Source organism: Cetorhinus maximus, chromosome 14 (genome assembly GCF_964194155.1).
Source record: "Cetorhinus maximus chromosome 14, sCetMax3.hap1.1, whole genome shotgun sequence".
NCBI lineage: Eukaryota > Metazoa > Chordata > Chondrichthyes > Lamniformes > Cetorhinidae > Cetorhinus > Cetorhinus maximus.
The window spans coordinates 59,366,478-59,654,835 of NC_135892.1; the positions used below are offsets into that span (position 1 = coordinate 59,366,478).

At 42.0% G+C, this 288,358-nt stretch overlaps 3 protein-coding genes and 1 pseudogene across 5 annotated transcripts; 3 read left to right on the plus strand and 1 right to left on the minus strand.

The window, feature by feature from the left end:
- The first annotated feature begins 12,182 nt into the window (after positions 1-12,182).
- On the plus strand, positions 12,183-184,192 carry LOC144689684 (proteasome activator complex subunit 4-like). Of its 2 annotated transcripts, XM_078556977.1 has the most exons (47): positions 12,183-12,322; positions 20,727-20,843; positions 25,378-25,437; positions 26,466-26,510; positions 33,682-33,831; positions 42,596-42,659; positions 44,148-44,222; positions 44,508-44,630; positions 47,311-47,403; positions 53,941-54,206; positions 57,412-57,598; positions 58,247-58,336; positions 63,991-64,055; positions 66,335-66,485; positions 67,208-67,306; positions 68,398-68,467; positions 70,527-70,594; positions 71,078-71,293; positions 71,488-71,645; positions 73,787-73,882; positions 77,000-77,055; positions 77,878-77,934; positions 83,539-83,594; positions 84,038-84,136; positions 88,320-88,382; positions 88,595-88,690; positions 95,566-95,697; positions 100,810-101,019; positions 101,860-101,996; positions 102,090-102,143; positions 103,268-103,397; positions 105,271-105,352; positions 116,787-116,937; positions 117,325-117,394; positions 118,958-119,083; positions 124,419-124,571; positions 127,247-127,351; positions 129,131-129,222; positions 137,194-137,325; positions 139,557-139,765; positions 143,949-144,034; positions 145,484-145,612; positions 153,866-154,021; positions 166,909-167,071; positions 169,992-170,125; positions 179,830-179,968; positions 183,214-184,192. In XM_078556977.1, exons 1-46 carry the CDS (start codon positions 12,261-12,263, stop codon positions 179,962-179,964), a joined length of 5,268 nt encoding a protein of 1,755 aa, XP_078413103.1. In that variant the 5' UTR covers positions 12,183-12,260; the 3' UTR covers positions 179,965-179,968; positions 183,214-184,192. The 2 variants fall into 2 exon arrangements, with proteins under 2 accessions (XP_078413103.1, XP_078413104.1); XM_078556978.1 differs by lacking the exon at positions 25,378-25,437.
- Positions 104,715-104,799, plus strand: LOC144690223 (U6 spliceosomal RNA; annotated as a pseudogene).
- A 23,757-nt stretch (positions 184,193-207,949) lies between the features above and the next one.
- Positions 207,950-210,662, plus strand: gpr75 (G protein-coupled receptor 75). Its single transcript, XM_078557605.1, has 2 exons — positions 207,950-208,011; positions 208,396-210,662. Exon 2 carries the CDS (start codon positions 208,489-208,491, stop codon positions 210,106-210,108), a length of 1,620 nt encoding a protein of 539 aa, XP_078413731.1. The 5' UTR covers positions 207,950-208,011; positions 208,396-208,488; the 3' UTR covers positions 210,109-210,662.
- Positions 210,663-249,029: 38,367 nt separating this feature from the next.
- erlec1 (endoplasmic reticulum lectin 1) lies at positions 249,030-278,299 on the minus strand. Of its 2 annotated transcripts, none has more exons than XM_078556980.1 (14): positions 278,006-278,299; positions 276,127-276,231; positions 270,532-270,612; positions 269,481-269,558; positions 269,332-269,395; positions 268,031-268,077; positions 260,801-261,024; positions 260,496-260,634; positions 259,163-259,324; positions 256,998-257,057; positions 254,181-254,305; positions 251,657-251,734; positions 250,843-250,918; positions 249,030-249,468 (listed from the first exon to the last, which is right to left on the minus strand). In XM_078556980.1, exons 1-14 carry the CDS (start codon positions 278,195-278,197, stop codon positions 249,397-249,399), a joined length of 1,503 nt encoding a protein of 500 aa, XP_078413106.1. In that variant the 5' UTR covers positions 278,198-278,299; the 3' UTR covers positions 249,030-249,396. The 2 variants fall into 2 exon arrangements, with proteins under 2 accessions (XP_078413106.1, XP_078413105.1); XM_078556979.1 differs by having other exon boundaries at positions 269,332-269,398.
- Between the last annotated feature and the right edge of the window lie 10,059 nt (positions 278,300-288,358).

Below are 288,358 nucleotides of genomic sequence, written 5' to 3' on the forward strand. Positions count from 1 at the left end.
TCCCTTTGGGACGTTGCTGTTGCCGGTTTCCCAGAGCTGGGGTATGCTGAGCGCTTCACTGCTCCCAGCTTCCTGGGGCTGGGGTACGCTGGCCTCTTCATTGTCTCCAATGTTCTGGAGCTCGGGTGTCTCTTCCTCCAGCTCTCTGAAGCTATGTCGCTTCTTCTGTAGGTGCCGCCCTTGCCCTTCTTTGCTCGAAGAGCAGTAGCCCTTGCCAGCTGTGTCGGATGGGAGCGCCTCTTGCCACTCGTCTGGGAAGTGGCTTGGTCCCTTCTTAGCCCCTTTTTGGTCCTCTTCACCAGCAGCTGCCACACCCCCGGTTGATTGTCTGCTGGTTCCCCCTCCATTGATTCGCTCTGCTGGGGAGTGGGAGGTTCGGGGGGTGGTGCAGTTGTTTGGCCGTCTGCTGCCTCAAACTTTTGCTTTGTCTTGTCTCTCCCTGTGTCCGCCTTTGTCCCATTGTGCTTGCTGGAGGCCTTGGTGGATGGAGGGTTGCAAGTGTCCTTGACGGCCGTGACACTGATCATTTCATCTGCTTGCCCCTCGTTGGTTTTGGCCACCTGTGAATAACTGAGCGAGCGTTTGGGGCAGGTTTTGTCGAGGTGGCCTGCCTCGCCACACAGGTTGCAGCACTTTGTCTGTTTGCAGTCCTTTGCTTAGTGCCCTTCCTGCTTGCAATTCTTGCAGAGGACAATGCTGCAGTTGGCCAACGTGTGACCAGATTTGCCGCATGAGCGACAATGTTTGGGCTGCCCAGTGTAGCCAAGGTAGCCACGGCTTCCCCCGATAGTGAAGAAGCTGGAAGGAGTGAGGAGGGTTGCTCCCTTATCATCCATCTTGAGTGTGACCTTGACCTGGCGTTTGCTGGTCCAAATCCCGAAGGCATTTTTGACCTCGGTACAGCTCCCAATCTTGTCAATGTACCTGGCGAGGAAGGTGAGCACATCGGCGACAGGAACATGGGGGTTGTAGAGGTGCACATTCACCATATGGTCCCGTTGCGACGGCAGAACAAAGAGTGGCTCCACCGTGAGGATCAAATTGCAGAATCAGAAACCATTGTCCTTTCTGATGGTCACTTTCCAGAGAAGCATCAATGACCAGCTGCATTAAGGTCAGGTTGGAATCCAATCTACATAAACCTGTGAGCAATATCACTGCAGATTGGCTAGCATATTTTAATTGCCTTACCCCAGCTACTTGCTTGGAATTTACTTTGCACCCACTATGAGCTCCCATTTGCTATGTGACTGCCAGTATGTGGCCGTTGTGCAGAAGAACCATTCATAACAGTGTCCAGAGTTTAGTTGTTCAGTGTTTCCTCCTGGTCGGATTTAGACTTCCTTTCCTTCCTCAGCTCTACAAAATTAAATGTATTTCCATGCATTGTTTCATCTCCACCTTTTAGCCTATTTCAATCCCTTCCCCCCACCCCACACCCACTAAGGCTATCTGTCACTTGTCCTGCTTTCCACCCTTAATGTCACCATTAGCACATTTTTTAGCTAACATCACCACCGTCAACACCCCTTTGTCCTTTTGTCTATGACATCTTTGGCAATCTCTTCTTTGCCTCCACCTATCGTTGGCCCTCTGTCCAGCTCTACCTGTCCCACCCCCCTCAACCAGCTTATGTTTCACCACATTTCTATATTTCCTCAGTTCTGATGATGATTCATACGGACTCGAAACGTTAACTGTATTCCTGCCCGCAGATGCTGTCAGACCTGCTGAGTTTTTCCAGCTATTTTCAATGCAGGTATTGCAATGTCTTCAGTGTACCAAAATTCTGACAGAGAAACTCTGAAACTTGTTTTTTACCAAATGTCCATCACGTGAAATTTCAATAAACTGTTCAATTCAGCTGTGGGCAAATCCATGTCTTCAGGCTGAAACGGGTTTTGAACCCAATTGAACTTTGTCACATCTGAACTGGGGGGGCGGGGGGGAAAGATGCAAAAGTGCGCCTCCACGACTGCATGGGTTTGTCATGTTGGTAACAGACATCACAAAAAAATAAGATTGGTGGGATTTGATTCCAACTCTAAGTGTAGTATGTATGTTGTCAAGTCCTGCGCTTCGCCTTGAAATCCACTACAGTATTTTGAAGGCCATATGAAATTAACATGATTTTATTTCTTGTGACCCTGTTCGCTGTTTCTGTGACCTGAATTGGGGTCATGACCCACAGTTTTGGAATCACTGATCTAGAGTTTATTTCTCCATGAAAGTTTTCCCACAATAGATTCCTCCAATTCCAATTCCTCTTTAAATTATTCATAGGCTACATATTTAACCTGCTCCCATGACAGATGGTATAATTAATTTGAATCTATACTTGTCCCTAAATTTTACCTTTTATCTCTTAGGAGACAAACATCTTTTGGAGAAATACAGAATTCACTTTTCAGTATTCAAAAATTTTTATAGCTCCTACCCTTATAATGTCAATAAAAATCAATCCAAATTTTTGCTTTTCAGATTATTTCAAATAATTCTTTGACACTGTATGTCAGTAGATAATACTTTGTTTTTCCTTTATATTTGCAGTTATACTCCTGTAATTTTTGTAACTAAATTGTTCTGGGTTCCCAACAGCTCTAGCATGGCAGAGGAGCACAGAGCAGTGTTCAGCATCTCTTCACTGTATTTATATAGCAACACAGATACTGATGAATGATTACATAGTAAAATAGTATGTTACTCATAATTGTAAATTCATCATTGCTGTAGCAAAATTCTGGGCACCACTACAAAGTAAATATCACTGACTATTATTTGAACTACTTTTTCACTTTTCATGATATATTCCTCATTCAATTTTGGCTTAATAAAAAAATGACCAAGTGGGTGCAGCAGTTAGGTATTTTCTGTGCTGGAACTTGAAATGTGAGAATTCATACTGTTACTGTAGTGTAACACATGGACTGCAGCGGTTCAAGAAGGCAGCTCGCCACCACCTTCTCGAGGGCAATTAGGGATGGACAACAAATACTGGCCTAGTCAGCCTCGCCTACATCCCATGAATGAATAAAAAAACTGACCTCTGTAAATGCCTCACCTGAATTTGACAGAATATATGGAAATGAGCATTGTATCTCAGAGTTAACAAGAACAGAACATCTAAAACCTTAACAAAGCTCCTTGCACACTCAAAGGTGTCATCACAAAAATAAAGATACCAAAAACAAATATTTTTTGCTACAGATTGCAGAATGATGAAATGTCACTAAATTGTGGAAGTTTTTGTACCCGTGCATCCTTCAACGGGGACAGCACCAATTGTGGCTCGTTGGGTGGCACCCTGGCCTCTGATTCAGAAGGTGATGGGTTTAAATTCCACTCCAGAGACTTGAGCACAAAAACCTAGACCGACACTCTAATGCAGTACTGGAGTAGTACTGCACTGTTGGAGGTGATGTCTTTCAGTTGAGATGATAAACTGACATCCTGTCTGCCCTCTCAGGTTTATGTTAAAGGTCTTGTAGCACTATTTTGAAGAAGAGCAGGGGGCTTATTTCTGGTATCCTGGCAAATGTATATCCTTAATATCACTTAAAGCATATTATCTGATTATTAACTCAGTGCTGTTTTTGGGAACTTGCTGTGTGCAAATTGCTGCATTTCCCTAGATTTCAACAATGACTACACTTGAGAAACCCTTCACTGCTTGTAAAGTGCTTTCAGATGTCCTTGGGTCATGAAAGGCACAATACAAATGCAAACCTTCTTTCCTCCTTGTTGAAAAGAATTGACATTTAGTAATTTTATTGTTTGTTTATATTCATTCATGGTATGTGGGCGTCACTGGCTAGGCCAGCACTTATTGCCCTTGAGAAGATGGTGGTAAGCTGCCTTCTTGAACCACTGCAGTCCATATGGTGTAGGTACACCCACAGTGCTGTTAGGGAGGAAGTTCCAGGAGTTTGACCCAGCGACAGTGAAGGAACGGCAATATAGTCCAAGTCAGTATGGTGAGTGGCTTGGAGGGGAACTTCCAAGTGGTGGTGTTCTCATGTGTCTGCTGCCCTCGTCCTTCTAGATGGTAGTGGTCGTGGGTTTGGAAGGTGCTGTCTAAGGAGCCTTGGTGAGTTTTTGCTGTGTGTCTTGTAGATGGTACACACTGCTGCTACTGTTTGTCGGTGGTGGAGGGAGTGAATTTTTGTGGAAGGGGTGCCAATCAAGCGGGATGCTTTGCCCTGGATGGTGTTGAGCTTCTTGAGTGTTGTAGGAGCTGCACTCATCCAGGCAAGTGGAGAGTATTCCATCACACTCTTGACTTGTGCCTTGTAGATGGTGAATGGGCTTTGGGGAGTCAGGAGGTGAGTTACTCGCCGCAGGAATCCGAGCCTCTGACCTGCTCTTGTAGCCACAGTATTTATATGGCTAGTCCAGTTCAGTTTCTGGTCAGTGGTAACCCCCCAGGATGTTGACAGATGCAGATGTAATTATTTAAAGTCATATATTCTATTCTTATTTTCATCTTTCCATAATAAATTCAAATGTAAACATTTAAAATAGAAATTGCCTTAAACTTGCCACACTATAAATATACTTTCCAGTCTGTAATGGTACTGCAGCACCTGTCTTGCATTGCAGGTTTTCATAGGCAATTCCTATTATAAAAGTGTGTATAGGACAGCGCTTGCCAAACTATTTTCCAATGTGACCCTATTTTAACATTTGAAAATGAATGCGACCCCAGTTGCCAACAAAAATAAACCAGCAATAAAGCAGCATATTAATATTGTGTATAATTATTAAAATTCAACATATACTACATCATATAAATTTGAAAATCTGTGTTTTTAAAGTAATTTGTAAAAATGTTTTTATTTTACATACTCACCAGTCCGTTACTTCATCTGAGCCACTCCAGCTCAATGACCTTGGCCAAGAAGCAGCAAAAATGCAGCTTGAACACCTTGAGATGGCTAATGTTGGAGTCCAGGTTGTACCACAATGCCAGGGTGATGGAATTGGGCTCAGACAGGCCGTGGCTGTGCAGCGGAGGCATTGCTGCCAGGTTTATGGTAGGGCTGGTCTTTGAGGAAAGTGGAATGCTTCTGAACAGGCATAGAACATAACATATGACAGTTACTGGCCACTGAGGTTTCAGCCAAGCTCTCCATATCGCCCAGTGACAGAAAATTCAGTCATGTGGCCATGGGTAGGAGCCCATGGTTTGGAGGAAGAGAGAGACCAAGAAATGAGCAGGTCAAAGGCAGGGCTGGACTCCTCCTGGGCCTTGGCACTTTCGGAGATGTGCAGTTTCGGAGATGGGAGCTCGCAATCCCATTCATTGTTTCCACACCCAACAGTTCGGTAACCACTGGTATAGGAATTTGTATTACAAGAAGTTGACAGCAAATGTGTGCTGACACAAGATATATGTTTGTGAAAAAAAACTATCTAAAGGAATAGAATGCAAGTGGGTGGAAGTCATGTTTCAGCTATACAAAGCCTTGGGTAGACGACACCTGGAGTACTGTGAGCTGATATGGGCACCATGTTTTAGGAATGAATTTTTTGCCTTGGAGGGAGCATGGCATAGGTTCACTAGAACGATACCTGGACTCCATGGATGAATTTAAACAGAGAAATTAAATAAACTAGAGTAGTATTCCCTCGTGTTTCAGAGGTTAAAGTTGACTTAGTTGAAATTTTCAAGATATTAAAGGGAACAGATAGGGAAGGTAGAGAGGAACTATTTCTGCTGGCTGGGGACTCTAGGACATGGGGGCATAGTCTAAAAATTAGAGCCAGACTTTCAGGAGTGAAATTATGAAACACTTCTAAACAGAAAAGGGTAGTAGAAATTTGGAACTTCCTTCCACAGAAGCCAATTGATGCTAGTTCAGTTGCTAATTTTAAAACATTGCTTAATTTATTATCAGCAAATGGTATTAAGTGATTTGGGACCGTTTGGTTGCAGATCAGCCATGGTCTCACTGAATGATGGAGCAGGCTCAAAGGGCTAAATGACCTACCCCTATTTCAGTGTTCCTTTATTTATGGAAGTGTGCATTTATCAGTGTCATTGCGGTTCAGTTAATAACACTCTTGCCTCTGAGTCAGAATTTTGTGGGTTCAAGTCCTGCTCCAGGTACTTGAGCACAAAATTTAGGTGGAGATTCCATTGCAGTACTCTGGGAGTGCCACTCTGTTGGAGATGCAGCCTTTTGGATGGGACCTCAAGGCCCCATCTGTCCTCTCGAGTACATAAAAGATCCCATGGTACTATTTTGAAGAAGAGTTGCAAGAGTTATTCCTAGTATCCTGGCCACTAGTTACGTAGAAACATAGAAAATAGGAGCAGGCCATTCGGCCCTTCGAGCCTGCTCCGCCATTCATCATGATCATGGCTGATCATCCAAGTCAAGAGCCTGCACCCGCTTTCTCCTCATATCCTTTGATCCCTTTCGCCCCAAGAGCTATATCTAACTCTTTCTTGAAAACATACAATGTTTTGGCCTCAACTACTTTCTGTGGTAGCGAATTCCACAGGCTCACTACTCTCTGGGTGAAGAAATTTCTCCTCATCTCAGTCCTAAATGGTCTACCCCGTATCCTCAGACTGTGACTCCTGGTTTTGGACTTCCCCACCATCGGGAACATCCTTCCTGCATCTATCCTGTCTAGCCCTGTTGGAATTTTATAGGTTTATAGTTCATAGTTATCCCTTAATCAACATCACTTTAAAAACTATCTGCTCATTATTACGTTGCTGTTTGTGAGAGCTTGTGTACAATTTGCTGCCATTTTTACATTACAACAGTAACTACAACTTAACACTTTACAGTTGATGATGTACTTTGGGGAGCCCTGAGGTTGTGAAAGATGCTATATAAATCCAAACCTACCTTCTTTCTGTGTGTGTGTGTATATATATTTTATATACATACACAAATATATATATGTATTTATATAATATGTGCACATAGACATTTAATACAATCTGCCTAGCACTTTAAGATAAAGTAGCATAAAAGTAACAGTTTTAGACTTGTAAAGGGTTATGCTTATGCTGAGAAATCTCTTGGAAGAATGTGAACATAAGCAGGAAGCCCAGTTTTGGCTCATATTCATAGACTATGCCAAAGCTTTCAACACTATACAGCATAATGCTATGTGGAGGACCCTTATGGATTTTGGTGTACCCAAACATTCTTTGTGCCTAATACAAAATCTATGCAGAAATGCTTCAGGGATCGTCAGTTTGTAAATTCAATTAGAGAAGGGAGTCAGGCAGGGGTATCTTCAATCACCCAGGCTGTTTAATGCTGTGGGAGAGAAGATAATGAGGATGGTGCAGGAAGATTTACCAGAGAGATGTGGCTGTATCACAGGGGGTCATAGCATATGGAATCTCAGATATGCAGATGATACCACGCTCATAGCCAGAACAAAGGAAGAGCTAGAGACTAGGGCAGGCCTAGTCAAAAGACACAGTGAGTCTTTTGGACTGAACATAACTGAGGCAAAGACCAACAAAATGGCTCTAAATGGCAATGGAAAAGTCAAGATTGGAAGCAGCGAGTTAGAGGCAGTGGACAAATTCAAGTAGCTTGGCTCAATGTTGAGCGCCAAAATTACATCCAAGAATGAAATCCAGGTTAGATTAGCTATGACAAGAGGTGTGACCAGTGATTTAAGTAGTGCCTGGAAGTCCAAAAGCATCAGCCTGAAACTGAAAAATAAGTCTAGTATAGACACTAGTGTTACACTATACAGATGTGAGAGTTGAGCTCTGAGGAGGATAACAGATTTTAAAATGTGGGTAAGGCAGAGGGTGCTCAGAATCAGCTGGTTGAACAAAAACCCAAATGAATGGGTTAGATCACCATAGAAGTTCAGGATCAAAATGGTTGCTCAGTACAATTAGAGAGAGAGAAAGATAGCCGTGTATGGACATTGGAAATGAAGGCTCAACTGCCTTGTCCTGGCAACAATTGCAGGAGAAATTGAGGGTAAAAACAAAAGAGGAAGAAGAAAAATTGGATGGGTGGATAGGATGGCACTGAGATGTGGACTGAGGGAGGCTTGAGGAAACCCAGAGAAGAAACAAGACATGCCAATGACCCCACTAAAGCTATGGTGAGAACAAATAAATGAAAGTGCGAAGAAACGGCTTTAGTGGTGTAATTTTAGTACAATGGAGGAAAGTTTTTCGGGGGAGTAGCATTGAAGGGTATGGCAACCACTGTAGTAAACTAAAATAATAGTTCTATATAAGTATGATTTCCAAAGGGAGAAGCTTTTTTACATTTTTCTGTGGGAAACAAACTACTATAATAAAATAACAAAGGAATTCAGGGCAACCTTTGACAATTAATGACCCCAATTAATTGGGACTGTTTTTCTTGGAGAGGAGAAGGCTAAGAGGAGACTTGATAGAAGTTTTCAAAATTATGAGGGATCTGGACGGAGGAGATAGGGAGAAACTGTTCATGCTCGAAAATGGATTGAGAACCAGAAGGCACAGTTTTGAAGTGTTATGCAAAATAAGCAAATGCGAGGTGAGAAAAAAACTTTTTTACACGGTGAGTAGTTAGGGTTTGGAATGCACTGCCTGGAAGTCTGGCGGAAGCAGGTTCCATTGAGGCATTCAAGAGAGCATTGGATGATTATTTAAATAGAAACAATGTGTAGGGTTACAGGGAAAAGGCAGGAGATTGGCATTAAGTTAAAATGCTCAGAGAACCGGCGCAAACACGATGGGCTGAATGGCCTCCTTCTACACTGTAACAATTCTGTGATGATCCAGATGAAAAAGAATAAAATATAATGCTTGAATTTACATGCCTTTTTTTTTAGAGCAACACAAGTGAATATATGCAGTGGTGAGGTATTGAGGAAAAACCTGGCTTACCTGGCTTAATCTTGCCTGCTTCTAGTTCATATCATCTCTTGGTTCCAGGAAAATGCATGTGACCTGCAAGGGGAGAGAGGGAAACATTTCAGACATTTCCTAGTCATGGGATGGGAAGTGGATATCAATAGCATCATGTGCTATAATCAGTCACTTAATTTTCCGTGACTGTCTTCCAGTCCTGGATTTTTTTTGCATACATCGCTTGTTTGTGCGTGTGTGTGACTTTACTCTTTTTTTAGTCCAAATTTTGTTAACGAGTAGGTATGAAAAAATCAGGATGCTGAGAGTACAGGGATAACTTGGAATAAACTGAGCATGAATTATTCGGTTTGCTAAGCACAAACCACCGATGAAAAAGTAATTTTCTTTTTTAGTAATTGCGTAGGGAAATACTTAATTGGTTAATATGTTGTTGCCCCCCCCCTCCAAATTCATGGTATCACATTGTATTGTCATGAAACTATCATATTTTTCATAATATTATTGTGGTTTTTTGTAAAGTAGGTTTATGAGCGTGAGTGTTTGTATATGATTTTGTCTGTGTGAGTTAATTGAATTAGAGTCAGCCTGCAAGCTTGAAATTATCAATAGACATTTGGGGTAAAAGGCATTTGAAATGCTAATGAGTAAACATGGGGGCTTAGCATGTATGGTGTGAAGGAAATGTGCATTTTTAGATAAGCGAAGGGGTTGTTTGGGTTTCAAAGGGATGATAGGATGTTTACAACTTAACAAGGTAAGCAAGGACAAGTAGTATCTTTATTTTTCCCAAAGCTACTGACCATATTGGCGACATGAAAGATTTTTATATAATGGGAAAAATAAATTTCCAAAGACATATAGAAAAAAGGAATTTACAGATTAAAGAAAGAGAAACATGTATCAAGAAGGATGGAAGGTTATGTTTGTGGACCATGTGAGATCTAAAAGGACCTTGTAAAACAGTCTTGGGGAAGCCTCCAGCCACTTTTGCAGAAGTCTGCTGTGCCCAGTAACCAAAAGTGGAGGAAAATCTTTGGAATTTCACTATCAAGTGGGTGCTGTGGTAAACTTGCTGGCTTGCCTTTTTAAACTTAAAATCTATTTTGGACTGTTGCCTTAAAGAGGATGTATAGTTGGGAGTCAGATTAAGTAGGAATTTTGAGATTTGTTATATTATTAAGTAACTGTAATCTTAATGTGTGTGCTTGAAATCTTTTTTGTTAATAAATGTTTTAATGCAGTTTTCAAAATCTCCAAAGGTGTTAGTGGACTCATTACTTCCAAATTCAGTGCACAAATATTCTCACAATAAATACAAATTGCAAAACTGTTGTGATAGCGTGCCCAAGTTTCCCTTGTGGATTTGGTCCACCTGGCACACATCACCTGCCACGTCATAACAGTATTCCAGCACAGAAACAGGTCATTTGGCCCAACAGATCCATGTTGGTGTTTATGCTGCACATGTGCTTTTGCCCATTGACTTATTCTTGTATTCCTTTCTCCATCGGGTGTTTATTTAGTTTCCCTTTTAAATGGATCCAACTGTTTGTCTCTAATATTCCTGTAGAGTTCTACATTCTCACCACTCTTTGATCAAAGAAGCTATTCCTGAATTCCTCGTTGGATTTATTAGTGATTTTCTAATATTGATAGCCTGTCATTCTGGTCTTGCCCACCAGTGGAAACATTTTCTGTATCTACCCCATCAAACCCTTTCATAATGGTAAAGACTTCTATCGGGTCACCCCTCACTGTTCCTATTTCCTGGAGAAGAGTGCCAGCCTGTTCAATCATTCCCAAAACTCCAGGCTTGAACCCCTCAAATCAGGTCCCTGATCCTGCCGCAGCAATGGCCCTTATCAAAGTGTTTAATGATATCCTATGTAACTGTGACCATTGTTAACTATCCTTCTTCACCCTCCTCAATCTGTCTGCAGTTTTTGACAACACTCCGCTACTATTTTCAAGTGGGTAGGAGTGACCTCACCTGATTCCAATCCCATCTGTGCAATGGTAGCCAGAAAATCTCCTGCAATGGCTTCTCATTTCGCTCTCGCACTCCTAGCTTTGAGCTCCCAAGGACCTAATCCTGGCTGCCTGCTATTAATTATCTATGTGCTGCCTTGGCAACATCATCTGAAAATATAATGTCAGATTCCACTTGTATCAGGTTCTACCCCACCGCCACCTCTCAACTTCTCCACTGCCTCTGATTTGACCAGTTAAATGTTGGGAAATCAAAACTATTGCCTTCAGTTTCCACCACAAAGTTGGTTCCCTAGCCATCAGCTTCATCCCACTCCCTGGCCACTATCTGAGACTGAACCAGACTATTCACAACCTTGGCATCCTATTTGATCCTGAGCCCAGCTTCCAATCCCCTGCTCTTACCATTACCAGGACTGCTGTCTTCCACCTCTGTAATATCTACTGCTCAAACCCTCATCCAAACCTTTGCTACTGCCGGACTGAACTATTCCACTGCTCACCTGGTCAATCTCCTACCTTCCATCCTACATAAACTTGAACCCGTATTCACTGTATCCCAGCTTGCACAAAATCTAATTCGCCCATCGCCCATGTGTTCACTGACCTACATTGTTCCTGGTCTGCAATGTCTCAATCTTAAAATTCGAAGTGTTTTCACACCCCTCCAAGGCCTTGCCCCTCCCTATCTCTGTAATCGATAGCCCCACAACCCACCAAAATAACTGTGGTCCTCTAATTTTGGCCTCCTGAGCATCCACGATTATAATTGCTCCCTCTTTGGTGGCCTTGCTTTCAGTTGCAGAGACCCTAAACTCTGGAACACCTTCCTTACACCTCTCCATCTCTCTACCTCTCTTTGATCCTTTAAGACACTCTTTAAAACCTACCTCTTTGATCAAGCTTTTGCTCATCTGACTTAATATCATCTCCTGTGACTTTTGTTTTATAATGACCCTGTGAAGCGCTTTGGGATGTTTTATTATGTTAAAAGGTGCTATATAAATATAAGTTCTCATCTGTGTGTTTGAATCCCTTTATGGCCTCACCTCTATCCTCCTTCAGTCCTACAACTGTTCTCCAGCCAGACAACCCTCTGAGATTCTTGCGCTCCTCCAGTTATAATCTCTTGCACATCCCTGATTTTTATTGCCCTACCGTTGGTGGCAGTGCCTTCAGCTGTCCAGGCTCTGAACAAGATTGTTAATTCTTTCCGATCATTGAGTCCATGACGTTGTATCACTTATAAAATTGTGATGACTCCCTAGTATTTATTTTGAAATTTCCAAGGTAATTGATGCAGACCATTTATCAAATTTATATTTTATTTTCCAGGTATATCCGACTATATGGAAGAAAATTCAGCAAAGAAGATCATGTTCTATTTGTTAAGCTGCTGTATGAATTAGTTGTCATGCCTAAGCTTGAGATCAGCATGATGCAAGGATTCACACGATTGTTAATAAGTTTACTCAAGTAAGTTCAGATTGAATTCTTAAAAGATGTGCTACTGCCAGACATTACTGACCATTAACAAGTACACTTAAGCTATAAACATCATCATCATGAAGTGTATTTTAGTGGGAGGGTGGTGGTGGATGGACATTTTTCAGACAAGGGGGCGATTTTGGTATTTCCCAAGAGACAGTTTTGGGTCCGTTATTTTTTTCAATTTTATCCATCTAGACTTGGGTGTTGGGAGCAGCACCAAAAAGTTTGTAGATAGTACAAAATTTGGCAATGGAGTAGATGGTGAAGAGCATATTTGTAGACTTCAAGAGGACATTTCCAGGGTGGTTAAATGGGCAGAAGCATGGAGTTCCGTGTGGAGAAGTATGAAGTTATGAACTTGAGTGGACTAATATGGAAAGATCGTATACTCTAAATGACACCAAAATAATGATGAGCAGAGAGACCTTAGGATCCACATACACAGATTCTTAAAGGTGGTTTTAAAAAAGCACATGGGTTACTTGGGTTGATAAATGGGCAGAGAATATTAAAGCACAGAGATTCTACAAGAATTTTGTGACCACTGGATAGGCCACAGCTGGAGTATTGAAGACAGTTCTGGACATGACACTTCAAAAAAGATGTAAAGGTTTTAGAAAGGGTAGAGGGGAGGTTTATCACGATTTTATCGGGGATGCGGGACTTCAGTTATGAGCAGAGCTTGGAAAGTTATGAATGTTCTTCTTGGAACTGGAAAGGTTAAGAAGGGGAAATAATCTAAGAAAGTCTGATCAATCATAAAGACATTGGGAGATCTGGAGGGTTGAAGGGGTGATTGTGTATGTGGTTGGGGAAAAAATGATGTGGATGGCGAATATGGGACGGGGGAATATAGGGTTGTGAAACGAGTGCCACTCTATCGTTCTAGTGACATAGACAAAGAATAAGGTGGAACGTGAGCTCTTGGATCAAGCAGAGGTAAACTAATAGAGATTTATAAGATGAGAGGTTTCGATAGAGTAGATGGAGAAAAACTTTTGCCTCTGGTGCGTGGGTCGATAATCACAGGTCATAGATATAAAATAATTGTGAACAGATCTAGAGGGGAGAGTCAGAATCTGGAACACTCCACCTGAAAAGTCCATGGAAGCCGATTCCATAAATAATTTTAAAGGGGAGGTGGGACAGGCACTTGAAATCCAGAACTGAAAGGGTTATGGACAAAAAGCGGGGCTATGGTTGAAAACACAACTGCTTTGTCAGAGAACCAGCAAAGCATGATGGGCTGAAAGACCACCTTCTGTGCTGTAAGTTAATATGATTCTATAATAAATGCAATAGGGAAATAAAGAGCAATTTATTTACTTTGTTGTCAGAATATGGAACTTAGCACAACAGGAAGTGGCTGAGGCAAAAAACATAGATGCTTTCAAAAATAAGTTAGATATATACATGAGAGGAACTGGAATAGAAATACATGTTGAAATGAAGCAATTGGAAGGGCAGGGAACTCGCACTATAAACGCAAGTGCAGATATATATTTCAGGTATATATAATTCTATATATTTTAACATCTTGGCCTGACTGAAACCTGGCTTATGATGGTGACCCCATCCGTCTGATCCAAGAGTTCACATTCCACCATATTCTTTGTCCATGTCACTAGAACGATAGAATGGCACTCATTTCACAATCCTATGTTCTCCTGTCCCATATTTACCATCTACATCATTTTTTCCCAACACATACACACAATCACCCCTTCAATGCTCCAGATCTCCAATGTCTTTGATTGATCAGGCTTTCTTAGATTACTTCCCCCTCCTTCTTCACAGCCCATGCCCACTTAAAACCTCTCCGTTGTTCCCTCCTGATTCCGGGGAAATGAACTACCTTCCAAACATCTCAAGCTTTACCATCCCTGTCTTCTGGCCTTACGCACACTATATTGACTTCTCCTTTGATCTATTCTACAGTATTTTCACCTGCAAATTTGCCAATTATTCCCATAAAATCTGCCTTCTCTTCCCTCTTCCACCTTCCCCACCATTCTACTTTATATAACAACCATCAGTGTAGCCTCAAGTAGGACAGAGCTTAAAGGCTTATATGTGTCTACCAACATATTTAGTTTAACCAATTTAACCTGTATTGCCTCCCTTCCCAGAGCCAAACCATTTACTGCTCAAAGATCTTTCTCCCTGTCACCAGCCATATCCTCCAACCACGATCTTCCTTTGTCCCACTTTAAAACAGACCTATTCTCATTTTGGAGAAAAAATATTGTTAGGAACTAGAGAGAGTTTTAAGTAAGTTATATTTGTATTTGTGTGTGCTAGGAATAAGCTATAGCTTTAAGTTTAATTTTTTTTATATTTTTGGGTTAAAAGGGTGAAACCTGGGGTCTAGTTTCATTTATAGTTTTCACTCTGAGATGGAGCCCTGTTTGTGTACCTGCATTTTAATGAGGTTTTATGAGCCTGGAAGTGTTTTAGAAAAGTTAAAACAAAGTAGGAAAAACTGTGCTGTTGCCTAGCAACAGGGGGTCCACAGAGATATGGGGAGAAACAGAAAGCAGTTTTAGGGCAGTTGGAAGCAGGTGCCAGGAGAAGCTGGACACAAGAGAGGGAACTGCAGGAAGCAGGCTCCAAAGAGCAAAGAAGAAAGTCCCAACACCAGGGAGTGGTGCAGGAAAACGCCCCAAGATGACATTAAGTCAAAGGACGAGGAAAGGAATCTGGAACAGATCCTGTTCAGTGAAGTTAAAGTAAGGAGCAAAGGAAAAGCTCGGAATTAAAGAGAGAAAACTGCAGGGAGCAGAGTCAAGGCAAAGTGGGCTTGCGAGAAGCCAGAAGATCTGAGGAAACAGCCAAAGATGGGTGACTCCTTTCTATGGACCTGTGAAGCAGTGGTGGCCTGCTTGGCACAGCCAAATATCTGAGTGTGTGTGTGGAGGGTGAAACCTGAATGCATGTAGAGATCCAGGGGAGGAGAACATCAGAGGGAGAGTTCAACCCCTTCCAAGTGAAAGTGCCGTTTGGGAGAAGATTCCAAGGCGAGTACTTTTGAGCATTGAGATTGGAAACCCTTGGGAGGAAGATGGAGTTTAGTGAGACTGATTGGCTCACAGTATGACAATCATCTGGGGAGTGTTGATGAGAAATCCGTAACATCTGCTTTGGGTGACATTTGTCACTTGGTTTCAGAGTATGGGGTGTCTGACCACAGGTCGTCTATTGGTTTACATGGACTGTATATTTATTGTGAACATGAGAATAAAAGATAGATTTCATAACTTGTGTTATCCTTACGCATCTGTATATATCTGTAAAGGTATAGATGTGGGTGAAGGAGTAGTCTAATATAGTTCATCTTTTCTTGTTTAATAAATGTTTTATTCTTTTGCTAAAAGTTCATCAGACTCTGAGACTCTGTCAGTGGCCGCCCCCCAAGTTTCTAAACAAAAAAAAAGTTAGGATCTATCGAACCATGTGCCATCCTGGGATCTGACATGTCTTCAAAGTTCTCAAGAAGAACCATACGGACTCAAAATGTTAACCCTGTTTCTCTCTCCACAGATACTGCCAGGCCTGTTGAGTTTTTCCAGCCTTTTCTGTTTAAATTTCAGATTTCCAGCATCCCCAGAATTTTGTTTTTACTGCCCTGATCCCCTCCCATCATAGCTAGTCAATATTGAGAAGTCTGCCCTCTGCTGTTGAGTCTTCAGTCTTGCTTCCCTCCCACCCACATGTTGGTGAGACACAAATTGCACTCCTGTGAGACAATGACCATGGGTTGTCCCTCCATCTGCTGAACCTGTTCACTTCCTTTGACACCATTGAATACTCCTTCCTCCTTCATTGTTTCTCTTTGGCAGTCGAGTTCCATGGCATTGCTCTCTTCTGATTCGGCTCATATCTGCCGCAATAAAATCATTATATCCAGCTGTATGGTCAATCAACCTGGATTTTACTTGGAATTTCATCTTTGTTCCCATGTCCCTCCATCTTTTACCAAGGGATGAAATAAAGAAACACATTAACATCTGCTTTGTTATTCTTCCTCTTTCATCCCATTAAGACACAATTGTCTGTAATTTTCCCAAGTTAAGTGTTGGCAAAATAGAAGCCACCCATGCGCCAATGATTTCAACTCTGTCAAACTGCCACCTAGTTCTGGAGGCGCAGAATCTTAGTTGTTCTAACTAAGTTCCTGTCTCCACGTCCATTATATTACCAAGATTGGTTTCTTGTATCTCCGTGACATTGCCCACCTTCGTCATCTCGTTTGAAAGTTGTCAGTTTGCACGTCTTAATTGCCTTGAGACTCCACTTAAAGCTTTTCTTGGCTATTTTCATAAATAAAATCTCACTTAAGTGTCATGGCTTACTTCACATTTAGTCATACACTCACATCACTGCCATGCTTGCCAAACTCTCCTGGCACCCCATGTCAAGCAAACTAACTTCAGGATCTTCTTCCTTGCCCTCAAATTCGTGTCCTTAATATGCCTTAACTCTGTGGTCTCCTCCAGCAGTACATCCCTGCATACACCTTTCATTCCTCTGACATAGGTCTATCTGGCCCTGCCAAACCTTCTAGGCCTTAAGCCTCTAGAACTTCCTGAATTTTTTCACTCCCTTGCCTGTATTAACTTAACAGCACTTGTCTTTGTGCGTCCTGCTTCTCTTCGCTATTTTGCTTCAGTTTTTTCCTCCTCCTTGATGTCAACTTTTTTTCCTGCACCAAGTAATGTGCTTTGCAACTTTCTATGCGAGAACAATGTAGAAATGGTATTTTATCATAACCTTTTGAAGAAAAAATAAGTTCTATTGTTTCTTTTCCTTTTAACTGTTGAGGTGCTTTACTAAGTATCTGAATTAGTCCAAAAAGAAAGTTTGGTGCAGCTATGAATTATGTTTTGAATTTGATATGCTTCTCCCTCAGACTAGTTGCAATGTTTGGCTTTTACCTTGTGTATGCAGGACAGAGAGGAAAAGTAACATCTGCGTGTAAAGACACTCTGCCTGCCCTGATTTCTCGTAGTTTACAATGCTTTGTTTCAAGCCCAGTAGATTAGCAGGGCCTACATTGATTGCTTGAAATAAGCCGACTTATATCTTCCAGTTTTATTATAATTCAAATAATTAGTGTAACTGATGGTGATAAGTTCTTCTGTGCAATTTGAAACAAGATCCTTTCAGTGTAAACACATGGATCTTTTTGTTTACTATTTTGTTAGACGGTGTAACTTGCAAATTTTTAAAAAATGCATTTTTTCCTGGTTTGTATCAGTTGGAGAATATGGGTTAAAGTAGTAAGATCCAAATTGTGAGAAATTAGAGCATGGGATATTTTGCCCAGTTCATCCATCTTTTCCCTGAGCATCTGAGCCATAAGAACATCCAAATTAGGGGCTGGAGTAGGCCAGCAATAATAAGTGCCAAGGGGCTATAGATTTGATGACAAATAAATTAAATTTAAGAACCCAGTGGTTGCCGTGTCAGATTTTAAAAGGTGTATATATATTTTAAATCATATCATCTAGAATGTCTTTCTCTCTCATTTGATAATTCTTTCAGTTCCCAGCTTGGTGACAAGCTGTTTCATGTTTCCCCAATGGTGATGTTCCATGATCAGCTGATAGGCATTGCTTCCTAGTTTATGTTCGGTTAAAAAAAGGAACAGTTCTCCGTGTTGTAGATTTCTTGGGATATGCTTAAATTTATGTTTCTGAAAATCTCACCAATGATTCCTTTGTTATTCAGGCATTCCAAGAACATTCTGTCTACACTTGTTAAATGTCTTGTGCAGAGTGGGAATTATAGCACATAATGAGTAACCTTTTTTTCACTCAACTGTCTGCATTGCAACGCTACTATGACTTACCTCTGTTGGGAGACGTTTACAGCAGTTTTTTGAAGAGATTTTAATTGATCAACAAATGCAAAGGCACTTATTTGGATTTTATTATTGTGTATTTTGGTACGACGTGAAGTAAAGTTGTTCCAACTATGACTTTTTAATAGTATTTAAAATCAGATTCACATTTTGGTTTGATATTTGATTCACATTTTTCTTAAATGCGCAACTTTAATTTCATTCTTATATATCTGGTCTAGATGAAGATTCAGATTCTTCAAGTAGAAGATAATGTTCTAACAATTGCAGCAACCAATTCCTTTAAAACGCATGATATCTAAAAGTTTTGTGTATAGGTCTCCACAATCACCTCCACCTGGAAGAAGTTCTTCCCAACTTTTCAAATTTCTAATTCTTCTTTGGCCTCACTTGCATCCCTATGACTGTTATACTTGACCTGTTTAACAGCTCCCTTCCTTTGGCTTTTGATGTACTTGTCTCCAAGTCCCTTACTGCATCCTAATCAACTGTTTACTGATACACTTTGCACAGTCACACCTTTTAAATTGTGGACTGGTTGTTCACAGCTAGATCAGGATAACACTAAAGCAATAATAAAAACAAAAAACTACGGCAGATGCTGGAAATCCAAAACAAAAACAGAATTACCTGGAAAAACTCAGCAGGTCTGGCAGCATCGGCGGAGAAGAAAAGAGTTGACGTTTCGAGTCCTCATGACCTTCTGCTGAAGGGTCATGAGGACTCGAAACGTCAACTCTTTTCTCCGCCGATGCTGCTAGACCTGTTGAGTTTTTCCAGGTAATTCTGTTTTTGTTTAACACTAAAGCAATATTGCCCATTCCACTCATCATCCAAACCCTCCCACTATTTCAGGATTATGTTGAGGGTAAAAAAGACTGCAAATTCTTTTTTTTTTTACATGCAAAGCACTTCTTCAGACCACCGCCTTCCCATATACCCCAAACCTTATACCCCAAACTTTTTTGGGCTGTTCCTTACCTCCATTACCAAATATGATGATTTTGCAGGCTCAAAGATAGAGACCATCTGCTCAGTTATTTCACCTGTCACCTTTCAGCCCTAATTGAAGTGTGTAGCATAATTAAAGGATATGATAGTGCCGATTGCAAGAAGATATTTCCTTTGGTGGTAGAGTCCAGAACGAAGCTGCATAAATTTAACAGAGCTAGGCTGTTTAGTAGTAATGTCAGAAAGAATTGCTATGCAGAAAGAATTGCTTTACAGAAAGAGTAGCGGAAATCTGGAACTCTTTCTCCAACCACCCAACCCAAAAAAAAGCCATTCAGACCAGAGCAATTGAAAATTCTAAAATTGAAATTGATAACTATTTGTCAGGCAAGGGTATTAAGGATTCTAAAACCAAAGTAGAGATGAAGTTAAAATATAGACTACCTACACACCACCCCCATCCCCGCCCCCAACTCCCCACCCTTGCCCCACATCATTTCACAGCTTCCCTTCCTTACCCCTCCTGGCCCAAACCAAATTCATTTCCTTCATAAGATTTGCCTAGAGTGGCTTTGACCACCTACTAATCCAACTCTGTAGGTGCATTAACTGGAGCTAGTGATAACAGCCATTATAGTCTTCTGGAACTCGCTGGATTGTGTTCAGTGATAGAGGAATTCTCCAGAGTTTTTTTCCTGGATTGTCCTAAAGCTTTTTTTTGTCACTTGCTGCTGGGGGTGCATTTGATGCATAAAGGTTACAGCATGTTTGGATGGGGCAGATCTGATGGATGAGCTAATATTTTCCTATCTTTTGCCTGCAGATTGATTTTTTCTCTTGTTACCAGTCTTACTTCCCTTATGATTGCTACCTACAGGGCCTCAGATCATACTCTCAGCAGATATACAATCTTTAACAGCCCATTCCCCTTTTTTTTTCTTTTCATCATGTAACTTAATATTTCTTTCTCCAGTTGTTTTAGTGTCTCATTTTAATTTCAATTCTATTGGCAGGCATGATTAAAACCACCTTTAGTCACCATCCACATGATGCACATTCTGAACTTCTAAAAATAAAAACAAATAAAATAGACAGCTAAAGAAACCAAGGTATAGATGGTAAGAGGTAATATTCTGAAGCGAACATGGATTTAGAAATAAGGCCAACATGAGAGTCCAAAAGAAGGCAAAAAGAGAGGTAAAATAAAAGAGGCAACAGTATCGAGGACAGATCAATTGTTTTACAAAAACGTGTTTACAAATAAAGCAATAGGTAGGTTGAAATGAGCTAAAGGAAAGATAACAAATAAGGAAAATGCAAGATAGCAAAGAAATTTTAAAATTACAAGGCAAATAAAGGAAAGATTAAAAATGGTTGTTCTTGCCATGAATAGTGCTTTGGGAAATCAGTTGCTAATATATAAAAATAAATACATAATTTGGGGACTAACTGATTATAAAATTCAAGTTTGCTTTGTGACTTATGATGTAATTTGAGCCCCTCAGTTAGACAAATGCCTTGTAATCTTTCCTGTGTGCTTGTAAATTACATTTTTTTACTTTTGTTTTCACCTAGAAAAAAAGAACTCTTGTCAAGGGAAGATTTGCAGTTGCCGTGGAGACCATTGTATGAAATGATGGAGAGAATTTTGTACTCGAAGACAGAGCATCTTGGACTGAATTGGTTTCCAAAGTAAGTAGATTTTTTTGTGTTGCTGAATTATTACCTAATTAGAGTTTTGCAGTATTAATTTCTGGTAAGGCATTTTCCTTTCTGTTATTTTGCTCCCCATTGCCAAGGAGCATTTCTAGGTGAGGCCTTACCAGTTCCCTGTATGTCATAAGACTTCTTCCCTCGTCAATTCCAATTTGTTTGTAACATAGCTAACATACCATTTTCCCTCCTAAATGCTTGCTGTACTTGCATATTAACTTTTTGTGCTTCATGTACAAGGCCACCAAAGTCCCTTTGAATGCAACTATTTCCCAGTTTCTCACCATTTAGGAATTGTTCTGCATATTTATTTTTCCTACCAAAGCGAACACTGTCACACTTTGCCGTATTGTATTCCACCTGCCATTTCCTGCCCACTTGCCCAGCCCATCTATGTCCCTCTGCAGCTTCTTTGCATCCTCGTCACCACTTATTTCACATCTGATTTTGTGCCATCAGCAAACTTGAGCATGTTAAATTCAACCCCCTCATTTAAGTTATTAATAAGATTGTAAATAGTTGAGTCAAGTACTGATCCTTGTGGTACCCCACTAGTTACAGCATGCTAACCAGAATATGTCCAGTTTGTTCCTATTCTTTGTTTTCTGTCCATTAACAAATCCTCAATCCATGCTAAAATATTAACCCCAATCCCATAAATCCCAATTTTGTGTAATGACCTCGTGTGTGGTACCTTATTGAATGCTTTTTGAAAATCCAAATACTCTACGTCCACTATTTCACCCTTATCCATCTTACAAATTATATCCTCAAAAAAACAGATTTCTCTTTCATGAATCTGTGTTGACTCTGCTTAATCATAATGTGAGGAGGCTAAGATCTCACAATATATTTTTATGAAATAAATTTTTTTATGAGATAGAGATCCTCATGGCTATTTCTAAAATTTTAAAAATTAGACAAAGACCTTTTAAAATGGCTGACGCTATGTCTATCTGTGACCCTCAAACGGAGCTTTCTGGCGGTTTCGAAGAAACTTACAGCTCGTTATCTCTGAAGAGACACTAGCGACCCATTGTGGGTTGCACAGACCAAATTCAAAGAGAACTATACAAAGGCCATCTGTATTTCCTAACCCAGGTTGGCCAACCTGAGCCTATTCGTTTGCTAGGACAAAGGGCCCTGCAACCTTCCTTTCAATTCTTAATGGTTGGAACATTTAACCATCTCGGGAACCCAGGTGGGGGATACATACCCTTTGTCAAAGCCACTGTGAAGAGGTGGCAGTCATGTGGCATGAACCTCTAGCTGGTGGAACCAGTTTTATTGCCTTGTTGTACTGCAAAGCTCAGTCTGCCATTTTACCATCTACAAGCAGCCTCACAGACAAGGGGCTCTGGCCAGAATGAATACCTGGCCCCATCTACACTGTTTCTACTGGAACTTCTGTACCATCGCCAAAAGACGGATTCATCTCCGTGTGCCGATCTCATTGCGGAAGTCAACTCTACTGGAAATATGAATTATACAGCATTAGTTTGCAGCCTGCCGACCTATATGAAGGAATACCTCATTGGACTTTGCTTCTCACTGTGGACCCATGCGAAACAATAATTATTTTCGCAATGGTCTTTGTCCTGTAAATCTTGCTGTTCTCTATCCCTCTTTTATTGAATGAGTGCAAAGGGGGCTAGGTTGTGACCCTCCTCCCATGTTTTAAAGAGTGTGTGCAAATAAACTAACCCTTTGAGTTCATCCTATCTTGAGTTTGCTATGGGGTTATTAATAGAAAATTGAATCACACCAAAACTGAGGGGTTGGGAAATCTGCCACTGCTTACAAGGGAGAAGGAAATCAAAACACTTTTCTGTTTATTCATGGGTGGCGAGAGGAGAAATCAGGGCTGTTTAAATTAACCACCACCTCTCCATAACAATATCATGATTTTCTAAGTGCTGTGTTACCACGTCTCTAATAATAGATTCTAGCATTTTGCCTACTACTGATGTTAGGCTAACTGTCCTATTGTTCCCCATTTCTCTTTTTCACCTTTCTTAAATAGCAGGCTAACATTTGCTATCTTCCAATCCTTGGAAATGGTTCTAGAATCCTAAGGAGTTCTGGAAGATTAAAACCAGTTCGTTTGTTATCTCTGCAGCTACCTCTTTTGAAACCCTAGGATATGGGTTGTTGGGTCCAGGGGATTTGTCACCACTTAATCCCATTAATTTCTCTAGTATTATTTCTTTGCTTATGCTGATTTCCTAAGTTCCTCAATCATGATAGGCCCTTGGTTTCCCATTATTTCCAGAATGCTTTTTTGTCTCCTACTGTGAAGACAAATACAATATATTATTTTAATATCTCTGCATTTCCTTATTCCCATTACAATTTCATCTGTCTTTGCCTCAGATGTCCCACATTTACTTTCAATAATCTCTTCCTATTTACATACTGATAGAAATGTTTGCAATCTGTTTTTATGCACAGAATTTTGCCTTGGCGGGTGAGGGCAGTTGAGAAGCTGACCGCTGCCCTCGATCGGCACAGTACCACGATTTCACGTTGGCAGGCCAATTAAGGTCCACCCAGTGTGAAACACGAGCGGCAGCGCTGAGCGCAGCTTGTGTGGGAGGAAAGTGCGAGCGGGCCAAGCGCGAACTTTGAGCATGTGCGCAAGTGAGCGCTGCATAATCTCACTGAGGCACGGAGCTGCCTCAGGGAGATGAAGAGGTATATAAAAAGTTAAAAAGAAAATAAAAATGTTATAAAACATGTCCCCTCTTGTGACTCTGTCACACGAGCAGGGACATGTTATTAATAAAAAATTAAAGTTTTTATTTTATTTGTATTTGCTTTTGGAAACCTCATCCTGCTCATAGATGAGGTTTCTAAAAAAATGCAAAGGCCGCTTGGCCTTTTCGTCTGCCCGCCAACCATTGGGTTGGACAGGCAGTGAAAATTTTAATTTAATTGATTACTTAATGGCCTTAAGCCTCTTAATTGCCGGCGGGCGTGCTGCCAGCTCTGGCGCGCGCCCGCCAACTGAACTATCACGTGACAGCGTGTTGACATCATGCTCGGCAGATGTCAACGTGTGTCACTTCACGCTCAAACGGAGGGCACGTGCCCTCCCGCTGAGCGAAAATTTCTGCCCTATGTCTTTTGCTGGTCAACTCTCATTCTGTTTTCTCTTTCCATTTTCAATTTCTTGGTCCTCTTTTGCTGAATTCTAAAACTTCCCAATCCCAATGCTTAATACTGTTTGGCAATGTTATAAACCTCTTCCTTTGATCCAATGCTATCTTTAACTCCTCCTGTCAGCCATAGTTGGACCATTTTTCTGGAAGCTTTATGTACCTTAAAGGAATGTATATTTGTTGCAAATGATATACTAATTCTTGAAATGCTGCTGTCATGTCTTCCAGTGTTATTTCCCAACCTAGCTTACCCAACTCGCCCCTCATATCTACACAGGTTGCTTTGTTTAGATTTAAGATCTTAGCTTTGGACTTAAGTAAATCACTTTCAAACTCAATGTAAAATTCTTTCATACTATTGTCATTCTTCCATAGAGGCCCATTTGCTTTGAGGTTATTTCACAATACAAGATCCAAAATAGCTCATTCTCTAGTTGGTTCTTCAATATTCTGATCTAGAAAACTATCTTGTACATGTTCCATGAACACCACCTCCACAATATTCCTATAGATTTGGTTTCCCCAGGCAATATGAAGTTTAAAGCCTTCCATGGTTACTGTATTACCCTCATTACATGTGCCACTAATTTCTGGATAAATACTCTGCCGACACTACAACTGCTATTAGGGGGCCTATAAGCAATCACATCAAAAATTTCTGTCCTTGCTTTTTCTTAGCTCCACCCAAACTTATTCTCGTTGTTTTTCTGAGTTAAGATTATTTTTCTCTATTGTCTTTATCCCATCCTTTATTATCAGGGCTAACCCCTCCTTTTCCGTTTTGTCCCTGTCTTCTAACAGTTAAGTATCCCAGAATATATAGTTCCCAATCTTGGTCACTTTGCAACCACCTCTCTTTAATGGCTGTTAAATCAAACCTATTAAAACATTCTTGTTGAATATTGAAGTAATTGCATTTATTAATTAATTGAGATTGCTTATATGTGTTTAATATTACTTTGAACTTATGTACTTTCCTTGATCGGTTTCATTTGGCAATGATTGAACTATCTGAAGGTACATTGATCACGCAGATAAACTTTAATCACAATCTTTTAAGAAAAGCTCCAGTTTTTTCCCTTGATGGGTGCAAATATTCAGACAAAATTGCTGCTACTGATGTGCAGTGCGATGTATTCTCAATGGTGCTGTTGGAATATTGTGTTTTCATTTACTATTCATCTCAAATATACTTTCAAAAATACATAAACTGAGATGACAAGTAACTTTAGCTGTGTGAGCACCACTTAAATCTCAGACTGTCATGTGCTCTTGTTGAGCATTAATACACCAGTGTTTGCTAATTCATTGATTTCTGTGCCCTGTTTGACCTATTTCTCTTTATTATTCAGTTCGTTTCGACAAGGCTTCTCTTCCCCTAAATCGTGTGTGCTTAGTGTTTTGCATAGGTGGTAAGGAAGATGTTTATATGTTTGCCCGATCAATAATGCATGTTTTTTTAAATGTGGTGCTTATCACACAGATGTAACATTTTTACTAAAAATGCATCTTTTCTTGTGCATTATTTAATTAAAAACAGAGCGATAACATTACGCCACTATTGAGAATGTCGCACTGCATTTAAATTTCCCTTTGAGATGGTTTGGGGCTGTCATTTGCATAAATGCCTTCTGTGCATCACTAATAACATAGTGGAGTACTGCTAAGAAGAACTTTTAGAAGTGTCTTGCATAGATTAAAATATTCAATTACATGTAGCAGAAATTAAGTACAATATTCTCTTTGCATATTCTATTTACAGTCATGTGTGATTTTATTGATGGATTCATTTTATATTCAAGGCCATTGCTGGAAAATTGCATAAGGATGTTTATTATTCGAATGAGATTTCATGTGTGAAGTAGAATAAATGAATTAAAATCCAATTATATATAGCTGTAATGTTCAAGGTGTTTTGATATGAAATTTATGGAGCAATTTATATTTGCACTTTGCCCTTGTTTGAGATTTGTAACTGTCTGTGAGTAGAATCTGCTTAGTTTAATCCTGCATTTAGAAAAGTGAAAGAAGAAATTTACTCCATTCACTCTTCTGTTCTGACAGTTTTTTTTGTGACAATTATACTGACATTTTGTGGTTCTTAACATCAAAAGATGAAACTAAGTGTAAAATAAACCAGAAAGAAATACAAATCGAGTATATAACATGTAAATCCTTGCCAGTTTGAGTTCTAGCTTCCTTTGCATTCTTAAATAGAGTTGAAAAATACAGTGAATGCTGAAAGATGGTGAAGTGTTAATCTTATTGATTAGCTTTGTGTGAAAGTAATGGGTGCAGTAGGATGCAGTCATGGAAGTAGTAACTGATGTCTAATTGTTTCAGACTTCACATGCAACATATTACTAGAGCACCTCTACTGATGAACTGCTTTTAATTTTGCTCCTGATTGAAGTGTTACTAATTCTCTTTCTCTTTTAAGTTCCGTAGAAAATGTGTTGAAGACACTGGTGAAGTGCTGTCGACCGTAAGTGCAGATTTTCTTATCGTAATATTCCAATGTATTGTAAGTCTTGATGTGTTTTGATTTCTTCCCTTGCTGTTTGCGTTTCTACCATTCAACTGAGCTTTTACTCTAAGTATCAACAGTTAAAGAAGATTTATAATATTTAGAAATTTTAAATTTGAATTTCTGACCAGATAGTTGGGTTTAGTCTGATTTATAAGAATAGATGAACAGTACTTAAAGGATGGTTTCAGCAAGCATTGGTGGAGATGGGAGGGAATGGTTTATAAGAACAGCAACCAGGCTATAAGAGAAATCAGTAGCTATTGCAGCCCCATGATAGCCTAATTGCAATAGATTAATGCTTCAATACTTGGTAAACCATCGTCTTTCCATCGAGTTCACAAAAAACTTGACTTTCTTTACTGGGATTAGAAAGTGCTATCATCAAACATTCCAGTCATTTGGAAGGTGCAACAGGAGCCCAAATCAATTGAATGGTGGGATCAGGAGCTACCACATTAAATAGGATGGTGGGTAGGACTCAAATCAATCAGAACATATGTTTTCTCATTTTATGTTGTATACAAACTTGCTGACAAATGTAATGTAAGCAGTGATGAGTGGCAATGCCAAATATGCTTATTTAATGTTTGCACCATAGAAGTTATGTATAATAAATAAGCTGTCAATATACCAGCTTCTAAAAACTTTGTTTTCTCAAAGAATTTTCTGAGGCATGCCAGAATGTTGCCCTATGTGAAGATTTATTTTCTTTAAGATGGTTGCTGCTGTTTCTTTGTAATAAAGAGAATATTCCAAAGTGTGCATGGATGCATTACCTGGCTTTATATGAAGTTTGGAAAGAAATATGGAGTAAGGTCTACAAAGTGGCGAGTTTTACTTATAATGATCAGTCTAACTTTTCAAATTATATGTATATGCAGTAGGCTCCAAAGTACTGATTAAATCCGTCAAAACAGACTGAGAGGAAAACATATCTAACACATTCAGCACTGACATCTGTCTTACAGTGCACCAGATCTGGTTGTACCACATGAAGCGCTAGCATATCCTGCTTCTGTCTGCTAAAATTTCTCATTGCATTCCAGGATGATCCTGGAATGCAGGGATAATCCCCCAGTGGCTTTTCTCTACTGCACAGCCCTTTGTGTCCTTCACCCTCAGCTCCATCAGTAAGTGTGAGGAGCTCATGGACTACTTTGTCATTTAACTAAAGACCGATCAGCTGCCCTAGCCCTGAACTAGCATCTTTCTCTCCTATCTCCCTTCATACGCTCTCTGAACTTACCTTGCCCATGATACCCACCTCCTGGTCCTTCAACCAATTCCTACTAAACTGCTGACCACCCAACTTCGCTTCCTGGACCCCAAGTTAGCTGAAATTGTTAACATTTCTCTCTCTACAGGCATTGTCCCTCTCTCCTTTAAAGCTACTGTCATTGTCCCTCTCCTTAAAAAAAAAAGCCCTTTTTGCCTCCTGTCCTTGCAAGCTCCTTTTTCTCTCAAGTCCTTGAACATGTTGTAGCCTCCCAAATCTATGCATATCTTTCTGGAAACTTCAAGTTTCAATTCTTCCAATCAGGTTTCTGCTCCTGCCACAGAACTGAAATGGCTCTCATCAAAGTCACAAATGACCTCCCATTGTGACAAAGGTAAACTATTTCTCATTATCCTTCTCAACCTGTGTGCTACCTTCGACAAGGTTGACCACACCATTCTCCTCCAATGCCTCTCTGCTTTTGTTCCATTAAATGGGCTGCTTTCACCTGGTTCTACCCTTATCTGATTGAAACTTCCCTTTTCGTTCCCACACCATTACTTCTGATTTCGCCCGCAGGATCTACCCTTGGCATTGCACCACGCCTCCCCCCACCCCCAACCCCCCTCCCCAATTTCTTCTCTACATGCTGCCCCATGATGACATCATCAGAAACACATTAATTGTCACATGTGCTGATGACACCTAGCTCTTCCTCATCTCTTAAGTCTCTAGACTTCTCCACTGCTGTTAAGTTATCAGACTGCTAGCCTGATGACCAAAACATGATGAGCATAAATTTCATCCAATTAAACATTGGGAGGACTGAAGCCATTGTCTTTGGTCCATGCTGCAAACTTCATCCCTTAGCTACCAACTCCATCTTTCTCCCTGGTAACTGCCTGAGACTGGACCAGACTGTTCGCAGCCTTGGTGTCATAATGACATTCTGACCAGATATCTTACATCCATCCTACATCCTACAGCCACCTATTTCACCTTTGTAACATCATCTAACTCCTTCCCTGCCTGAGCTCATCTGCTGCTGAAACCCATTCATGCATTTGTTACTTGAAGACTTGACCATTCAATGCACTCCTGGCCAGTGCCTCACATTCTACTCTCCATAAAGTTGAGGCATACAAAACTCTGCTGCTTGTGTCAGGCTCACATCATCTCCTATTCACCTCTCATGCTGTGCTTGTTGACCTACATTGGCTCCCAGTCAAGCAATGATTTTAAAATTCTAAACCTTGTTTTCGAATCTCTCCATAGCTTCACCCCTATCTGTCTTTGTAATCTTGTCCAACTCCACAACCCTCCAAGATACATATGCTCATCTAATTCTCGCTTCTTGAACATCCCTGACTTTTAATTGCTCCACCATTGGTGGCCGCGCCTTCAGTTGTCAGGCCCAAAGCTCTAGAATTCCCTCCCTGCACCTCTCTGCCATTCTACCTCGCTTTCTTCCTTTAAAACACTCCTTAAAACATACCTCTTTGACTAAGCTTTTGGGCATGTTTGTCTTATATTACTTCTGTAAAGCACCATGGGATGTGTGACTCAGTACTATACAATGCATGTTTACATGTGTCTTTGTACACAGACAAGTTTGTATGCCCTTTGTTATTCGCAATTTACACAATCAGAGGTGGATACATTTGTCCTTTCACAAATTTGTTTGTTTTTTTGCTTGTGAGCGTAATAAATGAGTGTGTCGTCTTCAGGCACTTTCATCAGCTGTTCTTCATCAGGAAAAGGTCATATTTCCAGTATTGGCAATGAAGTACAGTTTTGTTTTCATAAATATATATTGATCTTTTGTGTTCTTCAGAACTTAACCTAACAGCCCTTTGAATGTTTATTGCTGAGTCAGCGTGTCCTCAACTTCAGCTGCTCTATTAAAAGAAATCAGTTCTTTGCTGTCACTGGGCAAGAAAGTGGCAGGTGGAATATAATGTAGAGTAGTGTGAAGTTATCCACTTTGGTAGGACAAATAGAAAAGTGAAATATTTTTTAAATGGTGGGAAACTGGGAAGTGTTAGTATTCAGAGGAATCTGTGTGTCCTTGTACATGAATCACAAAGTTAACATGAAGGCCCCAGCAAACAATTAAGAAAGTAAATGGAATCATAAACTTTGTTACAAAGACATTGAAGTATAAGAGTAAAGAAGTCTTACTACAATTATATAAGGCTTTGGTGAGACTGTCCTGTGTAGTTTTCTTCTCGGTATCTAGAGAAGCATATCCTTACCTTAAGTGGGAGTACAACAATTCAATAGACTGATTCCTGGAATGAGGGATTGTGCGTTGAGGAGAAATTGAGTAGACTAGGCCTATAGTCCCTGAGGTTTTGAAGAATGAGAGATGATCTCATTGAAACATAAAATTCTCAAGGTGCTTGACAGGGTTGATGCTAGGAGGATGTTTCCCCTGCCTGAGGACTCGGAATAGGGGTTGGCCAGTTAGGACTGAGATGAGAATTTTTATTACTCAAAGGGTTATGAGCCTTTGGAATTCTTTAGCCCAAAGAGCTGTAGATGCTCCGTCATTGAGTATGCTCAAGACAGATCAATAGATTTTTGGATTCTAAAAGAATCAAAAGGATATGAATTTGGTGGGAAGGTGGAACTGAGGGAGAATCATGGCAGAGCAGGCCTGAGGGGCCAAATAACCACCACCTGCTCCTATTTCCTAACTTAGAGTCAATTTTTACAGCGTACCTAAGAGTTGCATTTCATATTGGTTTAAAACATTCTTTAATATCTTGAATATTCTGGATACATTTCAAGTTATTTTTGAATGACATAGGAAGAGAATCTTCAATGTAACATGTACGGTCTTACTGTAGACTGCCTCTTAGTAGATCCAGAAAATGCTGGAAAAATTCAGCAGGTCTGGCAGCATCTGTGGAGAGAGAAACAGAGTTAATGTTTCAAGATCGTATGCCCCTTCCTCAGAGTGATAGCTTTGAAGAAGAGTCATATGGACTCGAAACACTAACCCTGTTTCTCTCTCCACAGATACTGCCAGACCTGCTGAGTTTTTCCAGCACTTTCTGCTTTTGTTTCAAATTTCCAGCTTCCACAGTATTTTGCTTTTATCGAAGTAGATCCACTTTGGATCAGGTAAAGATGAGCTGAATATTTTCTTAATCTTTAGAGATTAGTAGCTGTGGAGGAGCAAAATGACTTGGATGGGAATGTACACAACACTAAAAACTAGTGCACAGGTCCAGAAGTAATCAAAAATACAAATGTAGTGTTGCCCTTGATCTCAAATATGTTGGAATGCAAATGTGTAGATCTGATGCTTTGGTTGCATGGAGCATTGATCTGATACCACCTGGAGTACTCTGATTGGTATTGGGCACTAAGCCTCAAGAAATATATGTTGGCCTTGTGCAGTATACAGCGCAGATTCTGGAGAACAATATCACAAATTAACAGCATAAATTATGAGGACAGGTTGCGTAAACATGGTTTGTATTCATTTAATTATTAAGTTTGAGGATGATCTAATTGAGGTATTTACACTGATTAAACAATTTGATAGGATAGAAGAGGGAAAATATTTCATTTGGTGGGAGAATCCAAAGCCAGGGACTGTGATCTTAAAGTCACAGCCATAAACACTCACTACATAGCAAAATGACTTGGGAGTCAGTTTTACTCTTCTGAAGCATAATACTTTGCTCAGTACAAGTTAGTCCAAGTAGTCGTAACCTGACCAAGAACTGGTGGAATTATTCAACCAGGCAGTGGTGTGAGTGAATGTCAAACTATTCTGTCCAGTTTTTGATGAGGAAAGCTGAGTACTCCAAGCAGTACATGCTTATGGTTTGGCCGTGCATAATTCTATATGATTATCACCAATAATGCCAATTCCATGACAAACATGATTTTTTTTTGTTGTTATCTCAATGCATCAGAGCTTCTGGCTTCAGATAGATATACAGGTGATGTTGGAAACTGGATTTGTTTATATTACAATTCTAATATCTTATATTTACCACAAATACAAGAACACAAGCAATAGGAGGAGGAGTAGACCTTATGGTCCGTTGAGCCTGCTTCGCCATTTAATACGATCATGGCTGATCTTGGGCTTCAACTCCACTTTCCCATCTGCTCTCCGTATCCCTTGATTCCTTGAGAAACCAAAAATCTGTTCCTTACCAGACTTGAATGTATTCAACAATGGAGCATCCCTACCCTCCGGGGTAGAGAATTCCAAAGATTCACAACCCTTTGAGTGAGGTAATTTCTCCATATCTTGGTCCAAATTATTGGCCCGTTATCTGGAGACTGCGCCTCGTATTTTAGATTCCCTGACCAGCGGAAGCAATTTCTCAGCATCTACCTTATCGAGCCCCTTCAGAACCTTGTCTATTTCAATGAGATTGCCTCTCATTTTTCTAAACTCCAGAGGGTATAGGCCCAATTTACTCAGCCTCTCTCATAGGACAACCTTCTCATTACAGGGATCGATTTAGTAGACCTTTGCTGTGTTCCAAAGCAAGTAAATCCTTCCTTAAATATGGAGACCAAAATTCTACACAATATTCCAGATATGATCTCACGAAAGCCCTGTACAATTGTAGCAAGACTTATTTTCCAATCCTCTTGCAATAAAGGCCAACATGTCATTTGCCTTCCAAATCGCTTGCTGTACCTGCATGCTAACTTCCTGTGTTCCTTGTATGAGCACAATAAAATTCTTGTTTGAAAGACTGGACATTGAACCTTGGTTAGTATAGAAAGCTCTGATGCCATGAAGGCAACTAGAGACTGGGTCTGAACTTCCACAGAGTGACAATCAGAGTTGGATTGCCATTCCATTCCTAGTTTCTTACCTGGAGATACAGCTGATCCTTTCTCACCCAACCGTTCGACTCAGAACTGTGTAGGGCAGCGCGCTCCTAAGGCCTTCAATCAAGGGCTGCAGAGTAAGAGGTAAGGAAGCCACACCCCCTTTTTTACGGCATTAGCTGCTATAAAGTGGGTAGGTTTAAAAGTCCAGCCACTTTCAGAAGCCATAGAAAAGGTAGGTTTGTAAAATAAGTGAACAGGATTGATGGAATCGGTCAGTTGGGAGGGGGGCTGTCAGTCCAGGGCGGTGGGGTGGGGGGGACGGTAAGGTGGTCAGGAGTGTTCCCATGGGAGGAGTGGGGTCAGTACTGTGGGAGGTTGGGTGGGGTCAGCATTATTGTTACCAAGGAGTTAGAAGTAGTTTTAATTTTTCTAACTTTTCTTGGGTAACTATTACTGTAAGACAGTTGGAACCATCCAAAGTTTGCAATTTATATCTTACTTTAGGATGGTTCAGATTGAAGGGCAATTGCCCAACGGAAGTTTGAAGTTCCCGTACAATTGCCGCATAATCCTTACCTGGAGACCTCCGGGGGCAGAGGGGTTTCCTCAGTGCGTTTTCGGGGTACCCCCAGTTACGACGCGCTGGAGCCTGGTAGTTATGGGCCTACATTGACAGTGTGTGTGACAGATTATCCCTGTTGCAGAGGCAAATCAAAAACATTAGGTAAAGAATGTTCCTAAGAAATCCATGAATTATTTCAACAAAGTAAATAAGCATGAACTTTAGACTACCAGATGTGTATATTTCTGTTTTCCAGCAACGAGTCAGATTTCATCTGTTCATATACTTTATGCTGTACTGCAGTAAAACCAAACTGTCTTATAATCATTTGTTTACACTATTTGAATCCTACAGCTCTTTGAAGCTGGCAGTCAACAATTATTAAGGAAAAACCCTATTACTAAGTGGTTAACTGGCTGAGTACAGCGTATGTTTACATTTTTAAATGTTTTATCATGCAGGTGTGCTGTTTGCAATATTGTGTTGGAATGTGGTGTCATTTTATGATCAGAAATGGTATCTTGTGTGTCCAGGTATTTTCCAGATGAAGCTACAGCAGAGATGTTAGATGAATGGAAGCCATTAATGTGTCCTTTTGATGTCACCATGCAGAAGGCAATCAGCTATTTTGAAATGTTTCTTCCTACCTCCCTTCCTCCTCATCTGCATCATAAAGGATTCAGGTCAGTATGTGGATAGCTCATTACTCTATTTTAGATTTTTTTTTTCTTTAGATGGTTCTCCCTCTAGTGTATACTATTCTGAAGCTCTGAAAAGGCATTCATTTCCTGGGCTTCTGTACTAAGACTGCTAAAGTGACTGGAGATGTCTGGTATTACGACAGCCGATGGTAAAGGCTGAGTTGTTCAAATCCCAGAGGGAAACTTGAAACAACTGTCATAATCTGTTTTTGCAATTTGTAATTTCGAGGTACAGACTTTGAATTCAGTAGGAATAAGACCACCGAGTCTCATGGTTTTTATATAAAACTAAATTAAACATGTATTAATTTAACGACAAATTAAACACATACACGTGGCTACAAATTTCTACTCTAATAACTTTTTAACAAATCCCCAAATTAATCACTCCCAGGTAAATCTCCACTAAGGCAACAGTAACCCATAGATTTTAAATAGACACCAGGCAAAGCACATTTGACCGTACGAATTCCAAATGAGGTTCCTTTGCAATTTGGTTGGAGGTGTGGAGGTGTACACACACCAACTCCTTTCTGTATATACCTATATTTCCCATTAAATGTAAATTTTCCATTGTATCACTAGGCCTTTTGAACTTCAGCTCTTGTAACAATAAAACCCCTTTCATAGCATCAATTTTATTAGTAAGCTGAAAAAATAAATTGACACATTTTTTGGCTTCTTCTAGCTTGGTGCAAGATTTTACCTGCAATCTTGAATGGTTTATTCAACAAATGCAAATCAACACTTTACTTACTGTTCACCCAATTAACATCTCAAAACTACTGTACATCAAAGCACCCTGTCTAGCTGGCTTTAATCCAATTAAGACACACACAGATACACGCCTAGACACAGACCCCCAGTAGAATTCCATTTAAAAAAATAATTTCCAATAACATTATACACAATATCTCTTCACAACACTGGACCATGTGTTTCTCATTTATTGGGGCAAGTCAGGCATTTATTTGTCTAGCAATTCCCTCTGATAGGCTAGCCAAGATGGATAATCTATCAAAATAAATTGAAGCAACTGACATAGATTTCAGAAAAGATGATTGTGTTTGAAAAGTCTAACAGAATTCTTCAAGATATGATGGATGTGGAGAATGCAGTTAATGTGTTATACATGGACCTTTGGAAAACCTTTGGTAAGGTACCACACAGAAGACTAGTGGCGATTCTGATAAGATTTAGAATTGCAGGAAGGGTAGAGTTTTGCTTTTAAAATAATGATTAGAAGTGAGGAAGAGAGTGTTGATGTTTCTCAATGGTTGGAAGTGCATAGTGATGTCCAACAATGTTCTGTTGTTCTGTTCTAGGACCTCTTCAGTTCACTGTACATCAATTATTTGGATGTCGGGCTAGAAGGAATGTGTCCATGTTTGCAGACAATGCTAAAATAGACATAGTAAATAACTGAGGACTAAGGAAATCAGAAGGAGATAATATGATGGAATAGGTGAAAAAGCAGGAAATGAAATTCCATGTTAATAAGCTTCAGGTAGCATATTTTGGCTTTTTAAAAAAAGGTACTGCAGATTGCAGCATATAAGCTGACCTGACATCTAAGATGACCCTTTTTTGGCCCCAAAAATACTGTTTTCGCGTATATTCACCATATAAGTCGACTCTTTCCCTCCCCCCTCCCCCTTTCAGCCACAACGTGCTGTACTCGCATCAGTAGTCAGCCTCAACTTTTCACCCCGCAAATGGATGTTTAACACACCTGTGCCTTATAACTGGGTTATAAGGATCAAGCATGTGATACAGGCTGTGTTGCGAAGATGTGTGGGAGCTTAAGGCACGCCCACACAGAGCAAACCCTACGTGGCTAGGGAGTCTGAGGCGAGAACCAGTGAGAGCAACAGGGCTGCAAAGAGCAGCTTCAGCTTCCAGTGCGTGCTGAATTTGAGAGAGAGAGAGAAAAAAAAATCAAACAGTGACCTTGCAGGAAAGCCGTAAGCCGATTGGTTGGTGAGTAGCTGCTCTTAGGGACTGTCTGTAAAGAGGTAGAATTTAGAAAAACATCAACTTTTAAATAACCCTACCTTATAATTGATATGGAGACCCTAGCAGAAAGGAAGTAAGAAACTAGTGAGTCCATTATTTCTTTTATTCTTAACTGGTTAATTTAAAATTAATTAAGAAAATAATTAATTACTTGATTAATTAAGATACAATAAGGATGGCAGAGCAGGTGATGTGCTGTGTCTGCAGGTTGTGGGAGATCCTGGATGCCTGTGTGATCCAGGGCAAACACGCTTGCACTTAAGTGTCCACTGCTTGAGCTTCGGCTCAGAGGCATTGAGCTGGAGACTGAGCTGCGGACACTGCGACACATCAGGGAGAGAGAATGTTGCCTGGGCACTTTGTTTTAGTAGACGGTCACACCCCTTAGGATAGGGTCTTCTGTTTTTGCCAGTGGTCAGGGGCAGGAGAGTGTGACTGCAAGTGAGACAGGTAAAGGGATCGAGAAGTTAGAAGAGAAGGAGCCTCAGCCTTTGCAATTGTCCAACAGGTTTGAGGTGCTTGCAGTCTGCACAGATGAGAGTGGGACTGCAGGGTGGATGAACAAACTGACCTTACCACTAAGGTTAAAGAAGCCATTCAAGTGGGAGGAGATAACAGGAATGTAGTGGTCGTAAGGGACAGTATAGTGATGGGGATAGACACAATCCTTTGCAATCGAGAGCAAGAATCCATAAGACTGTGTTGCCTGCCCAGCACGGGGGATTGGGGCATCTGCTCTGGGCTGGAGAGGAACTTGTAATGGGAGGGGAAGGATCCAGTGGTTGTGGCCCATGTGACTAGGAAGGAGCTTCTGCTTAGAGAGTGTGAACAGCTAGGGGCTTGATTAAAAAGCAGAAGGTAATGATCTCTGGATTATTACCTGATCCATGAGCAAATTGGCGTAAGGTAAATAAAATTAGCGCGTTAAAAGTGTGACTTAAAGATTGGTGTGGGAAAAATGGGATTAGATCCCTGGGGCACTGGCATCAGTATAGGGGAAAGGGGGAGCTGTACCGTTGAGATGGCTTCACCTCAACCATGCTAGGATGAATGTCCTGGTGAGTGGTATCACTAGGGCAGTAGAGAGGACTTTAAACTAAATAGTGGGGTTGAGGGAAGATGTGATAAACTAAAGAGAGAGGCGAAGGTAAGAAGCAGGATAGCAATAAGGGAAATAGTTATCAGAGTGTCAGGAAGGGACGGAGTGTACAAACATAAAAGTGCGCCAACAGTTAAGGCTAGAGATGCGAAAATAATAAGACAGAATTAAAGGTACTCTGCAAATGCTGTTTGTAGTCGGGTAACAAGGTAGATGAATTAATGGCACAAATAGAAGTAAACAGATATGATCTAATTACTATTATGGAGACATGGCTGCAGGGTGACCAAGGCTGGGAACTGAAAGTTCAAATGTATTCAGTATTTACAAAGGAAAAGGGGATGGGGTGGCACTGTTAATAAAGGACGGTATCAGTACATTACTGAGAGAAGATCTTAGATTGGAAGATCAAGATGTAGAATAAGTTTGGGTGGGGCTAAGAAACAGCAAGGGACAGCAAAGGACGTAATAGCTCTGGAGAGAGCGCAGAGGAGGTTTACAAGAATGTTGCCAGGGTTAGAAAAGAGTAGCTACGAGGAGAGATTGGATAGGTTGGCGTTATTTTCCTTAGAACAAAGAAGGCTGAGAGGTGACTTGATTGAGGTGTACAAAATTATGAGGGGAATAGATAGAGTGGACAGGATAAAATTGTTTCCCTTGATGGAGAATTCCAGAACCAGGGGACATAGATTCAAGATAAGTGGCAGAGGGTGTAGGGAGACATGAGGAAGAACTTTTTTACGCAGAGGGCAGCGGGTGTCTGGAATTTGCTGCCCAAGTTGGTGGTAGAGGCAGAAACTTTAAACTCTTTTAAAAAGTACCTGGATCTGCACCTTAAGTGCTGTAAGCTGCAGGGCTATGGGCCAGGTGCAGGAAGGTGGGATTAGAAAGGGCACCTGGGTGTCCTCGGGCTGGCATGGACAAGATGGGCCGAATGGCCTCCTTCTGTGCTGTAACTTTTCTATGGTTCTAACATTGGTTGGTGTTGTTTATAGGCCAGCAAATAATAGTAGTAATGTAGGGCACAGTATAAATTAGAGGTGCATGTAACAAGGGTAATACTGTAATCGTGGGGGACTTCAATCTACACATAAACTGGGTAAACCTAATTAGCACTAATGTTGAGGAAGACCAAAACAAAATACTGCGGATGCTGAAAATCTGAAACAAAAACAAAAAATGCTGGAAAAACTCAGCAGGTCTAACAGCATCTGTGGAGAGAGAAAAAACAGTTAATGTTTCGGTCCATATGACTAAAGAAGAGTCATATGGACTCGAAACGTTAACTTTTTTTTCTCTCCACAGATGCTGTTAGACCTGCTGAGGTTTTCCAGCATTTTCTGTTTTTGCCCAAGAATATATACATGGTTTCCTAGAACAGTACATTAAGGAACCAATGAGAGAAAGGACTATTTTAGATCTGGTATTGTGCAATGAGAAAGGGCTAATTAATAATCTTGTTGTATGAGAGCATTTAAGGAAAAATAACCATAATATGATTGAATTTTACACAAAATTTGAAAGTGATGTAGTTTAATCCGAAACTGAGGCCTTCAATCTTCAAACGAAGGAAACTACAAAGGTATGAAGGGCAAGTTTTGCAGAGATAGATTGGGGAACTACATTAAAAGGTACGTCGGTAGACAGGCAATGGCTAGCATTTAGAGAACTAATACATGGTTTGCAACAAACCTGCGTTCCTTTAAAACACAAAAAGCCAACGGGAAAAACGATCCGACCATAAATAAATAGAGAAGGTTAGGCTCCTTTTAGATCAAAGGAGGAGGCATATAAAGTTCCCAAAGAAGTAGTCAACCTGACGATTGGAGCATTCTAAAGTTCAGCAAAAGAGAACCAAGAAATTGATAAAGGAAGAGAAAGTAGAATATGAAAATAAACAAGCAAGGAACATAAAAACGGACTGTAAAAGCTTCTGTAGGTATGTAAAAAGGAAAAGTTAGTAAAGGTAAATGTGGGTCCGTTACCGGCAGAGAATGGAGAATTTATAATGGGCAATAAGGAAGTGGCAGAGAAACTAAACAAATACTTTGTCTGTCTTCATGCAAGAAGATACAAAAAACCTCCCTAAAATATTGAGGAGGCAAGGGACTAGTGAGACTGAGGACCTGAAAGAAATTAGTGTTCGTAAAAAAAAGTAGTACTGGAGAAATTAATGGGACTGAAAGTTTCTAAACCCCTTGAACCTCATGATCTACGCCCCAGAGTGTTGAACGAGGTGGCTGTAGAGATAATAGATGCATTGGTGATTATCTTTCAAAATTCTATGGATTCTCGAATGGTGTCTGCAGATTGAAAGGAAGCAAATGTAACCCCACTATTTAAGAAAGGAGGGAGAGAGACAACAAAACGACAGACCTGTTAGCCTGATATCAGTAGCAGGGAAAATGTTGGAACCTATTCTGAAGGATGTGATAACTATGCACTTAGAAAATAGTGGTGAGATTGGGCAGAGTCAGCATGGTTTTATGGAAGGGAAATCATGTTTGTCAAACCTGTTGGAGTTTTTTTGAGGATGTTACTAGCAGGATAAATGAGGGAGAACCAGTGGTTCTGATGTATTTGGATTTTCAGAAGGCCTCCAGTAAGGATTGAGGATAATATACTGGCATGGATTAAGGATTGGTTAATGGACAGAAAACAGAGCGTCGGGATAAGCTGATCATTCTCAGGTTGGCAGGCTGTGACTAATGGGGTACCGCAAGGATCAGTGCTGGGGCCCCAGCTATTCACAATCTATATCAATGCTTTGGATGTGGGGGCCATATGTAATGTTTCTAAGTTTGCTGATGAGACAAAAATTCATGGGAATGAGAGTTGAGAGGAGGATGCAAAAAGGCTTCAATGAGATTTAGACAGACTGAGTGGGAAAGAACATGGCAGATGCAATATAATGTGGGAAAAATGTGAAGTTATTCACTTGGTAGAAAAAACAAATGCGGAGTATTTCTTGAATGGGGAGAGATTTACGTCCAAAGGGACCTGGGTGTTCTTATCCATAAGTCACTGAAAGCTAACATGTAGGTGCAACCAGCAATTAGGAAGGCAAATGGTATGTTAGCCTTTATTGCAAGTGGATTTGAGTATAGTAGTATGGAAGTCTTGCTGCAGTTGTATAGAGCCTTGGTGAAACCACACCTGGAGTATTGTGTGCAGTTTTGGTCTCCTGTTATGACATGGTAGATGATGTGATCCCCAAGGGAAACTTGGCCACGTTATCACAACGGTTTTACAATTTGTGTTTATTATGAGAAGATGTGTGCACTGAATTCACAGGTAATGAGCCCACCAAGACCTATAGATAGTTAAAAAATTAAATTAAAATATTTATTAACAAAAGTAAAGATTTCAAGAACATACATAAGACTACAATTACTTAATACTATAATAACCCCTAAAATTCCTAATTAATCTGACTCCCAGTTACATGCCCCCTTTAAGGCAACAGTCCATAATAGATTTTAGATTTTTAAAAAACTAGCAAGTTAACATCGTACCCACTTGACAGTGGAATTCCAAATGGCTTTTTCCAACTCTAGTTACTGGACACAACAGACTTTTGCATAAATGGCTGGAGGCTTCTTCAATACTGTTTCACACAGTCCTGTTAAATCTTACGTGGCCCCCAACATAGCCTTTCATTCTCCTTTACACATGTTTCTCTCTTTTTAACATGTAAGTTCCATTGTTCCATATGTCTTTGGAACTGTACCTTTCCCAAAAGTATAAAAACTTGCTAATATTATCAGTAACCTTTGGGAAAAATAAACACACTGCCTAGCCTTGCTTATCTGGCGAGTTGTAAACAGACTAACATCCCTTAGAAATCCAAACAATCCCTTATCTAAAAATGCAAATCCCCTTCACACCTTGCATGCTAAGACAGCATCCATGTTTACTCATTAGCATTTAAAGTACATTTCTACACCTAGCTTCTTTTGATAATTTCAAGTTTGCAGTCTACCTGACTCCAAATGTAATTAAATCTTACAGAACCATCTATACACTCACCCATAAGCCTACTTTACAACAAACCAGAAAAATATTATGAAAATTATTATACTTTGGTAACACTCCTTACTTAAGGAAGGATATATTGGTCTTGGAGGGAGTGCAACCAAGGTTCATCCGACAAATCTCTGGGATGGCGGGATTGCCCTATGAGGAAAGATTTGAGGAGACTGGGTCTGTATTCTCTGGAGTTAAGAAGAATGAGAGGTGATCTCATTGAACTTTACAAAATTCTTACAGGGCTCGACAGGTGGATGCAAGAAGGATGTTACCCCTGGTTAGGGGGTCTAGAACCAGGGGACACAGTCTCAGAATAAGAGATAGGCCACTTAGGGTTGAGATGAGGAATTTCTTCAGTCAAAGGATGGTAAATCTTTGGAATTCTCTACCCCAGAGGGCTGTGGAGGCTTAGTCATTGAGCATGTTCAAAGCAGAAATTGATAGATTTCTAGATACCAATGAGATCACTGGATATGGGGATAGTGCGGGAAGATGGCATTAAGGTAGAAAATCAGCCATGATCTAGTTAAATGGTGGAACAGGCTCAAGGGGCTGAATGGCCTACTGCTGCTCCTGTGCTCCTATGATAAAGATGGCAACCACTCACACCCATGGGTGGTTCACTTTTATACTCAGTGTTTAAATCGACCCTGTTTTTGGAGGGATTTCTTTTTGCGGCTTCAAAGGTGGACTTATATGTCAACATCTACAGTAACTTTGGGGGAGGCTTGGAAGAACAGATCTTTAGGGGTTCAAGTTTACAACTATTAAAAACAAGGCCTTTCATGGTTTAAGACCATAAAGAATAATGGAATCATCTCAGGGCAGAGGACATTTATGGTATGATTTGAAATTAATATAATTTTGGGATGAAACTGGGTTGGGAGAAACAAGATATTTCTAGTAGTGGAGGAACTTGGAATTAGGGGACAAAATTGCAAGTGATTTAGGACTGAGAGCAGGAGGAATTGTTTATACACAAAGGGCTGTGAGGCCGAGTTCACTTGTGGAGTTGGTGGTTGAAGCAGAGAAAGAGAACGAGAGAAAGAGTGAGAAAAGCAGCCATACAAAGATATATTCTTCAACTTATCAGCAATGTTATGGAAATTGATTATTAATGTATTAAAAATTGTACTTTGTGCACACGTCAACTATTTTCATTATAAATTCCTTTTTTCACAATTATGACAGATGTTGCCTATGTAAACATGTCATATTGTGCTTGCACCCTTCTGGTGTGAGCCAATGCAGTGTTCCCATGGATGGAAGGGTGAAATTACAGCATGACAATTATTTAAGCAGTTTGTATTATAAATATGAAAATAGAAGTTTATAATGGAAGCATAATATATAACTTCAAAATGGGAATTTAGTTATTTCTGTGCACCTTAGTCTAATTATTCTCTGCCCTCAAACCTCTCTTCACCCAAAGACTACACTTGCTCTTTATATCCCATGTGTACTGACACAGGAGATCAACCAGCTAAAGGTAAATAAATATGAATCTATACAAGGGCACTGATTCTTTTGCTTATTGATGATTAAATTGCTGATATGTTTTCAGTAATATATTTTGAATTATCTTTTTTTAATTCCCTACAGGCTTTGGTTTGATGAATTTATAGGCCTTTATGTCACAGTTCAGAACCTCCCTCAGTGGGAAGGGGTAAGCCAATCATTCCATGGATTAATTAAAAAAAAGAAAGCCATGCATTTATGTACCACCTTTCACAACCTCATGATGTTGCAAAGTGCTTTACAGAAGGTGAAAGTGCTTTTAATCCATAGCTTCTCTTATATGTAGCCAATATGCAGCCAATTTGCACACAGCAAGCTCCTGAAAACCACGATATGATAATGACCAGATAATCTGTGATGTTGATTGAGGGATAAATATTGGCAGGACGTTGTGGATAACTCCCCTGCTCTTCTGCGGAAACACGCCATGGGATCTTGATCGTCCAGCTGAGGAGACAGACAGTGCCATGGTTTAATGTCTGATTTGAAAGATGGCACCTCTAACAGTGCAGTATTTACACAGTACTGCACTGGAGTGTCAGCCTTAATGTTTGTGCTCAAGGCCTGGAGTCGAACTTGAACCCACAACCTCCTGACTCTGAGGCGAGAGTGCTACCAACTGAACCAGAGCTGACCCAACTAATACTGAAAACGCCTTGAAGATATCTGGAGGCATTGGTCAACTTCCATGTGTATGCTGACGTTGCTCAACTCCAAATCTCAGAGAAACAGAGTTATGAATGGCCATCATCCCAAATTGTTAACACTGTGTCTCTCCCTGCAGATGCCATCACACCTACTGTATATTTCCAGCATTTTCAGTTCTATTGTTAACCCTGTATCTTCTCCATCACAAAGACTGTCAACTTTCACCTTCATCTATCTCATCCTATGTGCTGCCGAAAAGTTCACCTTTGCCTTTGTCACCTGCAGACTTGAATGTTCCAGCCCCCTCCTGAATGGCCTTTGATCCCCCACCTTCCTAAGCGTCAGCTCATCTAAAACTTTATTGCTCGCATCCTATCCCAGCTCCAAGGTGCGCAGGCAACCTTATTGACCTAGTTCTCGAAAGCTTTAAACTATAAAATTTCAAGTGTGTTCAAATCCCTTCACAGTTAAAATCCATCTCTTGACTTAACTTTTGTTCACCCCTTCTGGTGTCTCTTCCTTTGGCTTGGTGTCCATTATTTTGATTATACCTCTGTGAAGTGCCTTGGTACATTATGCTAATGGTGCTATATAAATGCAAATGATAAGAAATTACAGCATATTGTATACAAATTGCTGGTGTTTTTGCGAAGCAATTTTTGTTCAGACTTTTCACTCTTAAATGAAAGATTTAAGTTGTTACAGATACATTTTAGTTTATGAAACCATTCAGTAGAGAATGTTAATGGGAAGAATTAGCATTTTTGGGATCACCCTGGATGGATTGATAGTTCAAAAAAACTGTAATTATTTTGAGAGTTGCTTGTCTAAAAGCATCAAAGTAGGGGACATCAGTGCTGTAGTTCTTATATGATTTCCAATAACGTAACAAATTTTCAGCTATTTTAAGGAGGATTCTAAATTGAGATTTGCTTGTTAATAAAGCTAATTCATTGGAACTTAAAGATTTATTTTCTGTTTCTGGCAGAATTTGGTAAACCTGTTTTCACGTTTGGCTACAGATAACATTGGGTACATAGATTGGGATGAATACATTCCAAAGGTAAACTGAATTATTATTTTCAGATTTTGTTTTTTGTTTTTTGTAACTTGACAGTCTCGAGTAATTGTACATAGTGATTGTGTCAGAATTTTTATTTGCATATTTGCATTGATAATAGTGTTCATTTGTTTCCTAGTTCACTATCAGTGATCCAAAAGAAAAGATGCTGCCACAATTTTAATTCTAATTTTGTTTGTTTATAATTTTTGTTATCTTAAGTAAAAAGAAATACCCAAAAGTTGTGTTTAAAAGAATGTTATTTAGTGATTGTTTTATATTTTACAGATTTTTACCAGAATTCTGAGAAGCTTAAATCTGCCAGTAGGAAGCAGCCAAGTTTTAATCTCCAAGTATTTATCAAGCGCTTATGAAATTGGCCATGTGGTGGTTTGGATTACTTCCATGCTGGTCAGTATTTAATTATGGATTTATTGCAATTCATAGGGAGTGACTATATATTTTATTGATAAATGCTAGTAAATAAATGTAAGTATTTTATTAATTTTGTGGTGAAGTTGTTCTGTTGTACACCAATTTTATTTAACTTCTCAGTATAATTGTCCAATCAAACATTCTGCAGTAGCACCATAATCATGCAAAATGTATTTGTGAATGGAAAGATGGATGTGTAAATTATTCACAGCTAGTTTTATTACACTGCTGTGCTCTGTTGTCCTCATTATTAAGCAAGTTTTTTCAGCAGCAATTGCCCATTGATTTCAGGCATCCCTCAGAAATGATGGGATTTGGAAACCTTCATTTCCAAGATTCTAAGCTATGCAGATAGATAAATAACTGTTTCCGTAATGAGAACAAATCTCTTACTCTTTGTTGTATATGAGTTTCCAAAGCCTACATATAACAATTAACACTTATTCTTCAGTAAATTATTTGCTAAAAATTTGTGAGGTGCCCATCATTTTCTTCCATTACTCCAAAAAATGTCAAGTAACATTCGTGCCACACAAGTGCCAGGCAATGACCATCTCCAACAAGAAAGAATATAACCATCACCCTTGACATTCAATAGCATTACCACCGCTGAATCTCTCATTATCAACATCAAGGGGGTCACCATTGACCTGACATTGAACTGGACTAGCCATATAAATACTGTGGCTACAAGAGCAGGTCAGAGGCTAGGAATCCTGCAGTGAGTAACTCACATCCTGACTCCTCAAAGCCTGTCTACCATCTACGAGGCACATGTCAGGAGTGTAATGGAATACTCTCCACTTGGATGAGTGAGCTCCAACAACACTCAAGAAGCTTGACACCATCCAGGACAAAGCAGCCCACTTGATTGGCACCCCTTCCACAAACATTTACTCCCTCCACCACCGACAAACAGTGTATACCATCTACAAGATGCACTGCAGAAACTCACCAAGGCTCCTTAGGCAGCACCTTCCAAACCCACGACCGCTACCATCTAGAAGGACAAGAGCAGCTGCCAATGAGAACACCGCCATCTGGAAGTTCCTCTCCAAGCCACATATCATCCTGACTTGGAAATATATCGCCATTCCTTCACTGTCGCTGGGTGAAAATCCTGGAATTCCCTTCCTAACAGCACTGTGGGTGTACCTACACTACAGGGACTGCAGCAGTTCAAGAAGGCTGCTCACCACCACCACTCGAAGGGCAACTAGGGATGGGCAATAAATGCTGGCCTAAATGAATTAAAAAGAATTAAATTATTTATTCGCATATCACTTCTAGAAGAACAAAAATAGTTTGGAAAGCAGGACATTAACTAATACAGAACATTAAGTAAAGTTACACAATATATCAGCAGGGTTAAGTATTTTTTACAAAAGCATAACATCCGTAATTCTTGCTGCTCTTAGCAGTAAGCCCTTAGAATGGTCTTTGATGGCAAAGACATTGATTATTTCTGATGCAACTACATGGTGTTGTATCTACATAGTGTTTCTAACATAGAAAAACATCATGAGGCATTTTGGAAAGCAAGTCATGAACTAGTGCAAAGTCTTGGACCCTGCAACATTAAGAGGTTTAAAAGTAAAATAAATTGACAATGCACATAGGAAATATATTTCCTCTAGTGGGGAAACCCAGAACAAAGAGGAACAATCTTATAATTAGAGCTAGACCATTTAAGAATGTTGCATATTTTCACATGAAAAGTAGTAGGAAATCTGGGATTCTCGCCCCCCAGGTCTGTAGATCCTCTGTCAATTGAAAAGTTCAAGACCGAAATCAACAGGGATGCTGGAATGTTGGAGAAGTGATATTAAACCAAGGTCCTGTCTTCCCTCAAAGATGAATGTAAAAAATCCCATGGCATTATTGTCCTGGCCAGTATTTAACCTTCAACCAGCATCACTAAAACAGATTACCTGATTGTCAATCTCACTGTTTTGGTGATCTCACAGTGCATAAATTGGTTCCCCTGATTCCCCACATTACAAGAATGACCCGCTTTATAAGTACTCAATTGGCTATAAAGTGCTTTGGGGACGCGCTGAGGAAGTGGAAGGCATTGTATAAATTTAAGCTCTTTATTAGGCACAGGTATCAATGGACACGCATCGAAAGCAGGTAAATTAAAGATTAGTCATGATCTAATTGGTGGTAAGAGATGAGAGGGACTGAATGGCTTACTCTTGTTTCTTTGATTGGCTTGTGAGGTGGGGAGTGAGAGTTGCAGATCTTGAGTTACATCATGACAATATGGGATAAGCTTGGTGGATCAGCTGACCTTCTCCTGTCTGTCATTTATAAATGTTCAGAAGGTACCGATAAAAGCTTCAAGCGTCAAGGAGATATTAGGCAAGTTCTACAAAAAGGGTCATTTATGTGCATACATATTCCATTGATTGTGTAACTGCCTTGACACTCCCTTACTATCTGTCATTGAATGAGAATTTTAGATAATTTTCATTATGAATTTTCTCATTAGGTTTAGTAAAACAAATTTGAAAGGTGGAGAAAGCAAAATTGAAATATTTTTCTGCAAATGACTTGCATTCTGAATTTTCACGCTGTAAAATTTGTGATGTAGTTTGGACATCATGCTGTAGTTGAAACTGAATAACAACTTTTAAATCTCTTAATTTGATAGGGTGGTCCCAGTAAACTGGCACAGAAGCACCTGAGTGGATTTTTTAACAGCATTGCATCGTTCTACCATCCTTCTAATAATGGGAGATGGTTGGTAGGTACTTCTGATTTTTATTACATCTATGAAAATAAGTAATAATGCAGCCATGAGAGGCAGGATGCTACCTATTCAGTTATTTACTTATTTGAGTGGCTGCTTTCTGCTGCCTGTACTAGCCAGTTCATATTAAATGTACAAGCTATGCCTAATGAGGGGAGGCGGTGGCATAGTGGCATCATCACTGGACTGATAATCTAGAGACCCATGATTTGAATCCCACCGTGGCAGATGGTGGAATTTGAATTCAATAAAAATCTGGAATTAAACATCTAATGATGACTATGAAATCATTGCTGATTGTCATAAAAACCTATCTGATTCACTAATGTCCTTTAGGGAAGGAAATCTGCCTTCCTCACGTGGTCTGTCCTACATGTGACCCCAGATCCGCAGTAATGTGGTTGACTCTTAAATGCCCTCTGAAATGGCGTAGCAAGCTACTCAGTTGTATCAAACCGCAATAAAAAAGAATGAAAACCAAACGGACCACCCAGCATCTACCTAGGCACCGGAAATGACAATGGCAAACCCAACCCCGTTGACCCTGCAAAGCCCTCCTTACTTAAATCTGGGGACTTGTGCCAAAATAGGGGGAGCTAGTCAAGCCTGACATAGTCATACTCATGGAATCATACCTGACAGATCACATCCCAAACACCACCATCACTGCCCCAGGGTATGTCCTGTCCCACTGGCAGGACAGATCCTGCAGAGCTGGCAGCACAGTGGTATACAGTCAGGAGGGAGTTGCCCTTGGAGTCCTCAACATTGACTCCAGTCCCCATGAAATCTCATGGCACCAGGTCAAACACAGGCAAGGAAATCTCCTGATTACCACGTGCACCCACCCCTCAGCCCCCAGCTGATGAATCAGTACCTGTCCATGTTGAACAGCACTCGGAGGAAGCACTGAGGGTGGCATGGGTTCAGAATGCACTCTGGGTGGGAGACTTCAATGTCCATCATCAAGAGTAGCTCAGTAGCACCACCACAGACCGAGCTGGCTGAGTCCTAAAGGGCATAGCTGCAGACTGGACCTGCAGCAGGTGTTGAGGGAACCAAAAAGAGAGAAAAACATACTTGACCTCATCCTCACCAATTTGCCTGCCACAGATGCATCTGCCCATGACAGCATCGGGAGGAGTGACCACTGTATAGTCCTTGTGGAGATGAAGTCCCGTCTTCACATTGAGGATGCCCTCCATCCTGTTGGATGGCACTACCACCATGCTAAATGGGATAGATTTCAAACAGATCTAGCAATTCAAGACTGGGCATCTATGAAGCGCTGTGGGCCATCAGTAGCAGCAGAATTGTACTCAGCCACAATCCGTAACCTCATGGCCTGGCATATCCCCAACTCTACCGTTAGCATCAAACCAGGGGATCATCCCTGGTTCAATGAAGAGTGCAAGAGGGCATTCCAGGAGCAGCACCAGGCATACCTAAAAATGAGGTGTCAACCTGGTAAAGCTATAACACAGGACAACATGGGTGCCAGACAGCAAGAGCGGCAAGAAATAGAGCTAAGTGATTCCACAACCAACAGATCAGATCTAAAACAAAAACAGAATTACCTGGAAAAACTCAGCAGGTCTGGCAGCATCGGCGGAGAAGAAAAGAGTTGACGTTTCGAGTCCTCATGACCCTTCAACAGAACTGAGTAATATTAGGAGAGGGGTGAAATATAAGCTGGTTTAAGGTGGGGGGAGAGAAGTTTGGGTGGGGGGGGGAGGCGGGGGCGGCGTGGTTGTAGGGACAAGTAAGCAGTAATGGGAGCAGATAATCAAAAGATGTCACAGACAAAGGAACAAAGAGGTGTTGAAGGTGGTGGTATTATCTAAACGAATGTGCTAATTAAGAATGGATGGCAGGACACTCAAGGTACAGCTCTACTGGGGGTGGGGTGGAAAAACTAACAGGGCATTAAAGGTATAGATTTAAAAATAATGGAAATAGGTGGGAAAAGAAAAATCTATATAAATTATTGGAAAAAACAAAAGGGAGGGGGAAGAAACGGAAAGGGGGTGGGGATGGAGGAGGGAGTTCAAGATCTAAAAGTTGTTGAATTCAATATTCAGTCCGGAAGGCTGTAAAGTGCCTAGTCGGAAGATGAGGTGCTGTTCCTCCAGTTTGCGTTGGGCTTCACTGGAACAATGCAGCAAGCCAAGGACAGACATGTGGGCAAGAGAGCAGGGTGGAGTGTTAAAATGGCAAGCGACAGGGAGGTTTGTGTCTTTCTTGCGGACAGACCGCAGGTGTTCTGCAAAGCGGTCGCCAAGTTTACGTTTGGTCTCTCCAATGTAGAGGAGACCACATTGGGAGCAACGAATGCAGTAGACTAAGTTAGGGGAAATGCAAGTGAAATGCTGCTTCACTTGAAAGGAGTGTTTGGGCCTTTGGACGGTGAGGAGAGAGGAAGTGAAGGGGCAGGTGTTGCATCTTTTGCGTGGGCATGGGGAGGTGCCATAGGTGGGGGCTGAGGAATAGGGGGTGATGGAGGAGTGGACCAGGGTGTCCCGGAGGGAACGATCCCTACGGAATGCCGCCGGGGGGGTGAAGGGAAGATGTGTTTGGTGGTGGCATCATGCTAGAGTTGGCGGAAATGGCGGAGGATGATCCTTTGAATGCGGAGGCTGGTGGGGTGATAAGTGAGGACAAGGGGGACCCTATCATGTTTCTGGGAGGGAGGAGAAGGCATGGGGGTGGATGCGCGGGAGATGGGCCAGATCTAAGCTCTGCAGTCCTGCCACATCCAGTTGTGAATGGTGGTGGACAATTAAACAACTCCTTGGAGGAGGAGGCTGCACAGATATCCCCATCCTCAATGATGGAGGAGCCCAGCACATCAGTGCAAAAGATAAGGCTGAAGCGTTTGCTACAATCTTCAGCCAGAAGTACCGAGTAGATATCCATCTTGGCCTCCCCTGGAGGTCTGCAGCATCACAGATGCCAGTCTTCACCCAATTCGATTTACTCCACGTGAAATCAGGAAACCACTGAAGGTACTGATACTGCAAAGGCTATGGGCCCTGACAATATTCCAACAACAGTACTGAAGACTTGTGCTCCAGAACATGCCGTGCCCCTCGTCAGGCTGTTCCAGTACAGCTACAACACTGGCATCTACAAAGCAATGTTGAAGATTGTCCAGGTATGTCCTATACACAAAAAGCAGGACAAATTCAACCCAGCCAATTACCACCCCATCAGTCTACTCTCGATCATCAGTAAAGTGATGGAAGGGGTCATCAACAGTGCTATCAAGCGGCACTTGCTTAGCTATAACCTGCTCACTGACGCTAAGTTTGGGTTCCCCCAGGGTCATTCAGCTTCTGACCTCATTACAGCTTTGGTTGAAACATTGACAAAAGAGCTGAACTCCAGAGGTGAGATGAGAGTGACTGACCTTTACATCAAGACAGCATTTGACCGAGAGTGGCATCAAGGAGCCATAGCAAACCTGGAGTCAGTGGGAATTGGGGAAAACTTGGACTCATGCTGAGCATAAAGGAAGATGGTTGTGGTTGTTGTAGGTCAAGCATCTCAGTTTCAGGACATCACTGCAGGAGTTCCTCAGGGTAGCGGTCTAGGCTCAATCATCTTCAGCTGCTTCATCAATGACCTTCCTTCCATCAGAAGTGGGGATGTTCGCTGATGATTGCACAAGGTTCAACACCATTCGTGGCGACTCAAGTACTGAAGCAGCCCATGTCCAAATGCAGCAAGACCTGGAGAATATCCAGGCTTTGGTGGCAAGTAACATTCACACCACACAGTTGCCAGGCAACGATCATTTCCAACAGGAGAGAATTTAGCCATTGCCCCATGACATTCAATGGCATTATCATCGCTGAATCCCCCACTATCAACATCCTGGGGGTTACCATTGACCAGAAATTGAACTGGACTAGCCATATAAATACTGTGGCTACAAGAGCAGGTCAGAGACTAGGAATCCTGCAGTGAGTAACTCACATCCTGACTCCCCAAAGCCTGTCTGCCATCTACAAGGCGCAAGTCAGGAGTGTGATGGAATACTCTCCACTTGCTTGGTTGAGTACAGCTCCAACAACACTCAAGAAGCTTGACACCATCCGGGACAAAGCAGCCCGCTTGATTGGAACCCCTTCCACAAACATTCACTCCCTCCATACCAACAAACACTGGCAGCAGTGTGTACCATCTACAAGATGCACTGCAGGAATTCACCAAGGCTCATCAGGCAGCACCTTCCAAACCCACAACTACTACCACCCAGAAGGACAAGGGCAGCGGACTCATGGGAACACCACCACCTGGAAGTTCCCCTTCAAACCAATAGCCATCTTGACTTGGAAATATATTGCTGTTCCTTTGCCATTGCTGAGTCAAAATCCTGGAACTCCCTAACAGTACTGTGGGTGTACCTTCACCACAGGGACTGCAGCGGTTCAAGAAGGCAGCTCACCACCATCACCTCAAGTGAATTAGGGATGAGCGATAAATGCTGGCCTAGCCAGTGATGCCCACATCCCATAAATGAATAAAAAAAAATACATGACTCAGTTGATGTGTTGCAATATCTCAAGTACTGTAACTGTACTCTGAACAGTAAAACCTTTAAAGGCCCTGCATGACCTTGTATGTTTTTATGTCACGCAATCAGTAGCTTGAAATATCATTAACCAAGACCACCTAAATATTGTTCAATACTTAATTATTTCTGTTTCACCCTGAATTAAAACTCTACTGGACAGAAATGCATACCTGGCAGTGCTGCAAAACAGGTGGGCCTGTTGTGTGCAGCGCCAGATGTTTAATTCTATTGACTGCAAATGGAACTGAAAATCAGGCACTCTGTATAATAGGTGGCCAACCCAATACAGCTTGATTTGTGCCACTGCCTGAGATGAATTTCTATCCTAAGATCTAATATATTCTCTTTCTAAACAACTAACTTTTAGGTGGTGCTGAGAAAATGTTAAGTCTTGCTTAGATTTTTCAATTTCTTTGAATTTAATTTCTGTCTGCATTTACATGTTTACATTAGCAGTGAGTAGTGCTGCAGCCAAGAAATATCTTGATTGCTGCAATAGATTTTGCAGGTTTAAGTAACTTATATGCCTGTATTGCACCAGAGCTGAAATACTCAGTATTGAGTGTCATAGATCGCAAGAGTACTTGGAGTATAGCAGAGAGATTTGGATGTTTGTGTAATATTTCTCACAATAACTCAGCTCTCATTTCTTGTAGATTTTATTAGTAGACTACAAGCAGTCCTCACTTAAAGTTGTGGTTGCATTCCTGAAAATCGTGACTAAATGAATCATGGGTTCCCAAAGGAATCAATGTTAAAGCCAATATTCTCGACCGGAAAAACCAATGTACAAGTTGAAATACTATACTGTACCGTATGTGTGCAGTGTTGTGTATTACTAGGTGAAAAAGCTTGGATAATAAAATACATAACTAAATATAAGAAAAATACAATGCATAATACTGCCGCAGGACAGTAATTTTAGATTAACTAGACTCCATCTAGTGGCAGAAGTTGGCCAGTACAGTACCTGCACTGACTAACTTCTGCCACTAGATAGAACCCAGGAGCTAGAGTTCAGAACTGGAGCCAGCAGTGAAGCTGGGAATTGAACAGCCGAAAACAGACCCCGATATGAACAGAAGGCAGGAGTCAAGTCCATAGAGCAACGCTGGGAGGCAAGGGCAGCAGCGGGGTGGGGGAAGAAGGACTAACTTTTCCATTTGGGACTTTGGGGATTGTTTAGGGAAATTTCATACCGTTTCCCAAGATGATCATATTTTTGTATTTGTTAACTAGATGTTGTATACTCTTATCCTTTGCCTAGTTGATATTGCCTTCCCAACGTCTTTGCAGCGGGGGTCCCCCACAGTGCACAGTTTGAAAACCATGGTTTAGATGCTCTTAGGACATCTCACTACGACTAGGTTTTAGCATTCTCTGATGCTCAGATTTTTTTCTCCTCCATATTTTTTTAACTTTTGTCAGTTCTACATGATTTTGTTAGCAATTAAATCCCAGGTAGGAAACTACACCTAATAGGGAATTACACGTAATAAATATCTCAGATATTTAGCTTTGGATACCAGGATCATAAATCAAGTCAGAGATTTTCAGTTCAGAAGAAATCATTTATTTAGCCCATTGTGCCTGTATTAATGCAAGCCCGGAATTATCAGTTCCACTTTCATTTCCCCATTTTCCCTTATACCTTTTAAATATTTGTGTGTTTATATAATTCCCTATTATGTGTTGTAATTGACTTGGGTTCTTTCTTAATGCATTCCATACTTTAACCCTTTTCACAGAAAAAAATTCTAGCTCTAGACTGTGACCATAGATGTTGCCAATTTGACTCTTTGGATAGCCTACCAAGAGTTGTTTTTGACTTGCTTTGGCACATTTTTAATTAGAACCATTTTATCAGGATTCTTCATCGTTCACGTGCATTCCCTTCCTCTTTGCTTCCCCTCCCAATTAATAAACCAGGAATTGTTTTTATTTTAAAACAGATGAAACTGATGAAGTTGTTACAACGGTTGCCTGCTAGCGTTGTGAGAAGACTGCACAGAGAACGATACAAAAAGGCAACCTGGTTAAACATCATACCAGACAGCCATAAACTGACTGACCAGGACATTACCGATTTTGTGGAAAGCATCAAACAGCCTGTACTGCTTGCTATGTTCAGTAAGACTGGAAGTCTAGAGGCTGCTCAGGCCCTTCAAAATCTGGCTTTGATGCGTCCAGAGCTTGTTATCCCACCAGTACTTGAAAAGTAAGTCTTAAAATTAGGCCTTTCTGTTTTGTGATAGCAACAGTTGACTTCATTACTCGTAAAACATGTGTGAAAATCAGTGACTTGGTGCAATTCTTAATGGCTTTTGAAAATGATGAGTTTATATTCCCTTCAATCTATTTGGAATGTATTTTAAATGGAATTAATTTTAAAATTTGTTTAAAAAATTGTTTTTGAAATAACCAAATGATGCAGCACTGAAGTGCAGAAATGTACTATGCCACAGATGGTATAAAACAGGTGTGCTTTGTAACTCATGTAATGAATTCTCAGCTTTAGCTGGGTTATTAATAACCAGTGATGTATTTTTTCTGCAAGAAAGGATCATGTTTCAGAAATTTTTCTACTGAAAAGATTCCTAATATAAATGACCTAGACCTTGGTGTACAGGGCACAATTTCAAAATTTGCAGATTATATCAAACGTAGAATTATTGTTAACCATGCGGAGGATAGTGTAAAACTTCAGAAGGGTGTAGACGGGTTGGTGGAATGGGTGGACAAGTTTCAGATGAAATTTAAAACAGAGACGTATGAAGTGATTCAGTTTGGCAGGAAGGATGTGGAGAAACAATATCAAATAAGGGGTACAGTTCTAAAGGGAGCTCAGGAGTAAAGGGACCTGGGTATATTGTGCGTAAATCATTGAAGGTGGCAGACAGGTTAGGAGAACGGTTAATAAAGCATACAGCATTCTGGGCTTTATCAATAGGGGCATAGAGTACAAAAACAAAGAAGTTATGTTAAACCTGTATAAAATACAGTTTCAGCCTCAACTGGAGCATTGTGTCCAGTTCTAGGCACAATCAGTGATGGGATGAGAAACCTCATTTACATAGATTGGAGAAGTTGGGACTATTTTCCTTAGAGAAGAGGTTAAGAGGAGATTTGATCGAGGTATTCAATGTCGTGAGCAGGCTGGACAGAGTAGATAGGGAGAAGCTGTTCCCATTGGTGGATGGATCGAGAACCGGCGGCACAGATTTAAGGTAATTGACAAAAGAAGAATGGTGAAATGTGGAAAGACTTTTTAATGCAGCAAGTGGTCAGGACCTGGAATGCACTGCCTGATAGTGTGGTGAAGGCAGGGTCATTTGAAGTTTTCAAGAGGGAATTGGATCATTATCTAAAAAGGAAAAATTTGCAGGGCTATGGGGAAAAGGCAGGGGAATGGTACTAGGAGAATTGCTCTTTAAGAGGGCCAGCACAGACATGATGGGCTGAATGGTGACCTATGTTGTAAACATTATATGATTTGAAATGAGTTACTGAAAATGCTCCAACACAGATTTTAAAATGCTCATAGGGTGGACATTGAAGACTGAAAATAAAATAACCACTTGTTAGCCTTTCTTGGTAATGAGCACTTCTTAGCCATTGTGTTGCAAGATCATTAGTCCCAGATATTTTGCTGCATTTGTTTGGCATAAGTCTTCCTCTCTGGTTGTGAACATGGAAATAAAAGCAGAGACATAAACTTTAATGGTTAGTCAAGTTTTTTTAAAGCAGAAAACTGTGGGAGAACCTTCCTCTAAGTTTAAAAAGGTTAGAATGCAAGAGAATATCAAAGTTACTTTGTTTAAGACAAGAAAAATGTGTGGGTCTGATCATAATTGTTACTCTATCTGTTCACTTATACCTGGCCCCACTTCATCAAATGGTTTATGGTTTGCCTTCAAAAATAGTGGAAAGGTGCTCATGGAGACACACGTGAGAGGCATAATTATTCCCTTCAGATGATAAGGGTGTATATTGTTATTTCTTGGGTTATGTTATTGTATTGTTAGATATTGGGTGATATGGCACACGAAGTGCAGGATGCTCTGTTATAAGAGTGATTATCTCTCTCTGAGGAGAATATCTAAAAGAAGACTGAAACTTTAACTGCCCTTAAACAATTACATTGACTACTTGCAGGTCAGTATTAATGAAAACCTATAGAACTTAAGGCCACCTTAAGTTTCCTGGAAATAGCCATTTGGTAGTACAGAACTTGAGTTTTTTTTATTTTTCATTCATGGGATGTGGGCTTCGCTGGCTGGGCCAGCATTTATTGCCCATCCCTAGTTGCCCTTGAGAAGGTGGTGGTGAGCTGCCTTCTTGAACTGCTGCAGTCCATGGTGTAGATACACCCACAGTGCTGTTAGGAAGAGAGTGCTGATTGATTGGCTAGTGGTGTTGCCATGGAGAATGTACCACTGATGGTGACTGAAATGTAACAACAGCCAAGCATTGTTTGAAATTTAAACCAGGCAACTTGACCCTGATTCAGCAAATGGCTGTCACTTATTTTGTTTAGCTGAAACAGGCACAATTTGAGCAACAGGTGAAGCAAGCTGTTTCATGCTGTTACTATGCCATAGCAACACGGGTGGTATTCACCACTAACAGGATGCTGCTGTCAAGCCAAAAAGACGTTATGCCTATCTCACAAATGAGTAATGTGGTATATGAATTTCAGTGCCAGTGTGATGCTGGGTATGTAGGTTGTACATCCCAAAGACTGGCGGATTGTATCAAACTGCATATCCCAGCCGCTGCTCGCAGTGGGCAGGGTACAGACTGTACCCAACCAGCCCATGCTTGCAAAACTCAAAACAGTGTCCAACATTAGATGTGATTTCACGATTGAACACATTTGTTAAATAATCCTCAATGTGCTAAGAATTACACTGACAACCAATTTAAGATTGTCAGTCAGACTCACAGTGTGGCAAATTTGTGTATACTGGAAGCTACAAATATTAATACACAGGGCCCTGTTCTTTGCAGACAGAAAGAGCATATACATACATTGCATCTGTTTCACCTAAACAAAATAAGTGACAGCCATTCGCTGACTCATTCCTCAGAGCACGATGCCTTGACCACTCAGGGCCAAGCTGCCTGGTTTAAATTTCAAACAATGCTTGGCAGTTAACTGATAGTCACTATCAGTGGTGCATTATCCACGGCAACACCAATCAGCACTTTTTTCACATACAGTATAAATTGTTGCTTTCCCCCTACATTGGTATTCTTGCGGTTGTTCTGATGAGTGCCAGACGAAAAGCTTAGATATGCCTCTTTTCTTTTCAGCAATACTCAAGTTCTGTACTAGCAAATGATTATTCCTTTGTATTATATGATATAGTCACATATCCAGCTTTTAAATATAACTTCTCTGTTTATTTTTTGATCTTTAGAACATATCCTGCATTGCAGACTTTGACAGAACCTCACCAACTTACAGCAACCCTAAGCTGTGTGATAGGAGTTGCACGCAGTCTGGTCTCTGGAGGGAAATGGTTCCCTGAAGGCCCAACACACATGCTACCTCTATTAATGAGAGCCCTACCCGGTGTGGACCCAAATGATTTCAGCAAATGCATGGTATATTAGTACTATATTTGTAGATACATGGATGGACATGTGTGGAATTAAATCAAACATTTTCAAAGATGCTTTTATTAACTTTTCCTTGCACCAAATGCCATTCACCCATCAACCCTGTTCTTGCTGACCTGTACAGGTTCCTGGTTAAACAGCACCCCAATTTTAAAATCATCATCCTTGTTTTCAAATCACTCTGTGGCCTGACCCCTCCCTATCTCGAATCTTCTCCAGCCCTACAACCTCAAAGATATGTGTGCTCCTCTAATTTTGTGCTCAAGAAAATCCCTGATTTTAATGCCTTCACTATTGGCGGCTTTGCCTTCAGTGGCCTAGACCCTAAGCAATGGAATTCCCTCCTTTAAACTCTCTCGACCTCCCTATCTATCTCCCACTTTAAGGTACTATGTCAAATCTACCTCTTTGACCAGGCTTTTGGTCATCTGCCCTAGTATCTCCTTATGTGGTAGATAAAGTAGCCCACAGTCTACAGGCAGCAGTTTGCAGATGTTATAGTTGTCTTAATTGTTTACCTATGCCTTTCGAGAAATAACATAATATAAACACATTGATAAGACTGATTTATTTTATAATAGTTTTTTAATTAAACTTGGGCATTTTTTAAACCAGTATTTTATTTCCATATAGATCACATTCCAGTTTATAGCCACGTTTTCTACTCTTGTGCCTTTGGTGGACTGTTCATCTGTTTTGCAAGAGAGAAATGATCTTTCTGAGGTAAGTTCATTTAATAAACAATGTTTTGTTTCCTTAAAAACAAGTTAAAGCTTTAGGAAAACTGGAGAAATAACTTAAAATATAATCCTTATAAGCTTTATGTAATTATTTAGAATTTTACAGCACAGAAGCTGGCCATCATGTCTGTACTGGCTTTTTGAAAGAGATATTCATGGACTCCCATTCTGGTGCCCGTTGCCTCTTTCCGCACAACCTTTTTAAAGTTATCCTTTTTCAAAGGTTTATGCTAAAGAAACAGAAAATGCTGGAAATGTGGAACAGGCCAGTTAGTACCTGAAAAGAACAGGGACTGGTTCATGTTGGTTCCTGCTGGAAGGAGGAAAGCTGTGGAATGAGAACGGGATGTAAGCCATCAGTTTATACCCTTGGAAGGTTTTTAACATTGGAGTAGGGTTTCTCCACAATTCTTTTGGGGAAGTCTATAACTTAAAGCTCATGGGATGTAGGCATTGCTGCAAGGCCAGCATATGTTGCCCTTCTTTAATTGTCCTTGAGCAAGCTGCAGTCCATATGGTGTAGGTACACCCACTGTGCTGTTAGGGAGGAAGTTCCAGGTTTTTGACCCAGTAACATTGAAGGAACAGCAATATATTTCCAAGTCAGGATGGTGTGTGACTTGGAGGGAAACTTGCAGGCCGTGGTATTCGCATGCATCTGCTGCCCTTGTCTTTCAATGTGATAGAGGTCGTGGGTTTAGAAGATGTTGTGGAAGGAGGCTTGGCAAGTTGCTGCAGTACATCATGTGTGTGTGTATATATACATATATATAATATATATTAAATATATATATATATTTGGTATGCACTGTTGTCACTGGAGGTGGAAGGAGTGAATGTTTAAGGTGGTGAATGTGGGTGCTGGTCAAGCAAAATGCTTTGTCCTGGATGGTTTTGAACCTCTTGTGTTGTTGGAGCTGCACTCATCCAGGCAAGTGAAGAGTATTCCATCACATGCCTGACAGGCCTTTGTTAATCAGGAGGTGAGTCACCTCCCACAGAGTTCTGAGCCTCTGGCCTGCTCTTCGAGTCATCATATTAATATGGTTGGCCCAAATAAGTTTCTGTTCAGTGGTTGCCCCCAGGATAAAGATGGTGGGGGCTTCAGTGATGGCAATGCTGTTGAACATCAAGGGAAGATGGTTTGGTTCTCTTTTGTCAGAGATGATCATTGTCTGGCACTTGTGTGGTGCGAATGTTAATTGGTGCTTATCAGCCCAAGCCAGAATGTTGTCCAGGCCTTGCTGTGTATGGCCATGGGCAGCTTCCATACCTGAAGAATCACAAATTGTACTGAACTCTGGGCAACCATCAGTGAGCATCCCCACTGCTGACCTTATCATGGAGAGAAGATCATTGATGAAGCAGCTGAAGATGATTGGGCCTCAGACACCCCCCTGAGGAATGCCTGCAGCGATGTCCTGCACCTGAGATGATTGACTTCCAACAACCTGAACTATCTTCCTTTGAGCTAGGTGTGACTCTAACCAGTAGAGGGTTTTCTCCCTAATTCCCATTGACTTCAATTTTGCTAGGTTTCCTTGATGCTACACTCGGTCAAATGCTGCCTTGATGTCATGGATAAATCACTCACCTTGTCTCTAGAATGACTTATTTGCCCATGTTTGAACCATGGCTGTATTGACATCTGGAGACAAGTTCCACTAATGGAACCCAAACTGAGCATTGGTGAGTATTTTATTGCTGAGTAAATGTCACTTGATGCCAGTGTCAATGACACATTCCATTATTTGTTGATGATTGAGAGTAGATTGATGGGGTAGAACTTACCAGATTAGATTTGTTCTGCGTTTTGTGGGCAGGACTCACCTGGATAAGTTTCTCTCTCCCTCCGACAGCTGTCTACCACCTAGGAGTACAATTGTCAGGTAGATGCCAGTCATGACTTGGCTAGAGGTGCAACTGGCTCAGGTTGTCAAAGCCCACAAACTTTGCTGTTTCCTGTGTCTTCAGCCCTTTCTTGATATCACGTGGAGTGAATCGAATTAGCTAAAGACTGTGTCTGTGATGCCGGAGACCTCAGGGTGAGGCGGAGATGGATCATCCACTCGGCATCCCTGGTTGCAAATGCTTCAGCCTTGTCTTTTGCACTGACCTGCTGGGCTCCCCCGTCATTGAGGATGGGGATGATTGTGGAGCCACCTCCCCCAGTTATTTGTTTAATTGTCCACTACCATTCATGACTGGATATGGCAAGACTGTAGAGCTATGATATGATCTGTTGGTTATGAGATTGTTTTCCTCTGTTGTATGCTGCTTCCACTGTTTAACATGCATTTAGTTTGGTTTACAGCTTCACTAGGTTGGCACCTCATTTTAGGTTCTCAAACTGGAGACTAAGGTTACCAGGCAGCTGTGATCCCCACGCTTTTATATGCTTTCGAGATTTGGACAACCTACATCATGGATGTCAAAGCACTTGAAAAGTGCCATTAACCACCACTGTGGCTACAAGAGCAGGTCAGAGGCTAGAAATCCTGCGGCGAGTAACTCATCTCCTGACTCCCGAAAGCCTGTCCACCATCTACAAGGCACAAGTCAGGAGTGTGATGGAATACTCTCCCCTTGCCTGGATGAGTGCAGTTCCAACAACACTCAAGAAGCTTGACACCGTCCAGGACAAAGCAACCCGCTTGATTGGCACCACACCCACAAATATTCACTCCCTCCTGCTGGTTGCTGGTGAGACTTGAGGAGGGAGGCTTCTGGCGAGAACTGGACCATCATCCCTTTCTGGCCTGTCTGGACCCCCACCCCACTCACCCTTGCCTGGACCCTCCACCTTCCCCCTCCCCCACGACTGCCTGGACACATTCCCATGTCTTCCTGGACCCCCTCAGGCCTGCTGGAATCTCCGGACCTGTGCCGGATCCAAGTCCCCAGAATTGGGCCTCAGCGTGCCACCTCCAGTCCTGACTTTCGGAATCGGAACCCCTTTCCCTTCTTCTCCGCTGAGTCAGGCTTGGGTGCTGCTGCCTTCAACAGATCCGCACTCCTCCTCCCCCAACTTGTGACTGAGTGTCTCGGGGCTACGCATGCATAGCAGCACAGTGTGCATGTGCAGACACTCTGATCAGTCTCAACAGAGGAATCCGGGGCTAATGGCAATCCGGGAAGCTCACACTTAGGATGCGGGACATTGAATCAAACTCCTGGACAATCCCAGAAAATCTGGGCTAATTGGCCACCTTATTTAGGGATGTTCTCAAGGCAACCCTGAAGAGGTTAATCATCCCTGCCAATTCATGGAAGTCCCTGGCTTATGACTATCCAAAATGGGGAAGATTCATTCGGGAAGGCGCCAGAGACATTGGGGGACTTTGGGAATGTGCAGAGGTGAAGTTAAGGTGAAGAGAGCATACAAATCTCCAAACAACTCATCTACCCAACCCTTCAAACACCACCTGCCCTGCATGTGACAGAGCTGCAGATCGTGCATTGGACTTCCAGCCATCACAGAACCGGAGTGGATCATCCTTAATCCCAAGGGACTGCTGAAGCAAAGGCCTCACTTTTAGGTATGCATGATGCTGTTCCTGGCATGTTTTCCTGCGCTATTGATGGTAATGGTGGAGAATGCTGGGCCATAAGGTCACTGATTGTGGTTGAATAAAATTCTGCTGCTGCTGCTGATGTCCCGCAGACTAGTTATGAGCTTCTAGATCTGTTCTCCGTCTATCCCATTTAACACGATGGAGGGTACCCTCATTATGAAAATGGGACTTGGACTCCACAGTGATCGTGCTTTGGTCAATCCTATCAGGACTGTCATGAACATCTGCAACAGTTTTATGTTAGAGATTTTATTAATTAATTAAATTTTATTCCAACTTTTACCATGGTTAGATTTGAACTCAAGTTTCCAGAGCATTAGTCCAGACCTCTGGCCTGCAAGTCCAGTAGCATTACCACTATTCTATCATTCCCCCCTGTTTCATGTGCTTGTATTGCAGCAGTGACTACATTGTACTTATTTCATTGTCTATGAAGTGTTTTGGAAAGTCCTGAGGATGTGAAAAGCATTACATAAATATGGGTTCCATCTTTGTTTCTACAATAAAGTACAATGAAGACCTTCAACCAACTTAAAACCAATTCCTCCTCATGGCTGGAACTCTGCTTTTGTATTGCAAAATTGGTGGAGCCAACAGATGGCTGGGTTAATTCAGAGCAGCAGAGAGAGGTCTATGGTCAAGGCAAAGGGAGAGCCTTGGGGCATTGGTGATTTTGTTTGCAAGTGTATACGTCAGATGAAGACAGGATTGTGTTTGAGTACGATGCCTCTTAGAGATAAATAGCCTAGTGACACTTCTATCTTTCACACATGAATTTTATGTTCCCCCAGATGTGGGTTTCCTCCACCACAACTTTACACACAACAAGGGAGGCGTTGGGCAGCCAAGCTGCCCATGGGCCAATTGTGGCCTTTAAGTGGCCAGCCTGGCCCTGACGATAGTCCAGTGCCCCCGCCGCCCCCAATTTACCTCCATGTCTGGCTCCAGCACCAATCCCAGTTGGGGACTGGATGCAGCCCCAGCAGTGGCCATTGCTCCCAGTGGCTTTTCTGTGAACAGCACACTGCTGATCATTTGGTTGGCTAGCAGCTGTCAGAGGTGGGACTTCTCCCCACATAGGGCCCTCTGCCCAATTTAAGCCAACTGCTGTGGAGGGGGCACTGGGGATTCTGTCACAACATAAAATTCCACCCGAAGAATTCCCTCTTGACTGGGATACCTGTGTACCCTGCTCCTATAAAACTGGAGCCTGACAAGAGTCACCCCCTTCATGTGAGAAGGAAAATGGGGGGAAGATTAGGTTGAGAGAAAAAAACAACTTTAATCCACATGAAGACTGTAATTCTCATTGAACTGTTCACATAAAAGCTTTTGAATCCTAGGGTAAAATTTTTAGCTCAGCGGGCAGGCGTGCATCTGACCTGACTGAGTGTAAAATGATGCATAATGATGTCGAGCGTGCGTCGAGATGTCATCGTGCACTTGCATGATTTTTCGTTCGGCAGGCGCATGCCAGAGTCAGCAGCACGCACGCTGATGATTAAAAGACCTGTTAAAGCCATTAACAAGTTAATTAAAAGAAATTTTTCATTGCCTGTCTAACCTTAGGGTTGGCATGCAGGTGAAAAGGCCAAGCGGCCTTTGCACTTTTTTAGAAACCTCAACCACAGGCGGGATGAGATTTCCAACAACAAATAAAAATCAAATAAAAGCTTTATTTTTTCATTAATAACGTGTACCTGCTCATGTGACAGAGTCACACGAGGGGACATGTTTCATTACGTTTTTATTTTTTTAATCATATTTTTTCATGTATCTTCATCTCCCTGAGGTAGCTCCTGCCTCAGGGACAGTATGTAGCGTGCCCGCGAAGATCGTGTTCACTCTGCTTGCATTCCTTCCCCCCACCCGCTCAGCGCTGCCACTCACGTTTCACGCTGGGTGGGCCTTAATTGGCCTGCCAGTGTGAAGTTGCCTTCTGGGCCCGATTGCGGGCAGCGGTTGGCTTCCCACCCACTCCCACCGAGCCTGCACACTAAGGACAAAATTCTGCCCTTAATGTTTTTAACTGAAATAACATTCATGTATTTTTCTGTTTTAGGTAGAGAGGGAACTTTGCTCAGCCACAGCAGAATTTGAAGATTTTGTTCTTCAGTTTATGGACAGGTATGTTTTAAGGGTTCACAGATCATTATAGTAGCAGGTTCGTACAGTATGGATACTACACAAATTAATCAGATTTGCAGGAAAGATGTTATTGCCATATTTATTAACTCCTTTATAAAAAGCTGATTGATATCTGTTTAAGAATGATATTGAAGGCCAAAAATGTCAACATAGGCAAGCAAGTCATCCATGGAGTTTTTGACACCATGGAGATTAATCTTAAGAAAATGGTGGAACAATATTTAATTATGGAATTTTTTAGATTTGAGCTTTGCTTTGGGAGACTAATAAAGTGGGGTAGAGTTCAAGTTATTCTGTATACACGTGGAAGTAGCAGGCTCCAGTGATGGGCTGAATGGCACTTTCTTATCCAAAGTGCTCCCTCCTCCAAAGAAAATCTTATCAACTCATACTTGAGTGTAATCCTCTGATACCTTCCCAGATGGCCATTCTTCACGTGAGCTCAGATGATGAATAAATCAGACTATTTCAGCATGAACAGCATCACAACTATATATTATCAATCTTTTTTTAATGGTGATTAACTGTGTGAATGTGTTCTTGCTGCTTTCATCGTTCAATATACACATAATTAGTTACAGCATGTGGAACAGGAAGGGAATGCACTGTAAGCTTTGTTTTCAAGAAAATGAACTTTTCGAACGTGAATCATTTATGGATAATAAATGTAAGCTTTTCTTACAGCACATATTAATATTTCAGACATTGTTGTGACTTAAATGGCTGTACTTGCTGACTTTAAACCAATTTTCTTAAAAGTAATAGAATCACATCAGCTATTTAATCCTCATAGGTTTCTTTAGTTTAGAAAATGCAAAACTATAATTTGCACAGCACTTGTCAAATATGTAACGATTATTAAGGGCTATTTTATTGCCTTTGGAAAGACTGAATTGTGCTGGAGACTCAAGTTTTTTAAAATGTAGCTTTTTTTTATTATTCATTCATGGGAGTGAGCATCGCTGACAAGGCCAGCATATATTGTCCAACTCTCGTTGCCCTCGAAAAGGCTTTGAACCACTGCAGTGCATGCTGTTTTTAATTCTTGTGGAACATTGAAGTAGTGGTTTGAAATCATAGCTTGAAATCATTAGTTGATTGACTTATATTAAAGTTGATGGAAAGGAAACCGGGCGGATTGTATAATGGATGACCAATCTGCTGTCTCATTTTGTGCCCCTGTTAAAGTTGAATTTTTTCCCCATAGAGCGGCAAATGGAGCCCCATTAAACACATTGGTTGGTAATTAATTATATGTAAATCCTGCAACTTCGTGATAATCTTGGGGCTGTTAAAGACAAGATGTTGTTTTTGGCAGGCTAATGGCAGAGAGGCACAAATTGGTCAGAAACTTTTGGCAGTTCACAGGATAATTTTTTTTGTTGTCCCCAAGTTGTTGGCAGATTTGCACATTAATGACTTTCTTTTTTAGCAAATACTGAGCCATTGTTTTTGAATTTGTCATTTATGTAAATTAGCACAATAGTGGTCCCAACACTGAACCCCATTCAGTTCTCCCTCAATGCTGACTAGCTTTGCTAAAGCGTACTCATTGTTCTCTATCCTCCACTCAATTTCTTGCTCATTTGAATCTCTACAGCTTTGAGATTAACCGGTAGCTTTTCGTGTACTACTTTGTCAATACTGTTTGGAACCCTAGTTCACCCTCTTTGTAGGACATATGCAGTCACTTTCTCAAAAAAGCCAAAAAGATTGCTTAATTATGATCTTTTCCCATCCCGCCCCCGTGTCCTCCTTAGAACTGTTGACTACACAGATAATCAAGTTTATCTTGATTTATTCAGTTGCTTTAAGTGGAATGGAAAAAAGACTAATGAATATGTAATTGCCCGTAATAAAAATAAAAAATTGGAAATACTCAGCAGGTCTGGCAGCAACTGTGGAGAGAGAAACAGTTAACATTTCGGGTCGATGACCCTTTGTGAATTTATCCCCAAGGCCAATGTAGCTCTCCAGTCTCCAGTGACTGCCTCATAATGATAATCACTACCTTACAAATCACCTTGCCTCTTGACATTTAAGAATAAATACCATCTGTCCCTTGCAGTTTATTTGTTCTTATTATATAATGTGTTCAAGGTTTCCAAGTCATGTATATAACATTTTGTTTCAATTAAGCTCTGGTTTAACTATTTTTCTACTAGATAAATTAAAGAAAGGAGTTTCCTTAAATATAAAGAGACAATTGAATATCGATATACTTCAGTATATTTACATTGTGGTTTGTTTGTGTTTAGGTGTTTTTCTCTGATTGAAATAAGCACCCTGGAACAAACGAGAGAAGAGACAGAAACTGAGAAGATGACTCATGTGGAAAGCTTGGTGGAACTGGGTCTCTCTTCAACTTTTAGTACCATTCTCACACAGTGCTCCAAAGAGATTTTTCTGGTATATGGATATCCATTTCTAGTTGGTTATCTGTAAATTTAATACAGGGAAGCATTGTAGAATGCTTTCTAAAGTGTTTGTACTTTTACTTGGAGCTTTGTTTTTCCTGCTGCCATATAAGTAGAAGATTGCCCCAGAAGCAACTAAATGTCTTGTTACAATATCATTAGACTTCAAAACATAACAGTTGCAGTATAGATTTAGTTTCCTTGCAAAATACAAGTTAGTTCTGTGTGTTACCGCCTGAATGTGCTTTGTAATTAGCAAAGGGACTGGTTTGGACATTGTATCTGGTCTTGTGCGATGTTTCCTGTAAGTGAGTATACAAAAAAAATTAATGGTACCTCACACTGAAATGAACAGGCTGTGCACAACGGAAAACATTGAGGTGATGTTGGTCTTGTAACTCTGCTTTCTTGGCCCAAGTGACATTAACTTGGAGGTTTTCTAAATGTCCTAAATGATTATAGTATTTATGACTATCAGTTTTGATTAACTGTAAATGTAATGTTTGTATATCCCAATGTATGGTGCTTCATGCCTGAGCTTTTTATGTACCAATCAGTAAGAATGCTAGAAATGTAATGATGCTTGATATTTTAAGGTGTGTTTCCTGGGGAGGGAGGGGTGAAAAATAGATAATTAAAAAAGAGAACTTGCATTAGCAGAATAACTAACCGCGTAATCTGTTGTAATAATCTGTTTATTCATTTTAATTGTAGGTTGCTTTGGACAAAGTATTTAACTTTGCTACTACAAATATTTTTGAGACCCGTGTGGCTGGCAGAATGGTGGCAGACATGTGCCGGGCAGCTTCTAAGGTTTGAAACTTCTAGAATTGTTGTAATAGATACGGAACTGCAAAACTGATTTCACATTTTTTAATTGTGGCCACATTCATTCATTGCAACATTTAAAAAAAAAAATGCAATGCTGTGCACCAGTTTTTGAATTGTCATCATAGAGTATAATGGTTGAAGACCAAGCAGGAGGCGATGGGGTGTAAATTTTCCAATCGTCCAAGGGTCTATTCAAAGCAAGTAATTATTTAAGTCAGAAGCTAAAATAGATAACATTAAAAATGCTTTAGCATTCACAGCTGAACCCCAAAACCCCAATTGTATTATTGCGCCTGAATTTTTAAAATTACCCTCCAGCCATATTTATTCTGTTTTAAATCTATTAGCTGGCTTGCTCTGAAGTTAAATTTTGAAAATAACTTGCTTATTCTTTCTCCTAACTGCCACCCACCTATCCCCAGCCCCTGATCTGCCTGTTAACAAAGATTAGCTAAGTACTCAAGCTCAGCCATTGGCCCCAATTCATTTCCTGCTTTATGTTGCCCTTGCTCAAGCTGCTGTTAAATCCTGATCTTTCTACCAGGCTGTTTGCCATTCCCCCACCTTCCCCAGCCGGGTGAAAAATTGCGACAGAGGCATACTGAGGCCCTTAAGTGGCAGTCACTTGTCCACTTAAGGGTGGGTGGGGCTGCCTGATGCCCGACTTGCTGCCCCCCCCCTTCCCATAAAAGGGGGATGTATGTGAAGGCGGCAGACTCACCACCTTATTTTAAATGCCACCCCCTGCCTTCAAATACACTGGTGGTGGGGGCAGTAAAATTCACCCCCGTGGTTTTTGGCAATTGGTTCATCAGCTGGAATAATTTGAGGCCAATTTCTCGAAAGTTGCAGTTCTGCTGCTCCAGTTGTTTAAGTGCGGTATCCATTCTCTAAGTTGTACTTTTGAAAGAATTATGTAAAATGGCCTGTCACTCTTGGAATAAGGTTGGATCATTTATATTTAGAAGTGCAAGCTTCTGGAAAATGCTGCATGTTTGCCATCAGCTGCACCTTTGCAATAAAAACATATATGCTTTGATGTCTCTGAATTTGTTTTCATATTTTGTTTCTAGTGTCGTCCAGCAACTGCTCTGAAGCGATTTGTACCACACTGCTGCAATGTAATAGCTCAGCTAACCATCAGTAAGCATTGTAGTTTCACTATAAATTGATTATACTAATCATGTGGTAATGGTGAAATTAAACATTTAGTTTGGAGTATTCAAAATTTGTTCATGATATGTTTGTATTTGGAAGAATGGAGCCGGATAAAGATTACTGTCGAAGTTTGCAGTGCAAATTTTGGTTCAATTTGACCCAGAATTCAAAATGGAGCTTTCACAGAACTGAACACAAGTTCCTTCAGGGTTAGGGGGGAAATTTGGATGTGTGCAGGCATTTGCAGTATCTATGGTAATTCATGCCCTCAGTTCCAAACAATTGAACATTATTATTCCAATATTAATTGAATATGTTAACTGTTACAACCTAGGTAGCACCAGGGAATTCCACTCTTGCTGGTATGCCCATTTTCTTAAGATTTCAGTTTACACTGTGATACCAGAACAATCCTTAAATTATTAAAATAGTTCAATATTATGCAGGGTATCATTTCTATAACCTTATACTAAAATTTAAAATGAACAATTTCTGCTTGTGTTACCTTCCCTTTTACTTTTAATTTTTGTTTCTATTTTATGTTTTAATCTTCCAAAACCTTTTTTTAACATTTAGACTTGCCTGTTTCCATTGCCAGTTGGCTCTTTCACGTTGCTAAAAACTGTGTTGTCTTGGACTGTACAAGTAGATACCTCACCCTTTAGGTTTAAATGTCAAGTACTGAAGTTGATAAATGTTGCAACTAGAATGGACTCAGTGGACACTAAGCCAATTGACTCAACTTTCAGGCTTCTTAAATTCCAATTTCCTATATATTGAGGATTTCTATTGACTATCAGCAGTTTGCTCATTCTAACAGTGGGTCTTCATTGTCCAATACTAGAGTCTGCTTAACTGAAAATGGATCACTCTGAGGTCATTAAAGATCATTGCATTGTCCAGCAAACCAGGTCAATCTTTTGAGCAATTTTGAGCACATTATCAGATGATTGAACACACAGTGAGACATGCCTTGGCAATCGAATAAGCAGGTGACAACAGAATAAACTATCAACTGTATTCTTAGATATCTTTTAAAACAAAAATTGTGTAAGTATGCCAGGCACATGTGCAAAATCTAACATACATGAATTAAGTTGTTGCTTCCAGTAGCTTGATCTGTAAAGTCCTATTACCATATAGCATACGCAGCATCACTAGCTTAGAAGCTGTAGCAGTGAATCTATATTATAGCAATGGATTTCAGAATAGAGGGGTGTGGTACTAAATCATGTTGCATACATATTGATATGATTGTACCTTGACTATTGGCGGGGTGGACCTGAGTTACTCAGGGTTTATCAACATGGTCTTTCAAATGGAGGGTTGTACTTAACCAAAGTCAAACTTCTGGGAAAAATGTTCAGAAAGGATAGGTAAAAGAAATTTGGTGGACTTGGTTATATGAATTTAAGAAGCATTTGACAAAGTATCACTGACAGATTTATGGCAAAGGTCTAGCTTGGCCAGTGAAGTTAAGGAAGATATAACAGAGAATTGGTATGAGGGTAGAAAGCAAAAGGCAGAGGAAAATGGAAGTTTCTCAGACTGGAAAAATGTGATGATTGGTGTTCTGTTGGAACCTGTGGTGGAGCTGTTGCTATTTATCCAAAATCTGATTGTGGGAGTGAAAAGGTAATCCAGAAATTTGCTGCTGACACTAGCTTAGTTCTCATCTCATTTTACCATACATATCCCTTTGAAAGACCAAGAGGGTATTGATAGGCTAGCAGGATAGACAGATAAGTAGCCAGATGCAAGTCAATAATGAAAAATGTGGTGCGAAGTCTTACTTTTTGGCAATAATAATAAGGAAAGGAACTGCATCTTCCTGGAATGACAATAGAGTTGGCAAAAAAAATAACCTTAGAAGAAGTTGGATCATGCGATGGGAAAATTATATGATCTTTCTGGAAAGAAGAGCTAAGTTGAGTTCCTCATCTGTGTCGATTTTAAGAATTTTGATTGAATATAAATTTGCATGTTTGGGAAAGAGCAATGTCAAAATATGAAGATGTATCAGGCATTTTTTTATTCTTTGTAGATGATGATGTGTTACAGGAGCAGGAGTTAGATAAGGAGCTGCTTTGGAATCTTCAGCTGTTATCAGAGGTAAACATAAATATCAAAATGAACCGTGACCTGCACAGGTGGAAAAACTTGAAATTGATCCAATAGAACACGGTCGTAACTGTCCCCTTTTACATCCATGGCACAGCATTTAAAAATATATTGTGTATGCTTTTGCTTCCTCGACATTGATTTTATCTGTTTTTGAGCCCCCTATTTGAATTTCAGCTCCCCAGTTATTTTTTTTCCATTTTTCTTTTATAACCTCCCATTTGTAATATTTGGTTCAGAAAATGCATGGGCTCCTGTTATGTGCAGCGATTTGGTATTACCAGAAGTTCTTGATGTCAGGAACATATCAAGAGTTGTTATCTGGTTAACTTGGGAACCAAAATGAAAGAGGATGTAAAGTAAACAAGCATAAGAATTAACTCAATGCTTTTCAGTGAAAATAATTGTTTGAAAAATAATACAGGTGCTCATGACAAATTTGCAGAACTTAATACAGGTGGTTACTTTTTTCAGATAACACGTGTAGATGGTGATAAGCTGCTGCCTTACAAGGATCAACTTGTAAAGATTCTACAAAGAACACTGCACTTGAAGTGCAAGCAGGGATACATTCTGGCTGGAAACCTGTTACATCATCTACTTCGTTCAACAACACTAATCTATCCAACAGAGTACTGCAGCGTGCCAGGTGGCTTTGATAAAGCTTTCACAGAGTACTTGCCAATTAAGGTATACATTATTTATTAATTAATGTGATAAAGATGTAATCATCTGATGTTTTTAATTATGCCTCTGCAAAACATCACGGTATTATATAAATGCAAATTATTGTTGATCAATTTGAATGTTTTTGCTAAGTCATTCTATTTAAATAATATGCATTTTTACCACTCCTTTCCCCTTCCTCCAAAATATGTCTATAGGATTGGGGAAGACCAGGAGACCTTTGGAATTTAGGAATTCAGTGGCATGTGGCTTCTCCAGAGGAGATAAATTTTGCTTACTATTTGTTGGATAACTTTCTTCAGCCAGAGCTGTCCAGACTCCAGCAATGTGCTAATGGAGAAATAGAAATGTCAAGGTTTGTCGTCACATTACTGAAAAAGACATTCTTTGGGAGTAACTGGAGAATGGGGGGAAAAAATGGTGTGGTTGTTATAAAATAATGGAGAAATTGATGGTCATTTCATAGGGTTCTTTTGCCAAAGTTAATCTTCCAATCTTGGCGAGGAAATATACAACTTTGCAGTTAGCATGTAAATCGCTTGCACCAGCTGGTCTTTTCATTAAGATCAAATGATTCTAATACAGTATTAGATATTTTATTGGTATTGTGCATTTGGATAAAGTTATGGGGCATGTCTCTAAACATGAAGGAAATGCTCCTTTGCCTTGAATTCTATCTGGTGAAACTGAAATTGATGTGCCATGTGAAGATTGCAATATTTTCAGCATAAGACTAGAATAAAGACATTGTAATATGGATAAGAAGTGACCTTTGGACTAGTGTAACCACAGGAAATTTCTGTATCTTCGGGCTGATCATTTCAGCACAGATACTATGATAACCTGGATTTTGCATTGGTAATGTCAGGAACTGTCAGCATTAGTCCACTGAAATTAACATCAACTTTGGTAGTCTGCACATGTGTCTGAATAATATGGGAAATCAAGAAGCTGCTGTCAGTGAGTGTGTGCTCCTCCAGAGTTTGAGTTGTTGCGGTCCCCCAAATACTATCTTTAAACAGTGAATTGACAAAAACCTCCACTGTAGTTTCACTGTAAAAACGCTTGAAAATGTTGTATCTTGTTCAATGAGGTGTAACTGGTTTTTTAACAGTGCACCAACTTTGTAATTAAAACAACCTCACTGGTTCTGAAAAGCTAATTTTATATTTGTAAGATGTCACATTTCTCCATTATGATAAAAAAAATCCCACATTTTTTTTTTACTAAAGTTGTTTATTTTAGCTGCTATCTTAATCTAATCATATGAAAATTAAAAGTAAAGGGATTGAGCGCTTTAACTTCTTGGTTTGATATCACTGAAAATATTTCGATATGTTTGACCCTGCTTGCTGATTCTGCCTTGATCCCCTTGACTTGGCGCCAGATTTAAACTGCCTTCAGAAAAGGGGAAGTTTGTGCTATAGTGATTGCTCTCGATTTGCAGGTAGTTTTCTTCAAGGCCAATGGAAAATGCCGTTGCTTCAATACTGCTAGAAAAATATAGCCAACAAAATTCAGATATTAAGAATAGCTTTACCTCGGTAAAATTAACCTCCTTTAAATGTATCAAAAATGCTTGTAACTAAATTAATTTTCTGTCACAAAACCATGCTTTCTGTTATGTTTTTGTATTACCTGTAAAGTGCTTTTTATTATTTGCAATAATTTAAAATTACCTGTTTAGGTTCAGACATGCTATCAGGAAATTAATAGCTGGAGCTATGACTGTGCTCAGTCATTATAATAATCTCTTTACTGAAAAGAACATTTGAAAGCATTTATTTATAAAGCTGTTCTTTTTATATTTAAATTTCAGCCTTGTAGAAAAAAATTCTTAAAAAGGTTAATTTGGCAAAAGTTCACATAGAGTCTGCATTTTGTGTGTCTTAATTTTAAATCAGTGGCTCTCAAATGTTTTTGGCTGATGGGCCCATTTTCAAATGGATTAGTGATCTCGGACCATCCCTCTCAATTGTACTACTATATTATACTCTTGAAGTGCTGTATGTAAACTGTGTTTTAATAATGCTTATAAGGAAATAGGTATTTATTTAAAGTTATCGGTGAGATAGGTGTTCCTGTCTGTCTGACTTTGGTATATGTTTTCCCCACTCCATTCCCACCTTCTGATTTGCACCATGCCCACCTCTGGCTGCTGCTCATTTGCTTACCCTTGACCACAGCACCCTTGGTGGTCTCACACACTGGTCCTTCGTAAGGCCAGCCCTGGTCGGTAAGCACTTCCACATAATTTTCAGGATTCCGGAGAGTCTAACGGATCTCCATGGAGTCCATGGACCACAGTTTGAGAACCACTGATTTAAATCATACTGTTTCAGAATAAAGAGGGGGAAAAAGCAAAAAATATTAAAAGAATACCATATTGTACTGCTTAAACATGGATGTGTGCTAGATTTTGCTTAAAACTAGTACATTTTTAAGGCAAATACTTGAATGCTTTTAGAAAAATATGTTTTTTTTTGTCCCCAACAGAGATGACATACACCAGAGCCTGTGTATTGTGCAGAACTGCCTGATGGGCTCAGGGAGCCTGTTACCTTTCCTGGGAGGAGACCCCATACGTGACTTGTAAGGGAAATTGGTGCATAACACCAAGTATTTGAAAAAGTATTTGAATCCCATTGCTTGTTCTTTCAATTTTTTACCTTTTCATTTCTTCCTCTCGGCTCATATGCTAGATTATGTTCTAAGTGCCTGCTGCCTTCTGAAAGTTCACCCTTCTTCATGTGTGGGAAGAAATATAGGTATCAGGAGGCTTTTTGCTGTTGAAGGCATAGAGCTGAACCATGTCATTATCTGCCATCTATATATATGCCTTTCTATTTGGGTCAGTTGGCTATCATTCAAGACTGGCAGCCCAGTTTATTTTCCCTAATCTAGATTAGGATACTGCGACTAATTGTAGCACCTGCTATGCTAAAACCAGTGTACCTTGCCCACAGCAGGCTATATATTTATTCATTGTGCTTAACCTGAGTATTTTCTTTTTTACCTTGAGACAGTTGAATATGCTTCGCTGCAATATCTTAGAAAATCAGTTGATGCTTTAGCATACCTTCAGTTGGCATGAAAATATTAGATAAAAGACACAGTTTCTTATGGAGTGCAATTACCTAGATAATTAGCATCTAATGCAATTGAGTACCCTGAATAATTTGCACAGTTATTTTAATGAAATACCCAGTTTTGTATATCATTGATTACTTTACTAATATTTTATACACTTCTACACGTTACCTGTATGAAACAAAAAATACACAGCACAAAGGGATATCATCTCTTTTACCTTTTCCCATTTTTGTAAAGTATTTATTCTGACAAGCTTTACCAGCATAGAGAAAATACTGAAAGTAACAATATTGGTAATTGGAGGCACCTTGAGAACAGCTCCTCTCCTGCAGCTCTGGGCGGGAGAGTCAAGAGCAAGAGGACATAATGTTAAAATTTGTGCGAGGCTATTTGGGAGTGATGACAAGAAGCACTCCTCCACACACAGTATTGGAAATCTGAAATACCTCTCCCCACATTAAAAAAAGAACTTGAGGCTAAGTAAATTGTAAATTTCAGAACTGAGGTTGATGGATCTTTGTTATATAATTGTGTTGAGGGTTATGGCACCAATGCAGGCGCATGGAATTCATGTATGAATCAACCATGATCTAATTGAATAGTCTACTCCTGTTCCTATATCCTTACATAGTTATTGCACATAATTCCTTCAGAGTTCTTTGTAAGGAGGCATAATTTTAAAACTAGAGCTAGGCCATTTTGAGTGCGCTTAGGAAGAACCCTTTTACACAGATGGTGGTGGAAATCTGGAACTCTTCACCCAAATGCTAGTGGATGCTCTGTCTGTTGAATTTTTTAAAGATGGAGATCGATAGACTTTTGTTAGGTAAGAGCATTGAGTAAAGGTGGGTAAGTGAAGTTGAGGTGCAGATGGTGAGTGACATATTCCTCTTCCCAAGATTGACTCTTACAGGCAGTACAGCGATTATAGTGAGTGGATAAACAAATGTAAACACTTCTTTTATAACTAAATGACCCTGGTATAATGATGAAAATCAAACAATACTCTGTTCATGTTTTATTAAAGGCATGTGGAAGAACCAGGAAACAAAAATAAACCATCAATGACAGTGGCTAAAAGCAACCTATATTTTATTCATCACTGAATTTCTTGGAACTTTTGATATATTTTGAACAAAATCTTATTTGTGCATCTCACTAAACTGTTGTATTACAGTTCCAAAAGAGCTATGCCCAAAGGTTATTTTCAGGCTGCATGTAACCACCAGTACCACATTTTCAGCATTCTCCACATGGAGATATGAGCGATATGGGTGAAAGTACAAGAGTAATGTCGCTTGAAAGAGATTTAACATAGATGTCAGGGTATTTCCCACATTCCTCGGCATGCACTCTCCACTTTATTTTCCTTAGGAATCAGAGACCTTATTCATTGGTCTTGTTATTCATTTTACTTTAAAATGACACTTTTTTTCTATTCATTCATGGGATGTGGACGTTGCTGGCCAGGCCAGTATTTATTGCCCATCCCTAATTGCCCTTGAGAAGGTAGTGGTGAGCTGCCTTCTTGAACCGCTCCCATCCGTGTGGTATAGGAACAGTGCTGTTAGGAAGGGGGTTCCAGGATTTCGACCTAACAACAATGAAGGAATGGCGATACAGTTCCAAGTCAGGATGGAGTGTGACTTGGAGGGGAACTTGCAGGTGGTGGTGTTGCTATGCATCTGCTGCCCTTGTCCTTCTAGGCGCTAGAGGTCGCGGGTTTGAAAGTTGCTGTCAAAGGAGCCCTGGTGAGTTGCTGCAGTGCATCTTGTAGATGGTACACACTGCTGCCGCTGTGTCAGTGGTGGAGGGAGTGAATGTTGATGGTGGTTGATGGGTGCCAATCAAGCGGGCTGCCTTTTCCTGGATGATGCTGAGCTTCTTGAGTGTTGTGGGAGCTGTGCCGCACTTGGTCAAAGATGTCAAGGGCAGTCACTTTCACTTCACCTCTGGAGTCCAGCTCTTTTGTCCATGTTTGAACCAAGGCTGTAATGCTGAGTGGCCCTGGTGGAACCCAAACTTAGCATCAGTGAGCAGGTTATTGCTAAGCAAATGCCACTTGATAGCAGTATTAATGACCCCTTCCATTACTAATGATCGAGAGTAGACTGATGGGGCGGTAATTGACCAGGTTGGATTTGTCCTGCTTTTTATGTACAGTACATACCTGGGTAATTTTTCACATTGCCGTGTAGATGCCAGTGTTGTAGCTGTTCTTTGCCTTGGTTTATCAGAGTCTCTTTTATGGTTGAAAATGTTTCTATTAAAGTACCAACTTCATGTTTAATCTGGAGAGATCCTAAATTCCCAGCTAGACATAACTCTTTAAAATGTACATTTGAAGGGATGAAAAATGTGGAAATCACTCAAGACAGTATAAACCTTGAATCATGTTGAATATACTTTTTAATATCACTCGGCAGCTCTTTATATGCAATGAGCAAACAATGATAAAGTTTGATTTTTACCTTTTTTGCTTTCTCCTAATGTGGAATTGTATGTAATTTCCATGTCAGTGTATATAAAATTCATTTCTATATTGAATGTTCAATTTTAACATGATGCTGCACCATTTTTAAAATTTTTAAGCATTGTGTAATTATTTTTACGCAGGGCTCCAACTTTGATGACTTTGGAAGAGACCAAACTCTGCACTGGTGTTAATTATGGTATGTAGTAAAATAATGACTTCCCTTTTAAGTTGCGTTGCACAACTACACACACATCAGTTTTGATTTTCCTAACTCCAAATATAAATTTTTCATAGTAATTTCCATATTTAGAAATATTTCACTTAAAACTTCACTGGTGTAAGATTGTACTTCTAAATTTCTAATGTCAGAGATGATAAGATGGAAATTACCATCTGTGAATGTGTAGAAAAAGAAAGTTCTGACAGTGAAATCTGTTAGAAAATATCTTTGCTTGATTGAGAAACTGAATGAGAGTTCTGTTTCTCGTTTTACTTAATGATTTGTGCATGGTGGGTATAAAGGCATATAAGAATACACTGTGATACAATATTAATTAGCAGTTAAGTATCAATTGTAGAGGGTTTAGAACCCATTTTGTGAAACAAAATATTGAAGGAAGGGAAACTGTAGAAATCTGTTCATGTGCACCCAGATAGTAAAAATATTTTCCCCTTTACTTATATGCAAAAATAGTTTCTTTCCCCCACATTGCATCATCTTTATGTGCTACACACCTTCCCTCAATGAGAGATTGGAATTCTTCCAATTTGCTGGGAGCTGTGCTTGAGGAGCCTGGTGTAATTTGTCTCTGAATTTAGCCTTACTGTTATAAACAAAGTGTATCTCATTTTCTAATTTTGGATTGAATCCCAGCAAAAAAAAAATCATAATTCCTGCTGATTGCTTATTGTGGCTACTATAGACTTGCTTCTGAATCTGTAAACAGAAGTACAACTGAGTTGATGATGTGAAATCCTAGATCCATCTCTAATTTATATTGTAATTTCTGATTGTCAGATCCTTCAAGAGGAAATTACAGGGAAGCAATTGCCCAAGTCATAAGGAAACTGCTACGTAAGTATCATAAAGTAAGAAGGCACCACTTTAAACTCTTGTTTTCCAGTAATGGTCATCTGATAATTAGCAGAACATAAGGAAGTGTGGAACAAGGATCAAGAAAAAGGATCACGCTCTCAATCCTGTTCTCTCAGCAGGCCATAGACAATGTGCTCCGTTCCCCCTCTGCCACCAAAGTCAAGGACTATCTCCCCCCTCTGCCACCAAAGTCAAGGACTATCTCCCCCCTCCCCTCAACCCATTGTAGCTAAAGACCTATCTCCTTCCTTAAGTACCAATCTTCATTACTATATCTTGCCCTTTCCTTCTGATGTGGAATCTGAGCTTTAGAAATGATCAGGGATATAATTGAATATGTTGGTAAAGGAACCTATTTAAAATAAAGATAACTCATTTGTATTTTTTTCAGAATATACAAAATTTGGAATTTGATCTCTAAAACAGCAAAAGAAATCACATAATGACTTAGTAAAAACAAGATTGACTTATTCAGTATCCATTAATCAGGGGTCCTACTATAATGCTTGCCTTTCTGCTCTTCAGATACTGAAGCAGCTTGTGCCTGCATGTAGCAAGACCTGGGCAACATTCAGGCTAAGTAGCAAGTAACATTGGTGCCATGCAAGTGATAGGCAGTGATCACCTCCAACAGGAGAGAATCTAACCATCTCTCCTCAATTACTATTGCTGAATTCCTCACCGTTAACATCCTGGGGGGTCACCATTGACCAGAAACTTAACTGGACCTGTCATATAAATACCCTGGCTACAAGAGCATCAGAGGCTGGATATTCTGAGGCGAGTGATTCATCTCCTGATTCCCCACAGCCTGTCCACTGACTACAAGGCACAAATCAAGAGTGCATTGGAATACTCTTCACTTGCCTGGATTTGTATAGCTCCAACAACACTCAAAAAGCTCAACACCGTCCAGGACAAAGCAGCCTGCTTGATTGACACCCCATCCATCATCTCAAACATTAAATCCCTCCACCATCGGCGCAAAGTGGCAGCGGGTACTAAATGCACTGCAGCAGCTCGCCAAGGCTCCCTCGACAGCACCTTCCAAATCCATGACCGCATGCACCTAGAAAAACATAAGCAGCAGGTGCATGGGAACACTCCCACCTGCAAGCTTCTCTCCAAGTCACACGCCATCCTTGGGACTGTATCATTGCCTCTTCACTGTCACTGAGTGAAAATCCCGGAATTCCTTCCCTAACAGCACTGTGAGTGTACCTACACCACATGGACTGCAGCAGTTCAAGGAAGTGCCTCACCACCACCTTCTGAAGGGCAGTTAGGGACAGGCAACAAATGCTGGCCTCGCCAGTCATGCTCGCATCACAAGGTGAATTTTAAAAAAATACGCAGGTTATGAGTGCCCAGAATATCCAAGCTCTCACTTGCTGTATTAGCCACAACATTTATGTTGCTGGTTGAGTTGAGTTTATGTTTAATGGTAATACCCAGGATGTTAATAATGGGGTACTCACTGATGATAATGTTGTTTATTGCCAAGGTAAGGTGATTAAGCTTTCTTTCTTTGGAAATATTAGTTGCTTAGGACTTGTGCGTTGCAAACGTTATCAGCCTTAGCCTGGATGTTGTCCACATTTTGCTTCGTGTGGGGATGGACTACTTCATTATCTGAGGAATTGCAAATAGAGCTGAACACTGCATAATGATCAGTGCATTTCATGCTTACAATGGAGGGAATTTCATTGATGAAGCAGTTAAAGATACATGGGCCTAGGATGTTGCCCTGAAGAACTCTGCTACAATGCCTGCAGCCTCAGATTACAACCATCTTTGTTTGTGCCAACCAATGGACAGTTACCCTACCCCACTCTCCACCCCCAAACCGAGCAACTCCCTTTGATTTCAGTTGTAAGTAGATTTCCTTTATGCTGCATTCTATCAGATGCTACCTTGATATCAAGGACAATCACCTCACCTCTGGAATTCAGGACTTGTGTGCATGTTTTAACAAAAGCTGTAATGTAGCCTTGAGCTTTGTGGCCCTGGCAGAACCCAAACTCAACATAGGTGGGAAGGTTATGATGATTTAAGTGCTTCTTCATAGCACTTTCAATGACTCCTTCCATTATCTGGTCGATGAATGGAATCAACTGATGGGTGTGGTAGGTGGATGGGTTGGGTTTGCCCATCTTTTTGTGGCCTACTGATATGGTTAATCCTGGAGCAGCAACCTTAGATGCTATAATCAGGCATGATGTTGGTATCAGTGAAGTTTGCTCTGTCCAGCTGTTCTTTGATGTCACATGGAGTTAATCAGATTGGCTGAAGACTGACATTGGCAATAGTGGAGACTCCAGGAGCAGGCTGAGAATGATCATCTGTTTGGGACTTCTGACTAAGGATGATTGCCAATCCTTCAGCCTTGTTTTATGCGCTTGTGTGCTGGTCTTCACCATTGCTAAGGATGGGGATGTTCATGGAGCCACTATTCTTAACTGGATATGGCAGGATTGCGGAGCTTTCTCCTCATCCATTAAACTGGCTGTCTTTTAGCTCTGTCTGTAGCCTGTTGCTATCTCTTTAGCATGCATGTAGTCCTGTATTGTCTCTTCACCAGGTTGGGATCTCATTTTCAGGTACAACTGGTGCTGTTCCTGCATGCTCTTCTGCACTTCTCGTTGAACTGTTGTTGGTCATTGGACCTGATTGCAATGGCAATGTGAGACATATGCTGTGCCATCTGGTTATAAATTGTAATGGTATACAATTGTGCTACTACTAATGGCCCACATTGTCTCATGGATACCAGATATCTAGTTTTGAGCTGCTAGACCTGTTCTTAATGTATCTCAGTTAGCATATTGGTATTGACACACAGCACAGTGGAGGGTGTTCTCTGTGTGAACCTTGAATTTGGCCATACCCATCAACGCTGAGTCACATCTCTGAAGGGTAGATTACTGAGGATGATGTCAAGTAGGTTAATCTCTCGATGCTTCTCTTACCACTTTGGAAGTGCAATCATCCCCGTTTGTCAATGGTGGGACTTTCCCCAAGTGGTGTTCAACATGGAGGAGTACTTGTTGCCTCCATATCAAGGACAGCTACTCTTGCCTCTTCTTTACGTTTAACTTTTATCTTCATGAATAGATGAAGACTATGTCAAGATTGGGAACAGTGTGTTTCTGGCAGAGCCCAAACTGGAAAATCAGCGAGCAGGTTAATAATGAGTAGATTTCGCTTGAAGGCTTGATGGCATCTTCAATTACTTTCATGATGATGGATCATAAATCGGGCAGATTTAATTTGTCTGTTGTTTTCGTGAGCAGGGTATATCTGAGCAATTTTAGACTTTGTTAGGTAGGTTCCAGCACCATGCTTACAGTGGATTAGCTTGGATTGGGGACTGACTAGTTCAAGCATGTAGGTCTTGGCACGGCCAACAATGTATTGTATAAATCTGTTGCTTTTGTTGCATTTAGTGTACCCAGTCGCTACTTAATGTTGTGTCAACTGAGCTAAAGTGGCTGGACATTGACATTTATGATGATGGAAACTTTGGGAAGAGGGAGAATAGGAACTTCTGGCTAAAGACATTTTGCAAACACTTTTCCTCCCTCCTTTAAGACTTTCCTCAAAACCTACCCCTGACCAATCTGTTGTACTAACTCCTAATGTGGCTTTGTATTAATTTTTGTTTGTTCGTGCTCTTTTGAAGTGCCGTGGGGCATGTTACTATGTTAAAGACCCTACTTACATAGAAGTTGTCCTTTTTAGTATTTTCGTTTTTTTGAGATGGTTTTACAACTGAGTGGCTTTCCAGAAGATGTCATTTGCATATTGTGGGATTGAAGTGATACATCAGCCAGACCTAGGGATTGCAGCTTCTCGTCCCTGAATGATAATTGTAAACCGGTTGGCAGCTTCCCATCACTTTTCCTGGTGCTAACCCATAAATTGTCAGATTTAGTTATTCATTTTAACAATACATAATAATTGGCTTTGAACTTATGAACTCAGTTGCCAGTCCCATGCCATAACCACTAGGCTACCATACTTATCCATATTAAGTGTTGTCTTCCAAAGTTCTGTCCACTTTCAATTAATTTAAGTCTCTGACTATCTTCAAATTCAGTGGCCCCCTACTCAGTTTTGTATCATCGTTAGAAGTGAATGCACAACAGTAGGCTTCCCTATACTGATTTCCTGGACCATTGCACTCATTAACACAATGCCGATCCTAACACTATTTCGCAAGAAATATCGGCTGCTTTTATTCATCAGCAACTTCTAATCCATTCACAGGTTTACTTTGAATCCCACCACTTTAAGTAGCAATGTTTCGTGTGGGACTCGAGACTTTTTAAAGACTATAAACACCATTTTCGGGAATTTTTTAACACAAAGTTTTCTTCAAACCAAATTTAAGATTACTAGTATACCTATTGGTCTTTGTCAAAAAATAGTTAATTTTTATTTCACATTTTCCTTTCAACAGGATGTTACTATTGAAAATATATAATAATATTCATAATGTTATTGGAATTTATTGTAAGGTAGGAAGTGTGTGTGTGTGTGACAATTGAATTAAAGACAGCTGGTCTGAAGTCTTTGATGTATCAGGAGAGAAGCTAGGTTTGAAATGTTAAATAGGTAAACATGGCTGAAGTTTTAGAATATGAGGTGTAAAGGGAAAATTTGCATTTTTGGATAAACCAGAGTAATTTGAATTTCAAAAGAGGTGGTGAAATGTTACACTTAGTCAGAAGAAGCCAAACAGTGTGTTTATTTTTCCCAAAGTTTACTGATAAAATTGGTACTATGAAATATTTTTATTATTAGAAAAGTAGAGTTGAAAAGACATATTGAGACAACGGGATTTACATTAAAAAGGGAGAAACCTGTATAAAGGAGATGAGGTTATGAGCAAGAGGTAGCCATTCTAAGATCTAACAAATGTGAAAAGCCTCCAACCTCTAAGCTGCTGCCTACACAAACTGAAGTGAAGAAAACTCACTTTGAATTCAACTGCTCAGGGTATCGTGTTGCTTTTAAAATCTGTGCCTTACTGTTGCCTTGACAGAGGTGTAACTGGGAGTTAGACTAACTAGGGGAGCTAGGAGTTATCATAGCAGTAATTTGTAAACCTATGTATGTGCTTAGAATCATTTTTTGTATTAATAAAGGTTTAATTTAGTTTTGTAAGAAACCTATAAGACTCTGCCTTATTACTACTGAATTCAAGGCACACATCTTGAAATAAATACAAATTGTAAAAAAGTTGTGGCAGTTGTTTCAAGTTTCCCTCTGGGATTTGAACAGCTTGGCATTTACTATCCACTGTGCCATAATACCAGTCTTTTAAAATACTAATGCCAGCATTTATGCTGTTTAGAGTTTTGTGCATTCAGGGTTAGGATAGAAGGAACAAACCAGTAAAATGAACCACTGTTTCTTATTTTCCCCTCTTTCAAGAGAGTGCATGAAGGACATGTGATTAGGAAGTGGAATGCTTTATATTGTAAACAATTTTTTTCCCCTGTTCAGCAAAACTAAATTGAGGACGATAACAAAACACAGGAAAATTGTAAACTATCTGTTCCTTATCTATTCTTTTAGATCACATGTTGGATAACTCTGAAGATGACACAAAGTCCTTATTTGTAATAATTAAGGTGAGCATGGTAATAAAATTTTAAAACAATATATTTTGCTGTCATGGTGGCTCAGTTAAGAGCATTGCCCAATATGGGACTGAGCCATCTTAACCATGAATTTGGTATAGTTACACCTGTCTTGACACAACTGATCTCAGCAACTGCTATAATTAGCTTTCAGTACTTTCAGACTAGGGAAGGGGAGATCAGTTTCCTCGTATTTTATGTCAGTGACTTTTGCTGGAGAATATATGCTTTTGTGATAGTATGGTCATACCTTATGATCTGCACACTCAAAATAATCTTCTGATGCTCACCATCTAGACTCACGAATGAGAATGGCCACAGGATTGTGGATTAAAGATGTACTTGTACTCCTATATGAGCCATTGCCTTCAGAAGAGGAAAGGGGATTGTTGTATTTTACTACTGTTAAACAAATATTGTGACATTAATTTCAGATTATGGGAGACTTGCTGCAGTTTCGTGGTTCTTATAAGCATGAGTTTGACTCTAGATGGAAAAGCTTTAATCTTGTGAAAAAATCCATGGAGAACAGGGTAAGGATGACATATTGACAATTCTTTTTCTTTTAATGCAAAATATGTATTATGTTTCATTCAGTATCTGAGGTTGGGAAAACTCTGATATGGCTTTCTAGTTATATTAATTCCTAACGGAAAATTGAGTTGAGGGTTCACTTTTTCAATGAGCAGTACGTTTCTTAGGAATTTTATTCAATTGTGTTGCACAGACTAACCCCCCCTCCCTTCCGGGTCATAATTTCCATTACAAGTTGCAATGTGCAGTTTGTTCTCGAGCCATTCATTGGTAAATGTCCTTTAAAATGGGGGTGGGGAGACAAGTTTGTCTTTTTATTCAGAAAGATATATACAGATGAGCAAGACCATCTGATCAATCTGTCTCATCATTCCAGACAAATCTTCCTTCGGAATCGTAGCATCCCGCTGCAGAGTTTTTGCCTCTACTATTTCACATCATTCTTAAACTTGCTTTTAATCAATTTATACCTACAACCCATTGAAATGCAGTTTGAAATAGTGCTCCAGATTGATCTATTCCCTTCGACCTGATATCTTACCTGTCAACACCTTTCCCAAAATTCATGGTTTGATTATCTTCAGGCGAAATTCTGCCTTGCTCATTTGCCCCAAGATTATCCTGGCCAGTTATAGATGACACCCATGTGACCACAGTGCGTCACTCCTGCTTGTCCTCTTTGACCTCTGCAACATTTGATATGGTCGGCCCCACCATTCTTAATCACTCTTCTGTTGGTCCACCTCCATGGCTCTGGGCTTGTACACTTCTATTCCTGCCAATCTGGTATAGCCAGTGCATTGCCAGCAGTGACTTCTCTTCCCACCTTCACCTTTTGGAGTTTTTCAAAGATCTATTGTTGGCCTTTTATCTATATGATAATCCTTGATATCTTTTGCAGACACCATTTGTTTCTAAACTTAGCTGACATCACTCAGTATCCCAACCCTCTTTCGTATTTCCCATACCAGCTCTGTGCTATTAGGCTGCCTGTCAGTTATTAAATTGATTAATTCAAATTTCCTCAAACAATAGTGGAAAGGACCAAAACCATTGTTTTTAGCCCTTGCTAAAAGCTCCTTGTCCTTGTCACTGATTCTATCCCCTTGATACTCAAAATAAAATATGGTGTACAGGATATATACTGCTTAAACCCTAAGCTGAATTTCAATTCCCATAGCCAACCCATCAGGAGAACCTCTTACATTTTCATGTATCTCACACCTACCGCCATTAAAACTCTTATTTACATTATTGTCACCTCGAGGTTGGGATTTATTTCCTGTGATGGGGACCCCACACTCCTCCGGTTGGAGAACCGGTGGGAGCCCTGTCTGGCTTTTGTGGGGGAGACCTGATGGAATTTAAGTGCACTCGGGCATTAACTGGCTAGTGTCAGGCCTCCCATGGGTTGAAGGACCCCGGAGGATGGAAATCCCAACCCCGAGAGCTTTCGGTCAATCAGAGGCCAATTGCTGGCAGTGCCACCAGGGGTAGTGACTGCTGTCAGTAATGATCTGAGGCCTACCCAGAAGATCGGTGACAGATCCTCCAGAGATAGGTGAGTGGGACAGGATGGGGTTCACCAGAGGAGATGTAGTGGCGAGGGTTCAGAGGCAAGAGCAGGGGAGTGACTTTCAGCAGCCCACCACCCCTCTTCCCGATGCCAGATCCCTCAATCGGGCACAGAGCACAGAGTGCCTGTGAATGAGGTATCCCCATATGAGACCACAAGCAAATCCGACCTTTGAGAGCCATGGGAGACCTGTGAGAGTCCCATTAAATCTCTGAGCCACCAATAAATTGCAGTAGGTTCGGGAATAATTGGTGTGAAGTGGCTCATTAATGAGCCTAATTGATATCCTGCTGCCAGTGGCAAGATTCCCGTGTCAGGCCCTTCCCACACCCAATTTAATTGGGCACAGTTTTCCTGACACCAGAAATCAAACGTGGGCATTGTCACCCCAATTCTCCCAGCACCCGCCCCGGCCGCCATTATGCCTTCTCCGGCAGGCTCCATTAAATTACGCCCTTGGTCTTAATTTTTTTTCCTGCAATTTCCTCCTTGCCATGTTTACAGCTTTCCCCCTCCATAAACTCCCAATTTATCAAAACCTCAGCCTATATTCTACTATATCATATGTCACATTAAGTCCCACTAACCCATACTCTAGTTTACTGAATCAAATTTAAAATCTTTAACCTGGTTTTAAAATCCCTCAGCTGTTTTCTCCTTCTGTAACTCTGCAACTTCCTCCACTCTTGCATCATGTCATACACTCTTTAGTTTCTTCCTGCATCCTTCAGTTCAATTAAGAGCTAACATGGGTAAAAGGTAGGTCATGTCTAACAAGCCTGATTACACTTTTTTTGAGGAAGCAACTGAAATGGTAGACAGAGAAAGGTCCATGGATGTCGTTTATATGGACTTCCAGAAGGCGATTAATAAGGTTTCACGTAAGAGACCATTAACTAAGTTAAGGGTTGTGGAATTGAAGGCAAATTATTGACCTGTTTAGGAGCTTGTTTTGATGGTAGAAAAGAGAAGCAATAATGGCAATGTACTTGAATTAGTAGGAGGTGACTAGTGTGTCTCACAAGGATCTGTGTTAAGGTCTCAATGACTCAGTGTTTATCAATGACTTTGCTAACACACTAGAGAGCTGTATATCCAAGTGTTCTGATGATATAAAGATTTGTAGCATAGTAAATAGTACAGCTGGGGTCATAAAAGTACAAAGAGACATTGATTAACTGATTTGGCATAACTGTGGCAATTGAATTTCAATACAGGTAAATGTGAGTTCACCCATTTGGACCAAAAAAGGGTAGATCTGAATATTTTTTAAATGGTAGCAAGCTAAGAACAGTGGCGATCTCAAGAAATTTAAATGTAGTAATCTGGTACAAAAATATGATCAAAAATTCTAATGGAATGGTAGCCTTTTTAACTAGAGTGCTAAAGGAGAGGAAGTTTTGCTGCAGCTTTACAAAACTGGTTAGACCACATTGGGGTACTGTGTACAGCTCTGGGCACCACACCTTAAAAGATGCATTATCCTTGGAGGGAGTGCAGCATAGATTCACCAAAATGTTTCCAGGAATCCAGGGGCTAATTTATGAGACAAGCTTAAACTAAACATATTCTGTGAAATATAGAAGATTTTATTGAGATATTTAGGATTTTGAAAAGAATTGGTAGGGTAGATAGAAAGTACTTTTTGGTGATAGAAGGAACCTAGGGACTTCTTGTGGTAGAACCGTGGAACTGAATTGCTAATTCCCAATGTTTCCCCTTTCTCCACCTTTTAAAATGCTGCTTTTTTTCTATCAGACTTTTGGTTCGCTCTTTTAACTGTCCCACCTTTATGTCTGTTCCTTTTGGGTTATTTTCCCTCTCTGTAAAGTGCCTTGGAATGTTTTTCTAGGTTAAAAGCACTGTATAAATGTAGCTTTTTCCTCCAAAAGGTACCTCCTTTCCCTGTTTTCAAGGTTTAAGAGTTCCAAGATTTTAAACCTTTCCTCATAATTGCGTTCTCTGACACTAAGGATCATGGTCCTTCTGTGCACCACTCCCAGGGCTTGGATATTTCCTTTGTACCTTGATAAGAATTAACTGAGTTGTAATAAGTTCAACCTGATCAGAGCGCTAGCTGTACAGCTTCATCTCAGCCTCAGACTTGCACTCTATTGATTTGGCTCCCATTTTTGCTTTATTGTTATTTGGTAATGACTAGAAATGATCAGTGTTGGCTTTGCTATCAATCTTTTCAATCGTTATTTCCAATATCTTTTCTTCCAGTACTTAAGATCCTGCACTCCTGTACTGAAATTAATCAGCTGTAGATTAGTTCAGTTGGAAACATTGTCCAGGTCTCTAATTCACCCCTTCAGTCGATTCATCAAATTCACATTATTATAATTTGTGTGTGGCCAACTTCTTTTGTTTCTGAATTGTGATCATTTATGTAGATCATAAACATTAGGAGCTCTAGCACTGATTCCTGGTGCATATCTTTCAAACTTATCATTTCCATAACAAGTACCTGCTGCTTCCTCTACTTCAGCTAATTCCTTATCCACTTTCATATTATGTTATGTAAGTAAATCCATTTTGAAATATTATAGATAAAGATGTTTTTAAAATAATCATTAATTGCTTTTCTAATTGATTATATACAGCTACACGGAAAGAAACAACATATCCGAGCGCTGCTGATTGATCGAGTTATGCTGCAGCATGAGGTTTGTCCATTCCAAATTAAGTAAATCCGATATTTATTCCACTGGAATTAATGTGAATATGTTTCTTCAAACTATATGGGCTTAAAGTTTTGAATAAATTTTAATGCAAAAATTTTGGAGAGGACTTTAAATCTTTGAATGTTTTGATTTCAAGATGTTAAACCATTGCACTTTGCACCAAGTGCTCATTGTTTTGTTTCTCTTGTGTATAGCTACGAACTTTAACTGTTGAAGGTTGTGAATACAGGACAGTGCACAGTGACTTGATGCGAGATCTTCTGCTTTTGTCTACTAGCACGTACAGTCAGGTGACTTCTTTTAACTCTTGGAATGTGTCACATCTAATTTTTGCAGTATTTTTCCCCATTTGAGTACTGAATTTAACGTAATGCCCTGTTTAAGAGCTTGCCCGTTCATTAATATTCCTCTTTTTCAGGCAATTGTTTAATTTAATTTTGCAAATAATCGAGGGTAATCAGCAATTGTTTATTGCAGAGAATTCTACATTGTAACTATCCATTTTATAAAGTAACTTTTTCTAAGCTTCCCTTTAATTATATTGTGATTATCCTGTCTTCTAATCAATCTTCTCCTGAAAACTGCACTTGGGCGTGACTCCGTTTATTCAATTCCATGACAGATGAACTGCTAACCCTTGATAATCCTGAGGATCTCTTTCTATCTGGCCAATTCTCAGCTCCAATGGGATAAAATAAAAAATTCTCAGCTCTCCATTCCCTGATAACATCCCAATGAATTAACACTGCACCCTTTCTGTTACTTTCCTGTAATGGCATGAGCATTAGTATAGAATAGGCCAGCCACAGCCTAACTAAGGTATTGTATGAATTAAACATTACCTTCTTTTTGTATTCTACACTTGTGGGTACAAAACAAAGAATTCTGTTTGCCACTTTTATTGAGTTAAATACTGGTGCAGCCATCTTTTAATGTCTAATGCAGCTGCACAAAGTTCCCCTACTCTATGTAGGATCTCAATATTTAAGGTGTATTTCCTTTCCCAATTGTTACTATTTTTTTATTCGTTCATGGGATGTGGACATCGTTGGCTAGGCCAGCATTTTTTGCCCACCCCTAATTGCCCTTGTTCGGAGGGCATTTTTAAGAGTCAACCACATTGCTGTAGGCCTGGAGTCGCGTGTAGGCCACACCAGGTAAGGACGGCAGATTTCCTTCCCTAAAGGACATTAGTGAACCAGATGGGTTTTTACAATGATCGACAATGGTTTCGTGGTCATCATCAGACTTTTTAATTCCAGATTTTTATTGAATTCAAATTTCACCATCTGCTGTGGTGAGATTCAAATCCACGTCCCCAGAGCATTACCCTGGGCCTTTGGAATACTGGTCCATTGACAGTACCACTATGCATCACACTCATTTCTCCATCGAATATAGTGTTATGACGTGATAGGTGATGTGTGCCAAGCAGACCAAATCCACGAGGGAAACTTGGTCTCGCTATCATGACAGTTTTGCAATTTGTGTTTATTGCGTGATGTTTGCACTAAATTCAGAAGTAATAAGTCCACTAAGACCTTTAGAGATTATAAAAATTAGATTAAAATATTTATTAACAAAATAAAAGATGTCAAGTATATACATGACTACAATTACTTACTACTATAATAACTCCTAAAATTCCTAATTAACCTGACCCCCAGTTACACCCCCTTTAAGGCAACGGTCCAAAATAGATTTTAGATTTAAAGAGAATCAGCAAGTTAACACAATACCCACTTGACGGTGGAATTCCAAATGGCTTTTCCCCAACTTCAGTTTCGTTACATAGCCGACTTATGCCCAAATGCTGGAGGCTTCATTAAGGCTATTTCACACACTCCTGTTAGATCTTACATGGCCTTCTGGCACACAGCTTTTCATTCTCCATTATATATGTTTCTCTCTTTTTAATATGTAAATTGTTCCATGTGTCTTTGAAACTGTACCTTCCTCATAGTATAAAAACTTTCATGTTGCCAGTATATTGTTAGTAACCTTTGGGAAAAATAAACATATTCTTTAGCCTTGCTTATCTGGCTAGTTGGAAACAGACTAAGATTCCTTTGAAATCCAAATCTCTTCATTTGTCTAAAAAATGCAAATTCCCTTTACACCTTACATGCTAAGTCAGCATCCATGTTTACTCATTATCATGACAAGCACCTAGCTTCTTTTGATGATTTCTACTTGACTCCAAATGTAATTAAATATCACACACAGCCAACTATACTTACTCCGGTAAACCTACTTCACAATAAACCAGAAAAATATTATGAAAATTATTATACTTTCATCACAATAGTGTCTGCCCAAGTGACAGTCTACATGTTCCCCTGCAGTTTTTCCCAAGTCCTTGTGGCAGTTTACCATACCATGCTTTTATCTTCGCTAATATGTCTTCTAAATGGTACCTTCTTTAAACTCCACATACCACCAAATCCTACTGATTTCATTGATCTATACTATTAGTTTTTATTTTTATTTCTTTTCTTGGCATGTTTTGGTAATCCAGATCCATATCTAATGAGACTCTGGACAGGAGGTCAGGATACTTTCATGTACTAAGTTTGCATTGAAACCAGAATCATAGAATGATATAGGAAGGGGACATTTGGCCCACCATGCTTGTGCTGGCTTTTTGAAAGAGCTATCCAGTGAGTCTGATTGCTTCCTTTTGCTGGAGCCAAGGGAATTTTTCCACTTCAGGAATTTATCCAATTCCCTTTTGAAAGCTGATATTCAATCTGCTTCCACGAGCATTTCAGGCAGTGTGTCCCAGATCACAACTCGTTGTGTAAATGTTTTTTTCATCACCTTGGCTCTGGTTCATTTGCGAACAACTTTATATCTATGCCCTCTGACTACTGATCCTTCTGCCCCAGAAAACTATTTCTCTTCATTTACTCCATCAACATCATTCAAGGATGTTACGCACCTCAGTCAAATCTCCCCTTTTCCTCCACTGCTCAAAGCAGAACAACTCCAGTTTCTCTCTCTCCAAATAACTGAAATTTATATATTCCTGGTCCCGTTCTAATAAATCTCTTCTAAGATCTTGACATCCTTCCAAAAGTATGATGCCCAGAGTTGAACACACTATTCACCAGATTGGGCCTAACCAGTGTTTTATAATGGTTTAGCATAACTTCTTTGCTTTTATTCACCTCAATTTATAAAGGCAGGGATCCCATATGCTCTTTTAACAGCCTCCTTGAATTGTCCTGCCACCTTCAAAGATTTGAGTGCATACACCCCTGGGTCACTTGTTCCTGTATGTCTTATAAATTGTACTACTTAGTTTATATTTTCTTTCCTTACCCTTCCTACTAAAATTATTAACTTCACAGATCTTTGCGTTAACTTTCCATTTCTCCAGCCTGTCTATGTCCTCCGGAAGTCTGTTACTATCCTTCTTCTGGAGCTTTCTAACTGCAAACACCATATCAGTGGTTCCTCAACCTTTTTCTGAAGCCATACTGACTCTCTGGCAGCAGATCCTGGTCAAGATGTTGCACTAAGAGATTCAGAAGGATTTTGGCAAAGATTTTGCCAGCAATGGAGAGGAGTGAAAAATTCAAATTAATTAATTGATTGAGGGGCTAATAACCCTCTTAATTGTTGGCAGGCACGCTGCTGACTCTTGTGCTCGCCCGCCGACCGAAATATCATGTGCTATTTCAAGCGCGTGCGTGTCTGGCACTTGCCCGTGCGCCAAGCTGCAAATTCTATCCCTGGTTCTAATGTTCATTAACACTGGAATTTTACATCTAAAATTCTCTCTCTTTCCTCAGCTTTGTTAAACCAGAAGTCCAACTCATTGTTAAAAGTCCTTCAGTTAACAAGAGTTTTAAACTTCTTTAGCCAACACATAAAATTTCAAATGAACTCTGAGAGAAGTGCTTTCTGTCCTGCAGCCCTCTTGTTCTCAAACTGAAAACTAAACTGCTTGAACACAGAACCACCCCCAGGAGCCCACTCGCCCCCTAGAATTAGAAACTTCTTAATCCTTTGCTGTTATATTGTTTATCTCCCAGTCAGCTTGGTCATTTGATCATTTATTGCAAGCCAGCTGCTTATTTTCTTCACCAGAACTCAGATCCTAAAGAAACCTAGTTCTTAAAGGGACCATTACACCAAGATAAAATATAGGTTTTTCCCCAAAAGCACATGGGCCATCACACTCCTTAGATCTAATTAATTACTTCAATTATTTATACTGTTATCCCTTGGTTTAAATTACTTAGCAGCCCCTTCCCCAACTTCTCACTTTCCTTCTCGTCAAATTCCTGTTGTCACTCCAGTTAATTAGCCACTGCGTTTATCAGAATTGACAATTCTCACCAAGCTCTGTCTGATCTGTACCATTCAGGACCATGAGTTACAACTTGTCATTCAACTGCCAACTACAATAACTTACCCCTGGTTAGGCACCCACTTGCAGTTGATTGACTATTAGCAATTTAGCTAGCAATTTTTTTAAAGTAAGAAAAGGACGTTAAATTTGATTTGATTTAACACATTTTCTGTGCTACTGATCCATGAATTACCTACATAATTTCACTCTCACCAAATTCCTGTTGTGTCTCTGTTTAACAAGCCTAAGTATTTACAGGTTTACCCAATTTTCAACAAACCCTGTGCCTAAATCTGTCTAAAACTAGCAAGCTCAAAATTCTATAGGGTTACTGCAGCCTTGTATGTGAACAGTAACCATAAATCATAGCATTGAAGGCAGAGGCACAAGTGTGAACTCCGTGTTTTGTCTGTACTCAAGTGTTTACTTTTCCTTTTTTCTCAATATGCTTATGTTCCATTCCTATGTTTAAGAAAGCATGTGCTCTTGTAACCGTGATTAACAAGTCTTTTTGAGGCTTTGAGCTTTTGTATGTGGTACAATAATCGATGGTGTAATATGTTATACTGCAAGTTTTGAATGGATTTCTATTTTGAGGTTTTCGGTACCTTCCTAAGGTACTGAAAACCTCAGAATTGCCAATGTTCTCTTAAGGAAGCAAATAATATAAAAACATAGTGTAAGATTTAAGAGTTTTGAGATATAAAACCCTTCTAATTAAAATCTCTTAAGCTCTGAAGTCTTAGGGCAGAATTTTCCCGTCGGTGATTTGGGGGTGGGGCCCACTCACCGATGGGAAAATGATGCGGGATATCATGGGGAGGAACCCCCGACGTCATCCCGGTCTATTTAAATATTGAGGAAGGTTGGTGGGCCGGCCAGGAGCCCCAGCGGGCTTCTGATAATACATGAAACCTCATCCACTGGCGGAATGAGGTTTCATGTCATTTTTTAAAAACTTTAATAAAGTTTATGTGCTTCTTATTTGAGATGGGACATGTTAATAATTTTAATATTTTTCTATTTTTAAAGATTTTTATACTGTCAGTAATCTCCCTGAGACAGCACTTAGTCTCAGGGAGATGTGCGCTTTTTTGCGCGCATCTGCAAAAGAGCGCACTTTGACAGATGGGGAATCCCTCCACCCCCTGCACAGGAAGCGCATAGCGTAGCGCTTCCTGTCGGGCAGGCCGCTGGGCGGGCCTTAATTGGTCCACCCACTCAAAATGGCGTTGGGCCCCGTTTCGGTGGCGGAGTTCGGCTGCCCGCTCGCCGCCGAGCCAATGAGTCCCACCCGCCCATCAAGGTAAAAATTCTGGCCTTAATTTCTAACACAAGGTCCTCACTTGTGCCTGACCTAACAAGATACAAATAACTAGTACTTATGAATTGAGTAGGATTTATTAAGCAAGATTTTATGTATACTTAAAAAAACAGTGAAGATTCTTATCCCTCAAGTTCCTAGGATTCCTTGAGCTTTGCTAGTATAGGCGATGTCTTTCTCTTCTTCTATCTCTGAGGAGATGTTGAACTGCTTCCAGAAGAGCCATGGTAACACTGTGCCAACAAAGATTATGATTTTCCAACTTTTATCCCCACTTCTCGTTATTCCAGAATCCCTTATTTGGAAATAGTCCAAGTTCACCTTTTCCCTTGGTTTAGGGTGCGAGTCATCTTGTATCACCTCACCTCTGTAGCTAAAGTCATGTAAACGCAAGACAAATGTCCATCCCTTATTTCCTGGGCCTCCACGGTTTATATTCCATTGTGAATAAATAACGCATTTCCTTTAGGTACAGACCAGTCACGAAGTCACATCCTCTTGTCAATAATGCACTTATCACAAACATTCACATCACTGTATTTGAACCCAAGTCCCACGGATACTCAAGTCATTAAAGCCAAATGTTAATAACACTTCCTAGGATAATGTCAGGAAAGAAAGAAAAGTTTCTCTCTAATACAGATGTTCTGTCCTACAAACAAAGCTGATCAATTAAATCAGTGAATGGGTTTTGTTTAAAGATAGTGTCATCCTCGGTTCAAGCTACTCTTCAGCCATTTCTTCAAACATATAACTGCTGAATCCAGACTCTCAGACATCTTAAAGTCATAAAAGTGTAGTTTCTCACAAGCAACTGCCTTCCTGTTCCCCAACTAGCAGAAACTCAAACTGAACCATTTAAAAAGTGGTTAACAAAATCCACAATGCTACAGACCAACAACGAACCTGTCAAAATCTTACAATAGTACAAATGGAGAAAATACAAATGCTCAAAATCTGAAACAAAAAAAGATGCTTTAATTACACACTACATCTGATGAGTTATAACCAAAGAGCATTTGCAGCATTACCTGATTTTGTTTTTACATGAAGCATAGCCTTTTTATTCCTTTATTCTTTTATTGAGATTTTTGAAAAGGCAGCTTAATGCTGTCCACTTAAATGTGTCTTATAAACGCTGTTCTCCATTTCCATGTGGAAATGTCTAGAATTAATTAATAAGTTGAATACATGAAACGATTTATATACTTGCAGCATGTTTATAGTTTGTAGTATCTATGCACTAATAGATAAAAAGTAAATAGAATATTATTATAAAGCTGATTAAATATTTTGACATTATATACACTAATATTTTTTTTAAAATGTCATGTTTACAGTTTGCAGTTCATTATTTTCCTTATTAATTAAATGAGTAATTGAAGAAGAACTTTTAAAAAATTATGATTGTAATTAGAAATTTGCTTTATGTTGTGGAAAAAATAGCCCAGCCCTTTTCTCATAATGATCTGCATTTACAGGTGCGTAGTAAAGCCCAGCATGTTTTCTTCACAGCCTTGGGGACTTACAATTTTTGCTGTCGAGACCTTATTCCACTAGTGCTGGAATATTTGCATCCTGACAAACAGAACATAAACCAGCAACAGTTAAAAGTAAGTTTTTGATGTATGATAAAGAATTAAGCGATCATAGAATGTACTCTTACTATATCAGCCCTGTTACAGCAATTTGTTTATGGTTCTCCTATTAGAAGTATCCCATCTAAAATTATCTTTCTGTAATTGCTATCTACCTGTAGCATACTTTGTCTTTTACAAAGACTGTGTCATTGTGGTTAATCGTATTTAAAATGTCGAGCAGGAACTTATTAATGATTCAATTTTTTTCCTGCTTGCAATTTTAAAGAGTCATAGTTTGAGAGATTATGTAAAGATGCAGCTGTTAATTTATTTACCATATGTACTTGTGTGAAAGTCGAGTTTTTGAGACCCATTTTTTGGGCATAAAGTTAAGGGGCCGACTTTTACATGGGTAATGTTTTCGAGGAGTCTTCAATTAAAACACATCTGTCTGGCACACCTAACATGGCTCTCAAAGGAATCAACAAGGTAATGGGGGAAGCGGTGCCTATACCAATGATTTATTCTCTCTCTCTCTCTCTCTCTCTCTCTCTCTCTCTCTCCCTGAGCCTCCCCTCTTCTCCCCAATAAAGGCTGATGGTGATGATTGGTTTATAGTTTGCTCTGGAAGTTGGTCCCTCTTACTCTTCTCCGATCTGTTAGTTTCTCCCCCCAAAAATCAAAATCACTCTACATTCTTCCTGCCTTAATTGACAAGTACGAACTGGAGCAATTAAGATATGTGTAACTTTTTAAATAAATAATGAATTGGGGTTTTTGATGTGATTCCACAGATTATACTTTGGTTCTGAAATTTTTGTGCTTTGACCCCTGCAAAAGTAGAGTTGACTTTTGCATCAGGTATATGAACAACTACGGTTTTTTGGGCTAAAACTTATGGGGTTGACTTTTACACGAGATTGAATTTAACACCAGTATATGCAGTATTATTATTCTGTTTGGTGAAGGCTTTCAGTAGAGTTGAATGATTTTTTTTCTCAGAGCTGCTTTGGAGATCTTTGTCATCTTGGGCTTCACAATTTAATGTTTCCCTAATTGATTTTGCAATAGTTTGGGTTTCCTTGATTCTGAGGTTTTCAGAATTTGTGATACTAATGTCATTTATTCCTGCTGCGTTTTGCCCCAAAAATGAACTTTTATTTGTTTTATTCAAATTAATAAAAACATAGCAGAAGGATATGTAAGGCAAGCTCTTTGATAATTTCTGTCTCTCCCTTGCAGCTTTCCCTTCTCTCATGTTCTGAACTGTGCATAGAAATTTGGCCTTTGGAGAATAGAATTAGGTTAGAGGTTATGTGTCTGGGACTATTATCACCTCCAATAGTATGTAACTTTTCACTTCGTCAACCGGTTCACAGTTTTGATATTTGGAGATGCAAATCACTCCAGATCTTCTGCATCTCTACTGTGTAGCTTTGATCCTGGAGAAATGGATTGTAAGATCACTAGACCCATCTTCCATTGGTTCTTGAAGGGAGCATTGTGTTTGAAGGCGAATGATTTACCTGTTTCAAATGCTTCTGGACTGTAAACAGAGATGTACCTTTATGGGTTTTGATTGCTGGATATTGTTTTTCATTAGAAGGACAGACCTTTTGTCTTAGATCCCTGCAGCAGCTAAAATCTGTCAGGATGGCAGGGGTTGGGAAGGTTTTAGGATTCTCTCGTTTCCTGTTCTAATACTGAGTTGTGCAATGTATGTCAGTACTGGGTTGTTATCTGCTTTCCTGTAAATTCCTGATTGGAAATGGAGCAAGTTTACTCTCCAACTCTCACCAAGATCATCATCTGCTTCTCTCTTCACCTAATCATTACTGCTACTAAAATGCTTATCCATGCCTTTTTTACCTTCTGCCCTACTGTCCTGACATTTGTGAGATCCCACTCTGTTATGAGGGTAGTCTTGTGAGTATATACTGATGCCTGCTCGTTATCATTTCCAAATTTTGAGTAGCCTGTCTGCTGTCTTCACTATAGCTCCTTCATTTGTGTGTTAAGAGTTTTTATCATTTGGCATGAGCTAGGTGTTTCACATCTCACATTCATTGGTGGGACAAATGGTTAAACTTTCATTTCTTTGCAGCATCTTTTTTTCTTTTGAAGACTGTCTCCTTTTTTTAAACTGGGACCTAGTTGCAGAATTTCTCGGAAGGTTTTAAGAATTTCAAGGAATTCTGGAGTTGCTTTAGTCCTTAGCTCAGTACACCATCTCACATGCTCACTTAGGCTGATTTAAGTATGAGCTTCAGACTACATCCAGTCAATCATGAAAACCAACACCTGTCTCTTCACACCCTCATCCCAATCTTAACCACACTGCTGGATTATTATTCTAATTCAAGCTACCACACTGTAGGGAAGGTGCAAAGGTTTTGGAGAGGGGACAGAAGAGGTTTACTAGAATGATTCCTGGGATGAGGGATTACAGAAAAGACCAAGAGGAAATTGATAGAAGTGTTTAAAATCATGAACTGTTTAGATAAAGTAAATAGACAGAAGCTGTTTCCATAGTCTAAGGAAGGGGGATAAAGAGAGGGCACAGATTTAAGCTGATTGGCAAAAGAACCAGAGGCAACATGAGGGAAACTTCTTTTATACATCAAATGGTTAGAATTTGGACGGAACTGCTTGATAGAGTGATGGATACAGATTCAATAGTCATCTTCAAAAGGAAATTGTAAATAAACTTGGAAGGAGAAAATATTGCAGGATTATGTGGAAAGAGTGGAGGAATAGAGCTAACTGGATTGTTCTTTGAAAGAGCCAGCACAGGCTTAATGGGTCAAACGGCCCCCTTTTGCGCTGTACTATTCTATGATTCTGCTGAAAAAGTGCTCATATATGCCCATCACTCCAGGCTCAATGTCCTTCACAAGTCTTCTAAGCCTAAACTGTTATACAAACTACAGCTCATCCAGAAATCTGCTTCCCATGAGTTAGACCATAAGACTTAGGAGCAGAAGTAGGACTTTCAGCCCATCGAGTCTGCTCTGCTATTCTACCGTAATGACTGATACAAAGTATTTATTCAGCTCTTCTGCCATTTCCTGGTTCCCCATTATTATTGTCCCAGCCTCGTTCTCTAAGGGGCCTATATTGACTTTGGCCTCTGACTTACTTTTTATATATTTAAAGAAACTCTTACTATCTGTTTTTATATTATTTGCTAGTTTATCCTCAAAGTTTATTTTCTCCCTCTTTATTATTTTTTTGGCTATCTTCTGTTGGTTTTTAAAACTTTTCCAATCCTCTGGCTTACCACTAATCTTCGCCACATTGTATGTTTTTTCTTTCAATTTGATACTATCCTTAACTTCCTTGGTTTATTCCCTTCCTACAATCACTCTTCCTCACTGGGATATATCTTTGTTGTGAATCATGAATTATTTTCTTAAACGTCCGCCATTGTTCATCAACCATCTTTTCTGCTGAACTCCTTTCCCAGTCCACTCAAGCCAACTCTGCCCTTATTTGACCCTATTTGCTGCTGTTTTTTTTATGTTTGTACACTATCCCTTCCTGTCACATTCTGCGTATCATTACCTAAGTAGCTGCCCTGCATTGCCGCCATATCCTTTTGCTTTATAAGCCTACTTATCCCCTCTCCAGAACCCCCCACCCCCACCCCTATTTAGTTTAAAGCCCTCTCTAGAGCCCTAGTTATTTGATTCGCCAGGACACTGGTCCCAGCACGGTTCAAGCGAAGCCCATCCTATTGGAACAGCTCCCTTCGACCCCAGTTAAGATGCCAGTACCCCATGAACTGAAACCCGTTCCTCCCACACCAATCCCTGAGCCACGCATTTAACTCCCTTAACTTTATTTAACCTGTAGCACTTTACCTGTGGTTCAGGTAGTAATCCCTAGAATATTACCTTGAATGTTCTGCTTTTTAATTTAGCTCCTAACTGTTCTAATTCTTTCAACATAACTTTCTTTCTAGCCCTTTCAATGTCGTTGGTACCAATGTGGACGGCGACAAATGGACCCCTCCCCTCCCACTCCAAGTTCCTCTCTAGCCCTGAGGAGATGTCCTTAACCCTGCCACTGGGCAGGCAACACAGCCTTCAGGATTCACGCTCACGGCTGCAGAGAACAGTATCTATTCCCCTAATTATACTGTCCCCTAGCTCTACTATGTTCCTATTTCCTCCCCACCACAGTTCATTCATCCTTCCTGCAGTCCCTGCTCTTGCCCACACAGCTTGCAAGAACCTCGTAACTGTTGGACAATTTCAGGGGCTGAGGCTCCTTGAACGTTACCCCCCTGGGTCCCCATACCTGCCTCACCTGCAGTCACACCCTTCTGTCCCTGATCACAGACCACATTTGAATTATCTAACCTGTGGGGTGTGACCACCTCCTGCAGCAAAGTGTCCAGGTAACTTTCCCCCTCCCTGATGTGGCGCAATGTCTGCAGCTCAGACTCCAGCTCCTTAACTCGGATCCGAAGTTCCTCGAGCTTTAAACACTTACTTCAGATGTGTTTGCTCCGGATCACCTTGATGTCCAGCAGCTCCCACATGCTGCAGCAGAACTCATCGTCCGTCCTGCCGTTGCTATCTTATTTTATTTAATTTATTAATTAATAACTCCTGCATCCCTGCTATTTACACTTTATTGAATTTAATTATTTACACCAGTATCGATCTCACGCTTAACAGACAATTTTTAAGAAAGAGAAAATAAAAACGCGAGATTTAACACTAACTATAGACCTTCACTTGATCTAAAGACTAGAAATACTTGCCAATCCAACTCACCAATCAGCTGCTCTCCACGCTCTTTTTAAATGATGTCTCCCCGTTCTGTTTCAAATAAAGTCCACACACTCACCCACTCTCCATGCTTACCCGCTCTTTGTTTAAATGAAGTCCACGAGGGCTCTCTATGTAAATGGCCCCGCTGCTTTTCACAAGTGCTCTGGCTGTAAATGGCCCCGCTGCTTTTCTCAAGCACTCTCTCTGTAAATGTGTAAATAAAAACATTGAAACTGAAATGCTTGCTTTATTGTTGCAATTTGAAATGTGCTTCTTTGTAATGATTGACTTTTTGTTCTGTTCCTCCAAATTTTTTGGATATATTTTTTCAGTTGTATTTCTTTTTATGCATATTTTATATCAGGGTGCTCTGTACTGTCTTCTTGGAAACCACAATGGAGTCTGCTTGGCTAACCTCCACGACTGGGACTGCATTGTTGCTACATGGCCAGCTATAGTCTCTTCAGGGCTCAGCAAAGCAATGTTTTTAGAGAAGCCTTCCATTGTTCGTCTATTTGATGATCTTGCAGAGAAGATACATAGACAGTATGAAACCATTGGTCTAGATTTTGGAGTAAGTAATTATTAATGCTCTAAATGGGGATATTAAATGTCAGGGCAGTTTTCCTCTCCTTTGAGTGTGGGAAATGCTCAACTTTTGAACATGAAACCAAGTCTCATTCCCCTTTGTATTGCTTATATTTCCTGGGGGGTACTGGCGGTGGCCATTCGGAGCATTTGAGCATTAAGCAGTGCAGTCATGCAAATGAGACAGACTGTAGTTTCTTCCCCTAACACCTGGCAGCTGCCCATTTGGAGAGCTGGGAAGAAATAGGATCTAGGGGTCTATGCTCAACTCCTTTAAGATTGGGTGGTCTAAGGGAGTCAGCATCAAGAAGATGGAACCAGGAAAAAGATGAGTACTGTTTCCTTATAAGTAAAGGACATCATCTTCGGGGTTGAAGTCCTCTTGCTGCTGTTTTTGGTTAATGACCTTTACCACTGCTGTAGACTTCTGACATGAAGCAGTAGCTGGATTTCCACTAATACTTCTAGATGGAAGACCTTGTCGAGGAAAACATCTGGCCTGAATAATGATCTGAACTTGTAATCCATATAATTACATGTCAAGTCAGGCGGGACTAGGGGAAGAGAAAATGGCTTTCAGTTGTTAAGATACTGCTTTGCACACTTGATCTGCAGTTCCTGCAGCTTATTTAAAATGCCAAATTTTGATTTGTAAATGTACAAAAAATGGAAACACTGCACGTAAGAGTATTCCAGTAAGTAAAAACTGCTCATAGTTTTAAAAATACACACGTAGCTCCATTCATATTTTGGACTTAATAACTGATTATTTTCCTGTGAAATTTTAAACGTTATTTAGCAATAAACCTATACTTCATCTGCTCAGATTTCAGATTGTTGTGTGGAACTTTCTGCATCCTTGTCCCAGACAAAAAACCCAAGTTCTAATTTGCCTCTTCCTACCGCTGAGGAGATTGAAAATGGAATCCAGAGCCAAATAGCAAAAAATAATGAGTCCTTACGGTAAGTAGAGTACAGTCAGGTTTGTCAATAAATTAAAATTTAGGACTACATTAAATGTTTTCTTCATAATTAAGATTTCTTTTTATTGTTTAGGAGTTATCAGAAGCTAATTGATATCTTGTTGGACTTGCTTGACCAGCGGAACTTGTAAGTTTTTTAAACTGCACAGTAATCTATTTTTTAGCTTGATAGTTCAGTCCAATGTCTTAGTTTCCAGTAGGCCACATTTAAAGTTTGCTTGCCTAAACGGCTGTTGAGATAGAGTCCAGTCATTCACACAAGGAAAGGGTAGATTAGAGGGAAAGTTACCTGCTTGGCAGATTTTCATTGGAAGTTCAGAAGTGGTGCTGCAACACAAATCAAGTGCCCTATGTAATGAACCTCAAGACAGATTTTCTCCTTATGCCCAGAAGAAAAGTTGTGCTGGCGGCATATTTTAAATGGCTGCCACATGTTGCACAGACTGAGCTGTCTACCAGCACAGGCCAGCAATAGGGTTTACACATGGGAATGATCAACAACCAGAATGAATACGATTAGTTACTACTACTGATGTTGCTCAATGGTCTCTGCTAAAAATGCATCAATGTAAACAATGGGTAAGGATAGTATCTGGATCAGCTTTGATGAATGGATGGATGAATATTCATTTAGCTTACCTTCATTCACTGGTTGGGTTCATATATGAAGAATGACTCTTTGTGTGAGGGGCTGCAATACTGCAGCTGATTGTGGAACTATTCCAGAATAAGTTTCTGCTCCTATGAGAAAGGGAAGGAGATAAAGTCAGAAGGAAATGTGGCAGTGGAGGAAAATAACACTTTGCGTTACAAAGCCATCACATTAATATGCAGCTTTCCCTATAATTTTCCACTGTAGTAAAATATTAAATACATTTTTCCAATGCTTATGCTGGTAACTCATCTGATAGTTATCCCTAGGCAGAAGAATAAGAATAATGCCTGGCCTGTTGCATTCTGATCCACTGGTAAATGCACTGTTTTTGTTACATGGTCAGATATATCTCATATAGTGTCCAAAGAAGATCTATTATGCATCTTTATATAGCATATGAAAGTCTTGACGGCAATGAGTCTTCAGGTTTATTGATCAGATTGTTGCAAAAGGAACACCTTTGTCACTGACATGATGCACAGAAATGGGCATTTTAACATTGCATTGCTTTCATTAGTTATTGTTTGTCAACAAATGCTTTAACAAATTTGTAAAAGACTTTATTTTTGATCAGGGAACTTTGATTTTTTTTTTAGACCATGGAAATTTGAACAAATAGCCATTGGTTTCCTTTCCCTTTTGCTGAGAGATGATGTGCCACTACCTACAAGAGGAATCAAATTCTTCATACAGAGTCTCAATCATGATGCCTTAGTAGTCCGGAAGGTAAATTTTCTTTGTTTTAAATTTTGCATGTCTAATGACCAGAAAGAGAAGAATTGGATTTTTGGTACTTAATTTCCAAGTCTGTGGTGCACCCCATCAGCTGCAAGAAATATGAAAGGTGAATCACTGGGACCTTAGATGATATCAGGTGTGTCTTTGCAAGTTTCAGAATCAAAATGGGTGTTTACAGGAAGTTGGGGCACTAAAATTAAAAATCAAATTTGCTTCACAAAGGAGGAGATCTTTATCACTGCTTTTAAAGTTTTAAGAAGTAAAGGAAACTGACAACTGCTGGCATAAAGCAGCCAATATTCCAACAGGGATGTTGCATGATTAGCAACAATTAAAGTGAATTATTACAAGACACCAATAATCAGTAATACAGTTATGAAGGAAATATACTTAAATATGATATTGAATATAATGGAAGAAGGGAAACTACTATCCAGGTAAATGTTTGCATGGTTGGTTTGTTTTTTGAAACAATGTTATGTGGTGCTCCCTATCTAATTGCAAAAGAGAGCTGCTGACGGCAGCTTTAGGAAGGGGATGTTCCAACTTTGCTTGCCTAAATGGATGTTGAGATAGAGTCCAGGCTTTCATACAAGGAAAGGGTAAGATTGGGGGTGGAAAATTACCTACGGCAGCTGCTTGACAGATTTTCATTGGAAATACAGAAGCAGTGCTACACTACAAATCAGGTGTCATATTTAGTGAACCTCGAGAGATATGTTCGTGTCCAGAGGAAAAGTGGTGCTGGTGGCATATTTTGGGCTGCCAATGTTGCGCAGACTGAGTTGTCTACTTGCACAGGCCAGCAATAGGGTTTACACATGGGGATGATCAACAGCCAGAGTGCATACATCTAGTTACTGCTCCTGATGTTGCCCAGTGATCTCTGCTGAAAATGCATCAGTGTAGACAATGGGTGAGGATAGTATTTGGCATGGCTTTGATGGATGAATCGTCATTTAGCTTACCCTCATCATTGGTTGAGTTCATATATGAAGAATGATTCCTTGTGCAACGGCCTGAAATACTGCAGCTGATTGTGGAACTATAAGTTTCTACTCCTAGGTGAAGGGAGTTGGGGGGAGATAAAATGTTCCAAAATATTGCTGTTTCCATTGTGGATGGAGAGTGTGCATATCTTTCCTACTGAACTATTTTGTATAAAATCTGCTTCTGTGTTTATACGTTAAAAGGTGCAGACAACCTTAACAGTTGCATGTCGAAAAACAGTAATGTATTTGGGCCATGTATAAGATATAAGGTTATTGCTTAATTGATAATCCCTTTAAACAGTGCCAGAGGTAAACATCAATTGAGATGTTTGTCATCAAGATTAGCATGGCCCCTGCGCAAGGATGACACGCAAATTCGTGAAGCGTTCCATAAAAAAAAATGCAAGATAACTTCCCAGCAGCCTGAATCATACTGCAGGTGCCGAAAACATGACCCAAATTACCAATTTTTCTAGCAATTATGAGAATTATCACTAATTGCTTTCTCCATTAAACTGAATTGATTGTAGTCTGATAAATTGATTTGCCATAATTCTTGATCCTGCATCATGATCCTACATTAAACATGTGGAAGGTCACAATTATTGACTTGCATCATGAAGTGTCTCATGGCAAAAGGATTGGGAAATGCAGTAAATGCCGCAGCAAACGCTATATGGAGAAAATTGGAATTGAGAGTGACTGCAAAGCCATAACTTCAGCCAGGAATTATGATGGTAGCTTTGAATGCCTTGGATTGCACATACACACAAGAAATGTTGATGAGACCTTGAAAATTATCAGCCAGAATGTGGTAGTTCCAAAAAAATTCACAAATGTGACCAGTGCTAAATTACTTTCGTCTGTAGATGGCAATATCTGCTGTGGCTGGCATCATGAAGCAGCTGAAGAGACCTCACAAAAAAATAGGGATTGATCCATACACTGTTTGTAAGTAGAATTGATCTATGTGATTAATTTGTTGATAATATTTCTGTTTAAAAGTAAAAGCTCTTAGTGTACAGTAACCTTTCAAAAGATATGCAAATATTTTGAACAAGTTGCCTATGTCTAACTTGGAATGTTCCTTGAGGAGTTGCACAAGTTTTAATAATTCTGGAATTGTTTTGTCTAAATGTTTTATGTCACTGGTTTTTGGGTGAAAAGTTTCAACAAGGGGCGGAACTTTCCCAGAATTGCACTAAGTACAATAGTGGATGGGTAAAATGGGAGCCCTACCCGCTGATGAAAATGGTGGGTTTTCACTCCGTGTCGTCTCAAGTCCACCTCATTATTTATTCACTCCTGCGAAACATGCTGGACAGCCCGCCTGCCTGCCATCACCCCGCTGTTGCATCACGCCAGCTGCCATCTTTAAAATGCAGCCGCCAGCAAAGTGCTCATCGCCAGCAGCTCACCACCACTGCCCGGCAGACATGGCCAGCAAAGGAAAGAAGACTGCAGCCTCCCGCTTCAACGATGGGTCCCTCAAGCGACTGCTGGATGCTGTGGAGGCCTGCCGCAATGTGCTGTACCCCTGATCTGGCTACAGGATGGGCAGCAAAGTCACTAACCCAGCTTGGGAGGCATTGGCAGCAGTGGTCAGTGCAAACGCCCTGCAGAAACAAAAAGCTGCCCAGTGCCGCAAAAAAATGAATGATCTCCTCCATTCCATCAGGGTAAGTCACTCTTCTCATCACTCTCAACCCTCACGCACAAACCCATCGCACATCCACGGGGCCCTCACTCACTGCCAGTACAAGGGACATCACCATTCACACTTTTGCACACACCATCATTGTCCTCATCCCGTCCATGGGATCACTCACCACCCAAACAGGCCAGGCATACTTATCATCTGGCCCGTCAGGCATCCTGATACACTCTCCCCACCTCAATCCATGCAAGACAAACTGGCAAGCAGCAGGAGGGAAAAGTCACAGACAGGTTGGAGGGATGCCGGAGATCAAAGTTCTGACAGAATTCGAAAACACAGCCATCCAGCTGGCTGGCGATGACTGGAACCAGTCCTGTGCTGACGGTGAGGTCGGCGCTGCTCTACCAAGTGAGGACCCAGAAGTGCAACATCTATCAGACAACCATGCCATGAGTGATGTGTCCTCTTTCACAGGCCACTGCCATGCACTAATTATCTCCCCTTGCTTTCGCAGGCACATCTGCCAAACAGCCGACAGAGTCCATGACCCAGGGCCTCCAATCAAGCTCGGAAAAAACCTCTGAAGAGGAATCTGAAGGCACCCTCCCTGAAGCCCCGTCACAGCGCTTACCCACACCCTCCACCAGCACAGAGACACACCAAGGTGGTGGGACCTAGCTTTAGAATACACATGGGATCACAATCTGGTGAGCACATCTCACTTTCTGATCCACAGCAGGTGGAGGTAGGGGCTTCCCAGGTCCCCGGCACTTGAAGGACTGCTGGAGGCCAGAACGTTGCTGAGTCTGAGTCATATGATGAGCCTCTGGACTCAGCTACGTCACAGTTGCTGGAGCTGCAAAGGCAACTTAGGAAACATCAGGAAGGGATGTCCACTGCACTCCTCAGATTACAAGGTACGATGGAGGAGTCCGTCCGTCTTCAGGCTGAGGTGATAATGCCGGCATTGCAACGCACCGAAGTCAACACTGTCAGGGTGGCGGTCGCCATGGAGACCTTGGTCCAGGATGTCACTCCTGCACTGTTGCGCTGCCTTAACTCCATCGCTGATGTCAATGTTGGCCTCCAACAGTGTGCACACGAGACGGGTGCTGGGCAGCTCGATCTCACTCTAGCTACCCCTTCTGCTCATGGAGTCAGCCAGGGGCCCTGGGGCACCCATAGGGAGGAGGATCAGCAGGTTCACTGTCCGGGGCCATCTACCCAGGTGACTCTGGGAGTGACTGGACCGTCTGAATCCCACCTTCCTGTGATCTCCGCAGCTCCAGCACCACAGGACGAGGAGGGTGCCACTGCCACACAGCAGGAGCCCAAAAGCAGGCCGGGGCCCACCAAGTCTCAGCCCTCCAGAGGACGCCCGCCAAAGCCATCGCAGGCAGGGCATCACAGTCATCAGGCTGCCTCCACCTCTGCTGTGGATGTCCGGGGAGCACCAAGACGTAGCGGCAGGGTTAGGAAAGTTAGGTAAAAGTAGTTGCACAGCCTGGGCACAGGTGTTGATCACTTGTACATACTGTTCACTATTGACAAAATCCTAAGAATGTCTCCCTGCCTGAGGCTCCTTGTTCTGATGAGCAGTGTTCTTGTGTGAAACCTCTCTGTACAAGATAAAAAAGGCAGGTGTCTCAGTCCAGGGCCTCTTCCCTGTGCTCTGTGCAACCTTCAGGCCACAGTGATGGTCCAGCCTCACACCCCCTGGAAACATTACTGATGCCTGCACCTCAGTGGTGCTGGTCATTGCTGCCAGAATGTAGTGTTCTGTCATACTCTGTGTGCTCTCAGCACCTTTGTGGTGGGGCTAGCCCCCATCACACCATCTGTGACCATTGATGCTGTGCACCAGCTCCTGAAGGGCTAAGGTGCTGAAGGCGGGCACAGCATCAATGCATCTAAAGTTTCTCAGAGGCTATGTGAAGATCTATGAAGTGCCCTCACTGCGTGTTGTCATCATCTTCCACAAATCTGGCAGCAATGAGGGCCTCCCGAGCACACCTGCCTCATCTAGCCAGTGTCAGAGCCTTATCCCCATCATTGTCACCACCAAGGACCCCCTCACCTTCATCCCCATTGGTGTCCTCCTCATTGGAGGAGATGTGCAGCTCCTCCATCTCCTCCTCAGCAAGCTCCTCTCTCCATTGCAGCGCCAGGTTGTAAAGGGCACAGCAGACGACGACAATGCGTGACACCCTCTGCAGACTGTATTGCAGGGCTCCACCAGACCAGTCCAGGCACCGGAACTGCATCGTCAGCATCCCGATGGTCTGCTTCACCAAGTTGTGAGCTGCTGCGTGAGCCTCATTATAGCGTCACACTGCTGCAGTCTGAAGCCACAGCACAGGTGTCATCAGCCATGGCCTCTGTGGGCAGCCCTTGTCCCTAACCCTGCAGCCTCTGTGGACCCTGGAAGACCGCAGGGATCTGCGAGCGACTCAGGATGTAGGCATCATGGACACTCCCTGGATACCGTGCGCATGCCTGCAGGATGTGTTTCTGGTGGTCGCATACCAGCTGCACGTTCAGTGAGTGGAAGCCCTTGCAGTTGATGTAGTCCACCGAGTGTAGCGACAGAGACCCTGAGTGCCACGAGTGCAGTCAATCGCACCTTGCACCTGTGGGGATCCCGAGATCAGGGCGAATCCAATGGCCCTTGCATTCTGGCTGTCCTGGTCCTGGGTGAAATGCACAAAGCTGTGTGCCATTGTGAAGGTGGCATCTGTGACCTCATGGATGCATTTGTGGGTGGCGGATTGTGAAATCCCACAGAGGTCATTTGTGGAGCCCCGAAAGAAGCCACTGGCATAGAATTGAGCGTCGCAGTCACTTTCACAGCCACTGGCAGTGGATGCCCTCCATGTCCCCTTGGCACCAAGTCCTGCAGTAAGTGGCAGATGTGAACTACCAGGTCCCTAGACATGCACGGTCGTCAGCGACACTGGTTCTCAATCATCTGCAGGAATGGCAGGCGGCATCGATAGACCTGTCAGTTCCGAGGCTCCCACCAGCTATGGCTTGCTATCGTCCTGGGCAGCGTGTCTGGGAGCCCCTGCTGCCCCTTCATGAGGTAGCTGCTCCTGCTTTTACGTGGCCAGGTGCCTCAGTCGCTCTCTCCTCAGTCTCCCATGGTTTCTGTAGGCTATCAGGCATACAGCTAGGTCACCACGAATCATGATCCTGATGTGGTTCTCCGCATTAAAGATAGAGAGGCGTGGTTATCATGGCTGTACTTAACACCTTTCCTGGCCCTGTGTGACCGCCACTTAATGCTTCCCAGAAAGTGCTGGTCACCCCTTGGATGGCCAGAGATGAGTGCGCTGCACGGCTGCCCTGTCAACCCTCGACATGGGAGACACTGGTCCAAACCGGGATGCTGAGATTGCAAGGGGCTGAGAGTGCCCCTAGCAGTGACTGCTGCATGGCCAGAGTTGGTGAGGAGATTGTACAATGCGTGCAGTCCAACTGCTCTCCGGTGCAATAAAATGGTGGCGGAGTCAAAGCCTGGGACAGGGGGTTGTGGGAGTAAGGTATGGAGCGCTTGGTGGCCCTTTGGTGCCTCTGCATGGGTGGGCAGGCTAGGAGCCAGAGCCCGACCCCGACCCCAACCCTATCACTATGGCTGCGCCTGATCTGTCTCAGTTGTAGAGACATGGTCAGTTTATACAGGTGTCCCTAATGCGTGGCCACTCCCCTCGCTTACCCTGCCCCCTGTCTCAATTCCCTATGCGCGGGATGCAGCGCCAAGGCAGGACTTGATCCCACCCCCCGACAATGGCGACCTCCGAGGCTGCCCCGGTTTCACCCCCCCTTCACCCTCAGCAGTTGCCTCCGGGGCCAGGCATCAGTTGCCCCCACCGCCCCTGAGGCCTGTAAATAGCAGCTGAGCTGTGGAGAACGCTGCTGCTCACTCACCTCAGTTCCCCTAAAGTGAAAGCCGCCAAGGCACGTCGCCTGTGTGCTGTTGTGAAACACGTCGGCATGCTTTCCTGCCGACGTGGGCGGACCATATGGAGGGGTTACTAAAGCCTGGCGGGATGGCCTTTTAATTATATGCTGATGTATTACAATTAGCTCCCCGCCGACTGATGGCAGGAAACGCAGCTCGCCGTCGGCAGGCTGAGCAGACAATTTCTGCTTGCCTTCACACCCTCGTGAAGCAGGTCACGCCATATTTTCCACGCACGCCACTTCTCATGCCTGTCACCTATCATGCCTGCTGCCAGCAGGCTCAGAAAATTCCTCCCAAGGTTTTATAATTTGCTCACATTTGTAAAGAGAATTGATCTGAGCAGCTAGATCAAATATAAAAATTTAATTACGAGTCATGGCATCTTTGCACACTTTCAAATTTCTGTTGCGGGTACTCCCAAAAACAAACTCATCCTGCATTTGATTTTAGTATCTACCTCTGTATTGCAGAATACGGATATTTTTGGAATTACACTTGGGTTGAACTGCCTCCTCTTGAATTTTTGTATTGAAAGCTTTTAAGACCATGAGCAGAAGTAGGCTATCAGGTCTGCTCTGCCTTCAATGAGATCATGGCTGATCTGATAATCCTCAACTCCACTTTCCTGCCCTTTCCCCATAACCCTTACTGATTAAAAACCTGTCTATCTCAGCCTTAAATATACTTAACAACGCAGCCTCTACAGCCCTCCGTGGTAAAGAATTCCACAGATTGACTACTCTGTGAGAAGAAATTCCTCCGCGTCTCTGTCTTAAATGGGCTCTGAGATTATGCCCTCTGGTCCTAGACTCTCCCACAATGGGAAACAACCTCTCAGCATCTACCCTGTCAAGCCTCCTAAAAATCTTATATGTTTCAATAAGGTCGCCTCTCATCCTTCTAAACTCCAGTGAGCACAGGCCCAACCTACTCAACCTCTCCTCCATAAGAAAGTCCCTCCATACCTGGGATCAACTTAGTGAACCTTCCCTGGACTGCCTCCAATGCCAGTGTATCTTTCCTTAGGTAAGAGAACCAAAACTGTTCCCAGTATTCTAGGTGTGGCCTAACTAGTGACTTGTATAGTTTTAGCAAGACTTCCCTATTTTTATACTCCATTCCCTTTGAAATAAAGGCCAACATTCCATTTGCCTTCTTTATTACCTGCTGAACTTGTATGCTAGCTTTTTGGGATTCATGCACGAGGACCCCCAAATCCCTCTGTGCTGCAACTTTCTTCAGTCTTTCTCCATTTAAATAATATTCAGCTCCTCTATTCTCCCTGCCAATGTGCATAACCTCACATTTTCCCACATTATATTCCATCTGCCAAGTTCTTGCCCACTCTTAACCTGTCTCTATCCCTCTGTAGACTCTTTGTGTCATCCTCATCACTTGCCTTCCCACCTATTTTTGAGTCACCTGCAATCTTGGTGGTAGTATATTCGGTCCTATCATCCATTGTAAATAATTGTGGCCCCCAGCACTGATCCCTGTGGCACTCCACTACTTACAGGTTGCCATCCTGAAAATGCACCCCTTATCCCAACTGTTTTCTATTAGTTAGCTAATATACTACCCCCAACACCATGGGCTCTTATCTTATTAAGTAGCCTTTTGTGCGGTACCTTATCGAACGGCTTTTGGAAATCCAAATATAGTATATCTACTGGTTCCCCTTTATCTATCCAGCTTGTTACCTCCTCAAAGAATTCTAATAAATTTGTCAAGCATGATTTCCCCTTCATGAAGCCATGCTGACTCTGCTTGATTATCTTATGTATTTCTAAATACTCTGCTATTACATCCTTTATAATAGACTCTAGTATTTTCTCAATGACAGATGGTAAGCCAGCTGGCCTATAGTTACCTGTTTTTTGTCTCCCTCCCTTTTTGAATAAGGGTGTTACATTGGCAGTTTTCCAATCCTCTGGGACTTTTCCAGAATCTAAGGATTCTTGGAAGATGACTACAGTTTATCCACTATCTCTGTAACTACTTCCTTTAATATCCTAGGATGCAACCAATCTGGTCCAGGTGACTTATTTCCTTTAGCCCTATTAGTTTCCCTAGTACTTTTTCTCTAATGATAGTTATTGTATTTATTTCCTCCCCCTACTTTTTGCCCCGTGATTATTTAGTATTTTTGGAATGCTATTAGCCTCTTCTGCCGTGAAGACTGATGCAAAGTATTTATTTAACTCCTCTGCCATTTCCTAGTTCCCCATTATTATTTCCCCAGTCCCATTCTCTGAGGCCTATGTTCACTTTGGCCTCTCTCTTCCTTTTTATATATTTAAAGAAGCTCTTACTGTCCATTTTTATATTACTTGCTAGTTTACCCTCAAAGTTTATTTTCTCCCTTTTTGTTATTTTTTTGTTGGTTTTTAAAACCTTTCCAATCCTCTGGTTTACCACTAATCTTTGCCACATTGTATGTTTTTTTCTTTCAATTTGATACTGCGCTTAACTTCCTTGGTTAACCATGGTTGGTTTATCCCCTTCTTAGAATCCTTCTTCCTCACTGAGATACATCTTTGTTGTGAGTCATGAACTATTTTCTTAAACGTCCGCCATTGTTCATCGACCTCTTTTCTGCTAAACTCCTTTCCCAGTCACCTCCAGCCAACTCTGCCCTCATTCCTTTGTAATTACCCTTATTTAAGTTTAGCACAGTTGTTTCTGACCCAAGTTTCTCACTCTCAAACTGAATGCTAAATTCTACCACTTTATGGTCACTGTTTCCTAGGGGATCTTTCGCTCTGAGATCATTTATTAAACCTGTCTCATTACACATTACTAGGTCCAAAACGCCTGATCCCTGGTTGGATCCACGACATATTGTTCTAGGAAACTATCCCAAATACCCTCTATGAATTCTTGCTCGTAGCTACCTCTGCCAATTTGAATTTCCCAATCTACATGAAGATTAAAGTCACCCATGATTAATGTATGGCCTTTTTTACATGTCCTCATTACCTCCTGATTTATTCTCTGTCCTACAGTATAGCTACTGTTAGGGGGCCTATAGGCTACTACCACCAGTGTCTCCTTCCCTTTGTTATTTCTTACCTCCACCCATATGGATTCTACATCTTCCGATCCGAGATCGTTTCTTGTTATCGCACTTATTCCATCTCATACTCACAAAGTTACTCCAGGAAGTTTCCTTCCTGCCTGTCCTTTCCAAGTCACATACCTCTGAATATTTAGTTCCCAGCTTTGATCTCCTTGTAACCATGTTTCCGTAATGGCTATAAGACCATACCCATTAACCTCTATTTGTGACGTTAATTCATTAATTTTGTTCCGAGTACCACGTGCATTTAAGTAAGAGCCATTAATTTAGCTTTTTTTTCCATTTTTTCCCCTTTTGACCACATTTGCTGCTTTTTGTTTAATGTTTGTGCACTCTGTGGCTTCCTGTCACATACTGGGTATCATTATCTAAATAGCTACCCTGCAATGCTGCCATATAAGACCATAAGACATAGGAGCAGAAATTAGGCCATTCGGCCCATTGAGTCTGCTCCGCCATTCAATCATGGCTGATAAGTTTCTCAACCCCATTCTCCCGCCTTCTCCCCGAACCTTTGACCCCCTTACCAATCAAGAACCTATCTATCTCGGTCTTAAATACACTCAATGACCTGGCCTCCACAGCCTTCTGTGGCAATGAATTCCATAAATTCACCACTCTTTGACTAAAGAAGTTTCTCCTCGTCTCTGTTCTAAAAGGTCTTCCCTTTACTCTGAGGCTGTGCCCTCGGGTCCTAGTCTCTCCTACTAATGGAAACATCTTCCCCACGTCCACTCTATCCAGGCCTTTCAGTATTCTGTAAGTTTCAATCAGATCCCCCCTCATCCTTCTAAACTCCATCGAGTATAGACCCAGAGTCCTCAAACGTTCCTCATATGTTAAGCCTTTCATTCCTGGGATCATTCTCGTGAACCTCCTCTGGACCCTCTCCAGGACCAGCACATATTTCCTGAGATACGGGGCCCAAAATTGCTCACAATATTCTAAATGTGGTCTGACCAGAGCCTTATAAAGCCTCAGCAGCACATCCCTGCTTTTATATTCTAGTCCCCTCGAAATAAATGCCAACATTGCATTTGCCTTCCTAACTACCGACTCAACCTGCAAGTTAACCTTAAGAGAATCCTGGACTAGGACTCCCAAGTCCCTTTGCACTCCATATTTCTGAATTCTCTCCCCATTTAGAAAATAGTCTATGCCTCTATTCTTCCTACCAAAGTGCATGACCTCACACTTCCCCACGTTGTATTCCATCTGCCAGTTCTTTGCCCATTCTCCTAACCTGTCCAAATCCTTCTGCAGCCTCCCTGCCTCCTCAATACTACCTGTCCCTCCACCTATCTTTGTATCATCTGCAAACTTAGCCAGGATGCCCTCAGTTCCTTCATCTAGATCATTAATGTATAAAGTGAAAAGTTGTGGTCCCAACAGTGACCCCTGCAGAACTCCACTAGTCACCAGCCACCATCCTGAGAAGGACCCCCTTATCCCCACTCTCTGCCTTCTATCCATGCTAGTACCTTGCCTCTAACACCATGGGCTCTTATCTTACTGAGCAGCCTCCTGTGCGGCACCTTTTGTTTTGTAAGCCTACGCATCCCCTCTCCAGAACCCTTCCGCTTCTATTTAATTTAAAGCCCTCGCTACAGCCCTAGTTATTCGATTCGCCAGGACACTGGTCCCAGCACTGTTCAAGTGAAGCCCCTGCCACCCGAACAGCTCCCTTCTACACTAGTACTGATGCCAGTGCCCCATGAACTGAAACTCATTCCTCCCACTCCAATCTTTGAGCCACACATTTAACTCATTGACTTTATTTACCCTAAGCCAGTTTTCCCGTGACTTAGGCAGTGATCCCGAGATTATCACCTTGAGGTTCTGCTTTTTACTTTAGCTCCTAACTGTTCAAAATATTTCAGCAGAATTTCCTTTCTAGTCACATCGATGTCGTCGGTACCAACGTGGATGACATCAACTGGATCCCTCCACTCCCACAGCAAGTTCCTCTCCAGCCCTGAGAAGATGTCCTTAACCTTGGCACCAGGCAGGCAACACAGCCTTTGGGACTCATGCTCACGGCTGCAGAGAACAGTATCTCTCCCCTTAATTATGCTGTCCCCGACCACTACTACGTTCCATTTCTTCCCCCCAGTTGAATGGCTCCCTGTACCACGGTGCCGTGGTCAGTTTGCTCATCCTCTCTGCAGTCCCTGCTTTTATCCAAACAGCTTGCAAGAACCTCATAACTGTTGGACAATTGCATGGGCTGAGGCTCCTCGAACACTACCCCTGGGTCCCCATACCTGCTTCGCCTGCAGTCACACCCGCCTGTCCCTGATCACAGACTAAATTTGAATTCCTAATCTTAAGGGGTGTGATCACCTTCTGGAGCAAAGTGTTGAGGTAACTTTCCCCCCACCCTGATGTGGCGCAATGTCGGCAGCTTGGACTCCAGTTCCTCAACGCTGATCCGAAGTTCCTCGAGCTGCAGACACACTATAGATGTGTTCGCTCTGGATTACGTTGGTGTCCAGCAGCTCCCACATGCTGCAGCAGTAACACATCACCCGTCCTGCCATCAGTATCGCATTTTATTCAATTTATTAATTACTTTAGTATCCCTGCTCTTTACACTTGAAGAATCCCCCGCTCTTTACACTTCATTGTAATTAATTTTTTTTGCACCAGTATCTTAACAAGCTATTTTTCAGAAAAAGAGAAAAAAAACTAGATACCTAAGCACAAACTAAAGACCTTACTTTTACTTTAAACACTAGAAATACTCGCCAATCCTACTCACAAATCAGCTGCTTTCCCTGCACTCGCGTCACATTGTGGTTCGTGACGTCATTCCGCCACTGGTCTCACTGCAGGTAGGCTGCTTGACCTGTGCCTTTTATCCTCTCCCGCTCACCTCTTGCTCAAAATATACTATTTTGAGCCTTCAGAATAGAATAAACCTTAATCATTTACCAGACACTCACCAATTAACCAGCTTTTTCTCCTGTAGCAGAACATGAATAAATTTCTGGAGACTGAAAAAGTTTAATCAAAAGCAACCAAACACCTCTTTCCCTTCCTCTGCTTAACTCCCTGAAGCACTCAACTCCAGCACTCCATAATCTCAGCACTAAATTCCCTTGCCTGTGTTTCTACTATCTCACCGATACTTTGTACTAGTTGGATGGTTCAGTATTGCTGGCTGTAAATACAATATTCATAATCGCAAGAATCCTTATTTGCAAACTTTTATTCAAAATATTTAAAACATTTACTTTATTGGCAGTTAGAAGTTTCTGTTTAGCGTTACTGTACTCGCTGAAAACATTAAAGATGTGAACCAGGATGCATCAAACACTGATCTTACAGTAAAAACAGAATTGATATGTTGGTGAAAATAATTTGTATACTGATTATGCTGCTACTCTGATGTTAGAACATAGGACATACTAAATGAAAAAGACCAAACTACTTAGCAACTGCTCTATATCAAGTTGTCTCCAATGAGCCCAAACATGAGGTGCTGGGAACCTTTGGGAACCATAGGTCGAAAGTCACATGCTTCACACAAACATGTTATACTGCTTATTTATAATAATTATTTTCAAATTTATTTTCCACATTTGTGAAAATTTGAAATAAAGATTCTGGCCTTAAGGCTTCCTAATTTTTAAGTCTCTTATAAATATTGTGCATTTTTGTGTTGTGTGCATTTCCTAACTAGATGGATCTCGCCCAACAACAATGCAGCCAGGAGACAGGCCTGATAACAAGTGGCTCCATTACGATAGCTCCAATTTGCCAAGGACTAAGGATGAATGGGAAGCCTGTTTATTTGTGGAAAAGACACACTGGGGGTACTACACCTGGCCTCAGTAAGTATAAGAATAAGATTGGTGCATTATGTTTCTGGAAATGTAAGCTATAGGAATATTTTCCATTCAAATCCTTAAAGGTTCATGCTCTATGAATTTAACAGTACAGATAACTGAAGTATTTTTTATTTCCAACATTTGAAGAATTATAAATATCCAGTTGAAAATGCTGAATACTTCAAAATCAAATGAACTGATGTCAAAATAATTCATTAATACAAGCCATGTCATTATTTATGCCAGTGTCGTCATTATTCTTGCAAAGCATGAAATTGTGTCTGGCATGTTAATAGTCTATATCAGAGCGAGTTGTGGTGAAAGTGAAGTCTCATGAAGTGTTTTTAAAAGTGGTTACATGTGAAAACATCTTGTTTCTCTCCTAATTAGGAAGCTACTTGTTTATGCCCCCATGGACCAACAACCTAAACTAGGAAGGAGTAGAAGCGAAATGTCAGAGGTAAGAAATATTTCAGTGTAGAGTCTTTTAGAATTTCCCAATAATCAATTTGGGTTTATTTGATAAACCTGGAATAAAGCGAGTAGTGATGGTTATGATTCATCCATGATGTAGTTGAGGATTCGTACCTGTTCTGATGGCCAGAGCTAATGGATAAACTGAACCAAAATAGCACACAAGATTTAAATCATATAATATTTATGGGGTGATTATAGTAATCTTACTTCACTTTCCAGATGGTATTTAGAAACCATTTAAAGGAGCAGGAAACTCTTAAGTAACTTTGCCATAATCTTTATCAAAACATCAATATATCACCCTTTTTTTTCAAAAAAAAAGACATTTCACAACTTGATTTAGTCAATATCCTGTTGTTGCTTCTCTCTTCAATATTCCAATTATGGGCATCATCAGCCTCTATGGATCCTGAACGAATTCTGGTTTTATATTGGGCACCAACACTTTAAGGTGGTCTGTTGTCAAATTGAGAAGACAAAAAGGGATGCCCTATAAAGTGAAGAAAGTAATGCAATGCATAACAAGGAATATGTCTTTATTTAAAATAGAGCTACTGTGCAACCACAATGCATAAACCGCTCCTCAGCTGAAGTCCAATGAGTAATTTTGTCTGGGGGGTTGTCAGCTTGGGTCATGTCTTTATCTACTATCAGCACCTATAGTGTCATTAGTGGGACCCGAGAGCAGATTTTTGCCTGTGCTATGGTGTTACGTTAGTTTATGGAATGAACTTCACATTTTATTTGAAAGGAATACTACTGAAAAGGGGATACAAATTCTTCCTCGTTATTCTTATGTTGCTATGAATAAAACGAGTCATTAAAGAGTTCAAAGTGCCTCTGGGGTAAATCTTTTTATTGCCTTGCTGATGGTTTTCAAGAGAATTGTTAAGTCAATTCTGAAAGCCAGAGTAAAAATACTTGACCAGCATTTAGAATGATTATATCAGCTAGCAACTGTGTAGTAGTAGGGCAAAGCTGCCTTGTTTTATTCCTGGGCTTCCAATCAGGAAGCCTTTAGCAATGTAAGTTTCAGTACCGGATAGCTATCCGTGTCAGCATTAATAGGTCAGTTTTTAAAAAATTTCTACATCCTCTTGAATGGTCACCTAATACTGAGAAGAAATTGTTTCATTATATTAAAATACTTCCATCCTTTCTTCTTTCCCTGCCACCTTTAATGATATTTCCCTTTAAGTTTAGAATATGGTAACACATATCCCCTTGGCCCTTGCCCAAGTACTCCAGCATAGGCTTACTCAATAGATTTTGAAGCATTGTATTTGGAATTTTCCATGATTGGTAATCTGCATGCACTATTTGTGCTGGTACTGATGCTGTAGTTAAAAAAAGCTCTGGTAGAATTCAGCTGAATGTTGACAGGAGCTTGTTATACAACAGCGCTTCTTTGAAGATTTTTTACAGAGGCAAAACCACTACTTGCATGTTAATTAAATGTAGTTTTGTATCTTTTTGAGTGATTTGCCAAAATCTGTGTCCTTCTGCACAGGTACAGTTAATAACTTCTAAATATCTTTTTTTGCAGACAGAGCAAGTAATTTATGACCACTTCTCTGACCCACAATTTATGGAGCAATTAATTAAGTTCTTATCCTTGGAAGACCGAAAGGGAAAAGACAAATTTAATCCACGCAGGTTTTGTCTATTCAAGGTGCACAGTCTAATGTTTTTAATATTAATAAGCGAATATTAACCATCAGCTAATGTGTCTAATTTTGTCATAAATGACTCCCAGTCATTGGCCAGGGCTACATTTTTGAGACATCTGTCATTGTTGTAGATGCCTCCAACTGTATCTTGTTTAACCTGTTATTCCTAAGAGCCTTTTTTAACTGGCCTGCTGATTTGGTTACAAAGAACTTGCACTTATATAGTGCCTTTCTCGACCTCAGGATGTGCAAAGTACTTTACAGCCAATTAAGTATTTTTGAAATCCAGTCATTGTCGTATCTTACGAAACATGGTAGCTGATTTATGTAGAGCAAGGTCCCATAAACAGCAGTGACAAATTCACCTGTTTTTGGTGCAAATTCAGCAATAATTGTTAGCTAAGACGCCAGGAGAACCCTGCGGTTGTTCTTCAAGGAGTGCCACAGAATTTTTTACAAGCAACTCGGGGCCGATGGAAGCTCATCCAAAAGACTTCAAACATGACAGTTCAACATTTCCTCGGGTATTGCACTGAAGTGTTCACCTAGATTACGTGCTCAATTGGGGCTTGAGGGTCCATGACCTTCTGACCTAGAAGTGAGAGCAGACCACTAAGGCATGGCTAATCCTTGCTCAGTTTCCTCTTTAGTGTTTATTATTTTAAATTTGATAATTTGCATGAAAAAACATTTACGTTAGAAGTCGTTTAGACTTTTTAAATTACTTGTAGCATGTTTAGGTTATTGGCTTTGAGTATCTATAATCAAGATTTACCCTGATCATAGCTAGTTATGCATTTTTAAGTTTGGGAAATAATTTCCAACTTAAGAGCAAAGAAGTTTTTCTCCTCATTCAACTCCCCATAAACCACTGCAGACTAAGTGATCAGGGAGACCTTTGTAAGAGGTCAGAAACTCCAGCTGCAGGAACATTTCTGCCAAGATATAATCATCCACGGGTGGCAAATCCAAACAACAGCGTTCAATAAATATGTGAAGGCTCCTGCAGTGTGCATACCATTTATGCACACTGGCCTGGCTTAGTGTGTTGTGGATGCTCCCTGTCATGAAATGAAAACCACCATACAAGGTGTTTTTTAAAATGTTTTTCTGCTTTGTCATTTAGATGCATACCCTATTCACATCATCTAATGTTCCATTTGCTGTTACACAAATCCTTCATCATTTTCCTTGTTGAATCTAGATTATGTCCATTATTAAAACAGAAAATGTTGGAAAAACTCAGCTTGATGCATCTGCCGCTCCTCTGCCTTCACCCCTTCCCCTCCCTCCCAGAGCCATGATAGGGTCTCCCTTCTCCTCACTTTTCACTCCACCAGCCTCTGCGTTCAAAGGATCATCCTCCTCCATTTCTGCCAACTCCAGCATGATGCCACCACCAAACACATCCTTCCCTCGCGCCCCCCCCCCCCATTGGCATTCCATAGGGACCTTTCCCTCCATGACACCCTGGCCAATTCCTCCATCACCCTCAACTCCTCACCCCCTTCCCATGGCACCTTCCCATGCAATCACAGAACGTGCAACACCTGCCCCTTTACCTCCTCCCTCCTCACTGTCCAAGGCCCCAAACACTCCTTTCAGGTGAAGCAGATTTGCACCTCCTTCAATTTGGTCTGCTGCATTTGCTGCTCCCAATGCGATGGCCTCTACATTGGGGAGACTAAGCGCAGACTGGGTGACCACTTTGGGGAACATCTTCGTTCAGTCCGCAAACATACCTTCCACACCTTCCTTTTGCTTGCCATTTCAACACGCCATCTTGCTCCCATGCCCACATGTCTGTCCTTGGCCTGCTGCAATGTTCCGGTGAAGCCCATCGCAAACTAGAGGAACAGCACCTCATCTTCCGATTAGGCACTTTACAGCCTTCCAGACTTAACCCAATTTTTTAACTTTTGGTTTTATTTATTTATTTATTCAATTTTTTTTTTTTAAACCTTTTCCCCCAACTCACTCTCTCTCTCTCCCCCCACCCCCCCACCCCACCCCCCACCAATCACCACAGGGCCATCTGTCACTTTGTTTCTATGTTGTGCTTTCACAGAGCACTGACCCTTGTTCTGCTATTAACACATTCTGCTATCTCACCCTTATGCCACTATCAGCGCCTTTATTCTTCACGCAACCATTAACAACCCCTTTGTCTTGTGTCCATGACATCTTTGTCAAATCTCTCTTTATCTCCCACCTATCCCTGACCTTCTATTTTGCTCCACCTGCCCCACCCCCTCGTATAATATCCATCACATTTCTATTTCTCTTTAGTTCTGAAGAAAAATCATTCAGACTGGAAATGTTAACTATGTTTCTGTCTCCACAGATGTTTCCAGACCTGCTGAGTTTTTCCAGCATTTTTGTCTTAATGTGTCCATTATTGTTTTGTGCTTTGCCTGTCTGTGTTCACTGTGCTGGGTGGCAGTGTATAAGTTAACAAATTTGAATATGAAATTGGAACCTTTGTTACATTTGTTTCACCATGCCCTCTCTACTGCTTAGCACAAATTCAAGCTCCAGTTGTTTCATAATTTGAAAATTGATGTTTTTTCCCACTCTGCTTTTCAACAAATATATTCAGATCATTTGTTCCCATTTTTGGACTAATTCCATTACCTTTTAGGTTTAAGCTTGTTAGAATTATGAGGTTTATATGATTATTATGGGCCGTAACTTACAATGGAGTGGCAATTGAATCAGATTGCCACTCTACTCAAAATTACTTACCTGGAAATCCCGGTAATCCTATCTCATCCAACCTCCCAAATCAGGCCAGGCGAGATCTGTGTAGTGCAGTGTGCTCCCGGGGCCTACAGGCGAAGGTAGGTAAACCATGCCTCCTTTTTCACAGCGCTAGCCATTGTAAACCAGGTAAGTTTAAAGGTCTAGCCAAGTTTAAAGGTCATTGACAAGCCAGGGAGAAGCTGTGTATAAGGTAAGTGGCTTGCAAGTCGGCAGATATGGAGGTTTGGAGCTGGGGCTAGTCAGGGGATGGGCAGGGTTGGGGAGAGTCAGGGGTTGGGCAGGGTTGGGGAGAGTCAGGGGATGGGCAGGGTTGGGGAGAGTCAGGAGTTGGGCCGAGTTGGAGAGAGTCAGGAGTTGGGCCTTTGGTGAGGTGTGGAATAGAGAGAGTGGAGCCGGTCCTGGTTGGGGGAGAGGGGGTAGTTGGGAGTTGGGCCTGGCTTGACGGGGGGCAATGGTCAGGAGTCGGGCCATTGGGTGGGGGGATGTAGGGTCGAGAATCACGCCTGGAGACGGTAGTTGGGGGGTATTGGGGAGGGGCGGGGGAGTCCCGCTCAGGGTCGGAGTGTTGTGTTCCTGGGCAGTGGGGACGGGGTTAGGGTGGGTCAGTGCTGTAGTTACCCAGAAGCTAGAAATGGTTTTAATTCTTCTGACTGTTTCTCGGTAACTGTTGCTGTAAGTCAGTTGAACCATCCGAAGTCATGTGGAGTTTGCAATTTAAATTGCATTTTTAGATGGTTCCCTGTGCAATGCAATTGCCCATTGGAAGTTTGGACTCCCCAGGCAATTGCCATGCAGTCCTTACCTGGGAACTTCCTGGGGGGACGATGGTGGGGGTGGGGGTTGGCGGTGTTTCCCATTGCATCTTTGGGGTACCCCCCAGATACACTGCCCTGGAGGTTGGAAATTACAGCCCTATGTTTTGGACCTGTGTTTTTAAATTTAAGGTAAAATGAAGAGGGTTATGTGGCCTGTTCTGAAGTCTGCCTGACAACAAGTCTGGATGGTTTGATTGTTAGAGATTAAAGGGGGCCCAGATTGTTTTAATGTGAAGAAGGTGCAAGGTGCTTACGTATGGAGAGAATGGCAGCAGCCTGTATGCTAGCAGTGGATAGACTGAGAGTTTCCAAAGTCCCAGAAAAGTGTTGAGAATGTTGGGTTGTAAACGGTTGTGCTCTAAACTGTCCATTTAATTCCATGATAGAATAGAGTTGGGGTCTAAAGAATAGCTAATCCTTATTTCTACCTGGATACAAAGCCCATGTGATTCATGTTACATGGTGATGTGCTTTGAGATGGGGAGGTTACAAGGAAGCCATTGTGATATTGAGATACAGGCTTTTCTAAAATGGCACTGAATATCACAGACAGGTTAGTCTGCCAGGGTCTGGGAGAGAGAGAGAGAGAGAGAGTGACTAGAGGCCAAAAGTCTGTATGGTTCACCATGCCAGAATGCGGGTTGAAGCTTGCGCTCGGATTGAAAGGACCAAATTCATGAAGACTTAGAACAAAGCTGGGAGATTTGCCTACCTTGTGCTAGAGGGAGGATCTCCAGTAATACTTTCACCATGAAGGACAGTTCTGGGGTTTAGAAGTTACCAGGCTAAGAAAGAAAAGGAACAGAAGTAGTACCTTTGGTACTTTTAGTCTGTTACAGTAAGTGCCTTAAAACGTGAAATCTTGTTGTCATCTGTTCAGCTGTTAACTTTTAAAAAGAAATTTGAACTTCCGGTTATCAGTCTTTGTGGGGATCATAATAAACTAGGAAAATGTAACCATCATTCAACAGCATGTTCCTCATGTTATCATATTAGTGAACCGTACCTCCTTAGATTTGTGCTATCAATCTGCTAAAATTATTTGTAGTAGTTGTTTCTGTCCAACTATTCTTTCAAGACTGGGATAGCATTCTTATGGCCAGGCTGCCTTTTCCCATTTCTAACGTTCCCCATATATCAAAATGGCCATTGATTCTGAATGTTCAGACTCTTGCCTAAAACATGCCCATTTTGATGAGGCACTTGAGAGCTATTATGCTGTATAAAATTATATTGCAGCATGAGCGGAAGAATTAATCATTTATTTTCTAGAATGATAAAACATCTTGAATTCCAAGTTTGAACGAAAGGATTAACTTGTAAATGTGAAATAATGTGAATAAAATCTATTTTCTCCAATTTCCAGAAAGGTATTTTTAAAAAAATATCAGCTGAACTGATTTAAAATATTGTTCAGTTCAGCCCAGTAACAGCAAGTTCTGGATTTTCAACCAGCTACTTGCAAGTTGAATCCCTGGTCTTAATTGGTACCTGCACTGTGGCTTCCAAGCTGCAAGTTTGTTGATTGTGGCTGAGTAGGGGTTGAGGGGAGAATTGAAAACTGCACGGAGCAAAATCCTTGTACATTTTAGTGTATTTCTCTCAAGTTCAACCAGAAGGACTATAATTGCATTTGTTTACCATTTTATCAGAATTTTTTGCATGAAATAAAGGCAAACAAGACTGAAGACATATTTGAACAGTTTTGTACCAAGTTTTGAATGTTAGCCATCTGTTTTGTTCATTTCTTCCATGTTAGGGTTTGTTCAGGAACTTTGATATGGCCTTTCTACCAGTGTTAAAGCCACATATGGAACGTCTTGTCTCGGATTCTCATGAAAGCGCTCAGCGTTGTGCAGCTGAAATCATTGCCGGATTAATCCGAGGTTGTAAGCACTGGAGGTATGAAGAGGTAATACCATTGGTTTTATGCTCTACACAATTCAGTTTGAGGTGAGGTGAATATTTATGTTTGTGCAGAATTGACAGTATTTATCGTTGAGGTTGGATAGTCAGAATGGTTCATTTTTATTTCAACCAACGTCTTAATACTGTGGCTTGAATCTTCAATGCAGCTCATGTTCGCACCCAATTTAAATGAATAAATGATGAATTTTGAACAATGTTGTATACTTCATGACAATCAACAACTGAACTGTTTTTATATTATCGTGGTTTCCATTCCAACTGTCTAAACAGGTTCGAGCTGCTTGAAAAGGAAAATACAGTCCCTTACCCTTAGAGGTGTTCTGTGCTAACGCAATTTGCCTGAATTTTGGGTTGAATGATTTTTATGATCTTGGTTACGTTCAACATTTTTGATTGCCCCCAACAATTGGTGTAATAAAATTCCACTGTACTTCAGGGATGAGATATTCCTGCTTTTTGGCAGAATTCCGACTTTTTGATTATGGAATTCCGCCATTTGAAATGTTTTTCTGACCTCCGCCACCTCCTCTCCATAGTCCATTGCTTCACTTTTTTTTGTACATCATCAAGCACAGGTTTTGTCCTGCTCACAACTGATCACAACGTTTGGCTGCTTTGGACACTGACAGAGCAACAACATTCATTGGCCAAGTAGGTCGCACCATTTCCCCAGTCCCTCCTTTCATACTTGCCCTGTGTGAGGAGAGTTCTGTTTGTTGGACATTAGCGGTGGGTTTTGTTGTAGAAATGGAGGATCCGACGGGCACTTTCTTCAGACCTGGAGCACAAGGTATTGTGCCTGCCTCTATTTTAAGTTACTGGTCAGAGAAATTGACTACTTTAAATAATGTCTAGTTCAGAAAATTGTGACCATGGCTTTTTTTTTAAAAAGCTGCGGGGATAAAATACCATGATTGTATTGAGGCATCTTATTTCCATGGCATGAAAATGAACCGACAGAACTAGGCTGGGGCATATCAGAACCTACTGGGATCCTGCCTTCACAGGTTTGCATCTACTTTCCAGCAGTGGGTAACCAGGCAGTGATCATGATTGGCCTATTCTGTCCACCTTCCCAAAACTAAGCACAAAGGACTAACATATCAGTCTTAGCATGTTAGGGTCCTCTTAGGCCAGATGATTCAGTTATGTGTTGCCTTTACCAGCTAAGCCATATGGGGAGGTTGCTTTGTGCTATACTGCAGTCCCCACATGTTGAATCATTGCCCTGCACTCCTTGCGATTGATTCAGTTCAGAGGCTCCAAGAGCTGGGGAGTTCAGTTGTTGAACTTTAGTAGGTAGTAGTTTGTATTGTTTTCTGATCAACATTCTGCTCTTTTTAATGCTGCAACAAGGTGCTGATTTAATTACCAGATTGTGTCACGACACTGTTTTAATTGATTGTTGAATTTCTGGCCTGTGAGGATCCATGTGAGGAGAAGTCAGTAAAACTGTTGATCAACCCCAATTGCGCACAGCTCGCTCTCCCCTTTTTTGCCCTGTCCTGAAGTGAATGGATTTGAATAAAGGGTTTCAGCTCACTCTGAATGCAAAACCACTGAACTGGAAAAGAACCCCACTAATGATGGCATTCCATGACCCTGACCACGTGTTGGCTCGACATGAGCATCTGTTCATGTTGGCTGTCGAATGAAAGAGGCATAATCCACTCTCATCAGTTGGGTATCACTGATACTCCGGCTGGGTTCACACTCTGTTCCTTTATAATGTGGTAACTGGAAAGTCAGCATCCCGGCCAAATCAAGTGACTGTTAGATTTAGAGCCCAAACATGACCTCGACTTCATTCATCTCATGGTACTTTTACAAGTCAAAAGATGTTCAAATGTTTGTCAGTCCAAAGATTCCAATTTGCAGTAGTTAACAGGTGTACACATCCAGTAATTAAATCACTAGCAACTGCAGTAGTTATTAAATGGTTGTTGCCAGTATTTAGAGCAGACCACTTAGTTACCCTTGTGTGGATTGCGATCAGATGTGAATATTTCCCATGATTTTGATGATTTCTCTTTTGATCTGAAGTTGTTCATAAAATACTTTGCCCTATGAACTATAATGTGCACATGTTTTGAAATGCTGAGGTCACTTTTGTGAGTTTATAAAAATGCATTGGTCCACAGTCTTGATGGTATTAGAAGGTAAACAAATGAAAAAAACTAATGTTTCTACCCACTTGAAGTGGCCTAGAAACATTTGCATTCACTGCAGATCATAAAAAGTGCTATAATTGTACAATTCCTTGTCACAAAAAAATTTCAGACCCTTTTGCCTTTGGGCCACTCTCATCCTGGTACTTGAAAATTCACTTTTATATTTCAGGGCAAGTTTAGGTGTTTCAATGAACAAGTTTCCAGTTAAATATGCAAAGTAATGGACTAACTGAACTCTGTTTCTACTCTAAATAACTGGTGTGTTTAACATGTGACGCCTTTGAAATCAACAAATAATGCTTCTAGAAAATGGTTTGAGCTTTTTGTCCTATTTAAGTGTTGGGGATTTGTAGCTAAGGATGGAAAACTGAAATTTAATTTTATGCCATCCAGTCTTTGCAATATTCCTGTTGCTGGAATGTAGACTTGTGATTTTTACATTATGTTCAGCCTCTTGAACTGGGGTTGATTATTTTTGTGATTGTAGGTGGAGCAGCTGTGGAAAATTCTCTGTCCCTTTCTGAGGATTGCCTTGTCCAACATTACAGTAGAGACCTACAGTGACTGGGGAACATGCATTGCCACGGCATGTGTAAGTGAAATGGACAAATTGTTTATCTGAGCTGTGTAATGCTTGCAGACATTTAAAGTTAAAATTTGCCTTTGTTTTAATTTTGATGTAAAATCCAAATCATTACCTCATGTAAATGTTAAATAAATTAACTATACAGTCAAATAGGTCTAAAATATTCCTGCCCAAACTACTTACTGCCTAAATATGTGTTAAAATAAATTGTATTGGAAAGGGTAAATCATTGTAGCTTAAGAAAATCATGGCCAAATTTTAGCATGTTCAGACAGTTAATTCAGAGTGAGAAAGACTTGTTTATAAACTTAGTGACTTTGCTCTGTAAATATTAAGCCTTTATAACCATGGAATAACACTGTTCCCCAATGTGTTTTATGCAAATGTATGAAGCATTTTAAAATAAAATTATAACACTTTTTTTAAACAAAGTGGAAGCTTCTAAATAGATTCTCCATTTGAGGGGGTCATTTTGGAAACAAAATACTAAAGCCTTCTGTAATTTGCAAAGAAATTAGTTGAAAATAAAAAATGGACATTTCAGTGTCTTTCATACCCTCAGAATACTCCAATGTACTTCACAGCCAATGAATGACTTTTGAAATATAATCATTGGTAGTTTGTAAGAAAATTGGGCAGCAAATTAACACACAGCTTCCACAAACAGTATGAGATGAATCATTGGTCATTCCCCTTTTGGTGGAGTTTGAGGGATGAATGTTGGTCAAGGTACCATGAGAATACTCTGGTGTTCTTCAAAAAGAAGCATCATGGGATCTAGTAAATTCAGCTGAGCAAATAGGCTATTATGATTTAACATCTAATCTGAAGGATAGCATTTTAGCACTGCCCTACTTAGATTATGGACTAGAGTCTTAAAGTAGGCCTTGAATGTGTACAGCCTTCTGACTCAAAGGCAATATTGCTACCATCGAGCCAATCTGAAATTGGATGTGCAATTCCTGGCTACTTTTGGCCTTGTGCATGCATTCAGCAACCTGCTGTTCAAAAACCAACTCTTATACGTACTGTAAAATGCTATGATAATGCATTGTAATCATTTTTTGTGTTTGCTCTTAATTAAATTAAGCAAAATAATTCCACACCATTAGGTTTGAAATATGGAATTATTTTATATTTTAACATTCCAGATATTCCATTCTAGAAAGCAATCTAATCTTGCCTTGACATTTTGATTGGGTTGGGGCAGTGGTGGGAAAGTGATTATTTTGAGCCTACCAAAAATATGGTATATCAATACTATTTAAAGTCAATCCATTTATAGATTCGTTAAATAAGAGGTATTCCCTTTATGTTATCTTATTTTTATATAATCTTTCTCTCTTTCTGTAATTCATGCTACTCCAGAATGTATATCACCCTCTAAGTTACTTCACAGTTTTCCACTAAATTTATCATTTAAAAATGGTTCTGATGAGAATAAGCATTAAATACAGAGTAAGTGAAAGTATGTGCAAAGCAGCAAACCTGTAAGGCAATATTACATACAATTTACAACACAGACACAAGCCTTTCAGCCCAACTGGTCTATGCAGTGTTTATGCTCCAAATGACCATCTTTCCACCCTATTCCTTAAAGGCTGATCAAAGGTTAGTCATTTATTTTTTTTTCATTAAAATTAGAATAACTTTAAATAAATAGAGGTTTTAAGATTAACAACTGTATTTACATTTCTGTTGCACTATTTCAGGTATACTGTAAATAGATCAAAAGAAAGGGAAGGAGAATTTCATTATGAAAAAACAATCATTTTATTCTCACAGGAGAGTAGGGACCCTCGGAAACTCCATTGGCTTTTTGAGTTGCTAATGGAGGCCCCATTGAGTGGAGAAGGAGGATCATTCGCAGATGCATGGTAAGTAATTTTATGAATCCATTTTTGAGGGGGGGAGGGGAATTTATGAATTTGAAGAAATGGGCTGGTACACTGAATATGTTTTTTTTTGAAGAAGAAAACTAAAATTCAGGAGGGATGGTAGGTCGTGCAGATTGGAACAGAAAGTTGCAAAAGGACATTGACAGATTAAGTGAGTGGGCAAAGCTATAGCAAATAGAGTTCAGCATAGGCAGATAGGCAGTTGTGAGGTCATCCATTTTAGGCAGAAGGAAAATAAATTGGAATATTTTCTAAATGGCGAAAAACTAGAAGAGCAAAGTGATTTGGGAGTCCAAATAAACATATCATTAAAAGCCAACAGAAAGGCACAAAGAGCTATCAACAAGGTGAATTGAGTATTGACCTTTATTTTAAGTGGCCTAGAAAACAAAAGGGAGGAAGTTACACTTAAGTTTCATAGAGCCTTGTTCAGACCCCACCTGTAGTAGTGTTGAACTTTGGGCACCAAACCTCAGGAAGGATATTTTAGCCTTAGAGGGAGCCTAGAATAGGTTCACCAGAATGGTGGGTGGCTTAGAGGGTTAATTTCTGAGGACAGATTGTAAAAGTTGGAATGCATTCTCTTGAGTGGAGGAGATTGAGGGATGATCTGACCAAAGTGTTTAAAATATTTAAAGGATTTAATAGAGTAAATACTGAGAAATTAATTCCTCTGGTGGGGGAACCGAAAGCAAGGGAATATAATAAAATTGGAGCTGAAACATTCAGGAGTGAAATCAGGAAACACTTTTCACAAAAAAATGGTAGAAATTTGGAACTCTTTCCAACCCCTGCCAAAGGCTGTTCTAGAATAGTTGGAACTTTTAAAACTAAGATTTTTGTTAGGTAAGAGTCTCAAGGTATATGGAACAAAGGTGGGAAAATATAGTTGAGCTGCAGATCAAACATATCTAATAGAATAGCAGAGCGGGCCCTGGGTGCTGAATGGCCAACTTCTGTTCCTAAGAACAGGATTCTAATTCTATGCATTATATAAAATGGCTGAGTACAGTGCAGCTATTTATTGACAGAGCTGAAAGCCAAGCAGGAAATATTGTGGTATTGGCATACAGTTTACCTTGAATTGCATTGTCCATGAATTTATATATTTAAATGGCACAAATCAGAATATTGTTAATGTAAAGTTGCCGCAATGTCTCTAGAATATTAGCTGAAAAATTGAAATCTCATATTGGTGTAAAGACTACAGTGTATTTCTATAACCCTTTAGCTTTGCCAGTCACTGTTGTGAACATTCAAAACCATAATTTATAGTGTTAGTATGCTAGTGCTCTGTGGTTACATTTCATAAGTCAAAAATAGATCTGATAGTTCATGACAAACTTATTACAAAGAGCTGTTTCTGCTGTATAGTCAATTTGTGTTAGAAAAGGTGGCATGGTGATGTAAAATGTTGCTTTACCACTGTGCTATGTCATAGCAGTGCAGGATGCAGCTACTTGCAGCTTACATCAAAGCAGTCTATAGACTCAGACTATTGATGATAAACTAGTGATTGGAGACAAGGAAACTGCTAGGCACCCCTGGCTCTCCTACAACGGCGAGCAGGTTATCTACTCTATACTGGGGGGTGGTTTAGCAAGTAAGTTGGGAGTGTGGGTTAGGAGAAAAGATTGTATTGCATAATGAATTCTACAGAAAAAAATTTTTTAGCCGGGGAACAGTAATCTTAATTAAGTATAAATCCCTTACAAACAAAACCAGTTATGACGTGCAGTGAGATTTCACTGTTGGCCTTGTGTTGGGAGTGACAAAATGTTATATGTTTCTGAGAATTTTTGATAAGCCAAGAGGGCACTTCTTTGGATTCAATCTCTTTTGGTAGGAAAGTAATCTAATAGAAGACAATTTGCTAGTTTGCTCAAAAGATGACTTCGATATGTAAAATAAAACCCAATTTACTGTTATGAACTTATGCTGTGTAAATGATGCATTACAAAAAATGGCTGCACAGAAAGACTATTTGGCTCACCTCTTTGCTGGAGCAATTCAAGATTAATTCCACAGGATTGCTCTTTTCTCCCCTGACCTGTATATTCCCCTGCTTCAAATGTTTGCCGACTCTTTTGAAAGATATAATAGTCCATTCCTTAATTACTCCATGTGGCTAAAGTATTCCATGCTCAAACCACTCTCTGCATAAGCACAGTATCCTGACTCCTCCTTACCTTTTTACTGGTTGTTTTAAATATCTTCTTTGCCTTTTCTACTTTAGTAGAAATGCTCCCAGTACCTTGAACCTCTCCTCGTAGCTGTAGTTTAAAGTCCTTGCATTATTCTGGTGATTCTACGTGTATACTCACCATGGGCTTTACTATTTTATAATGGGGCATCCAAAACTGCACATAATCTAGAACTGTGAACCTAACCATTGCCTGTGTGAATTTCAATATTACATCTTTGTTTATGTACTCTGTGCTCCTTTGTAAAACCCAAAGACACTTTTATGGAATTGTGTATTTGCATTCCAACGTGTCTCCATTGCTCCACTCTTAGCACTGTTCTGTTTGAGTTCATAATTCTATTCATCGTCCTGTTTCCAAAAAATATATTAGCTCTCTCAGTTCTATGTGAAATTGCATCTGTTACTTGTCTGTCCCTCTGCTAACCTGGCTGGATCCTCCAAAGGGGCTTATTTATATCGTCCTTTTTTCTGTTTGTCCTCTGTTCGTTGACAAAAGTACAAATGGAAGTCTCTTACGAAAAGATCAAAAGATCAGATTCTGACCTATCAGGCTAATGTACTGAAAGAGCTTGATCTCTTTAGACCAAGTAGAGCAACCCAGAGAACCAGAAATTACAAAAATGGGAACAAATCTGATGAAAAGCTAAACTAATTATTTTTATTAAGGATATAGTTCAGTCTGTGAGAAGACTTGCTGATTAGACTCTGCAACCATAAAATCCTTTTGAAGTGAAATTTATGGTGGCTTGTGCTCCTCACAAGCTTTCCAAGTGTGAAGTAACTAAGCTTAGTTTACACAATTACTGTACTCCTGTGTCATACGATTGTAAAAACACATTTGGGAAGATCATCATCTTAGCTGAGACAGTGAAGGCCATAGGCCCTATTATTGTTGTGGAAAATTTTAATTTAATTGTCCTTATTAGAAAGTGTTGCTCCGAGTCCTCTGGCATTCTTTAATGAGTGAGTAAAAATAAAAACAAAATACTGTGGATGCTGGAAATCTGAAACAAAAACAAAAGGCTGGAAAAACTCAGCAGATCTAGCAGCATCTGTGGCGAGAGAAACAGTGTTAACGTTTCGAGCTCTGAAGAAGGGTCACATGGACTCAAAACGTTAACTCTGTTTCCCTCTCCACAGATGCTGCTAGACCTGCTGAGCTTTTCCAGCATTTTCTGTTTTTGTTTGAGTAAAAATAAATCTTGCTTCTGAATTTGAACAAGGCAACATTCTCTGCTTTTGTAACCAGATATGGATCCCCATGTCTGCAGGAGGTGTACACGTTTTGCAAAAATTATGGCAAAGACACTGGAAGAAGTGCTAACAGCGTTAATACCTCCAAATCAGATGGGCTTTGTTAAAACAGGTATTCTGAAATGCGCTCTCCATTCTTATTTGAGGCATTCCATGCATCCACATTGAAGATGGTGCTTAGGAATCTGATAAGGAGGGCTGTGTATATAGTGAAAAGATATGTTCACCAGTGATATTTGAAAGCACAAACCAAATCTCAATATTTTTCCAGTCCCTTCAAAACACCATACGAGGTCTGTTTTTAAAACAATAATGTTCAAATTCAGACTTGTTTGCTAAAATACTGAAAGGAATAAAATCTTTCTGACAACTCCATTGCATTCCGTAATGGGGGTGTTATGTGCACATGGGAATAGAAATCATGATAGGCGACTTGAAAGATGTTCTGAGTTAAGGTATGCTGCAGTGCCAATCTTTATGCAATAAAATTAGAATGTTCTGTCATGCCTGTATAATTTCAGCTTGGCTTCACAAAGTAAAAACATTTTCTCAGTCATTGTAAGAGACTGCAGAATATCGATAGTGTTTCCTATAACCATATGGTGTGAAATTGCATAGCCCGTTCCAAAATTCACATTATACTAAGTATTTTGTAACCTGTGGGTAAACTTTGCCAAGTTTGATCTTTTTTATTTTATAAAATTGAATAAAGCAGTGGTAGTTACTTGTACTTGGAAGATTAAGCATTTAAATAAGAACGCGAGTGCCATTGTGTTCCCAAGTGCTTGTATAGCAGTTTAATGTGCTTTTCAAAACACAAGTACGATTGGAGTTCTGGCCAGAAATTGGTAAGAAATTGTAGAAATGCAGTAGTGGAGCTGAAAGGAAATTCTCCAGAAAATAAATTGAGTGTGAACTAATCTGTTTGAACACAACTGCAATATATTTACTAATTTCAAGATGGAATGTGCAATATAGATTGATGTGAGCATGATGGGCAGAATCTTCCCAACCCTGCTGGAGGAGGGCTTCATAGCAGGATCATGGGCAAGGTGTAGCATGGGAGGACATTAGTTCAGTGGGTTGACAGGTTTGCACCTCTTACTGATCTTTCCGGAAGTGGGATGGAAACACCAAAGGCTGTCCACCCGGCAATGGCAGTTAGCCAATCTGCACACTTAAGTGGACGATTGGGGAAGCTGTGGGGATCTTCTTTGTGGCTGATGGGCCCTCTGCTGAGGCCAAAGCACGGCAGATGCTTGGAGGTGGCTTGAAAACAGCTGATTGGGGATCCCATGAGGCTTCGTACACATACCACCCTGCCCGTGCCCCCACCGAAAGCGGAAGCTACTGCAGGCCACAGCTGCTGTCAAATGCCATCCTATGGATGGAACGGTTTTGGTCACAGTTTATGGACACAAAATTGGCATCCCTTTAAAGGGTGCTTCTGTTGTCTTACAGCCTTGGGAATCTGGATGCATCCTTAATTGGACGATGGACACGGAGGCAGCCAAGAATTAGGCACCTCCTGGAAGATTACGGCAGCAGGTATGCTGCCAGCAAATGTGTGGCTAGGACCGGGAAATGGTCCTGACCCCCATTAGTTTTTAAGTTGGTGAGATTCCATCCACTGTGTGCACAATCCTTGTGTGTGTTTGTGTGTATCTATTTCCTTTTTTTTAATCAGTCTTTTTGGATAATTTTTTGTAAAGCTTGATGTTTGAAAGATAGATTAGTTAGAATTGCTGTGGTATTCTAATTGTGATTTATTATTTTGTTGTTGACGGGTACACTCAAGTACTCAATTTCTTCTGAAAACCTTTCTTTTGTAGTTTGAAGATGAACATTGGTAAGAAAGATAATGCCTTAAACTGGTGGTATGATATTTCCTTTAATTATATTGTTTTTTTCCTCAAAGTACAGTTGAACATTTCACAGATTCACATTTGAGTGTCAAAGTAATTGATCAATTGATCATTTTATTGTAACAAGTTGAAAGTGTTAAGCCAATATTATACTAAAATGAGGCATTCAGCATATGTAAATTGTTTTATTAATAACACATGCTTGAGAATATTCTCTGTGATTATACTTCTAATGAATATTTTTTAAGTCAGCAGGACAGTAATCTCAAGATAATCAGATAAATCTTAATACCTTCCTCATAGTAACACAGAAAAATTTATGGGACAGAAGGAGGACATTTGACCATTTTGTCCGAAAAAGATCTATCCAGTCTAATCCCACCTTCTGGCTCTGGGCCTGTAGCACTTCAAATGACTATTTAAGTGTTTTTAAATGTCATGAAGATTATTTCGCACAATTTTATATTGAACCCATCTGAACACTGATTTCTTGTGTACATGATCTTAAATTTACAGTGTCAAAAGATTAGTGAGTTTTAAATCAACATAATTTCTTTCAAGTCTTTTCCTACCTACCTGTTTATTTTGGTATATGGAAACAACAGTCACAAAAAAATTGCATCTAAAGTTTTTATCTTGGGAAAGTATTAGCTAAATTGCTGTTTGCTATTGGATACATCTTCCTTTCAAGGAAGCATCACCTTGCTATAGTTAGTGGAACCTTAGCACTACACATAGGTTGAACCAAAAACATCTGCCAACCTAGGCAATTATTTTTCATTTCGAACCAATACAGTGGGCAAACCTAGTACAAATAGTGTGCAACTAAATGGGTTGTGAAATGTACTGCTTTCTTATTTCTCAAGTAGATAGGACTTGCCAGAAAAAGGGGAGTTTTTTGGTACATGTCCTGAGGTCACAGTATTAATCAACATGCAGTAGATTTCTCTTGATACTAAGTATAAAGCAGCTATATGGGTTAATACACATTCTCCTGGTAGTATAGCTGTCGTCTTCTGAAAGCTCAAGGCAAATAATGTTTTGGCACTTCTATGTTCCAAACTAATCGATGATGTTCAAAATATGGAGACTTTAAAATTTCCCCATTTTATATTTGAACTCATGAGGAAGGATGATAGATTACACAACATCTCCTTCCTGATTGCTTGAATATACTACAGTTTCCACATGCAGAGTGCTGTCTCTCTCCCTGACCTGGCGCAATGTGGAGCAGGATGTTTATATATGCTTTATTTTTTTTCCATTAACTTGAGATCTCTGTTGAAGTCTCAGTTTAAGAAACTGATTTTGCTTACAATGGAGTAAGATTGATGAATGACCATATCAAATCTATGGCATTTGTTTCATTTTCTACTTCCTAAAGCTGCAGAACAAAGTTGAGGTGTAGTTCTATGCATGACAACCATCCTGTGGTAACTTCCCCAGATAAGATTATGGGCAGATGGTGGTGCAGTGGTAATGTCACTGAACTAGTAACCCAGAGTCCAGGCTAATGCTGTGGGGAGATGGGTTCAAATCCTGGTGGATTTGCCAAAGTTAGTATCAGTAATAGCGACCATGGAACTATCATCAAGTGTTGTAAAGACCTCTGGTTCACTAATGTCTTTTAGGGAAGGAAACCTGCCATCCATACTTGGTCTAGTTTACATGTGACTCCAGACCCACAGCAATTTGGCTGACCCTTAATCTCCCTCTGAAATCGCCTAGCAAGTCTCTTAGTTCAAGGGCAATTTGGGGTGGACAACAAAAGGTGGCCAAGCCGCTGACACCCGCATCCCATGAAAGAATAAAAAAAGGGTATCTTTGAGCAAAGCCAGATTAAGCTCATTTGTAGTATCATTGCTGAACTCAACTCTTTTCTTGCTTAACGACACTTGGAGATGCCAGTGGAAACCCTGACTGACTTATTCACTCCTCCCAAGCTCGAGGGATGTCAGCAACTAGTTAATCATCATACTAAGGATCAAATCTTGAACCTTTCTCTTCTTTGTCTAAGATCTACACTGGACAGAGCCATTATTACACGTCCAATGATAAGCCCTGATGATCAACTCTTTTAGGGACAATGTCCAAGTGTTACCTCTTTCCTCCTTCACTCTCCTGCCCTCACCCTCCTCACCGCCTTCGCCCTCCCACTTCCCCACCCCCGCACTCCCCCATGCCCCCGCTCTCGTGTCACTCTCTCATATTCACAGATTTAAATATTTAACCAAAGACCATGGGGTAATGAGAATTTTTTTGAGTTGCTCTGATCTGCAATTCATTATCTGAAAGGATGGTGGAAGCAGATTCAATAGTAAATTCACCCAAGGAAGTTGGATATGTTCTTAGAAAGGAGAAATCCTTAGGGTTATTGGGAACAAACAGGATAGTGGGACTAATTTGATAGCTTTTTCAATAAGCCAACATAGACAGGACAAATGGCCTCCATCAGTACTGTATGAATCTATGATTTATGTGAAAGATGAACAGCAACGAAGAAATGAGGACGTTAATGCCTGTAATGGTAATCATAAAGAAAATGTTATGGGCTGACTTTTCTTGATCTGCTAGAAATGGAAACATAAATCATTTATCAAATCACATTTTGTGTTCTGTTGCTAGCCGACTATACGTTTTGCAGGGTGGCTTGGCGCAGCAAGAATGGAGAGTACCTGAACTGATGCATAGACTCCTTCAGTATCTTGAGCCCAAACTCACACAGGTCTATAAAAATGTGCGAGAAAGGATAGGAAGGTGAGTGCTTATTGAGATTTCAATTGGGAGGATTTGAAAGCATTTTAATATCCTATTGTTATGAAGTGTGTGTATACCCAGTTGTGGATTTGATTTGATTTTTCTAAATCTACATTTGCGTATTAAATTGTACAAGTTCAAGATGTGTCATGAATCCTACATCCACCTATACTAAAGACATGATCAGAATGTATCCAATTCATAATTTACAATGATCAATTTGGAGCGAATCTCTTGTACTTGTCGTTAGCACTGTGATGCTAACATAATGATGCTAATGTAATAATTTTAATTAGCATTTATTGACAGATGTCCAGATGCGTTACTCATGGTCACTGGGAAGCTAATAGTAGTTTAAGAATTTGTGTTAAGTTTTTAAAAATTGCTGGTGTCAGTGAAAGTGACCATACAAATGTTGAAAATTCAACTGATTCACTTATGCCCCTTAGGAAAGGAAACCTGTCATCCCTATCTGCACTGAGGTTGTCTCTTAATTGCTTTCTGAAGTGGCCAAGCAATGCATTCAGTTGCTTCAAAATGCTGGAAGGCCCACCATTTCTCAGCGCAATTATCTGTGATTCTTGCATGCCAAGTGATTCTCGCATTCAAGACTTACTTTTGAAAACAAGCACTCTTTCTCTCATTCTCCTTCTTTCTTCACTTTCTTTTGCACTCTTCCCTTTTGCTGTCTCTCCTTATCACCCTTTTTGCTACTCCCCCTTTGTCTATGCCTCTTTCTATACCTCTCCCCTTCTGTACCTGTGGATCACTCCCCTATTTACTTTTGTCTATTTCCTCCTCCCCTTTATCTCTCTCTCTCTCTCCCATTGCTCCTTATTTTTCTCCTGCTCCTTTCCCTCCCTTCCTTGTTATCTATCTCTGTCATTTGTTCTATCTGGACCTCTAGATCTCTCTCCCTATGAGAAGTATCAGACTTGAGCACAGTCCTATCCTTAGTTACACCACTGATTCCACGTTCCAGCAGAAGTCACAGGATAATAATCAGAAGTGGAGCTAATTTTTCCCCCACTGAGTAACCCAGAGGCACTGGCCTCACTTGTAAAACTCCAACTGCCATCCTGGATGATACCAGCTAATTTAACATCAAACCTTCTAATCCATATGACCCTTTACGATTTACCAAATGATAACAATTAATTCTCAGAAATGATTCATAAAAATTTACAAAATTTTCAAGGTGGAAAAATATACCTGAAATTTGGGATATTTGGTATGTTCACTAATTGCTAATGAGGATGTATTTAATTAGAAAATCTGCCTGTTAGAATACTGCCACCATGTCACCTGAAAAATATGTATATACATAGATATGTTTTGTCTTGCCTTTGTATGAACCTAAGAGGCCGTTATGCCTTGCAGGTATAGGTAACATTAGGAAAATGGAGGTAGTAGGAGAGGTCAATAAGGTAATGAACAATATTGTTAAAATAACAGCAAAAATAAAGGAACAGAATAGCAAGCGGAGTCAGCTTTGTTCCCGTGGGCAAGTAGACTAGGCGCCTTACTTGAAATGTAATAAGTAAGGGAGGACTGGAATCCTGGTCTGAGACAGGATGAATGGTGTCTAGCCAGAATCATTGGACCGGCAAGATCAGTGTAAAAGCTGTCTCAGCTTCAGCTGTCAGAAAACAGAGGGACTATTAGACCAAAAGCTGAGCAAAGCCAGGGCCTTGTGTACATGCTCTCCCTATAATTGGACAATAAGACAACGGCTGTGACTTAATAATCGGTCCAGTGAAATTTAGTGATTTTTGTATTGTAGAAAGGGTTATATAAAGCAGGTCCAAATAAACAGAAGGTGTAGGAGAGTTCAAGAGACACTCAAAGGGAAAGTCAAGGGTTCGGGTCAGGGAGTGCAGGAACTTGTTACCACAACTTTTACCCAAGGCATAAATGGGGTATTGTAACTCTCAGTTTACCTTGTAAACCACTGATCAAATATTGTAATGTGTCAAGTCTAGCATGTGCTGAATGAATTTTAATCACTGCCACCAATATGGGTCAACATTGAATGCTAGGTTGTTTTGTCAAAAAGAAAACCTAACTAATTTGTGTTCCCAACTGCTTCTCATTAGTGATACTAAGATCCTTTAATTTGTCAAATACCACTGAAATTCAACAGTTTTGTTATGATGCAATGTAATTTATAACATAATTTTGTAACACATTATTCATTTATTCATTTTCCTTCTCAAATATTCTCTCCACAGTGTTCTAACATACTTATTCATGATAGACATCACTCTACCAAATTCAAATCCAACTCTGTCGCCACATGTCGCTGAATTCACCAGTTGTATCTTAGAGCAACTTAAGCCCCTTATGGAAATTGATGAAGAGATACAAAATCACATTGTTGAGGAAAATGGTGTTGGGGAACAAGATGAAAGAACCCAGGCTATTAAACTTCTGAAAACAGGTAGGCAGTAGGCAATCTTCTATGGATAATTTACTGTCTGAAGTATAGTTGGAATTTTCAGCTATTAAGATGGAGAATTGGTTAACCTTGCCGATCACTTTTCAAGCACTAAGTTGGATGATGAGATGTTTACAGGGAGTTGAGCTATGTACAATGTGTGAACGAATATTTATTCTGCTATGGTAAAGCTGTGCCTGTTGAAGGTTGCAAAGACTAATCCTTCGATAGACATTGAATGAGTTAATTCAGTGTTTCATAAGCAGACTAGATATTGTGACTCAGACATTTTCTGTTCCTGGAGAATTTTTTTGTATGTTGCATTTGTGACACTGTCTATTAATACCTTTTAAATTGTCACTTGTATTAAACATTGGCCCGTATCTTCCGCATTCCCCAGCGTCAGGTTTGGGGGGCACCCCAAAGATATACTGGGGAATCCCTCTGGCAAGTTCCCAGATAACGGTTTGCATGGCAATTGCCCAGAAGTGTTAACTTCCTCTGGACAATTGCACTGTGCTGGGAACCATCCGAAAATGCAATTTAAATCACAAATTTTGATGGCTCCGCCGGGGTTATACCAATAGCTACCCAGAGAAAGTTAGAAGAATTAAAACCTCTTCTAAATTCTGGGTAACTATTATAAAGACCCAGGCTTGCCCTAACCCCATCCCTCCCCCGTCCTCTGACAACCCCGCCTCCCGAACCTCTGATTTCTCCCTCCCGACTTTGGACACACACACACACACACACACACACACCCCCCCCCCCCCACCGGCCCCCCAAAGACCTCAGACCTCCGGACACCACCCCCCTCGACCTCTGGACCCCACTCCCGGACACCCCCAACCCCCAAATCCTATCTACTTACCTTAGACACTTCCCAGGCCTGTCAATTTTCCTGGCCTTTTAAACTTACCTGCTTTACGGCAGCAAGTGCTGTAAAAAAAAAACAGGGCATGCCTCCTTGAATACACTGGATCTAGGCTTCACTAGGGTTGCGAGGATTCTTTTGATACAGGCCCCAAGCAAACAGAAGTGCCAACGCAGTTTTCAAGACCAGGTAAGTGTGCATGTATTTTTTCTCATTTCAGCTGGCCAGCACTTTCCAACGCTAGTTGGAGGTTACGGTCCATTATGTGATATCTGAAGTTTGATGGACAGGAAGATGTCAAACATAATGGGACTTAAATTCAACAGTGTTGCGCCTGATCTATGGTTGAGTTTAACAGAGTGATAGCCCATGCCCATTGTGTCTGCATTTGGGCCACTGCCACATTTGTCAGAACCTTTTTCAGGAAGTGCTAGTGGCTGCCAGCAAGCATTAATTGTATTAAAATATTAAGGTGATGGCTCTGTGCTTCCTTTAGGATCCATTTGATAAGCTTATCTGATTCCTAAGCCCACCTAATGAATCATGTTGAGAGAGTCAGGAAGCAGATGGTAGAAACATCAGGATTAGCACTTATCGTTTGATTCTCTTACTACTACCCATAGATCTCTACCACTGGTCCATGTAACTTAAAATCTTCCTCCATGTAACTTAAAATCTTCCTCCATATCCACTTGCACATTTTGGCTGCTACTCTGCACCAGTGCGCCCGCTAAGGTTTTTTCTTGAGTGTGGCCTGTTTAATTCAATGCACAGTACTAATGATCTTTTTATGCAGTTGCACACAGGTGGTATCTTAAAGGGGGAAGTTTGTCAGCAGCCTGCACAGCACTATTATGATTGCTGCGGGATGCACATGCACACAGCTTAGAGGGAACCTTGCACTTCACCCAAGCCCCTACTTCTAGCTACAATAAAAACAAAGTGCTGGACAAACTCAGCAGGTCTGGCAGCATTTGTGGACAGAGAACCAGCGTTAACTCTTTTCAGATCTCCATTCACAGTATTTTGCTTTTACCATACTTCTAGCTATCCCTTTTAGGACTTTCTATTCCTGTCCTCCTTCTCAACCTACCATGCCCACTTTAGCTTTCTTGATACTTCCTCACCATTAATAGTATTTCTCAGCTTACATTTTCTGTCCTTGGCTGAGCCCCTCCTCTGCCTAAAATTGTAATAAATGAGTGAAAGTTTATTAAATTAGGCAAATAGAAGCCATCATTCTTTGCCTCCACCAAAACCCTGCTGCCTTGCCACTGATTATAACCCCTTCCTCACCATTTGGTTAATGTAGTTAAGAGTTGTAATAAAGCGGCCTGGGTCCTATTCTCTACCACCCACTAAACATCTCCACCTCTCGTCTCTGCCCTTTAGAACTTTATCAAAACTTATCTTCAAACCAAGCTTCCAATCATCTTTTGTTTCTTTGCCTGTCCCATTACCATTCCCTTTGGCTTCTGAAATCTTTTGCCTTTAATCTCTCTTGACCTCCGCCCTATCACAGACCTTTCCCTTTTGTTCTTCCTTTCCCCCCCCACCCCTTCACTTGCTCAAAATCTAATACATTTCTATCTTAAGTTCAGATGAAGGGTCATCAACTTGAAATGTTTACTCTGTTTCTTTGTCCATGGATGCTGCCTGACCTGCAATTTCAATTTTTATTTCAGATTTCCAACATCTGCTGTATTTTGCTTTTGCTTCCAATAATCTCTTCTCATCTCTCACTCCATGGTTTGAATTCCCTTTATTCTTTATAAATACACTTTGGAGTTGGAACATAAAAAGATATGAACAGGAGGCGGCCATTTAGGCCCTCAAGCTCCATTCAATTAGATCGTGAACCTCAACACCATTTATTTGCCTTTAATGATTTCTGTTTTATAATTGCTGGGAGAAAGTCTTGAGGCAATTTGCTAATGTAGGACAATCAGCTAGCCATGGCTAAACCGTAATAAATGACGAACTGTGCTCACCACTGAATGTTTAGGAACATAGGAAATAGGAGCAGGAATAGGCTATTCGACTCTTCAAGCCTACTCCGCCATTCAACTAGATCACGGCTGATCTTCCACCTCAATGACATTTTCCTGCACTATCCCCATATCCCTTGATATCTTTAACATATTGAAATCTAACCATCTCTGTCTTGAGCATATTCAATGACTGAGCCTCCACAGCCCTCTGGGGTAGAGAATTCCAAGGATATTTAATGCAGTAGAATGTCCACGGGCTTTGCTGGGACCATTACTAATCAAAATTGGAAATTGAATATCCTCCATGGCTTCCCCCCCCTCCCTATCTCTGTAATCTCCCCTTCAACCCTCTGAGACATCTGCACTCTTGAATTCGGGTCTCTTGAGCCTCCTGATTTTAATCGCTCCATCATGGGTGGCCTTGCTTTTAGCTTCCTGAGCCCCTCCCTAAACCCCTCTGCCTCTCTTTGTTGAACCTGTGGAATACTTTCCTTGGTAGGAGTACACCAGCAATAATTTCTACAAGAACTACTAATCCCCACCAATAATTTCTACAAGAACTACAAATCCACTTTACTCAGTGGGGATTGGAGAGAAGGTTTCCAGGAGAGAAAATAAATAAATAAACGTATCTTAGATAAATATTCAAAATCCAGTGAGGGAGGTAGAGCAAAAAAAATCATAATAGCATTGCAGTGAGAGGATCGAGATGGGAAAGAACCAAGTTATTACTTGGGATTTGTAAAGTAATAAATAAACAACATCACAAATATTCTATCTGTGAGGCTTGTATCTTTCAGTATCAATAAAGTGTGTAATACTTTTTATCTCAAAAGCCAATGATGTGATATAGTGCTTCAATAAATTTGTTCAGTTTTAATGATGTGAAAACTACATTTGCACTTTGGGACTGTAAATGCCAAAAACCTCGCATCAGGTACGTGGGGCACCTAGTATTTTAAATTGATTTTCTTTTTAACAAAATCTTTTCGCCTGTTTTAGCATTTGTAGTTTGATTGCTATGCTGACAAACAATATTGCTTCACCTTAATGCTATTGCTTGAAAACATAAGTAATCTCATTAGTTCTTGTAGTGAAGCATTTTGTTCTTCTGTTTCATGTTTTGTTCCAAAGGTTGTATGTGTACATGCACTGTTTAGCAGGGCAGACTTGTTTTTAATTCTGATGAATACAAAGAGCTTGCTTTATTGAAGTGGAGTATATGTTTTTATTATTTTCTGTTATGTAAAATTAAGATTTCAGTGAAGATAGTAAAGATATTGACATCCTAACCAATTGCATGCTTTGTTTTGCTGCACAGTGCTGAAGTGGTTAATGGCAAGTGCAGGAAGGTCATTCTCTACAGCAGTTGCCGAGCAACTTCATCTTATGCCACTTTTATTCAAGGTATGTTGTAATCTTAGTGTTTGTATTAATTTCTAATTTACTTTACACACTTGACAACATGTTCTTAAAATTATACAGGATAAATTACAATTAACTTGCGATATATTTGGTTTCATGTCTCTGCTGCCAAAAAGCAGATAGTCTCCTTCTAGCAATGCCCTTTTCCCATATGCAAGCACAAGGTACTGCCCAGTCAAAAAATTCCATGGGCAGGATCTCTTCTCTCTCTCTCTCTCTCTCTCTCTCTCTCTCTCTCTCTCCCCCCCCCCCCCCCACCCCGCCCACCCCCACCCCCCGTTAGGGGGTTTTGCGGGAGCGGGTACCAAACAGGCAAGTTCCCAATTGGCGCCCCTAATCGGGGGTATGCCACCATTTTACATGGGCAGGCCAGTTAAGGCCTACCCAGCTTGACGTCCTCCAGGAAGCGCCATCCCTGTGCGGGCGGCGGGGGGATTCCCTGAGCCACGAGTGTGCTCTTTCACACGTGTGCAAAAGAGTGCACAGATCTCCCTGAGGAAAAGTACTGCCTCAGGGAGATCGGCTCAGGTTTGAAACATTAAATAAAGATGAGAAAAAAAATTACTGACATGTTCCCTCATGTGCCACTGTCACATGAGGTGGGACATGTCAATTTCTTTTATCTAGAGATTTCATACAAATTTTAATAACCTCATGAAGCCTCATCCCGCCTGTGGATGAGGTTTCATGTTTTTTCAGAAGCCCGCCTGGGCTCCCAGCCTGCCCACCAACCTTAAAGTTGGACGGGCAGATCCATTAATCACTTTAATTACTTTTTTAATGGCCTTAATAGGCGGGCGCGCAGCCGATTCATTTGTTATTTTGCGCGTCGGTGAGTGGGCCCTGCCCCCCACTAGCTGACCGGAAGATGCAGCCCCATATGTTTTTACCATCCTGCCTGTGACCTCTATCCAGCCTTTTCCCAATGCACACGGTTCAAATCCAGGCTGAATGCAATGAGATATCAAGCTCATATACTCAGCCTGCATACTAGTGCTCCAAACCTTGTCATAACTATTCCCCTTTCTTTGGAGTGAACTACTTCAACTTGATTAAACAAATCCAGACCTCTGTTTGAAGTATTACTGTTACTTCGCCTCTGCTTTGGGTTCCTGTCTAATATTTTGCTGCCTCTTAGTGTTCCATTGTGAATTGGTTGAAGCTAAAAGTGAACATAATCACTTGTAAGGATAATTTCCTCTCAAGTTTTAGAACTTAACTTTTTGATGAAGTGGTGTTTAAAAAAAAAAACTCAAAAAATTTTGCCCATGTTCATTTGGAGGAAACTTAGTTTTCCAAATTAAACACCCGTTTCATTTCCAGCATTTTTCTTGCCAAATTAATCTGTCCAATTGACGTTATAAGTTATGTTTATTTGAGTATTTAGTTTGAGACTATAAATTCCATTTCCTTTTTTTTTCTTAAATTTAGATTGCTCCTGTGGAAAATGATGAGAACTATGATGAACTTAAAAGGGATGCAAAGATGTGTTTATCACTCATGTCTCAGGGATTGCTGTATCCCCAGCAAGTGTCTATGGTGCTAGATGTTGTAAAACAGGTAATTTGTGTATCTTAATATGTCTGTTTTTAACTTGAGATTTTAGTAACACGAAACGACCATAAGGAAACTTATCTATTTAGGGCAAAACCCCTGTTCCCTCAAGAAAAATAACCCAACAAATTATGGTAAATGCCAGTATGCAAAGGGCATTCTTCATATGAAACTGGCTTATGATAACCACTGGATCAAGTTACTTCTTTCATGGGTTGCGAATGTCACTGGCAAGACCAGCATTCATTGCCTGGCTGCACTTGAAGGTGACGCTGAGCCACCTTCTTGAACTGCTGCCATCTGTGCAGTGAACAACCTCCCACAATGCTGTCAGCTAGGGAGGTCCAGCAACACTAAAAGAATAACAACATGCAAAGGCTGGTGTGATTTGGAATGAAGCCATCTATCCTTGTCCTCCTAGGCAGAAGAGGGCCGTGGTTTATACGTGAGAGAGTTGGTCAAAAGCATAGTACTATTTTCCAAAGCTGTAAATCAGTCAGTTTTCACAATGGTATGGAATTTTACATTCTGTTTGAAGGAGAGAAGAGTGGGTCCAAGACTGGTATTTTAAACTTAAATAAGGGCAACTATGAGGGCATGAAAGCAGAACTAGCGAGAGTGAACTGGCAAATTAGGTCAAGGGATAGGTCAATAGAGGTGCAATGGCAGACATTTAAAGAGATATTTCAGAATATACAATAGATAAATTTCAACAAAAAAGGAAAGTTCCAAGAGGAGGATGATTAAAAAAAAAGTTAAAGATAGTATCAAACTTAAAGAAAAAGTGTATAATTGTGCAAAGATGGGTGGCAGGTCAGAAGATTGGAGAGAATATAAAAAACAGCAAAGAATGACTAAAAGATTGATAGGGAGAGAAAAATCAGAGTACGAGAGAAAGCTGGCTAGAAATGTAAAGACGGATAGTAAGAGTTTCTATTGATATTTAAAAAAGTAAAGAGTTAAAGTGAGCATTGGTCCTATAGAAAGGAGTCTGGGGAATTAATAAGGGAAAATGAAGCAGCAGGTGAATTGATTTTGCACCGGTCTTCACCATAGAGGATACAAGTAACATCCCAGAAGTAGCTGTAAATCAGGAAATGGAAGGGAGGGAAGAACTCAAGAAAATTACAATCACCAGGGAAGTGGTATTGAGCAAATTGTTAGAGCTACAAGCTTTCAAGGCCCTGGGTCCTGATGGACTTGATCCCAGGGTCTTAAAAGAAGTGGCTAGGGAGATAGGTGACGCATTAGTTTTAATTTTCCAAAATTTCCCAGATTCAGGGAAGGTCCCATTAGATTGGAAAATAGTGAATGTAACTCCTTTATTCAAAAAGGGAGGGAAACAGAAAGCAGGAAACTGCAGGCCAGTTAGCTTAACACCTGTCTTGGGGAAAATGTTAGAAACTATAGTTAAGGACATTATAGCAGGTCATTTGGAAAAATTCAAGGTAATCACGCAGAGTCAACATAGTTTTGTGAAAGGGAAATCGTGTTTAACCAGTTTATTGGAGTCCTTTGAAGAAGTAACACGTGCTATGGATAAAGGAACCAGTGGATGTACAGAACTTAGAACGTAGATTTCCAGAAGGCATTGATAAGGTGCCACACTAAAGGTTATTGTGGAAAATAAAAGCTCATGGTGTAAGGGGTAACATATTGGCATGGATAGAAGATTGGCTAGCTAACAGGAAACTGAGAGTAGGCATAAATGAGTCACTTTCTGGTTGGCAAGATGTAATGCTTGGTGTGCCACAGGGATCAGTGCTGGAGCCTCAACATTTTACAATTTATATAACTGACTTAGATGAAGGGACTGAAGGTATGCAAAAATTGCTGATGACACAAAGATAAGTCGGAAAGTAAGTTGTGAAGAGGACATAAGGAGGCTACAAAGGCATATAGATAGGTTAAGTGAGTAAGTGAGTGGGCAAAGATCTGGCAAATGGAGTATAATGTGGGAAAATGTGAAATTGTCCATTTTGGCAGGAAGAATAGAAAAGACGCATTTATCTAAATGGTGAGAGATTGCAGAGCTCTGAGATGCAGAGGGATTTGGGTGTCCAAGTACATGAAAACCAAAGGTTAGTATGCAAGTACAGCAAGTAATTAGAAAAGCTAATAGAATGTTATTAAAAACAAAAAAGCTAAAAGCTACTATGGATGCTGGAAATCCAAAACAAAAACAGAATTACCTGGAAAAACTCAGCAGGTCTGGCAGCATCGGTGGAGAAGAAATCAGTTAACATTTCGAGTCCTCATGACCCTTCGGCAGAACTGAGTATAGAATGTTATTGTTTATTGCGAGGACAATTGAATACAAAAGTTGGGAGGTTATGCTTCAGTTATACAGGCATTGGTGAAACCACATTTGGAGTATCAACAACCCTCTAATTTGGTTCATTAGCAAACTCCTTTTGAAAACCCATATTCAAAATACACCTTTATACTGTTATTTCTCAAATTATTTGTTAGATAGTTTGAATTTAACAAAGCAGACAGCAAAATATGTAGTTGCTGGAAATCTGGCGGTAGAGTTTCTGCTTTGTGCGCTATCGGCAAGTATTGCAGCAGTGTTTTTCTCACCCCTTCCCACCACAAGTTTCCATTCAAATAAATTTGCATTTCACCAAGTGTAATATTGGCATTGTACAAGTGCAATTGGGAAGCATTTTAAAAGGTAATTTTGGTTTAAAAACTTTAAAATGTATTCCTTGACATAAAAGTTACTTGGAAAAGATTGATTAATATGATTGAAAATGGGTTGAACACAAATAAATCAGCATTTCAATCCATCACCTGTGAGTACCCTGATTTTAAATTACTGGACTTTAAAGACACACGTGCAGGGTTTTGCTTTAGTTAAATTGGGGTATAATACTCAGTTCTTTGATAAATTTAAATTTTTTTTGAGGGAACACTCAGGTTGGGCAGCACCTGTGAAGCCTTTTATAAACATTATTCCAGGTGAGTAATTATTCATCCAACTGCAGTTACTTGGTTGCTCCCCTTCTCCTATTTTGAAAGGAGGTGTTGCATTGTCAGTCCTTCAGTTCTCTGAGATAACTTCCATATCCAGGGACGTTTGAAAGATTGCCGGAGAGTCTCTGCTGTTTCATCTCTGATTTCCTTCAACATTCTAGGAATACTTGCCATAAGAACCGGCTACTTTGTAGCAATGCAGTTTAATTGTTCCACTCTCTCTTTGTATCCTTTTGTTCAAACTGCCACATTCTCCTGTGAAAACTAAAGCAAAGCATTCTTTTAGCAGCCCCATCATTCTTTACTTTCTAGGATTTCCTTTTTCACCTGGATTGGCGGCCCTATTTTTTCTTTAACTTTTCTGATACTTTTAAAATTTATAAAATGCTTTTTCTAATTTCTCTTAATAGCCTTCCTTTTTATACATTGCTATCTTTCTTAATTATCTTTGGCTTCCCTCTCAATTTTCAATATGCCACTTAATGCTGTTAGCCCTAGATTTGTTATTAGCTTTTTTTAAGTCTCACCTTAATTTGAAAATCTCTGCATATTCAAGGAGCTCTAACTTCTGCTTAACACCCTTCACTTCTTGTGATAATATATCTTTGTTATGTAATTCAGTTTGATCCAAAAATGGACAAGGGGAATGCAATGCACGGCCAACCCTTACCCGTTGCTTCTAGTGCAGGCAGCAAACAAACTTTGTCCCAGTTTAACCATGATGGTGGGGGAAGCTTTTAGAAATGATTATTTTGGACAGAATTAACAGTCACTTGGGCAAATGCTAATTATTTAAGGAAATACGACACTGATTTCTTAAGGGAAAATTGTGTTTGTCTAACTTGCTTGAGCTTTTTGATCAGGTAACAGAGAGGGTTGATGAGGGTGATGCTTTTGGTGTGGTGTATACGGACTTCCAAAAGGCATTTGATGAAGTGCCACGTAACAGGCTTCATGAGTATGGAATAAAAGGGACAGTAACAGCATGTATACGAAATTGGCTGAGTGACAGGAAACAGAAAGTAATAGTGAACAATTGTTTTTTGGACTGGAGGAAGGTTTATAGTGGCTTTTCCCTGTGGTCAGTACTAGAACCCCTGATGTATATTAATAACCCAGACTTGGGGGGCTTGTCCACCACGTACTGGGAAAAAAATGCACAAGAAAGAACTACCTTGGGAGTGATCTCAAGTAGTGGCGTTACGTCCTTCGAACAACAAAGAATACTGGCAGCTAAGGACAAAAGGCAAGCTAGAAAGACTGGGCAGCCCCAACATAATCAAGCAATTCATCCTTGCTAACCTTGTGGAAAGCCATGCTGGTCTGCAGTCGGGCTCTGCAACAATATTAGAACACATAACAGATCAATCTGCAGACACAATAAATAGCCATCTTCGATAACAAAAGGAAACCTACAATGCTGAGACTTGGGTGTACAGGGCACAATTTCAAAATTTGCAGATGACACAAAACTTGGAAGTATAGTGATCTTTGAGGAGGATAATGATAGACTTCAAAAAGACATTGGCAGGCCCGTGGAATAGGCAAACAGTGACAGATGAAATTTAATGCGGCGGGGTATGATGTGATTTTTTGGTATAGAGAAAGAAGAGAGGCAATCTAAAACAAAGGTTGCAATTCTAAATTGGGTTCAGGAGCTGAAGGACTTGGGGTTATAAGTGCACAAATCATTGATGGTGGCAAGGCAGGTTGAAAGCACAGTTAATAAAGCAGATGGGATCCAGAGCTTTATGAATAGGGGCAGAGTACAAAAGCAAGGAAGTTATGATAAATTTGTATAAAACACTAGTTTAGCCTCAACTGGCATTTGTGTCCAGTTCTGGGCACCACACTTTTGAGTAAGGGTGTAAAAGCATTGGAAAGAGTGCAGAAAAGATTCACAAGAATGGTTCCAGGGATGAGGGACTTCAGTTATGTAGATAGATTGGAGAAGTTGGGATTGTACTCTTTGAATAAGAGAAGGTTGATAGGAGAATTAATATAGGTGTTCAAAATCATGAGGGGTCTCGACAGAATATGGAGAAACTGTGCCCATTGGTGAAAGGATCGAGGACTGGAGGACACCAGTTTAAGGCGATTAGCAAAAGCGATATGAGGAAATTTTTTCTGCCCAGCAAGTGGTTAGTATTTGGAATGCACCGCCTGAGAATGTGGTGGAGGCAGATTCAATTGTGGCTTTCAAAAGAGAATTGGATAATATGAAGAAAAATAATTTCCAGGGTTATAGGGTAAAGGCAGGAAAATGGGACTAGGTGAGTTGCTCTTGTATGCAGCTGGCACAGACATGACAGGCTGAATGGCTGCCTTCTGTGCTGAGCCATTCCATGATTCTAAAGTCCTTCACATGCTACACCACTCCCTGTAAACTTGAACAACTTTAAACATCTCTGTTTAAACTTTGGAAACTACCAAACATTTCTACAGTTGCAGCAAGAGCCAGTAGAAATCAATCAGCAACTAACCTGAAAGTAGTCAATTGTCATTTTAGTGCTTGTGGGGAATGTCCTCCCTGTTGCTGAACATGTGTTCAGCTATGCGAAGTTAAAACTGGGCATTTGCTGCAGCATTGAGCTCCAAATTAGCAGTACTGGTGTCAAATCAACATTACACACTGATGATAGGATCTGTCTACTCTGCATACCTCCAGCAGACAATTACTGTGTGTGCTGATGCCCTCAACAAAATGCTGTCTAGCGCAGCCAGCACCAGAAATGCATGCACGTGCTGCAGACAACATTTTGGAAGAAATACGGCATTTATAGCACTGAGAAAATAGGTGCTACGCATGTGATTTTTGTGGCTGTAGATAGTAAACAGTTCCTGATTGAACATTTTTCATTGCTTGTTTATGGTCTTATCGAATAGTTTTTTAATCCTTTATCTGGCCTAGTTATTTTTTAATATTGTTGAAGCTAGTTTTTTCCAATCGAACCCCTTTATCTTTTGTGTTCTATCCTCAATTTTTATATTGAATTTAATTATTCTATGGTTACTGTTTCCTGATATTTCCTTGCCCACTCCATTTATTCAAATTAGATCCAGTACTGTCTTCCCTGTTGAATTAAAAAACTAAATTATCTGTAAACAGCTCTGAACATATTGTAGAAGCTCTTCCTCCAACTCCATTTACGTTCTTGCTATCCCAACTTGTCTTTGGATAATTAAAGTAACCCATTCTTATGATCCTGTTTTTATATTTTTCTCTAATTTGATACATTTCTTCCCCAGTCTTTTTCAACTTTTTGGTTGTAAATAACATACTTCCAGTAGTAACAGTTGCTGCCTTATTTTTGAACACTAACTTTTAGAGAAATTGTGCTTAACAAATTTATTAGAGGATGTAACTAGCAGAATAGATAAAGGGGAAAGAGTGCATGTAGTATATTTGGATTTCCAAACCACATTCAGTAAGGTGCCATATATAAAGTTGTTATGCAAGATAAGAGCTCATGGAGTTGGGGATAATATATTAGCATGGATAAAGGATTAGTTAACAAACGAAGCAGAGAGTTAGAATAAATGGCATTTTTGAGTTGACAGGCTGTTACTAGTAGCGTGCCAAAAAAATCAGTGCTGGGGCTTCAATTATTTACAATCTAATATAGTGACATGGATGAAGGGGCCGAGAGTAATATTCCCAAGTTTGCAGACAATACAAAGCTAGGTGGGGGACAGTAAACTGTGAGGAGTACATGAAGAGGCTGCAGAGAGATATAGACAGGTTAAATGAGTGGACAAAAAGATAGTAGGTTGAATATAATGTGGGGAAATGGGAGGTTACTCACTTTGGTGGGAAGAATAGAGAAGAGAATTTTTTTAAACCTTAAAAAACTTTTAAATGTTGATGTTCAAAGAGATTTAGGTGTCCTTGTATAAGAAAGACTGGAAGTTAGCTGCAGGGACTGCATACAATTAGGAAAGCAAATGACATGTTGGGCTTTATTGCAAGGGGGTTGGTGTACAAGAGTAAGGAAGTCTTACTACGATTGCTGAGATCACAGCTGAAATGCTGTGTATGGTTTTTGTTTTCATATCTAAGGAAGGATGTACTTGCCTTGGAGGCTGTGCAGTGAAGGTTCGCTCGATTTGATTCTTGGCATGAGAGAGTTTTCTATGATGAGAGGTTGAGTAGAATGAGCCTACACTTTCTTGAGTTTAGAAGAATGAGGTGATCTCATTGAAGCATATAAAATTCTGTGTGGGCTTGACTGAGTAGGTGCTAACAGGCCATTTCCCTGTCTGAAGTGTCTAGACCTTATGGGATCAGAATAAGAGGTTGATCATTTAAGATTGAGATGAGATATTTTTTCACTTGCAGATTGAGAGTCTTTGTAATTTGCCATCCCAAAGGGCTGTGGATGCCCAGTTGTTGAGTCTATTCAAGGTTGAGATAGATATTTGGACTCTAGAGCAATCAAGGAATATGGGGGATCAGTCAGGAAAATAAAGTTGAAGTCAAAGATCAGTCATGATGATGTTGGATGACTGAGCAGGCTTGAGGTGTCGTATGGCCTAGTCCTGTTCCTATTTCTTCTGTTCTTATAAATAGATTCAGCTTTTGCATCATTCTCTCACTGTATCCCGGAGTATTGTGATGAATATTTGATTAATACTGTTGCTACTTCTCTCTGAATATTTTGTTATCTTGGCATTGTAAAAGTGCAATCACTACTTTGTACCTCGTGTTTCTCTGCACTAAATTGTAAGAAGTCAAAAGTTGAAGATAAGGAGTAGAAATATACAATTCATGGTATATCTTTAGAAGTTGAAGAGTAAAGGTTTAAGAATTTAGAAACACCAAGTCTTTAAAAGTTAAATAACCTTAATTAAATGGTTAAATAAAGCTGTGGTGTAAAGGCATAAAGGATTCTAGGTACTAAGGGCAGAGCACAGAGCAAACCCATAAAAAATCATTGGTTCGGCTACAGATAGAATTTGGGTGCCCTACATTCAAAAGGAATTCAAAATTGTCTAGCTTCATCATCATTGAGGATGTTTGTGGAGTCTCCTACTCCTGTTATTTACTTAATTGCTCACCACCATTCACAACTGGATGTGATAACTGCAGAGTTATGACTTATGGGGACAGTAGCTTTTGGATTACTGTGGAATTAACTGATTGTGTAAAATATCAAAATGTAGGATTTTTGAGAAGTATTGTGCTTCTTTGTTAATTTACTTTTGCACTTTGGCTGCCTATTTAAACTGCCGAAATCTATGATAATTTATAATTTGAATTATTTGTTTTTATTTTCACAGACATCAGAGAGCAGTTCTTGGCATGCGAAATACACTGTTCTAACCTATCTTCAAACAATGGTGTTCTACAATCTGTTTGTTTTTTTGGACAATGAACAGGCAGTCCAAGATATAAGATGGCTAGTTATAAAACTCTTGGAAGATGAGCAGTTGGAGGTAAGAGTAATCATTACAGAGGAAAGTAGTGGTAAATTTTAGTCTAAACTACAAACAGTGTATTAATTCTTGCATTCACCCCAGTTGTAAAACATATTATGTTGTGAATTTTTTTGTGCAGAAACCATGCTTCACATGTCAGCTTGGTCTAATTGGTAGCACTCATCTATGAATCAGGAGATTCAAGCCTAGCTCCAGAACTGAGCACACAAATTTAGGTTGACACTCCAGAGCAGTAGTGACGGAATGATGCATTGTTGAGATGTGGCCCTTCAAGTGAGAAGTAATTTCTGCTCATCGAGTACTGTATATCAGAATGGCAGTTTGATAATTTAGCCAATAAGGAATCGAGAAGGGTGGTGGTGAGGTGAAGCTGGATGATGTTAGCGTACATGTGAAAGCTATCGCTCTACTTTAGGGTGATATCACCAAGGGGCAACATGTAGATGAGCACAAAGGAAGGGGCCAAGGATAGATCCCTGGGGGACACCAGAGACAATGGTGCAGGAATGGGAAGAGAAGCCATTGCAAGTGACAGCAAAACTAGAGTTAATGGGAATTGGGGGGGAAACTCTCCACTGGCTGGGGTCATACCGAGCACAAAGGAAGATGGTTGTGGTTGTTGGAGGTCAGTCAACTCAGTCCAGGGGCATCACTGCAGCAGTCCCTTAGACTAGTGTCTTAGGCCCAACCATCTCCAACTGCTTCATCAAGGACCTACCTTCCCTCCATCAAAAGATCAGACGTGGAGATGTTCGCAAATGATGGCACAATGTTCAGCACCATTCACGATGACTCAGGTATTGAAGTAATCTGTGTCCGTATGTAGCGAGACCTGAACAACCTTCAGGCTTGAGCTGATAAGTGGCAAGTTACATTTCATGCCACACAAGTGCCAGGCTATGACCATCTCCAACAAGAGAGAATCCATCCATCTCCCCTTCATACTCAATGGGGCATTACCATCACTGAATCCTGCACTATCAACATCCTGGGGGTTACCAGTGACCAGAAACTGAACTGGACCAACCATATAAATACTGTGAATACAAGTACAGGTCAGAATCTAGGAATTCTGCAGTGAGTAACTCATCTCCTGACCCCAAAGCTTGTCCATCATCTAAAAGGCACAAGTCAGGAGTGTAATGGAATACTCTCCACTTGCCTGGATGAGTGCAGCTCCAACAACACTCAAGGAGCTCGACACCATGCAGGAAAAAGCAGCCCACTTGATTAGCACCCCAACCACTATCTTAAACATTCATTCCCTCCACCACCGACACAGTGGCAGCAGTGTGTACCATCTACAAGATGCACTGCAGCGACTCACCAAGGCTTCTTCAACAGCCCTTTCCAAACCCACGACCTCTACTACCTAGAAGGACAAGGGCAGCAGGTGCATGGGAACAACACCACCTGCAAGTTCCCTTCCAAGCCACACTCCATCCTGTCTTGGACCTATATTGCCGTTCCTTCACAGTTGCTAGGTCAAAATCCTGGAACTCCCTAACAGCACTGTAGATGTACCTACACCACATGGACAGCAGTGGTTCAAGAAAACGACTCATCACCACCTTCTCAAGGGCAATTAGGGATGGGCAATAAATGCTGGCCTAGCCAGCGACGCCTACGTTCCATGAAAGAATTTTTTTTAAACTCTGGCTACGGTTAGATAGGTAAGAATGGAACCAGGTGAGAGTAGTCCGACCAGCTGGATGATGGTGGAGAGGTGTTCAAGGAATATGGTATGGTCAACTATGTCAAAGGCTGCAGATAGGTAGAGAAAATTAAGGAGGGGTGCTTACCTTTGTCACAGTTGCATAAAATGCCATTGTGACATTGATAAGAGCCATTTCAGTGGGAGCAGAAGTCTGACTGGAAGGACTTAAACATGGAGTTCTGGGAAAGTTGTGCACAGATTTTGGAGGCATCAATACATTCAAAGACTTAGGAGATGGGTCAGTGGTTTACAAAAATGTTTGGGTCAGTAGTTTTTTTGAGGAGAGGGGTGATGATGGCAAATTTAAAGGAGAAAGGGACCTGAAGAGAGAGAACTGTTAATGATATCAGCTAACATGGGGACCCTGAGGGGAAGTTGGGCGCCAGCAGGTTAGTTGGAATAAGGTTGAGGGAGCAGGAGAGAGCAAGAGGCAAGATAAATGAGAAACTAGAGAAAAATGAGAGTTAATGTCTAGGGCTGTGGGAGGGTGGGGGAGTGGGGGTGGGTGTGGGGGCGGGGGATGTGATTTAGAGGAAGTTGGGGGCGGGGGACTAGTGAGAGGGGGGGATGTGGCAGAGGCAGCTAATCACATGGTCTCGATCTTAGTGACAAGGATGCTTATGAGCTCCTCCCACTTATTGTTGAGTGTGAGAGTGGGGGAGACAGGGAGAGGGGTTTAAGAGGAGCTTTTTGCTGTAGAGAAAAGAAGCTGGGATTATCTTTGCATTGCAAGATGATCATGGCATATTGAGCAGTTTTAGCAGACATGAGCAGAACCTGATGATGCTTTATGTGCTCTCGCCAGATCTGGCAGTGGATGGCAAAACCAGTTATGAGCCATATCCTTTTAAGTCTGCATCCCTTGGACTTAAGGAAGAGATGAGAGCCATCCAAGTGGAACAGGCAGGGTGAGAGAAAGTAATGGTTTTATTGGGGACTAGGACATCAAAGATGGAGGTGAGGGTGCAGTTGAGCTAATCACTAGCTGCAGAAGTGTTGTGAATTTTTTTACCTGTTCATAGAATGTGAGTGTCACTGGCTAGGCCAGCATTTATTGCCCATTCTGAATTGCCCTTGAGAAGGTGATGCTGAGCTGCGAATCGCTGCAGTCCATCTAGTGTAGGTACACCCATAGTGTTGTTAGGAAGGGAGTTTCGGGATTCTGACCTGGTGACCATGAAGGGATGGCAAAATAGTTCCAGGTTTGGATGGTGTGTGGGTTGGAGGGGAACTTGCAGATGGTGGTGTTCCCATGCATCTGCTGCCCTTGTCATTCTAGATGGTGGAGGTCACGGGTTTGGAAGGTGCTGTCAAAGGAAAGGTGGAAGGAAAGATGGAGGGCCAAAGGCTAGGTAGTTGGGATTTTTAAAGTGCAGTTGTAAGTGAATTGGGGAATAGATTTTTTTGTTACCAGGTCTGGATACAGAAGAAAGTAGGGATGTGGGTGGAAAGTGATGCAAGCAAATGATCTTACCTATGTTTGATATGATTGGACAAGCAAGACCAAGTGAGATGGCAAGCTTAAGGGGTGGCTGTGAATATGGGTTGGGGAGTTTACATGAGGGAAAGATTTGGGGAGGATACACAGAATCACAGAATTGTTACGGTGCAGAAGGAGGCCATTCAGCCCATTGTGTCTGTACTGGCTCTCCAAATGAGCATTCTGACTCAGCCATTTTCCTGCCTTTTCCCCATAACTCTGCACATTGTTTCTATTTAAATAATCATCTAATGGCTTCTTGAATTCCTCAACTGAACCTGCCTCCACCACACTTCCAGCCAGTGCATTCCAGACCCGAACCACTCGCTGTGTGAAAAAGTTTTTTCTCGCATTGCATTTGCTTCTTTTGTAAATCACTAAATCTGTGCTCTCTCGTTCTCGATCCTTTTACGAGCAGGAACTGTTTCTCTCTGTCTACTCTGTCCAGTCCCTTCATGATCTTGAACACCTCTATCAAGTCTCCTCTTAGCCTTCTCCTCTCCAAGGAAAACAGTCTCAATTTCTCCAATATATCTTCATAACTGAAGTTTTTCATCCCTGGAACTATTTTTGAAAACCTATTCTGCACTCTGTCCAATGTGTTCACATCCTTCCTAAAGTGTGGGACCCAGAACTGTACACAATACTCCAGCTGAGCTCTAACTAGTATCCTATACAAGTTCAGCATAACCTCCTTGCTCTTGTCCATATCAATAAAGCCTAGGATACTGTATGCTTTTTTTATCTGCTCTCTCCACCTGTCATGCCACCTTTAATGACTTATGCACATATACACCCAGGTCCCTCTGTTCCTGCACACCCTTTAGAGTTGTACCCCTTATTTTATATTCTCTCTCTATATTCTTCCCACCAAAATGAATCACCTCACACTTCTCTGCATTGAACTTCACCTGCCAACTATCTACCTAGCACAACTTGTCTGTGTCCTTTTGAAATTCTACACTGTCCTCCTCACAGTTTACAATGCTTCCAAGTTTTGTATCATCCACAAACTTTGAAACTGTCCCCTGAACACCAAGATGTAGATCATTAACATATATATCAGGAAAAGCAAGGATCCCAATACCGACCCCTGGGGAACTCCATTACAAACCTTCCTTCAGCCCGAAAAATATCCATTAACCATTACTCGCTGTTTCCGTTTACTCAGCCAATTTTGTATCCACATTGCTACTGTCCGTTTTATTCCATGAGTCATAACTTTTCTCAAGTCTGTTGTGTGGCACTGTATCGAATGCCTTTTGGAAGCCTATGTACACCACATCAACAGCATGACCCTCATCAAACCTGCATGTTACCTGTTCAAAACACTCCAGTAAGTTAGTTAAACATGATTTTCCCTTAAGAAATCCATGCTGGCTCTTCTTAATCAACCCACATTTTTCCATGTGACTATTAATTCCATCCGAAATATTTGTTTCTAGAAGCAGAAGCTTCCCCAGAACCGAAGTTAAGCACTCTGGTCTGTAATTGCTGGGCTTATCCTTACAATCTTTTTTGAACAAGGGTATAATGTTTGCAATTCTCCAGCCACCTGGCACCTCGCCTGAGTCTAGGGAATACTGAAAGATTATGGCCAGTGCCCCTGCAATTTCCACTCTTGCTTCCTTCAATATCCTTTGATGTATCTGATCCAGTCCCGGTGCCTTGTCAACTTTAAGTACCGACGGCTTATCTAATACCAACTCCTTACTAATTTTGAACCCTTCTAGTGACAGAGTTTCCTCCTCTTTCACCATGGCTTGGGGAGTATCTGCTTCCTTGGTAAAGACAGATGCAAAGTATTCATTTAACACCTCAGCCATGCCCCCTGCCCCCATGTGTAAATCCCCTTTTTGGTCCCTAATCGACCCTACTCCTCCTTTTACTATCCTTTTACTATTTTTGTGCTTATAGAAGATTTTGGGATTCCCCTTTATGTTAGCTGCCAGTCTTTTCTCATGATCCCTCTTCGCTTCTCTTTCTTGCTTCTTCACCTCTTCCCTGAACCTTCTGTATTCAGTTTGGTTCTCAATTGTATTTTCTGTCTGACTCCTGTCATAAGCACACTTTTTCTTCATCTTAATTTCTATCTCCTATTTCATCCAGGGAGCTCTGAATTTGTTTGCCCTACCTTTCTCTTTTGGGGGAATATACCTTGACTGTGCCCGAACCATTTATTTTTTGAAGGTAGCCCATTATTCAGCTACAGTTTTCCCCACCAACCTTTGGTTCCAGTCTATCCAGCCCAGCTCCATTCTTGCCTTATTGAAGTCAGCTCTCCCCCAGTTAGTTATTCTTACTCTGGATTACCCACTGTCCTTTCCTACCATCATCCTAAACCTTATGATACAATGACCACTGTCTCCTAAATGTTCCCCCACTGACACTTGATCTACTTCACCCACCTCATTTCCAAGAACCAGGTCTAGCAGTGCCTCCTTTCTTGTTGGACTGGGCACAGTATGTGAAAATTCTCCTGCACACACTCTAGGAACACTTGCCCCTCTCTACCCTTTACACTACCACTACCCCAGTCTATATTCGGGTGATTAAAGTCTTCCATTATAACTACTCTATAATGTTTGCACCTCTCTGTAGTTGCCCTGCAGATTTGTTCCTCTACACCCTTCTCACTACACACACTGGTGGCCTATAGACTACAAGCAATGAATTGGACCTTTTTGTTCCTTGGCTCTAGCCAAATTAATTCTGTCCTTGAACCCCCTGGGACATCCTCTTTCTCCAGCCCTGCAATGTTCTCCATAACCAATACAGCCACCCCTCCTCCTTTTCTTCCTGCCCTATCTTTCCTGAACACCTTGTACCCAGGAATATTTAACACCCAGTTCTGCCCTTCTTTGAGCCAGATCTCTGTTATTGCCACAACATCATAATTCCACATGGCAATCTGTGCCTGTAACTCACCAATTTTATTTACTATACTCCTTGTATTCACATACAAGCAGTATAACCCTGATTTAGACTTCATTACTTTCTCCCTTACTCCAACTCCACCTATTCACTTACTTTTCTCTATTCTGGTATTAATTGCCTTCCCAGTATTTTGTGGCCCCCTCCACAGCACTAGCAAAATGCTCCGCAAGGAACTTCATCCTGGCTCTGTTCAGGTGCAAACTGTCCGCCTTGTTCAGGCGCTATCTCCCTGAGAGCCAGTCTCAGTGTCCCAGGAATCTAAAGCCCTCCCTCCTGCACCATCTTTCCAGCCATGCATTCGTCTGCCTTATCCTCTTATATCTGTACTCACATGTGGCATTGGGAGTAATCTGGAGATTACTATTTTTGAGTTCCTGCTTGATAATTTTCTACCTAGCTTCCTAAATTCTGTCTCCAGGACCACATCCCCCTTCCTACCTAAGACATTGGTACCAATGTGGACCACGACCTCTGACTGTTGACCCTCCGCCAGAAGAATATTTTGGAGCCACTCGGTGACATCCTTGACCCTGGCACCAGGGATGCAACATTACATCCTGGAGTCATGTGTACAGCCGCAGAAACACCTGTCTGTTCCCCTAACTAATGAATCCCCTATCACTATTGCTCTTCCTTTCTTCTTCCTCTCCTCGTGTTCAGCTGAACTGCTTGTGGTGCCACAAACTTGGCTCTCACTGCACTCCTTTGAGGAACCAACATTCTCACCAGTATCCAAAATGGAAAACTGATTAGCGAGCGGGACCCCAGGGGACGCCTGCACTACCTGCCTGGTTCTCTTAGACTGCCTGGAAACCCAGAGCTCAAGTCTCTGCAGCTGGCAGCATTTCCTCACATGTGGTCGTCTAGGTCACCAGTCGTGTCCACGACTTCCCACATATTACAAGACATGCACTCCACACGACCGAGCTGCCCTGCCATGTCTTAACTTTACTTCCCTTACGATAACTTTATTTTTCTTTGGTTTACTTATGTTACTTTATGTTACTGACCCTGACTTCCCCTTATTCCTACGTTTCTTACTCAAATCCAAGTAGCTACTTCTATAAAAATAATACGCTTTTCTAATTTGCAGCTACTTAAAGATACTTCCTAACAGCAGTTTGTTACCAACCAGTGAACTTACTGTTTTCCTGTGATGTCACTGTTCGATTTTTTTTTTCAAACTCAGCTCCAAAGATAAGGTTTACACCCAGGTCTGTTTCTGCTCAGCTGCTCCTGTTCCCAACTTAGAATAGTTACTATGTATACCACACCTCTTTCCCTTGTGCACCGAATTCTCACATGAGCCTAATTCACTACTCACTTGGTCTTCGTCTTGTTCTGGCATAGTTGCCTGTCTCCTCATGTTCCCCTTACTGACCGAAGGCAGAGGAGGGAGAGAGAGCATGATGAGTTGAGATGGAGATTGAAGTCACCAAGGATGAGGTATGCAGAGGCTGAGGAAGGAAAACGAGATACCTTCACTGATGAGAAAATTTTTATCAAACTTGGAAGGGCAGTAGAGAATGATGATGATTTTGAAAGGGACGTGAGAAGGGTGGAACTTGGTGAGTTGCTCAAAGGAGGACAAAGTGCTAGAGGAGTTGTGGGATTTGGTGATAAGTGCTACACGTCCACTGCGACAGTCTTGATGGGACAAGTGGTAGAAGGTATAGCCAAATGGGGAAAGATGTCATCACCCCTCTGCCAGGTTTCCATCAAAGCCATGATATCAATGCCAGTTATTCACAATAAGCTCATGGATGGCAAAGGCCTTGTTCACAAGTGAATGGACATTCTAGAGAGAGATGTGTAGAGGGGCACTGAGAGCAGAGTCCATAGGATCAGCAGTGGGAAGGTTGAGTTGTACAGGAAGGAGATTGACAAGGCTCGTCCCCAACGGGCACACTGGGCCAGAAGGCCGACCAAAAAATGGGATGGGGCAATTGGGGTTGCTGCATGTAATGAGCCAGTGCTGAGTGCCTCAATGAGCCCTGTAGGGAGTAGGCAAGAGAAGCACAGAGGCAAGCTGTTGGCTTATTTAAAAGGGAGTGAAGCCTGGGACAGCGGCAAGAGAACAGGAGTTCGAGGAATACTGAAGTGTTGGGCTATGTAATAAATGAAGTATTTCAGTCTCAAAATGACAACCTACATTATTCAAAAGCAAGAGGCTGGAAATCCAGAGCAGGGATAATTAATTGGGGGAAAGCCAACTTCGATGGAATGAGAATGCATCTGCGCTGAGTGAGTTGGAATCAGATGTTGGCAGAAAAGACGGTGGCTGAACAATGGGCCACCTTCAAAGAAACAGCATTGCAGGCAATGTCAAGGTATATTCCCTTGAAGGGGAAAGATAGGACAAATAAACCCTGAGCACTCTGGATGATGAGAGAGATAGAGGTGCAGATGAAAAGAAAGAAGTGCCCATATGACGGATGTCAAGTAGAAAATACAATGAAAAATCAGGCTGAATACGGAAGGACCAGGGGGGAAGTGAAAATCTTAATAAAAGCCAAGGAGAGAGCATAAAAAGAGACTGGCAGCTAACATAAAAGGGAATCCCAAGGTTTTCTATAAGTATATACATAATAAAAGGGTGCTAAAAGATAGTGTAGAGGTGATTAGGGATAAAAAGGGGAATTGCACGTGCAGGCAGGAGAAGCAGCGGATGTATTAAACAAGTATTTTGCATCTGTCTTTACAAAGGAAGAACGTGCTACCCAGGCTGAGGTGAGAGAGCAGGAAACTGGTACACTTAGAAGAATTTACAACTGAGAAGGAGGAGGTGTTATAAAGGCTATCTTTACTTAAAATTGATAAGGTACCAAGACCAGATGAGATGCATCCAAGGGTACTGAGCAAAGTGAGTGTGGAAATGGAAGAGGCACTAGTGATAATCTTCCAGCCTTCCTTAGACAGAGGGGTGGTGCTGGAGGACTGGAGAAGTGCGAATGTTTTTGCTCAAAAGGGGGTACAAAGATAAAGCTGGCAACTACAAACCAATCAGCTTGACTTCAGTGATGGAGAAGCTTCCGGAAACTATAGTTCGGGACAAAATTAATAGTCACTTAGACAAGTGCAAGATAATTAAGGAAAGCCAGCCTGGATTCATTAAGGGAAAATCATATTTAACTAACTTTTTGGAGCTTTTTGAAGAGGCAACAGAGAAGGTTGATGAGGGCCACACAACAGACTTGTGAGCAAAATTCTAGCTCATGGAATAAAAGGAAAAGTAGGCACTTGGATAAGAAATTGGCTGAGCGACAGGAAGCAGAGAGTAGTGATAAATGGTTGTTTTTTTCAGACTGGAGAAAGGTTTACAGTGGAGTTCCCCAGGGGTCAGTGTTGGGACCCTTGCCCTTCCTGATATATATTAATGACCTAGACTGTGATGTTCAGGGCATGATTTCAAAATTTGCAGATTATACAAATATTGAAAACGTTGTCAACTGTGATGAGGATAGTCTTGAACTTCAAAATGACACATGTTGGTGGATTGGGCTGACACATGACAGATGAGGTTCAATGCAAAGAAGTGTGAGGTGATTCATTTTGGCAGGAAGAATATGGAAATACAGTATAAGTTAAAGGGAGAGCCTCTAAAGAGGTGCAGGAACGGAGGGACCTTGATGTATATGTACATAAGTCATTGAAGATGGCAAGGCATGTTGAGAAGTCAGTTAGTAACTTATAGTATCTTAGGCTTTATTAATAGGGGCATTGAGGTAAGGAGGTCATGTTGAATTTGTATAAGACACTAGTTAGGCCTCATCTGGAGTACTGTGTCCAGTTCTGGGTGCCATACCTGAGGAAGGATGTGAAGGCATTGGAGAGAGTACAGAGGAGATTCACAAGAATGATTCCAGGGGTAAAGAGCTGTAGCTATGAGGATAGATTGGGGAGGTTAGGACTGTTTTCCTTGGAGAAAAGAAGGTTGGGAGGAGACTTGATAGAGGTATTCAAGATCCTGAGCAGGGTATGGACAGGGTAAATAGTGAGAAACTGTTCTCACTCAGAGCATCAAGAACTAGAGGACACAGATTCACAATAATTGGCAAAAGGAGTAAAAATGATGTGAGGAAAATTTTTTTCACCCGAGTCTGGAACGAACCTCCCTAGCGGTTGGTGGAGGCAGGTTCGATTGAGGTGTTCAAAAAGGAATCGGATTGCTATCTGAAAAGAAAAATGTACAAGGTTACGGGGATAAGGCAAGAGAGTGGGACTCGGTAGAATGCTCTTTCAGAGAGCCAGTGCAGGCTCAATGGGCCAAATGGTCTCCTTCTGCACGGTAAAGATTCTGTGAAATCAGAAATACTCAGCAGGTCAGACACCATCTGTGGACAGAGAAACAGGGTTAACATTTCAGGTCGATGACCTTTCATCAGAGCTAAATTATTTAACCTTGTACACCTACATTGCCTAAATATCATTTCATGGTCCCTGTGCTCCCACAATCCTGGAAACTATTATGTAAAAGTATTTGATCATCTTTATCTGTACTTTAATCTTTAAAATCTTCAATCCCCCTTAATGAAATTTATCTAATCCTTCATTTGATTTACCTAGAGAGTAAATTATTTTATTGGGAATGTATTCCATAACTCTCTCAGAATTGGGGGTAGGGGGGAGGTTAATTTGTAGCCTTGTTAATTTTTGCCTTGTTGCCACAAAATTGACAATTTTGTTTCAAGAAAATTAACTTGGTTGCATGCCTCTCCATTTTAGCTCTTTCCTAATCTGTCTCCCTACTCCACTTCCACCAATCACCTCCCTTCAGTCAAAACCAGATTAGCAATTCAACTTTGTGTGTGTTTTGGAGTCTCTTTTACTTTTGTGAGCTCCACCCAGTGCATCAATGACATACTGGAGGTATGCTGTGTAAAATTAGAATGTATTGTAAATGGTCTTACCACTTAAGTATAGGACAGAAGCTTCCACTTGAAGAATAAAATGACAGATTGAAGCCTGAATTTTTGAGCAGCTGGACTGATATTATAGTACTCTATAGAGTTTATGTATCCTGTTTAGAAAATGTCAATTTAGTTTGGTTAATGATTATTATAGAACTTGGGGATGGTGGGGGTAGAAATGAACACCGTAAGATATAAATATTGCATGACAATAGCTTTTGACACTGGGCTGGTTGCAAATTGTTTTCATGGCTAAATGTAACTGCCAGTAGTCATTTATTTTGCAATGTAGTTAATTGATTTTAATGCAAGATGCAATGCTTTAAATTAAATGGGTCTCTGATCATTCTGCTGATTTCATAGTCAAGTATCATACTGGCCTGAGATTGCATTAGCACTTGATGTTTCATTTAATAGTACAGTCCTTAAAGAATTCAGCTGATTTTCAACAGGTTTGCCAGTTACTTATAACAATTTGTTTTCATTTTACATTTTGCATTTAAAAAAAGTCATTTCAATTTGAATATTAGCAACCCATGAATGAGATCATTGTACTGTAGTAACTCTGCACGACACTTGTAGCATCACTCTGTGCCTTACAGGGCATCAGACTGTTGTGTTCATGAATTTAAAATTGAATCTGCAAGATTGCATGCAAAGTGCAGTTGAAAATAGTTTACAGATTAAGCTAATGAATACTCAGTATAAACATTTGCAGTGTATTTTTCTTTTGAGACAATATTGCAGAGGCTCTCAGAAAGGTGCTAATTTTGAAATGACATGAAATATCATCTTTATCCTCTTAAACTCCAGGAAATTTCAGTCTACCTAAACTGATTATTTTAAGTTCTCAACACATTCAATGACCATGAAAGAACCCCAAATGTTGCAATAATAAAGCTACTCAGACATTAAGATTAATTTCACCCTGTAATAACTAAACATCCAAAACAATTGTAGAAATAAAAATATTTTAACACTTCACCCTGCCAACATCAGTGCCAAAAGTCCTCTTTGCCAGAACACAACTGAACAAAAGTGAATGCCAGTAAAGCATCCCTCCTTGTTTCTTTTCTAGTTATGAAAGCTTCTACACACTGAAAGCGTAATCAATGATGGTAGAAGCCCTGTGTAAGGGGGGAGCTCAACAGCTGTTTGGGATGGGGTGGGTTGTGGGGTGGGGGGAGGTCAGATCTGATGGAGCATTGCGGGTGCAGGGATGATGGACTATGGTTCTTGAACAGCTTCTTTGAGTTGCACTGTGAACTGCTTTCGAATTGTTCCCTAGCAGATGTCATAGTCAACACCAGCCAAATGATCATTTATCATCCATCCTGAAAGGTGAGGGTATTTTCTTACTTAAATACAGAAAGTTTACCATGTTATTTACAGCTGACTTCAATACATAATACTTGTATAATCATAGCTATATATGAATATGGTTTGTAATTAGGCTTATATTTAATGGTTTTGTTTCCCCACTTGCTCCCTCTACCCCACTGAGAGCTTTTCCAACTAACCTGCACTGAAGTATTTTTCCTGTGTGAATCCCTCTAATAAGGTTCCGACCCCATCAGCTTCAAAATAGCCCCAAATTATAAATGACATCACCTGTGATGGCACAATGTCCAGTTAGTATTTGCAAATGGGACTGTAGATGGCAATATAAAGGTGGCAGTCATATAAAACTGCTGTACATGTTGGACTGGCCTCATAAAATATTAATTCTAGGCTTTGTTGTAGTACTGTAGGAAAGGACATGAATGACGCAGAATGGTGTGTTGGACACATTGTGTGAACAGTGGGTATCAACTGATGAATATCTTTTTACTGCTCACAGGCAAGAGAAATGGCTGCTACCACCCTGAGTGGTCTGCTGCAGTGCAACTTCCTGACTATGGATTCCTCCATGCAGTGCCACTTTGAACAGCTCTGTAAGACCAGACTTCCAAAGAAGAGGAAAAGAGACCCAGGCACAGTGGTGGATACAATTCCTCCAGCAGGTAAAAAGAAGTATGTTTATATATCACTAAGATAAAAGCAAAATACTGAGGATGCTGGAAACCTGATATAAAGACAGAAAAAGCTGGAAAAACTCAGGTCTGGCAATATCTGTGGAGAGAGAAACAGAGTAAACGTTTCGAGTCCGTATGACTCTTCGGAGCTAAAGAGCAGTAGAAATGTGATGGATTTTATGCTGTTAAGAGGGGGATAAAGCAGGTGGAGCAAAATAGAAAGTCAGGGATAGGTGGGAGCTAAGTTGAAATTTGACAAAGATGTCATGGACACAGGACAAAGGGAATGTTCATGGTAGTGTTAAAGACTAAAGAAGGTGCTGATAGTAGCATAAAGGTAAGATAGCAGAATGTGCTAATAGCAGAACAAGAGTCAGCGCTCTGTGAAAGCAAAACATAAAAGCAAGTGACAGATGGCCTTGTTGGCGAGGGGGTGGGATGAGTGGATGTTGGGAAAAAGGATAAAAAATGAATTTTTAAAAATGAATGAATAAATAAAAATATTGGATTAAAAAATGGGTTGGGGTAAAAAATTGGATTAAAAAGGGGTCAAGATGGTGGAGGGAGTTCATGGCCTGAAGTTGTTGAACTCGATGTCAAGTCCAGAAGGCTGTAAAATGCCTAATTAGAAGATGAGGTACTGTTCCTCCAGTTTACCTTGGGCTTCACTGAAACATTGCAGCAGGCCAAGGATGGACATGTGGGCATGAGAGCAAGATGGTGTTGAAATGGCAAGCAACAGGAAGGTCTAGGTCATGCTTGCGGACTGAGCAACGATGTTCCGCAAAGTGGTCACCCAGTCTGCATTTAGTCTCCCCAATGTAGAGGAGACCGCATTGGGAGCAGTGAGTACAGTCGATCAAATTGAACAAGGTGCAAGTGAAGCGCTGCTTCACCTGAAAGGAGTGTTTGGGGCCTTGGACGGTGAGGGAGGAGGAGGTAAAGGGGCAGGTGTTGCACCATCTGCGATTGCATGGGAAGGGGGTGAGGAGTTGGGGGTAATGGAGGAGTGGAGCGGGGTGTCACGGAGGGAATGGTCCCTACGGAATGCTGACGGGTGGGGTAGGGATGAGGGGAGGACGTGTTTGGTGGTGACATCATGCTGGAGCTGGCGAAAATGACAGAGGATGATCCTTTGCATGCAGAGACTCGTGGTTTGAAAAGTGAGGACAAGGGGGACCCTATCATGGTTCAGGGAGGGAGGGGAAGGGGTGAGGTCAGAGGTGTGGGAGATGGGTCGGACACATTTGATAGCCCTGTCAACCACAGTGTGGGGGTGGAGAGGGGAGCCCATGGTTAAGGAGAAAGGAAGACGTGTCAGAAGCACCGTTTTGGAAGGTAGCATTATCGGAACAGATGTGATGGAGGAGGAGGAACTGGGAGAATGGGATGGAATCCTTAAAGGAAGCAGGATGTGAGGAGCTGTAGTTGAGGTAGCTGTGGGAGTCAGTGGGCTTGTAATGAATATTGTCAGACAATCTATCACCAGAAATGGAGACAGAGAGGTCAAGAAAGGGAAGGGAAGTGTCGGAGATGGACCATGTGAAGGACTCCATCCCATTCTCCCAGTTACTCCACCTCTATCGCATCTGTTCTGATGATGCTACCTTCCAAAATGGCACTTTTGAGATGCTTCCCTTTTTCTTTAACCGAGGGTTCACCCCACTGTGGTTGACAGGGCCCTCAAATGTGTCCAACCCATCTCCCACACCTCTGCCCTCATCCCTTCCCCTCTCTCCCAGAACCATAATAGGATCTACATTATCCTCACTTTTCACCTCACCAGCCCACATTCAAAGGATCATTCTCATCCATTTCTGCCAACTCCAGCATGATTCCACCACCAAACACATCTTCCCCTCAACCCCCCCGCCTCGTCCAGTCAGTATTCCCAAGGGACCATTCCCTCTGTGACACCACTTGCATCTCCTTCAACTTGGTCAACTGTATTTGCTTCTCCCAATGCAGTCTCCACTACATTATGGAGACTAAACACAGACTGGGTGACTGCTTTGCGGAACACCTTCACTGAGTCCGCAAGCATGACCCAGACCTTCCTGTTGCTTGCCAATTCAACACACCATCTTGCTCTCATTACCACATGTCTGTCCTTGGCCTGCTGTAATGATCAAGTGAAGTCCAATGCAAATTGGAGGGACAGTACCTCATCATCTGATTGGGCACTTTACAGCCTTTCGGACTTAACATTGAGTTCAACAACTTCAGACCATGAACTCTATTTTCCATCTTCACCCCTTTTTTAATCCAATTATTTTTTTTTAAATTTATTTATTTATTTTTTAATTCACTTTTTATCTTTTCCCCAACCACCCCCTCACCAGCAGGGCCATCTGTATTTGTTTTAATGTTTTGCTTTCACAGAGCGCTGACTCTTGTTCTGCTATTAGCACATTCTGCTTTCTTACCTTTATGCCGCTATCAGCACCTCCTTTAGTCTTTAACAGTACCATGAACACTCCCTTTGTCCTGTGTCCATGACATCTGTCAAATTTCTCCTTAGCTCCCACCTATCCCTGACCTTCTATTTTGCTCCACCTGCTCCACCCCCTCTTAAACAGGACAAAATCCATCACATTTCCACATTTCTACTGCTCTTTAGCTCTGAAGAAGAGGCATACAGACTCAAAAGATTAACCTTGTTTCTCTCTCCACAGATACTGCCAGACCTGCTGTATTTTTTAAGCATTTTCTGTTTTTATTTATGTTCATATACCAGAAGCTGACTTTCACCAGGGAGAGTAATCATTTAATATTGTCATCTTATTTCCACCCTTGTTCGTCTAGAAGGTGAACCTGCAAGTGAGCAAAGTTAAAAGCCACAATAAGTTTTTTTAAAGATGCAAATTTGACAAATAAAATTTGTAATACTTTTCACCCATCTCTGTAGATTTGATTCGCCGACATGCTGGAGTATTAGGACTAAGTGCCTGCATCTTATCGAGCCCATATGAAGTGCCAACTTGGATGCCACAACTTCTGATGAACCTCAGTGTTCACCTAAATGATCCACAACCTATAGAGGTAAAAAGAAGCTACAATTTAAAGACATTACGTTCCCTGGTGTTGCATTGGTGACAGAATGTGGCAGTTTATTTGGTCATAAATTCAAATTAAAACTCTCAGAAACCCCAAATTACCTATTTTTAATCCCAAGTAAGAACTGCAAATCTTCATTCATATCTCTAATATTGAGTTGTACAGGGATAGATAATATAACTTAGATTTTCTGAAATGGGTAGACTTTACATCCAAATAATTTGAAATTGATGATACATTGCTTTGAATGGAAGTGTACTGTTTTACCCTGTTTTGTATTCAGCATATCATGGTGTGTAGTTTCATGTATGTAGGAATCTCAATAGTGATGGGAACAGAAAATGGCATGCCATTTAAATTTATAAGAATGTAGACAATTAAAGGGAAATATATTTGGCAGTAACATTTCTTAAATGTTAGGAAAGGCAAAAAGCATTTCAAATCTTGACAGTCTTTACCAAGGTTAAGGGGAGCAAATGAGGGATTTTTTAAAAAGTGCAGGAAAAGGAAATCCAAGGTGCAGGCCTGACTTTGTGGAAAAGTGAAAACTTCTCCCTGGTGGAGATGGTGCTGAATATAGTGGTTGCATTGGGGGCTGCCCTCTCTGCTCACTCCATAGTACATCCTCCCATAAGTCAGCATTATAACATGCCTGCAAGGACATTTTGCCCAAGTTTCAAGCTAACTACTTGTCACTGAATGTGTCAGCCCTATGCTTCATGGTACCAATAAATGTTGCAGAAGATGGTACAGCTTTGTATCTGCCTCTCTGTTGGCTCGGATTCTGAAGAAAGATGTGCTAGCTCCTATAGATATGTATAATGGCATTTTGTTAAAGTTGCCCAAGTAGGATATAATAGTTGTTGATCAACATATGTTTTCTGTCACACAGTGCCTTTGAGAGAATGACATAGTGATCAGGGTGCCTTTGAGAAAACATTCAATGTTTCAGTTAATTGTTTACTTCTTTTAGGAGCACCTGCCAGCATGCTTTTCAAACCTATTAAGAATAGGAGCCTGTAGCCATCTGTCAAAGCAACACATGTTCATAGCTGTCTGCAAGTGGGAAGTACTGGCAGGTAGATATAGAACATAAATATAAACAGAAAATGCTGGAAAAACTCAGCAGATCTGGCAGCATCTATGGAGGGAGAAAAAGAGTTGAGGTTTCGAGTCCATATGACTCTTCAGAGCTAATGAGAGTTAGAAATGTGATGGATTTTATACTGTGTAGGAGGAGGTGGAGCAGCTGGAGAAAAATAGAAGGCCAAGGACAGGTGGGAGCTCAGGAGAGATTTGGCGAAGATGTCATGGACACAGGACAAAGAGAGTGTTCATGGTAGTGTTAAAGACTAAAGTTGCTGATAGTGGCATAAAGGTAAGATAGTAGAATCTGTTCTTAACAAGGATCAGCACTCTGAAAGCAAAATACACAAACAAGTGACAGAGGTCCTGAGGGGCAGAGGGGATTGTGAGGGCATTGGAGGAAAATAAATTGGATTTGAAAAGGGGTCAAGATGGAGGAGAGTTTTCATGGTTTGAAGTTGTTGAACCCGATGTTAAGTCCAGAAGGCTGTAAAGTGCCTAATCGAAAGATGAGATGCTGTTCCTCTAGTTTGTGTTGATGGTGAGTTGAATTGGCAAGGAAAGTTGCAATTTCAACTCACTATCTTACTATCTTGCTCTCATGCCCACATGCCTGTCCTTGTCCTGCTGCAATGTTCCAGTGAAGCCCAACGCAAACTGGAGGAACAGCACCTCACTTTCCGACTAGGCACTTTACAGCCTTCTGGACTTAACATCGAGGTCAACAACTTCGGACCATGAACTCTCCTCCATCCTGACCCCTTTTTTAACCCAATTTCTTTCCCCAACCCCGTCACAGGGCCATCTGTCACTTGTTCTTATGTTTTGCTTTCACAGGGCGCTGACCCTTACATTCTGCTATCTTACCTTTATGCCACTATTAGCACCTTCGTTAGTCTTTAACACTACCTTTAACACTCTCTTTGTCTTGTGTCCATGACATCTTTGTCAAATCTCTCCTGAGCTCCCACCTATCCCTGGCCTTCTGTTTTGCTCCACCTGCTCCATCCCCTCCTATGCAGTATAAAATCTATCACATTTCTACCTCTCTTTACCTCTGAAGAACGGTCATACAGACTCGAAACGCTAACTCTGTTTCTGACTCCACAGAAGCTGCCAAACCTGTTGAGTTTTTCCAGCATTTTCTGTTTTTATTTCAGACTTCCAGCATCCGCAGTATTTTGCTTTTACTTCGATACAGAGCATATTTTGTGCAGCCTGGCCTACCTGGTATTTCTCCAAGTTAAATAGGGGATTCCTGTTTGGAAACTCATTTGCTAGATGACAGAGATAAATTTAGAACACTTGACACAGTAACTCAAAACATAAATTGCAGCATAAAAAAGACTACAAGAATTAAGAAAAATGGCTCAGAAATTACTGACACATGCCTTTTTTGCACAACTATTATACAACGCTGTGTTCCCATTTCACATGGACATTAATGAGAAAAGCCATCCTGCATGCTTGAGCTTTGGGTAATGCGTCCAGGGGATTTCAGTTTCCAAAGTAGTGCTTAAATAAAAATCCTAATTGTATGAGGTGGGCACGTCCAGTGCTTGCCTAATATGCCTAAAGGAAATTACTCATGATGTTAAATGTGAGATCAGTTTCAATTGTTGAGTTGAGCAGGGTTATGCCAAAGGGAGAGGAAATCAAATCTCACCCATTCATACAAATTTTTAGCAGCTGCCTAGATAGAATTGCTGCTGCTCATCAGTAAATAGAGTTATTTTAAATTTTCCGATTTCATTATCTAATTCTACTTTGGCCATCAGTATCACAATGTACACTTTATACAATGCTTTCAGAATTCACTAACTCATTTGCTTTTCTTAAATCAACCCTAGTTTGGAAGTATTAGTTTAATATTCTCATTAAATCAGTTCAATTTATTACTGTTAACAAGGCCATTTCTGATTCTTTCCTCACCTGTTTCACCATTCACATCTCCCTGCCCGCCTCCCCAATCCCACTGATCTCACTCTCTAGATGTGGAAAAATCCTTCCCACCCTCACCAGCTCTCTACCAACATACATCCCCACTTGTTCTGTTCTGGTTCTCAGACACTTATTACCTCTTGACATGTGCAGCTGCAACCTTTGTTCTCCCTTGGACACATTTGTTCCCACTAAGTTATTTATAGTTTCCTGGTACAGTTCCCATCTCTAAACCCTCTTTTCCAAGGCCCCTTCAGTGCATCTGCTGCATGACTAGCTTAGCTATTCACTGTACAATCTGGCTGTGTACCATCTCAAGCTGTGCAACACCACTCCGTCAATAGCTGTATCATTTTGGAGATAGGTGCAATCCTATATATTTCTCAGTGACCAGTTGCCACCTTTTGCTCTCCTACCCCTTCCATTATTGCTTTTAATGCTAAATGCAATGAATTTAAGTACGCTATTATCTCAAGGATTGCAACTGGCTCCACGGTTGATGGCTACCAGCACCTTCCCTGCACAGCCCCAACCTATAGATTAACCCTCAGCCCATTCTGGACTCTGTAACACTCTTTCCAGCCCCAGTACGCACCATGTCTTCTGAGACCCACCTCCTTCTCCTTTGATTCCCTTCAATCCAACTTTTGACCACCTGACCTTTCCTTTCCTCAAACTTACAGATAGCAAATGACTCTTTTTGTACTGGCACCATCCCCCTGCTCTTCAGAGCTTCAAAAATATCATTGATTTTCTACTTAAGAAAGAAAAGAATCTTGACCCTTGATTACTGCATCACCTCCAACTATCACCCCATTCTTTCTAAGCTCAAGTGAATAGTTGGCGCCCAGCTCCCTGATTATTTTTCTCACAATTACCAATTCAAATCCCTTCAGCCCACATGACTGAAATAACAATAGCAATATCTTGTCTGACTGCAGTTGCAGCACATTATTTCTCTTGACTTATCCATGGTTTTGAAGTGGTCAGCTATTCCACCCTGCTCTGCCGCCTTCTCTCCACTGTCACCTGCTTCAACTAGAGTGACCTTGTTTGGTTCCATGCCTACTTGTCCTCGTTTGACCACCACACCTTTAGTAATATCTTGCCCAACCACAAATAGTTTTCATCCTTGGACTCCTGCTATTTTTGTTTCCATGTTTTCCCCCTGTCAGGTGCTGTCCGTGGGCACAGGATTAGCTTCCTATATGCACTGTTAATATTCAGCTCCGCTTCTCCATAGCTGTGTTGCTATTTTCAACCCCTTCTCGAACATCATGTTGTGGGTGAGCCAGAACTTCCTCAATTTGACCATTTGAACATTAGGAAGACTGAAATCATTTAGCTCCTACCAAAAAGTTGCTCATCTTTTCCTGACCCTAGTCCCTTGCCCAGACTACATGCAGCCTTAGTGCCCTCTTTGGCCCGGAATTGAGTTTCAAAACCCATATTTTATGTCACCAAGAACAATTCCTTCCACCATCCAATATTATTGTTCTCTGTTTCATGCCCATTGATGTTGAAACTTTATTCCATGTTTTTGTTACTTCCATACTTCATTTCTCCACTGCCCTCTTTTCTGAGCTCCATGCCGCAGCCTAAGCAAGCTTCAACTCTTTTGAAACTCAATGCATCTCTTGCTATAAATAAAACAACCCTTTCCAAAGTTATTTTATACCTTTTTAATCAGTAAGGAAAGGGTTATCAGGTAGCAAAGTCATGCTGTGAGTTATAGTAGGAATGTGCAGGCATATTGATTGGAACAAGACATTTGATACTGCATTCTTAGCTACCTACAGATCTCTGCTGTGCTGTGAAGACCAGTGGCATCTACCTCTGTGGAAAACAAAAATTTGGATATGAGCATCACAGTTTGGTCCACAGCATTAGCAGACTGCCCACCTGTTGTCCCCAATAATTTTTCTCCTGCCACATACCATGCGTACTGACTTTGAACTGTAAACACCCTCAACAAAAAGACGTAAACTGACACAGTAGAAACCGAAACATAAAATGGGACATAATTTACTGGAGCAGGCCATCTTGCAGCATGGTCATTTAGTTAAGATCTTTTCCTGTGACCATCAACTCAAAATAAAATTGCCCCCTCAGGCGCTGGAAGTGTGAGCTGATAAGTGTGGGTGCAACAGGACTTCTGGAACTTGGTGAGCATTAGAAAAAACAGGAAAATTTCATTTATCTGTAAAATTTAAGGATTGAGAAGGATGATGAATTAGAGTGAGTGAATTCAAATTGGGTATGGAGAGAGAAAGAAAAAATAGGTTTGAAGAGAGAGAATAGAGACAGTTTTGATACTGCATTCTTGTAAGGGAGGCAGTGGTGCAGTGGTAGTGCCATTGGACTTTTAATCCAGAGGCCCAGGCTCATGCTCTTGGGTCATGGGTTCAAATCAATTTGAATTCAGTTAATAAATCTGGAATTAGAAAGCTGGTCTCATGATCATAAAAACACATCTGGTTCACTAATATCCTTAGGGAAGGAAATCTTCCATTCTTACCTGGTCTGGCCTGCATGTCACTCCAGACCCACAGCAATGTGGTTGACGCTTAAATGACCCACTCAGTTGTATCAAACCACTACCGCAAAAAAGGAATGAAACCGACAGACCACCCAACATAGACATAAGCACCGGAAACAACAATGGCACACCCAGCCCTGTCGACCCTACGAAGTCCTCCTTACTAACATCTACTAAGATCTTGTGCCAAAATTGGGAGAGCTGTCCCACAGACTAGTCAAGCATACTTACAGAATCATATCTTAACAGAAAATGTCCCAGATACCACCATCACTACCCATGGGTATGGTCTGTCCCACCGACAGGGCAGACCCACCAGAGGTGGTGGCACAGTGATATACAGTCGGTGGGAGTTGCCCTGGGAGTTCTGAGTGTTGACTCTGGGCTCCATGAAGTCTCATGGCATCGGGTCAAACATGGTCAAGGAAACCTCCTGCTGGTTAGCACCTACCGTTCCCCCTCAGCTGATGAATCAGTACCCCTCCATGTTGAACATCACTTGGAGGATATACTGATGGTGGCAAAGGCACGGAATGTACTCTGGGTGGAAGACTTGAATGTTCATCACCAAGAGTGACTCAGTAGTACCACTACTGACCAAGCTGGCTGAGTGGCAGGTGGTGAGGGAACCAACGAGGGAAAAACCTACTTGATCATCTCCTCAATCAACCTCCTGCAGATGCTTTTATCCATGACCGTATTGGTAGGAGTGACCGCCACACAGTCCTTCTGGAGACAAGGTCCCTTCTTCACACTGAGGATACCCTGCATCATGTAGTGTGGCACTATCACCATGCTAAATGGGATAGATTCAAACAGGTCTAGCAACTCAAAACTGGGCCTCAATGAGGCACTGTGGGCCATCAGCAGCAGCAGAATTGTACACAAACACAATCTGTAACCTCATGGCCTGGCATATGTCCCACTCTAACATTACCATCAATCTGGGGGATCAACCCTGCTTCAGTGAAGGCTGCAGATGGGCATGGCAGGAGTAGCATAGGCATACCTAAAAAATGAGGTGTCAACCTGGTGAAGCTACAACACAGGACTACTTGCATGCCAAATAGCATAAGCAGCATATAATAGACAGAGCTAAGCGACCCCACAACCAAAGAATCAGATCTAAGCTTTGCAGATCTGCCACACATCAGTCGTGAATGGCGGTGGACAATTAAGCAACTCACTGGAGGATGAGGCTCCACAAATATCCCCATCCTCAATGATGGGGGAGCCCAGCACATCAGTGCAAAAGATAAGGCTGAAGCATTTGCAAGCATCTTTAGCCAGATGTGCCAAGTGGGTGATTCATCACAGCCTCTTCCTAAGGTCCCCAGCATCACAGATGCCAGTCTTCAGCCAATTTGATTCACTCCATGTGACATCAAGAAAGGGCTGAAGGCACTGGATACTGCAAAGGCCCTGACAATATTCCATAGGACTGAAGACTTGTGCTCCAGAACTACCATGCCCCGAGTCAAGTTGTCCCAGTACAGGTACAACACTGGCATCTATCCGAAGTGGAAAATTGCCCAGGTATGTCCTGTACACTAAAAAGCAGGACAAATCCAACCCGGCTAATTACTGCCCCATCAGTCTACTCTCTATCCTCAGCAAAGTAATGGAAGGGGTTGTTGACAGTGCTATCAAGTGGCACTTACTCAGAAATAATCTCATTGACGCTTAACTTGGGATCTATCAGGGCGATACAGCTCCTGGCCTCATTACAGCCTTGGTCCAAATATGTACAAAAAAACTGAACTGAAGACGTGGGGTGAGAGTGACTGTCCTTGACATTAAGGCAGCATTTGACCAAGTGTGGCATCAAGGAGCTCTAGCAGAACTGAAATCGATGGGAATTGGGGAGACAACTCTCCACTGATTGGAGTCATTGTTATGACAGTTGGTAAAGGCTGAGTTGTTTAAATCCCAGAGGGGAACTTGAACAACTGTCATAACCTATATTTTCAATTGGTATGTTTGAAATGCAGCTCTCAATTCAGGAATAAAACCACCAAGCCTCGAGGTTTTTTTAATATAAAACTAAATTAAACATTTATTAATTTAACAACAAATTAAACACATATACATGTGTACAAATTACTACCATAATAATTTTTAAACAAATCCCCAAAGTAATCACTCCCAGGTAAATCTTCCCCAAGGCAACAATAACCCATAGACTTTAAACAGACAAAGCACGTTTGACCTGAATTCAAAATAAGGTTCCTTTCAATTTGGTTCCTTTGCAGACACAGTTGTAGGCTGACAGGCTGGTTAGATCTTAAATGCCTCTGACTTACACACACAAACTCTTTTCTGTTTATACCTAGCTTCCCCTTTGAATGTAAACTTTCCATTGTGTCCTAGGCTTTTAACGTCACATCTTTAACAATAACATTTTCATCCCACTAATTTTATTAGTAATATAAACACATTGCTTGGCGTCTCCCAGCTAGGTGCAAGGTTTTACCCACTCTTGAATGCTTTATTCAACAAATGCAAATTTACACTTTACCTTTGTAACTTCCTTACGTTTACCTAATTAACATCTCAAAACGACTATACATCAAAGCACCCAGACTAGCTGGCTTTAATCCAATTAAGCCACACACAGGCACACATGTAGACACAGACCCTATACATTTTCAATTTAAAAACAATTTCCAATAACATTATAGATATTAATATCTCTTCATGACAGTCATACCTAGCACAAAGGAAGATGTTTGTGGCTTTTGGAGGTCAATCATTTCAGTCCCAGGACACCACTGCAGGGGTTCCTCAGGGTAGTGTCCTAGGCCAACCATCTTCAGTTGCTTCATCAATGACCTTCCCTCCATCATAAGGTAGAAGTGGGGAAGTTTGCTGATGATTGCACAATGTTCAGCACCATTAGCGATTCCTCAGATACTGAAGCAGTCCGGTCCATGTCCATATGCAGCAAGATGTGTACAATATTCAGGCTTAGGCTGATAAGTGGCAGGTTACATTTGTGCCACGCAAGTGCCAGACAATGACCATCTCCATTAAGAGAGAATCCAACAATCTTCCTTTGACATTCAATGTCATTACCACTGCTGAATCCCCCATTTTCAACTTCCTGTGGGCTATTATTGACCAGAAATTGAACTGGAGCCACCATATAAATACTGTTGCTACAAGAACAGGTCGGAGGCTGGGAATGCTGCAGCGAGTAATTCATCTCCCCAAAGCCTGTCCACTAAATAAAAGGCACAAATCAGGAGTGTGATGGAATACTCTCCACCTGCCTGGATCAGTACAGCTCCAACAACACTCAAGAAGCTTGACACCATGCAAGACAAAGCAGCCTATTTGATTGGCACCCACCGACTACCATCAACAGTTATTCCTTCCACCACCGACATAGTGGCAGCAGTGTGTATCATTTACAAGATGCACTGCAACAACTCACAACAGCTCCTTTGACAGCATCTTCCAAACCCGCAACCTCTACCACCTAGAAGGACAAGGGCAGCAGATGTATGGGAAGACCGCCACCTGCATTTCTCCTCCAAGCCACACTATCCTGATTTGGAACTGTATCGTGTTCCTTCACTGTCATTGAGTGAAAATCATGGAACTCACTTCCTTAACAGCATTGTGTGTGTTCCTATACCACATGGACAGCAGCGGTTCAAGAAGATGACTCACCACTGCCTTTTCAAGGGCAATCAGGGATGGACAATAAATGCTGGCCTAGTCAGTGACATCTGCTTCCCATGAAAGAATAAATTTTTTAAAAAGAGACAAAGGAAAAGTAAGATTTGGAAAAAAATTGATGTTTTTAAGATCTTCAACAATTCACTACCTGTCAGAATGAAACTCCACACTTTTAATTTCTGGGCAAGAGAGGTTGATTACCAGTCATGATCAAGCAGCTTGTGCCGATTCACAAGGTATTTCTTTCTCTCAGCATGTTGCTGGCTGATTTGCACCTTAATAATAGTATGCGTTGTTCAGATGCTTTTTTTTTAGTAAATTCCAACTCATATTTTTCAATTACCTATTGAGATATTTGCCTGATTCATCCTTGGTTTACTTTGTTCATAAGAATCTACATTTACTTCACTCAGGTGTTTTAAATTTTTTTGTTTTGCAGATGACTGTGAAGAAAACATTATCCAATTTCCGAAGAACTCACCATGATAACTGGCAAGAACATAAACAGCAGTTCACAGATGATCAATTGGTGATTCTTGCAGACCTCCTTGTGTCACCTTGTTATTATGCCTGAGGAGGTATAACGGCTATTGAAATCAAAAATTTTCAAAGTACAATATTTGTCTTGCCCTGTTATCACCTGTTAGTTTATTGCTGATATACAGTAGATTGCAACTAAGAAAATGCTGAATTTTTGAAGGGAAGTGAGTTGGGTTTCAAGATTGTATTTTGGATATTCTTGTGTACTTTGCAAAGTTTTGGAGAATTGCAATACCACATTACATTTGGAATAATAGTTGGTCTGGAGTGTAGCATGACTCTAATACAATGAAGATGCAACTATATAAAACTGCAAGAACTGAAGTGATTTTATTTAAGTCACGTAAACTTCAAAGTTGTGTAGCAAAGCACAATTTGAATTGATGGAACTGTTAAAGGCGGCACATGTTTTGTAAAATAATTTACTTGTTATTTTCTTTGTATGATTTTTGACTTCATCGTTCATCTCTGCAAACTGATTACTGTTTGAATTTTGTCTTGGAGTAGATCATTGATTAAATTGCTTTTGGTTGTACTGGGAAAGTAAGTGTTCTACTTTATTGATGAATGGTCCCAGTTCATGTATAATATGCATTAAATGTAGGGTAGAGTTTCCTCTATAAGGTTCTAGAAGAAAGGAAGAGGTAAGCTTACTTTCAGTAGAGAAATCTCCTCCTCTCTCTTTTGAGTTATCAAGTTATCTCCAAACTTCTCATTAATATTGTCACTTTTGTAGTGCATTTTTTGTTTCACTGATAGTCCCTAGTTTTAGGGGTTAAATCTGTGATAACTGCAACAGTGATGTGTGTGTGAGCCATCAGTCCTGGTTGACCTGAGGAGATTTTCGTAAATGTGAAAATCATTAATGACTGGATACTGTTGTATACTCGTGTGTTTTCTAAGACTGTGGAACTCTGGATCAGCTTCCAGAGCTTTTCCAAAGCATCTGTTTGCATTTTAAAATCAATAAAATGCTCCCAGCATGATTCTTGGCTGCCTCTGTAACCTTTGTCATTGGATTGGCTGAAGAGGACAGTGAAGACTTAAATATGCTGGTCTCCGTTAAACCCCAAGATGAAAAAAATAGGGAGATTTTCTGATTTGGAATTTTTCTTCTGGAAAGAAAATTGCCAAATATATCAACAGAGAATTGTTTGAACAGGAGATGGAAAAGGTACTAATTAAGTATATTCCACTAAAGCAAAAAGGAAAAAAGTACCATGAATTGATAGCTATTAGGTTAAATTCAGCACTAAAAAAATTTAACGGATAATACAGAAAGCTAGGACAAATATAAAAATATATAGCAAAGCCTATACACTGTCTAAAGTCAACTTCATCCCAATAGAGCCTCAAACTTCAGCTTTGGACTATTCACCTCTTTCTTGTCCTCTGTTTATGACCAAGGGATGCTCTTCTAATCTTTGCCATGTCTATGTAACCAAAGGGAATCCTCTCTCCCTCCATTATAGTGTACGTTTTGCCTCACGCTCCAGACTGAAGGCAGGCCCTTTTTAGCTCCCCTTCCCTTTGCTAACAATAAGTGTGAAGAACTTGTGGTTTGTCGTAAAGCCAGGGATCATCCATACAACTTCCTGTGCTGCTTCCCCCTCTTCCCTTTGACCACTAAATCTCTTTCTTTCATCCTTCAGCCCCTGCTTCCCACCTCCTGCTCCTCTAACCCTATTTTCACTAAACAGCTACCGACCCAACTTTCCATCCTGGCCCTCATGCTAGCTAGCAATACAAAAAGTTCTCGCTCTTCAAGAACTGTAACACTTCTTTTAAAACCCTCTTACTCCAAAAGGAACCTCTTTCCTTGCAAACCACTACCTGCGTGATCATCAACTTATTTCCCTTTTAGCGTCTTTAAACACATTGTTGCTTCCAAATCTATGCCCACTTCTCCCATAGTTTCACCTCTATAATATTGCCTGTCTGCACTGCAACTTCAACTCATCTGTTTAAATAATCATCTATACCTTTGTCACCAACAGACTAGGCTACTCCAATATTATCCTAGTCAGCCTCTCCATCTCCCATAAATTTCAGCTCATCCAAAATTTTGTTCCCAGTATCCTATGTTGCTCATTTATCACTGCTGTCCTCACTGACCTTTATGGCCTTGTTTGTTCCTATCCATTCCTCTGATTCCAGCCACTTGTGCACCCTTCCTTGTTTTACCCCACTTGGTGGCTGTGCATCAGTGGAAGAATATTTGCTTTGCGGTTTCCTCTATATTTCCTCCTCCTCTCTCCTTCCTTTTCCTCCTTTGAAACCCTACTTATAACCAACCTCTTTGATCAATTTGTTGTTCATCCCTCCTGATTTTTCTATTGTTTTTAAATTATCCCTGATGAAGCCCCTTTAGGTTGATTTTTGACTTTAAAGATGCTGCATAAATGCACGTTGCTGCCTTCTAGATTATGCGGGGTTATTGTGGTAAATGGTGCAGGAATGGTTCCACTGATCAACGAGATGGTAACTGGAGAGCAGAAATTTAAGGTACTAATTAAAGGGAAATAGAGTAAACATTTTTACATAAGTTGTGGTTAGAATATGGAATTCTTTGACGAACCAGAATCCATAATATTTTTTGAAATGGAATCAATTAATTTCTAGAAAACAAATATTAAACAGTGTGGATATTGAGAGTAAGAAGAAAAATACAAACCTAAATTTAATGGGCCAAATGATCCTGTTTCTGTGCTGCAATGTTCTAGGATTCGAAGGTACTCCCTCTTCTTCCTTCCCCTTTTCATCCCCATTCTGAAAAAAGTGTGTTTCTTTTTCAATTCTCCCTTAACTTTTGTGGACTGGTAATTCAGTAAGTTTACTGAATATGCACTCTGATTCAGACTCACTTGTAAGTAGGTTGTGATTTTGAAGTCTTAATCCAAGAGATGGGTCTTTCTATATCGATGTGAATCAGATTTAACCGCCTTCTTGTAGGTGAATTTGGCAGTGTTCCAAACTCATTTGTAATGTTCCATTCATGACCTGCTGAATTTTGATGTTACTAATGTTTTTATTGTGGATAAATGAACTGTACAACAGCTGATATAATGAAATTCTTTGACCCTTATCAGTTATGTGATCAAATATTCTGTGTACAGATCCACTCTCAGGTGGAGAACCATGTTAAGTGGAAAATAATGAAGAAGAGGAGAAGGGCCTACTAAGCATTGTATTTCTACTCCAACTTTAAACCTAATCTGGCTGTCTTTGACATTTGCAATCAGACCAATTTCAATCTCACTGTACTTTTCCCTCCTCCTTCTAGACAGTAGTTCTGTTGACACTGATGGAAAGGAGTGTTGGTGCTACTACTAATGAACAAAAGAGAACATTGGTTTTGTACATATGCCTGAGAACTCCATCAACTGTACAAGTCTTCTGAAGACCCAAGAAGCTGCAAATACTAATTTTTTTGCTCCCTTAAAGATATGTAAATCTTTTCCAGTCTAAATACATAAGAATTCACAGAACAGCAGAAATTGTGTATGTATGTAAATGTTTAGTAAAATTTTCACTAATATATAGACAGTTTTTTGCTTACTTACAAAAGATGTTGTAATTAAACAAAAATCATTCTGCTGAATTTGTAAAATTCTTGTACAGTTTTTGCTCAAAACATCCTCAATTTCTTGACTGCTCTTATGACAGCTCCTCTGGCTATTTCATAACTTATATGTAGAGCTGTAAAAGAAATGTAAAAACTGTAGAAACAGAAGACGAGCTAATACATTTGTACAAAATGTAATCTTTAAAGACCTGGTGTTGTGATCTTTGTTGTTGAGTTTCATTTGTAGATGCAATGGTGTAAACTTAATAGTGGTTTCGTCTTCAGATCATGTGCTTTACTCGTGGTTGTAGGGTTTATGCTTTCAAGAAAATGCATTTTAGCCCTCAGTTTTGCTAAACTATAGAAGGTTTATCATGCTGCTGGTGTTGGTGTGTTTAAATAATTTTAATGTGTCTCGATATCTTCAGACTTTTTATCCAATTCTTTTACTTTTATTTGCTTTTTCAGTTGCTAAGCATTTGTTACATATGCTGTCGTGGCAGCATTAAATGTACTATCCTTTGGACGATTAGCATGATGATAAACTATGGGTAAAAGGTCAGATCGTATTACTGTGCGATTGCTTACCATAACATGTCAAAGACTTAACCACTATATAGGGTAGTGCCAAAAAGAAGTGGTTTTTGATGTACTATTTGGTTATTTTAAAGCCAATAAATGGATTGTTTGTAACAAGTCTGTGTTGTTTTGTGAAAATGTAATAATCTTTCTTTAAAAAAAAATTGTATGTTTATTATAAAAATGTATTTATTATGGAACTTTTTAAGATATCAGTACAGATTCTGTAGGAAGACTAAATTCTTCCTTATTCCTTCAGTCTTCACATAGTTAGGAAAATCATTCCCGAAGACAATTCAGTCAAATCTTTTCACACCCATACCCAACCTTGCAGGAATTATAGCTTCAGATTTTCCCCGCTTTGGTTTCCTGGATAAAGCTGCACCTGTACATGAATATAATTAGATGGAAAGTTGGTGGAAACCAATGAGAATCTTTATTGTCTGCATACAATACCCACCCCCGACAGCATGACAATATTTTTCAGGGACAAGCTGAGGATTCTCAGACTCTGTATCCCATGTGATGAGTTTTGCCTTTTGGCAATTACATCTGAGATACCCTATGGGTCAGGAGAGCTAGGGATTCTGCTCTATCAAAATTGTGGTTCTGAAAACCATTGTGTTGTTGGGGAGGTGGAGGGTGGAATCCTTGTACTATTCTGTATCTCAGTGGGTGTTAGCAGTCTGTTCAATTGCAGGCCATTGGATAGCAATAGCTGTACAGATAAATTTTCACCCTCAGCCACTCTGACAAAGACAACTTAATTTAGCATGGACAGGGATTTGAACTTGGAGCCTTTCTAGTCTGTGGTAGAGCTACTAACTAGAAAACGTGAAGGGCAATCCAGGGGGCGGGGGGGGAGCCTTTGATAACAGAAAAGTTATTTGTAAATGTTTCTTGTAGATAAATATCGAAGCAGTAATTTGTCATCTGTCCCCAGTCTGCTTTAGTGGCAATGACCATGATGTTTGTCTTTTATCTTGAAAACTGATGTACAGTTTGGTTCAGATCTGCAATAAACGAGGGTTCACATTTTTAAAAGTCAATCCTAAATGGTTATGTTCTTCTCAAATTCTTCTTTTTTCAAACCCACATGTTGTACACTAATCCCTAACACAGGCAGACAACCCAATCTGGTTCCGCTGAATTAGTGAGTACTGATTGGCAGGTTGAAATCCCATCCATATTTCCCATTCTCTGAATCGGCATCTAACCTCTACCAAAATCTATTTTCCTTCCTCCTTCCCTCTGTTCATGGACAAATTATAACACATGCTTTTCTTTGGAATTTGTAAATGCCAACTCTCCTCCAGTCTAGTGCATAAGAAACAGCTTCTTGAGCCATCAAAGTTCACTTGGAAAACAAGCAAAATCCTCAAACCAAGCAGTAAACATTATTGTCTAGACTTAAATGTAAACAATGACTTCCTGTTTGGAAAATTAAAGTGTAATTCTGAGGTATAGGTTGGGAAGTGCTACCCTCTACTCTGAGAATCTACTGATAAGTGGAGGACAACAAACAGGAATAAGTTCTTCCTTTGAATGCTTTCTGCATTATAAACACTATAGCAATTCAACAATTCAGGGGCGACCTGATCAAGGTGTACAAGATTGAGGGGAATGGATAGGGAGCAACTGTTCCCCTTAGTTGAAGGGTCAGTCACGAGGGGACTTAAATCCAAGGTGAGGGGCAGGAGGTTTAGGGGGGATGTGAGGAAAAACTTTTTTACCCAGAGGGTGGTGACGGCCTGGGATTCACTTCCTGGGAGGGTGGTAGAGGCTGGTTGCCTCACATCCTTTAAAAAATACCTGGATGAGCACTTGGCACGTCATAACATTCAAGGCTATGGGCTAAGTGCTGGTAAATGGGATTAGGTTGGTAGGTCAGGTGTTTCTCACGTGTCAGTGCAGACTCGATGGGCCGAAGGGCCTCATCTGCACTGTGAGATTCTGTGAACAATTTGCTTTCATAGAGTTGGCAACAAAGCAGCAGTGAAAATCTAGTATTCGTTCTTTTTTCAGTCATTGTAGGCAACGTTCCTTACAATCAGACATTACCTTGTTTATTCTGCTGGGTTGCAATTGTTCTTTCCAGGAGAAAATTCTATGCAGACATGGTTATAGGCAAATACAGAACTCTCTAAGAGGTTAAAACTTATGTATTGAGAGCGTCGATGGAAATTAGCTCCAGGTATCCTGGAGCTCTAAGCACCCCTGAGCATTTACTAAATCCAGATTGATATCACAATGGGTTTGACACCTCAAGTACAGCTACATTCAGTAAAAGACAACCTCTTTCAGGGGATCCCATAGTGTTTCTAGAATAATGGGGCTGGATTTTCATCTGGTTGGGGGGCGGTGGGTTGGGTGGGGGGGGGCGGGGAACAGTAACTCATTGGATTTTTTTTCATCAGGGTGCTCCTTTCATTGGGATGGTGACAGATTCTCCATCCAATTAAGGGCAGTGAGCTGGCTCTCCTAGCTGGAGGGCCAGTCAAAGGCCTTACATCTTGAGAGGAGTAACAGACTGTAAAGATACTGAGAGGGTGCTTGAACATGGATGCGCCTTATCGTTTTTAAACTTTAAGTAAAAATAGATACAGCAGCCAGGCCACCACTGGGTGGGGAGAAACTTTCTCCGGGCAGCCTATTGCTGCCCCACACCCTGGCGGGAAGAAAGGGCCACTGGCTTGCTGTTGGGCGCCCACCTCCAGGCAGCTAAACTGGTCCCTGCTGTTGTGGAAAACTGAGTGTCAACTGGAAAATCCCAGTCAGCCTCATTTAACTGGCCTCAATTAGGCTCTTAGCTAGACCAATTGGCTACATGCTTCATGGGGGGGCAAGTAGCCTTGCCTGCCCCGAACCCCCCTCGGCAAAAATGGCCAGCACCAGGAAACGAGCACGCCGACCGGCACTATTATTTTTCAAGCCCTGTCTTCCTCTGTTTCCACCCACAGCAGGGCTCAAAAATTCATCCCATGCTATGCCTCATCCTGGAGCTTTTGGCATTGCTGTGAAGTGAAAAGCACTTTGCATTGACTATAATGTTGCAGTATAAATTCATCCAGCGGCTATTGTTGGAAAGTGTACAGGTCAGTGTATGATGGGCAGTGGATCAAGCTGACTGATGCCTCCCATAATTGAATATCCACATTCCCTGGCTGAAAAGCATAGCTGCCTCTGACAACAGATTTGTTTCTGTTGCCATTGGAAGTAATGCTGTCATTGGAGGTGATGGTCACATTATTTATCTTGTTAGTTAGCTTCAGTTGGATCGAAGGAAACTTAGATGGAGAAAATGGTGAGGTATTTTATTCACAAAAGGGAACAGTTGCATCGTGGTAGTGTTACTGAACCAGTAATTTAGAGGTCTGGACTAATGCTCTGAAAACATGAGTTCAAATCCCACCATGGAAGCTGGAAGAAAATGCAAGTCTCAATAATGATGACCATGAAACTACTGTATTGTCATAAAAACAAATCTGGTTCATTAATTTCCTTCAGGAAAGTAAATATGCTGTCCTTACCAGGTCTGGCTGACGTAGCACCAGACCAATAGCAGCGTGGTTAACTCTTAACTGCCCTCTGAAATGGTGTAGCAAGACTTTCAGTTGTATCAAACTTCATAGAAAGTTGAATAAGAATAAAACTGGATAGACCTAAGGCACTGGAAATGACAAAGGTACACCTTACACAGTCAATCCTGCAAAGTTCTCCACACTAACGTCTGGGGACTTGTGCCAAAATTGGGTGAACTGTCCCACAAACTGGTCAAGCAACAGTCTGACATGGTAATACTGAATCATACCTTACAGCCAATATCCTAGACTCCACCAATGTCCATCACCAAGAATGGCTCAATAGCACCACTGCTGATCGAGCCTGGCTGAGCCCTGAAGGACATCGCTGCTATTCTGAGCCTGTTGCAGGTGGTGAGAGAATGAAACTTTTCTGACCTCACCCTCACCAATCTACCTGTCACAGATGGATTTGTCCAAGACAGCATTTGAAGGAGTAACCACCGCACAGTCCTTCTGGAAATGAGGTCTTGACTTCAAACCAAGTATACCCTCCATCATGTTGTGTGGCACTACTCCCATGCTGAATAGTAGAGACTCAGACAGGTGCCAAAATTTCCTCCCTTAAAGGACAATAATGAATGACAATTTAGTAGTTTGATGATCATCATTAATAAATCTGCAATAAAGCCTCAATAATGCAGAAGCTACAACACAGGACTACTTGCTTTCTATATAGCAAAAGCAGCACGCTGTAGATAGCTAATCAATGGCTCAGTTCAAAGTTCTGCAGTCCTGCCACATCCAGTCACAAATAGTGGTGGACAAATAAACAATTAAGCAGAGGAGGAAGCTCCACAAACATCCCATCCTCAATGATGGCAGACCCCTGCATGTCACAGCAAAAGACAAGGCTGTAATGTATGTAACTATCATCAGTCAGAAGTGCCAAGTGGATGTTGCATCTTGGTCTCCTCCTGATGTCCCTACCATCACAGATGCCAGTCTTTAGAAAATTTGACTTACTCCATGTGATATCAAGAAATGGTTAAAGGTACTGGATAAAACAAAGTCCATGGGCTCTGACAACATCCCAGCTGTAGTACTGAAAACATGTGCTCCAGAAATAGCATGCCCTTAGCCAAGCTGTTCCAGTACAGCCACAACACTGATAACTACCTGACAATGTGAAATATTGCCCAGGTATGTTCTGTCCACAAAAAGCAGGACAAATCCAACCCATCCAATTATAACCATATCTGTCTACTCTTAAACATCAGCAAAGTGGTGAAAGATGTGAACGATAGTGTTATAAAGTGGTACCTACTCAGCAACAACCTGCTCGCCAATGCACAGTTTATGTTCTACCACGACCACACAGCTCCAAAAATGAACAAAAGGGCTGAATTATAGGAGTCAAGTGAGAGTGACTGCCCTGGACATCAAGGCAGCCATTGATCGAGTGTGAGATCAAGGAACTCTAGTTGAAGCTAAAGTCAATGGGAATCATGGAAAATTCTCCACTGGCTGGATTCATGCCTAGCACAAAGGAAGATGGTTGTGCTTGACGTCGACCAATAATCTCAGTCCCAAGATTGAAAAGGGGTTCCTCAGTGTAGTATCTCAGGCCCAACAATCTTCAGCTGTTTCATCAATGGCCGTCCCTCCATCATAAGGTCGGAAGTGGGGATGTTCACCGATAATTGCAAAATATTCATAGTTCTTATTGCTACTCCTCAGATACTGAAGCAGTCCATGTGCACTTGCAGAAATACCTGAAAACAACAGTCAGGCTTAGGCTGGCTAAGTGGTAAGTAACATTTGTGCCAGGCAATGACCATCTCCAAAATAAGTGGGTCTAACAACCTCCCCTAGACATTCAACAAGATTACTATCATTGAACCCATACCATCAACATCCTGGGAGTCACCATTGACCAGAAACTTAACTGGATGAGTGATATAAATACTGTGGCTACAAGAACAGGTCAGAGGATGGATATTCTGCAACGGGTAACTAAGCTTTTGGCTTTCCGAGATCTTTCCACTATCTACTAGGCACAAGTCAGGAGTGTGATGGAATACATTCCAGTTGCCTGGATGAGTGTAGCTCCAACAACACTCATGAAGCTCAACACCATCCAGGACAAAGCAGCCCACTTGATTGCTACCCACCCTCTGCCACCTTAAACAGTCTCTCTCTCCATACTTGGCAGATCATGGTTGTAGTGTACATCACTGAAAAGGTGTGCTGAAACTTGTCAAGACTTCTTCATCATCACCTTCCAAATCCACCTAGAAAAACAATGACAGTGGGCACATGGGAACACCATGGCCAGGATTTTCTGTGCCCGCTGGCATCAGGCATATTCAGTGGCATGAGCGGACAATATGGCGCAATCGATTTCACAACAGCGTGAAACCAGTTTGTGATCATCCGCTCAGCCCGCCAATGGCGGGCCATGTTTCCCGCCATTGGACATTGGAAACCTCATTGTAATACATCTGCATATCATTATTAGGTCTGCCCACTGGAATCGTGCCCCACCCCCAGCCCCTGCTGGATCATCTGCCCACGTCGGCAGGAAAACACAGCGACGTGTTTTACAACAGCACATAAGTGACGTGCACCTGGTAGGCTGCACTTCGCTTGAAACTTCAAGGTCTGTTTGCCTAACTTGCTTCAGGCAGCACTCACAGTCATCAGCGTCAGGCTTCAGAGCAGCACAACACCACTTTTAGGGGGGCTCACGGGTAGGTCACTACCTACCAGATCAGCCATATGTGGGTAGCTTTTCAATGGTTGCAGGGCGAGGGTTTGCTTAACGAAAGAAGAGAAGTGGCCTCAGGCAAGGGAGGAGGCTGCAGGACGAGGGTTGTACTGGGGGAGAAGGGTAACCCAAGGTGTGTGTGGGTGGAGGGGTGGGGGGGGCACATGTTGATCTGTGCAAGTGGTCTCAAGATGGTGAGGGCTGAGGAGGCAGCCTCCAGAGGAGACGAGGCCAGATGGAGATGTGAGGGTATGTGTGTGATGATGGGTGGTGATGTCCCTTAAGCTGGCAGTGAGTGAGATGCCAGTGAATGTGTGATGGGCTCGAGTGTGAGAGTTTAGAGTGATGAGATGGTTGCAATACCCTGGCTGCACAGATGAGATCATTTATCCTCTATCTGCATTGGATGGCCAACCTCTTCTGTGTAGCATTGGCACTGATCGCCACTGCCACTGCCTCCCAAGCCTGGTTAGTCACGCTGCTGCCCATTCTGCAGCCAGAGCAGGGGTAGAGAACATCACGGCGGGCCTCCACAATATCCAAAAGGCATTCCAGTGATGCATCACTAAACCTGAGGCTGCAGTCTTTTTGCCTTTCATGGACATCTTCCCTGTAGTAGTCGTGGGCTGGAAGTACCGAGATGTTGTGCGCGTAGTTGGACTTTAAATATGACACCCGGCGTGATGAAGCAGCGAGGTGATGGAGGGCAGGCAAATGAGAGCACGCCCGCCATGGAAATGGCATGTTTCCCAGGAATGCATAAATTATATGGCGGGTTTGGGAAGATGCAGCATGAAAACCAGCCATCGCAACCAACGGGTAAAACATCATTTTACCCACCCGCTACTGCACTTAGTGCAAATCTGGGACAATTCCGTCTCTTGACTTGTAATCTCCACCCATAGGCCACTTAGCAACCTGACTTGGAAATATATCGCCATTCCTTCATTACACTGGATCTAAATCCATCTATCTAACAGTGGTTGTAACTTCACCACACAGACTGCAATGGTTTAAGATGCTGCCTCACCCCCCAGCTTCTCAAGAGTAATTAGGCATGAGCAAGAAATGCTAACCTTGTCAGCAATACCCACATCCCATAATTGAATTAAACAAAAGCTGATGGTGAACCTATATGGTACCTGATGCTGCTTGTAGCATGCCCGTGCTTATTCACATTCTGACCTTAATACCTAAACGTTGGTCCCAGACTAAGTTCTGGTAATATAGCAGCAAGATACGAACACATCATAACATCAACAACAGCAACTTGTATTTCTTTTGTGCCTTTTAATGTAATAAAATGTCCCAAGGCGCTTTATAGAAGTGTTATAAAGCAAAATTTCACACCAAATCAGGTAAGGAGATATTACCATAGAATCATTGATTGGTTACAGCACAGAAAGAGGCCATTCGGCCTTGCAAGCCTATTCCAGTTCTCTGCAAGAGCAACTCAGCTAGTCCCACTGCCACCCACCCCCACTATTTCATTGTAGCCCTAAAAATGTTTTCCCTTCAGGTGCTCATTCAATTCCCTTTGAAAGCCATGATTGACTGTATCTCCACCACACTCTGAGGGAGGGCATACCAGATCCTAACCACTTGCTGCGTAAAAAAAGTTTTTTCTCATGTTGTCTTTAGTTCTCTTGCTTAGAACTTTAAATCTGTGTCCCCTGGTTCTTGGATCCTTCCACTATTGGGAATAGTTTCTCTCTATCTACTCTGTCTGGACCCCTAATGATTTTGAACATCTCTATTAAATTTCCTCCCAGTCTTCTCTTCTCTAAGGGCAACAATACTAGCTTTGCCAATCTATCCAAGTAACTGAAGCCCCTGATCCCTGGAACTCTTCCCGTAAATCTTTTTTGCACCCTCTCCAAAGCCTTCACAACCTTCCTAAAATGCAATGCCCAGAATTAGATACAATACTCCAGTTGAGGCAGAATTAGTGTTTTATAAAGGTTCATCATAATTTCTTTGCTTTTGTACTCTATACCTCTATTCATAAAACCCAGGATCCTGTATGCCGTTTTAACCACTTTCTCAACCTGCCCTGCCACCTTCAACGATTTGTGTATATATACCTCTGGGGCTCTCTGTTCCTGTACCCACTTTTGAATTGTATCCTTTAGTTAATATTGCCTCTCCTCATTTTTCTCACCAAAATGAATCACTACACACTATGTTAAATTTTTATCTGCCATATGTCCACCTATTCCACCAGCCTGTGTATGTCCTCTTGAAAAGCTATCACTTTCCTCCAGTCTGAAAAACAAACATTTGCCACTACTCTGTCTCCTGTCACTCAGCCAACTTCATATCCACACTGCCACTGTATCATTTATTCTATGGGTCTTAACTTCGCTGGCAAGCCTATTATGTGGCACTTTGTCAAGTACCTTTTGGAAATCCATATACACCACATCAACTGCATTACCCTCATTAATCGTCTCTATTACTTCATCAAAAACTCAATCAAGTTAGTTAAACATGATTTGTCTTTAATAATTCCATGCTAGGTGTCTTTAAAAATGCACACTTGTCTAAGTGATTGTTAATTTTCCCCTTCCAAAAGCCTTCCCATCACCAAAGTTAAACTGACTGGCCTGTAGTTGTTGCCTCATCCTTACATATTTTTTTTAAACAAAGGTACAACATTTGCAATTCTCCAGTCCTCTGTATCTAGGAGAATTTGAAGATTGTGACCAGTCCCTCCTCAATTTCCACCCTTACTTCCATCAGTATCCTGGGATGCAGTCCTGGTGACTTATCATCTTTAAATACAGCTAACATTTCTAGTACCTCCTCTTTATCAATTTTTAGCCCATCTAGTATCTCAACTACTTCCTTTCTCACTATGACTTTGGCTGCTTCTTCTTCCTTGGTAAAGTCAGATGCAAAACATTAATTTAGTACCTCAGCCATGCCCTCTGTCTCCATGCACAGGTCTTCTTTTTGGTCCTTAATCTGCCCTACTCCTCCTCTTATTATCCTTTTACTATTTATATGCCTATAGAAGGCAACCAGGCTCTTTTCATGCTCTCTTTTTGACCCTCTTATTTCTTTTTTCACTTCCCCTCTGAACTTTCTCTATTCAACCTGGTTCTCACTTGTATTATCAACCTGACCTCTGTCATACTCCCTTTCTCTGCTTCATCTTACTTGCCATTTCTTTCATCACATAGGGAACTCTGGCTTTGGTTGCCCTATCTTTCCCCACCATAGGAATGTACCTTGGCTGTACACGAACCATCTCCTTTTTAAAGACAGCCCATTGTTCCAATACAGTTTTGCCTGCCAATCTCTGATTCCAATTTATCTATGTAAGATATAACCTTCTACCCCTGACAGGTTACTCTGCAGTTCAGACATGAGAAATGAGACAACACTCAAAGCTAAAATTAAACACAGATGCCTTTGCTAGACTGGAACAATGCAAGACACCTGTTCCAATACCCCCATTACAATACGCTCATTATAGATAGTGACAAATACAATTACAAGCAATATATACGTTTGATCACCTCGAAAGTGATCAATTCCCTGCCAATTGCACTTCTAGCAAATGACAAGGCTGCTCAACTAAGCACCAAATCATCCTTTTGCAATGATTTGTATTCCCTTCTTTCCTAGGCGGGCAGAATGATACATTGACAAGGTCAACAAGATTGTACTGTCCTATCAATGTCAACCTTGACTACAACTGTCCAATGAGGTGTCCAATTCTTTGCTCAAAATACCATATTAGATACTTCTCTGACAATGTCCATATGTTTAACACCTCCTTCAGTAATTTCCCATTTTTTGTGGCTGTTGCGAGATCTTTATCAGTAACTTCTTTTCTGGTCATAGGATAATAAAACAATTCAAATCTCTTTTAAGGTTCAGACTTCTTAAAAACTCTGTTTGGAGAAGTCTATCTAACTAAGCATATGGATTAAATATGTTTTCTCATTTCTCTGCATTACAAAATAAGATATCAATCAATGTCAGTTTGTCTTTCACAACTTGTAAAAACACTTAAGGCAAACTGTTTTAGCATTTTTAAAACATACCAATCCCTTATCTTCATGTTTTCAGACATCATGTAGGTTTCAATATATATAAAATTCCTCCAAAGTTCCAGCTTGACATCAAAACAGAGCATAGCTTTTAAAGTATGTTTGTTTATTCATTTCAACCCATTTTATGAATTTTATGCCTCTTGCTTTTAGGTGTTATAGTCCACTGCCTTCATAATAAGTGATGGGTGAAACCTACTGCAGTTGTTAACCTTGCCTGGAGCATAGCATTCTGTACTTAATTTAAATCATCGATTTCCTGGGTTGGATAGTCTTACAAGTCAACTATAAATTTTGATTGAAAATACGATTAAATCAGTCAAAAAAAATTACACCTGCCTACACATAGGGAAGCCTGTTCTCATCCCACTGAGATTGACCATCTTCTAATTAAATATTTTTGCTCTAGTATGACGGGCCATGTGCTTTTGGGGAAAAACCTACATTTTATGTGGGTGATTGTCCCTTTAGAACTCGATCTCTCCGAAAGCCACTTGATGCCAGTAAATTGATCATGTAACCAAACTACCTGGGAGATAAATAATAGAAAATAAGAGCCAACCAGAAATTAATTGTAGGAGTGAGTAGGTTCTTGAGTCATGGTTCTGTATTCAAGCAGCTTAGTTTAAATTTAGAACAAGCTGAATGAAGGGAACATCTCTTTCAATAAAGATTCAATTGAAATTCTGTGTGATGGCTAAAAGGATTTTAAAAACCTTAATAACTGAAAAATTCTACTAACAGTGAGTTGAACTTCTGTGATAGCTAAACTGAGAAGAGAGAAAGAAAGAGAGAGATATCAAACTCCAGAGTTAAAGAACGTTAGCACCAGTGGAGTTCTGACCCAAGTTAGCTATGCTAGAGACGCCTGTGTTGAATGGGCCATCTATAGCCATGGGGCGGTTGGAGGAGATTTGAAGAGACAACTTTACTGGAAGCAGGCAGAAGGCCTAAGAAATCTCAACCTTTATACGAATCTTTGAATCTTAAACCAAGTGGTTAATCTTCCAATTTCGGATAAGTATCTGACTTGAGTTTTGGGACTCAAGGGGCTAGAAGGGATGGGGCTAGAGGGAACTTTGAGTTAAGAACTAGGAAAGAGGTTCTGCAAAGTCAGTATGAGGATCTAGGTACCAAATTTAAAAGCAGAACCTCAAAGGTAATAATCTCTGGATTACTCCCTGAGCCACATGCAAATTGGCATAGGGCAAATAAGATTAGAGAGACAAATGTGTGGCTCAAAGACTGGTGTGGGAGAAGTGGGTTTCGGTTTGTGGGGCACTGACATCAGTATTGGGGAAAGTGGGGGCTGTACAGTTGGGGCGGTTTACACTTGAACCGTGCTGGGACGAGTGTCCTCGCAAATCGCATAACGAGGGAAGTAGAGAGGGCTTTAAACTAAACAAGAGAGGTGAGGGATCAAGCTTGGGTAGGGGTAGCAATTCAAGGTGTAGAGTCAAGACAGGAGAGCAAAATAGTAATATGAGAAATGAGGGTCAGAGAATGCCAGGAAGGGCAGAGAGAAAAAACCTAAGAATATATCAACAGTCAAGACTAGATGTTACAAAGGTAACAAAAAGACAAAACTGAAGGCTCGCTATCTGACTGCATGTAGCATTCATGACAAAGTAAATGAATTGCTGGCCCACATTGAAGTAAATAAATGTGATCTGATAGCAATTATGGAGACGTGGCTGCAGGATGACAAAGATTGGGTCCTTAATATTGAAGAATACATGACATTCAAGAAGAATAGGAAGCTAGGTAAAGGTGGAAGGGTAGTACTGTTAATCAAAGAGGCATTGGTGCAACTGTTGGAGATGACCTTGGTTCAGGAGATCAGGATATAGAATTGGTTTGGGTGGAGATGACGAATAGTAGGGGAAAAAGTCACTAGCAGGAGTGGTCTACAGACACTCTAAAAGTAGCAACAGTGTAGGACAAAGTATTCAAGAGAAAATATTGTGTGCTTGTGATAAAGGGAGGGCATTAATCATGGGTGATTTTAATCTACACATAAACTGGAAAAATCAGAATGGCAGTAGTAGCCTGGATGAGTTCTTAGAACGCTTTTGAGATAGTTTCTTAGAGCAGCATGTTTTGGAACCAACCAGAGAGCAGGTTATATTAGACTTGGTATTGTGTAACGTGACAGAATTAATTAATGACCTCAGAGTAAAGGCACCCCTAGGTAGCAGCGACCACAATATGATTGAATTTTACATCCAGTTTGAAAGGGAGAAGAGCGAGTCCAAGACTAGTATCTTAAACTTAAATAAGGGCAACTATGTGGGGTTGAAAGCTGAGCTAGTTGAACTAGGCTAGAAGACAGATCAATAGAGAAGCAGTGGCAGACATTAAAGGGGATATTTCAGAGTATTCAGAATAAGTACATTCCTACTATAAAGAAAAATTCTAAGGGGAGGACCCACCATCCGTGGTTAACTAAAGGAATTAAGGAAAGCATCAAACGTAAGGAAAATGCATACAACTCCACAAAGATGAGTGACAGGACAGATGATTGGACAGAATATAAAGAACGGCAGAGAATGACTAAGAGGTTTACCAGCAGAAAGAAATTAGAGTATGAAAGGAAGCTATCTAGAAATGTAAACACAGATAGCAAGAGTTTCTATAGGTATTTAAAAAGGAAAAGGGTAAGTAAAGTGAGTGTTGGTCCTCTAGAGAGTGATGGTGGGGAGTTAATAGTAGATAATAAGGAAATGGAGGAAGGAATGAACAAATATTTTGTTTCTGTGTTCACTATAGAGGATACAAAAAACATTCCAGTAATAGCTCTAAATCAGGAGGTGAACGGGAGAAAGGAACTTAGTGAAATTGAAATCACTAGGGAAACGGTACTGAGCAAATTGATGGAGCTTCAGGCTGGCAAGTCTCCAGATCCTGATGGACTACATCCTAGAGTCTTAAAAGAGGTGGCTAATGAGGTAGTCGATGTGCTGGAGTTAATTTTCCAAAATTCGCTAGATTCTGGAAAGGTTCCATCAAATTGGAATTTAGCAAACATAACCCCTCTATTCAAAAAGGGAGGAAGGCAGCAAACAGGAAACTATAGGCCAGTTAGCTTTGATGTCTGTCGTGGGGAAGTTATTAGAATTGATCATTAAAGAGGTTATAGCTGGGCACTTAGAAGAGCTTAAGGCAACAGGGATGAATCAGCACATTTTTGTGAAAGGAAAATCATGTTTAACCAATTTATTGGAGTTTTCTGAAGGAGTAACATGCTCAGTGGATAAATTTCCAGAAGGCATTTGATAAGGTGCCACTTCAAAGATTATTATGGAAAATAAAAGTGCTTGGTGTATTGGGTAACATATTATCATGGATAGAAGACTGGCTGGCTGGCATAAATGGGCCTTTTTCTGATTGGCAGGATGTGACGAGTGGAGTCCCAGAGGAGATGGTACTGGAGCTTCAACTTATTACAATTTACATCAATGACTTAGATGAGGGGAATGAAGACATGGTAATTAAATTTGCAGATGACAAAGATAGGGAGGAAAGTATGTTGTGAAGAGGACATGAGGAGGTTGCAGATGGATTATAGATAGGTTGAGTGAGTGGGCAAAGATCTGGCAAATGGAGTTTAATGTGGGAAAATGTGAAGTTGTTCACTTTGACAGGAAGAACAAAAAAGCAGTGTATTACTTAAATGGAGAACGGCTGCATAATTCTGAGGTGCAGAGGGATCTAGGTGTTCTGGTACATGAATCACAAAAAGTTAGTGTGCAGGTACAGCAAGTAATTAAGAAGGCTAATGGAATGCTATTCTTTATTACGAGAGGGATTGAACTTAAAAGTAAGGATGTTATGCTTCAGTTATACAGGCATTGGTGAGACCGCACCTCAAATACTATGTGCAGTTTTGGTCTCTTTATTTAAGGAAGGATGTAAATGCATTAGAGGCAGATCAAAGGAAGCTTACTAGATTGATACCTGGAATACTTTAAGGTTGGACGGGCAGCCCTGTTAATGATCTAAATTGTTTTTTAAATGGCCTTAACAGGCCTTTGACAGCTCGGTGGGTGCACAGCCACCTCTGGCGCATGCCCGCTGAACGGAAGATCTGAATGACGCACGGTGATGTCAGGATGCACGCCCAATGTCACCGTGCATCATTTTACGCGTCGGCGTGAAAATTCTCCCCATAGGGTCCACTTGACCCTGCCATTCCCCAGAATCAGACCCAGAAATCCCTCCTTTCTCATTGGGTTGGAAATCTACTGATCAAGAAAACTTTCCTGAACCCACCAGACACTCATAGCCCTCTATGCCCTTTGCACTATTACTATCCCAGTTTGTATTAAGATAAATGAAGTCCTCCATTATCACTACTATATAATTATTGCACTTTTCTGTAATTTTCATATAAACTTGCTTTTCTAAATCTTGATTGCTAATTGGTAACATATATACAACACCCAGTAGTGTAATTGCACCTATGTTGTTTATGAACTGTAACCAAGAGATTCCATCCTTGAGCCCTCCAAGATATCCTTCCTCTCCAACAGTGTAATGCTCTCTTTAATCAATACTGCCACTTTTTTTCCTTCCCTATCTTTCCTGAACACCTTGTATCTAGGAATATTTAAAGTTCTGCCCTTTTCTGAACCAGATCTCCATTACTACCATAACATATTTCCTTTCTCCACCTGCAGCTCACCAAACTTATTTATCCAAGCTTTGTGTGTTTACATTCGTGTACTATGAACCTAATTTAGACTTTATTGTATTCCCTCTTAATCTGACCCTACCTTATATCTTACTATTTCTTGCTCTAGTCTAACTGTCTTTCTGAATCTCTTGTGTGCTTTCTTTCTCTTTTCTAATGTTACATCTTGGTTCCCATTCCCCTGCCAAATTAATTTAATCACTGTCCAACAGCATTAGCAAACTGCCCATGAGGGCATTGATCAACCCTTCTGGCCTCTACAGGTCCCACATCTGCAGAATCAGTCCCAATGTCCCAGAGATGTAAAGCCTCCCTCCGACTCTCCATCTGCTCTATCCTCCCTTTTCTGTACATATCTGTGCATGGCACCAGAGCAATCTGGAGATTATTAGCTTTAAGGGCATGCTTATTCATTATTTCCTAGTTCCCTAAACTCTGCCTGCAGGACCTCACACTGTCTTTCTACCTATGTTGTTGGTACCAATATGGACCATGACCTCCGGCTGCTCACTTTCCTCTTCAGAATGTTATTAGAGCAGATATCCAAAAGCTGGATAAAATAAGTAAGTTTTAAGGAGCATCTTAAAGGAGGAAAGAGAAGTAGAGAGGTGTAGAGGTTTAGGGAGGGAATGCCAGAGCTTAGGGCCTAGGCACCTGAAGGCCTATGCACAACCTGAAGGCACAGCCACCAATAGTGTGGCAAGTAAAGTCAGGGATACACAAGAGCCCTGAATTGGATGAGCACAGATATCTGAGAGAATTGTGGGGCCAGAGGAGAGAACAAAGATAGGGAAGGGAAAGTCCATGTTGGGACTTGAAAATGATTGTGAGAATTTTAAACTTGAGGCATTAATTCACGTTAAAAGCCCATACCTGAAGAAATGTGAGTGTGTGATGATCAAAATCGTTTTAAAATGTCTTATATTGAAAAGTGGGGCGGGGGGTGGGCAAAGAAAATTACCCTCATTTTGTTTCATTTTTTAAATCAATAAATAAGGCAAACTCGAATCAACAGTTTTGTCCCAATATTTGAAATAGTGACATGCTCTGGATTTTGCTGTGGTAATGATGAAGAAATTGTCAGCATTACTGAAATTGACAACAACTTTGGGAGACTGCACAGTTAAATTTTGAAATCCAAATATTGCTGTCAGTGATTTTTACGCTTCTCCAAAGGATGTGCTGTTGAAGTCCTCAGGCTGCAATCCATGGAAAATTCATGAATTGAGGAGAACCTCCATTCTTAGGCTGTTAGTCTCGACCTGAGACTCAGATGAGTCAGCTCTGCTACAGCTACAGAAACCAGATTAAGCTAGCTACCTAATTAACTAAATACAATTGCTGCCTAGTGGAGAGCTTGTTTATCCCTGCTTAAGCCTGGAAGAAACTTAAACTTAACTTAAACAGTAAATTTTAGTTAAATGCTAAATGCAAACAAAACTAGATTTTTAGAAAGAGATTAGCTGTTAAGATTCCCTCATGCACCAAACTTCTAGCTGCTCACTCTATCAAGTTGAACTCTGCACAGAAGGGGAGAGAAAACAGAGAACTACAGACCTGTTATTTTGATGCCAGTAGTAGGGAAAATGTTATAATCTATTATAAAGGATGTGATAATTAGACACCTAGAAAATAATGATATGATTTGGCAGAGTCAACATGGATTTATGAAAGGGAAATCATGTTTGACAAACCTGTTGGAGATTTTTGAGGATGTTACTTGTAGCACAGTTAAAGGAGAACCGGTGGATGTGGTGTATTTAGATTTTCAGAAGGTTGTTGATAAGGTTCTACACAGGAGGTTAGCAAACAAAATTAGAGCACATGGGATTTGGGGTAATGTACTGGTATGGATTGAGAATTGGTTACAGACAAAAACAGAGTTGGAATAAATGGGTCATTCTCATGATAGCAGGCTGTTGATGGTGGGATACTGCAAGGATCAGTGCTGAGGCCACAGCTGTTCACAATCTATGTAATTAATTTGGATGTGGGGACCAAATGTAATGTTTCCAAATTTGCTTATGGCACAAAACTAGGTGGGAATGCAAGTTGTGGGAAGGATGCAAGGAGGCTTCAAAGGGATTTGGACAGGCTAAATGGATGGCAAGAAAATGACAGATGGAATATAATGTGGAAAAATGTGTAATTATCCACTTTGGTAGAAAAAATCAGAAACACAGCGTATTTCTTAAATGGAGAGAAGTTGGAAAGTGTTGATGTCCAAAGGGACCTGAGTGTCCTTGTTCATGACTCACTGAAAGCTAACATGCAGGTACAGCAGGCAATTAGGAAGGCAAATGATATGTTTGCCTTCATCACAAGGGGATTTAAGTACAAGAGTAAAGATATCTTGCTGAAATTGTATAGAGCCTTGGTGAGGCTGCACCTGGAGTATTGTGTACAGTTTGGTCTCCTTACCCAAGGAAAGATGTACTTGCCATAGAGGGAGTGCAATGGAGGTTCACCAGACTAATCCCTGGAATGGTGGGATTGTCTTATGAGGAGAGATTGAGGAAACTGGGCCTGTATTTTCTAGAGTTGCGAAGAATGAGAGGTGATCACATTGAAACTTGGAAAAATTCTTACAAGGTGTGACAGGGTAGATGTAGATAGGATGTTTTCCCTGGCTGGTGAGCCTAGAAGCAGGGGACATAGTCTCAGAATAAGGGACAAGCCATTTAAGACTGAGATGAGGAGGAATTTCTTCAATCAAAGAGTATGGTGAATCTTCTCTACCCCAGAGGGCTGTGGAAGTTCAATCATTGAGCATGTTCAAGACAGAAATCAATAGATTCCTGGATACTGATGACATCAAAGGATATGGGGATGGCGTGGGAAATGGCAATGAGGTAGATGAGCAGCCATGACCTAATTGAGTGACAGAGCAGGCTCAGTGGGGGAGGGGGTGTCATGGTGGTTTTGAACCTAGACTACTATTCTGGGGACCAGGGTTTGAATTCCACCATGGCAGATGGTGACATTAATTGCCAATTGTCATAAAAACCCATCTGGTTCACTAATGCCCTTTAGGGAAGGAAGTCTGTTGTCCTTACCTGGTCTGGCCTACATGTGACTCCAGACTCACAGCAATGTGGTTGACTCTTAAATGCCATTTGAACAAGGGAAATAAATACTGGCCTAGCCAGTGACACCACATCCCATGAATGGATAACAAAAAATGGGCCAAATGACCTACCCCTGCTCATATGTTCCTATGCCTTTGTAAATACCCTTGAAAAAGTTGTTGAATGAGGTGTAACTGTTTTTTTTCACAGTGTACCAACTTCATAATTACTGCTAAACACCTATTATCACTCCAAATAATTAATTTTATATTTGTGGAATTTCAATTTTTTCCATTATGATAAAAAGTTACACATTTTTAAAACAGTGAAGAAATTAAAGTTTGTTTATTTTTACTTTAACTTCTATCTTAATCCAATGTTAACTTTTCTATTTTGCTATCTGAAAGTTTAAATTGAAAGTAAAGAGATTAAGTGCTTTGAACTTCCTGGTCTGGTGTCTGTGAGAATACTTCAATGTGATTGTCTGCTTACACTGCTTGCTGACATCATTGCTGCTGCAGGCCTGGGAAATGGGAAATTGACATCACAGAGAAAGTTAAAATTCCTTTCAGGTGCTGTTGTTTTGTTGATAAACACAAAATCTGAACTACAGCAATAGTTTCAGGCAGGAGAAGAAGTCTAATCCATCCAGCCCATCCAGGCACAATGTTCCCCCTCCCCCAAATCTGATCTGTTGATAAGAACCGGTCTTATTCTTCTGTAAAAAGCCTATTTTTATTTTTCTTGGACTGTGGCTTTAAAAATTGGACTGTGGCTTTAAATAAACTACCATGGATGCAGTTGAAAGACATGTTCACTGGAGCAGGTTGAGGAATATCTACAATGTTGCTATCCTTTAATATAGGGTGCCATAAGAGAACAGGATGGTGCAGATAGGAGTTCTGGACTAGGGGGAACTGCCTAATGACAGCATTTTAATTGGCTCCTGGCCAGGTGACCAGATTTTGTGTGGTAAGTGCTGGCAGAACAGCTACTAGCCTCCAAAGAGGAAAGACTGGAAACCACGCTCTCCTGCATTTGTAAGATTCCAGCAATTCTGCCATAAAGCTAGCTGGCTATCCCTCACATCTCTGCAACCTGCTTTCACTGAAAACCCCTGTCAGAGGAAAAGGGGGGAAAATCACCAGTAGAGACATTGAAAATCAAGTTTTACAACCAGTGAACCACAGACTGAAAGTGCTGGGAGACCACCTTGTGTCATCAACAACAAATTGCAAGGAATTTGGAAGACATCAATCAAAATCAACCCATCTAATCCTGTACTCTGGATTGGTGCTATTGAACTGTTTTATCTCACCCTTAAAATCCATGTTTTGTGTGTTTTATGTGTGTGTACAGGGGTTTAAGGGGTAGAGTTTAACAGTTTTGTTTAACTGCTCTGAAGAAGGGTCATAAGGACTCAAAACGTTAACTGTTTCTTTCTCCACAGATGCTGCTAGACCTGCTGAGTTTTTTCCAGCATTTTTGTTTTTGTTTGATTTCCAGCATCTGCAGTATTTTGTTTTTATCGTAGAATTTAAGTTATTGAGCTAGAAGTTAACAGTTCATATTTCTTTCTTTTGCCACGAGTTAAAGGTGATTTGTTCAATAAACAGTTAGTTATTTATTAAGTTTACAAACCTGGTGCTCGTATTCTGTTAACCTAAATTAGACAGTTAGGTAGAATTGGGGCAATCTGATGGTTTGGTCAAACTTTCACATTTGTTGTGGCTCAGGGAACAGTGGGGCTTGATATTACAGTGCACTATCCCCAGTGAGTCGTGACACTTCCTTGGCACCCATTAAGGTTTCTTGTTCCATCACCCATGCTGATAATTTGTACCATACACATCACTTTTAGATAAGAAAGTTACTCATGCATTTCCTAATTTCTTTTGTTTGTTTGCAAATTTGTCAATATGACTCCTGGTGCTTGAATCAAATACATGGCAGAAGAGCTTACTTGGATCCAATTTGTTTTAAACACTTGTATGATATCCCCTCTTAGTCTTGGCTTTATAAGAGAGAACAGTCCTAGGGTTGTCAATTTTTTCTCCTAGGCTATATTGCCTAAGGTCCAAATCAGCCATGTAATCTTTTCTACACCCTTTCACCCAACAGAGAACCAAATATCCCTTATGAAATGAAATCTACACACAGTGACCCTGCTGTGGTTTCACCAGAACACCTCTTTGTATTTTTATTATACCCCTTGATCAGCACCATAGGTTTTTAATAGCCTGGGAACATTTGATTTGATGCCAGTAGTTATAAGACATTTGTGTATTGCTGAAAAAGATGCATTTTTTGTTAAAGCTTTTTGTCTTGCACTCATCAGGACAATTTGCTAGAAAATACCAAAGTCAGGGGAAACAACATATTTATACTGTATGTGAAGAGAGTGCTCATTGGTTGGCAAGTGGACGCTGATTGGTAGAATTGCCATGGTGAATGCACCAATTGATGGTGACTTACAGTTAACTGTCAAGCATTGTTTTAAATTTAAATTTAAAACAGGTAGCTTGACTCTGATTGGTCAAGACATTGTCCTGGGGAATGAACCAGCAAATGACTATCACTTATTTTGTACAGCTGAAACAGGTACACTATATGTACATGTTCTTTCTGTCTGCAAAGAACAGGGCCCTGTGTATTAATATATGTAGCTTCATTACATGCAAATACACCACACTGCAAGCCCGAATGACAATCTTAAATTGGTTGTTAGCATAATTCTAAGCATATTGAGGATTATTCAGCACATGTTGTCCAATTGCGGAGTCACATCTAATGTTGGACATTGTGTTTTGAGTTTTGCAAGCAGGGGCTGGTCGGGTATGGTCTGTACCCTGCCTGTTGCAAACAGTGGAAGGGGCATGCTGTTTGATATGATCCGCCAGTCTTTGGGACATACGGTCTACATACCTAGCATCACACTGGCACTGAAATTCATACACTAAATTATTCATCTGTGTGATAGGCAGAACACCTTTTTGGCTTGACTGCAGCATCCTGTTAGTGGCGAATACCACTTGTGTTGCTACTGCATAGTAGCAAAATGAAACAGCTAGCTTCACCTGTTGCTCAAATTTTTGAGATGCCTTGCCCTTCTAGGGTAATCTGAGGTAGACTGGGCACTTTTCAGGGCTGAAAGTAATGGCTTTAGGTCCGTTCATGAGTTTGCATGATATATAGCGCAAAATGATCTGATCAGGGTAGTCATTATCCTGCAGGATATCTTTGATGTGCCCTATTTCAGCATCAAGCTTGCATAGTGAGCAAATGGCTTGGGCCCTATTTATGAGGTTGCTGATTAGACCAGTTTTATCGCATGTAGAACTGTAAGAATCCCAATGAGTGTATTGGCCAGTGAAGGTAGGCTTGCGATAAGCTGGTAGAGAATCCCCTGGCAGATTTCTTAACTAGTATGTCAAGGAAGGGGAATTCATTTGACTGCTCCTTTTCAAAGGTGAATTTGAGCACAGGAATGTGCCCATTAAAACATACAAGGAAATTATTATATGCAGCTGTGGATTTAAATATTGCAAACTATCATCAGAAAAACGCAAGAGGTAGCAGGCTTGGGTGTCATTCCATCGAAGACACGTTTCTCTTGGAACCCAGCAAAGATATTTGCGAGAGCTGGGCCTGGAGGGGATCCCATGGAAACACAATCTATTTGGACATTCATGGTGTCATTAAAGCTGAACTCAACTCCGCGAGTTGCCGAGTTCATAAGCTCAGTGAATATTGATTCACGCAATGGTGGCGGGTCTCTTTTTCATGTCCTAACAAACGGCTGATAACGTGGCATTCAGTTTGTTACGAGTGACTATAATCACTTCCGACCTAAATTATTTTAAAACTGCCACTAATACAAAACGATAATTAAGCGCCTCATTTTAGTATGTTATGCAACTTCTGTTCCTAGCCTTTATTCCATAAGTATTTTCTTTACTTGTCTGATAGAAACGGTGTTGGTACAAATAATGCTCTTTCTTTTTGGACCCTTTTCGTTTCTTCCTCGTGGTGTTTTTTAGTATCTGTTTAAAGTGAATTCAGAGTATAAATGATTAGTCTTTGCTCCTATAGCGAACCCCGCCGCCCGCCAGCCCCGACACACACACACTTTGCCTCAGCCTCACTTTTGCGGAAGGCGATGTGAATATTAATGACTTTGGCCGACTTCAGGCTGCACCGAATGTCCACTCTGGTAAACTGGGGGGTAGGCTCTGCTGCTGAGCGGCGCTTCGAGGGTGGGCGGGCAGCAGCCGCTTGCCGCAGTGCACTGGAGGACAGAGCTCAACCACCAGCTCCCCACACCAGCCACCCCCAACCAACCACCGGCTCCCCACACCCGCCACCCCCAACCAACCACCAGCTCCCCCGCCCCCAGCCAACCACCGGCTCCCCACACCCGCCACCCCCAGCCAACCACCGGCTCCCCACACCCGCCACCCTCGGCCAACCACCGGCTCCCCACACCCGCCACCCCCAGCCAACCACCGGCTCCCCACACCCGCCACCCCCAACCACCCACCGGCTCCCCACACCCGCCACCCCCAGCCAACCACCGGCTCCCCACACCCGCCACCCCCAACCAACCACCGGCTCCCCACACCCGCCACCCCCGGCCAACCACCGGCTCCCTACACCCGCCACCCCTGGCTCCCCACACCCGCCACCCCCGGCCAACCACCGGCTCCCCACACCCGCCACCCCCAGCCAACCACCGGCTCCCCACACCCGCCACCCCCAGCCAACCACCGGCTCCCCACACCCGTCACCCCCAACCAACCACCGGCTCCTCCGCCCCCAGCCAACCACCGGCTCCCCACACCCGCCATCCCTGGCCAACCACCGGCTCCCTACACCCCCAGCCAACCACCGGCTCCCCACACCCGCCACCCCCGGCCAACCACCGGCTCCCTACACCCCCAGCCAACCACCGGCTCCCCACACCCGCCACCCCCGGCCAACCACTGGCTCCCCACACCCGCCACCCCCAGCCAACCCCCGGCTCCCCACACCCGCCACCCCCAGCCAACCACCGGCTCCCCACACCCGCCACCCCCGGCCAACCACCGGCTCCCTACACCCGCCACCCCCAGCCAACCACCGGCTCCCTACACCCCCAGCCAACCACCGGCTCCCCACACCCGCCACCCCCGGCCAACCACCGGCTCCCTACACCCCCAGCCAACCACCGGCTCCCCACACCCGCCACCCCCGGCCAACCACCGGCTCCCCACACCCCCAGCCAACCACCGGCTCCCCACACCCTCACCTCTACCACAGGCCTCCGCCAATCCCCCCCCCCCCCCATCTGCACCATCGGCCCCACCGCCACCAACCGGCTCACTGTCCCCCCCCCCCCCCCCCACCGCGATAAGGGTTTATTTTAATGTAATGGGCGGCAGGGGGAGAGCGGGTTGAAGAAGCTGAGCTGTGGCTGCCCGCACTGTGGGCTCGGTGTTCAGGGACTGAAGGCCGAGTCAGCAAATTCCTGGGGAATGGAATTACCAGCCTCCGCCGTTTCACCGGATTGACGACCCTTCGACTTTAGAAGCGGCCGTTTAACGACAGGGAAATGGAGGGAGCTACAGCCAACCCGAGTGGATCGCTTTCCCCCTTAAGGATTAAACTTTGACAAGTTAGATGGGAATTTGCCCAGCTGTTTACAGTCGGCGCCCTCTGCTCTTTCTGAGCATTTTGCTGCAGTATTGCGGTCTGAGTCTGGCTGAAGCCCACCCCGCACCGACCCCGCACCGAGGCGGCACCTCACCCCGCACCGAGCGAGCCGCTGCCCGGCCGAGGCCTCCAGGTAAGTGCGATGTGACTGGGTTCTTTCTAAAGGGGAATCGGCCGCCTTGTTATCTAATCCGCGCTTCCACTCAGTCGACGACACATTTAAGGTGTAAGAGTCTGATCAGTGTAAGATGTCGGGGGGCGGGGGAGGGAGGGCGATGCTGTTTCTCCCGGCTTAATAAACTCCACATTCCGTCTAACATTTCCAATTCTTGGTTTCTCTCACTTGGACACAATTCATTCGCTACCATTCAGTGGGTGGAGGCACTCCCGAGGATGGGAACCCCAAAAGGAATATTTGTGGGGCATGGGAAACCTGGTTTTCCTGTCACCCAGAATAAGTGCAAATCCCAACACATTGCATAAATATTTCCAACCTATGAACTGTGATTGCATGTAGGTGTCACGGGGAGGACGAACGATATTCTATGAACAACCGTCCTGTTTCCATTGACGTTTTCAGAGTTGGTTCTCCAAATATTCGTTTTGAAAGATGAACCTGACACGAAGAACCTCGGTTTCAGCAGACCCGAGCTTTCCAAATTCAATCAACACCTCGGCTGCGTGGATCACTGGTAATGCAACAGTGGCAGATCTCCAGGAGCTCATCCACACTGCCACTCTCGCCACGTGTACTCTCCTATTGGTACTTATATTCTGTTTGGGAACATACGGCAATCTCATTGTCTTCTTGTCGTTCTTTGATCCAACATTTAGGAAATTCCGGACTAACTTTGACTTTATGATCCTGAACCTTTCCTTTTGTGATCTATTCCTCTGTTGTGTGACAACACCCATGTTTGCTTTCATTTTATTTTTTGATTCAGATAGCAATGTCTCCCAGGCTTTCTGCTTCACCTTTCACCTCACCAGCGCTGGATTCATAATAATGTCCCTCAAATCTGTGGCAGTTATAGCACTCCATCGCCTGCGGATGGTGCTGGGCCAGCAACCCAACAGGACAGCTTCTTTTCCCTGTGCACTTATCCTAACCATCAGTCTGTGGACCGTAAGTTTTACCCTAGCTACCCTGGCTACCCTCAGGGCATATCCAGAGAGATCCAGAGTATGTGTGCCCCTCTTTGGATGCATTAGTGGAGATGGTAAAGTGATACTATATCTCTATGTTATAGATTTTGCATTTTGTGTGGGCATTGTGTCAGTGTCCTATGTGATGATAGCCCGCGCACTGAAGAGAAATGCACAGATGAGGAAATGTGCTATCATTACAGTTGATACATCAAGACCCAAAGCCCTCATGAGCGCGGGGATTGACAGTATACAGCTGCAGCCCCTTTACCGAAATCAGAATTACAACAAACTGCAGCATGTCCAAACACATGCCTACAGCAAAAAACTTACCCATGTCCAGACTTCTGCAAATAGGTTGCAACTTGTGTCTTCAGTGAACCTTTCTGGCACAAAAGATTCAAAAGCTGTGGTGACATGTGTCGTCATTGTGCTCTCAGTATTTATTTGCTGCCTGCCATTAGGAATCTCCCTTATACAAGATGTTTTGACACCACGGAGCAGTTTTATTTTAAATCAGCTTAAGCTGTGTGGGTTCACATTAATATTTTTTAAATCAGGACTAAATCCATTTATATACTCACGCAACAGTGCTGGACTCAGGAAAAGAATTCTCTGGTGTACACAGTATGTGGCTCTGGGCTGCTTGTGTTGCAAGCATAAGACTCGATTACGAGCAGTAGGAAAAGGGAGCCTCGATGTGAACAGAAACAAATCGTCTCATCATGAAACAAATTCAGCTTATATGCTGTCGCCTAAACCACAGGGAAAGTTGGTGGACCAGGCTTGTGGGCCCAGTCACTCAAGAGACAGTATGTTAAGTCCTAAAATGTCAATTGGCCAGCAGCATTACGCACAGAGTAACTCAACACCTATCAACACAAGGATTGAGCCTTACTACAGTATTTACAACAGCAGCCCTTCCCAAGAAGTAAGCACTCCAAGCAGTTTGCAGCCAGTGAACGCTACCTGTGGAATTGCCAAATCGCAGATTGCCTTGCATCACCATATGGCAAAAATACCAGATTTTATGCAGGAGTATGATAATACTTCTACCAAGCAAATACCAGTCCCATCAATTTAACAACATGTTATAAGCGTAGAATTATACAGCAAAGGAGGAGGCCATTCAGTGCATTGTACCTGTATTAAGAGTGTCAGCTGTTGTGTTCTTTACTCACATGAATACCATGTAATCAACAATATCAATTAAATATTGGAAAGGCATGGAACTTTTCATGCCTCTTTCATAAACTTCCATTTGCATAACTTTTTTGTAACATGAAATGCTTGATTTTAATAAATCCCATGCAAGAATGTATGCATTGTTTAAAAGCTATGTTATTTTGTAAGAAGTAATTGCTACGACGCGGCAAATGATGTGTGCCTGGTGGATCAAATCTACGAGGGAAACTTGATCACGCTTTAGCAACGGTTTAGAAATTTGTATTTATTTCAAGCTGCATGCCCTGAATTCAGAAGTAATAAGTCCACCAAGACTCTAGAGATTTTTTAAACTAAATTAAAATATTTATGAATGAAAGAAAAGATTTCAAGCACATACATAGGTCTACAAATTACTACTATAATAACTCCTAAAATCTTTAATTAACCTGGCTTCCAGTTATATCCCCGTTAAGGCAATGGTAAAAAAAAAATGATTTTAAACAGATCCAGCAAGTTAACACAATACTAGTTCAGTTCTGTTGAAGGGTCATGAGCACTTGAAACGTCCTTTTCTGGTTTAAGGTGGGAGGGAGTGGTGGGGGGGTTGTAGGGACAAACAAGCAGTGATAGGAGCAGATAATCAAAAGATGTTACAGACAAAGGAACAGAGAGGACTCGAAACGTCAACTCTTTTCTTCTCCGCCGATGCCGCCAGACCTGCTGAGTTTTTCCAGGTAATTCTGTTTTTGTTTTTCCCCATAAACCCTACTTTACATTGAACCAGAAAAATATTATGAACGTTATACCTTCATCACAGAGATAAAAGCAAAGAACTGCGGATGCTGGAAATCCAAAACAAAAATAGAAACAGAAATACCTGGAAAAACTCAGCAGGTCTGGCAGCCTTCATCATCACAGTAATGTCCAGTAGAGTTCAACAATGATAATTTCTGCTGTGGTAACCAACAAAGTTTGGGTTTTGTTGTTGCATTACTGTTTTGGAAATGTAACCTTGTCAACTTGTTTATTCAATAAAGTTGTGTGATTTTTTTTGCAGTTATTTTCACTTATTGAGAGTAAAACAAAATTGTATATGTAGCAGTCATTCAAAAGCAAAATACTGTAAATACTGGAAATCTTTAAAAAAAACCAGAAAATGCTGGAAATACTCAGCAGGTCTGGCAGGATTTGTGGAGAGAGAAACAGAGTTTAAATCTCAGGCCACTAATCAATCATCACAATGGATCATCGACTGATGGGTCATCGGCCTGAAACATTGGGCATAATCTTGTGAACTTTGTCTTTGCCAGAACAGGAACCCAGTTAACTAATTTATGTGCCTTGCAGATGCTCTTCCCCAGAGCAATGTAATTACTACCCACCTCTGGCTTCCCTGGCCAGTTGGAGGATGGGCTTGATGACGTGCCTATGCAATGAAGGATCTCTATTTTAAGTGAGCTGGCAGGAGTCAGAATGGCAATAGTGTTTGCAGTATACAGGATACCAGTGGGAAAGAGGATATACCTACAGGACGGATGGAAGATGTGAAAAGGCTCAATCCCAAACCTGATTTACAGATTCGTCCCTAGAGGTGATGACTGATGCAGTGAGGGCAGCAAGTGGAAAAGAATGAAAGCAAGACTTGCATTTATATAGCATTTTTACAACCACCGGACATCTCGAAGTGCTTTACAGCCAATATTCTTTGAAGTGTATTCACTGTTGTAACATAGGAAATGTAGCAGCCAATATGTGCTCAGCAGAAATCCTCTTCCGTGAGGATGGCAGGAGGAGGTCAGCCAGCCTCGTCGAGCAGGCATGGCTGCAAGTTGCAGAGGCTGTCAGCAGCCAAAGTGTGGTGCCCAGCACCTGGATCCAGTGATGGAAAAGGTTTACTGACTTCATGAGATCTGACAAGGTGAGTTCTGCAACTCCCAGCTGGCAGTCATCACTCTCTCATCTCCCTAGCATTCTCCTGCACAGCACTCCTTTGACCAACACACCTTACTGTCACATATTCCTTTCTCTTCAATCTCGTCTTCAAATTCTCATCTCAACAGATAACACTCAAACTCATCTTGTTGTACTCTCATACTCTTTCCTCATAATCACCCTCATCAAATGTTTATCCCTCATCCTCAGCAATCAGTTCACTTTTCATACTGTGAACTCTCTGCCTTTTCTCATTGCAGGAGAAGAGAGCCCATAACTCCAGGACGAGGCAGAGACCTACAGGCATGGCCAACCTGGCTGTGATAGAGAAGGAAACCCTGGAGATCGGTAGGGTGGAACCCGGCATTGCCGGTGGAGAGATGGGGTGACCCAGAGACCTAGTGACATACATAAGAACATACGAATTAGGAGCAGGAGTAAGCCACTCGGCTTTTCGAGACTGCTCCGCCGTTCAATAAGATTATGGCTGATCTGATTTTAACCTCAACTTCACATTCCTGCTTACCTTTCACCCCCTTGCTTACCAATAATCTATCTACCTTTGCCTTAAAGATATTCAAAGACTCTGCCTCAACCACCTTTTTAGGAAGAGAATTCCAAAGTCTCACAACCCTCTGAGAGAAAATGTTTTTCCTCATCTCTGTCCTAAATGGGTGACCCCTTATTTTGAAACAGTGACCCTAAGTTTTGGATTCTCCCACAAGAGGAAACGTCCTATCCACATCCACCTTGTCAAGTCCCATCAGGATCTTATGTGCTTCTATCCAGTTGCCTTTTACTATTCTAAACTCCAGCGGATATAAGCCTAGCTTGTACAGCCTTTCCTCATAGGACAGCCCGTCCTTTTCAGGTATTAGTCTAGTGAATCTTCTCTGAACTGCTCCTCATGCATTTACATCTTTCTTTAAAAAAGGAGACTGATACTGTACACAGTGCTCCAGATGTCTTACCAATGCCCTGAAGCATAACCTCCCTACTCTTGTATTCAATTCCCCTTGCAATAAATTGTAACATTCTATTAGCTTTGCTAATTACTTGCTGCACCCCTGCATACTGACCTTTTGTGATTCATGCACTAGGACACCCAGATCTCTCTGCATCTCAAAGCTCTGCAATCTCTCACCGTTTAGATAATATGCCTTTTTTTATTCGTCCTGTCAAAATGGACAGCCTCACATTTTCCACATTATATTCCATTTGCCAGATCTTGCCCACTCACTTAACCTATTTATATCCTTTTATAGCCTCCTTATATTCTCTTCACAACTTACTTTCCTACCCATCTTTGTTTCTCCAGCAAATTTAGCAACCCATATCATCACTCCCTTCATCCAAATCATTTATATAAATTATAAAGAGTTGAGGTCACAGTACTGATCTCTGTGGCTTACTACTCATCAAATCCTGCCAACCAGAAAATGAGCCATTTATGCCTGCTCTTTGTTTCCTGTTAGCTAGCCAATCTTCTATTCATGCCAAGATGTTACCCCCATGAACTTTTATTTTCCACATTAACCTTTGATGAGGCATCTTATTACCTGCCTTCTGAAAATCGAAGTACAGTACATTCACCGGTTCTCCTTTATCCACAGCACCTGTTACTTTTTCAAGAATTCCAATAAATTGGTTAAACCTGATTTCCCTTTCACAAAACCATGTTGACTCTTCCTGATTACCTTGAATTTACCTAAGTGCACTGTTATATCATCTTTAATAATAGCTTCCAACATTTTCCATATGACAGATGTTAAGCTAATTGGCATATAGTTTCCTGCTTTCTGTCTCCTTCCCTTTTTGAATAAAGAAGTTACATTAGCTAGGTTCCAATCTAATGGAACCTTCCCTGAATCTAGTGAATTTTGGAAAGTTAAAAATTAGCTGTTGGTTTTTAACCTTCCAAAATTCGCTAGCCACTTCTTTTAAGACCCTAGGATGAAATCCATCAAGACCTGGGGAGTTTGAACAGTACCATTTCCCTGGTGAGCGTAATTTTCTTGAGTTCCTCCCTCCCGTTTCCTGATTTACAGCTATTTCTGGGATGTTACTTATATCCTCTTTGGTGAAGACCAATGCAATATATCTATTCAATTCATTTGCCATCTCCTTATTTTCCATTATTAACTCCCCAGACTCCCTTTTGATAGCACCAATGCTCACTTTGTTAACTTTTCTTTTTAAAATATCTATTGAAACTCTTATTATCTGTTTTTATATTTCTAGTTGGCTTTCTCTTGTACTCTTGTTTCCCCCCACTCCCCTTATTAATCTTTTAGTCATTCTTTGCTGTTTTTTATATTCTGTCCAATCTTCTGACCTGCCAGCCATCTTTGCACAATTTTTGTGTTTTCTTTAAGTTTGATACTAGCTTTAACTTTTTTAGTTAACCACGGATGGCGGATCCTCCCCTTGGAATATTTCTTTCTTGTTGGAATGTACCTGTCCTGTGTATTCTGAAATATCCCCTTAAATGTCTACCACTGCATCTCTATTGACCTATCCCTTAACCTAAATTGCCAGTTCAATTTCACTAGCTCTCCTTTCATGACCTTGCAATTGCCCTTATTTAAGCTTAAAACATGAGGGTGTCTTGGCCGGCGTGAGCGGACAATATGGCGGGAAAGCCAAAAATCGGTTTCACGCTGTCGTGAAGCCAGTTTGCGATCGTCCACCCTGCCTGTCAATGGTGGGCTGCGTTTCCTGCCGCTGCACGTCAGCAACTTCATTTTAATGCATCTGCATCTCATTATAAGCCCTGCTCGCCAGAATCATCCCCCCACGCTGGATCATCTGGGCGTGTTTCACAACAGCATTTATAAGGCATGCACCTGGCAAGCTGCACTTCGAGGGCAACTTGGAGGTGAGTGCACAGTAATGTTGCACAGCGTTCATCAGGGTCACCTGTTGGACTTAAAGGTAGAGGTGCTATGCATTCAGGCAAGTCACTTTCTCCCAGCTGGCTAACAGTGTGGTGCCGGGGCAAGGGCAGCACTGCGGTTGGGGTGGGCTAGGGGTGGCAAGGGCTGCACTGTGATTGGGATGAGTTGTGGGTAAAGGGCTGCACTGCGGTTGATGGTAGAGCACAAACATATACGTGGTGGGGTGGGGGGAGGTGGGAAGCGGCCATGCATCAGGGAAACCTTATATAAAATGACCATTCCTCCACAGCTGAGACAGTTCTGGCGCAGCCACATTGACATGCTTGGAGTTGGGCCTTTAGCTTATCTGCTCACTCAAGCAATGCAGAGGCATGATAAGTGCCACCAAATGCTCCAGAGCTTTTCACCCCTCGGACACAGACTGCAAACTAATGAGCATTTGAGTGGACTGCAGACCAATTGGATGACTAGGCACATTGTACAATCTCCTTGCGAAAGCTGGCCATGGAGCAGTCACTGGTGGAGGTGCTCACAGCCCCTTGCACTGTCATCATTCAGGTTTGGACCAGTCTCCTCCTTGGTTCAAGCTAACAGAGCAGCTTTGCAGTGTGGGTTAGGAGAATGCCTGCATCTGAGCTGAGAGCACAGCATGCAGTCCAGTGGGCAAAGCTGCCACCAGTCAGGTGGAGTGGGGTGGAGGTGGTTGGGGTTTTGGGCAGCCATGCAGTGCACTGAATTCTGGCCATCCAAGTGGTGGCCATCGCTCTCCAGGATGCGTTAAGGGGCCTTCAGGCTTAACCAAGAGAGGTTCTTAATTAACCCAGGCTAACCCACAGGTATCTCTCTTTCATCCTGCAGGAGGAGTACATCAGGAGCGTGGAGCCTGGTAGCGGATACTAAGGAGAAAAGAGCGATGGAGGCGCCTGGCTGGGCAGAGAGAGGAGCAGCACCCTCAAGAAGAAGGGGCGGCTGGGGCTCCCATACGCGCTGCTGAAGAGCCAGAATGAGCCATCGCTGGTCGATGATTAGCTGGACCCTGGGTCGTTAGACAGTGCTTGTCATTCCTGTAGGTGACCAGGAACCAGTGTCGCTGAAGACTGCACATGTCCAGGGAACTGTTCGGTCACATCTGCCACCTCCTGCAGGATTTGGCGCCACAGGGATATGGAGGGCACCCACTGCCAGTGGTGTGAAAGTGACCATGGCACTCAATTTTTACTCCAGTGGCTCCTTTCAGGGCTGCACAGGTGACTTCTGTGGGATATCACAAGCCTCCACGCACAACTGCATCCAGGAGGTCGCAGATGCCACCTTCGCGAAGGCACAGAACTTTGTCCAGGATCAAGAAAGCTAGGAAGCAAGAGCGCTGGGATTTGCCCAGATCTCAGATTTCTCACAGGTGCAGGGTGTCATTGACTACACTCACGTGGCACTCAGATCTCCATGGCATCAAGTGGTCCACAACTTCAACTGCAAGGGCTTCCACTCGCTGAATGTTCAGCTGGTGTATGACCACCACAAATGAATCCTGCAGGTCTGCGCACGGTTTCCAGGGAGTGTCCATGACTCCTACATTCTCAGACGGTCTCAGATCCCTGACGCCTTCCAGGGTCCACAGAGGCTGCAAGTTTGTCTCCTCGGGGACAAGGGCTACCCGCAGGGGACGTGGATGATGTCACCCGTGTGGCAGATTCAGTGTGCAGCAGAGCGACGGTATAATGAGGCTCAGGCTGCAACTCGTACCTTGGTGGAGCAAACCATTGGAATGTTGAAAATGAGATTCCGCTGTCTGGACTGGTCTCATGGAGCCCTGCAATACAGCCCACAGAAGGTGTCATGTATTGTCGTCACTTGCACCCTTCACAGCTTTGCGCTGCAACGGGGAGAGGAGCTGGCCAAGGAGGAGATGGAGCAACTGCATGTCTCCTCCGATGAAGAGGATGTTAACAGAGATGAGGGTGAGGAGGTTCTCAAGGGCGAGGATAATGGCGAAGAGGCGATCACACTGGCCAGACGAGGCAGGTGCGCTAGGGAGGCCCTCATAGCTGCTAGATTCATGGAGGATGATGATGATATGCACTGAGGAGACAACATGAATCTTCACGTTGCATCTGTGAACATTTGAGTTCAGTCTGGCTGATGGCAGTGCACATACCCTCTGTGATAAGGCTCCTGTCACGGAGATGCAGTGGATGCCCATAGTCCCTACATTCCAGGAGGATGATGATGACATTTAGTGGGATCATTCCATAGATCCCCACATAGCTTGTGTGAATGTCTGACTCCTGTCTGGCTGATGACACCTCACTTGCGCTCTGTGAACAGGGTCAAATCATGGAGTTGCAGCAGGGAAACCTTAACTTCACCTGATCCTATGGCATCCTTCATGAGCTGAACCCTTTGGAACCTCGCTGTCACCGGACACAGGTGCTGATGAGATGGGGGGTCAGCCATACTTCAAAGGTGTTGGGAGCACACAGAGAGAATGACGGAATCCTGGCGGCCCAGGGCATTCTGGCAGCAATGATAAGCCCCATCGAGGTGCAGGCATGACGGATGTGCGCAGTGACTGTGAAGACGCACTATCAGTGTGCTGGGGCGGTTGCACAAAGCACAGGAAAAAGGCCCTGGACTGAGAAACCTGCCTTTATCTTGTGCAGGGACCATCTCACATCTGTTCATCAGAACAAGGAGCCACAGGCAAGGAGACGTTCTTGGGAGTTTATTCGCAATAGTGAACATTATGTACAAATGATTAATACCCGTGTCCAGGCTGTACTTCCTGATTGGTCTCAGCTGCAGCTCGTTACTGCCTAAGCTGTGTGCTGTTGCTGTGGTTGCGCTTGGTGCTGGCTGTGGCTGTTGCTGCTGCTGTGGGATTTCCTGTGGCTGTTCCTGGAGCTGTATTCCAGTGGCTGTTCCTGCTGCTGTGGGATTTCCTGTAGCTGTTCCTGGAGCAGTGGGATTTCCTGTGGCTGTTCCTGGAGCTGTATTCCAGTGGCTGTTCCTGCTGCTGTGGGATTTCCTGTGGCTGTTTCTGGAGCTGTGGGATTTCCTGTGGCTGTTCCTGGAGCTGTGGGATTTCCTGTGGCTGTTCCTGCTGCTGTGGGATTTCCTGTGGCTGTTGCTGGAGCTGTGGGATTTCCTGTGGCTGTTCCTGGAGCTGTATTCCAGTGGCTGTTCCTGCTGCTGTGGGATTTCCTGTGGCTGTTCCTGGAGCTGTGGGATTTCCTGTGGCTGTTCCTGGAGCTGTGGGATTTCCTGTGGCTGTTGCTGCTGCTGTGGGAATTCCTGTGGCTGTTCCTGCTGCTGTGGGAATTCCTGTGGCTGTTCCTGCTGCTGTGGGATTTCCTGTGGCTGTTCCTGCTGCTGTGGGATTTCCTGTGGCTGTTCCTGCTGCTGTGGGATTTCCTGTGGCTGTTCCTGCTGCTGTGGGATTTCCTGTGGCTGTTCCTGGAGCTATATTCCAGTGACTGTTCCCGCTGCTGTGGGATTTCCTGTGGCTGTTGCTGCTGCTGTGGGATTTCCTTCTAGTCCTAAACTGGAGCAAGAAGACTGCTGTCAACAAGGTTGCTGCTGCTGCTATTACAACCTGCTACTGCAAGGCGGGGCCTTGTAAGGCCTAGCAAGGCCTGAAGAGCCTGGGAGTGGGAGTTTGGGGAGAGCTGGAGGGGAGAGGACCTGACTCCAGCTGGAGGGGGAGGACCTTTGCTGCAAGAGGTGGGTGCCTGGGGGAGAAAAGATCTGCCTTTTGTCTGTCTGGTTGTCTGCAGGGGGAGGAATAGAATATCCAAGCAGGGAGGACTATGAGAAACTGAACTTTGAGGGGAAGAAGTCCTGTACCCTACTCTGCCCTCCCTTGCCTCGCCTGGGTTAGCTAGCACTGCCCAGAGCCAGCTGCATCTACAGACATTTACCATTGTTCCTGAACTGTGCCTGGGTGGTGCTAGCTGCCCAGGTGAAGACTCCTCCTCCCCCTGCAGCCGAACATTGGAACCCCCGCCTCAAGAAATCCCCCCCACCCTTGTCCTCTTCATCTCCCTCTCCCTCCCCTTGCTCTCCCCTTTGCTCTGTCTGTTGTGTATATTTTACCTGTATCAGGGTGGGTGTAGCAGTCCCCGATGGCGGGGGCAACATCTTCGCCGGTGGCGGGGCCCACTCTGGCCACCTATATGGGGGCGGTGGCCTCTTCGGCCCCTGCATCTGCCGCTGGCAGCTACCACCATCTCTGCTGCTGGTGAGGCAAGGGGAGAGACCCCGCGCCATAAGAAAGCACAGAAGACCCGCCACCTGGAGGTGGCCCCCCCCCAGACCCCCCAAACCCACCCTGACCCTGAAGACGCTGGTTTGGGGGGACAAAAATCATCCGGTCCTGGTGTCGTGAATGCGCGTGCTGCCAGGCCCGTGTGTGCCTCAGTACCATGTGCTGGGCCTGGCGTCATACCCGCATGGGTTCCTGGGTCTTGCGGGGGTGGGGTGCGCGACCGGAACCTGTGGTCCTATTTGAAGAGGATGGACCTGCCCAAATCCCAGAGGGCAGAGCATCCAGAGGGGCTGGACGAGGTGACAGGGGCCTCGCAGATGGAGGTCTCCCCAGCCCCAGCTTACCCCGGAAGAGAGGCCACCCTCGGAGGGGGAGGACCTCGCAACTCGCAAGGTTGGATGTGTCCCCTCCCCCAGTGAAATGGTGGTAGTATCTCCGCCCCTTAAGTCCTCGCTCTGCCCTCTGAGGGGAGCCCAAACTCCCGTTCCCTTGCTGCAGTCCCAAGAGCAGGGCCCCTTGGGGGTTGGTGAGGGTATCGCCCTTGCGGTGGTCCCCACCCAGACCCGCCTTGTACCCCCGAAGTGCCATCTGGCCCGCCAGGGGACTGCAGCAGTCCCTTCATGGCCCCGACCGCTGGGTCATCAGGCGGCTGTGGCGAGGAAGGCCTCCCGGCTCCCTCCCAACCTTCAGTGCTGGAGTTTTTTCCAGACTCACCAGGCGACCCAGTGCCTGGTGGGGAGCGGGGCTCTGAGCTGCCGCCACCCTTTGGCCCATATCTCCAAGAGGAGACCCCTTGATCCTGGGGGTGGGATCGAGGTGGAGGTGGAGCCGACTGGTAGCTCTGAACCAGCCCCTGTACTGAATACCGGGAAGGGGTTGGAAGCTGGAGGTGACGACCTGGTGGAGGGTGGGGTTTCGGTGGTGAGCACTGGGGACGACTTAGAGTCATTGTCGGGTGAGGTGGTGGATCCCCTGGTGCCTCCCAACGATTCTCCCCTCATCTGTTTACAGGAGCTCCAGGATTTTTAGTGAGTAATTGCAGTCGCCGAGTCGGGGTCCAGTCTGCCCTGGAGCAGTGGCTTTCTTTTCCTCTTGTGTTCTGGTCCGCCCGTGAGGCCCTAAAAGTCCCTGGGTTGGACAGGAACGCTAAGAGAAGGGTCCACATGTTTCTCACTGGTCTCCTCAAGGATAGGAAGGATTAAAATAGTCCTCTCCTTCTTACATTAGGCATGGTGATGATGGCACATACTTCTGACAATGAAGACTACCATAGCCAGCCTCAACATCCATGGCAGCAGGGACGCACAGCGCAGGTTCCAGAACTTCTCAGTCCTCCGGGATGGGAAGTATGCAGTGTGCTTCCTGCAGGAAACCCATACTGTTCCGGGAGACAAAGCTACGTGGCTCCTGGAGTGGCAAGTGGGTGTCTACATGAGTCACCCAGCCCCACATTTTCAGCCGGAGATCTTGAGGGTCAAGGAGCCGGTGCCAGGCCAGTTGCTGTACCTTACTGTGCACCTAGCCGGTGCGGCGCTTCACTTTGTGAATGTGTACGCTCCCCTGGGCGCGCAGCAGCGAGTAAGATTCTTTGAGGAAGTGTCCACTCATCTCGGCTCCATCGATGCAGACGAGTTCATCATCCACGGGGGAGGGGATTTCAACTCGGGGCCAGGGACCGTCATGGTGCCCAGCACCGCTCGCCAGATGTGAGTAAGTTGAGGGACCTGGTCAGTTCCTTTGGCTTGGTGGACGTCTGGTGACATTTCCATTCTGACTCCAGCGTTTTCACTTTCGTGTCACCTGGAGTCGGAGCGTCCTGATTCAACCGCCTTTACGTTTCGAAGGCATTCGTCTCCAGTGTTCTGCCGGCTTCTGTGCGGTGGGTGCCGTGCACGGACCACCGTCTGGTGTGGGTGGAGCTCGCTCCGTTCTGCGATCGGACGGGGTCCGCGCACTGGCACTTTAACAACCTGCTGCTGGAGGATGAGCGGCTCCTGGACTCGTTCCGTCGTTTCTGGGCTGGCTGGAGAAGGAAGCGGGGAGGCTTCCCCTCCTTGCGGCTATGGTGGAACGTGGGCAAGGCTCACGCCTGTGTCTTCTGTCAGGAATATGCGAGGTGGTCGCATAGAGGTGGAAATCCAGGGTCGAGGAGTTGGAGAAGGAGGTGCTCGACCTGGAGGCACGTCTCCGTCAGCCTGATGCCGTCCCGGCCCTGTGGCTGGCGTACGATGAGAAGAAGGGCGCGCTGCGGGACCTGCAACTCCTCGGGTCTCGCGGCACGTACATGAGGTCGCGGATCCAGTTCCTGGACTACGGCCCCCCTTTCGACTCACTGGAAAAAAGGCATGGGGTCCGTCATCAGCTACTTACGCAGCTGGCCGACGACGGATCCCTTAACTCGGATCATTGCTGAGCATTGGTGTGGTCCTCTTGGCTTACGCCGATGACGTGCTCCTCACATTGACTGACCTGCAGAGGAGGCGCAGGTGCCAGGAGGTCTACTCTGCCGCTTCTTCTGCAAGGATCAACTGGGATAAATGTTCTGGACTCCTGGTCGGCCCTTGGCAGATGGATCCCCTAACCGAGGAGCTCAGGCCTCTCACCTGGAGCAGGACCAGCCTTCTCTACCTGGTGGTCCACCTCTGCCCTGCTGAGGAATCCTGGCCGGTGAACTGAACTGGCAGGAGCTGGAGGCCAAAGTCACCATTTGCCTGCGGCGCTGGACAGGACTGCTCCAAGTGCTGTCTTACCGGGGTCAAGTTCCGGTTATAAACCAGCTGATTGCCGCCATGTTGTGGTATGGCTGGTCACTTTGTCCCCTCCCCTGGACTTTGTCACAAAAATCCAGAGAATGCTCATCAACCTCTGGGACAAAAGTCTGCACTGGGTCGCTGCAGAGGTTCTGAGTCTCCCGCTTGTGGAGAGCGGTCAGGTGCTGGTGTGCGTACACACCCAGGTGGCGACTTTCCTCCCTGCAATGATACCTTTACGTTGAGATGGTGTGCCCTGACGACGTATTTCTCCCGCCAGGTGCATGGCCTGAATTATGACGTACAGTTCCTGTTTGTAGACTGGTGGGGCCTTTGTAGCTCCTTGCAGGCATTGCCCATCTGTTACCGGGACCTGGTCAAAGTCTGGAATATGGTAGCCTCACAATGCAGCTCTCCACCATCAGAAGTAGCAGCTATCGTCAGAGAGCCGCTGCTCAGGAATCAGCCCCTCTGCCCTTTTCATTGGTTGGCGGAGAGGAGAGCTGTCTGTGGCTACCGGAATGACCAGGATCGGGGACGTGCTGGGTGACGGAGCAGTGGGCTGGATGCTACCACAGGAGTTGGCGCATCGCACGTCGGTGGGCGTCCAGCTCGCGGCCAGTGACCGGAGACCTTCAAGAACTTAGGATGGTCGTGCTCATGACATCTTTCTGGGCCTCGAGGTGGCACAGATGCACGGTGGCCTTCTGTCCGAGTGTACCCCTGTTTGGACGGAATTCCACATTGGCCCCAAGCCCTGAACCCTTCCTAGGGAGCCGGTGCCCCGCAACCTGAGTCACCTCGCGGAAATGCCCTCTGTGCCCTTTAGCATAGTGCGGAGGGGTTTCCTGTATGGGCTGCTGCTGCACAGCCTTCACTTCCTTGCCCTCGCCTGGACAGGCCTTTTTGCTGTCTGGTGGTGAGGTCCCCTGGGGGCGGGGGCCCTCTACAGGGGGTGTCCTCCACTTCCCATCGGGAATCTGGGGTGGAGGGTGTTAAACGCAGCAGTCCCATACAATCGTAGGCTGTGTTGGTTCACGGACTCCCAAGATATCTGCATCTTTTGCAGCCATGTGGAGTCTGTGGACCATGTATATGTTAATTGTTGTAGGCTGCACCTCCCTTTTTAGTTTCTTGAAAAACCTTTTACTGTTGTTTTGTTTGCACTTCAGTCCCACGCTCCTGATCTACAGGCACCCGGTGCGGAGGGGGGCCAGAAGGGAGGAGGACCTTCTCATGAATCTGCTCTGGGCCTGGCCAAGCTGGCCATTAACAGGTCCAGGCAGTGGGCGACCGAGGGGGTCATCTGACCCGACTGTCTGCCCCTCTTCCGCAACTACGTTCGCAGCCGGGTGTCCCTGGAGAGGGAGCACACGGTGTCTGCCGGCACGGTCGAGGCTTTCTGTGCTCGGTGAGCACCGCGGGGACTGGGGTGTTTTATCGACCCCCTTAATCACATTTCTATTTGATGTTGGTAAGTTTCCTTTGCATTTTGTCTTTTGTTTTTGCAGTTTCTCTTTAAGGGGCTGCTTTTACTTTGTCCCTGACTTTGTTAATTTAGTTTAATTGTTTTGACTCAAAAGAGTTACATCTTCTTAACCTTCCTAACCCTGCTCATACGTCTTGGTGCTGCCCTGATATCCACAGCGGAGGTGAAGGCAGCCTGCTGATTGCTACACCCTGTCTATGATGACCGTGATGGGTGTCCTCTGGAGGGTGAGACCTGGAGGGCCACAGCCTGCTTTCAGGGTCCTGCTGTATGACAGTGGTACCCTCCTCAACCTGTGGAGCTGACAAGTGACAAGTAACATTTGTGCGACACAAGTGCCAGGCAATGAGCATCTCCAAAAGAGAGAATCTAACCACCGTCCCTTGATGTTCAATGGCATTACCATCACTGAATCCCCCACTATCAATACTCTGGGGGTTACCATTGACCAGAAACTGAACTGGAATAGCCATACAAATACTGTGGCTACAAGAGCAGGTCAGAAGCTAGGAATAGTGCAACGAGTAACTCACCTCCTCACTCCCCAAAGCCTGTCCACCATCTACAAGGCACAAGTCAAGAGTGTGATGGAATACTCCCCATTTACCTGGATAAATGTAGCACCCACAACACTCAAGAAGCTTGACACCGTCCAGGAGAAAGCAACCCGCTTGATTGGCATCACATCCACAAACATTCACTCCCTCCACTACCGACGCACAGTACCAGCAGTGTGTACCATCTACAAGATGCACTGCTGGAATTCACCAAGGCTTCTTAGACAGCACTTTCTAAACCCACGACCACTACCATCTAGAAGGACAAGGGCAGCAGATAGATGGGAACATCACCACCTGGAAGTTCCCCTCCAAGTCAAACAGCACCCTGACTTGGAACTATATCGCCATTCCTTCACTGTCATTGGTTCAAAATCCTGGAACTCCCTGACAGCACTATGGGTGTACCTACACCACTGCAGCGGTTCAAGAAGACAGCTCACCACCACTTTCTCAAAGGCAACTAGGGATGGATAATAAATGCTGGCCCAGCCAGCGGAGCCCACATCCTGTAATTGAATGAATAAAAAAAAATTTTTTTTAAATCCCATTTTGGACAGGGAAGCATGGTGGCAACCAAGTGCTGGACCCACCCACTATGAAACAGGGAGAGCGGGGTGCAGATGGTGCCAAACACTGGGGCCCAGGGGCTGCGGGGTGGTGGGGTGGTGCAGGGCTCGAAGTAAATGTGTTCAGGGGAAGGTGGTGGCATAGTGGTATTGTCACTGAATTAGTAATCCAGAGACCCAGGGTAATGATCTGGGGACCGAGGTTTGAATCCCACCACAGCAGATGGTGGAATTTAAATTCAAATAAGAAATCTGGAATTAAAGGTCTAATGATGACCAAGAAACCATTGTTGATTGTCGTAAAACCCATCTGGTTCACTAATGTCCTTTAGGGAAGGAAATCTGGTGTCATGTGATTTCAGGCCCACAGAAATGTGGTTGACTCTTAAATGCTCTCTGAAATAGCCCAGCAAGGTACTCAGTTGTATCAAATCACTGGAAAGTCTATAAGGAATGAAACTGGACGCACCACCAGGCATACCTACACCACATGGACTGCAGTAGTTCAAGAAGGTGGCTCAAGGGCACCACCACCTTCTCAAGGGCAATTAGGGATGGGCAATAAATGCTGGCCTAGCCAGTTATGGCCTCAATCCATGAATGAATAAAAAAATGAAATTTCTTGTCATTGCCCAGACAGAGCTTAAAAACATGGAACTGTCACAGAGTTCTGATTTTTTTTAAAGCCGGTCTTCCAGCTCAGTTTCACTAACAGTTGCTGCGCTGCTGCTTCCAACCTTCGGCTGCTTTGTGGTTCCAATGTTTTTGAAAATTGCCAGAAAATCTCAGAGCTGCCCAAATGTCAGAAGCAATAGCACAGCAACTGTCATGTGAGTGCTCTTGTTTGAAAAGTGGTAAGTGAAATTCCTGTAATCATTTTGGAGCCAATTGTTTGGTGGGGGGGGAGGGGGGGTGGGGTGCGTTGAGGTGGGGTCAGATGAGGGAGACTATTGCTACAGTCAGTCTGCCTACTGCATGCAGATGTAATGAAAGAAAGACAAAACCTACATTTATACAGCGCTTTTCACGATTTAGTGTTTTTGAGTTGTAGTCAATGGTATAATGTAGGAAATGTTATCAAATGGCGGAGCAGTCTCGAGGGGCTAAATGGCTTACTCCAGCTCCTAATACGTATGTTTCAATATCATTCTGGATGGATGAGATGAACTGGGCTATATGGCCTTTATCACCCATAATTATCTTGTGAACAGAGGGTGGCGTTCTGTTTATTTTGTTACAAATGGAAGTTTACTGTGAGCAGACCTTGTGGGATGAAATTGCCAGCACAGGAGTGTGTAATGGACTCATGGAGAATCAGTAACCTAATTTACACTGACATGATTCTCAACAGTCTTTTCCAGTGACTTCAATCTTGTCCTTTTGTCTACTTACCTATTATCCCACTCTATCTTGATGCTTTTATGAGTTTTTTGAGGTATTTAATTATCGTGATAAAGTTGAATTGCATAGATATTGAAAATATTTTGTAGTGAGAAGCAGCAGAGTCTTCAAAATTACTGATCAAGAAAACACAGATACAATTCTGAACCATTCAGTTTTTTTCCTGCCTGGGTGCATTAATTATTCAATATAATTATTTCATATCAGGGGTGTAATTGGATTCTATTTTATCATTAACTCACAAGGTAGAAAGATAAAATGGCTCCTGAGCAACAAAGTGGAATGATTGAACATCATACATCTTCACTGTCAGTGAGAAGCATTGGAGCTCTCAGGTGTCTCTTTGTGACACAACATTTAAAAGGCCAGAGGACAAAGTCTTCTACTTCTACAGAATGGAAAAGATATTGTACAGTTTATCTGGGTTGCAAGTATTGAATATTTCTCCCAAATATGAATTTACTGTTACCGTGTTCATATGATGCAATGTGCAGAACATGTTAATGAGGGCTGAGGCAGTCACCAAAATCAATATTATCACCTGCACAATGTTATAAATAACTAATGGGCTATTTTCCGGCTAAATTAACAATATTGTACCATGGTGTTAAAGTAAAATTTGTGCTCAGGTTTGTTTAATAGTCGCATTGGGATCACCTAGAGGGTGCAAACAAATAAACACTATTATATTGTTGCTGCTCTTAATATTAATGACCCATGATGCATATATATAGGACAATATGTGTAACCAGATGCAAACAGTGGACGCTATCATTTTACTAGTACCTTTCTATAATTGGTTAATTGATTGGTAAATTTTGAAAGGGGAAAACGTGTCATGCATGATTGCGGGGGAGGGTTAAGGGGGGAGGTGGGGTGCAGGATAAGGGGCCTGGAAAGGGGAGAAGCGCCAGGGTCTATGATTTCTCTCCTTGATCCTGCTATGAAGAATAGGAAATGGCCAGAAAAAAACAATGTGCTTTGAAGAGATCACTGGCAGCAGTCCTGCAAACAATAACAAATCTTGCATTCAACACTTTTCTGGATAGCATCATTAGCATAATTGCTCTCCCTGTGTCACATTGCTAATGTTTCTCCCCTTTAATATTAATGTATCCCACACTTCTATGAGCACAGCTGTCCCATATAACCCCTTGGTTCAGGCCCATGCTCTAGGATGATTCTCTGGATTTCCTGCTCTCTATAACAATGACCTGCTTATTAGCACTCAGAACATGCTATCAAAATGGTCTTCTCAAGATGCGCTTCCGATGCCTGGACCGTTCAGGGGGCGCACTCCAGTACCCCCCAGATCGTGTGTCGCTGATAGTGGTTGCATGCTGCGCTCTCCACAATCTTGCACTGGAAAGGGGGGACGCAGTGGACGATGAAGTCATTGACGCAGTGGCTACGGCTGCACACGATGAGCCCAGCAGTGAGTCCGAGGATGAGCATACACAGGGAAATGCTGAGGGGGTAGACGCTGACCCGGGCATACTCCAGGGAGGCAAGGACACCCGGGAGGCTTTAATCCAATGAACCTTCAGCTAACACACCATTGATGGACTTCCAACACAAGCCTGTGCTGCAGGTTCCATACTCAATACCTGAGTGCTAAATCTGCCTGGATAGGAACATTAACTAAAGGCCTTGTCAATAAAGCTCAATGTGACACAACTCACTCATAACATCATGGGTAACTGCCCGCCTGCAGAGGAAAAGAGTCACCCTCTGCCGTGGTCACATGCCTAAATATAATGATATAACAAAATGAACTTAATGAAACAAAATGACAAAGGTGTTAAACAGCACACCAACTAATCATGACCTCATTGCGGGGCAACACAAAAGCACCAGTGAGAAACCCGTGGTGTGCTTAAGGTGCCTTAAATTTACGCTTTCAGGTGCTATGCCTCAGTGCTCTCCCCTCACTGGCACTGGCATCTGAGACAGCCTGCTCACTGTGCTGTCCTGTTGGCCTCGATGACCATGGTGGCCGTCCTCTGGTCCATGGAGACTGTGCTGGCCCTGCCTGCAAGGGAGCTGCCAGTTCCACAGCTGGCATCTCTCCAGTCGTCGCAGCCTCACCAGATGCAATGGTCACTGGCAGAGGGGCGGAGGAGCTGCCAGCCTCACCCGGAGTGTCCTGAGAGGAGCCCACAGAGACGAAAGGCAGCTGCTGTGCCGACGTGAGGTCGCTTTGGACCTCCCTGCTCACCGTCAATGGATGGACACCAAGCCAGGAAACTTGTTGCTCAGACCATCTTCCACACTGGCACTGACCAGCTGAGGTCAATGCCGATGTGAGGTTTTGCTGATCCGAGCTCATCCCCAGGAAGCCCTGATTGGTCTCCTGGAGGAGCCTTTCCACAAGAGTCGCCACTCTCTCCATGGAGGAAGCATTGCGCTTGGCCATGAGGCTCATTGCATTGGCGATGATCCACGTGAACTACACCACGGAGACCAAGCCAAGCATAGCCTCATGTATCTCCGCCAGATCCTCCCGCACACCCTGCTGGACTTCCAGCATTTGCTGCCTCATGGACAACTCCAGAGGCACGTCATCAGCCACCGACTGAGCATGTGCCCGGTCCCCAGTAATCCTTCGATTGCTGGCGCCATGGGCACTCTCTGTCTCTGTCAGCTCCTCCAGTACTGTGAAGTGCCCTCACCGCTGTGCCCCGGGACACTAGCCGATGATCTAATTTCCACCGAGGTGCTAGTATCTGTGCTGGTGCCTGCCTGGCAGAGATGGTGTGACGCTGGTGCGTCAGAGACTTCAGGGCCCTCAGGTGTGAGAGGGGGCTCCAGTACCTTCTCCTCCCAGCCCTGCTCCAGTGATGCTGAAAGAAAGAACAAGGACATTTGATTAGTTAACATGGAGACAATGTCAATGTGCATCTCTGTCCCCTGGATCATTATGCGCTCATCCTTCCATAAGCAATGGTCAAGCCATGTTGCAAACTTCAATCACTGAACATTCAGCAGTGCCATGGCTGCTGGAACACTAATGGTGACCCCAGTGCTGGGCTAACATTCCTGCCCGTGGCACCCCAGCCTCACCGACACCGGTGGACCTGGCCCCGCATGGCACCTCTCCAGATCGAGGAACTCCTGCTCGAACCTGCTCATGATTGCCAACTGGGCTGGCCCTCTGCCAGTCCTCACCCGCTCGGCGGCATTATGTGTATTCTTCTCCTGAAAAAGAGAGAGGAGCATTGATTAGTGCAACTTGTACCTGGATTCTCTTCGCTGCCGTCCCACCCCAAACAGAGTGGGATATTGCAGGGCTCCAGTGCCTCCTCACCCCGCAGCTGCCGCACACTCAAGCAAAGATGCCAGGCCTGTCCCTCCCCTTGGCCAAATGCTGCCTACATCACATTTGGCACCGCACAGTCCAACCTTGCAAAGGAAGGAGTCACAAGCACGTGGAACGCAAAGGGCAGCAGATGGATCAGTGCCCCGTCACCTGAAAGCTCCACTCCCAGCATGTCAGCACCCTGACTTTGACCTGTTTTACAGTTCCAGCACTGTGCCTAGGTGCAGATCCTCCAGGTTGCCCTCAAAACAGTAATGTGGGTCTCAGTGTACCACATGCTGCAGTGGCAGAACCCATCTCTTCACCACCCTCTCAAGGTGACCTAGCATGGGCAATATCTGCTGGCCCACCCAGCGAAGGACACATGCCGTCAATGATTCAATGCAGTGACTACACTCAGAGTTGGGGTGGGGGCTGGTGGTGTGTCGGCCAGGGGGGAAAGCCGAACTGCTGTGTTAAGTGCCCAATGCCAACATGGTACTCGCCCTTCCCAAGCGTAAGAGGATGTTGAAGCGCTTGCGGCACTGGACCCACGTGTGTCGCACCATGTCATGGGAGCTCACTATCTCCGCCACCTCCTCCCAGGCGCGTTTGGTAATGTGGGGGGGGCCTCCACCTCCCGTCCTTGGGAATAAGGACCTCCCGTCGTGCTGCCACCTCCTCGAGGAGGGCAGCAAGGCAATCATCTGAGAAATGAGGAGCACAGTGCTGCCATGCCCTCCCCTCCTGCCTGGCCTGCTCACTAGCAGCGCTCTGGGCAGTCCTTCTGCTGGCCGTGTTTGACAGCCTTTGCAGGAGAACTTTTAAACAGGCCACCGGGTCACCACTGGACCTGGCAGGCATAGCAGTCCCGCCGTCGCCCGCCCAATCCCTCTGTCCTTGGGAGCCACATTTCACGCTGCGGGGGGGGGCTTTAATTGGCCCGCCTACGTAAAATGGGGCATTGGACCCAATCGCGGGTAGTGATCGGGTCTGCGCCCGGTCTGGCACAGCCCGCCTGACAGGCAGAAAATTCTGCCCTATATTCCTATTCCTACACTATTTACTATACAATTAATCTTTGTCTCAATGGCAAACTTGAATTAGACTTGATCTACTCTTTACAAATCCATGTTGGCTCTTTTTAATCAACTCAAATTTCTCTAGGTTCTCAGTTGCTCTGTCCTTAATTGTCAGAAGTCTGGATGTTTATTGATGACTCCACAATGTCCAGCACCTCAGATACTGAAGCAGTCCATGTCTACGTACTCGAAATGTTAACCCTGTTTCTCTCTCCACATATGCTGCCAGACCTGCTGAGATTATATAGCACTTTTTGTTTTTATTAAACACCAAATACTATCTATCCTACACCCAAAAATCCAGAATTAACACAAGTTAAACATGAAATAACAGGCAAATTGTGTTCAAATATAAACTATAAATTGCACAGTAACTGGCAGATACGACTAAGACAGATTTTCTGAATTGGCTCAGTAGTCCACTCAAATTTTGGTGATCACACTCAGTCACAAAGTCCTTCAAAACTCTGTCTTCCTCATGAGGAATTTCAGCTCCTCCTTCTAGGAGCTAGTCTGACCCCCAGCTGATACTAGTGCACAACCCACCTGAGGCCCAAGGGTATGATCTTCACCACAAATGGCACAAGTCTGCAGAATCTGCTCAATTCGGTCTAGGAGGTGTGGATCCACCACTATTACCTTCAAATAGCAGAAACAGCTGCTGTAACTTATTTTCTTTGCTTATTCCCAGTTTCTGGATCTAAATCTCTTCTTTAGCTTGTCTGTTCTACTCCAGTGAACTAAACAACTGCTACTTCTCACCATGGACTGATCTATGTCCTTTTATATCTTTCAACAAGGTTTCAGTTTCAATTTCCCAAACTCAGTTTGCTTTTTGTTTCCTTAGAAATTGGAATGTTCAGTCTAATTTCTGTTTACCTTTTATGCTTCCCTTTCAGTTTGATTTTCAGTTTAGTTTCTGTTTTGAGGTAACATTTGCCTCAAAAACATTCAAATTAAATTAAAAAAAATATAGATTCCATCACACAAGGCACAATTCAGGAGTGTCATGGAATACTGTTCACTTGCTAGGGTGAACGCAGCTCCAACAAAACTGAGGAATCTCAACACCATCCAGGACAAAGCAGCCTGCTTGATCGGCACCCCATCCACCAACTTAAACATTCACTGCCTCCACCACCATAATGCACAGTAGCAGCAAGTGGCACCATATATTATGCACTGCAGCATCTCACCAAGGCTCCTTCAACAGCGCCTTCCAAACCCACAACCTCTACCATGTAGGACAGATTTGTCCAACCTTTTTGCACGTGATGGGAGTTCGGAGGGGTGGAGGCACATGTCAAAATTTTTCTCACTCATAGGGCCGATAAGCAAATTTTGGAAAGATAAGGCTTGGCACAACATTAAACATGAATTTGAAATAAAAACTGAGGTATGAAAATAAACAACTTTCTGAGCAAAAACAATGAGTAATAAACACAGATGAGTATTAGAGTGTAATAGGATGAGTGTGTGTGTGAGTGTGTGTGTGTCCAGCTCACTCCCAGTCTCAGAGTGCTCACTCACTCACCCTCACCCACACCCACTACGAGAGTGCATGATGGTGTGTCTGGGTGAGGGTGAATGAGAACCGTGATACTGGAAGTGAGCCAGACTTATGGGCACACTCTGCCCCCTGCACACAGACTCCCCTCATACTCTCTACTCCTCTCACACCCACCTCACACTCTCTCTCTCTTCACACACTCTCTCTCCCTCACACTTTCTCTCCCCCTCACACTCTCACATCCCCTCACACTCTCTCTCCCTCACACTTTCTCTCCCCCTCACACTCTCACATCCCCTCACACTCTCTCTCCCTCACACTTTCTCTCCCCCTCACACTATCTCACCCCCTCACACTCTTTCACCTCCACACTCTATCACCCCCTCACATTTTCTCCCCACCCCTCACAGTCTCTCACCCCTTTCACACTTTCTTCCTGCCCCTCATACTCTCTCAACCCCTCACACTTTCTCCCCACCCGTCACGTTCTCTCCCCCTAACAGTCTTACTCAAATGCCATTGGGCCCCGCTCCCACTGCTCGTGCTCTGCTTTGACTCTGCCCCACCTTGACCCCATGCAAACTCGCCTGAGCCCTGCTCCAGCTGCCTCAAGCCCCACTCCTCCCCATCTGGGATCCGCTCTGGACGACTGAGCCCTGCTCCCCCAGGACCTCCACTCTCTGGACCACCTCGCTGTCACCTCCACTCCCTGGCCCATGCTCTTTGGCACCTCCACTCCCTGGGCCACGCTCCTCGGCACCTCCACTCCCTGGCCTATGTTCCTCGGCACCTCCACTCCCTGGCCCATGTTCCTCGGCACCTCCACTCCCTGGCCCATGTTCCTCGGCACCTCCACTCCCTGGCCCATGCTCCTCGGCACCTCCACTCCCTGGCCCATGTTCCTCGGCACCTCCTCTCCCTGGCCCATGTTCCTCGGCACCTCTGCTCCCGGGACCACACTCACCGGCACCTCTGCTCACTGGCCCATGCTTGCCAACACCTCCGCTCCCTGGCCATGCTCCTCGGCACCTCTGCTCCCTGGACCACGCTCACCAGCATGTCCACTTCCTGAGCCATGCCCACTGGCACCTCCGCTCTCTGGCCCTGAATTCACCACCGCTGCTGTCAGCTGTTCCTTCAATCACAGGTTGCTTCTTTCCCACATTTGTTGCTGATAGGATGTGAGCTTATCAGCAGCAAATGTGGGATAGAAACGGTTTGTGATTTGAGGAGCAGCTCCACGCAAAATCTTCCACTCAAACTTAGTTTTTTGACTGGTATTTTGAAAACTGGCTCCGGGGATTGCATCGAGGGGCTTCGCAGGCCAGAACTGTCCTAAGGTCCATACGTAGGACAAGCCTGACCTAGAAGGATAAGGGCAACAAATGCATGGGAACACCACCACCTCCTGCAAGTTCCCCTTCAAACCACACACCATGCTGACTTTGAACCATTTCACCATTCCACACTCCTGTGCGATGGTGGTCACCCGAGCCACCTTCCACTTTATCTGGAGGTCGAAAATGGATCGTGTCCACAGGGACGCGATGTACAAGCCACTAGATAAGGGGGGAAAAAACGTGTACGGCTACATCAAGCTGTGCGTAGACCCTCGGTACGCAAACACCAAGTGTCAGTACATGCTGAGGTTCTACTTGTCCCCGGTGTTGCGAAGGCTGGGTCTGGCCACGCTGCTGCGGAACGCTCCAAGTAGTTGGACCATGCCGTATCACCTATCCCTCGTGGAAAAATTTATGCAGAGAAACACCTTTGACCACAAGTCCATCAGGCAATGGTTGGCACGTAACATCTTAAAGGCCCTGTGGGAAAAGGAGATGGTGGATCCTGTCGGATGATTCCCCGAGCAGACTGTCAAAGTCATTTGGCAAAATGCCGCATCGCCAGAACTTTCTAACAAGCACCAAGACATAGCTTGGCTGGTGGTGAGAAAGGTCCTCCCCGTCAGATACTTCATACACGCCAGGAGTCTCACCCCCTCTGCACGTTGCCCTCGAGGTGGCTGTGGTGTGGACGAGACCGTTGTTCACCTCCTTGTGGATTGTACCTTTGCAAAGAAGGTCTGTAGAGAGATGCAGTGGGTTCTGTCGAGGTTCATCCCGAGCAGTTCTGTGACACAGGACTCTGTGCTCTACAGGCTGTTCCCAGGGGGACACACTGAGACAAACATCAGCTGCAGCTGGAGGATTATCAACTCGGTGAAAGACGCTCTTTGATCTGCCCGAAACTTGTTGGTCTTCCAGTGCAGAGTTGTCCCCAACTGAGTGTTGCAGACTGGCACATTCCAAGGTCCAGGACTTCGTGCTGAGGGACACATTAAAGCTTGGGGCTGCCGCCGCCAAGGCGCAATGTCTAAGACCTTTCTGCCATAGTGCACCGAGGGGCTGGGAATTGTTTAGAGCCCCTTGGGCTGCACGGCTCACAATGAATGTATGCATTGAATACTAATTGTATTATAGTTGTGTTGAAGCACCTCAGAGTGCAACATGATGTATGTCAATAACTCCAATACCATTGCACTGTCTGACTGTCAGTAATGATCATATTGAAATGACTGTAATATTCACTGATTGTATTGAAGCACCTCGTGATCCATGTGTAAAAGTTGAATCTGATTGTACTTTTTGTGATGGTGATTTAGAAAAATTTTGTAATGTTCTTCCAGATATTTTATGAATAAAGTATATTTTTTATTAAAAAAAAATTTCACCATTCCTTCACTGTTGTTCGATCAAAATCCTTGAACTCCTTTCTAACAGCATGATGGGTGTACCTGCCCCAGATGGACTGCAGTGGTTCAAGAGGGTGGCTCACCCCCACCTTCTCAAGGGCAGTTAGAAATGGGCAACAAATGCAGGCCTACAGATTCCAATGACTTCCTCACAATAAATGTTAAACTAACAGGTATATAATTTCCAGGCCTCTCAAATCTTTCTTAAATAATAGACTGACATTTGCAACTTTCCAATGTAAAGTGACAGTTCCTAAATTGAGCATACTTTTGAAAATTATGGCTAAAGTATGTGCAATTTCCTCACTGACTTCCTGCAAAACGCTGAGGTCTTTTAGATTTTGTCAGTTTTTAGTTACATTATTAATTTCTAATACTCTTTTCTTTCTCATGTTACATTTTGGTGAATGCCAGTCTTTGTGTCATTATTCATTTTCCTGGAATGTCAGTAATATGAATTAGATGTAAGATAAGGAATCAGAAGGGTGTAAGCATGACAAGAACCAAGGTAATAAATGGAAAAAAAAACCCTGATTTTAAGGCATTGATAATAGGACAAGGGAAAATAAACTGGAAAGATTTCCTGACATCAAAATAGAAGAACAGTGGGAAAATTTAAAACTGTGACCAATGCAGTCCAGGAGAAATATATTCCACTAAAAAGCAGGAACAAACTAGCCAATAATAACACATCACGGATAAACAAAAAAATAAGGTCAAAATGAAGGAAAAAGGCATACACTAAGCACCCTGGCAACAAAGGAGAGGATGGCAAAAGGGAATAAGAAAAAATGTTAATGATTAGTAAGGCAAAGAGAAACCACAAAATTAAATTATCAAGGAATATAAAAAGAAATAGCAGGGAATTCTAGAGAAATGACAAAAGGGAAATCAGAATACAGACAGGCCCACATAAGAGGTACACACAGGGCAGAAATTTTCGATTGGCGGGCGGGCGCCCCTCGACCCGCTCGAATGTGAAATGACGTGCGTTGATGTTGGCCAAACGTGCCAACGTCAATGTGCAGTTGCGCGATAGTTCGGTCAGCAGGTATGTGCTGCGGTCGGCAACGCACCCTCCGACAATTAAAAGGCCTGTTAAGGGCGTTAAATAATCAATTAAAGTAAATTTTTTGCTAATATTGGCGGGCAGCTGAAAAGTCCAAGCGGCCTTTGCATTTTTTTGGAAACCTCATCCACGAGCGGGATGAGGTTTCCAACAGCAAATAAAAATAAAAGTTTTGCAATTGAATTAATAACATGTCCCTGCTCATGTGACAGAGACACATGAAGGGACATGTTTTATTACATTTTTATTTTCTTTATTATTTTTTGTTATACCTCTTCATCTACCTGAGGCAGCTCCCTGCCTCAGGGAGATTATGCAATGCTCATTCGCATGCATGTGTGAAGTTTGCACTCAGTCCGCTCGCCCTCCTCCCCGCTTGCCCTCCTCCCCCCTCAACAGACACAGGCCTTATTTGGCCCGCTAGCATAAAATCACGGTCTGGTGCCGATCACAGATGGCGGTCGGCTTCCAGACCGTCCCCACCAGCCCCCGCCGAGCTCGCCCGTCAAGGTCAAAATTCTGCCCACAATAAACTTGACAAAAACTTATTTTTTTTATTATCTATTCATGGGATCTGGCCATGGCTGGCTAGGCCAGCATCTATTGCCCATCCCCAATTGCTCTTGAGAAGGTGGTGTTGAGCTGCCTTCTTGAACCACTCCAGTCCATGTGGTATAGGGACACCCACAGTGCTGATGGGAAGGGAGTTCCAGGATTTTGACCAGGCAATAGTGAAGGAACGGCGATACATTTCTAATTCTGGATTGTGAGTGGGTTGGGGGTGGACTTCCAGGCGGTGGTGTTCCCATCTATCTGCTGTTCTTGTCCTTATAGTGGTGGTCATGGGTTTGGAAGGTGCTGTCGAAGGTGGCTTGGTGAGTTCCTGCAGTGCATCTTGTAGATGGTACACACTGTTGCCACTGTGCATTAGTAGTGGAGGGAGTGAACGTTTCTGGATGGGGTGTCAATCAAGTGGGCTGATGGTGTCCAGCTTCTTGAGTGTTGTGGGAGCTGCACTCATCTAGGCAAGTGGGGAGTATCCTATCACACTCTTGACTTGTGCCTTGTAGATGGTGGACAGGCTTTGGGGAGTCAGGAGGTGAGTTTTTCGCCGCAGGATTTCTAGCCTCTGAGCTGCTGTTGTAGCCACAGTATTTATATGGCTAGTCCAGTTCTTATAATTATAATTCTTAGAATTCTTACAATTATAATTAAATGGCACCTCTAATATAATAAAAAAAAGTCCAAGGTACTTCAAGGGAATATCATAAAGCAAAATTTGACCCCGAGCCACACAAGACATCAAGGCAGATGACAGAAAGCTTGGTCAAAGGGGTAGCTTTTAAGTAGTATTTTAAAGGGGAGAGAGAAAGAAAGGTGAAGAGGTTAAGGGAGGGTGTTCCAGACCTTAGGCTCCTGGCAGCTGAAGGCACAGCCACCAATGGTAGTGCAATTAAAATTGGGGATCCTCAAGAGTCCAGAGTTAGAGGAGTGCAGATATTTCCTTGGGCTGGAGGGTATTTGAGGTAGGAAGGGGTGAGGCCAAGGAGGAATTGGAAACAAGGGTCAGAATTTTAAAATTGCATTTTTAACTGAAAACCAATGTAGGTTAGCAAAGATAGGGGTGATAGGTGAACAGGACTTAGTGCAAGTAAGGGCAAGGGCAGCAGAGTTTTGGATGACCCCAAGGTTATGGAAAGTAGAAGGTGGGAGGCCAGTCAGCAGTGCATTACAATAGTCAAGTCTAGAGGTAACAAAGGCATGGCTGATGGTTTCAGCAGCAGATGAGCTGAGGTGGGAGCAAAATTAAAGGTGGAAATAAGCAGTTAAGTGGTGATGGTGCAGTTAAGTGGTTGGAAGCTCATCTTGGAGTCAAACGTGTCTATGAGATTGCAGACTGTTTGGTTCAGCTTCAGATAGTTGCCAGGGAGAGAAATTGAGTCAGTAGGTAGGGAATGGAGTTTGTAGTGTAGACCAAAAGCATGGCTTCAGTTTTCTGAATATTTAATTTGTAAAATTTCTGCTCATTCAGAACTGAATGTTGGGCAAGCAGTCTGACAATTTCGAGACAGTGGAGGGATTGAGTGTGGTTGTGAGGTGAAACTGGATGTTGTCAGCATAAAAGTGGAAACTGACGGTGCTTTTGGATGATGTTATCCAGGGCAGCATGTAGATGAGAAATAGGAGGGTGTTGAGGATAGATCCTTGGAGAAAAGGATAACAGTCTGGGAGTGGGAAGTGAAGCTATTTCAGGTGATTCTCCATTTACAACAGCAGTCCCACCCAGCTGGGCGATGGTGGAAAGGCTTTAGAGGAGGGTGGTGTAATCAACTCTCTTAAAGGCTGCTGACAGGTCAAGAAGAACAAGAATGAATATTTTAGCTTTGTCACAGTCAGTTTTGACTTTGGCAAGAGTTACCTTGCTACTGTGGCAGGGATACATTCAAACATAGAGTTCCAGAAAAGATAGGTACAGATTTGGGAGTTCAAGGGCATTAGAAGGGAAAGGGAGTTTGGATATGGGTGGTAGTTTGCAAAGATGAAGGGGCCAAGGGTATTTTTGAGGACAGGGATGATAATGACATATTTAAAGGAGAGGGATAATACCTGAGGAGACAGAAAAACTATTTGTTAAAATGATAACAAGGAGGGAAGTTGGGTTTTTTTTTATTCATTCATGGGATTTGTGCTTCGCTGGCCAGCCCAACATTTATTGCCCATCCCTAATAGCTCTTGAGAAGGTGGTGGTGAGCTGCCTTCTTGAACTGCTGTAGCCCATGTTGTGTAGGTACATCCACAGTGCTGTAAGGGAGAGAGTGTCAGGATTTTGACCCAGCGACAGTGAAGGAACGGCGATGTAGTTCCAAGTCAGGATGGTGAGTGGCTTGGAGGGGAACTTCCAGGTGGTGGTGTTCCCATGTGCCTGCTGCCCTTGTCCTTTTAGATGGTAGTGGTCTTGGGTTTGGAAGGTGCTGTCTAAGGAGCTTTGGTGAACTCCTGCAGTGCATCTTGTAGATGGTACACACTGCTGCTACTGGGCGTCGGTGGTGGAGGGAGTGAATGTTTGTGGATGGGATGCCAATCAAGTGGGCTGCTTTGTCCTGGATGGTGTCAATCCTCTTGAGTATTGTTGGAGCTGAACTCATCCAGGCCAGTGACGAGTATTCCATCACACTCCTGACCTGTGCCATATAGATGATGGACAGGCTTTGGGGAGTCAGGAGGTGAGTTACCTGCCGCAGGATTGCTAGCCTCTGACCTGCTCTTGTAGCCATAGTATATATATATGGCTAGTCCAGTCCAGCTTCTGGATATTGATAGTGGGGGATTCAGCGATGGTAATGCCATTCAATGTCAAGGGGCGATGGTTAGATTCTCTCTTGCTGGAGGTGGTCATTGCCTGGCACTTGTGTGGCATGAATGTTACTTGCCACCTGTCAGCCCAAACCTGAATATTGTCCAGATCTTGCTGCATTTGGACATGGACTGCTTTAGTATCTGAGAAATCGTGAATGGTGCTGAACATTTTGCAATCATCAGCAAACATCTTCACTTCTGGCCTTGTCATTGAAGGAAGGTCATTGATGAAGCAGCTGAAGATGTTTGGGCCGAGGACACTACCCTGAGGAACTCTGCAGTGATGTCCTGGAACTGAGATGATTGACCTCCAACAACCACAACCATCTTCCTTTATGTTAAGTATGGCTCCAACCAGCAGAGAGTTTCCCCTCTGGTTCCCATTGACTCCAGTTTTGTCAGGGCACCCTGATGCCACACTCGATCAAATGCTGCCTTGATGTCAAGGGTAGTCACTCTCACCTCACCTCAAAAGTTCAGGTCTCTTGCCCATGTTTGAATCAAGGCTGTAATGAGGTCAGGAGCTGAGTGGCCCTGGCAGAACCCAAACTGCAGGTTATTGCTAAACAAGTGCTGCTTGGTAGCACTGTTGATGACCCCTTCCATCACTTTACTGATGATCGAGAGTAGATTGATGGGGCGGTAATTGGCCGGGTTGGATTTTTCCTGCTTTTTGTGTACAGGACATACCTGGACAATTTTTCACATTGATGGGTGGGTACCATGTAGCTGTACTGGAACAACTTGGTTAGGGGCGCGGCAAGTTCTGGAGCACAAGTCTTCAGTACTATTGCCGGAATATTGTTAGGGCCCATAGCCTTTGCAGCATCCAGTGCCTTCAGCCATTTCTTGATATCACGTGGAGTGAATCGAATTGGCTGAAGATTGGCACCTGTGATGGTGAGGACCTCCAGAAGAGGCCAAGATGGATCATCCACTCGGCGCTTCTGGCTGAAGATTGTTGCAAATGCTTCATCCTTATCTTTTGCACTGATGTGCTGGGCTCCCCCATCATTGAAGATGGGGATATTTGTGGAATCTCCTCCTCCAGTGAGTTGTTTAATTGTCTGCCACTATTCATGACTGTTGCAAATGCTTCATCCTTATCTTTTGCACTGATGTGCTGAGCTCCCCCATCATTGAAAATGGGGCTATTTGTGGAATCTCCTCCTCTAGTGAGTTGTTTAATTGTCCGCCACTATTCAGGATTGAAGAGTTTAGATCTGATCAGTTGGTTGTGGAATCGCTTAGCTCTGTCTATCTCATGCTGTTTACGCTGTTTGGCATGCAAGTAGTCGTGTGTTGTAGCTTCACCAGGTTGATACCTCATTTTTAGGTATGCCTGGTGCTGCTCCTGACATGCCCTCCTGCACTCTTCATTAGACCAGGGTTGATCATCTGGCTTGGTGGTAATGGTTGAGTGGGGTATTTGCTGGACCATGAGATTACAGATTCTGGTTGAGTACAATTGTGCTGCTGCTGATGGCCCACAGCACCTCGTGGAAGCCCAGTTTTGCTAGATCTGTTTGAAATCTATCCCATTTAGCATGGTGGTAGTGCCACACAACATGATAAAGGGTATCCTTGATGTGAAGACAGGACTTCATCTCCACAAAGACTTGTGCGGTGGTCACTCCTACTGATACTGTCATGGACAGATGCATCTGCAGCAGGCAGGTTGGTGAGGATGAGGTCAAGTATGATTTTTCCTCTTGTTGGTTCCCTCACCACCTGCTGCAGACCCAGTCTAGCAGTTATGTTCTTTAGGACTCAGCCAGTATTGGTGCTACCAAGCCTGTCTTGGTGATGGAAGTTGAAGTCCCCCACCCAGAGTACATTCTGCGCCCTTGCCACCCTCAGTGCCTCCTCCAAGTGGTGTTCAACATGGAGGAGCACTGATTCATCAGCTGAGGGAGGGCGGTACGTGGTAATCAGCAGGAGGCTTTCTTGCCCACGTTTGACTTGATGCCGTGAGACTTCATGGGGTCTGGAGTTGATATTGAGGATTCCCAGGGCAAATCCCTCCCTATTGTATACCACTGTGCTGCCACTTCGGCTGGGTCTGTCTTGCCAGTGGGACAGAACATACCCAGGGGTGGTAATGGTGTCCGGAACATTGTCTGTAAGGTATGATTCCATGAGTATGACTAGGTCAGGCTGTTGCTTGACAAGTCTGTGAGACAGCTCTCCCAACTTTGACACAAGGCCCCAGGTGTTAGTAAGGAGGACTTTGCAGGATGGACAGGGCTGAGTTTGCCGTTGCCAGCAGTTTTGCTGTGGTCAGCATTTTAGTGGGAATAGGGCCATGGGAAGAGGCAGTCTTCATGGACAAGATGAGCCCGAAGAGGGCATAAGGGAAGATAAGAGGGAAACTAGAGAGTGATGTGAGTTTAGAGCTTGTGCAGGAGCAGCTTTAGAGGAAGTTTTTCCGAGTGGGTTAGGGGAAATGACGGGGGCACCTGACTGGATGGTCTCAAACTTAGTGGCAGAGAAATCCTTGCACAGGTAATGACAATGAAATTGCAAAATTATTACTTTACCTCGGTATTTACCAGGAAGACCAACATAATGGATATAACATTAAAAGGGAGCGAAAATGATAAAGACATTTAAAATAGAAGGGGAGGGTGGCAGATAATTGATAAAATTAATTGAACAGTGAGGAAAAAGCCATCTGTCCCTGTTAATTTAAAGTTAGGGAAGAGATAGCAGAGGTACTATTACACACATGAAGATTCCTTAGAGAAAGGAACACTGCTAGAGGGCTGGTGGACAGCTTGTGATTCCTATTTATAGAGAGGATGAGTAACTTTTACTCAGCAATTGGTGATGAATTGGAAGCCACCACCTACGAGGGTTGTGGAAGCAAAGATGATAAATAATTTCAAAAGGCATTGCATAGGCATTTGAGGGAAATTAACTTGCAGGGCTATGGGAATAGAGAAGAGGAATGGAACTTCAGTTGCTCTAGGTACAGTCGGCTTGCACTCGATGGGCAAATAGCCTCCTTTTATGCTGTTATTACTCACGACTCCAGGGAACTTTGGCTTAATTTCAGTTGCAAGAAACATAGTGGAATTCCTACTTGAAGATTAATAGAAAAACATCTAGAAACTGAAAACATAATAAAGAACAGTCAGCAAAGGTTCCAAAAGGTAAGGTCATGCTTGACCAACCTTATTGAATTCTTTGAAGAAGTAACAGGATGGGGTAGATGAGAATAATGCAGTACAAGCATTAATTGCAGTAGATATTTCTATTTCCAAAAAGCCTTTGATCAGGGACTGCACAATAGACTCATGTCTAAGATCAGAATGTATAGCAAATAAAAACAGAAAATGCTGGAAATTCACAGCAGGTCTGCCAGCATCTGTGGAGAGAGAAACAGTCAATATTCCAAGTTGATCACCTGTTGTCAGGAGGAATTCTGATGAGTTCTGGCCAAAGGTCATCAACCTGAAATATTGACTCTGTTTCTGTCTCCACAGATGCTGTCAGACCTGCTGGGTATGTTCAGCACTTCCTGGTTTTATTTCAGATTCCCAGCATGCATCATATTTTGCCTTTGTAGAATGGATAGGAAGCTGGCTACAAAACAGAAAGCAGAGAGTAGGGATTAAAGACAGTTATTCAGATTGGCAAATGGTGAAAAGTGGTGCTCCACAAAGATCAGTGTTGGGACCACTGCTCACTTTTTACATAAAATGAGTTGCACTCAGGAATCTGTATTACAATTTCAAAATTTGCAATAACGCCAAATTGGGGCAGTGGTGTTAATACAGAGGAAAACTGACAAAATACAGGACGACATTAATAAACTGGCAGAATGGGCATGTATTTGGCAAATTTACTTCAACATAGATGTGTGGGTAAGTATGCTTTGGTAGGAAGGAAAAGGAGGGCACATACTTTTTTGAAAAATAAATGTCTAAATGAGATAGGGGAACAGAGAGAGGCCCCTGAGGGACCTTGACAGGGTGGATGCTGAAAGGATGTTTCTTCTTGTGGGAGAGACCAGAACTAGGGGACACAATTTAAAAACAAGGGGTCTCCCATTTAAGACTGAAATGAGAAGAATTTTTTTCTCTCAGAGGGTCGTGAGTCTGTGAAATTCTTGTCCCCAGAGAGCGGTAGAGGCTGAGTCATTGAATGTTTTTAAGGCAGAGGTAAATAGATTCTTGGTGAACAAGGGAGTCAGAGGATATCGGCGGTAGCAGGAAAATGGTGTTGAGGCCACAATCAGATCATCCACGATCTTGCTGAATAATAGAGCAAAAGCTTAAGGGGCTGAATGGCCTTCTCCTGCTGCTAATTTGTGTTCATATGTAGGACATAGCACTAAAGGTAATGATGAAGGTTAATAAGGCCATTAAAAAAAAGCAAAGCACTGGAGTTCATTTACAGAGGAATAAAATTGAAAGGCAGAAATGTTCTGTTAAACTTGTGTAAAACTTTGATTAGACTCCAGTAGGCCGTCATCTTAAGTTGCCTCGTTTGAAGTCGTGCTGCTTTAACATTGGTCAGTTAATAGGGCCGGTATTTTCGTATTGCGTTGGGAGTTTCATTTTAATGTTGCTTCACGCCAGGTCGGATGTAGGGTGGCGTGACCCAATTGATGCCATTTTGGAGTGGCCTCATCCACTCCCTGATGACTTTCCCATTCACTGACCCTCCCGATCATTGTCCTTCTCTCTCACGGACCTTACCAGTTGCTGCCACCTTCCCTCTCACTGACCCTCCTGATCGCTATTGACCTTCCCTCTCACTGACTCTCCCGATCGCTGCCGACCTTCCTTCTCACTGACCCTCCCGATCGCTGCCGACCTTCCCTCTCACTGACCCTCCCGATCGCTGCCGACCTTCCCTCTCACTGACCCTCCTGATCACTGCCGACCTTCCCTCTCACTGACCCTCCTGATCGCTGCCGACCTTCCCTCTCACTGACCCTCCTGATCGCTGCCGACCTTCCCTCTCACTGACCCTCCTGATCGCTGCCGACCTTCCCTCTCACTGACCCTCCTGATCGCTGCCGACCTTCCCTCTCACTGACCCTCCTGATCGCTGCCGACCTTCCCTCTCACTGACCCTCCTGATCGCTGCCGACCTTCCCTCTCACTGACCCTCCTGATCGCTGCCGACCTTCCCTCTCACTGACCCTCCCGATCGCTGCCGACCTTCCCTCTCACTGACCCTCCCGATCGCTGCCGACCTTCCCTCTCACTGACCCTCCCGATCGCTGCCGACCTTCCCTCTCACTGACCATCCTGATCGCTGCTGACCTTCCCTCTCACTGACCCTCCTGATCACTGCTGACCTTCCCTCTCACTGACCCTCCCGATCGCTGTTGACCTTCCCTCTCACTGACCCTCCCGATCGCTGCCGACCTTCCCTCTCACTGATTCTCCTGATCGCTGTTGACCTTCCCTCTCACTGACCATTCTGATCGCTGCTGACCTTCCCTCTCACTGACTCTCCTGATCACTGCTGACCTTCCCTCTCACTGACCCTCCTGATCACTGCTGACCTTCCCTCTCACTGACCCTTCTGATCGCTGCTGACCTTCCTTCTCACTGACTCTCCTGATCGCTGCCGACCTTCCCTCTCACTGACCCTCCTGATCGCTGCCGACCTTCCCTCTCACTGACCATCCTGATCGCTGCTGACCTTCCCTCTCACTGACCCTCCTGATCACTGCTGACCTTCCCTCTCACTGACCCTCCCGATCGCTGTTGACCTTCCCTCTCACTGACCCTCCCGATCGCTGCCGACCTTCCCTCTCACTGATTCTCCTGATCGCTGTTGACCTTCCCTCTCACTGACCATTCTGATCGCTGCTGACCTTCCCTCTCACTGACCATTCTGATCGCTGCTGACCTTCCCTCTCACTGACTCTCCTGATCACTGCTGACCTTCCCTCTCACTGACCCTCCTGATCACTGCTGACCTTCCCTCTCACTGACCCTTCTGATCGCTGCTGACCTTCCTTCTCACTGACTCTCCTGATCGCTGCCGACCTTCCCTCTCACTGACCCTCCTGATCGCTGCCGACCTTCCCTCTCACTGACCCTCCTGATCGCTGCCGACCTTCCCTCTCACTGACCCTCCTGATCGCTGCCGACCTTCCCTCTCACTGACCCTCCTGATCGCTGCCAACCTTCCCTCTCACTGACCCTCCTTATCGCTGCCGACCTTCCCTCTCACTTACTCTCCTGATCGCTGCCGACCTTCCCTCTCACTGACTTGTTGATCGCTGCCGACCTTCCCTCTCACTTACTCTCCTGATCGCTGCCGACCTTCCCTCTCACTGACTTGTTGATCGCTGTTGACCTTCCCTCAAACTTACTCTCCTGATCGCTGCCGACCTTCCCTTTCAATGACCATCCCGATCGCTGCTGACCTGCCCTCTCACTGACTCTCCTGATCGCTGTTGACCTTCCCTTTCACTGACCCTCCTGATCGCTGCCGACCTTCCCTCTCACTGACTCTCCTGATCGCTGCCAACCTACCCTCTTGCCAACTGTCCTGATCACTGCCGACCTTCCCTCTTGCTGACCCTCCAAATAGCTGCCGATCTTCTTTCTTGCTGACCTTCCCTCCCATCGACTCTCCTGGTCACTTCTGACCCTCCCTCTCGCTGCTGCCTCCAGCGCCTCTGCAACCCTGCAACTCAAAGCTGCTCTCCCTGCCTCAAGCCACTCATCTCGCAAGCCCTCCTTACATTGAGGGTTTGGGAGAGCGAGGTGGCAAGGAGAGGTAGCGAGAGGAAGGTTCAGCCAGAGTTCATTTATGAGTATAGAAATTTAGCAATGTAAAGTTTTTCAACCAACAGGGTAGGACGTTTGATTTTTTTTCTGATGAGAAAGATCCTACAGAACCTAATTACAGCTCTAACATTGGTTATAGGGGAAAAATTTGATTTGCTTAATGTTATTTCATTTAAAGTTGCACATTTCAGGAACACAACTACAACATTAAGCAAAGAATTATTGTTCTGTAAACAGTTCTGGTCTCCATATTATAAAAACGTCACTCTAGTCCAGAGGGTTGTGGATACTCCATAGTTGAATACATTTAAGGCTGGGATAGATAGAATTTTTCATCTCTCAGGGAATCAAGGGATACGGGGAGCAGGCAGGAAAAGTGGAGTTGAAGCCCAAGATCAGCCATGCTCACATTGAATGGTAGAGCAGGCTTGACAGGCTGTGAGGTCTACTCCTGTTCCTATTTATTGTGTTCTTGTCTTGGGCAGGATGGCCTATTTCTGAGCTGTAAATTGTCAGTTTTCAGAGTAGAGGAAGTGGATAAAAGTATTCAACAAATCTGCCCTTTCCTTATTTCCATTTGCAATATTATCCGCATCTTTCTTTTCGTGCCCACATTACCCTTAGTTTTCTTCTGTATGCCTTTCCGCAGGTTTTACTATCTTTTTTCTCTTGGTTTGCTGTTCTTTACATTTCTCCCAGTCCCCTGGTATTATTTGCATTCTATATTCTTTCTTCATTGGATGTGGGCGTCATGATGTTGTCCACCCTTCATTGCCCTCGAGGTGGTGGTGAGCTGCTTTCTTGAGCCATTGCAGTCTGTAGTGTAGGTACACACACTGTTGTTAGAGAGGGAGTTCCAGGATTTTGACAGTGAGTGAAGGAACGACAATATAGTTCCAAGTCAGAATGGTGGGAGGCTTGGAGCAGAACTTGCTGGTGGTCCTTTTCCCGTGCATCCACTGCCCTTGTCTGTCTACAAGGTAGAGGTCGTGGGTTTGGAAGGTGCTGCTGAAGGAGCTTTGGTGAGTTGCTTCTGTTGACCATAGCTGTTTTATCTGGCAAGAGCAGCTCTTCTCCCAAGAGGTATATATTGGTCCTGTATTGAATTCTTTTTGAAGTTGCAGTTTTACCCATTAACAGTTTTGGCCATAGATAAAAGCAATGGTGAAGAGTCATACGGACTCGAAACGTTAACTGTATTCCTCTCTGCAGATGCTGTCAGACCTGCTGAGATTTTCCAGGTATTTTTGTTTTTGTAACAGTTTTGGCCAATTTACTGTTGTCAGTCTCTATCTCATCCTGCTACAGGCCTCCTTCTAGCAATGAACTGACAGAATTTATTAATTCAGAGTTCAGAGAGGCTTGTAGCACAAATAGCTATTTTAATGAGCCTGCAATTTTCAAATAAATTGGGAAGAACAGAGCATCTCAAGTCAAAGAGTTAGTGAATTTCTTAGTCCAGAGTTTTCTTACCAAAATCTAGGATCTTTGACTATGCTTTCTCTTTCAAACCTAACTTTGAATTCAATCCTATCATGGTCACTGTTAGATAAATGTTCTCTTACTGCTAGATTAATGAAGTCTAGATCATTACTCATTGCTAAATCGAGCACACCTACCTTCTTGTTGGTTTTTGAGCATATTGCCTCAGAAAACTCTGATTTGACTAAGAAATTCACCACCTCTTTGACTTGAGATGCTCTATTCTTCCCAATTTATTTGAAAATTACAGGCTCATTAAAACAGCTATTTTTGCTACAAGCCTCTTTGAACTCTGAATTAATAAATTCTTTCAGTTCATTGCTAGCAGGAGGCCTGTAGGCAACTCCCATTATAGTTTTAAGTCCTCTCTTGCTCCTCAATTCTAACTATAGTCTCTGCTGATTGCTTTCCCTTACCCACATTCTCTCTCAAGACTTTGTTCGTGATGGATGAAAAATATTCTGTCATTCGCTTTTGCACTATTCTTTTGTGATGCATTTTTCTCACTGCTGTTACATCACAGCTGCTATAAGAACGGCTGTTTGGGTGTAAGTAATTTTATTCAGCCAATACCCTCAAATTTTACTTTGCAGACTATGGGAACTGCTATATACATAGCTTTAAAATCCATTTGGTATCTGTCACAAAGAATTGCAAAGTGAAAGAGAAAACATGAATAAATCAATCATTATAATCACAAATAATCCAGAAGTAGCAGGTTCGTTAAAATTTGTAATGATAAACAATGTTGTGCTTGAAAGTTTACAGGAACAGCTTATTGGCAACTTCCCATGCTAACTGTTCATTTGGGGGATCATGCTATTAAACAATTTGGTCTTCCATACCAGACTTAAGTTGTTGGAGGCTAATGAAACAAAGTGAGGAGCCAATCTGCTTTCTTCCCCTCATCTTTTTTCAGCCATTTCCTCCCTCCCCCTATTCAAGGTGCTAACTCTCTGCTTTGGTGTGGATTTATTGGTACCAGTTGACTTACCATATTTTACCCAAAGACTATTCATGTTTGAGTTTTGACAGCAACTGAAGCAGGGGCCACACCACAGTTCATGTGATTGTTTCTTTCAGACCTTCATCTCTGAAGGAGGAAAGCCTTCTCAATTGTCCCCTAACCAAAGTCAATTATAGTGCCTCCTACTTCTACCCCACTGAGATCAATTACCCCAATATCGATTGGGGATCTATTCCAGGGCATTCTTGATCTATATGGCTCAGTTAGCTGGTTCTAAACAGAAGTTACAATCTGCTTATTACTAATTCTTCTAAAGTGAACTTGCTCAATATGAAACATTTTGCGCCAGTTGCTGATGCTAGTTATTTGATTTTCATTCACAGCCATAAAGAAACTATATGCATTTATATAATTCTAGTACTAACAGATTGCTTTATTCAATTTAGCCACAACTTTTGCTTATTCCGATTAGGTAGAAAGAACATTTAAGGTATGTGGAAGCAGAAGTCATAATACTTTTCAAAATGTTATAAAAATTCAATGGAAAATAAAAACAAATCCAAGAAATACACCGCAATGCTCATGGAAAATCGATCCAGGAGTTCCAACAGCTGAGGTGCAGTGAATAAAGATCCTTTGATAGCTTATGAAAAATTAGCATTTGCTAGGATTTAACAAAAGATGACTCTTGCAATAAAAGATCTGGAAAAAAGTTTAAATTTTAAATTTACATCTTGGTAAAATTACACTGAGCACATCAGATGTACAAGTTTCAAGTATCATTTCAAACATTATACAAGTTCAAAGGTATCCCAATGCAGTCTAAATTTTTTATACAGTGTATTTACAAGCACTCAACACAGTGGATGACTTACTCCACTGTTTCCGTTTATTATTTAGACACAAATGTCTACCAAATACTTATTTTCAGGTGTCCATTTTTAAAAGAAACAGATATGTGATAAATGCTGATAATGGAATATCACACTATATCTGTATATGTATTCTCACAAATATTTAGCGTAGTAAATTTTGTTCTACCAGCAGAAATCTGGGCTGAGCTGTCATTTAGCTGGGTACTGAAAGTAATCCATTTTCATCAGCTGTATCCAGAATTTTACAAATTACCGGCGATTCCACCTGAGAAAAACAAACAATACAAGTTAAGACCTGACAACTGAGACATCAGAGGTCAAAGCCATTTTCCCAGATCAGTGTCCCAGGTACAATTAACTAATTCAACATAGGCCAGAGGCTGAATCTGGGATCTTGCTGCATGACTCAGCTGACTCACTGTATAAAATCAACTAGATCACTGAAGGAGCTGCAAGCCTATGACATTAACTACAAGGATATCTGATTTTTAGAGTATTACTACCCTATTAAATGGTGTTGGAAAGCAGATATACTCTGCAAGAGCCTGTGTTACGAATTTCACTTGTTCGTTCCCTTGACTCATCCACTTCCTACATGGCTACTTTATGGGACTTTTTAAATAGTTCTTAAACTACTTAAGTTATAATGTATTATACTGGCAACAGAGGAAGTAATTAGTTTTTTTCCCAACTTCATTTGGAGGTGGGAGATGTACCAACATGCTCATGTTATTTTCTAATTGTTTCCCACAGTATTTAACTGAGTACAGTACAAATACCTTAAACAATGCAGAATTTGTAACCACAAGAAATGTTCAGGGCAAATAGTTTAGATGCTTTCAAAAGCAAACTAGATGAGCAGATGAGAGAAAAGGGAATAGAAAGATATAGCAAAAGGCTGAGGTAAGGTAAGTTGGAACATCATGGGGTTACCATTGATGAGAAACTCGACTGCACCAGTTGTATTAATATGGTGGCTATAAGAGCCAGTCAGTGGCTGAAAACTCTGTAGTGAGTAACTTACTCCCTAACTACCCAAAGCCTTTCCACCATCTATGGCACAAGTGAGGAATAGGATGGAATACTCTCCATTGCCTGGATGAGTGTAGCTCTAACAACAGTCAAGAAGCTCCACACCATCCAAATCAAAGCAGCTCACTTGATCAGCATACCATCTACCATCCTAAACATTCACTCCCCCACCACTGACGCAGAGTGGCAGCAGTGTGTGCTGCAGCAACTTCCCAAGGCTCCTTCAACAACACTTTCCAAACGCGTAACCTCCATCACCTGGAAGAACAAGGGCATCAGACTCCAGGGAACACCACCACATGCAGGTTCCCCTCCAAGTCACACACCTACCTAACTTGGATCACCGTCTTTGGGTCAAAATCCTGGAATTCCTGGCCTAACGGCACTGTGAGTGTACCAACACCACATGGACTGCAGTGATTCAAGTTGGTGGCTCAGCACCACCTTCTCAAGGGCAGTTAGGGAAGGGCAATAAATGCTGGCCTAGGCAGCGACACCCACATCCCAAGAATTAAAAAATGGACATTTTGTTTTCAATAAAATAAAAGGTATAAATGGAAAAGAACATACAGAAAATGTAACTCTGCAACAGGTACTCTTTACTCACCCCCAGAATGTATTGGCAGGTTTGTGGCTCAAGCATGTAGATTGTAACTGCATGAGGGGACTCTGATTCCTTACACCTGTAATAAAGTATATATTTATTTAAATGTACAAATAAAAGGAAAGTGTGACTGACATTTACAAACCACAGCAAGTTTGAACTCTGACCAATCAAACTAGCTGTGCAGGACAACTTGTACTTGTATAGCACCTTTCATGTAAAGATATGTTGCAGGAGCATTATAAAACAAAATTTGATCCAAGCTACACAAGGAGATATTAGGACAGTTCTGCCGAAGGGTCATGAAGGCTCGAAACGTTAACTGATTTCTTCTCCGCCGATGCTGCCAGACCTGCTGAGTTTTTCCAGGTAATTCTGTTTTTGTTTTGGATTTCCAGCATCCGCAGTAGCTTTTAGCTTTTTGTTTTTATCGAGATATTAGGACAGATGGCCAAGCTTGGTCAAACAAGAAAGATTTAAGGTGTGTCCTTATGTCCTTAAGGAGGAAAGAGAGGTAGGAAGGTAGAGAGATTTATGGAGGCAATAGTTTAGAGCCAAGGAAACTGAAAGCATGGTCACTGATGGAGGAATGATTAAAATTCGGGATGCTCAAGATGCCAGAATTAGAATAGTGCAGATATTTCAAATAGTTCTGGGGCTGGGGGAGATTACAGAGATAGGAAGGGGTAAAGCCATAAAGGGATTTGAAAACAAGGATGAGAATTTTAAAATCATACTGTATCAATTTGGAGATTAAAAATATTGAGTTAAATCTATAAGACTGGAGAAGTATGGCAGCAGCAGAGACTAAACTTACTTCAATTTTACAACCACTTGTCGTGGTTTTCCTGTCAAATCACAAAGATCACCATTTCCATAAAAATGTGAAACAACCCTGAAAAAATGAAATTAACTGCGATTAGAACATCATTACATTTTATTACAAATGTACCGAACATAAAATCCATTACTAGTCTACTTCATGAATGTTTCTTGGAGATTCTAATTAGAAGCTTTAAACATCCCCAAGAAAGTACTAAACTGAAGTTGAGGTCAGCCTAAAAGTTTTCATAACTTCTGCCAAGCAAAACTTAATTCCAGCGTTAGCCAGATGATTGTGGTTTTCATCTATAACTGGATCATGATGCAGAAAAACGATTACACAGTTCAACATGATGGGTTCAGAGAAAGATTGCTTGTACAGAAGTGAAATAAATATTGATAATTTACTTCAATGACAGATCTACAATCTCTAGCAACATTTAAAACAAATTTCTACTGCAATTTAATGCATAATTCCTCAAAAATCACTAAACTTAAAATGAACGTTTAATACTTGCGTCAAGTACATAACAAAGATAGTAGTTAAATTGTTATGAGTATGTCTCTGCAGCTTGTTACAAAGCAACAAAACAAAGTGGCTCAAACAATGCCATAAGTTATTACAGCAGGTGAGCAACATGATCTCAAGTTCTGTCTGCCGCCGTGTACTGCACAGTAATTATTCTGGGGTAGAATATTTCAATTTTGGCCAGAAGCATCATGGCCCACAGTGATTGAAGGATGTTTCCTGTGATTGAATCACACATTATTAAACAGGAGTGATAGTGCACAATATGAACTGAATTGAAGAGGTCGGATTTATTTAATGGCTCATGGTAACTTGCAGATGTTATTCACAGAAACTTTGTTGCACAAAAGGAGACCATTCTGCCCATTGTGTCTGCTGGCTCTTTGAACAAGCAGTAGTGCTTAGTCTCACTCCCAGCTTTTGGTCCATTACCATCCAAGTTCCTCATCCTCAAGTACTGTCCAAAATCTTTCCAAATTTATTTATGGAATCAACTTCAACCATCTTTTCAGATCCTGATAACTCAAAAAATAAATTCCCTTCATCTCCCTTCTAGGTGTTTTGAGAATTATTTCAAATCCATAACTATTGGTTGTTGACCCACTTGCCAAAGGGGATAGATTAGGTAGAGAAAAATTATCAAAACTTATTATCTGGAAAACTTTTATTAGGTTATCTCTTAGCCTTCTCTGTTCCAAGGAGAACAATCTTAACTTTTCCAACCTCTCATCATAACTGAAGTTCCTCAACTCCGAGAATATCCTGGTAAGCCATGTTATGATCTGGTTCGGGACCAATAACTTAAAAAAAAAGAATTTTGAAATCCCAGTTATCCACTAGGAGAATAAAGCCACAGGATTCCATGGTTTCAAACAAACAAAATAAACTTTACTGTACAAAGTCAGAAAAGTAAAACAATTAAAACAATCTATCTTATAGTCTAACATTTTGAATTAACAGGAGCAATATGATTTAGCAGGCAAACTGTGGTTGAACGTCCCAAACTGCATATTAAATGGCAGAATGCAACCAAGATATATTCCATGGATTTCTCAGCAACTCACCCAGATGTCAGTGACCACTTTGAGTCACAAAAGCCTGCTAAATTGGTAAAGCTCTGGCTCCCTCAAGAGGGATTTCAACTCCTCACTTCTGAAGATCTAGCCTCTGAATTCCTTCAAAAGCCACTCCAACTTGGACTGCCTCAACAACTGCTCACCTCCTGATTGTTCAATCTCTTCTGAGGCTGCATTCCACAGGATTCACTCCTGCCTCTAATTACTGACACAGTCCTAGCTCTTTTGTAGACCGCTAGCTTTATTTAGCTGAGATTGCCCTTGGGTTTTTCTGAATTCCAGTCTCAGCTGCACCAGGCTATAAATGGCTCCCAGGGCTCATTCTGAGCCCTAACCCTCTCCAGCATGGAAGCAGCAACCTTCCTCCACCTTCTCAGCTCCTCAGAATTTCTTCAGCCCTAACTGCCTGAAGCCAGCTAATAACTTCCAGGGCTTCTCTGTGAGAACTGCAACTAACTCTCTCTCCCAGCACACACACACAGATTGAAACGAGAACCTTCTTAAGCTCCACCCATCTCCATGACCATGTAGCCTGCTCTGGTCTATCCCCAAGCCAATTATCCCTGCTTCACAATTTCTCCAGTTTAGTAAGCCCAGCTGCTATTTAATGGTTCCATCTTTTCTATTCTGACTCCATTAAACAAACGTTTGTAACCTTCTGAACTGCCATTTCCTTTTAGGTGTTCTGGCAATCTCTAAATCCCAGCATTTTAGTTCTTACTTTCACAACTGCAGTCTTCCCAGAACTAAATATTAACATGAACCACGAACTAGATATTCCAGATATTCAACACAGCCTCCTCTACTTTTTTAAGCTTTCACATCTTTCCTCCTGAAGTGTGGTGCCCAAAATTGTCCAGTGTTCCAGCTGAAGCCTACCCTGTGCATTTTGTATTACAATCTTACATATTTACCTCACTTTCTGTGTTCCGTCTTCTCTCCATTGGTAAGCCCTTGCTGAATTTTTTGAAGCCCACGTGACGTGCTCTTCTTTATTCCAGGTGCCAACCACTATGATGCTTTTTCCAGCTCCTTTATCCTTCAGATAATATAGAAAGTAATCATTCTGTGACATTCTTATTGATACAGCTTAAAATAAGAGAGATAAAAGTGTGCATCAGGATGGAGGCAATCAGTATTAGAAAGCTATTTTCTGGGGAAAAGTGGCACACTGGGGTAGTCACTAGCCTTTCACCTTTGGTCCTGGGTTTGAATTGAACTCTGTCTGATATGACAAAAATTTCTTCTGACATCTGGCTGTAAGATCCCTAGGCAAATGTGTCTTAATCCAGCTCCCACACCAGCCCCTAATTTGGCAGTAAATTGCAATCTCCCTCTGAGACAGTTTGGAAAATTGAAATAATACAACAGGGACAAACTCTTTTGAGGCAGAGGTATATTGAGAGGGAAGAGTAAAGAGAGATTTAGCCTGTACCTAATGGTACTTCATTGAACTGGGAGTGCTTGACAATATCGCTGGGTATCTCTGAGACAACAAATATTCCATCAACACCCTTTTTTTTCCCATTTTTACATCTAGTGTCAGGTTTTTAAGCATAGCATGGGTTATATACATGGTAGAGATTGTTTGTGCTCCTCTAAATTTCCCATCAACACAATTTCAGGCAAGCACCAATGCTTGTCACACCACCAATCATACTGTCTTCCTTACTAAAAAAGTTAATTCAGCTTGTAACAAATTACTGTTAATATTATGTTGTGATCTGTGCCCACTAAGAAATGTATGCACACAAATGTGAGTGAATGAATATGCAAATATGTTGTTTCTCTGCCAATATTCTCCTCTCCTTTCAAAGACATGGACTCCTTGGTGCTGCATGCCAGCTGAGCTCGATCATGTTCTTGCAGAATGGCCACATATGAATATTTCCAGGAGGGTCCACTGAATAGTGATCAGGGGCAGGAACTCTGGATGATTTATCCTCTAAATCTCCCTTCTTTCTCCCATCACCAATATAGCATCCCCCAGGGTCACCTGGGCTGAGATTGGTGAACTCAACATGACCCGATCTTGCTGGCGTGTTCGGTTCAGCTATTTATTGTCTTAACCAGGTGAGTCATGGGAAAAATCTGTATGGAGGCTTCAACCCTTAGTTTGAGTATTCAAATTGAGGTGCCATAATTAAAAGGGGAGTTAAAATTTACTGAACTATCTGGTTCCCCCAACTCTAATTTTAGGATATTCTTTACACACACATGAAATAGTTAAAATGATTACATAACTACATTTTTAACTATTTACATTAATGCTTATTTCCTTCATATAGCCTCCTTCAACCAAGGCCCATTGTGAACTGCCTGTGCCCCTATGCCATGTAAAGATAGAAAGTTTTCAAATATAGGGGAGTGCTAAATCATCTTTACACCTTTTAAAAGGTAACCCGTAACAGGTTAGTAGATTTCATTAAGGGTACTATTGTGTTATAATGATCAATGATGACAACAGGAATATGAAATGAGAATCTTGATTATCCATTGCTGTTAAACATCAAGAGGAATATAGATTTTGTATCCTATAGCACGGTCTCTCGAGATTGTTTGGATGTAGAGGCCCTTGGTTTTAAAGTTTTAGCCCCCAGCATTTGAAGTGGAGTTGGTTTGTGAAATTCCCATAACAAACACAGGCACAACACATTAATGGGTTGGGAGATACTTTCATATCCTAAACAAAAAGCATTCCTTCCCAGAGTAAATTGTCGTAAATGAAGAGCTAGTGCTGACATGGGTGAAGAATTGAGCTGCTTCCTTCAGTGCTACAATCTCTATGATTCTATGTCTTGCATAAAGTTTTGTGCTGTGAAAGCTCTGGCAGATAATTGGGAAGTAAGAAGATGTAAGTTCCACCTAATGTTCCAATAGTACCTCTGGAAAGAGATGTAGAAAACTTCTAGTATGTTTTTGGTTGAATCCAAATTTCTAAAAAGGTCCCTGGATGACCAAGTTATTTTCAATGGATTGATAGAGATTGACAAGTCAGAAGGTGGCAAAATTGACTGTGGGTCAAAGTATGGTTGTGGCCACTACAGGAAGGAATTAGAACAGGTTAGTTTGTATTTCCTAATCTGAAGACATCTGAAGTTAAGATGTTCTTTGGGGCTACAAAATGTTCCCCAGAGAGATATGCTGATGCTATTGAATCCACTTACCAATAATGTAGACACAAATTAAAACACTTCAAAGTTTTACTAAAATGCAGCGCCAGGTCAAATAACTTCCATTTATTTTGTTCTGTGCGCTTGGATTAACCACTTGGGCTTACATATGTGATCAGCAAATAAATTTCCTCCAATATAAATTACCATGTAAATTTAAGTGAGGGACAATGCAGTTACTGACAAATAGGCGATATGGTCCTCAGCTATATAAAAAAACACCAGAAATACTCAGAAGATCAAACAGCCTGTGTGGAGAGAAACAGAGTTCATGTTTCATCAGTTCTGATAAAAGGTCATCTCGGCCTGAAATGTTAACCTTGCTTCTCTCCATAGACGCTGCCTGACCTGCTGGATATTTCCAACATTTTTTGTTTTTATTTCAGATCTCCAGCACTTTTGCTTTTGTACATAGTTCTCTGGTTTTGTATAGGTGTGTGCAATGCTGGCTTCAAAATTCTTGATTCTTGTCAGATGAAATCTCAAAACCCAAACTAAAAACCTTTAAAAATGTGTTTTTAATGAAAATGAAATAATGCATTATCCAAATACACATACCTCATGATACTGCTGCACATGCTTACCATAGCAGAATTCATATTTCCACCATCCTACACCCTGTTACGATGGAGAGAAGTAAATTATTCAAAGTTGAAATACCATGAAACAGAAATAATGTAACAAAAATACACATTTCAGTAATGGACAGTGAAATTAGAGAAATAGTAAATGTTAGCAATTTCTGAGGATGTTCCACTCCGCTAATTTAAATTACCTTGCGTTACCATTTAAACTATACAAAATAGACAAACCAAAAGATAGATGGAAAGTTCAACTTCTGGCAAAGGAACAAAGCAATTCCAAAGCACTTTAGTTGCAGTTATTTGCCTTTGAGGACTTAACTCCCTTTAGGGTGGGTTTAGTATTTCCTGCTAACAATGGCCTTCCTATACAATACACTATCCATGGTGAACATTCACCTACTCAGCCCACGCTGCAGCTGCCCTGAAACTACCTGGTAGAGGATGCATACGAAAATATTGGGGGATGGAGAAGTTTGAGTGGGAACTTCTCCCATCTTTTTCTCTGTCTTTTAAATCATTTTTTAAAAATAAGTTTGACAATCATGGGTACAATTCTATTTCAGATTCTCTATTGGATTCACTGGCTCAGGGATGTCCACTTTTAGAACTAGGGATTAGAAACTCATGTCTAAACGCATGTGGCATGATATTGCAGAGACACAAAGCCTGATGCACAATAGATTCAAAGACTCCCTTGCACAAAAATAGCAAGACATCATAAACATAAAGGCAGCATGACAGTCACACAAAAATCAAGATCTCCACATACAGAAAAACAGACTCACCGATATACAGGACGGTCAAGACATAGAACATACAGCACAGAAACTGGCTATTTGGTCTAACTAGTCTGTGCTGGTGCATATACTCCACATGAGTTTCCTCCCTTCCCATCTTCCTCATCTCAGCTTTTCAGCAAATCTTTCTATTCCCTTTTCTCTCCATAATTGTCTAGTTTCATTTAGAAAGCATCTAAGCTACATGCCTTAGCCACCTCTTGCGGTAGTGAGTTCCATATCCTAGTCATGGAGTAAATTCCTCATACCACTATTTGATTTATTAATAACTATCTTGTATTTATGGCCCCTAGTTTTGGATTCACCCACAAATGGAAATACACTCTCCACATCTATCCTGTCCAACCATTCATAATTTTAAAGATCTCTATCAGGTAACCCATATGTCTTCTCTTTTCTGGAGAAATAAGGCCCAATCTGTTTAAACTTCCCCATTAGATGTAATCCCGCAGTCTGGTACCATATTTATAAACACACAGGCTAGGTGAAAGAACTTGGGGGCATGGTTTGATCCTAGGCACACTTGTTGAACAATTCTGCACGAAGACTCCGTCTGGTATGTATTTTGCTTTTCTCCTCTTTGTTCTCCAACACGAAACACAAACTGTAACCATTGCTTTGCAAATAAATAAAAGCTGTCACATATTTCTATTACCAGTTCACAGCACAGAAAGCAATGCATTTTATCACGTATTTTATCATGGCAACTGATCCCATTGCTCTATTCTCTTCTATAGCTCTATCTCCTTTTCCTTCAAAAAGATGCAATGGATTTTGTTGAAATATTCAAAGGTATTCCATACTCCAACAATTCTTTGCATAGTTTTCCCAATTACTCTGCTCAGTGTCACTGTGATAATTTTAAATTGTTGACTCTTCACCACTGATTATCCAACCAATCATCTGATAGCCTTTTATCTTATTCTCCTTCGATCTCCCTTTACACCCTCCACAACACTTCCTACATTCACGATTCAGTAATGTTAGAAAGGAGGCATATGATAAAATCAGAGCTAAGTTTGTTTGCTTTTCACTAGAACTAGCCTTTTACCTTATTGGAATTTATTTATTTGGTAATTCATCCATGCCATATTTGCACATTTACCACTGCTGATCGGTTATCCCAACTGACAACTTTATTTCCCGATTAATTTGAGCTAGATTCCTGCCTATCTCGTGGAACACTGGCTTTCTCCATTCCAGTGTTTTTATCGTTAACTTCGTTTTATTTCTCAAATTTCATCCAAATTACTTAATTTTATATTTAATGCTGTGATACCTAACTTAATCAGCATTCTTATGATTATCTTTCAAAAATATCAAGGAAGGGCTGGACTCTTACCCCATGGAAACAATAGGAGCCACTTAGAAATTCCTGAATGAGCTGTTCATCAGTCAGTTTGGAGATGTGAGTAGTTCCTACAGCAACTGGTTGTCCTCCTCCAATACTGATAGACTTGTGAGTTAAAAACTGTTCATCTCGTGTAGATTTTGTGTCCAGTTCCTATTATAATCCAATGTGATAACCATTTTCAAATGTTATTAATTTAAATGCATGAGCACCATCAAAATAGTAGGTCTGCTTAATTCTCAAGTTCAGCATGGAAATTAAAGAAAGCCTGCTGCTTATTTGAAAGTTACACAGAACAGAAACATCTGGAAATTACTTCTAAAAGAAAAATAAATTCCAAGTGGAACATGTTTCCAGACAAAAGCTCTCAGGATACAGCAAAATAGATTTTAGAAGTCCATCTGATTAATAGCATGGAATAATGTCCCCGTATTGTACACTTTCATAGTTTCAAATATATTGCCAACTCTTATCGGTTTGAAATAATTTTGCAAAACACTCAAATCACATTGAGATATACCTGTGGGTGTACCTACACCACAGGGACTACAGTGGTTCAGGAAGGCAGCTCACCACCACCTTATGGGCAATTAGGGATGGGCATTAAATGCTGGCCTAGCTAGCAATGCCCACATCCCGTAAATTAATTTTAAAACATTCCAATGTTGATTGTGCATTTTGATAACAATGTCAAAATAAGATGAAGCAAATAAAGCCCACACCACCAGCAGCTTTGATGCTTGGTCACAATATGCCAAGCCACAGCTATGAAATGGGTTCATCCTAAAACCCCTTTATGTTAGTTAAGGGGTATCAGAGAGGAGGCACTAAAGTGAAGCTACTCTTTCAAAAATGGAGAAAGAGGAAAGATGATAGTCACTGGAGAAGGACCATGTGCTCAGCTGATGAACTATACCGGACAGATACCAAAATAATATTTTAATCAGCACTTTAATAACTTGAAATAAATTTTCAAAACTAGGATTCAGTTATTACAACCCAAGTGTCCTCACCCAATAAAAATTGTTAAGGCTTAAATCAATATCTAGGCAACATAGAATTTGAAGAGCAGTTGCAATTGGTTTTAAGGAACAGATGTCAGTTTCAAAAAAAAGACTCTCATTTAAAATAAATAAATGCTGGATAGTAAAAGGCCAAAAGAAATATTCTCAAATTTCATTAACTTGTTTTTACAAACAGATAATAAAATACAAAGTTTGCATTGCTCAAACAAAACGGATCGAAATTATGTGGCAATAGCCAGGGACAGGTTTCCTTAGCTAGTTGTGAAATGATTTAAAAATTCCATTGGTAGAACAGTTACCTCTTGGGCTCTTTGGGTAGTGAAAGGCGGTTTCATCATATCTTCGTGCTGTTTTTCTAACTGTTCAAGACTTTGAGGCCTTAATGGCGAGCCGTGTACTGATTGGCAAAATATGTCATTAACTGGGGAGGATTTAAATCTATACAAAATAAAAACAAGGTTAACACTCACACACGGCATCAAATTATTAAGAGTTACTACAAAAATGTGGTCAGAACAGATTATCCTTAAAATACTGAGGTTACAAATTATGCAATGTTTGTGTATCGATTTTAAAGATTACACGGTACATTTGGCTATTTTACCTGTATTTAGGATGACTGCACAATAGTGGTGTCAAGATTACTAGTTCATATTCACAGGTGGTCACTTCAGCAACTGAGAGGATCTCATGTTTGGCTTCAGGGTGGCAGACATACATTACAGTGGTAACTCTTGGTTTGTTCTGCTTTAAGCTGCAAGGTGTACCATTTCCCATTACCATCGGGTAATAAGGAGTGATCTGTCCTTCTATGTTTTTGGTGTGAACCTTAAAAATAAAATAATTGCCACTTTACTACATTCACCTTTCAACAACTCTGGACAAGATTTATCTTTGGTTATTAATGATAAGAGAAAGCATTCACAACATAATTTGCAGCATATATCTCCGTAACAAAAATGTTACAGGTTTGTCTTCTCTGTAAAGAAGGGTAGCTAGTTTTCATCCTTTACACAGTACTTTTTAGAGAGTTGCAAAAAAAATGAGATTGGAAAAAGCAAACAATAGTCCCTTGTATAAAATCTCACCCAAATTCAAATACAGAAAAAATTTAACAAGTTACACCTGGTCCATAAAGGGATTATATCAGAATTTATACATCTACAATTAAAAAGTGAAATCACAAATTTTCTATTTTTTAATTTAAGGTATGTGGGCGTCACTGGTTAGGCCAGCATTTATTGCCTACCCCTAATTGCCCTTAAGGTGGTGGTGAGCTGCCTTCTTGAACTGCTGCAGTCCATGTGGTGTAGGTACACCCACAATGCTGTAAGGAAAAAGTCCCAGGATTTTGACCCAGTGACAATGAAGTTACGGCAATATATTTCCAAGTCGGACTTGGAGGGGAACTTCTACGTGGTGGTGTTCCCATGCATCTGCTGCCCTTGTCCTTTGAGATGTTAGCAGTTGTGGGTTTGGAAGGTGCTGCCTAAGTATCCTTGGTGAGTTTCTAGAGAGCATCTTGCAGGTGGTACACACTGCTGCCACTGTTTGTCGGTGGTGGAGGGAGTAAGTGTTTGTGGAAGGGGTGCCAATCAAGTGGACTGCTTTGCCCTGAATGGTGTCAAGCTTCTTGAGTGTTGTTGGAGTTGCACTCATCCAAGCAAGTGAAGAGTATTCCATCACACTTCTGACTTGTGCCTTGTAGATGGTGGATAAGCTTTGGGGAGTTAGAATGTGAATTAATCGTTGCATGAGACCTAACCTCTGACTTGCTCTTGTAGCCACAGTATTTATATGGATAGTCCAGTTCAGTTTCTGGTCAATGGAACTCCCAGGATGCTGATAGTGGGAGATTCAGTGATAGTAATGCCACTGAATGTCAAGGGCGATGGTCAGATTCTCTCTTGTTGGAGATGGTCATTGCCTGGCACTTAAGTGGCAAGTAACAATCATGCCACACGTCAGCCTAAGACTGGATATTGTCCAAGTCTTGTTGCATTTGGACATGGACTGCTTCAGTATGAGGAGTCGCAAGTAGTGAAGAACATTGTGCAATCATCAGCGAACATCCCCACTTCTGACCTTATGATGGAAAGAAGGTCATTGATGAAGCAGCTGAAGATAGTTGGGCCTAGGACACTACCCTGAGGAGCCCCTGCAGTGATGCCCTGGAACTGAGATGACTGACCTCCAACAACCACAACCATCTTCCTTTTCGCTAGGTATGACTCCAACCAGCAGAGAGTTTTCCCCCTGATTCCCATTGACTCCAGTTTTGCTAGGGCTCATTGATGCCACACTTAGTCAAATGCTGCCTTGATGCAAAGGGCAGTCACTCTCACCTTACCTCTGGAATTCAGCACTTTTGTCCATGTTTTGACCAAGGCTGTATTCATTTATTATATTCTATTCCAATTGATTCAGTCGTTTAATTTAAATTATCTGAATGTTAATTTATATACTTCTCACTTTTCAACATTATTTATATCACTTCTATTCTTTGGTCCATGAAATGATTGAACTATCTAGTAATTTGCATTAAACAAGCACGAAGTGGGAATTTAGATGAATTAAAAAAGTAAGGTGAAATTATAATACAAAAACAAATCAACTCAACTGAAGCATCTTCAATTTAAGAGGAGCAACTACCCACAAGACAACCTGCAGCTTCAAAAAGTGTATTATTTTTGGCAGCAAAAGATGTACAAAAACCAGGCTGAAGATTTAACCAAAATCCTATTTTAATGGGTTCCATACAAGTGAGTGAAATTTACAACAGGTGATTTGGTTGTATTTTACCTTGTTAATAATGATAACTTACTTGTCATTGCTAATTAAGGAGTTTCAAACAGGATTTCGTCTTGTGTATTCAGTTCTTGCAAAATTGTTGCTTACAAGAAACTAATGACATTTTTCAAATTCTTTGTCAATCCATTTCTTAGACTGAACAGACTGATCTTTATATAGCATGCAAAATATTTAGGAATAGCAAGAAATTTCCATTAATGGTAAGTGGTTTCTAGTTTGCGTGCACATTTTGAAAACCTTGCATTTATAGAAATGGGAATAATCTAGCATCAGTCATCCAGTTACTTTCCCCCATAGGGGTACATTTTTCAGAATTGAATTCACCCAATTATTCAACAAAAACAATTCATGAGAACCTGTTTGCCAGGTGGCTTAGCAGCATCTTAGGTGTGCACATCTATAGAAACTAACTTTGTTTTGTGTTTAAAGGTTTAAAATATTGTTTCTACTTTGAATAACAAGCTTGTGAAACAAGAATCCATGAACTTAGTCAAATTAACCAATCAACAGCTGTGGAAATATGTGCAATCAAATGAAGCGTTCTTCAAACCAGCGTGTACTTGATCAGGATAGTTAATGTTGATATAATAGCAAGAGAGCCTGGATTTGGAAAAAGGTTTCATTTAACCAATATAGACACTTAACTGCTCCTCACTATATTTGATAAATTTGAATTGCGCAGTTCATAAAACAATATTGTTCTCATGCTTGTTTTGGTCAAATGAACTAATTTTACTCGGGCTGAAAATACAATAAGGAGGCTAGAATGAATGATGTCAAATTCCACTCTTTAAAATATGTATTTACTTCCTCCTTCAAAAACCATTCAACATTTCCTTGATAAATTAGCAATCGTAGGTTCATTAATTGCAACTGCAAAAAATCTTTTGCAATTCTATGACAGAATCTCTCATTTTGTTTGAGAAGAAAGATATAGCCTATCTGCTGCCTCCCAAGCTACGGTAATGATTTGACAATTTATCACAAAGAATCACTGACATCCATGGCACAATCTGATGGCACTTCTAAAGTTATGATTTCTAACACTCTACAGGTAATACCTGCTGTCAGAATTTGCACATAGCCCAGTTTTTTGGTTGCAATGGTGGTGAAACAGTCAGCATTCACTACCATTGCAACTGCGAAGCTGATAGCAACTTCGGGCTTCTGCACATGCACAGCTAAACACAGAAATCCAGAAGTCGCTGTCAGTGATTCCTTTCCATAGGGTGCGCTGTTGAAGTTCCCTTAGATGGAATCTTTCAAAATCACTTGAATTAACATGGACTTCCACTTTGATACTCCCGGTCTTGCTGTTAATTTGTCAATTGAGGTATAACTTGGTACATAAATACTGAATAGCCTCCCCTGCTCTGAAAAACTAATATTTGTGGAATGTCAAATTTCTGTCTTGACAATAATTCCATAGGCTTTCAATGTAATTTTCTTTTATGTAGTCTTGATTTATGATATTTCAGCTTCCACCTTAACTCTATGTGAATGTTCCAATCTTTATTTTACTCTGTAAGATGATTGACGTTTTCAGACTCAACAACACACCACTGGAAGCAGTCAGGAAATTCTGATACCTTGGATCCATGATGCCAGACAACCTGTCTATTGACGAAGAGCTCAGCACACACATTGGCAAGGCAGCCACCAACTTTGGCCGACTAACAAAATGGCATAGAAAAGCAACAAACTAACTTTCAGGACCAATGTGCTTATCTATGAGGTCCTTCGCACATTTCTCTATGGCAGCAAAGCCTGGACAACCTACACCTACCAAGAAAAAAGCCTCAATAACTTCTATCGCCGGTGTCTGCGGTGCATCCTTGGCAAGAGAAATGGAGACACTAATGAAGCAATCCTTTCTAGGGCAAACATGCCAAGCATGCTAGTGGTAATCATGCTAAGTAAGCTTCGCTGGCTTGGGCTTGTGCACAGCATGGAAGATGGCCACATCCCCAAGGGGAGGTAGCCTATACCAAGAGACCAGCAGAGCGGCCAAAGCTCTGATTCAAGGATGATGTCGAAAGAGACATGAAAGCTTTCAACATTGACCATGACAAGTGGGAAACAGTAGCTGATCATCAATGCAAATGGTGACACCAGTTCTGGGCAGTTTGCCACTATGACAACTTGGTTTCAGAAGCTCCAAAGCAGATGCCAGCCCTGCCAACAAGCCATCAGTAGAGATCAGTCTGCATCGCTGGCAAGGAACAACTTCATGTGCGGAACTTGTGGCAGATTTCGCCTTTCCAAAATTGGCTTTTTCAGCCATCTAAAAAGTGCAGCAGATGATCTCATCTGGCCTCACCAAAATTCTGAGGCTGCATTCCCATCGTCTCTCACGGATTGAAGAATGCCAATCACCAAATCGCCAACCAAAATGCTTAAAAAGTGAAGTATAATCAGTGCATTTTACTTCCTGGTTTGCTGTGTGAGAATTCTTCAATGTGACAGGTTGCTTAGTCTGCTTGATAACATTATTGCTGCTGGATGCCAAAGATCCTTACAGTTGGCGCGAGAATCAAATTAACTTTGGGAAAGATGAAATTCATGTTAGGTTGTTAGATCTTTGTGGGCAACTTTCTTCAAAAGGAGCGCTGTCTCATTGCTGCTGACTACAAAATCCAGTCCAATGACTGAGCACTGCAGTACTGCATCACTTCGCAAATCCTTATTAATAGTGCCATCTAGTGGTCAGATTTCAGCTAATTCAAAACTACAGTACCACCACCGGCAAAAGCTGCCAAATAACCAAGGAGCTGCCTTTGGGCAGAGCACCCACAAATGAACGAACAGTGGAGTTATAGTGGACAATAAGATGGCAGTTAGGATGTAATTCATTCAAACTGTGAATAATGTTCAATATTTAAATCCTATAATTTTATGAAATTATTTCCTAATTATTACCTAATTTCAGGATCACGGAACATGTTCCATCAACTAGCGACCAACTACACTTACTAAAAACGATAATTTGGCCATAAAGTGCTTGGGGACACCCTGTAAACAAGAAAGGTGCTCTATAAATGAAAGTGCTTTGTTAACCTGTTAGAATTTATACAGGGAGTCCTCAATTAAAGTTGTGGTTGCATTCCTAAAAATTGTGGCTTCCAGTGAAATGACTTTAAGTAATCATAGGTGCCCAGAGGAATCAATTTAAAGCCAGAGCCATCGGACATTTTTTGCCCACCAAAGAAAATGTACAAGTTGAAATACTGTACCATGCACGTACAGCACTGTATATTCCTAGCTGAAATAGCTTGTAAAATAAAATACACAGTAAATATAAAAGTAATACAATATTTAAAATAAAATTACACTCACCTACAGTACTTTTAGATTGACTAGGCTCTATCTAGTGGCAGAAATTGACTGAAGCAGGTAGCAGCTGAAGTCTCTAAACAACCTGGATCTTTTTTCTTATTCATTTACAGGATGTGGGCATCGATGGCTAGGCCAGCATTTATTGCCCATCACAAATTGTCCTTGAGGAGGTGGCGGTGAGCTGCCTTTATGAACTGCTGCAGTCCCTGTGGTATAGGTATACCCACAGTGCTGTTCGGGAGGGAGTTCCAGAGTTTTGATCCAGTGACAGTGAAGGAACGGCGATATATTTCCAAGTCAGGATGGTGTGTGGCTTGGAGGGGTACTTCCAGGTGGTGGTGTTCCCTTCTATCTGCTGCCCTTGTCCTTCTAGATGGTAGTGGTTGTGGGTTTGGAAGGTGTTGCTGAGGAGCCTTGGTGAGTTTCTGCAGTGCATCTTGTAGGTAGTACACACTGCTGCCACTGTTAGTCGGTGGTGGAGGGAGTAAAAGTTTGTGGAAGGGGTGCCAATCAAGCGGGATGCTTTACCCTGACAGTGTCGAGCTTCTGGAGTGCTGTTGGAGCTGCACTCATCCAGGCAACTGGACAGTATTCCATCACACTCCTTACTTGTGCCTTGTAGATGGTGGACAGACTTTGGGGAGTCAGGGGGTGAGTTATTCGCCGCAGGATTCCTAGCCTCTGACCTGTTCTTGTAGCCACAGTATTTATATGGCTAGTCCAGTTCAGTTTCTGGTCAATGATAACCCCCAGAATGTTGACAGCGGGGGATTCAGTGATGGCAATGCCATTGAACATCAAGGGTGATGGTTAGATTCTCTCTTGTTGGAGATGGTCATTGCCTGACACTTGTGTGGCGCGAATGTTACTTGCCACTTGTCAGCCCAAGCCTGGATATTGTCCAGGTCTTGCTGCATTTGGACATGGACTGCTGCAGCATCTGAGGAGTCACAAATGGTACTGAACACTGTACAATCATCAGCGAACATCCCCAATTCTGACCTTATGATGGAAGGGTGGTCATTGATGAAGCAGCTGAAAATGGTTGGGCCTAGGATACTACCCTGAGGAACTCCTGCAGGGATGTCCTGGAACTGAGATGATTGACCTCCAACAACCACCAGTGAAGGGTCCCTCCCCTCCACCCCCACTAATTTCCATTGACTCCAGTTTTGCCAGGGCTCCCTGAAGCCACATTCGGTCAAAGGCTGCCTTGATTTCAAGGGCAGTCACTCTCACTTCACTTCTGGAGTTCAGCACTTTTGTTTGAACCAAGGCTGTAATAAGGTCAGGAGCTGAGTGACCCTTCCACTAGAATGAGACGAGGTCTTCAGTGCAAGTTCAGAACAGGAGCCAGTGCAGCAACTGAAGCACAGACCGCAGGCTAAATGAAGAATGGAGAGTGGGAGGCAAGAGGAAGAGGGGCTGAGGGCAAGAGTGGAAGCATTGAGGAAAAGATTACGTGAGCAAGCAGGCCACAGAAGAGGAAGTATGTGGCAAATGACACTAAAGTGAAATTGGCAATGCTAAATGGATACATTGAGACTTTATTAACAACATTAAAGTGAAATGTTAAGTGAGCCAACGTTAAGCACAGACTTATTGTACTGGAAAACTGTAACAGATCTGAATCATCCTGAAAAAGCATGAAGGGGAGGCAATTACAATAAGGCTGCGTTCCACTTACTTTCAATTTCTCAGTTTCAGATTCTTCTGGCTGTTCTGCAGTGGAATCTAGACAAAAAAGAGAAATCTAAACTATTTGAAATACAATTGAATGCTCATCAATTGTTCATACATAATTTTAGTCAGCTGACAGGGCAAACTCTTCCTCAGGACTTTGATCCTTTTGGAAACCTAACTTCATAAAAGTAACTTTTAATGAGTGGAAATTTCCATATTAATGTCACTCGCTACTCCTATCGGAGCGCAATGCTAGTTCTTAGACCCTTCACTCCACTCTTTTCTCTGTCTAGGAGTTGACGTTTAGATATATGGACGTTATGCTTGGGAAAATTAGTATTTGTTTTGCTGTTCAAATGAATCTTAGCGAAAGACAACACTGGTACAGAGTGAAGGGTAACTACATAAATGTTACTTCGGTGTATCATATCTTTCAAATTTATTCTAAGAGTTTCCATACTGTTCTGTAAAGGCACTAGGATTTATTGTATTTCCATCATTGTCTTTATAAAGATCTGTTTCGCATTCCACATCCTGATCTATAACTTGATTCCTTTCATATTCCTTCAAGCATATTGAGAAAATGTGTTATGAACTGATAATGAATGAAAGCATGTAAAAATATATGTATGAATTAAAAATGTTTCTGTTGGACAGTTAAATCGAAGTTTCAGCTTGTGGAGCCAGTGACATAAATTAAACACATTTCTTTTTGATCCTAAACAAGCAGTATCAGATTCTGTTAGTTTATAGTCCCTCCATGGTTTGGCCCGACCTATCTCTTCATCCTCCTTTCAAGCCTTCAACTCTTCATGAATTCCACATTTCTCCAACTCTGGACTTGTGCATTCTCCACTCCCTTCACCCTAGCATTGGTGGCTGTGCCTTCAGCCTAAGTCCTAAGCTATGAGATTCCTTCCCTTTTTGGCCACCAGTCCCAACACCTCCTTCTTTGGCTTGCGTCAATTCTTGTATGATTGCATTCCTTTAAAGCATCTTGCAATGATTTACTACGTTAAAAGAACTATATAAACACAAGTTGTCGTGGATTTCTGAAGTCACACAATGTGAATTGACGCTATAGTAAGTGATGAAACAGAAGTGAATAATCCATAACTTACTTTTAGCTACGAACAGTATCTGAAATGATCAGGCCTAAAAGGATTATTTTTAATTGTTGCTCCTTTCATTTTAATCATCATCATATAGAACACTTCTTGATAGGTTTGTAAATAGCATGCTCCAAGAAGGTACTGTGCTGGATAAGTGAAAATTCTGTGCTTTCTGAAAGACATTGTTTCTTACCTTCGGTCTCAGAATCAGCTGGCGTGCTCATGGTACCAAGGTAATATTCCTGAATATTAACTTTCTGCTAAGTTGAAGATATATAAAAGTTAGCAGAACAATCACCTAAAAGTTGGTAACACTACAGGCTGATAAAATAGGCACAGTACCTGGCCAGTTTCTTTTTCCTCATGGTATTGGCGTATGTGTTTCCCATGACACACTTCGTATGTCCAGTAAGATTCAATCTGCGTGGTATAAAGAATTCGATTAGAAATATTCGGTGAGTGGTATTTGCATACAAATCAAACATTAGTTATTGTGTAAAACACAAAATCATGGAAATTAAACAAGCACTTCAAAAGTTTTACAATTTTAACATTTTAAGAGGTGTGGCACAAGCTTATATAGCTGAATGTAATGTTGTATTTCTTCAAAAAAGCAAAAGTTATCAGTGTCCCCAGAGAATGAACAGAAGTCCCTTGTTCATGCATTTTGTCTCTGGTTATATTTGCCCTCAACCATGTGATCCTTGGCCTGGAAGGCAGAAGATTAATCAGTTTACTACATTGTTGCTTTAGCTATAAAAATGTCAAGTTTTTTAAACAATAAATGGATAATTGGCCAGTAGTAATAACAAAGAATGGATTTCACAGTAGTTATCAGGTGAGGCTCGAACTGCACATAGAAGAGGCATAAATCTCATGCTTTATGAAAGAAAAAAACCTATGCCATGGTACATCACTGACAAAAATGATTGATATGTCAGCCATCATTGGACACATCACTGAGTGCGTTGAGAAACAAGTCTACAATTTGGAAGTGAAATGAAATCTAAATTGGTAGCCAGCAGATGAGTGTTTTATATCTATACTTGTTTAACGTACAGTACAGTGTTATGGAGGGGGCTCTACCTTACACCATTTGCTCTTTTCTGGATGGTTAAGAAGCACAGTTGAAATGCAAAGTAACAATGGGTTGCAAAACACATCAATATGGAAAAACACTGTTCTTAATAGGATTAGATATTCTTTTCCTCATTGCCAAAAGGTATTACAATAGTAACTTTGTACCCAGTAAAAAGAACACAACCCCCATCCCAAATGTGATCAGAAAACCATGTATGAAAGTATCACATAAAGATTACATTGTCTAGCCCAGGAAAATGATTTACCATGGTCAAACAGGTTCTGTAACTTAATTAACTGGAAACAACTTTACCCTGTAAGAACAACTGCTCTGTTTGAACAGTGGTTCCAATAGCTCACCAGGCCCATGTCCTTTGTAATCATGTTCTTCATCCTAAATGTACAAAATGAAAAAATTAACTGCACAGAAAAGCATCCATTTCAGTCAGATTAGGAACTCGCCCTACTGTGGGCAGTTGCCATTCAAGAAAACACAATGAAAACAGACCTCTCATTATGTCATAGGTCAGTGATTTGCGGATTATACAGTGCTGCAGCTTTAAAATGAATTGCACCTATTGTAAACACTACACTACCAGGTTCAAAACTTGCTTCCCCAAAGTAAAATTGGTTCCACGTTATTTTATATTTAACCTTCCCAGAAATTTTAGAAAATCTTCTGCTGCATTAATAATATTTCTATGGAGCTAAACAATTGAAACAGACTACTGGACTGAAGTACACACAATGCTACAACGTTCCTAGAAAAACATTTCTGTTCGTCGCTACAGATGTACAGAACTTGAGTTTTGCTGAAAAAAAAGAGACATGCTGTTGGAGTTTTTCATCTTGCACTCAGGACAAACACAAGAATGCCAAATTTCAAAAGGAGCAACAATTTATGCTGCATGAGAAAAGGGGTGCTTAAATTGGTTGAGATGTTGCCATGGCGAATGCACCAGGGAGCTGCTGTCCCCCATGTTTTTGTTTATTCAAACATGCGGGATTTTTCAGCAAATGCTGCCAAAAGCGTAATCTGGTATATGAATTTCAATGCCGGTGTGATGCCAGGGTGTACATCCCAACAACTGGCGGATTGTATCAAACAGCACATTCCTTTGGTTGTTCACACTGACTGTTCTCAACCAAACCGTGCTCGCAAAACAGAACATAATGCCCAATGTTAGATATGATTCTGTGATAGGGCAGCATTTGATGAACAATCCCTAGTGTACTAAGAATTACACTAACAACCAATTTAAGATTTGCAGTCAAGCTTGCAATGTAGCTCACTTACACTTGCGAGGAGCTACATATACTCATATGCAAGGGCCTGTTCCCTGCAGGCAAAAGGAATATGTCCAGACATTGCACTTTTTTTTGAATATACAAGAGCATGGGGACAATAGCTCCCTGGTGCATTCGCCATGGCAACGTCTTGGCCAATCAGTACCCCATTTCTCATGCAGCATAAGTTCTTGTTCCCTTGGAAATTTAGCATTCTTGCATCTGTTCTGATGAGTGCAATGCAAAAAGCTTTGACAACATGTCTCTTTTTTCAGCAATGGTTTAGTTTCTGCACAGAAAATAATCAATATTGCGTAATAAAAACAACTGACAGTGCCACAGCAAGCATAATTATAATACAGTATGTGGTTTACTTTGTTAACTTCACAAAAGATAGCAACAACCAAAATGCTGTCAAATGTCTTCAGATTTGACGCAATTATGAATTATCTTTCCCTTTCTACCCGAATCACACTTATTTTACCACATTCAGTCTATAGTAGTAATAAGTTAAACCATACATATAGACTTTATATGAAAGATACACAGCTGTCATTAAGATAAAATGTAGTAACTGGTTTGAGGAGCTCTGATGACTGTAATGATCCTTGGCCAGACCTGCAAGTTGTTGGTAAGGTCCAGTTAGGGATCAATAAATTTGTTTAAAGTAGATAATGTTTGAGATTCAAGACAATTGCTCATTGAAAAAAGCCACAAGATTCCATGAGTTTTGAACATACAAAAATAAACTTTACTATACAAGGTCAGCAAGATAAAACGATTTATAATATCTATCTTATACTCTAACATTCAGGGTTACTACGAGGTACATATGAATTAACAGGGAAATTGTGGTCAAAGACACCACACTGCACAATAAATGCCAAATGCAACCAAAACGGATTCCATGAATTTCTCAACAACCCACCCAGATGGCCGTAACACAGTTAAACAATCACTTTGTCTTTCTCACAAGGGATTCCAACCTTCGCCTTTGAAGATCTTGCCTTGGAATGCTCTCCAAAAGTTGATCCAACTCGGACAGCTTCAATGATGGCCCATCTTGCAGAGTTTCAATCACGCCATCCGAGATTCCGTTCCCATGGATTGTTCAAACATCAACTTAAAAGCACAAATTCAGCTCTTCGGCCACACTGAGTAGAACACCATTGATCCAAAGGAGTACCTTGGCCTCAACAGCCCGCAGCACGGAGTCACCAACCTTCAACTTCCTACTTGGGTCTTCAGGGCTACTCCTGTTGCCCTCTTCTCTCTCTCTAACTCTCATCACCTCATTCTCTCTCATTCTTCCTCCCCCACCCCACTTGCATCAAAAAGCACCCACCTCATAGGGTTTTAATTTCACCTTCTAAGATTCCTGAGTACACACCCAAGCATCAAATTGCATGCACAACTTCAGCCACACCAAGGAGAACACTACAGTTCCAAACGGGTACATGTGCCCCAACAGCCTGCTTCAATTACCAGGGCTTCTCCTGAGCCCTCTTTACTTAAAGTCTGTTCCCCCACAGTCCTTTCTCTAATTGAAGCCTGTTTCTCTGCTTCTTTCTTTTTTCTTAAACTTAATTGGGACCTGTCTTTGTCCCTTGTCTCTGTCCCTTACCTGGGACTCTTCTTTTTGGAACCTCTCCCTGTCCCCCTCCCTTTGTACCCTGTCAGGGACCTCTCCCTGCCCCCTCTCCCCTGTCTGGCATGCTTCCTGGGACCTCTCCCTGTCCTTCTTTCTTGTCCCCTGCCTTGGACACCTCGTGCTATGGTGCTCTGCTCCTGGTCACCTGACTCATGTTTTCGCGCTGTTTTCTAGGCACAAGTGCACTGGGCCCCAAAGAACGCAAAAATGTCAATCTATACATTTGCAGCTGGTTCCTGGCCTACGTGGGAGGTCTGAGGCTTGTTGGGACTTGGCGTTCCTGACCTCTGCATTCAAGATTAAGGTAAATTGGGTTTCATAACATGACACAGAAGAAGCAGCAAAACTCATTAGCTTCAGGGGCCTTTAACAATGTAACCCACTTATGGGTGTGCTTAGGGTTGGAAGAGAGGGCACAGACATGGAGTAGGCAGCTATAGAAGGTAATAGCTATATAGGGTGGGGGCCAAGCCATGAAGAGATGCAAAGACGTGCATTATAATTTTAATTTTGAGGCACTGGTGAAACAGGAGCTAATATAAGCCAGCAAGAACAAGAGAGATGGGTGAGTGGTACTTGATGCGGGATAGGATAGAGGCAGTAGAATTTTGGATCAGCTGAAGTTTATGGAGGTAGGTGATACAAGGTCAACTAGGGCAGCATTGGAATAATGTGTCTAGAGGTAACAAATACAAAAATAAAGGTTTCAAAATCGAAAGGGTTGAGGCAGAGGAAGGAGCAGTTACAGAGATGGAACTAAATGATCTTTTGAATAGTGTTGGAAGTTCAACTTGAAATCAAAGTGGCCGACAAAGTAGTGCATAGTTGGTTCAACCTGAGTGCGACTGGGGAAAGGGAGGAAATTGGTGGCAAAGACATCAGAGTTTGGGGAAGGGGCCAAAGTCGATAGTTTCAGTTTTTTCAATTTTAACTGGAGGAAATTGCAGCTCATCCCACAATTGAATGTTGAATATGCAGTTTGACAGCGCAGAGGCAGCGAAGGAGTTGAATGAGATGGAAGAGAGGTAGAGTTGGGAGTGATCAGCGTATATCACTGAATGGTTACAGCGCAGGAGGCCGCCATTCAGTTTGTTGTGTCTGTGCAGCCAATATGTGGAAGCTGACACTGTGTGCCTGAAGTGGCAACATGTAGATGAGGAAAGGGGGGTGGGGCAAGGATAGGTCCTTGAAGTAATCCAGAGTTAAGGGTGTGGGTTTCAAAAGAGAAGCCATTTCTGGGTTTGCTCTGACTACACTTTGATACAACACCATGTTGAAAGCAGCTGGCTTAGCGCAGGCTAGGGGTCAAAGCCTACTTATTTAACTGATGTGCATGACTTAGCTACTCAGTGCCTTAACCACATTAGGCACTGTAGGTACTGAAGCTGGAGTAAATGTTCTCACAAAACTTTAGTAACACTTTCATGTTGACATTATTTGGAGTCAAATATCAGTAAATGCTTTTAACGCTCATGACTTTATGCCTCATGCTGGTGAAGCCGCTAAAGGGAATTAACAAATGGATTTATGAGAAAGGCAAAATTGTAGCTGTAAAGTGTCACTGTTAAGAATGGCTAAGATATAAATGATGTTTTATATTACTGTCAGAAAGCTAAGACCTCCTAAGACTCTATATTTTTATACAATACATATATATTCCTCCTGGCTAATTCTAAAATTTTAAAAACTGGACAAAGACCCTTTTAAAATGACTGAAGCTACATCTGTCTGCGACTCTCAAACAATAGGAGCTACCATGGCAGTTTCACAGAAACTGACACCTCTTTATCTCTGAAGAGACCCTAACCACCCTCTGTGGGTGCAGAGACCAAATTCAAAGAGAACTAGACAAAGGCCATCCACATTTCATAAGCCAGGCCTTGCCAACCGCAGCCGATTCGTCTACTCAAAGGAGCCCGCAACCTCCCATTCAAGACTTAATAGTTGGAACATTAACAATCTCAGGAGGCAAAGGGATACAGACCCTTTGTCAAAGCCAGAGTGGAGGGGTGACAGTCATGTGACATGAACCCCTAGCTGGTGGAACCTGTAGTATTGCCTTGTGGTACTAGGAAACCTCAGTCTGCCACATTTCCATCTACCTAGCAGCTGTCAAGAAGAGGACTCTGCCCAGATTGAAAGCCTGGCCACATCTACACTGTTTTGACTGGAACTTCTGTACCATTGCCTACAAGATTTAATCATCTCTGCATGCCTATCTCATTGTGAAAGTCAACTCAACTGGAAAAGTGAATTATTCAGACATCAGTTCAGCCTGCCAACCTCTATGAAGGAATACACCATTGGATTTTGATTCTGGACACACGTGAAACAATACTTCTTTTCTCTGTGGTCTTTGTCTTGTAAATCTTTCTTTCTGTGTGAGTGTACAGGGGGCTATGTGGCAACCCCCTCCCCCACCGCGTGTTCTGAGTGTGTGAAAATAAATTAATCCTCTGAGTTCATCCTATCTCAAGTTTGCTGTGGGGTTATGAATAGATATTTGGATCACACCAAGATTGAGCAGTTGGGAAACATGTCACCGCTTATAAAGGGGGAAGCAAATCATAATGTCTTTCTGATAACAGACGGGCAATGAGAGGAGAAATCAGGGCTGTTTAAGTTAGCCTCCCTCCTGTCTGTAACAATTAGAATGAAGAAGATAAAGTTTTTACTGCTTATAGTCTACCTTCACCTTATGCAAATGGAGCTAAAAGAGCATTCACAAAGCATCTTAAAAAAAGGTCCAAAAGGGATTGCTTTTAACCGAGGATCATCACATCAGTGGCTTTGCAAAGATGGGCATACAAAATGACACAGACCTAAATCCACTTGGAGTCATTGTTTGTAGTCTAAAATTAATGTTAAATAAACACATTTATACAATGTTAAGTAATACATAATCATCACATTACAAAGCTATCATAGAGAGCATTTGTAACAAGGCTACACCATAAATCCTAGGTTTACCTGGTCTCCATTTCCAATCGATGGCAACATACATTTGTATCTTTCGTTATGCACTGTAGTAATAATTATGTAGTCATCAGGTCTGTATAGGCCTCCTGTGGTTGGCTGAAAACAAAATACATAATTAATAACAATTGTGCATCATGACTATCTACATTCTTGCAAGTAGAATATTGTACTGTACAACGCAGTGTACAACTTAATTTTTCATTATTACATGCCAATACCTGCAAGGAAAACATCAACTTTACAACACAAACAGGGATACAATATACTTGCTGGCACCTCCATCATACTAACCTGAATAAACTCAGTTAAGAGATTAATCTTCGTGTACTTATTTTTATGTTCATGATATACAAGGTAATAATAAACAGCACTGCCATGGGATGTTAATTTCACAACAAAAGGCCATATCATAAGAGGCATATGACATCATGAGTGTTGCCTCTCCAAACAAGCAATTCACCTAGTGTCATTCCCCTCAGTTCTCTCTGTAACCCTGCACATTCATTATTTTCTAGTAACAGCCGAATTCCCTTTTGAATACCTTGATTAAGCCTGCCTCCACCACACTCTGAGGCAGTGCATTCCAGACCTAACCACTCACTGTGTGAAAACGTTTTTCCACATGTTGTTTTTGCCAATTACTTAAATCTGTGTCCCCTCGTTCTCACGAGTGGGAATAGTTTCTTCCTAGCCACTCAGTCCAGACCCCTCATGATTTGAATACATCAAATCTCCTCTCCACCTTCTTTTCTCCAATCTATCTTCATAACTGAAGTTCCTCATCCCTGGAACCATTCTCGTGATTCCTTACTGCACTCTATCCAAATCCTTTACATCTTTCATGAAGTGTGGCACCCAGAACTGGATGCAATACTCCAGCTGAGGCCAACTAGTGTCTTTTACAAGTTCACTCACTCTTGTACTCTATTTTTTTTTATTCGTTCATGGGACGTGGACATCACTGGCTAGGCCAGCATTTATTGCCCATCCCCGCGTGCTCTTGTTCAGAGGTCACTTTTAAGAGTCAGCTGTGACTCTTAAAGTCACAAAGCTGTGGAGTCACATGTAGGCCAGCAGATTTCCTTCCCTAAAGGACATTAGTGAAGCAGATTTACAACAATTGGCAGTGGCTTTGTGGTCATCAACACATCCATTTAACTCCAGGTTTTTGTTGAATTCAAATTTCACCAGGGATTCGAACCTGGGTCCCCAGAGGATTACCCTGTGTGTCTGGAATACTAGTCCAGTGACAATACCACTATACCACCACCTGCCCCTATTAACAAAGCCTAGGATACCGTATCCAGGTCCCTCTGCTCCTGCACCCACTTTTGAGCTGCAGCCTTTATTTTATATTGTCACTCCATATTCTTTTTGCCAAATTGAATCATTTCACATTTCACTGCACTGAGCTTCATCTGCCACTTGCCCACCTATTCCACCAACTGGCCTATCCTTTTGAAGTTCTACACTATCCTCCTCAGAGTTCACAATGCTCCCAAGTTTTGTATAATTCTCAAAATTTGAAAGTGTGCCCACTACACCAAGGTCTAGGTCATGAATTTTTCAGGAAGTGCAAGGGTCCCAAAGTTGATTCTTGGGGAACTCCACCACAAACCTTCTTCCAGTGCAAAAAAATCCATTAACCACTATTATCCAATTGGATAGTTCTTGACTGTCAGGAAGTCTTTTCCCTCCATATGCAATACTTTTTATAACGATTAAGAGAGTTCACCAATTTGTTTAATGTCCCGTGATTTTCCCCAGGATTGCTGTTAGAGAGGGTTATGGAGGTTTGTCTTTAATTCCCTGAGACTCCAGGGTGATTCTGGAGGGTTGACAACCCCAGTTGTGTGCCGGATGTACTGACCAGTGTGAATTCGGCCCCGGGCCATGTTATCCTGAACGGGACATCGTCGCTTAACACAGGGGCTGTCCTGCTCCAGCTCAGCTTCACAACAGCATAAACCAGCAGCAGGGCGGGCACGGCCGGTAACCCTTTACACAACATCCTGACAATAGCAACCGGCACACTCCCACCTTCTCCGCGGCTCTGCCGCATTCAGACTAAGAATGCAGCTGAGACTGGGGGCCGGAGCCCCGGAACCGGCGGCACTGACCCAGATTCATCACATTCGGCATCCGCTCCGCCTGCCACGTCTACTTCCGCTAGGTTGCAGCAGCAGAACTTCCGGGTCAGATACTATTGTCTGGACCAATGGCAACCGGGGGATATCCGCCGCGGACCAATAGCAGCCCGAAGGTATCCGCCACGGACCAATGGCAGCCCGAGGATATCCGCCGCGGACCAATAGTACTCCAGGTACAGGTGGGAGCAGCTGCTGGTCTGCTGGAAGCACTGGCTGGTAGAATCATTCCTGTATCTTATAGCATCACATAGAGAGTTTACAGCACAGAAACATTCAGCTCAGCCGATCAACGCTGGTATTTATTTTCCACAAGAGGCTCCTCCCACCCCTCCTCATCTAACCCCATCAACACATCCATCCATTCCTTTTTCCCTCATGTGCTTAACAAGCTTTCGCTTAGATCCACCTACGCTGTTGTAATAGTGTTGGTTATAGAACGTGTCGGTTAAGGAAGTCTTCGTAATCTCCTGAATGTTAACAGCAAGTCTGTATTAACTGCTTGTAACTACTTTTAATATGGATTGGAAGATGGCAGCTTTCATGCTGCCCACTCCGTCAAGTGAGAAATCAAGATAAATGCCATCAACCCGGTGACTGAACATCGATCAATGATCTCCTGGTCTTCAGAGCAATAACTCAGGTCACCAAGGTAGCCCCATGCAGCACCAAGCAATGCATCAGGTTCGCCCTGGAACAAGAATCCTACAACTTAACATTGAAGGACTTTCCCAGGCAAAGTATGAATATCTTGGAGACATCCTGAATACGCACAGCATCAACGTCCTTGCACTTCAAGAAACCCATGTCTCCAATGACCAACAGGCCGACCGCTATTGTATCCACGGATACAACCTCACGATTAGTCACGATCACCTGAAATGGCTTGGCCACCTAAGTAAAGAACGCCATTATGGAGTTTGACGCCCTCCTTTCAACTGAAGAAGAAGCCACCTACAACACTGCTATCAAGATAGGGGTGCTGCACATCACTAATGTGAATAAAGCCCCTAACTCGAACATGGCTGAAGACAGCACTCTCAAGCGCACTCATCCCAGCTGTATACGTCAGTGATTTTAATAGTCATCATACTTTGTGGGTTTATGAGACAAACAATGCTGATGGCGAAGACCTAACAATCCCAACCAACGAGCAACTTTCTACTCCTTCCATTGGCAATGAGGCTACAACCTAAGTTTCCCCATCGTGTCCAAAGACCAGAGTGGGAACATGTTGCATGCATTCTGCAAGATACTCTTTCATTTCTCCAACAGCCAACATAGGCCCATCATCACACATGTCGTTATTGAAATCCCTGTGATCTCATCAAAACAAATCCCAAAATGGAACTAGGCCAAAGCTGACTGGGATTGCTATAGGGAAGCCATTGAAAAAGCGGTGACCTGAATCCCTGCGATCCTAGAACATTATCATCAGTTTGTTGGTCTCCTGACCACCGCTGTCACTCCCTGCTGGACAAAGGAGACCCAGGACCTGCTCTGGCAATACAATCAGCTTGGCAGCCCACAGCTTGCAAAGGCCCTGCTTAAGTCTCTAGATTCAACCAGACATCAGCGATGGATTGAGTGCGCTAAGGCCTGGACTTCAGATGCTTTGGGCCCTCCTGCATCATTTTGGAGCCACTAATCCTATGGAATCCTGGGTCCCAAAAGTCTGTGCCAACTCCATAGCCTCCAAATTAGTGGAAGGTACCAAAGGACCTCTCAACAAGAACACCAAGAGAGAGGTACATCGTCAACTACAGTAGACAGTGACCTTGGTCCCCCCACAAGCACCCCGATCACCATAGATGAGGTGAAGGAAGCATTATTGGCAATGAAGAAAGGGAAGGTGGCTGGCAGAGATGGTATGCCCCTAGAATTTCTCCAACAACTGGGCCCAAAGGGACTCCAGTGGCTTGCGAAACTGTACAGCAAAGCCATGGAATCAGGATCCATCCCAGAAGCATGGTGAAAGACGATGGCCTGTGCCATACAAAAACTTAGAAAGCTGATCCATGACCCAGCAAGCTATAGGCCAATATCACTTCTGTGCACAACGTACAAACTCCTAGAATATATCTACAGAGAATCAGCCTTCTCATCAAGGCCGTAATCCCTGAAGAACAAGCAGGCTTCTGGCCTAAATGTAGTTGCTGCGACCAAGCTCTTTCCCTCACAATGCCGGTTTCCAGAGGAAACTCAAGATCAGTGCAACCCTCATAGACCTGTCTTCAACCTATGACACGGTCTGTGATGCTGAAACTTGCAAGGATCATCCCCTGCCCCAAAACACTATGCCTGCTTCGGGCGATGCTGAGCAGTACGCAGCTACGTGTCCGCCTTGGCGACAAAGTCAGCTCACATCAATCCCTTAACAATGGACTGCCACAAGGATCAGTACTGGCACCGACACTATTCAATGTTTACATGAACAACATGCCACCAATAGAGATGTGCAAATTTTCTTATGCAGATGATCTTGACCTGGCAACGCAAACAACCTTCGACGACATTGAGTCCACTTTGAAGCAAGACCTCAACACCATGTCTGAGTACTTCCAGAAATGGAGGTTCAATTCAATCCAAACCCCCACAAAACAACAGTCACCACATTTCATCTTGATAGAATAACGCTAAACATACCCTGAATGTGACCTTCTGCAGCAACCTTGTACGACATGACTCCAGTCCGACTTACCTCAGAGTGAAGCAGGACCGCCTCTAACCTTCCACAACCACCTGAAGAAGGTAGCCACCAAGACACAGTCAAGAGAGTCAACTTGATCCAGAAACTGGCAAATACCAGTTGGAGAGCCTCAGCACCATTACTATGGACTTCAGCGATGCCCCTCCTTTACTCTGTAGCTGAGTACTGTGCACCAGTATGGACAGAAACAGCCACGCTCGACTGGTCAATGTTCAACTGAACAGTGTAATGAGATGCATCATTGGAACCCTCAAGTCAACCCCAACACCCACATAGCATACATCGCGCCCCCCCACCCCCCCCCACCAATCCGCTGCAATGCAGCAACCCTCTATCCAGCTCATTGAATTGAGGAAAACAAATGCTTCCCCATCCACTCAGACCTGACCATGGTCCCTCACACCCACTTGCAGTCATGTAAACCCTTTTGGACCCATACATACAACCTCAGGAATTACAATTTCAACCCTGAAGAAACTTGGAAAAATGAATGGTCCTCACAAGAAGTTACAAACAAACACCTCATGAAAGACCTGACACAGAAGGTCCCTGGTTTCGACCACCCACGAAGCTCAATAGCATCCCTAAACCACATCCATACAAACCATGGCACATGCGGATACTGATGCACAAATAGAAAATTAAAAACTCTCCTGTGTGTGACTGTGTTTGCCTAGAACAGACCATGGAACACCAGCAATACACACTGCCACTCCTGATGTAATATCCTGGCTTGACCACCTTGATGTAAAATTATAGCTGTTGCTAGATACCTAGCCATATGAGAGAAGAAGATTATATACATATATACAGTAAAGGATACAGGCAAGGAGCAATCTTCATGTCTAAATCTTAATACTTCTCTGCCCAGCACCACACTGACCCTACCTCTGTGTCATGTGCCTTTTTCCATCACTATGTGGGTGGTACTGTACTCAGTTCCATATTATCCCTGTATATATCAGACCCTTATACTTCACCAGTCCCCAAGTCTTTATCCCATGGATGTAGAGTTACATTTGTTTACTTCAAGTCTCACATTATTATATGTCTTATACATTTTCCTTATTGTTACAACCATAATGCTGTTCCAACGTTATTGCTATTACAGTGTTAATATTAACAACATTCTCACTACCCCATCTTCCCTCGTCAAGTCCTTGAAGGTAGAAGTTCAGGCAGTCTGGAAACCTTATAAGCCTTTCACATCTTGTTCACCATTATGTAGGAAGAGTGGCAGCTCTGTTGGTTCTGGTTCTTGTTGGTTTGGAGGCTGGACTGGCATTTGGATATGCTTTCATTCTTCTCTTCCATTGCTTAATGTTGACCCACACTTGGTCGTTCCAGGTGTTGTGTTGATCCACAGTTGCTGTTACTCTTGATTGTTTCTTACAGGGTGGACAAACATGCTATCTGTCTCCTTGGTGCTGCTTTTTCTTCCCCTTTCTCCGTGTGGGCTGTCTCGAAGCCCTCTGAGGCTGAGGGAGAACGTTCCTGTGGTGAGAAGATTGTTTAGTGGTACGCTCACTTCTGCGTTTTGTTGTTGATGGTGAGAAACTGGTACCAGTTCCAGCATCCCTTGTGGTTGTAGTATGCTGGCTGCAAGTTGCAGTTTATGCACAGTGGTTGCTGTGTTGACCAGCTGTACCATCGTCGTAGTTAGATGTAGATGCTTCCCAGGCTGCTGATCATTTTCTGGTACCACTTCCACTGGAGGTGTGATGGTAATTTTGTGGGTGGTAGGTTGATATGACCACTGGGGATGTCCGGAACCGACACAATAATGGAAAAGCCTGCTCCTCAGAGGGAGAAGAAGGATTGGAGAGGAGATCCAAGTCTGACTACTCTTTAGCGTTTGAGTACTCGGGACCGTACTGTTTTGGCTGGCTAATGACAGTGTCTTAACATCCTTTACTATCTGGGGGAGATCCAGGGCAATGCAGGCATCCCTGCTCAGGAGAGTGAAAGGCTGGTTATGGATGACATATATCAACTCAAAGATCTGTTTGCTGCCATATGTTTTCTGCACTGATCAGTTTTTCCTTGGCAGAGTATAATTCCTCAGTGCTAACTTTCAAGCTCATATTCTGTAACTGTACTTCTGCCAGTTGTTTTTGAAAGACCTCATGCTCTTTAGTGAGAACTTCCACCTCAGCTTGTCATTCTATGTTCTTTATTTTCATCTCTTCATTTCCTTTTTGGGAATATCTTTTGCAGAGGTTCCTTCCAAATGTGCAACTGTTTCCTTCAGCGCTGCAGTCCCATTCTTGTATCTCTCGGCTTCCTCCTGGAATAGTGAACATTCTCGAGTCTTCTCTGAAAATTGGGTCGTCAGTTCTTTCAGAGCGGCATTAAATACATTTTGTCTTGGTTTGTAATGTTCCTGAGGGACAAACTCGGACCTGAGGAATCCCTGTAGTATGTGAACGTACTTCAACAGTTTTTCCTTTTCGTTGCAAAGCTGAAGTACTTCGTCCTGAGTTTTCTTGCAATTTAGTAGAGTCTCATTGAGTTTGTCCTGCTGTTCTGCCATTCTGCTCCTCAAGGTATTTTTTATTCTGTCTTGTTGCTGAAGGGTAGTGGATTATTTTTGAATCCAATCCTGAAGGACAATTAGCTCTTCTTTCAACTGTTTATTTTCTTGTTCAGCTCTTTTTTTTTCACTCTGCATATCTGTGTATACCTTTGTCATTACTGATAGCTCTAGCACATCTTTTTCTGAAGTACCATTTAATGTCTTTTCCAACTCCTCGTGTTTTTCCCGGGGCATGTATTGGTTCATCAAAGAATCTTTCTCTGTGAGTGCCTTTCTTGTCTTTTGTCATGCCTGGCTGTACTTCAGGTTGAGTTCTTCCAACTCAGCTGTGAGACAAACATTCTCTGATTGGACTTCTGCTTTTGGTTGATCCACCTGTCGCAGGGCTTTTTCCTTGTCACTACCAGCTGCTGGTACAGTTCTGGAAATGTGTCCACGTCTTCGAAAAGGAAATCACTTGAGACTTCTGCCTTGGGCCTCCCATTAAGACATATTACTGGGGCTTCCGGAGAGTTCTGTGTCTCTTTGATGCCCTTGTGTGGTTTGTTTCGGTACTGTCTTTTGCCTTTTTTGTCATTTTGCTGGGGGATTGCTATGCCTATTTTTAAGCTCTGTACGCTCCTCCACTTAAAGATTAAAACATTCATCAAAGGCTGTTAATATTTCCCGAGGGTGGTTGTGGATTCATCAATGCACTGCATTAGGATTACGTTGTCAGCAAGTTTACCAAACGAGGATAAAATGGTATTAATCTGGACTTCTGATTTCTTACTGAAGCTTGATGTTTCCCAGTAGTTTAAAAATTCTGTTCTCCAGGACACCTAATTTTTCATTAGGTTTGGCCCTGGGATTAATCCAAACTGACCTAGTAAGTTGCATTTATGATTCATGGCCATTTAATTTCTTTTTCTGCAGTCACAGCTTTAAATGTTGCTGCCCTTTTAAGAATGTCTATGCAGGAACTTTTTTTTTCTCTTCAAAATGGCTCCGCAGTTGCCTTTCTTTTCTCCAATCTTCCCACACTTAGTCAGGTTTAGCGAGTTTCCCCTGTGATCGTGGACCTTTTCTTTAAAAAACTTATCAACTGATTAACTCTGCAAAAGAAACTTTTAAACTATTAATGTTTACCAGCAATTTGCAACCTCTGAGGTTTGGAGATCGATTACAACGTGATTTTTTTCTCTGTTTTCTGTCTTTTTTTAAAAGCTTTTTTTCAATTGAGTTTGTTTCAATTTTCCACATTTCAAGCTGGTGTTGCTGGTCTCTTCGCAGACAAAGGGTAGTTCCCACACATGTTGATTTTGGCGGGCTCTGCAAAATGGTGACGTTGCACTTCTGGCTCAAAATTTTTTTAACAATGGCTGGGGGGGATAGAGGTTGGTTGGCTTGGGGGGATAGAGGTTGGTTGGCTGTCGACTTTTGTTCAGGGATTCACTATCGTGAGTAGCGAGGCATTCAAAGTCAATGCAAGCTTACTGTTCTATGAATTCGATGTTACTGAGAGGCTGAGTAATTTAATTTTTTTTTCTTTTCCAAACTCGGGAGCCACATGTTGAGACTGAGAGTCAGGGATTGGGATTAGCGATGGGTTCCGTTCAAACGGCACATCTGACTGAATTAGTGAAAGGTGCTTCTGAGGACTGGCTGCAGCCTCGAAATTAAAAAGATTTAGCTCAGCTTTTCAGGCTATGGACTCTGCATGCTGAATCTGGACTTCCAAGGGAGATGCTCTTCTACTGCAGTAAAACTTCTGCCTTTAACTTCCAGGCTCTTCTGCCTGGAGCTTTTTCTGGTGAATTTTCTCAGCGTCTGTAGCTTCAGTTGGGAGCTTTCAGTTCAGAATCTGTTGAAGATTTTCTTTTTCTTAGTTTTTCAGCCTTCTTGTGAGGTTGAGGGTTTTTTGATCATCAGTTGCCACCATGTTGTAATGGTGTTGGTTACAGCATGTGTCTGTTAAGGAAGCCTTTGTAATCTTCTGTATGTTAACTGCAAGCCTTTATTAACGACTTGTATACAGTAAAAGGTACAGGCAAGGAGCTATCTCCACATCTAGATCTTAACACGTCTCTGCCCAACACCACGCTGACCCTGGGTCTGGGTCATGTGCCTTCTTAACATCATTGTATGAGCGGTGCTGCACTCAGTCCCACATAACCCTTTATGTTACATATGCTAGTCCCTTTGACTACTCAATGAGGTTGCACAAGGGCAATCATGCTCACCTCACCTCTTGAGTTCAGCTCTTTTATCCATCCATGTTGGACCAAGGGTGTAGTGAGGTCAGGAGCTGAGCGAATCCAGCATGTGAACAGGTTATTGCTATGTAACTGGTGCTTGATTGCATTGTCAGTGACACCTTCCATCAGTTTGCTGATGATCGAGTAGACTGATGGGTCGAAAATTGTCTGGATTGGATTTGTCCTGCTTTTGGTGGACGAGACATACCTGGGCAATTTTCCACATTGCTTGGTAGATGCCAGTGTTGTAGCTGTATTGAAACAGCTTGACTAATAGTGCAGTTAATCTGAAGCACAAGTCTTCAGTACTACTGTTGTCAGCTAGCGCCTATCACCTTTGCAGTATTCAGTGCCTTCAGCTGTTTCTGGATATCACATGGAATGAATCGAATTGGCTGGAGATGGCTGAAAGGTGAGAGCTTAATTGCAATTTCTTAAGAAGCTTTGTTCTGTGATTCCAGACCAATGTCCGTGCCTTGACCTGAAGTAGCAAGTTGTTATTCAGGTGTCCAGGTGAGGAAGGCCCTAGACTCCGTTCCAGTGGTTGCTCAGCTTTCTGGCTCTAGTTGGGCAGTGCAAGGGCCCACACCAAATGGCCTTATTGTCCAATAAGCTATGGAGAGGAAAGGTCAGAGTTTTGCTCCTGAATTGCTGTCTCCTGATTTCTGCTAGAAAGTATGGATTTGTGTGTGCATATTAGGTGAAGACAAGATTGTGCTCATCTCTGATGTCTTTCACAGCTCAAAAGCTGTTTGAAGGGCGACTTGAATGAGATACCTTTTCAATTGTTATCCCAGCAAGAGACATAGAGTCATTTACAGCACAGAAGGAGGCCATTTGGCCGAGGTACAGTGCCTAAAATTGGAAGGGTGGATGGGAAAATTGAATTGGGTAAACACTTGAAGGGAAAAAAATTATAAGGCTAAGGATAAACAGCAGGGGAGAGTAAAAAATTGAATAGTTCCACAGTCATAATAGGCTGAATTGCCTCCTGTGCTTTATTATTTGACAATGGTGTGAGGACAGATTCTACTTTCATGTAGAAATTTTAAAAAGATTCTTGTAATGCAATTTCAGATTCTATAATATCGTTTTATAAAGAATTCTGACCGGTGACCATAAAATAAGCCACTAATGAGGTTTACAAACCAGCTGTCAATCTATATTGGTTTATGTTTGGAAAAGATAGCAACTCATGATTTTTATACCAAATCTGTTGATTTTTAAGAGTTTTTCTTTTGAATTATAAAACAGTGGGGTTAACATTACTGGGTTTTATAAACCTCCATAGTGGCTTGTTTAAACCTCACATATCAGAGCTCTATAGGATGAAACATAACCTATGTGTCCCAGCTGAATGCATTAATAACAACTTATATTTATGTAGTGCCTTTAACGTAATGAAATGTCTCAAGGTATTTTACAGGAGTATTAAAGAACAAAGTATTACACAGAGCCGCATAAGGAGCTATTAGTTCAGATGACCAAAGGCTAGATCAAACAGGTAAGGTTTAAGAAATGTCTTGGAGGAAAGCAAGGTCGAGAGATGTTAAATTAAAAATACATTTATCTACAGTCGGGTAACTATTATCAGCTCTGAACTTGAGTTATTCCAAATATAATATTGTCAGTTAAAATAAAAACAATAGCTGATAAAGATCCTGTGGTCCAACCAGCCTGTCCTGCACAATTGCAATGTCTTGTTTATCACCATATATACACTTCTCACCCATAAAAGGTGAAGATTTCAGTGCTCATTTTCAATGATAAGTTTTAATCATTACCTTCATTTGCAATATCATGTAGAGTAATAGATACTCAGTGAACAACACAATTGCACTGCTTTTTATAGAACCACAGACAACAATTTGCAGTTATACAATAGTTCCTATGGAGAGAAACATCCCAAAGTGTTTTACATTGAAGAGTGCAAAAATCGGATGCTAAGCATTATGAGTGGGTTGGGAAATGAAAGGCACAATAGAAGAAAAGTGTTCTCGGGTTTTTTCCCCAAGCAGAGAGGGTGGAGAAAACTGAATAGAGGACAGAACCGAAGTGGCTAAATGAGGGGCCATCAATAGTGAAGAAGTGAAAAACAGTAAGAAATTTGGTCTTAGAGTATTGGAAGGGGCACACAGGAATTTGAAAATTAAGCCAAAATTTAAGTCAACTTCCTGGGGCTTTTGTAATGCCTGAACTGAGTGAGAGAGAGAGCGTGTGGGAGAGAGAGAGAGGTGGCACAAGCACTCTGGCCCTCAAATTCATCTTCTTCATCAAACTCACCCATTAGAGCTGAGCCCCAGCATGTGCAGGTTTCACTCAGCCTGGCCTGACTCTCAAAGTGAGCCACAGTGGCAACATCAACACTGGGATCCTGCTAATCAAATGGCGAATCCCAGCTCTCACATGTTGCTATGGGCCAGGGCCCCCTCTGTGTCACGTGTTTGTCCAATCTGCTTGGTGGCCTTGAGAGCAGATATGGAAGCTAGATTCATGGATGATATCTCCTGCTCCCAGGTGCCAGCAAGAGATCTGCTCACACTGGCCTGTGGCGCTGCATGATGTCCTCACAACAAGCAATCTTACCCCAACC

Bases quoted from the DNA above. Each gene is read 5' to 3' on its own strand.
- LOC144689684 (XM_078556977.1), top strand. From the start codon at position 12,261: ATGCCTAAGCTTGAGATCAGCATGATGCAAGGATTCACACGATTGTTA. The intron at 42,660-44,147 runs GTAAGCCAATCA...TGTTTCTGGCAG, and splicing joins ACCTCCCTCAGTGGGAAGGG to AATTTGGTAAACCTGTTTTC. The intron at 88,383-88,594 runs GTTTGTCCATTC...TCTTGTGTATAG, and splicing joins GAGTTATGCTGCAGCATGAG to CTACGAACTTTAACTGTTGA.
- gpr75 (XM_078557605.1), top strand. From the start codon at position 208,489: ATGAACCTGACACGAAGAACCTCGGTTTCAGCAGACCCGAGCTTTCCA.
- erlec1 (XM_078556979.1), bottom strand. From the start codon at position 278,197: ATGCGGCAGAGCCGCGGAGAAGGTGGGAGTGTGCCGGTTGCTATTGTC. The intron at 269,559-270,531 runs GTAAAGTTGTTT...TATACCACGCAG, and splicing joins AGAGCAGTTGTTCTTACAGG to ATTGAATCTTACTGGACATA. The intron at 261,025-268,030 runs GTAAGTGGAACG...TTTATTTTTAAG, and splicing joins CTGAAACTGAGAAATTGAAA to GTTCACACCAAAAACATAGA.